At 38.9% G+C, this 288,358-nt stretch overlaps 7 protein-coding genes and 1 long non-coding RNA gene across 24 annotated transcripts; 7 read left to right on the top strand and 1 right to left on the bottom strand.

Moving 5' to 3' along the window:
• Positions 1 to 1,547: 1,547 nt before the first annotated feature.
• Positions 1,548 to 22,153, bottom strand: LOC114454099 (putative ferric-chelate reductase 1). Of its 2 annotated transcripts, none has more exons than XM_028434282.1 (16): positions 22,066 to 22,153; positions 18,624 to 18,865; positions 18,001 to 18,137; positions 16,798 to 16,886; positions 16,540 to 16,696; positions 15,908 to 16,105; positions 14,364 to 14,465; positions 14,088 to 14,232; positions 10,607 to 10,714; positions 9,123 to 9,238; positions 7,252 to 7,338; positions 5,646 to 5,737; positions 2,876 to 2,934; positions 2,657 to 2,800; positions 1,749 to 1,777; positions 1,548 to 1,676 (listed from the first exon to the last, which is right to left on the bottom strand). In XM_028434282.1, the coding sequence occupies exons 2-16, from the start codon at positions 18,805 to 18,807 to the stop codon at positions 1,590 to 1,592; spliced, it is 1,734 nt and encodes a 577-aa protein (XP_028290083.1). In that variant the 5' UTR covers positions 18,808 to 18,865; positions 22,066 to 22,153; the 3' UTR covers positions 1,548 to 1,589. The 2 variants fall into 2 exon arrangements, with proteins under 2 accessions (XP_028290083.1, XP_028290084.1); XM_028434283.1 differs by lacking the exon at positions 22,066 to 22,153 and adding an exon at positions 19,032 to 19,075.
• LOC114454098 (ATP-binding cassette sub-family D member 3-like) lies at positions 22,081 to 49,860 on the top strand. 2 transcript variants are annotated; one of them, XM_028434281.1, is made up of 23 exons: positions 22,081 to 22,262; positions 25,617 to 25,653; positions 25,759 to 25,857; positions 26,656 to 26,744; positions 28,644 to 28,713; positions 32,605 to 32,702; positions 34,704 to 34,827; positions 34,943 to 34,999; positions 36,834 to 36,976; positions 38,381 to 38,450; positions 38,665 to 38,734; positions 38,877 to 38,974; positions 39,117 to 39,208; positions 42,885 to 42,976; positions 43,082 to 43,151; positions 43,235 to 43,298; positions 43,421 to 43,498; positions 46,054 to 46,119; positions 46,217 to 46,306; positions 46,384 to 46,503; positions 46,630 to 46,734; positions 48,836 to 48,892; positions 48,970 to 49,860. In XM_028434281.1, exons 1-23 carry the CDS (start codon positions 22,153 to 22,155, stop codon positions 49,045 to 49,047), a joined length of 1,977 nt encoding a protein of 658 aa, XP_028290082.1. In that variant the 5' UTR covers positions 22,081 to 22,152; the 3' UTR covers positions 49,048 to 49,860. The 2 variants fall into 2 exon arrangements, with proteins under 2 accessions (XP_028290082.1, XP_028290081.1); XM_028434280.1 differs by lacking the exon at positions 28,644 to 28,713 and adding an exon at positions 31,267 to 31,336 and having other exon boundaries at positions 48,970 to 49,047.
• Positions 49,861 to 55,419: 5,559 nt separating this feature from the next.
• ptchd3a (patched domain containing 3a) lies at positions 55,420 to 61,734 on the top strand. Of its 2 annotated transcripts, none has more exons than XM_028434491.1 (4): positions 55,420 to 56,232; positions 56,832 to 56,953; positions 57,891 to 58,036; positions 58,887 to 61,734. In XM_028434491.1, the coding sequence occupies exons 1-4, from the start codon at positions 55,522 to 55,524 to the stop codon at positions 60,440 to 60,442; spliced, it is 2,535 nt and encodes an 844-aa protein (XP_028290292.1). In that variant the 5' UTR covers positions 55,420 to 55,521; the 3' UTR covers positions 60,443 to 61,734. The 2 variants fall into 2 exon arrangements, with proteins under 2 accessions (XP_028290292.1, XP_028290293.1); XM_028434492.1 differs by having other exon boundaries at positions 58,835 to 59,027.
• Positions 61,735 to 67,300: 5,566 nt separating this feature from the next.
• On the top strand, positions 67,301 to 135,422 carry gpr158a (G protein-coupled receptor 158a). 2 transcript variants are annotated; one of them, XM_028434488.1, is made up of 12 exons: positions 67,301 to 68,400; positions 86,796 to 86,901; positions 99,589 to 99,691; positions 106,991 to 107,217; positions 107,431 to 107,499; positions 122,335 to 122,444; positions 124,777 to 125,015; positions 125,741 to 125,879; positions 129,012 to 129,117; positions 129,948 to 130,094; positions 130,193 to 130,276; positions 130,721 to 135,422. In XM_028434488.1, exons 1-12 carry the CDS (start codon positions 67,565 to 67,567, stop codon positions 132,545 to 132,547), a joined length of 3,993 nt encoding a protein of 1,330 aa, XP_028290289.1. In that variant the 5' UTR covers positions 67,301 to 67,564; the 3' UTR covers positions 132,548 to 135,422. The 2 variants fall into 2 exon arrangements, with proteins under 2 accessions (XP_028290289.1, XP_028290290.1); XM_028434489.1 differs by lacking the exon at positions 130,193 to 130,276.
• Positions 135,423 to 141,506: 6,084 nt separating this feature from the next.
• Positions 141,507 to 142,787, top strand: LOC114454413 (uncharacterized). Of its 2 annotated transcripts, none has more exons than XR_003672536.1 (3): positions 141,507 to 141,918; positions 142,047 to 142,486; positions 142,722 to 142,787. It is a non-coding gene; the product is annotated as an uncharacterized LOC114454413 (long non-coding RNA). The 2 variants fall into 2 exon arrangements; XR_003672537.1 differs by lacking the exon at positions 142,722 to 142,787 and adding an exon at positions 142,591 to 142,661.
• Positions 142,788 to 154,260: 11,473 nt separating this feature from the next.
• LOC114454352 (annexin A13-like) lies at positions 154,261 to 165,956 on the top strand. The gene is made up of 11 exons (XM_028434756.1): positions 154,261 to 154,397; positions 156,331 to 156,406; positions 156,506 to 156,600; positions 156,687 to 156,857; positions 158,825 to 158,858; positions 159,705 to 159,784; positions 160,072 to 160,140; positions 160,220 to 160,321; positions 161,267 to 161,342; positions 162,929 to 163,041; positions 164,906 to 165,956. Exons 1-11 carry the CDS (start codon positions 154,383 to 154,385, stop codon positions 165,023 to 165,025), a joined length of 951 nt encoding a protein of 316 aa, XP_028290557.1. The 5' UTR covers positions 154,261 to 154,382; the 3' UTR covers positions 165,026 to 165,956.
• A 15,962-nt stretch (positions 165,957 to 181,918) lies between these two features.
• Positions 181,919 to 261,163, top strand: myo3a (myosin IIIA). Of its 10 annotated transcripts, XM_028434502.1 has the most exons (36): positions 194,870 to 195,060; positions 195,607 to 195,805; positions 199,954 to 200,088; positions 211,757 to 211,861; positions 212,023 to 212,122; positions 218,990 to 219,066; positions 220,974 to 221,119; positions 227,293 to 227,358; positions 227,460 to 227,615; positions 227,899 to 227,940; positions 229,262 to 229,358; positions 230,303 to 230,419; positions 230,594 to 230,698; positions 231,218 to 231,301; positions 232,367 to 232,569; positions 236,531 to 236,629; positions 236,737 to 236,851; positions 238,535 to 238,661; positions 239,232 to 239,442; positions 239,696 to 239,843; positions 241,426 to 241,579; positions 242,255 to 242,343; positions 242,519 to 242,648; positions 244,953 to 245,035; positions 246,249 to 246,329; positions 246,437 to 246,642; positions 246,726 to 246,837; positions 249,416 to 249,578; positions 249,660 to 249,746; positions 249,831 to 249,954; positions 250,031 to 251,177; positions 251,267 to 251,411; positions 255,737 to 255,828; positions 256,490 to 256,530; positions 258,240 to 258,521; positions 260,847 to 261,163. In XM_028434502.1, the coding sequence occupies exons 1-36, from the start codon at positions 195,047 to 195,049 to the stop codon at positions 260,959 to 260,961; spliced, it is 5,397 nt and encodes a 1,798-aa protein (XP_028290303.1). In that variant the 5' UTR covers positions 194,870 to 195,046; the 3' UTR covers positions 260,962 to 261,163. The 10 variants fall into 10 exon arrangements, 9 of the variants coding, with proteins under 9 accessions (XP_028290297.1, XP_028290298.1, XP_028290296.1 ...); XM_028434496.1 differs by lacking the exons at positions 194,870 to 195,060; positions 227,899 to 227,940 and adding an exon at positions 181,919 to 181,988 and having other exon boundaries at positions 195,622 to 195,805; XM_028434497.1 differs by lacking the exons at positions 194,870 to 195,060; positions 227,899 to 227,940 and adding an exon at positions 188,484 to 188,502 and having other exon boundaries at positions 195,622 to 195,805.
• Positions 261,164 to 262,296: 1,133 nt separating this feature from the next.
• gad2 (glutamate decarboxylase 2) lies at positions 262,297 to 280,441 on the top strand. Of its 3 annotated transcripts, XM_028434306.1 has the most exons (17): positions 262,297 to 262,541; positions 262,830 to 263,023; positions 263,162 to 263,224; positions 263,341 to 263,484; positions 264,042 to 264,275; positions 265,821 to 265,911; positions 266,598 to 266,710; positions 267,206 to 267,321; positions 267,596 to 267,675; positions 268,849 to 268,903; positions 269,562 to 269,678; positions 270,436 to 270,500; positions 270,641 to 270,719; positions 270,819 to 270,968; positions 271,850 to 271,957; positions 275,402 to 275,491; positions 278,726 to 278,899. In XM_028434306.1, the coding sequence occupies exons 2-17, from the start codon at positions 262,948 to 262,950 to the stop codon at positions 278,897 to 278,899; spliced, it is 1,755 nt and encodes a 584-aa protein (XP_028290107.1). In that variant the 5' UTR covers positions 262,297 to 262,541; positions 262,830 to 262,947. The 3 variants fall into 3 exon arrangements, with proteins under 3 accessions (XP_028290107.1, XP_028290108.1, XP_028290109.1); XM_028434307.1 differs by having other exon boundaries at positions 262,297 to 263,023; positions 278,726 to 280,441; XM_028434308.1 differs by having other exon boundaries at positions 262,297 to 263,017.
• The last annotated feature ends 7,917 nt before the right edge of the window (positions 280,442 to 288,358 follow it).

Here is a 288,358-nt window from a genome sequence, read left to right as displayed (position 1 = left end):
ACACTTGACATTTCTCACGCTGATATTTCCCCATTCAATACTTTTTTCTTTTTTTTTCGTGATAATGAACTTTGGTCCTCGCGGCTTGCCGTAGCTCAAGTAACTCTGATTGACTGACCGAGATAACCAATCCATGTCTCCTGGTGCCTAAATCGAACCCACCACGGCGGGCATCGCGCAATAATAAACCAATCAGAAGCAACGTAAGGCGGGTCTTGACGAGCTGTCTCTAACAACACACTGACTCGTTGACATGCTTTCAGAAAAAAAGATCTAGAGGTCAGACGCGTCTCAGATTGTATGTAACTACTGTTTATATTAATGTGTGTGTGTGTGTTATAGTGTTAGTTTACTTGTGTAAAAAAACTAACACCATGTGTTTTCTTCTCTAACTAACTCTCTGTGTAGCAGAGCTGCTGCTGAGGCACTCTTAAAGAGACAGTGTCCTGAATGTGATTTACTTTAAAAACGACTTTCAACAACTCAGAGCTGCCCTGAAAGAAGCAACACTACATAATTTAATCATATTTCAGCCTTAATGAAAGTAAAAGTCAAAAGTGACACAAAATGTTGGAATTGTGCTGCTAGTGATTAATAAAAGGGTCTTTGTGGCTCCACTGACTTTGACCCATTATTGTTTTACTTGTAAAACTATTGATAAATGGTTTGTATTGCCTATTGCCATTTTGAGGAAAAATATAGAGATATGAATATTGGTCAAATCACCCAGGCCTAATGTAACCAAAGCAGTAATGTTTTATCTTGTAAAGGATATTATTGTCCATACTGTGTGAAATGAGGGGTTCACACAGAGTATTTTGTTGTCTTTATGTGAATTTATATTTTAGTCCTTTTGTGAATTTATATTTCATTGTGTTCTTTTGTCTCTTTTTGGGGTAATTTTTTTTTTTTTGTCATTTTGTGTGTTTTTCTAATTTTTTTTTTTGTAATTTTCCAAATGTGTTATTGAAACGCAGCTTCAGGTGAGTTTGTGACATCATGGACATCTTATCTTTCTTAGGTTTTAGCCGGTTGGCTCAAAACTTTAACGTCTGCTGCCGGAAGAGGAAGCAGGAACTTTTCTGCATGAAAAAAAAGCTTTACTTTTAGCTTTATATTTTCTTGAATAGAATAGGTATATAAAATTGTCAAACCCAGAATTCACTGATGCACATAATTGTTCCCAACCATGACAAAAATATAAAGTTATGGCAAAAAGCTGTGAAAAACAAACATTCTACTCAGACTTTCAATTTTTAAAGAACTTCCATAACTTGTTCAGAACTTCTTTTTACATACAACAAATAAAAGTGATAGTATTTTAATCTATACATAAAAAGCAAATTTTAACACTTTTTTGTTGATTTTTTTTTTTTACATTTTTTTTCAAGTTTTTATTCATTTCAGATGAAAAGTCAAAGTATTTACTTGAAAATTAATAATTATTGTCAACAAAACAAAGTGCAAGAGTTCATTACCAATGTCTCAATGAAAGAACATTTTACTATACTTTATACTTTGTTCACAGACAGATAAATAATAGATCCGTTCCTGTAAAAGGGTCAATGAACAAAAGATAACAAATTAATCTAAGAGATCCCAATTCCAACCAGTAGGGCCACCAGAAAGGAAAGGTTTCCCATAATAAACAGAATAATTATTGCATTCACCGTCATCTGAAAAACAAACAAACAAACAAACAAATGAATACTTTTTCTCTCTCTTACCATAATCTTTTGTTGACTTACCCTTCTTGTGTTTAATCTTGTGGAATCATCTGTTATCCAGACAAGGAGAAAGAAAAGACGTTATCTAGAACTGCATTTTTAGTATAATCTATTATATTTCCAAAACAAGACGGTGTCTGTTTTGCACACAGCTGACTGACTTAGTCAACTACAGTACATGTGATGTCTCCATGTGCGAATTAGCGAAGTGACAACAGGATGTCGGAAAAACAAAATCTTCTACCATGAAATAGTTATGGAATAATGATGTTTGGTGTATTGACTTTATTGACTAATATCGCTGTTGTAGAATTCCTATAATGAGCTAGAACTTTTAATCATATTAAAACACAGAAATGTGTCAACTGAGCATCCGTGGCTCAGTTGTTAGAGTGGTCATCTTCTGATTGAGAGGTTGGGATTTCAAGTTTTTCCAAATGATGTGTAATTGAGTTGATATTGTAAAGTGCTTTGGAACTATTTTGTTATAAAAACAGAGAAATGCCACTAACTGTTTCTCACTACACATGTGCAGCTTAATAAAACTAAGGCTGCGTCCAAATAGTCCCTCCTATCTCCTTTCCTATCTGCTTTTCCTTAACCCCTTGGATGACGTCGCACGGTTAAGGAAAGGTGTTTAGGAGACTTTCTGAAGGAGTTGTAAAAGGCCATCATGTTTGTTTTGACAATCAGACACACTTTCACTAGGTGACGTAATAATCTGACGGCGGAGAAAGGTTAGCGACGTCTGCCGTGGTGAAAAAACTACACATTTCCATAAATTGACTATAAAAAGATATGGGTTTTAGATTATTTACAGTTGTTCAAGGTAATTTATATAATCTGCATCCCTTTTCAGACTTTGTGAGTTTCCGTGAACGCTCGAATGAGCGTGTCTCCTTTGGTAAAGGAGGCAAAGGAATGTTTACCTGTAGCTTTTAGCCTCCATCTGAATAGGGCCTCAAGAAGGATGTAAACAAAAGCTTCCCAGCCAACAAAGCCCCCCATCACTTTCATCATCCATTGGTCTCCACTGCCGTCAATCAACGTCAGTCCTGTAAATATGGCAGCCACTGTGTGGCAGCCCATGAGCAACAAGGTTTGATGAGTTATCCAAATATCAGAGTATTATTAGAACAATGACTTACCTGCTAAAGCTTTTAATGTTATTGCAGTTATGGCATGTGTCCAGTTGAACAGAAATCTCCTGGTGAAAAAAAAAAAAAAAGATTGCGTTAACACAAGCCAAAAATAATTTCATGTTATTTATTGTAAAGGTTGTCATGGACTTTAAAAATCATAAAATCTACTGCATTTAAACATGATTTATGTATTTGGGCAAATATTTACAGCTTTATCCAAGAGATTATGAGTGGAATGCATTAAAAAAAAAAAAACAGTGGCCGAAGTATCATTTAAAAAAAAAAAAAAAAATAGTAAGTTGGCCATTTATCAAATATTTCTGCTTATTTTAGGTATTTGTATTTTTTTTTTCTCTTATTAAAAATATCACTCTAAACAGGTTGAAAATTACTGAAAAACCCTCATCTTAAGGGGGACAGTGGCAAAAAAAATGGGTGTGACCAACTGAGAAAATTGGAAGCACCAGTGCTACCTATAAAAAAAGTTAGTGTAGAGCCCTGGAGCTTCATTTATAATTGTTGCGTATGCCTGAAATGTGGCCTGGAAGATTTGCACGTTACATTTCAAGATTCATCCCATAGATTTAATGTGCTTATATATTAGAGTTATACATCCGCATAATCATACCCAAGCCTGCTGTGTTATAAATGTGAACAGTGAGCCATTAAGTCATGTACTTATTTAAATGTTTATATTAAGGAGTGAAAATTAATGCATGTCCTGGTACATGAACCTTAAAATATGAATACAATCGGAGAAATTTGGCGCACGGTGGCATCATGGAAAGCCGTTTGAAGCTCTGCGCACTTCATCCAACCTGTGAAGGAGGTAAGCTGTGCCCATGCTCATGCGCACTCTGCTGCGACCCTACAACTTTGTGAAATCACTGGGAAGTTGTAACTTATTGTGGGCTTATGTTTGTCTTGTAGCAGAAACACTCTGACGGTGCCATATTTCTCAGACCGCTTCTTTTCACCTCTCAGATTAGACATTAGTGCTCCCTGCTAATCTAGTCAAGTACCAAGAGCCCTCATCATCCAGCAGTGCAACAGCAGAATCCAGTTCCAGATCAGCTACTACCTCCCTTTTTTGTCCCTACACTGACATTAGCACCCCCTGCTAATCCAGTCATGAGTACCCAGACCACTGTTGCTGTCACCGTAGCACCTGATGCAGCACTGGTCTCTGCACCCTCACCTGTGCCCGTTTCATTTGTGGGTCCATATGTGCATGTTTTCCCTACATCTGGTTTCACTACCAGAATCACCATACCTACCCAAGCAGTTGTAGTTGCTCCCCCATCTCTTACGATACAGTATGCTCAACCCACTTCACCAGCGGCACTACCCTATAGCTTGCAGGGTTCAAGACCTTGATTGCTATTTCCTATGGCATTCCTAAACTAACTCTTCCCATCTTACCAAGTGGCAAGAAAAGCAATTTAGCTTTTCTGAAGATGTTGCTTCACAACTTGAAGAACAGCCACTCTCATCTCAGTAAGCATTATAAACATCAAGTACTCCAGAGTCAGCTCAAACTCTTAAGTGTTCTGCAGTTGGCCAAGTCATACATGTATGACCAAGCACCGTACACCGCTGCTTAGGTACTTTGCTGGATAAGTAAGGCCAGCCAAGACAGCTGGAACTAGAAGCAATACTCAACTCACCAGCCATCAAAGCAGAGATACAGAGGCTTTTGCCTCCTTCACCCTCTCAGTTCAATCGCTAGTTGGTACGCTGCAGACTTAGAGGGACTTGTCGGGTACGACTGAGAAGTAGGTGTAAACACACACGCAGACATTATCGCTGCCGTAAATGTCTTGCTAGAATCAGCAGATCAGATGCGTAATTTGCATGTGATCACTGATAGTGACATGAGTGTGCGTGACTGTGTAGCTGTATTAAGTCAGATCAATAGGATGGTTTCTGTCCTAATCTGTCTATTTTGCATGCACTGATCAGAGCAAAGTTACAGGACCGAACGGAGCACCCACATTAAATGAGGGAGAAAAAGTATCATTAGGTTTTAAAGTTGTTGTTTCAAAACAAAAAAAACTTTGTATTTTTTTATTTAGTTTTCTACATTATTAAATGTTTGTGCAACAGACAGAGAACTCCATCTGCCTCAAATTTAACTTCCTTAAAACGTCAGTGCTTGTGCGCACTGACGTCTCGACATTAAACGCGGCAAAACACTCATTTAAATAGGGGCGGTCTGCACCAGTTCTGCTTGTGCACTAATTATTGCTGCAATCTTAGTGAATTCTGCACAGCAGGTGAGGAAAGTACGTCACTAAACGATTTAGGGAAGCAACTGAAATACCGCCCTTTATTTCAGATCTTTGTGATTCTGGCCCTGAATGTTTACTGCAGTGCAAATAACAACCCTTACGGAGGTTATTTTTAATTTTTAAATAAAGAACATATTTCATAAATATGCAATGCAATAAAACTGATCTGCTAAAAACAGATCGATTTATATATTTAAGATTATCAATACTATTGGGCAGTTATAGTGTTACTGCAGACTCAAAATAGGAGTCCTGGTCTTTAATTTTATGTCATGCTGTTTCAACTGCTGCATATGTGGAAGGAATCGTTACAGCACATTGTTACAGATATGTGGGCGGTTGGAGGAGGATAACTCTTAACATACGTGATTGACTCACACAGTTTTTGAGGTAGACTGGCAGATAAAGGTCATGGGCACCCCTGGATTAAATGATCTGTATCCCCATCCTCACCGTACAGTCCCACATACTGTATAGTCACTGACCGTGAGTGTTGGGGCTCACAGCGCAGTAGAGCCAGAAGTGGCTGGAGGAGGGAGATGATCAAAACCAGGCATCCTAGCACAGGGTGGGCACCCTGCACACACAACAATGACTTCACCACATTGCCTGGAAGTGCTCAACAAATTTGTTCAAGTCTGAAACTAATTTGCATAGTCCAAAATTACCTAAACAAACAACTTTGAAATGAATTTACATTTTGAAAATGCAAATTTGTAAAATAATTTTACAAAAAGATGAACTTAAAAAGGGTTGTAATGTTGTACTAATGACAGGGAGTGTTGGGGAGATTTTTCCAAATTTGACTGACTGGAGTTTAGCAGAACATCACACCTGTTGGTGCCAAGTAATGATTGCACTAAGTTGCTAGGAGTACTAGGTACATGTTTAATGAGAATATCATGGATGGGCACTAAGCTGGAGTCAGGGATCATAAGTATCAGCCTGAGTGTGGTTCTGTTAGAAACCCACTGTTTCTACATGTATAAACTACTGTACCTACTGTCCCTGCAAAAATCACCAGGGACAGCAGGTGTTCTGTTGTATTTGCAAAACCATTTTCTAATTTTCAAAGTTTTTTTTAAATGTATATATTTCGTGGTGTACATTAAAGGATTTTTTTTTTTTAAACTTTATCTTTTGAACTTTGTAAAATTAGTCAATTTGTGTTGCCCTACAAGTGTAACATGTGCACACCCTTCTTTACATCTTTGACTCATAACCTTTTAATTCACCATGAGCTCAGGATTCTGTTAGCCTATGTTAATATTCATTTTTATAAAACAACACTAAGATAACAAATAGAAGCCTGATTATAACCATACCTCTAAACCTAGCTTCAGTATCCCTTATATTTTAAGACATGTGTACAGGAAATGCTAAATACCCACCTGTCAACCACTTACTAAATACAATTAGGTGATTAGAATGTCTTTGTTGACATTGAAATGCTATGAACATTCCTACATTCATTTACAGCCTAAATGAGAACATAAAAAGGTATATAAAGCACATTTTTTTTAAATTTAATATGCTTACAGTTTATATACAAGTCAACACATTGCATATTTACTGGAAATTTTACATTGCTTTTCATTACATATTTTCTTTTATATAATATCTTTCATGTTTCTCATGATCACCCATGTGGCTCTTCACTAGTGACTTATTATACAGATTTGTTGCAGAGTTTGCGCCTTTTATCACAGAAATGTTCTCTTACACTCATCCATCCCTCTTCTTAGTTTTTTCCGGGTTTGTTCCAGCTGTTGGCACTGATATAATATAATCTCGTGAGAACTGCCACCCAGGCCACTGCAGGTGGCAGTTCTTGCGAGGCTAGTGACAGCTTTCAGATTAGAGGCAGAGAAGGTTTTTATTTATTTATCTTTTAATCATTATTACATTATAATAGGGGATATTTACGGGAGAATACTAATATGGGAGGATGGCGGGAAAGAGGGGTAAAATACGGGAGTTTCTCGGCCAAAATGGGACAGATATGATTATAACCAAACACATCTCCTTCACGGTATGATAAGTCTTCAGATATCCACAGAAAATCAGTCTTAGTAGTGGTGGTGCACCTACCCCGGACCACGCTTTTACATAGGAGAAGGAGAGGATGAAGCCAATGACTGTAGCAGCCACTGTCATGCTCATCACTGCAACATGGACCTAAACAGAGTATAAAGAACAACAAACATCTGCTTCTTACCTCCAGAACAATTCATTTTACCCTGCTTTTCATTAGAAATATGTACTTACACACACACACATTATTTTTGTAGAAACTTTCTAAAGACCATTGGTAGAGGCAAAACAAAAGCAATCAGATTTACCTTTCAATGAGTTTCAGTACTTTCTTTATAAAGCACTCTCTTTAATGCTGTGACGCAGTTGTGAACATAGAATTTGGGTGTCACTCCAGAGGATTCATTCGTATTAAAGGGATTCTCCACTCTTTTTACAAATGTGGCCTTAAACATTTGAAATGCCCTTATTAGAAGATCTTTGCCTAACAAAATGCATTATTTTGCACCATATTTGTTTTATTAACTTTTAAAACTGGGACTACTTTACCCTGTGCACCACCATGTTGAAATGGTGTCATTGATGACGCCAATCGCCCCTTTCAGCCCATTGAGTTCTATAGGAGTTGAAGCATTCAGGATCATTTAGCAGCCTTTTCAGTCAAAGTGACAACTTGTGCTGCTTTGGGTTGCTCTAAAAATCACAATCTGAGAGGTGCTTTTCAACACTCAAGAGAATCAAGACCTTCCTCGAGAACACAATGTCACAGGATCGTCTCAATGCATTAGCTTTTATAGGAGGGGCGGGGCTAGCAGTGACAGTTGGTGATGCACGATGGTCCAAATAATCTGTCAACCATGTGCTTCTAGACTATTAACTGCACCCGGTTCAGCACTTAATGCATGGTTCTCAGGCCCCTATGAAGTGAAGGGAAGAGTCTCAGAGACTGATTATAGTACAGCAGATTCATTTCATATTTCAAGAGAATCGACCATTTCGGTATAAAAGCATGACATTTGGCATAGATACTCTCGAAGGGCCACTATTTTGGAAAAATGCATTGGCCGCTCAAAATTCAATATGGCGGCCATCTTTCAAGATGGCCGTCATTGCTATTCAATGGCTATTATATACAGAAAACAAAAAAGACTCGGGCCAAACAAAACAAAGGTCTGGTCCGCCCGAGTCAAAATATGTGCATCTCCCCCGGGTAGAGTCAGGACTGCGCCCGCAAGAGACAAAACACTCAATTGCCTCAAAAATCTTGGGAAGATTCTCGGATCCTCATCTCCACATAGCGTTAACCTAAATGTAAACAAGGAGAATCAGTCTCCATGACTACTTTTGTTCATAAATGACTCTAACAACCTTTTTCAAACAATCTGTGGAGGCAAATTTCAGCATTCTGCCTTTAGAGTGAAGAAAAATGACTGGTTTCTGAATGGTCAATCCCACACACGGGGTTGCAGGGAGGGGAGGGGCCATTTCTACGAGCATGAATCAGTTTTGCTACAGACTTCTTGCAAAATGTGTTGCAAAACTCAAGCAGCACAGATTCACACGAGAAAAGTAGTTTGTGCATCTGTAGCGGTAGATTGGAGAAGTTGTAACCGGAGAGTTGTGGTTGTAAACGATCATTTACACAAGTAATTAAAAAAAACATGTGAATACACGTTAGATTACAAGTTTGCAGCTGTAACTTTATGTGTAAATATCTGTCTATACAATTTTTCCCCAACATTTGTGACATTAAATTTATTTCACGTGTGTGGATTTGTTATACACAACTTCACGTCACATTTTACAAACTTTCACATTTTGCAACATATCTACCGTCATAGTCGTCCTACACCAGGGGCAACCTCGGTCAATGGGCGAAAGCAGTATCAAAGTTGCTCCCTTTTGCTCATACTCCTCTGAGGTCTTACCACAAACCAGACATCTCTGCCACAAAGCCTCTGTCCTTTGGCAATCTCTTTCAGATAGCGGGCTGTGATCATTCCCAGTGATCCAGTGGTCATCCAGGCAATCAGCATCAATGCTCCTGAAAAACAGTCATTGAACTGTGTCAAAGTGGTCAAGGTCAAGCATAGTGGTTGTGGGAACATTTAGCCCTCAGGATCATTGACTTGTTTATTTTACTTTTACTTTGGCAACATGGTCCATAGATTTGAAAAAAAGGGAAACATTTTTTTTTTTCTGTGTTTCTGTAATCACCTGGTTTATATCTTTACAAACTTCAAAAGAATGAAGAGAAGATGCTTTGAAACACGTGGTGTAATGATGTAACACGGTTTACTAACATGTCATAAAGTTTCAAGGACTTTTAATTGTCGTGAACATGTACAGAACAAAATGATGTATCTCAGTCCCCCGTGAATCCCTTTTTAAATATATAAATACAATATAAAATCATGTGCAGATACAAGCAAGTATCAAAGGTATCACAACAGCAGCAGAATGTAAAAAAGGTGTGTGTGCAAATGTGCGGGAGGGTCTATAGAGCTCCACCAGAGTTCAACAGTCTAACAACTTCAGGAAAGCAAGTGCTCCTCCCACAGTCGTCACCACTCTACAGAGACTTCTTCTCTGCCGCAGAGCAGCTTCTATGCCAAACGGTTTTAGGAGGACAAAGGGTTTTAAAAATGATAATTATTATTAATATTAACAATAGGATTTGCCAGGAGTGCCATCTAAGATTGAGTTAAAGTGTCCTGGATCACTTTGAGTTATTAATCAATGCCATTTCCTTCAAATGGGTTCTTGGTGTAGATATCTTGTAAGTTATGATATTAATAACCATGCAGGTAGAATTGATGCATTTATGAAATGAGAATACTGATAATGTACAAGCATAATGATCGAAAACAAATTAAAACGATGATTACTACTGGCTAAACACATTATATACAGTATATGGTTATTTTTAATATTTTTATTTCTATAAAAATAAATAATATTGTTATACACATGCTTTTATTTTACCTTGTTGTAAAACTGAATATTTTACTGTAATGTTTCAGACAATAAACTGTAATCCTTGGAGGGAAATCCTTATTTCTGCCCATCTTTTGCTGCCATCTTGCTGCCTCCGGTATTCTGGGTTCCAATTCTATTATAGACCTAAATCTATCTGAGAGTGCGTGGTCACATCTGCATAAACAGCTAAGAGACCAGGAAGTACAAGTCCTCTTATCAATTTTTACTGGAGAGGTGGGGCCATCAGTGCTGATTTGTGCAGATACTCCCAGCATTCAATACAACCAGTCTTAAATAGCAGGATTCAAGTGTTAATGTTGTTTGGAGAACAGCTGTTGATGCTGCAAGGAACCATCATCCACCTACTGTATTTCCTCCACATTGCATATGCATCTCAGTTACAACAAATGTAAGCAAAATAAATTAACCTCACCATGTGCTTTGATGATATCAGGTCTTCTAGCTTTTGGAACAATCAGGGGTTTGGAAACATTGACCTTGTCTGTGCTGATGAAGGTACCTTTGTGAAACAGAATCTGACCTGCAGGAGACACACATAGGATGCAATGCAACAGTCGGCCTCGTGCAAGACGCTCTATACATAAAAGTGACAACTATGCATGTGCTGAAAGAAATTTACGGCTGAACCCTCTACGAAATATCGCAGGAGATATGATGAAAAATGTTGAAATGGGTTGAAAAACACAAATATTGGCTAAAACATGTTGGAACAGTATTACAAGTTAAAATGAGCTCAAAAAGTTGCAGAAAAATGAAAAAAGCAAAAGAAAGTAAAAATAAGATTGAAGGTTGAAGAATGGATATCTATGGGAGAGTTCCATGGTGAAAACCACTGTTGACAAAAAAAGAACACAAAGGCTCTCCTGACAGTGGCCAAGAAACATCTTGATGATTTCAAGACTTTTGGAGAAATATTCTGCAGACGAAGGAGACCAAGAGTGAACTTTTTTTCATCTGGCATCATACCAACAGTCAAGCATGGTGGTAGCAGTCTGATTATCTGGGGCTGCTTCACTGTTTGAGTACCTGGACGACTTGCTATGAATGATAAAACAGTGAATTATGCCATCCACCAAAAAATCCTGTAGGTGAACGTCAGGCCAGTTAGTGCCTTAAAGCTCAAGCGCTCTTGGATTGTGCAGCACGACAATGAACCAAAACATCCCAGCAATTGCACCCCTGAATGGCTCAAATAAAACCAAATCAAGTTTTTGGAGTGGCCAGGTCAAACATGCAGTTAATGCTCAAAATCTCTCAAATATGGCTGAGTAAAAACAGTTCTGCAAAGAAGAGTGGGTCAAGTTCCTTCACAGCAATACAAAAGACTTCTCATCACTGATCGCAAAGGTTTGATTTCAGGTTTTGCTGCAAAGGGGGACACCACCAGCTATTAGGTTCAGGGAACAATTACTTTTTCTCATCAGGCTAGATCGATTTAGATTTTTTTTCATCACTTAGAAACTGCGTTTCATATTTACTTGGGTCATCTTTGTGAGATATTAAAATTGGTTTGATAATTCAGAACATTGAAGTGTGATAAATATGCAAACATTTAAAATCAGGAATAAGGAAATGGACAAATACAAGAAAAACTCCCATGAACAGTGAAATTTAAAATCATTGGTAAAAACAAGGCCTTGAACTTTAATGCGTCACTTGCGATTCATTAATAATGCACTCAAAATAGCACCGAACCTTTCTCATTTTGCGAGTTCCAGGTATACCCATAAACGGGAGGACCTGAGGAGAAGTTGCTGCTGTGCTTCGTAGGCGTTAATTTTGACTTATGAAAATACCGGCTGGGAAAACAAAAGCCCAGTTGTGTAGAAATTGTGCAAGAAAGAGTTTTCCAATCACTAGAGCTCTTCTAGCCTCTGCTACCACCTGAATGCTAAACATGTAGCAGCTAGCACAGACACTTCGGACATTCTAGCTGCAACATGCTCCAAGCAGTCAGTGTCTCTAATCTACACTGGACAAGATGACAGGGTTCAGAGCCATGAGTGACAAATGAACAAAGTCAGTGGATAAATGATTGTAGTGGACAGTCGACCACTCTTGGTGGTAGAGGATGTGGGCGGGGCTAGAAGCAGTGTGTTATGAGCAGTTATGAACTGCTAAGTTGAAAGACAATTTCAAACAAAATTCATCAGCTTCATCAGTTGGTCCGTTTTTATTTATATGCACAAAAACAAATTGGTTTTAGAACGTTTACAAAAAGTAAAGTTTACGCTTTGTATGTAATCCTAATATTCTTTATTCATATTGCACATTGTGTTAGCGCTCTGTGATGAAAATAATCAACGCAGTTTTGTTGTTTAGGCTTTATTGTGTACATTGATTCAATCATATACCAAAATCCACTTAAATTGGAAAAAATATTGTATACCGTATCAAATATTGTAACGCGATTAATTTAGACCAGAGACTAAAAGGTCTCTAGTTAATTAGATTGAGTCCGACCACTAGTAAATGTATATATCTATAGTTGCAGGAGAAGGTGAAATTTTAACATTTTTATGAAGTCAGTTTGAACGGTTAATTCAATCCAACTCTGACATTGCATCTGGATGTCGTGTTCCATCTGTGATAACCAACTGTGTTTTCCAGGTTAGCACATTAAAATGAACCCGGCCTTAACAGACAATGGAGCTAAAAGGAGGAGAGTTGCAGTGGCATGTAAACCTGAAACCGGATACTCAAGTCTCGAAACAGCTTTTTCCAAACAAAGGAGAACAGTATTCCTGTACTTTGAGCCTAATCATTACCATGGTAGCCACTGTCATAAGGTTTAGAGGCTGTATCTATTTGTTTGTGGCTATTGTTTTCGCATCAATGCAGGCGCATTGCTGCAGTGGGTGTACACTGTTTGCAGCAATAATGGGTTCAAAGCGGAGAAATTCAACTCTGTATTTTCCTACGACTGTAAGCTGTTTCAGTAAACATAAAGAGCCATAAATCAGACCTCGATTCAAACTTGTTCTCACTGACTATGATTTGTATTGAAAAATGTTCATTGTGTAAGTCTGTTGACTACACATCTGTCCGGGGGGCGGGGGGACGAGAGGGGCAAAGGTCATGTGGGTAAAAACAAAAGGGTGGAAATTGTTTCTGCTTAGAAAATGATGCCAAGTGTTAGTTCCGACTGAGTGATTTGATTGGACGACAGACAGTTCGTATCACTCCACTTTACAGCTGATCTATCCATCCATTCATCCATTTTCCTCCGCTTTTATCCGGGGCCGGGTCGCAGAGGCAGCAGTCTCAGCAGAGATGCCCAGACCTCCCGATCCAAGCAAACCTCCTCCAGCTGTTCTGGGGGGACCCCGAGGCGACACCAGGCAAGCTCTGAGACATAGTCTCTCCAGCCTGTCCTGGGCCTTCCACGAGGCCTCTTCCAAATAGGACATGCCTGAAACACCTCCCGAGTGAGGCGACCAGGAGACATCCGAAACAGATGCCCGAGCCACCTCAGCTGGCTCCTTTCGACGTGAAGGAGCAGCAACTCTACTCCAAGCTCCTCACCCTATCTCGAAGGGTGCGCCCAGCCACCCTGCGAAGGAAACTCATTCCAGCCGCCTGTATCTGCGATCAAATACACGACAGAATATCTATAAAAGTTGCACAATTAGGGATTAGATGTGAGTCCAGACATAATGTTATGGATGTGACATCACTGGGGGCAGGACATAATGGTCATAGATAATAAATTACTTTTTTTGTACATAAAGTTGCCCTTTTGTAACCAATCTTGTTACACTTATTGCAGATGTTAGAAGCGCTGTCTTTGCCTGAGACTCCATATAAGCAATGAATCTATAAGAAATGGGCAGGGTCAAAGATCAATAGAGATCATAAAAAAATTAATTTGTCATCATAGATGTATTATTTACCATTGCTGCTGGGTCCATAGGCAAATATGAGGTAATAGTTTCTACTGATGCTAGAGCTTCTGTGAAGGTAAATGGGATTCATGGATGTAAAAGAGCAGCTGATTACTCCATCTTGGATGGTTGTTGTTATGTCAGAAACATTCCCCTGAAGAGCAGATGGACGTACACAATTATTTCAAGACATTCATCAGAACATTAGCAGCTTTCTAATTTCACTTGTGAAAGATGTTTCATTAATAATTTGTGTACATTTGAGGATCAACAACTCATCTTTACCAGTGGAAGAGTTTGTGGTGTGGTTTTTGCTTCTGAGAAGGCATGTTGAACCTGGATCGTTTCAGTCCTGCCTTTGCCACAAATGTAGATATCATCGTTTCCCTGCAGAAGGTACAGATTATTTTAAACTCCACAGCTATGAAAACAAAACTTAGATGACCCTTTACAAAGAAAAGGTGACATTGCACGAGATAGAAAAATCTGGTATTCATGACAGAAACCTTAAAAACAATGTTAACAGGCTCCTTTCCTGTTCTGAAATTAGCAGGAAACACACATCTAAATGTAAATGTTTCTGTCAGGTTTACTTTCTTTAACTAGTAATACAATAAATACATCTTTGTTAGTCTTTGGAGCAAACACAAATATTTTTAACAGAATCAGGTAAAATATTTTAGGCAGTGGCTATCCGTACGGTTGCCGTATCAATATACCGACATTCTATCCGTACGCAGCGCCCCTATTTGGCCAGTTTAGGTCACATGACTAAGACTAAACCGAACCTCAACCCTAAAAATTGTTGCAATATTGGGTTATAACCTAACCCTAAGACGCTACGTACTTGTACTTCCGTAACCGTACCAATAGCACTGGGGGTTGTCACTACGGCAACCGTTCAAATAGACACTTTAAATATTTTAGACCATTTCATTTCAAATGAAGGAAAAAAAAAACAACTGGTTTAATGCCTGTCTAATGAATTTATTCTGACACTTTTTAAAATATAAGCATCGTTTATTGTTCATGTATAGTTGGTTTTCTCCCAAAAAAAAAAAAAAAAGGATACATTTTAGTACAGAGAAACTAAAAAACTATGGATCATAAACATAAACATGGAAATAAAATGTAAATTTATTGCTTGAAATGTTTTCAAAACAAACCTCAAGCCACAAAATATTGAGTGAAAATGTTTTGCAACGTGGACAAACTTAGGTACAGCATTACACGATTTGGAGTGAGACGGGTCGTCTGGGTAGCAGAAATAACATCAATTAAAATACACCACAGAAACTTCTGTGAACCAGCATGAAAAATATTAGGAAATTGTGTTGGAATGCACAAAACAATACATTAAATTATGTGACAGGGACACAAAATGTGCTATATACAGTACGATATAGGATGTATATTATGTAGATTATTCATGTTCAACTATTTTGATACCAAAAATGTTAACTGTTAACATTCTTTTTGTTCCCCTTTGTTTGCCCTGCTTCTTTTTCTTGCAACATTTATGCACAAAAAACAGGCACAGTTTGATCAATTGGATTGCATATACTACATTAATGTATTTTCATTTTTAGCGTGCGTAGTCACGTTTGTGTAGCCGACTATGGATGATTATTATTAAATTCAGCCAACATTTTAGTCCAGAAAGTGTTACAAATTAAACAATTTTTACCCAAGCCTCAAACTAAGAGTCTGAGTCTGGATGTTGCTAAAGATGTTCCAGAAATAATACAAACTTGTGTAGTTTTTAACAAAGACAGGCCATAACAGATTTATGCCACATTCATCTCAAGATCAAGGCGTCGTCACATTACCATTATCTGATCATCTGAAAATCCAAAAGAAACGTATCCATCAGAAGGTCCAGATAGCTCAAAACGCAGTGCTTCTTCGCTAAAGGACAACACCATGGCTGACATGAAGTAACAGTCAGAACTGACCGCAGGATCACAGTTTGATGGTTGGCTAAAGCACACCTTGGTGACTCCACAGTCTGCACTGGAGATCTTCTCCTGTGGGAGGAAAACAAGTGCTGCTGCACTATAATGATGTTTTATTCAAAGACAACAATAAAAAAAAAAAAAAACAGCTTTTAGACCTATTCCAGAGCAAAGACATTTTAATCTTTATAATAATATTTTTTTAATAATGCACTTGAACAATGGAAGAAAAGGTTTACATGTGTGATGGACTCATTGATGATGTAAAGCAGGATGTAATTTACATACTGCAGCAGTAAAATTTAATTGGTAACCAGGGTTCCCCACACATTCATTTATTTGGTGTTTCTGTACAAGACTTTTAACCTCTGATGCCTTCACTTGCTTCTGTTTGTCTTTGTTTTCATTTATTTAGCCAATATTTTTTATGTTCATTGCATAGCGAATGTAGTAGGAACCAAAACCGGCCAAAAAGACAAAAGGATGTAGATGATGAGGTCACTTACAGAGATGGTGGAGGGCTGTGTTGTAACTGCTAATGTTGGGCTTGGTGTGCTGGTGGCACTGGGAGTACTGGAGGAACTTCTGCCTTCACCAGTCAAATTCACCACAGAGCTTTCCACATCAATCCAAAAGGTGCTGTAGTTCTGCACAAAAACCCCGCTGATGACACACAAAACCACAGTTACCATGGAGGCGGAACCTCTTGGAACTCAAGAACCTAGAAGATGACTTCACCACCAGGTAAACGAATAAAGCCTTACAAGAACTGCACAGGTTTGGTGCCTCCTGGTTTCCATGTGACCTCAATGAAGGTCTTTGAAGATGCTGATGAGTGCGATACAGCTGAGTTCTGAACACACACACACATAAGACAAAGTTGTTGAAGTTTAATAATCAAGAGAGCCAGTTTAAACTGTGTTTCATTGCGCTCTTTAGTAGTCTGGCTTTCCTGCAGTCCAATAACAGGAGTGAATGTCTATAAATATGTTTGTTTGTCTGTGTCTTGGTTCTGAGAGTGGGGCGTCTAATAACCAAAGGGTTGTGGGTTCGTATCCTGCTCTATCCTAGTCATTTTCTGGTGCCCGCGGGCATCGTGTTGGTGACTAGGGATGTGAAAAAAAATCGATTTCACAATATATCGCAATTTTTTGGGTGCTGATTTTAAATCGATTTTTTAATTTAAAAAAAAAAAAAATATATATATATATATACTGTATATATATAATTTTATTTTTTTAATCAATATTTTTGTGTATTTGTGCAATATTTCAGTGGTTACAAGGCTTTCATTATGTTGCAATGGTTACTTGATGCACTTGATTTTATGATGGCAGTGTGTAATGCCTGCAATATTTATATATGCACAGACATTTTATTTTCATATAATCTGTTCAGATCAGTGTTTAAACTGACACAATAGGATAAATTTAGGGTGATTTATCCTTAGTGTTCTCACTTACAGTTGTTACAATGCCGTCATTATGTTGTCATGGTTACTTTGACACTTCTACACAGTTGTTTCAATGAAAAGAAACTTGTTGCACTTTATTTTATGATGGCAGTGTGTAACACTGCATTTTCTTTTTCAGTGAAAATGTGCAAAAACACTAATAATAAATAGGATGTTTTGACTCAATTTGTCCCCTGAATGATCAATATCTTCTGATGAACATATACAGCAACTTGATTTTTCATCTCAACATTTAATTTTGATATTAAATGCATAGAATATAGCGATATATTGCGATAATATCGTATTGCAACCCAAGTATCGTGATACGTATTGTATTGCAACATCCTTGCCAATACTCACCCCTATTGGTGACCCTTGCTCTAGATAGCAGACGGACAAATGGATGGACAGGTAAACAAATGGACAGAGAGGCAGATACTGTGGACAGATTGTGGGCGGACAAACAGGCGAGTACTGAGTTTGACAGACAGGTGCTGCAGCATAGACTCACATGTCTGTGATTGCAGCTGAGAATCTGTGAGTCGACTGTTGTTAAATTGAAGGAGCCGACCGGGGTGGAGGCCCCCACCTCTCTGGCCTGTAACAGGAACCCTTTGAATGAGAACGAGGCAGCAGCCTGGAGCTGAACTGGGAACCAAACAACAGGGGAAATCCTTTCACAGTGAACAATGTTGGTGCTTTTGTCTCCTGTTCTGTCGATATCTATCTCTTTGTTGTGTACTGTCTGCACCAAATACATCTAAACTGTTCCAAGCTTTAGGTTCATTTATTTGGTAACTATCATGTTCATCTTTTGGGCTATAAATGCCATCAAATGTGGTCAATCACAATAGCTCTAATATAGTATATTGTGTGTAATAATGCTAACAGTATTGATATGTTCTGTCATTCTGCACAACAGGCTGTGATGAAACACTACTCTACTTCCCCAGCTACATGTTAACAATGGTGTTTTTAGTCAATTCATCCTGTAAGAAGCCTATTCATTTTTATTCAGATTTTGGTCCATCATCCATCTTTAGAGTGCTTTGTCCTGTGTCCCTTATCAAAATACATGAGCCGTGATGAATAAGAGGGATGTTATTCTGAATATAGGTCTAGCGTCTGACTCACCTGTAACCTCTCCCAGTCCAGACCTCCTGAGCTCTGAGGTGATGGTGAAAGGCGGTGGTCTTGTCTGGGGGTCTAATCCTGAATGGTGGGGCCACATATCTTCACAACTGTCCATCACTAGTCCTGAGCTGTAGCACCAAGCCACGGGAGCACATAGAAGTAGCAGTGTCACAACCATGTTCATACCAGTGGAAAGTCCAGCTCACACTTCACAAAGTGTTCCTGGAGTCCCGGGAGTTCACCTGTGAGGTGGAAAACAATGAAGTCTGTGGTAATGAAATAGGAGGGGCCGCTAAGCAGCAGGAGGAGGGTTCACAGTGCTACACCTACTGGTATACTGGCCAGCGTAAGTTCAATACTGAAAGCGAGTGTGATGTGGAAAAGGATTTGCTTGCTATTTTATTTTACCTTGTTGTTTAGTTTCTCGTAGTTTTCGTAACTGCCTTCCTCAGCCAGACAGTTTGGACACATACACTCCAGTAACCTTTCTCTGACACCCATACCCATACTCTCTTTTTTGTGTGTTTCTTGTTTGGACTCACAAGGAAAATAGGAAAAAAAAAAAAAAAGGAACCAGATTTCTAAAATATACAGTATCTGTTCCAAAATGGTCCAATTTTTAATAACAGCATCTCATATCGGTGAGTCACTTGATTGAAAATTAAAATAGTATAAGCACATGTCACTGATGGTATAAGATGATGCAGCTTGAACATGTTCCTTGCACTGCACACACAGTCTGCAGAGTTCTGTCCCCATGTTCCTGTATTATAGCGTGTTTGACATTTCCTCAGCTAAATGCATGCTTTCCTGTTAGGTGTTTAAAAAAATAAAGATCATGGTAATCGATACACAAATGGTTGACTGTCATGTCTGTGAATATAGACTTCTTAAGTGGAGGTTAAAGAAGAGAGGAAGTGGAAGATAGAAAGTAGGGGTTGGGACACAGTGCAATAAATACCCTAAATCTCTGAAGTTGTTTGGGAAACAATCCAACAAGACTGTTTGATAAATGTAAGGATGAGAAGTCAGTGGATCATGTAGTCCTGAGATGTTGGGTTGGGTGTATGAGCATATGAGGAGCACAAGAGAGGTCATGAGAATCACAAAAAGGCAGTTCTGATAATGCAACAGTAACCGTCGTATACGCTATTTATTTAAAAAAGATGTTGTATCATCATCTTATGTAGTATCTTATTAAACTCCTGTATTAATAACTTTAACTGGACCATGCCAGCGAGATATATTATAAACAACTAGAAAAGCCCTCGGAGAGCGCAGACCTTCGCCAAGCAGCTCACGTTCAGCCAACACGCTCCGGTTAAGGTAAACTCAGGATTACCAAGACTACCTGTCAAACATTGAAATGTTACCATGACTACCAATCAACATTGAGCTGTTGACTCAGATAACCTATGACATCATCACCAGTTCCACAGTGTGGATGGGAAAATGAATGGGATATATATCTAGATATTTTATTTTGATTGCCAAAACATCACCATAATTGAATCACCTATTCCTCGTCTAATTTATCAATTTTTGTGAAAGTTTCATCCAAATTCGTTCATAGCTTTTCAAGTTATATCTTGCTAACTGACAGACAGAATGACGGACAGACAAGTGGAGGGTAAATCATAAAATTACCGCTCTTCGCTCCGCTTCTGCGCTTCGCTCTTGGCGGAGGTAATAAGACACGATAAGTATCTTTCAAAAATAATTCACAGATTTTACCCATCAAATGTATTTTTACAACGTTTCAAAAAAAGAAATTGATGTAAAATTGCTTTTTCATCTGTTTTGGTTTTGCCCCTTTTCAAACAAATTGTGGAATGACATCTGTAAAGTGACCTTTGCTTTTATTGAACCTCACTTCTCCTTCTGTTTTGATCACATATTGTTTGGCCTTATTGACTATCCATCTGTAAGAAAGGAACAATTCTGTATCATTAACCTTATTATATACTTTTGACTAAATGGCATATTCACAAATGTCGACACACAAAACAGAAACCACTGCATTCTATTCTTGAAAATTAAGTCAAAAAATATATGAAAACTATCAAAAACTTTTTCTGTTTATTTGACAGGGACATTCATAAACATTACAGTAAATGTACCAAAGTTAGTATAATGGCTATTTTCCATCTGCTGTCCCTAGACAGCTGTTAAAAGTCACCCTAAAAACAAAATTTATTAGTATAATAAGAAATACCACATTCTAAAACAGCACAAAAATATTCATAACATGGTTGTTATGATGATTGTAGTTCTGATTACTTGAAAAGCCATTTTCTTAGCTGGGTTTTAAATGAATTATATGTTGGAGTGTCCCTAATATTTATAGGTAATACATTCCAGTAATGGTCAGCTTGAAATGCAAAGGACTTTTGATTTATGTGTTCTCTTCAATATTTTTATATAATATTTTACTCTGACGCTGCGCTTCTGTATGTTTGTCCTCCCTGGTGGTTGTTATTGCAGTATTTGCAGAGCCGGATTAACTCAAAGGCAAACTAGGCACGTGCCTGGGGCCCGATTGGCAGGGGGGCCAGACAGAGGGACCAAGCAGCTCAGCTGACTTTCTTAAAGGGACAGCGTGCTTAATGTGGTTTAAAAGTACTACAGAATTTAGTCACACATTTCAGCCTTAATGAAGGGAAAAGTCAAAAGTGGCACAAAATGTTGATATTGAGCTGCTAGTGATTAATAAAAGGGTCTTTGTGGCATTTCCACTGACTTTGATCAATTATTGTTTTTGTTGTAAAACTACATTTAAAGAAATAAATAAATCAAGTATATTTGACTATTTATTTAACTATTCAATTTAATCTACACATTTAATTAAGATTTTCTGCAAAATGCAATAGCTTACAACATTCATCTCATTTGCTCTGTTTACATAGCAATGCTGATACCTATTGGTGATTTACTGCTACTACTGCCTTAAAAATGACACTCACAATGGATAAGATAAGGATATTTTAATAGCATTTAATAGAGCTGGGTAATAACGTCTAAATAATAATAATTAAAAAAAAAATGTCCGACACAATTTATTTCAGTATACAAAGATCCAACAAGACTACGCTATGTAAAATGTGAATTAACTTCTTATTATAATAAGTTACTATACTAACTTTGGTAAGTTTCAGATTTCAATTCATAAATAACATCAATTGAGGAGGGGCCAAAAAATACATTCTGCCTAGTGAAGTCCATTTATATAATCCGGCTCTGAGTATTTGTAACGTATTGTTTTAGATTTTTGAATAAAGTTTGAAAAAAGAATAATAATTAAAAAAAAAAGATAATGTTAAAGAGATCCCGGAAGAGGGCGCTGTTGGTTCAGATTTATTATCTCACCCAGATGGTGTCGGTAATGCACTAAAAGCTGGAGGCCAACCACCGTTAAATAAAAACGAAGAAGAAGTATAATTACGTCACAGAAGGAGCGAGCTGCTATTGGTCAGAACTGCATCAGGCGTACAGTAGCAGGAAGAGTAGTAGTGGCGGTCCCGTCACTAACATGGCAGCATTCAGTAAATACGTGACGGCCAAGAACTCCTGTGTGGCCGGTGGCCTTCTTCTGGCTCTGTATTTAGTGAAGAACCGGAGTCGGTCGAGCAAACGGAGCAGGTAAGTGTTCGCTGAAGGTTCAGTGGATACCTGAGCGTCCGTTCACCTTCACAATTCAGGGCAGAGTTCAGGTGACTCCGCACTGCTTACTCACGCTCACACTGTGGGAGGGATTGACAGTGTGTTTATATATGTACCTGTGTGTGTCAATGGCCCGTGGATCTAATTCAAGCACCTGCTAACAAGTGTGTGTGCGCGCGCGTGTGTGTGTGTGTGTGTGTGTGTGTGTGTGTGTGTGTGTGTGTGTGTGTGCGCGTGTGCGTGCGTGTGTGTGTGTGCGCGCGCGTGTTTCCTGATGCAGTTGTCCCCATGTTTCGCATAGTTTACTATTTATCAGCATTCTTTCACTGCTGTGCAAATATTTGACATTTCTGGTTTGCCTTTTCAAATTGTCCCAAATTTTTAATTTCAAAGTACGATTTGTATTTTATTTGCATTTTATTTTAGTTACAGTCATGACGTCTCTTTCTTCAAAAGTCTTTGCAGAGCAGCTAGGAGAAATTAAAACCTGGTTGCCTGTGCAAGATTATAAATGGACCCCCTTTGAATACCCTTTGGACCCCCCCCCCCCCCCTCTTTTCCTCTGCGGGATATGGACCCAATTACAACACAACTTAATATGAACAAGGTCTATTACTACCACTAACCTGGACGAGGTCAAAAAGGCTGTGGTAGTCGGTGGCCAGAGGATGTTGCAATACGATACGTATCACGATACTTGGGTCACAATACGATATTGTTGCGATAACACGATATATTGCGATATTCTACCCAGTTAATATCAAAATTAAACATAGAGATGAAAAATCAAGTCGCTGTATATGTTCATCAGAAGATATTGATCATTCAGAGCACACAATTGAGTCAAAACTATTTGCTTCAAAACATCCTATTTATTATTTATTAGTGTTTTTGCACATTTTTACTGAAAAAATGCCGTCATAAAATAAAGTGCAACAAGTTTATTTTCATTGAAACTACTGTGTAGAAGTGTCAAAGTAATTATTGATTAAAAATCAGGGGGAAAAAAAAAATGTAATCGATTGGGGAAAAAAAAAAATGGTGCATCGTTTCTTTTGCTTGGAGGTATGATCAGATTTCTTTTATCCTGCCTGACTCCACATCCAGGTTGGCTGATCCAAACCTGCTGTTGAAAAAAATGTGACTAAAACTAAATAATTTATTAAGTATAAGGCTTTATCACTGTTAAAAAAAATCATATATGAGAAAATAAGGCTCTTGTGCTGAAATAGCAGGCCATACTAAAAACAGGTGTCACTGTTCACTGGCACATGTCATTGAAACGAGTCAAACAGTGGAGCTGCACAGAGCTCACCAAGCCCTTTGAGGCCTAGCGGTACATGGAGCCTGGTAGCCTTTTGACCCATTTGCTCTTTTAGTCTGATTAAGCCTCGGAATCAGATAAGGACCTGGAACTTGAACTGTTATGTCTCTGAGAGTCATATTATCATATAATGGTGGTCTCATTTCATAAGTGAGAGTTTATGGCGTTGGATATCAAGAAAAACCTGCCACTATCTACAAGTAACTGCATATAGTCTGTGAGAACAACTAACCTGTGCCATGTTCATTCTTGTCATTATTTGTTGACTTTTAAAACTGCACTTTAGTTTTTTTGGAGAATGTTTGACTTATAGGAGCTTTTATGCTGTAAGCTGTTGCAAGGTATTTTAGATTGATATTGTTACATTAAAATGTCCATAAAGTTGATGCATTTGGACAATTTTTATTTTTGCACTACAAGAAAACTTAAAACCAGGACACTTTATTGGTGGTTTAAGATGTTTTCTTTTGTCAGTTTGTCCTGCAGGTTTTTATTTTCAAAACCTTGTGATTTTCTTTATTACTGCTGTGCACTTTATTTTTTGGCAAAGAGCTTTAGGAATTTAAAATTTGAAAAAAGAAAGACAAAAGTAACTGATATAATTTAGTATTTTGGACAGAAATGTTCTAAACTTTTCATTTATAGTTGAGTTTACTACCTCATGTGCAGTTAAAACAACTTTGTATTGTTTTACGGGTAATGTTCAATGTTGAGCTGAAAGACAAAGCTCTGTATTACTGGTTGATCTATGTTCCTATCCTCATCTATCGTCATGGTGAGCTTTGGGTCACGGCCAAAAGAACAAGATCTCTTGTACAAGCATCAGAAATGAGTTTCCTCCGTAGGGTGGCTAGGCTCTTCCTTAGCGATAAGGTAAGAAGCTCGATCATCCAGGCGGGGCTCGGAGTAGAGTCGCTGCTCCTCCGCATTGAGAAGAGCCAGATGAGGTGGCTCTGGCACCTTATTAGGACGCTCCCCGAACGCCTCCCTGGTGAGGTGTCCACCAGTGGTAGGCGACCCCGAGGAAGACCCAGGCCACGCTGGAGAGACTATGTCTCCTGGCTGGCCTGGGAACGCTGGACAGAGTGGCCAGGGAGAGGGGAGTCTGGGTCTCTCTGCTCAGAATGCTGCCCCCGTGACCCGACCTAGGATAAGCGGTAGAAGATGGATGGATGGATGGATTAACCATATAACACCATGTTAAACAACCTAGCTCCTCAATGTGTTTTAGCTTGGATGTTGATGATTGTACTTCATTTTCATAAAACATACTGGGCACTTTGATGGATGCATGTGTGTGTGTTTTTTTTTTTTAAGAATTTAAATTTAAAAACTTTACAGAATCAAAATCTGTTGCAGAAGCAAAAGTTACATTTGTCATTATTAATATTGCAATATATATTGGGATATATCGCGATAAATCGTATCATAAATCGTATCGTCAGATTCATGGCAATGCACAGTGCACACCCCTACTAATTCCCTGTCAGTATCTGAGTCTTAAATGAAACCATGCTTCCATCCATTGGACCTCTGGGTCCATTTTTAGGAGTTTTTTTTTTTTTACGGTTTTCTAAAAGAATACAGTACTCTCAGATTGAGTATTGTAAGGGATTAAGTTAAAAATGACATTTTTGGGAATGTAATCTGTAACGCATTATATTTTGAAAGTAACTTTCCCAACTCTGATTATACGTGTCTACCTTTCCCTTTATTATATATTTATGTATTTATTATAGTATGCTGCTGGCCCTGTGGTATAATTTTAATTTCACATGTTCTCATGTGGAAAATGACCATAAAAACCTTGAATCAAGTACACGTTTCCTTTCATGTGTCCAGTCCTATCACTTCACATTATAATGTTATTACATGGACATCATGTGACCAATCAGTGGACATCAAAGCCCTGCAACAGAAACTGGAAGCAATGAAAATCTTAATGATGATGATGAATAGTGTGGCCCTCTGATTACTGGATATTTAGATTTATTGTTTGTGTATTGCAGTGAAAATAATGGTGCAGAGCCAGTGCTGAACACAGTGGTATGTCTAACAATACATTATTCTTGTTTGATCATCAAAGGTTGGGGGACATAAAAAACAAAAACTTTAGTCTCTAATCACTGACTTCTGTCTCGTGTGTCACAGAAAGATGGAAAGAAAGACCGAGCAGCTGTGGACATGGTTTTCTTTAACCGAATCCTTCGGATTCTGCGGATCATGGTACCTCGTTTCTTTTGCTTGGAGGTATGATCAGATTTCCTTCATCCTGACTGACTCCACATCCAGGTTGGCTCCAACCTTTGTTTGGACTCTAAAATATGCCATTGCCAACTCTTAAAAATGATATTTTTTTATTTATTATTTTACTTTTAAGGATTTGTTTTAATTGTTGTTTAAGTAAAAGCAACTGTAGTTGGTTGAAACCTCATTACCTCCACAACCTGTAAGGCAGGATTGCTACAGCTGTATTAACTTTGCGTTTACTACTGCTTGTTCAAGAACACGTGCACTTAAAGTTTGTATTTATTTTTTTTTATTATCACACTGTTTTATTTTCAATATAGAACTATTTTACAAATGCGTGTTTATGTGTCGTTGTTGTAATTTGTTTCTGTAAAACATGTTGTCTCAGAATAACAGGGTAATTTTCACAGGTGTTAAAAGATTCAAGCAGGTGCGTTAAAATAGCATTCCAGAATATGTGCTTAAAAATAGAAAAATTATAATGATTAATCGTAAAAATAGATACAAATTAATAGATTAGATCTTCATCCTAAATGATAATGTTGTTAGTGAAAGTTTGGGTCTGCAGTGACTGCTGGGTGGTGCTTCTTGAACTAAAGAAAAGCCTGAAGAATGATTTTTGTTGTAGAAACATACAACAAAAACTGAAACCTCAGCGAGCTTTGATACAGAAACATCTCCTCCATTAACCTCATGCTCCTCTCTTATCACCTCAGCTTACCAGATATGAGCTCCACGTTTGGATACAAGGCTTTTACAAGCTCCATCAACATTGTTGTACCTTTGTCTCTGTTACAGACTGGCTACCTTTTGCTAATCGCCACTATGCTTGTAGCAAGGACCTACTGTGATGTGTGGATGATCCAGAATGGCACGATGATAGAAAGGTCAGAGCATTCAGCCTTTGATCCGTATTTCATGATACTGTGTGTTCAAATGATTCAGGTATAAAATATATATTAAATGTGATAATTTAATAAAGCCCCAAGACACACACACTCTTGAGACAATACTGGTAGAACTTCAATGAACAAAGTAAAACCAATGGAGGACACTGACTGAAAAAACCCACAAGCAAGACTTTATTATCTACATATTCAGAAAGGAAATTTATTAGAAAATTTGGTAAATTCTGGGTAACAGTTTTTGATGTTCATCTCTCATTGTTCTAATATCTCAGGTTCTTTTAAAGCTGCAGTATGTAGAATGTTGAGACTTGTATAGAATCAACTACGCTCCCCCCCCCCCCCCTGTTTCGAATTCACCAGCAACTAAAGACTAGTGACAAATGTAGGAGCCATTTTATGAAATAATCGCTTTATCTGTACATTTCTTTAGCCTCTTTCAGAGGGCCAAGGTTGAAAAAGTTCTGTTTCCTCCCTCCCTTGCTATTCCACATTTTGTAAAAAAAGTCAGCTCCAAGCGGGCGAGTTGGATTTTTCACACGTTATGACGCATAACACGGAAACTCCTCCTCCTGACAATCCTGGCTCCTCCTACCCTACATAAGAATGTGAGCTCCTTACTCAACATGCCACAGTGATGGTCCAGGGAGATCCAAACCAGTGACCCTCCGATAACACCCCCGCCCCCTTAAACCACTAGGCCACCTCTGCCCTTTATCCACAGTTAATATTTTTACGTTCAGTATATAGATTATCCAGTATGTAGATAAACCAAAGTGCAGCTTGAGCGCTCACAATCAGTTTAATTTTTTAGCAGCGGTTATACCACCTTGTAGCACCTCAAATAACCTCTCTGTGGCAAAAGGGTCCGCACTATCGGACTTGCTCATGTTTACCTCGTTAGCTAGCAGTTGTGATGGGTTTTGACTCTGTGTGTGCGGGGACGGAGGGGAGGGGGCGGTTACTGAAAGTAGCTGGGCGTGTCTTACTGCTACAGCTGTATTGCCCATAATCATGGCTTTTTTTAATTTCCCTCCTAGTGGCAGCTCAGCAGAAGGCAGGGGTATAGTTACCCTTTAAAAACCGAAATGTTTTTAAATACATTGTATATCATGTATTTGTATGTTTCTTAAGTTGACCTTTGGCAAATTCTTACATCTGTTTCATAAAGTAAAGCCATTTAAACATTTTTTTCTTTTTCATTATTTATCATTTGATGTCTTAATTTCTGGGACATTTCAAGTCAGAACAGTTTATGCACTTTATTGTACTGTTGTCTTTTTAACTAATGTTCGATTTGTTAAATAAAGTGGTGGAAAAAAATCCCTTTATTCCCACTTAATACATTTTACGTTGTTAATCCGATTAATTGATTACAAAATGGTCGATTTATTGATAACTAAAAGTTTATTGCAGCCCTACTTACTATCTCCACCTATCGCCACGGGGCTGTATGGTCACTCTACGCAGCAAAGGTGTTTGTGGCTCAGGGCTAACAGCTGATCCCTAGTGTAAACAATAGAGCCATGAGTGAATAAGTCTCTCAAAGATGTGTCAAATTACAAAAAACAACAACAGGCAAAGTTCTAATATTACAACATGAACATCCATAGCTAAACACTTGATTCAGGGGACAATGTGGCACTAAAAGAAAACTAGAAAAGTACAATAAAACACAGCTGAAAGTACGGAGCTGCTGTAACTGGCTGCCACTCAGCCACTCATTCTAATAATTTATCTCTACTTATTATCTGTAAATGTGAAAAATAAAGTCATTTGATGGTTTCCCTCATTCAGGAAAATGATGTATGCGTGTCCTGTCCAGAGCAGGGTTTGCTGTTTTAAATATGCATGAACTAATGATGTCTTTTTTCTCTACAGTGGTATTATAAGCAGAGACATCACTTTATTCAAGACGCACTTTTTTTCCTACATATCTGTCATACCAGGGGTAACTTTGAACTCTTCATAGACGTGTGCTGTGCTGTGTGTGACATTTCCCGGGCTGTCTAGTCTAGTGAATACTGTGCATGTTTAAGAAAAAAGATTTTCACATGGAATACCATTTAATGGATGTATTTGAACTTCTGATTCTCTCCAATTTAAAGAAGGATTTCTGAGGCTCACTATTGTCATGCTATCAAAATACAACTCTTTTACACTTTCAACTGATTTAGATCCAACTCTGTGAGTTTTTTCTGGCCTTCCTGATGGAAACACCTGTGGGGTGAGCTTAATATTTATCCAATTAAAGCCAAGTCGAGACAAAAACACAGATTAGCCTGAAATTTAAAAGGGCACTTGACACCAGTTTTGACATCTTATCTTTTTAACACCATCTTATATTATGAAAAAATCATGCTGATATCTAGTAATAAAGTGCTAAACGATGTTCAGTTTGTCTGTAATGTTCAGAGGTGGCAAAAGTACTAGTCTTTAGTACTCAAGTAAAAGTATAAATACTAAAAAAATGACTCTAGTTAAAGTATTGAAGTTGCTCCCTGACTTAAGTAAAAGTAAAAAAGTACATGCTACTAACTGTACTTAAGTTAAAAAAAGAAAAAAAAAGTAAAACAAATGTCCTTTCAATAATATGATTCTTAAACCCGCAAATTACATGTCTTATATTTTTAAGAACTTGTAGAATACTGATACATGGAAACAAGTTACATCTGTTTCCTTTGAACACCTGGAGAATTTAGCAGTGCAACTTTAGGTTTAACATTTTTAAAAACTTGAAAATTTTGCATATTTTTACATCGTGGCGTCATCATCAAAGGTCTTAAAAGTAACGATTTCATTTTTAAAATGGAAGTAGTAGAAAGTACAGATATTTGTTTAAAAAAGTAAGGAGTAAAAGTAAAAAGTTGCCAAAAAAATACTCAAAGTACAAATACCAGAAAAAACTACTTAAGTACAGTAATAACGTATTTGTACTTCAATTCAACCTGGCAACACACATACTGCACAGCCAATGGTCGACAAAGCCCAGGATTTAAAGTTTACACACCATTTGATGACTGACATCTGTTGTATATTCAGATGAATATATTATAATACAGACAGAGCGGAGTGTGTGCGCTCAATAAAAGCGAGCTTTCCACACAAAAAAACGTTGTGAATATTATGACAAAAACAGACATTGTAACTGTCAGCTTCATGTCGGATCAGCAGTATAAAACTAACTGTAAAATACAAAATTTCATGTGAATATTGATATATTATAAAATATTTAACGGAAGCGCAATTTAGGATAAGTTGTTGCGTTTTGCATCAACACGACTCTTTGGTGCCAAAAAATGTGGCCGATGTAATAAAATGTAAGTAGTCCTGTTAATTAAAAGACAAATGTTTTGTGAAATATACAGTAAATTAACTGTTAAATATATGTATTATGTCTAAATGTTAAAATTTGGCTAACAATTGCACAGAAAATTATCTATACAATAGGAAAATTATAAAAGCAGTGTGCTGGGCTCAGTATTAATTTTGAATTTAGTTTTAGACATTCTTTTGACATAAATACAGTGTAGTTTTAGTCCAAATTTAGTCATCACGGCTATTTTATTAATGACATTAAGATTTTAGATGACACAATTTGTTCCAGATATAGCCAACTAAAATGTACAATTTAAAGATTAAATTACCATTTATCATCCTAATATGGAATAGTATTCATGCTTTCTAAATACACACAGACATATTTGATGTAACCAAAGCGTAAGACCACGTGTTCATGTGACCTCTGATTGGATTTTTTTTAACAAAATCATGGTTTTGTTGTTAATTATTCAGTATCTTTATTGCCGCTTTAAAAAAGTAGTCAATGAAAATTATGTTGAGAATCTTTAGACGACAAAATTAACACTGGCAGGGCTTTACCGTAAAATTCATTCATTAGACACTGTAGCTAGTGTTTTTTTTTTTTTTTTTTTACCACTACCATAGTTATTAGCTACCCAGCATTCCATCTAAATAAACTATTGATTGCTTTTATTCATAATAACTTTGGACAACTGAGGACAACTGCACACACCCAATCAAAGATGCATCAAACATTTGTGTGTGTGCTTTGTCAAAAAGCACCTACAGTATGTGGGAGTGTGCATGCACCTCAGTCGGTGTGTGCGCTTGCTCACGTTCCTTTCTGTCACACAACAAAGATGCAATCCTGTGAAATTACAATACAGTGTGTAAATGGCGGGAAACCGGCTTCAGCAAAATCCATGTGGGAGTAGTGCATCCTGCCTCTGTTGCTTTGAATGACGGCGTAATACAAACTAATCCATCTGGCAGTGAATGCTAATGTCCAGCTCTGTGTGTCTCAAAACCTTAATTCAACACAGTGCACCCTTTTAAAGTGCTGGTCTCTTCCCACCACAGATGTTCCTCAGTTGAATGGTATTCCTGTGTCCATCTTTGAATCCAGTCAGATTCATATCAGGGATTTACATAGAGCTAAAGTGACAGTGTTGCTCATGTCTGTGCGTGTTGTGGTTTACAGTGCAATTATTGGTCGCTCAACAAAAGATTTCAAGATCTCCTTGCTCAACTTTATCAAATTCATGCCACTTGTAAGTCTCTTCCCAGATAACTTGTTTTTGTAGGCGATGCTGTTGCTGTTTTAATGTAAAACAATTATGACCTAATGGCTGTACATAATTGTGCAATTATAATTGGACAGGTTGACCATTGAAAACGATTTAGATAAGCCCTGATATGGATGAAATTGGTGACTCTTGTAATCACGTGCATGGTTCAGTTATTTTGCCTTCATGCATTTATCGCCTGCTTTTTCCTGGTTTCTCTTACCAACAAATACCTCATAAGTCATGTGAGGCATGTGTATGCCACTAGCCTTTGCTCCTTTTGTTTCTGATAGGATCATTTATCTCATCTTCATCAGGCTTCAGCTCTAAAACTGGAGGGAGCTGGATCACAGCACTGCATCCTCACTTCACTAAGGATATTTCACACATGACAATCTTAATTATATAGGGCCAAGTACAACACTGTCATCTCATGGCACTTATTAACTCAAACTGGAGTGGAGCGCTGTAACACATGCAGTGTGGATTTGTTGAAAGAGTAATGGAATTGTGGCTTTTTGTAGCCTGAGAGTGCTGCTGGAATAGGAGGAAGCAAAAATCAACCTGGGCTGACACTGCGTATTTATATTGTTGCACGTTGACCACTTAGCAAAGCACATAACTTCTTCTTGTGTGATTTAAAGTAAGCGTCTCAAAAGAAAAATAATTCAGAATAAAAATAACACCCATATATTCTATAATGTAGTATCCATTCTAGCATAGGTCAGTCAACCTTATGCTAAAAAAGAGCCGTTTGCCCCTCACATACACACAGCACATTCCTAATTTCACATATTATGACTTAACAAATAACACAAAAACTTGTGCATTCCTGTGTATTGTTTAAAAACTGCACCAAATAAATAAATTCAATTTTAAGGCGCACTGTGAACTAGTTACCACTGCAGGTTGAAAAAATTACCAGTTCTTGGACTATTGAAGATGGTTGAAACATAGTCGTCTGCATTTGCCAATAGTTCATAATCATCACAGAATGAATAAAATAGTTGTAACCCTAAACCTAATAGAGGGTGCCAGAGTCTCGTCTTTGGATGGATAATGATGCGTATTTCAGCAAAACTCATTTAGTGAACCATGGATTCCTGCAGCACTCGAGGCTTGCATGACTTTTGATCCTCAGCTTTGTCTTTTTCCCGTGTCTCCTTTGGTGTCATGTTCTCCCTTGGTAGCACTTGATCTGTAGCTGATGTTGTGAAGTGGATTTGTGTTTATGTGTCACTGACTCTTTCCAGATTGCCTTGGTAAACAACTTCCTTAAGCTTGGCCTTAATGAGTTGAAACTGAGATTCCGGGAGAGGCTGACGAAGAACCTGTATGACCAATACCTGCAGTAAGCCAAGCCACTTTTCATTACAAAGACTTGAACTGCATGGTGGATTCACACTGATGCATCCTTAGTTAATTTGAGTAAACCATTAAAAGGTTTCCTTTATGCATTAGGACATATATTAATGTCTTTTCACACTCTCGGAAATCTCGTTCAGTTCTCGCACATGAGGTCAAAGATCAAGATGTATAAACTCGCCATGTCTGACGATGTATGCAGTGAGTCTGACAGAGATTCAGATTATTTTTGGAGCGTTGATTCCTTGAAAGATTTTTTTGCGGAAACCTGGCCTTGTTCTCCAAGACAGAAAGACCGAGTTAGCTGCTAAAGTTAATGCTGCGCACAAACTGAAAATTCAGGTTTTTCCTGACTTTTTAAATGGTGACCAATCAGCTGATCGGTGTGGTTTCACTTAATGGCCTGTCCATATTGTGCACTTCCTTGAAATTAAAATAATAACCCAATAAAAAATAATCATGGACCTGGTTAGTGAATGGTGTACCTTGTAAATGTACCTTTTCAAAGTAAAAACTCATTCTGTCCTATTCACACTCAGAAATCTCACTTGTTCCATCAATAATGATTATAGTAATACATTTTATTTATAAGTACTTTACAAAAACTGAAAGACACTTTACAGTGTAGTTAAAACAACTACACAAGTCATAAAATAAAGAATTCAATAAAGGTAAATTCATAACAATCATAAGTTAAAAGCTTATGAGAAGGAGTGTCGAAGCAAGGGAAGTCTCTCGCTTTGATTATTCTTCTCCAATCGGTTTTACAAAAGTCCTTGGATCAGGCCAAAAGTGGCATCAGCGGAAAGCCCTGGTCCCCTCCTCGAGTCCCAATATGTGTAATATGAATAATGTAAACACTAAAAATATCTCGACTAAAGTTACAAACATTGCTAGGTTGGAAATATCAACAGACCGACCAAGCTTGTTGACATTTTTACTCTCAACCTATGACTCTGAAACTGCGCAAGCACGACCTTTGGAGTGTGAAAAGGCTTATTAAAAAGAATTTACAACATGGAGCTGAGCCAAAGGTTGCATTCAGACCGGTTCCCTTTAACCCTTTTAAACTGTGCCAGATTTGGTATCCACAGATACTGCTTTGTAGTCCCAGCCCAATCAAGCCTCATGTACAAAGACATGCTCGAAAAATGGTGTAAAGCATAAATCTCAATCCAGACAGACGTACGCTCATACAAATTTGGGGGTCGATTGTTAAGGGGTTGACAGCAAATGGGGTCGAAGACAATTATTATTATTTTGATTTTTTTTTTGTGAAGCACTTAGTTTTACATCGAGTTCAATGAAAAGGAATAAATTGTGATTGGATGCAGCATAAAAAGGTGACAGGGACCAGTAATAAACCTCCAGTCACTTTCCCTTAAATCACCTTAACAGAACTGTAGTATTTCAGCCTTGTGAAGAGAACTTGCACTGGGAAGGCCTATGTTGAACATTAATTGGCAAAGTGTTGAAGGCTGTTAACTATTATCACTAAGCAGATCTTAAACCATTCCTGTTTGGAAAGGGTTGTTCCTCTAAACATTGATGAAGAACTTTTTAATCAGCTCCAGGCTAAGCCTGCTGCCACTTGAACCCAGTGGATCTTTACTAAAATAACTTAATGTGATGTTCTGTAGCTGGAGAGACCAACTACAAATGGGTACTGTGACATTGCAACATTGTTACAAAAACACTATTTGTGCTACCGTCTTTTATTGTTTAGACCCCAAAAATCATCATACAGTTCTTGATTTTAGGACATAACTGAGGTCCAGTGTGACCACCATATTGCTGCAGCAATATAAAAAGCTGGCATCATTTGGGCCCCTGATGCTGCATGAGTCTCCATGTTAAACTCTGTTTTATCCACACAGATTATTGTAGCTTTGGTGGCTTAACACTGCTGATTATTTCATCATTCAGATGTTTGCCATGTCTATATTTCTATATATAGATGGTTTCTCACTCTGTCTTTTGTCTCCAGAGGGTACACATACTACAAAATGGGAAACCTGGACAACCGAATCGCCAACGCAGACCAGCTGCTGACACAGGATGTTGAGAAGTTCTGCAACAGTGTGGTGGATCTTTACTCCAACTTGAGCAAGGTAGGGTTTGGTGTTATATATGTTTTTTTTTTTTTTTTTTTTTGGACTAAATGTCAGGTTTAGTTCATCCATCTTCTTTGATTGTGTCATGATAAGAAATGTTTCTGTGCTGCAGCCTCTGCTGGATATTGGCCTATACATCTTCAAGCTGACCAGTGCCATTGGAGCTCAGGTTAGTGGTTCCTTGCTATAATAAAATGTTTATTTGACATGAAGTTTAATGGAGCATAAAGGAACAGGGAGAGAATTCAGCTTTTCTTTTTAGGGAACAAAATTTCAAAGGCTTTTGGTCAAAACACTTGACCTCATCTGTTGAAATGTCATTGTAATATGTAGAAGTGTAAAGAGTACTGATTTATTCTACTCAAGTAGAAGTACTGTAACTTGATTGAAATTGTACTCAAGTAAGTCATACCTAAATTACTTGAGTACATGTAAAAAGTAGCTCAATTAAATAGTAGTAAAAGTTACTAGTTTCTTTCAGCCCCCATGTTTATTTGTGGTAATAAATCTTGCCACAGTTCCGTTGCATACAGTAAACATCTCATGTATAAACTTAAAAAGGAAGAGATGAAATCTTGCACAATTGGAAACGTATTTATTTTTCACAAAAACATCTCTATAAAATAAATGATTGTCAACATGTACAGTTTCAAAAATAAAATAACAATGAATTCAATTCAAAATAAAAAAAAAAAACATTCTCAGGCTGAAATAATCAGCGTTCAATGCTGTTTTGTCGCAGTGCATTACGTTTAATTTGGTTGGTCAGCTATGATGTGATGCATTTGATTGTTTTCTGGTTGTTTTGTAGGTTGACAATGTCTGTTGATCATTTTAAAACAAAAAACAGTAATTGACTCTGTAATGGTTGGGTGTGGAAATATAATGAATTACTTTCCTTTTTAATTGTACTTAAGTACAAGTGAAATTACTGATTTAAAATATACAAAAAAAAAGTTCACGTACCCATAAAATCAACTCAATTACTGTAATGCAAATACTTACTACTAAAAAAAGCACAAAAACAATTATTTGCTCAGAAAATATAGATTTTCTACAAAATATGCTAGTTAAAGTTATAAAAAACCACTCCATGCCTTAAATAAACCTATCGGAGGTTTTAACATTGTAGACTTTGTGTTTGAATTTGGCTTATTTTAGAGAAAAGGCCCAGCAGAGCTAATTCTGCTGCTTACATAGTTGTAATTTTGACTTGTCTGCCATTGACTGTAGTCTGAAGGTGCAGCGTAGAGTCCGGTTTCCTCTTGGGCCACATTTGTACACTCCCAGTCAACTCCCTCTTTTGTAGAAGTAGTGAAAGCATTGGAACAATGTTTGTGGGAATAGAACCTTTATTTTCTTTATTTTTCACAAAGCAAATGCACACCTTGGATTAAAGGGGCCACGCATCTCCTGTTCATGAAGGATGAGATTATACTTATAAAGGCTGTTCTCAGCCCATAATTATACAGGCTCACTGTGATTTCATACTGATTATGAGCAGAGCAAGAGCTCATATAGGCTGAGATTTTTAGAGAAAATATCTTTCGTTCTTTTACTTAAGCAGTATAGAGGACCATCTCTGTCACAATTGGAAATAAATAAATAAAATAATAAATGCATAAATACCTATCATTATATGCCATACTCCCACACTGCCTATTGTCTTCCTCACAGATCTTTTTCATCTCCATCCTTAAGTATTGTTCCTGACATTCATGACCAAAATCCATTTCAGCCTCATCTTTCTCACCTTCCCACCAAACTGTCCAACATGAGTTGTTCCTCTGATTTCCTGATTCCCTATCTTATCCATCCTGCTCACTTGTGAACAACAGCATGTATGTCTCCATCCCTCAATACTAGAAGTTGTGTATCAGCAGTGCAGCACATTCTGCTGTCAATACTGTATGCGTGACTGGCTGCTGATGATTAGATGTGCACTGAGGGTGATCATTAAGGTGTGTTGTTATTGATATATCTGCACCCTCTCCCCCACCCAGGGCCCAGCCATCATGATGGCCTATCTGCTGATCTCAGGTCTCTTCTTGACCAGACTGAGACGACCCATTGGCAGGATGACAGTCACTGAGCAGCGCTATGAGGGAGAGTACCGCTACGTCAATTCACGGCTCATCACTAACAGGTACACACTCAAGTTGTGTCGGTATGTTCCTGTGTGCCACCAGAAAAGTAGAGCACACACGCATGGGCAAAAAGTTTTTTTTTGTTTTTTTAAAAAATATATTTGTATTACAATTTTTGGGGTTTTGACAATAACAATCATATGAATGTTAAATAATTTATAATATTAGATCATTAATGTGTGATTACATGATGACGTACCTCGAGAAATCACAAAAACATGCTAGTCTCCACATTTGTGAATATTTTTTCTGTGACTTTACATTAAAATCACTCATATGGTTATATATTTTTTTGGGTTTAAATCTTAAATCTACAAGTTCACATTTTTTCCCATCATTTGTGACATAAAATTCATTTTACGTGTGTGTGGATTTTTTTTTTATATACATAAGCTCACATCACATTCTACAAGCTCTGTCTACAATCTACCTTCAAACTAAAGCTGAAATCATGATGCTTCTCAATCTCTTGTGTAGTTAAGAGGCACAACAACATAATGGGCAGAGTTCCTCGGTGTGCACACTGTGTAGGTGCACACACAAATGGTTTTTAACGTTGCAATTTTACACACACAGATTGAAACACGCACACGGATCAAGGTACAGACACACAGATTGTATAATAAGCGCACACAAAAATAGTTTTGTTACAATAATGCCCCATAGCAGGGGCCTGCCATGGCAGGTTTGTGCCCAGGGTCTGTGGTCATGATGATCTGTCTGTGGTAAAGAGTACAGATATATCCTACTCAAGTAGAAGTACTGTTAATTGATTGAAATTGTACTCAAGTACAATACAAGTAAGTCATATCTGAAATACTCAAGCACAAGTAACAAGTAGCTTAATTAAATAGTACTTGAAGTAAAAGTTACTAGTTACTTTCACCCCCTACGTTTACTGTTTGTTAGTAAACATCCTATGTATAAACTTAAAAAGGAAGAATCAAATCTTGCAAAATTGGAACCTAATTTATTTTCCACAAAGGCATCTGTATAAAATAAAAGCTTTGTCAAAATGTATAGTTATTTTTTTAATAAATTAACACCAATTAATTAAATTCAAAATAAAATAATTATCAGGCTGTAAGTATAGCTACATTTATGAACTGAGAAAATAGCCAGCATTCAATGCTGTTTTGGCGCAGTGCGTTACATTTAATGTGGTTGGTCGGCTTCGATGTAGTGCATTTGATTGTTTTGTGGTCCATTTTTTGTAGTTTCACAATGTTTGTTGATCATTTTAAAACAAATAATAATTAAGTACAAATAAAATTACTGATTTAGAAATGTACTCAAAAAAGTACAAATACCCATAAAAGCTGCTCAATTACAGTAATGTGAGTACTTGTAATCTATTACTTTCGCCTCTGTGAGCCACTCACCACTCTGTGCTGTCTCTGCAGTGAAGAGATCGCCTTCTACAATGGGAACATGAGGGAGAAACAAACCATCCATGCCACCTTCAAGAAACTGGTAGGTAGCAGGCAAGCTACTCCAATACCACTCCCCACATCAGGGGTGAGAGGAGAGAAGTCTTTTTAGGGCTCAGACTGATTTATTTATTTGAGTATGCTCATAGTTAAGTAACTTCACACCTACTCAGGATCTACAGCAGTCAGTCCTCTGACCTATAGTTGGGCACATTTTCAAAATATACTCTGAAAAAAGGACATTTGTTTTTCTGCAGGTGGACCACTTGCACAACTTCATTTTTTTCCGCTTCTCAATGGGATTTGTGGACAGCATAATAGCAAAGTGTAGGTATAAAACCTGGTCTAATTCCTCTGTACAGCTTTATGTTGCTTGTGCTGTTATTCTATTTACAGTAGTTGATTTTTCTATATATCCACCCACTCATCCCAAAGATCTACTGCTTTGCTCACATGTTCATCTCTGCAGATATTGCCACTGTGGTGGGGTACCTGGTGGTTAGTCGGCCATTTCTAAACCTCTCCGACCCTCGGCATCTTCACAGCACACACTCTGAACTGCTTGAGGTTAGAGAACGCACACAAACACAGTACTGATTCTGTCCCTTTGATACCTCTGAGGATTTCTCAGTGTTAGCACTAATACTAGCACTAAACTCAGCCAAAGCACAGTGTTTGATGTCTATTCTTGTTATGCTCTGCTCTGTAGGACTATTACCAGAGCGGCAGGATGCTGCTGAGGATGTCTCAGGCTCTGGGTAGGATTGTACTTGCTGGTCGAGAGATGAGCCGTCTGTCGGGGTGAGAAATGGAGAGCAACTAGGCATCATTCTTTTTTTTTCAGAGTTGAGCTTATTTTAATATTATGTCTTTATTGTCACAGGTTTAAGAAGGAATACACAGTAATTATTAGATAATAGCCTAAATTAATATTAAAGAACAAATGTAGTGCTGCTACGTGCTAAGCTAACCAAAACATGTGGGAGTTGTTACTGGTATGAACCTTCTTTTTTGTTTGCCATAATTTATTATATGCCATTTTTTGTTCACCTTTTGTTTTCTGAATCCTCATTAGAAATGTAAAGACTACATAATTCTTTTACTATTAGAGCTTAAACTTCCTGTTGGTGAGAAATTACTGAGGACTCAATTTGTTACGCGTTAAGCAATTGTTTAAATTAGTTATCAACCAAAAAAACTTAAAATTGGAGATTAGTTTGCAAAAGATCTGCCCCGATTTATTGTAATTTGTTTTCTCTAACTGATGTTTTTTGCAAATTTACAATTCTTTTCTCTTTTTCTTTATTGTGTCACTTATGTACTGTATCATGTAGAGGGTCTGCTGGGAACGCCTGGCAGAGTCTCCCGTCAGAAGGAGCTTCAATTCCCACCTCCGGGAAAACTTCAACCATGTCTCGGAGGAGGCGGGGGACATTGAGTCCGAGTGTGCCATGTTCCGTGCCTCTGTTGCTGAGGCGGCTGATCGGTGCTGTGGCCGCAAGGTAGTCGGTGCCTGTCGTGGCGGCAATACCCGAACCCGTTGGTGGACACCGGGGGTGAGGGATGCCGTCAAGCTGAAGAAGGAGTCCTACCGGGCCTTTTTGGCCTGTGGGACTCCGGAGGCAGCAGACAGGTACCGACGGGCCAAGCGGAGTGCAGCCACGGCAGTCGCCGAGTCAAAAGCCCGGACATGGGAGGAGTTTGGTGAGGCCATGGAGAACGACTTCCGGACGGCTTCGAAGAGATTCTGGACCACCATCCGGCGTCTCAGGAGGGGGAAGCAGTGCACCGTCAACACTATGTATGGTGCGGATGGTGCGCTGCTGACCTCGACTCGAGACGTTGTGGATCGGTGGGAGGAATACTTCGAAGACCTCCTCAATCCCACCGACACGCCTTCCAATCAGGAAGCAGGGCCCAGGGACCCGAGAGTGGGCTCTCCTATCTCTGGGGCTGAGGTTGCCGAGGTGGTTAAAAAGCTCCTCGGTGGCAGGGCTCCGGGGGTGGATGAGATCCGCCCGGAGTTCCTCAAGGCCCTGGATGTTGTGGGGCTGTCATGGCTGACACGACTCTGCAACATCGCGTGGACATCGGGGGCAGTGCCTCTGGATTGGCAGACGGGGGTGGTGGTCCCCCTTTTTAAGAAGGGGGACCGGAGGGTGTGTTCCAATTATAGAGGGATCACACTCCTCAGCCTCCCCCCCCGGTAAGGTTATTCAGGGGTACTGGAGAGGAGGGTCCGCCGGATAGTTGAACCTCGGATTCAGGAGGAGCAGTGTGGTTTTCGTCCTGGCCGTGGAACTGTGGACCAGCTCTACACCCTCAGCAGGGTCCTTGAGGGGTCATGGGAATTTGCCCAACCAGTCCACATGTGTTTTGTGGACCTGGAAAAGGCATTTGACCGTGTCCCTCGGGGATTCCTGTGGGGGGTCCTCCGGGAGTAAGGGGTATCGAACCTCCTGATAGGAGCTGTTTGTTCCCTGTATGACTGGAGTCAGAGTCTGGTCCGCATTGCCGGCAGTAAGTCGAAATCGTTTCCGGTGAGGGTTGGACTCAGCCAGGGCTGCCCTTTGTCACCGATTCTGTTCATAACTTTTATGGACAGAATTTCTAGGCGCAGTCAGGGCGTTGAGGGGGTCCGGTTCGGGGGCCTCAGTATTGCATCACTGCTTTTTGCAGATGATGTGGTCCTGTTGGCTCCAACATACCGTGACCTTCAACTCTCACTGGATCGGTTCGCAGCCGAGTGTGAAGCGGCCGGAATGAGAATCAGCACCTCCAAATCCGAGTCCATGGTTCTCGACCGGAAAAAGGTGGAGTGCCTTCTCCGGGTTGGAGATGAGGTTCTGCCCCAGGTGGAGGAGTTCAAGTACCTCGGGGTCTTGTTCACGAGTGAGGGAAGGATGGAGCGAGAGATCGACAGGCGGATTGGTGCGGCGTCTGCAGTGATGCGGAGTCTGCACCGGTCCGTCATTGTAAAAAGGGAGCTGAGCCAAAAAGCGAAGCTCTCGATTTACAGGTCGGTCTACGTTCCAACCCTCACCTATGGTCATGAACTTTGGGTCATGACCGAAAGAACAAGATCACGGGTACAAGCGGCCGAAATGAGTTTCCTCCGTAGGGTGGCTGGGCTCTCCCTTAGAGATAGGGTGAGAAGCTCAGTCATTCGGGAGGGGCTCAAAGTAGAGTCGCTGCTCCTCCGCATCGAGAAGAGCCAGATGAGGTGGCTCGGGCACCTAATTAGGATGCCCCCTGAACGCCTCCCTAGTGAGGCGTTCAGGGCACGTCCCTCCGGAAGGAGGCCCCGGGGAAGACCCAGGACACGCTGGAGAGACTATGTTTCTTGGCTGGCCTGGGAATGTCTCGGGGTCCCCTCGGAAGAGCTGGGAGAAGTGGCCGGGGAGAGGGAAGTCTGGGCCTCCCTACTGAGGATGCTGCCCCCGCGACCCAGAAACGGCTAAGCGGGAGAAGCATGGATGGATGGATGGATCATGTAGCGCGCACGACAGTGTGCACCCACATGTACTCTAGGAATGTGAATCTCAATCGCTGACAACAATTTAATACACACCTCGACACACTACCAGCGATACGATACTTTAGCGATACATTGAATCCCCTGGAGATACATTTTACCCCTGCTCCCGCTTCGATGCGGTTTTCTATTCTACGCAATGCGATTTTGTGTGATACAATGCGATTCAACATGATGCAAATAAAATTATACGAAAAATTTAAATATAAATAAGTAGCTGCAATTCAGTATAGTACTAGAGGCAGAGGATTTGTTGTAGGGTATTTTAACGCGTTAGTTGCGATTGATTAATTGCAGGAAAAATTAACGCGCTAAAAAATAACTAATTTTTTAGCACTCCAAGCAGCGCGGAACCTTATTATTTCAATAGTTCCCGGTATACCTATAATACTGATGCACAGACTACAATAACAAGACGGGAGAATGCCGAGCTGCTCAGCTTCGTTTGCGTTAGTTTTGGCTTTTAAAAACACCGGATGGAAAACTAAAGCCTAGTTGTGTGCAAATTGTGCAAGAAAGAGTTTGCGTTATCGCTGAAGCTTTGCAGCCTTCGCGTCCACCTCAATGTAGCCGCTAGCACCTCATTGCTAAACATGTAGCAGCTAGCACGGACACTCGGACAGTGCTAACTACTACGTGCTGCAAGCACGCCATGTCTGACAAATGAACAAACTCACTGGATAAATATTATTATCTGAAGGAGAGAAAAAGCAACAAGTTCAGTGTCAGAAAAGTTTGTTTATGATATGCTAACTTATAGCACTACATATGTCATATCTAGATACCGATTTGTGTCGATTAATCTCTACACGCTAAATTCATGCACAAATTGGCAGTGAATGCAAAACCACAAACATTTAGACTGCAAAGTGCCAAGAATCCCCCATTTATTACATAGTCAGTTCCATCATGCTGTCCCCTATGTCTATGTCCCTCCTACAGGTTCACAGCTCGTATCACTGAGCTGATAAAGGTTCTAAAGGAGCTGAATGCTGGGAAGTATGAGCGCACCATGGTGTCCCAGCAGGAGAAAGGTACCTATTCTGATTAGGTAGACTATATATATATATATATATATATATATATATATATATATATATAACTCAAGTAACGTCTGTTTGCTCCTTCCTCTGTAAAAGCTGGTGCAGGAGAGAAACCACTGTTGGTGCCGGGAAGTGGCCAGATTATCAACAGAGATAACCTCATCAAGTGAGTCCTTCTCAGTGCAAGGAGACACATACACTGGGTTCTTTTCTGTGCTGTTTAAGCTAGTTCTTTTTATCGCATGACAGGTTTGACCACACTCCTCTAGCCACACCTAACGGAGACATCCTGATCAGAGACCTGACGTTTGAGGTACCGTGATCAAAAAACCAGACTGTTTTTTAATAATGGCGTTTTCTAATTGCATTGCCTCACTCATGAAACAAATGGCCCGAGGGCGTGGGTGTTTGAGCAGGTGTGACTTGTGTCTACAGGTGAGCTCTGGCACCAACGTTCTAGTCTGTGGACCCAACGGCTGTGGAAAGAGCTCTCTGTTCAGAGTTCTAGGAGAGGTTAGTATTGTCACTTTTGATTTCTGCAGAAATAAAACCATGTCAACATATGCAGAGTTTGCAGGAGGCAGGGGGGGCATTGCCTCAAACTCAAACGTTTTCATTACAGTTGTCCCTATTCTTAATATAATTTACATATACAAAAACACGGTATACAGTATTTAGAATTCAAAGGTTCACCAAATAAAACCAAGTAAAAAAAGTACAGGGACAGCAGCGCGATGACATTTGACCCTCCTGCTTCCCATAGCAACTCAGAGCTTTGTTTACAACATGGCCGACACCGCGGCTGCTCCGTAGACTCATAATTCTGTTGTTTGTAGTGATGCATCGTGAAAACAAGCGGCTAAAACGAGTAAACACTGCGATCAGTGCGCGCTTGTCTGGATATAAAGCGGTGGATTGTTGTTCCAATCGACTCCCCCTTCCCCAACATAATTGGCATCCACTGGCCGCCACGGGAGTGTGCATGCATTCAGCGTTCAGTGAAGTAACATTGTTAGAGACTTTGAATGCCATAATCTACGTTGTTGGAGTTTTAAAAGCTTTTAATCCATATTGATCCTTTTATTCTCTCCTACCTGTTGTTTAACTTAGTGATTTACAACTGCCAGCAAGTCTCTCCCTTCATGTTAAAGTGTATCTCCCAAATTAAAGCACATGTATTGAGTGTTGTATGATATATCATGTTGAATATCATAAAGCGGCTACCAGCCTGCTTTTATCATGAATTTACAACGTTAAACGATGCGTCGACGCAATTTTTTGTAGTCAACATTATCAATTATGTTACTCCCCATTTTTGCATTATTGCTTGTTACTAGTGTTGTGGTGGTCAAGACCTGAAGCATTTTGACTCGGTCTTGTCTCGGACTCGGGCTGCCCGGACTCGGGATTTTCCGTCAAGACCGTTCGAGACCAGCACTAATTCCTGCTATTTTTAAACTTTTTTATAATGTGATAATAACACGGAGAAGAACGGGATAAAACAATCCTTTATTCATTATTTAATCCACCCCGTATAATGACCACAACCTTCCTTAATGTGACTGAGTGACGTGTGTGACACACTCATACGTGTGTGGCTACGGTGTCAGTTTGGACCGCGGAGCGCAAGGGAGATATGAACTAATCACCGGTAAAAATCCCAGTAAAACTCCAGAAAACAATCACCATGAATAAATATTATCTCCCTGATAAAGACAGTAGCTCTAACAACTGGTAAAATGATAAACTGGTAATATTACAGCCTGTGAAGGCTGGATAGGGGACGCACTTACTCTGCTTCTGCGTCCTAGTGCCAGCTGACCGGTAAAGCCTGTTCCGTTTACCGTGTGTACTGAGGTCCGTGTGTGTTTAATAAGTCCGTGTGTGTCCGTGTGAAAGTCTGCATGTTAATGCCTCTGTCCATCCACTCTTTTCATTATATCCATGTCTTTTACGGCTTTATTACATAATGTCGGCTGTAGTCCGGGCCGCCGCCATCTTGGATTATGTCGTCACCAGTGCGTCATTGCCGCAGAGTTGCACTAGCACAGAATGAGTCAAATAACTGTAAAGAGGTCTTATATTAGTCTATTTTCTTTTTAAAGTGGTGTTTTTTTTTGTGGCTTTAGACTCCAATTACATTTATGTATTTAATATGTTCCCCAAAATATAAACAGGTTCACAATATAATTATTATTTATAGTTTCTGTTTCTACTGTATCCAGAATAATAATAATAATTCTCAATAAGAACTATTGATTAATTTGTCACATGACTGTTCCAGGGGTTGAGTTTGTTTTATTTAGTTTCACATCTACCTGTAGCTCTATGTTTTTTACACTGCTGACAACTGGTTTGTAGTTTTATTTCAGAAAGTTTCACTGTTACAGTTACAGTTGGAAACCTTTGTTAATTGAATATCCTAGTTACATTACAGCAACCAAATTAAACTATATCAACTAAGTGAATTAATAAAAATGGCCTGTGTAAAGGCTTTTTCAAACTAAAAAATTATCTTCTGAAATCTGTGACCTGTTGACCTGCACAACTCAAAGAATCAGAATCAAGAATCATAATTTCGTATAATCGTATTTTCAAATACGTAGAATAATTGTGAATTTATCAGTAGCAGTAGTAGTTTTAATATTTTAGTTAATTTTTTGCAGGCACCTTTTTTGTCCGTCAAATGTATTTAAAATAAACTAAAATTAAAGAGAGATGTTATTTAACTGTCGAACCTTGTCATAATTTTATTTATTTATAGATTTTTTTAAATTGAAAAAAATAATGTTTATGGTCTTGGTCTTGTCTCGGTCTTGGTCTTGACTCGGTCTCGGCTCCCGAAAGTCTAGGTCTTGTCTTGGTCTCGGTGCATTCTGGTCTCGGGCAAGTCTTGGTCTCGGATGGTGTGGTCTTGAACACAACACTACTTGTTACACACATTGTGGTTGGTGTGAATCTGGAGACGGTCCATATATGTAATTTATTTTTATTTTTTACCCCCCCCCCCGGCAAGAATCTCAAACTCCGCCTATGCATGTCACTCATCTCTCTCTCTCTCTCTACAGCTATGGCCTCTTTTTGGTGGAAGTCTGACAAAGCCTGAGAGAGGGAAGCTCTTCTACGTTCCTCAGGTAAATAAAGGAAATCCCTGTTTCTGAGTGTAGTGGTCCATACAGGAATGACCAATAAGAACAGCCATATGGACTGAATGTTCACCTGTATGTGCAGAGACCCTACATGACTCTAGGCACTTTAAGAGACCAAGTGATTTACCCCGACACCTACGAGGACCAGAGGAGGAGAGGCATATCTGATCTGGTGAGATAACAATCTGTCAATTCAAAAAAATATTATTAATGTTTGTGCGTTTAAACATTTTCATCCTGGTCCTGCAGGTGTTGAAGGAGTACCTAGACAATGTACAGCTGGGTCACATCCTAGAGAGGGAGGGCAGCTGGGACACAGTCCAGGACTGGATGGATGTGTTGAGTGGAGGAGAGAAGCAGAGGATGGCGGTAAATACACACACACACACACACAAAATGACGTTGTAAATTGTGGGAGGATCCTCAGAGAGCTGGTGATGTCTGCAGCTCTTGAACTGGTTGAACAATAAGCTCAGTGTTTTTCTGTGACCACAGATGGCCCGACTTTTCTATCACAAACCCCAGTTTGCCATTCTAGATGAATGCACCAGTGCTGTGAGTGTGGATGTGGAGGATTACATCTACAGCCACTGCAGGACGGTGAGAACCAAGAAAACCCACCTTCACTACACACTGCTACTTAACGCTAGTGATCTGCACTATGGAGAACATTTTATTTCCTGATATAGATAGATATATATATCCCAATATAGTATTTATTCTGTAAATTATCTGAAATGAATGGAAAATTGCTATTTTTTATACATTTTATTATATATAAAAATAAAGCAACATCTGTCAAGTATCCCGTTTTGGCCGGGAAATTCCTGTATTTTACCCCTCTTTCCCGCCATCTTCCCGTATTAGTATTTTCCCGTAATTATCCCGTATTTTAATGTGATAATAATTAAAAGATGCCTTACTAAACTGAACGCCATCACTAGCCTCGTGAGAACTGCCACCTGAAATGGCCTGAGTGGCAGTTCTCATACGTTGTAAAATGTGACAGAGTTTTATCTTCCTAAAGTGCAGCAAATGTGACACAGTTACATGTTCTGTTAGATTAATAACTGATATTTTAACGTCTACCACAGCGGAAGGAATGACGTAAGTCAACATGAAAAATCAGCCAATCACAAGCTCCATAAATATACACTGCTTTATAAAGTGTTAAATGATGTAAAGTCTGAGTTTATTAAGTCATTAGTAAATACCAGAGAACCACATGACTGAGCATGAGAAATTAAAATAAAATATCAAATGTTAATGTCTAACTTAAAGACAAGCAATGTGAAATTAACAGTAAATATGCAACGTGTTGACTTGTATATAAACTGTAAGTATATTAAATAAACACGTGCTTCATATACACATTTGTTTTTATTTAGGCTTTTTATAATTTAGGAATTAGGGCTGGGCGATATATCGAGATTCAAGATGTATCGAGTTTTCTATTTTGGCGATATAGAAAACTATAATATTTCATATATGTATGTATATATTATAGCTTATTATGTATTAAAATACTAGTTTTAGAAGTCGCTGCTTTTACTCCTCAGAACAACATGTAAAGCTCAGTTAGATGGATTAATGAGTGACACATATTGATCAGCTGTTTGTTAATAAATGTCCCTGTGTGGCATTTAGCATCAGCAAATTTAACCCAGAATTGTCTTTCTGGTCAGACTTTATTTGATAAAATTATCTAGATTTATATCATATATCACCATTTTGAGAAAAAATATTGAGATGGGTTTTGGTCCATATCACCCAGCCCTAGTAGGAATGTTCACTGCATTTCAATGTTAATAAAGGTCGACCTACCAGATTCTAATCACCTAATTGTATTTAGTAAGTGGTTGACAAGTGGCTATTTTAGATTTCTTATACACCTATCTTAAAGTACAAGGGATACAGGAGCTTGTTTGGACGCGTGGGACGGCTCGTAGTGGGCACCAGAAAATTTTCCTTATTTTCAAATCCAAAACTTGACAGGTATGACTGTTTTCACGTGTTCAGATTTGTACATTTGTATGTGGAAATGCCACCAGGGGGCGCAAAAACCAATAATAATAATGGCCACTGCTATCTTTTTAAATTGTACTTGTGGTGAATTTTACTCCTTATATGATAGTAGAGGTTTGTTAAGGTTATATTGTTTAAAAGTGCTTCTAGAGCAGCAGCAGTTAAATGCACACTTCCATTTGTGAGACATGTTTGCAGCTATTTAGCTTGGAAAAGTCCTATTGGCTGTAGTGACACAGTTTGTAACCAAACTAATTGATGATTCCAGTCGCTCCAGGGAAAAAAAAACAGCGTTTCACCTCCGCATACTATAGTATCCATTTCCTGCATCTTTGTGGCGTTAAACTAAACACTTAACGCTCATGTACTCGCACGGCCTGGTCCGGAAGCCGACAGTAGGCGTCGGCTTCAGTAGCTCATGGTACTCGCTGACAGCCGTCCTCCTTTCTCTGTTACCAAAGACAATCACCTCCATCTTGTCATGATTTCAAGGAACAAACCTAATATCTATAAATATTGTTTTAACCCATTCAAAAAGTGTGACAAACATGGCTTGATTTTTAAATATCTGCTTTTATGAATTAAAAAATTCCGTAAATATAATAGGGTTGTACAAAAAAATCTTTACCTTTATCCTTAAATTTTAAACTGAACTCAAACCTCCTCTGGTTTACAGGTGGGCATTTCTCTGTTCACTGTATCCCACAGGAAGTCTTTGTGGAAACACCACGAGGTACGCTATACTTCCTTATTTTACGGCTAAATTCCATGTCACTGCTCTCACTCACTCCCTTTGTTCCTGTGATCTAGTATTACCTGCACATGGACGGCAGAGGAAACTACGAGTTCAAACCTATCACAGAGGAAACCATACAGTTTGGCTCCTAGGAGTCTGCCAATTGAAGTCTTTCACGTGCTCTGATCAGTCCAGTAATTTTTGCAATTGAGACAGAAGTTAGAGTTAATGCTAGAAGAACAAGGGTTCTAATCATCCGTTATTCCACCTTGTTTACTTCCTATTTAAGTAACAATATATTCCTTTCAGATTAGGATTTATGTTGCTGTAATTTTACAAATATCTAATTTATTTTGTAACATCCAACTGCCTGAAGACCGGTTTGGGGATACTCCACTATAGTTCTTCACCCTAGTCCTGTGGGAACCGCCCCCCCAGCTCCCATCATGCTTCATAGGAGATGGTGCTTAGCTTCAGGGATGCAGCACACATGCTGGAAGATGCTCTTCTTAGCAGGTGTGGTTGGTTGTATCATTTAGTTCTCAGAAGTGTGCTCCCTGTCTATTTCTAGAAGTTTCTTTAGATCAACTTATTCCATGAAGACACCTAGAAACTGGTTGTTCTATAGAGCACATGCTAAATCACTCTGAGCTAAGGGGCAAGAAGTTACGGACGGTACGAACCCATGTGTGAGCAGTTTGTTTTTAACCCACAATGTATTATAAAATTCTTCTCTGAACGCATAGTGTGAGTGAGGTGGACATGACCAGACTCCCACTGACCATTATGAGATGTGTGTGCCTAAGGGGAGGAGCTACAGTGCACTGAACCTCTCAGCCTTGAGCTGATACCGCTCTGATGTGAGACTGAGGCCTTAACTGTACTCCTGGATTTTTATGGAAAATCATGTTGTTTGGATTACACTACGAAATCATGGAAATTAATAAAAATGGCAATAACTTTTCCATGTGACTTTTGCCTCTTTTTTGCTTCTTTGTCTTGGTGAGCACCAGTGTTTAGTGGTGAACGTGTATATAGAAAGAGTTGCTTTATTGATCCCACAGTGGTGAAATTTACCTAAATTACAGCTTAGATAAAATGCAAGAAAAAACGTTTGTAAGTCTTCTCCAGTCTGCATTTACTTCACACACTGGAGTTCATCATGTTTAAGGGGGAGTAAATAGCTCCTTAATAGCTTCTTCTCTACCGCCGAGAGGCCGCAGCGGTCACAGATTTTTTGGGGTCACAGACTTCTCTGACCTCTCTTTCTCTTTCCCTCTATCAAAGAGATACAGACTGCAGTTTGCATCTGTCCCTCCCAGTTTCACCGGCATAATGCACTCCCGGGCCCGAAGAGATTCAGCCCGTGTGTTACAGTAGGATCACCTCGCTGTTGCACAAAGGAGTGATCTCAGTGGTCCCCCCAGTAGGGAGGGATTTTATTCCAGGTACATTCTGGTCCCCAAACGAGAGGGGACCGGGATCCATCCTATCCTGGATTTACAAGCCCTGAACAGGGGCCTCAGGAAATACACTTTCAGGATGCTCACGCACTCCTCCAGCGTGTGCTTCTCTACACGTTCTGAAAATGCTGTCCTCTCGCACATCGGTCTTTTTGAAGGAGCATCTTTCCTGTTTCTACACTTTTCCTCTACATTTTCTCTCCTTTTGTAAATCCTGCTGTCTCCTCTGTAGGCCAACATCACCCCTGGCATAGTAGTGTTGCTGTTCTTTATTTGTGCTCATTGGTACTCCATGCTATAAGAAAGAAAAAAAAAAGTAATTTCCCCTTTATGATTAGTCAATCTGTAAAATATCAAAAGTAGTTTAGATTATGCAACGTATTTGATTGAACTATAAATAGTTTGTTATTAAGAAAAAAACTGAAGGAAATGCAATCCCGTTAATGTAGTTCAACCCTGTTACTCTAAACATAGTAACAGGGTTGCAAATCAAGATTGTTCATGATGAAAAAAAAGAAAACATTTTTCATCCTGATAATTTGCGTGACAGTTTCCGTGAGGTAGATTGAGACATTGAAAAAAAGCTGACATTGTAAAATAATGAAAAGTAGAAGATAAGACTTACCTTCTCTCTACCCATGGTGTTGGGAAACTGTTCGATGATGTCAATTCCATCGTTTCAAGTGACTCACTGTTTTCTTCTTCTTCTACCACGCTAAAAATGTTAGGGTAACACGGTTGTGGGAGATTCCTTGCATAATAAATAATATTAAAAAAAAAGTATATCTATTAAAACAAACGTTTCCACTATTACAGGAGACATCTATCAACAAAATAATACAAAAGAAAGGGTTCAACCACCTTCAGGTACAGTAGGGGTCCCTGGAACCGTTATTTTGGGGATCGTGGGCTGAAAATTGATGCGGCGAAATTATATTATATATTCATGTGTGGTGATTCATTGTGTGTTATTAAATTGCACTGATGACCTGTCCCATGCCTCTCTGCCTGGTGAGTCACATAGATAGCACACCCCAACATGGAGATACTGTTCCAGTTGGTACCCGACCTCAAGGTTGCACAGGCATAGATAAGAAGACATCTTCCCCACTCAACATAGACAGTCAGATAGCGTGACTCACATCTTCCCCTAACCCTCCCATCCTCATTCTTCATCCTCCTCATCCTCTTTCTCTCTCTCTGCTCTTTGCCCCCACCCCTTTTTCCCCTCTCCTCCTAGAACATTATAAATGATATAGTATGTTTTTAGATTATTAGCGCACACTCTGCACAGAGAAGTCCATTGTGCTCACTTCTTTTGATTTATTTTGTTTTATAAACTTTTGTCACTTTGATTCGCATCGCTTCCGTCTGGACTTCATCATTACAGAGTCTAAATATTTGGTCTAAAACAAGGCATGCTGAAAATCTGCCGTGACAAAAGGTTGAGAACCACTGATCTATATGGTAACATACGTGTGGGCGTGTGGTTATGTACTTTTGTTAAACATACCTTAATGTATGTTTATATTACCTTTTTACAGAAACTTATTTTAACAGTTAATGCCTCTTTTAGTCCTGTTTTTTAATATATGTTGTGTTCTATTTATTTATTATTTTTTTAATCCTGTAGCACTTTGAGATTTGGATGTAAAGTGCATTACAAATAAAATTTATTATTATGTGCATGGCGTCTGAAAGCATTTCCTCCTCTTCTTTCTTTGCATGTATTTGAGTTTTTAATTTTCTTTTTATTAGATTTGAAATGCATGGTCACATTTGTCTTTGCACACTAAACTGTTTTTTTTTTTTTTTACAGAGTTGCATCTCATCTATTAAGGCCTGATCTGACAATTTCCGAAAAAAGAACATAAACATACATTTATGCCTAATGAACACTTCCAGCTGCAGAGGTACAATCTTGCATACATGATTATGTATTTGAAAGGAAGTCACCACGGAGCATCAGAGGACCAGGAATGAAATATTTAGGAAGTAAAGGTCAGAATCAGTAGAGTCTACGATCCTGTCTAGAAACACTTTTTGTTATTCTGGGTGAAATGTTCCTTCAATCCTGAGAGAACTCAATACATTTTGTATTCAGAAAAAAATAAAAATATCAGACCTCTGTACTTGTAGCTGGAATCCTGCAAAAACTCTGACCAATCCCTGCCATTCGGTCCAAATAGAGAGAACCAATCATATGCCTTCATGTCTCGCTATCCTCTGTGTAGTGGGTCATCTGAAGTACCCCTGACTGCAGTCCGCAGTTTGGGGCAGAGTTCAAAGCTGCTCAAAGCGGCATGCTATTGTGCTGTGTGATTCTTATACAGTTAAAAATAATCAACCTCAAAATAAATAAATCGTGCCAAATAAATAATTTTATGTTACATAATTCTATAGGATTACAAAATAGATATGGATTAAGGTTAAGGTAAGGGTTAGAGTAAGTCTGAATGCGATTGGTTTATTAAACTTTGATCGCTGCCCCGAACTGCAGGCTGTAGTCAGGGGCTTCTCGGTCATCTGGCTGTGTGGTGTGGTGTGGTGCTTTCATGGACTGTTCATGAGACGTCACCCACCAGCACTGCTCAAACCCTAAACTTGTTCAACTCCAGAGAGTTGTCAGTGTCACACGGTGGACTGTCTGACATCAAACAGCCTCAGGAGAACAACACTGTAGATATGAACAATCTGAGAAGTTCTTCATACATCCATCATCTCCTGAGGCTGATGCAGTAAGGCACATCATGGTTAGATACATTTAATAGACTACTGGAATTTGATTTAATGTTTAGGATTTGGAGGTTTTATAGTCAAATTAATTTGAATTAAATTAATTTCCTTCATTTATTGTCATATGTTTTACACACGTGAAATTTCTTCTCTGCATTTGACCCATCCCTTAGGAGCAGTGTGGGAAGCCATGGTGTGGCGCCCGGAGAGCAGTTAAAGGACTTGCTCAACATCCCACAGTGATGGCCCGGGTGAGATTCAAACCGGTGACCCTCCGATTACAAGTTAAAGAAGAAAGGCGCTAACTGTTCAGCCATCCCAATATATTGGCTCCCTGGAGCTAGAGGTGGAACTTTGTGGCAAGTTGATGCCCCACCGTGGAGTGTTGGTGGTGAGACACCCCCTGGTGGTGTGCCTGCTCAGGTGCCCGGTGTTTTGGGAATGAATGTGTGCGTATGGGGCAGGTCTGTTCTCCCAGCCTTGTGTTTTGAAGGCTCCTGGGTCTGTCATGCAGTTCCAATGCCACTCCGATTTCTCCTGATACTCCAGGAAGAGTGAAAGTCAGGGGTAAAGAGACATGGCGGCTCCCAGGTGGAACTATGAAAGTCGTGACCGCTACATATTCGGAGCAATACTTTGGCTCCACCATTCTTTTTTAGGCCTGTGATTCTGGTTTGCCTGCTAAATTGCTTGCATCCCCTGCCCTGGTCCGAGTAATACGGGGTACAGGGGTACAGCCTATGTACCTGTTGTCAATGTTGGCTCCACTGATGTGCTGTGGCATCCCCGCACAGTGGTGGGCAAACTTGACTTAGTGAATTTTAGTGTCCCTGCAGGGGTCACTGAAGTGCCATCAGTGTGCAGCAACAACTGGAAGACCTGGACTAGCCCCCATTGCCAGCTGAGGAGCAATAATCCACTTTCCATTATCAATTAATTTCCTTTATAATTTTTTTTTTGACAACCAACAACGATAATTATCTTACTGGATGTCCATCTGTACACATCCCATGACTCTCAGAAGTTACCTGCACATTTATTGTGTGCCCCTGATGCCTGCAAACAATGGACAGTTTTCTTAACAAAAGCACAAGAAAGAGACTGTGCCTGTGCTGCGTTTGTTAATGTACTGAGCAAATGACAAGAAGGAAGTTGGTAGAGACTGTGTGCGTGTGCACGTTGTAGTGTGTGTACCAGGAAAGTGATGTGTCAGTTATGACACATGTTTTATACTCTTTTCAAAGTGCTGCACTTGCCGCCGTGGGCCCTTCCCCCGTCCCAAAGCAATTACCGGCAGTCCATTCGTTGCTTTTTTTTCCCTCCTTGTCAGCACATGCTGTCGAAGGTCATATATGTAGTGCAATCTTTTATTATTCTAATTTATATTATTGCATAATTGTTACCATCAGCCCTTCCAAGGGAAGGATAAGAAAACATTTATTAGAGGCACAATATAAAAGGAAAGGGCAGTGTTACGCCATGGTGAGGGGGAAGTAACAGGAAAGAGGAAGTCAGGGTGGGACAATGGAAGCGGTGTGGAAGAGTTGACTATTTGAAGGAGTGCAATGTGGTGTTATAGTTGAATTGACGTCTTCAGAAGACCAATGACATCGATCACAGATTTAATGATCAGAGATGTGACAGCACATGCACTGCAGCTTTTATACCAACAGGACGGGACATTATCTGTTACTGAGCAGTGATAAATAAGGATGGACACGTTTCAGATGTTTCTTGTTTGAAGTAGAAAAGGGTTAAAGTTGGTTGCTTTTAGTCAATTTATTATAGAGAACCACTGAAGCATGAGCGATCACACACTGATCCATGGGAGTTTGCTGACTTTACTTTGTTTTTGTTTTTTTAAACGCATCATTGTTTTACAAAGACATTGCAATAACTCATAAATAAATAATTTGTCATTTATGAGACAAGTTTGTTGAAGTCAACGCTAAACGTTAAATACAAATGAACGGAGGAAGCAACAGTGGTGTGTTGGATGTGATGCAGTCGCCTCCTCCGTGCGCGAAGTTCATAGAGTTTGTTATCAGGGAGCATTATTGCTCTTCCCATTCCCTGAATTGCTTTGTTTCTGGCATTGTCTGTCCAGGAAGTGCACAATTATTGACATGTGGAGCTTGGAATCATAATGTTTCATGTTTTTGCCTCATAAAGTAATAAAATGTGTTTTACCCAGTGGCTTCCTGTCACGTCTGCTTAAGGAGTAGATTATTTGCTACTAGGCCATTTATAGCGGCTCTCTTATCATTGTGTAGCGCTGAGAAGCATGATATTTTATACTGTTGTTTCCTGGTATGAAATCAAGGTGACCTATTGACCTTTCAGGGAAAAGCAGCCTACTAAATCACACCTTTAAATAGTTGGAGAAGCATTAGAACTGTGCCACTTGTTCTGTTGTTAGGTGTGAAGATGGGCTGGATGCGCATTGGTTGTCTCTCCAGGCCTCTCCCAGGACTTTTTGCCAAACTTGGTTTCACAATAGGCTCCTATCCATCTGGCTTTTTTATCATACCTCTTTTAGTCACAGCAGTGCTTGGTGGAGGTTTTGTTTTTCTTCATGAAAGGCAAGATAATGATCTTGAACGACAATTTACGCCAATCAAAGGACCATCGAAGGCAGCAAGAGACTTTGTCAGAGAAAACTTTCCCTACGATGACTCCATGTTTTCTGAAGACAGGCTGTACGGCAGGGGATACTTTGCTTCATTCATTGCCGTGTCGACTAGTGGCCGAAATGTTCTTGAAGAACATGTTTACCAAGACATTTTCAGACTCAACAATAGGATTCTCAACATCAAAGTGAGTAATCAAACTTTGGGATTAAATGAACTTTGCGCCAAAGTCGATGGAAAATGTTTTACTAATGCCATCCTGGAAATGATGAGCTCTAATGAAACTGTGATAAACTACCCCATGCAAACCTACGGATCCACTTTAGTATTCATGGGCTCTGTTCTGGGTGGAGTGGTAACCGATGCTAATAGCATAGTGAAAAGTGCTCAAGCTGTGAAGCTTTTCTACTACTTAGAAGATCAAGAAAGCATGGCCGAAGATTTAAGATCCTGGCTTAGACGTTTCAAAGAGCTCATGATGGACTCAACGAATGAGACAAACATTGATGTAAGTATCAAACATTATGCTTTCATTGAAAAAAAAAAAAAAAACAACAATCAAAGAATCTGACTGAAATGAGAGATGTGTATCAGTATAAATTTACCAGTCAGACCATCTTACTGAGATATTTAATCAGAAATTTGTCCTTCAAATGGTCTTGATATATTTAGTGCTTTAATACAGCTAAGATAGTCCCAAAGCACTTTAAAACATCAGGTTAGAAAAAGCAGTTAAAAATCAACAGAATTTTTTGATGACTTCGATAGTAACGTATCTATTCAACAACTGCAAGATATTTTGAAATTATATAACAGGAATCATGAGTTTGTATCCTGGGTTCCTAATATGAAAAGATAAAAGTGAAAGTTACACATTTTTCATATACACTTTTTTCAATTTGAAGAAATAGGATTAATAATTGAGGGGAAAAAAACTATGTACGGTTGCTGAAACTGTGTAATAATGTGCGTTGTCCTCATGCAACATTAACAGCGTTATAATTGTTGGTAATAAAATGAAATACATTCTGTGACCAGCTTCATTCTTATGCTTTTTTCTGAAAAATCATAGACGTTGATGTGTAAAGACCAACTGTTGTGTTGCAGGTGTCTTATTACACTTCTAAATCCAAGCAGGGGGAGATTGACAGTCACACCACAGATGGCTTCCCTCTATTCCTCATCACTTATGCCTGTGCTATTGGCTTCTCTGTCATATCCTGCCTAAGGTAATGGTTGACTGCTGACTGTCGCATAGCAAACCATTTCCAGTCATTTGGCAAAGTTAGGAACACTGAGAGCTGTTGTTTTACCGTATGAGAGACACTTTACATACAGAGCTGTTTGTTTTGGAGATTTAGAAAGTTTGGCTTCTTTTGAGTATTTGGCGTAAACAATTTGGTTAATGAACCTCACCCATACAGTCCCTGTTTCTTTGCTTATTCAGACAGACACTGCTTATTTAAGAATCCATGCACATACAGTAATCTAATGACAATACAGCTACCACGCAAGACATTAGTATGAGGGGCCGTTAGTGATATTATTAAGAAAAAACACTCACTCACACATATGAAAACGCTCTCTCACACACGAAATATTGTATATTCTGTCATGCATACATATGAAAATGCCTATCCACATAAGTAGAATCCTGCACACACATGTAGTCCTGCACACACACATGTAGAATCCTGCACACACACATGTAGAATCCTGCACACACATGTAGAATCCTGCACACACATGTAGAATCCTGCACACACATGTAGAATCCTGCACACACATGTAGAATCCTGCACACACATGTAGTCCTGCACACACACATGTAGAATCCTGCACACACACATGTAGAATCCTGCACACACACATGTAGAATCCTGCACACACACATGTAGAATCCTGCACACACACATATGTAGAATCCTGCACACACACATATGTAGAATCCTGCACACACACATATGTAGAATCCTGCACACACATAAGTAGAATCCTGCACATGTAGAATCCTGCACACGCACATGTAGAATCCTGCACACACACATAGAATTTTTCATGCACGTATGTAGAATTTTTCACTCACATAAAATACCTTCCGGTTTTACTGAAATACCATGACTTACGACAGTATGCAGATGATTGGATTCTCTATCTCTTTTGCAGAGCGGACAATGTAAGGAACAAAGTGTGGGTGGCGGTGTTCGGCGTGCTCTCTGCAGGGCTGGCAGTTCTCTCCTCCTTCGGCTTCTTACTTTACATCGGAGTGCCGTTCGTTATCACTGTGGCCAACTCTCCCTTCATCATCCTTGGTGAGTTAAAGGTCTTTGGATGTCCACTCGTCACATTTTGTCATTAAAACATTTTTTACTAAGGGTGTAACAATTCTTTTAAGCGATGATTCAATTTGAATCACGATTCGATTCAAGGATGATATTAGGTAATTTAGAACGATTGGATCCAAAACAATTCAGTGACTCAAAATCGATTCAGTCACTTTTTAGCCTAAATAAAAATTCTACCAGTGTGACTGTGAAATAAATAAATACCTGGATACTGGACAGTACAGGTGAGGTTTCCTAGATTCCTGTTGTTTCTTGTAATGGATTTGTCTATAAATGAATTATCGACAGAAACAAACAAGTAAACAACATTAGATGGCGATTATATTCACATTTTATTTGACTAAAGTCCAACCAACACTTCAGTACAGGATGTTGACGTATCTGCTCCTATTTTCAATAGTCAATACGTTCAACCATCATCAAATAAAATGAGGACACTTCCTGACTCCTCTGCTTGTTTTTTTTTTTTTTAACATAAAAATAATACAGTATTAACATAAAAAATCAAGTGCAACCAGGATCTGTTCAGGTTAAATGAGCAGTGGTTAAATCTGGCAGGGGGGGCAGTCAGTCTCGTAACCAAATATATACCCATTCGGCAAGATTTGCCACACATATAGTCCTGAACAGTGTATCAGCATCACTGACCCATTCCATTTTTGGTACCTTAACTTGAAATATGAGGCACTCTGGCATTCGTAACATGTCAGGGTTCTGTTATGTCTTGTTACTTGTTATGAGCATCATATTTTTCTGGCATGATAGGACCATGTTGAAGTATGTCAACAAACACCACTGATCTACTGCACTGTTCTAGGAATTGGCCTCAACAACATGTTCATACTGGTATCTGACTGGGAGCACACCAACCTAATGGACCCAGTTCCGAAGAGGCTTGCTCACACTTACAAAGAAGCCATCATGTCCATCACCATCACTGTCCTGACTGACATCCTCAAGTTTTCCATTGGTATAAAGTCCGACTTCCCATCCATGCAGTCCTTTTGTCTCTACACCTGTGCATCCATCATATTCTGTTACTGCTACACAATCACCTTCTTTGGAGCCTTTTTGGCCCTGAACGGAAGGCGTGAAGCCAGCAACAGGCACTGGTTGACTTGCATGAGGATTCCGACAGACACCTCAGACCACTACTGTGACTTGTATAATAGCTGCTGTGTTGGAGGTGACACAACAGTGGATAAAAAATCACCTGCAAGTCATTTCTTTAAGGATTATTATGGCCCTTTTTTGATCAAACCTTTGATAAAGGGAGCAGTCATCTTTCTCTATGTAACATATTTAACTATAAGCATTTATGGATGTTTCCATGTACAGCAGGGGATTGAGCTGCGGGATCTTGCAGCTGATAACTCCCATGTAACCAGATTTAATAGGAAAGATAGGCAGTACTTTTCTGATTATGGTCCATCTGTAATGGTTATAGTAGAAGACACTTTTCCTTATTGGGACAAACAGATGAGGTTAAATTTACAAGTGTGTGTTGAGGACTTTAAAAGGGCCCAGTTTGTAGACAGTAATCTCTATACATCATGGCTGGAGTCCTATTTAGCATATGGACAAGAGAGAGGTTTAAATTTGGAAGATAAATATGTTTTTCTTGAAAATCTGTTCCCCTTTTTCGATTTATTCCCTCTTTTCAAGCAAGATGTAAACATCACTGATGATGCAATCCATGCATCCCGCATCTTTATAAGGACGGTAGATATTAACAATGCAAGCAAGGAACTTAGCATGTTTAACAGTCTTAAATCCATTGCAGGCAGATGCAGCGTTGCATCTCTGTCTATCTACCACCAAGATTTTATCTTTTATGACCAGTACGGTGTGGTGGTGAGCAGCACAATCAAGAACGTTTTTGTGATCACTGCTGCAATGCTGCTTGTCTCTTTTCTCCTGATTCCTGACCCCCTCTGTTCATTATGGGTGACTTGTTCAATTGGTTCAGTGACTGTGGGGGTGACGGGCTTCATGGCATTTTGGAATATTACACTGGATTCCATATCCATGATCATTTATACGGCCTGCATTGGGTTCACCGTTGATTTCTCTGCCCACATGTCCTACGCCTTCATCTGCAGCAAGAAGCCAAACCCCGATGACAAGGTTGTGGAAGCCATTTCTAACCTAGGTTACCCAATAGTCCAAGGTGCTTTGTCTACGATTTTAGGCGCATCTGTGTTGGCTATATCAGAATTCCACACTTTCAGGACGTTTTTTAAACTCTATTTTCTCGTCATGTTTTTTGGAATGGTTCACGGCCTCGTTTTTATCCCAGTAGTCTTAACACTATTTACGTGCAGCTCACAAAAAAGCAAGAACAAAGAGGACATTTCCACTATCAGTAAATGATAAAAGGGTATGGATGTAAAAAACAATTGAGATAACTAAACATTGAGACTGACAAATAAAGTCATATTGAAATGTTTCTGAACTAAGTTTACTGAAGCTGAGTTAGAACTTAGCTGAAAAAGTAAGTTTTCAGTTTTTGTTATAATCTATCAATCTTTATTTTTAAAAAAGCTCTTTTCATACAAGGAAATGTAGCTCAAAGTGCTTTTACATAGTTAAAAATAGAAAGTGTCTTGGTAGCCGTACGGACAACCCGCGGTACTATTGGTACTTTTACCGAAGTACACGTATGTAGCGTCTTAGGGTTAGGTTATAACCCTTTATTGCAACAATTTTTAGGATTAGGGTTAGGTTTAGTCCTAGTCACGTGACCTAAACTGGCCAATGAGGGGCGCTGCGTACGTACAGAATGTCGGTATATCGATATGGCCACCGTACGGCCTTAAAAATACACCCACCCCGTCCAAACGTCGTCCACCACAAACAGAGATACAAGTTAAAATAAGGACAATCGCACAATATTAAAAAAGACAAAGAACGTTCATATTTTTAAGAACAGGCTCAAGACCCACTTGTTTAATTTAGTTTTTAGCTAATTATTTAATTAATGTGATTGTTTTTATTGTATCTACTGTTTTGTATTTTACCTTGTTAATTTGTGCAAATAACCACAAATTAGTGTAAAACACTTTAAATTATATTGTATATATGAAAAGCGCTCGATTGATTGATTGATTGACAATGTTTCTATTATCTATAATCCTACGATTTCTTCACTTCTCATGCGACTCAACAACAAACTCCCTGAAGCAAATGATACCAAGGACTTCTATAAACTAGACTAATGGGTTAACCAAGGCTAATTAATGCATTATCAGCCTAACAGGCTTTGTGGTACTTTTACTGGCAGTAACACATGTACTGTAGTTCTGGACCAATCCACACGTACAAGCATGAAATACACTCGACACTGCTGACATACTGGCAACAATGCACTCAGTTCTGGCATTATTTTTCAGTACCGTGATGTAATAAGTGAACCATTTGGATGCAAATACATTTTACAGTTGTATGTGAACACTGTCTAACAGTGGACTTTGTGATGACACGCAGAGTACTCACGTTACTGTAATTGAGTTGGTTTTATGGGTACGTGTACTTTTTTGAGCATATTTCTAAATCACTGATTTTACTTGTACTTCAGTATGTTTTAAAAGAAGTAAAGTAATTTGTTACATTTCTAAGCCCAACCGTTACTGAGTAAATTATTATTTTTTGTATAAAACTCATCGACGGACATTGTGAAACTACCAAGAAATGAAATGACCAGCAACAATCAAATGCAAAACAGCATTGAATGGAGGTTATTTTCTCACTTTAAGTTCAATTTGTGCAAGATTTGATCTGTTTCTTTATAACTTTAAACATGAGATGACATACACAATAAAATGTGCGGGGCATTGAACTTTTTAATTCTGTGATATAGGAAGACATTATTCAATATTGACATTCATTTTTTTACTTCATTTAAGTGATATTTTAGTTTTCTGATCATTTTGTTGTAAACATAACTTTAACTGTGTATTTCGTCTTTTAAACTAAGAATGTACAAGGTTTACTATTGTATATTAAAAATAAAAAATCTGAAAAAAAACTACAATACAGAAGCATGTTCTTCACAAGTTGTTTATTTTCCTGTATATTTGAACAACCTGCAAGAATAAAACTCATCTCAAATAAGATTACAAACATTAACTATACAATGGTGCTGGGGAAACAGGATTTTGTAGCATGAGCCAAAAAGTGAAAAAAAAAAAAAAAAAAAATATATATATATATATATATTTTATTTATTTTTTTATTTTTTATTTTTTTGGTCATACATTTAATTATGGTTTTCTTTTTTTATTCTTATTTATTTTGTTTCCTCACAGGAGTTAAAAACTAGTATTTTTTCTTTTAAAATTGATAAATAATTTTTAATTTTTTTAAAACTCAATTTTAAAAAATGAATGGGGACAAAAATAAAATGTATTTTACAGGGCCCTACATGGTCCTTCCTAACCTCTTATTTTATCCCCCTGAGCTTTCATCTAAAACACATGTGTCAAACTCAAGGCCCGGGGGCCACTTCCGGCCCTTTAAAGCATCCATTTCAGCCCCTTGGGAAAAAGTAAATATTATATCTCAGCCTCTCCAAATACACAAATTCAAAGAAACTCACAGACTTTTCATGTTTACATCACATGGTGGCAGTCATTTTTAATTGCAAATTGTTGAAAGAACTCTCAGTTTTTCCCAAACGGTGCAATCTCACGTGTTTTAATGTCTCAGTCTGAGGGGTGGATTCACTAAGATTGCAGCAATGATTAGTGCACGTGCGGAAGTGATGCAGACCGCCCTTATTTAAATAAGCGTTTTCTACGTGTTGTGTTGAACATGGAGGGTGAACATGAGTGCGCGGAAGTAAAAATAAAAATGTGAAGCAGCAGAATTGGTGGTGTTAAAAACAAATTAATTACAGCAGATAGATAGCTAGATATTCTTTATTCATCCCGCAGTGGAGAAATGTGAGTGGATGTGACAGATGGGTGCACGCGCGCGGCTGATCGCGTGCGTGCGTGTGTGTGTCGGTGACCCGCGGAGGAGAGATGTGTGCACATCCAGCTTTTTTTCTCTCTCTCTCTCTCACACAAAAACTCTGCATTTGTTTCCAAATCTTGCCAAATTGTTTTCAAATTTTTTGCAAACAAATTAATATTTTGAGGGTGCACAAAAAACTTGAAAATTGCTCTACTATAACATAGGTAGCCAAAAAAAAAAAAAAAAGGCATATTGTAAAAACAGGGAGTAAATATTTATTCCTGGTTTAAAAATAAAAACATAATAATAATAAAATTACAACAATGTTACAAAAAATGTTATAACATCATTAAGAATAAGTCACTTTTGTATAAATACTTGTGACCCACACTCCTATCAGCTGTAAATATCATGTGAATTAGTAGTTATGTCTGTATTTATGTTATTATTATACTTTGTGATGAATGGCCTCCACATATACTATGAGGTGGAGCAGTGCTGCCACCTGGCGGAATGCAGTAGGAACTACTTGCCGGTAAATAAAACCAAATAAAACTTCTACTTACTTTGTTTTGAGAGCGGAGGTTTTTAATCTGTCAAATTCTGGCTGATGATGTTCACAAAAGGTCGCTTTCAATTATTGAGAGCGTTTTCCTTGTAGACTGTTGACACAGAAATGCTGGAGTTTTGAATTCCAATATTTTTATTATTTCCTAGTCACTTTGTTTTTTGGCTCTTAAAAAAAACATTTGTATGTTGTGTAAGTTATATTAAAATATGGGAAAACTGTAATGTAAACCACTTGGCTGTGGAGCATTTGGGGGAAAATGTTGATTTTAAGTTTTGTACAGTCACCAATAATGTAGGATACAGCAAGTCCTACAAGATACATGGTTCTGTAAAAAAATTAAATTAAAATAAATAAAAAATCTATACATATATAAATTTATTCATTTTGAAATAATTGTGATTTTACAATTCTTTTTGCGTTAATTAAGAAAGCAGTTTACATTGTAATGGCTAATGGGATATTTTGGAGGTCAGATGGTGAACAATTGGGCCCAGAATGTAAAACATGCATTATAAAACATTTTTTAAATTCACCCCAAAGGAGATTTATTTTGGGTTGAGGTCAAGATTCTGTAAGGGACATAAAGTTTGGGATGTAAAATTGTTCAAATTGTTTAATGCTCAAACATAAAATAACTCAGCGGCAGAACAATACAGTGATTGGAGCGCCTATATTCAATCAATATTGTTGATAGATTTAGATTAAGTTGAAACCTTGTTTAACCTTGTCTTGAAAATGGCAGCTAACAATTTGACCTGAATATATTTTATAAATATAATTATTGTGTATAAAGACATTTAAATATAGTATGTTAATAATAAACCATGAATAATAATAATACATATTTACACAACCTAACCTTAACTGTATGATATCATGAATACCCAAGGTTTGTTAGTCAAGGACCTCCAGTTTGCTACACATTAGTCCACAGACCATAGTCTACATTTCTATATACTGTACACTCCAAAAGTATTGGAACGGGAAGGTCAATTTCTTTATTTACGTTGTATGCTGAAGACATTTGGGACAGAACACCTTTTGTTTGAACCCAACCACTCTCAAAAAATTTGAATATCGTGAAAAAGTTTATTATTTTCTGTCACTCATTTCAGAAAGTTATACAAGTACATCTCTAAAAAATTATAATTAAATTATTAATTATAATTAAAAAAACATATACAAGTACATCTCAAAAAATTTGAATATCATGAAAAAGTTTAATATTTTCTCTCACTCATTTCAGAAAGTCAAACCCATATAGGATATAGGCTCATGACACATAGAGAGAAATATTTCAAGCCTTTATTTCTTGAAATGTTGATGATTATGGCTTAAAGATAGTGAAAACCCAAAATTCTGTGTCTCGGAAAATTTGATTATTACAAAAGACCAATAAAAAAAAATTATGTTTTAAACAAAAATGTAAGGCTTCTGAAAAGTATGTTCATTATGCACTAAGTACTTAGTTAGGCCTCCTTTTGCATGAATTACTGCATCAATGAGGTGTGGCATGAAGGTGATCAACCTGTGGCGCTGCCCAGGTCTGGTGTCTCTCATATATACCTTTAAGATTCATATTTGAGTACCCCTGCTCTATACATTCCATCCATAGCCTAGCTTGCCTATAGCAATAAGATATCTTTCACAATTGACTTATTATTTTTATGATGGATTTGTGACCTGTCAAAGTTGTAGGCCTACCCTCTTCCAAGCCCAATGACTCCATTGCTCAGTGACTGTAAATGTAACAAACTGGACGTAAGCCTATTGACCAGAATAAGAAAAAAGGATAGTATTGGACGACTTTGAATCATGGTATTAGGGCTGGGCAATATATTGAGATTCAAGATATACAGAGTTTTCTATTTTGCCAATATGGAAAATTCAGTGACGTGCTGTGAGCACTAGGATTGGGTAGGCAGGGCGTTGCAAATCGAGACCACCAATGTCGACACCAATGACAATTCCATATGTTTCTGCTGGTAAGTGTTAATCTAACAAAATCAAAATCGTAAAACACCATAAAAGAAACACAAACAATTATTTAATATAGCCTCCATACTCTCCCAACAAGATATATCTCATGACACGGCAGCGCATCCGTTGTTTGTGTTGGAAACACAGAAACACGGAGAAAATGTCAACAACAACAACTCAGAACAGCCTCAGGTGTTGTTCAAAAGAAAGAAGAAAGTTTCTTTATCGTCTCTCACGCTGTCATCCTTCCTGTATTGTTATCCCGCCCACTAGCTAGAGAACGTAGCAGCGGCCACGCTCTATCAATTCACTAATGCACTCTGAACGTTCGTATAGCATTTAGCATAGCACAGGTACGTCCAAAGGCAGCGTAGAGAGCTGCCTTTTTACGTAAATGGTTTTCATATTGGGGAACAGAGGCAGAGCAGCAATGTGCTTTTGTAAGAGGGTGTGGCCTCCTCCTGCCCTACGGCGGAGTGAGACTGTGCAACGTCTCTGCCGTACCAGGAAATAGTGATGTTTAGTCATTTGGTCTCTGAAAAGCACAAAATGCTGACACTTCCAAACTTATAAGTACTGTAGGCTATCTAGAATTGAAAAATAAATAATCTATAATGATATTATAATTAAAACAAATAATCAGGCACTGCCTACCTTGCCTACCCTGACTGCACGTCACTGGGAAAATTACAAAATCACCTATATCGACACGTTTTTTTACAGCTTATTTTGTTTTAAAGCTACTTGTTTTAGGAGTCGCCCATTTCACTACTTCTCTTAAAAACATTAAAGTTAGATGGATTGCTGAGTGCAACCTTACCCAGACCTTCCCCTAAACAAACCACACAACAGAACTCACTCACACGTGCTGTCCCTTACGGGAGAAACAGCAAAAAAGTATAGCACATTTTGTGCAGCTGTTTGTTAGATAGCACGCATACGTCTCGCCGATGTCGGCCTCAGATCGTGCGTCGGCATCCAACTCCTAACGCATCATTTTGAGTGTTTTCCCCCCAAATCGGGGACACCACTTATAAAATTGTAGAACTGTAAAATGTCACTTCCATGAAGCTGTTTTTGTGCTGGGGCTCTTTTGGCTATGCTACCCAACGAGCAAACGCTCTCCACAATACGTCTGGTTGATGCAACTTCATTCATGGCGCCGACGTCGGCGAGATGTATACGTGTGCGATCAGGGTAAATAAGTGTGTTTGTGTGACATTTTTCATCAGCAAATTTAACCCTGAATTGTCTTTCTGGTCAGACTTGATTTCATTTAAAACGATTGAGATTTTGGAGAAAAGAACAGATCAAGATATGAATGTTGGGTTCACATCGCTCAGCCCTAATAGGCATTAGTATATGTTTAGTCGGATCATCTCCTGGTCATCTGATCTCTGTGAGCAGTGCTCTGACAAAGGATCGCGTTTCACTGCTGCTGCTGCTTCAGGAGCCCCGTGAGATGATGATGAAGATGATGATGATGATGATGATGATGATGATGAAGAAGAAGATGGGGAGAGGTTTTTTTTTTTTTTTTTTTTTGAAGGCGACGCTCGTCTGGCTTTACCCATAATGCGCTCTGTGGTCGGAAGAGGGCGAAGTGTGTTTGGTACCTCTTCGAAAAATATATACATGATATAATATAATAACCTCCTGCATTTAGCCCCTCCCTCTCTCTTCTTTCTGACTGGAGAGAGGGAGAGAGAGAGAGAGAGGTGGGGAAACAGCTGCCAGCGGATACCCAACATCAACAAGCTGCATGAGGCATCTGTGAGGAAGAAGAAGAAGAAGAAGAAAAAGAAAAAGAAGAAGAAGAAGGGATTTACAAGGCGAGGACTTAAAAAAAATCTACATCGCACATTATCCCATAAGTGGATAAGCGATGGTTTAACGCGGTATTTTCATAGATCCTCCACCAACATCCACCCATCGACTCTAATACTGAGCAGCAGCAGCAGCAGCTGCACCGAGCATCCGAGGAGACGATGGCTGTTTTCCGACTGTCGCTGCTCCTGCAAGTCGGATTTGTGATCGGATCGTACCATAATTACGCGCAGTGGTCGGCGCACGGAAAAGATGCGAGAGCGATTTACGCGCAGACGCACCGCCGGCAGCCTGCGCATCTCCGTTCCGCCTCGGAATCACCGCATCACACCGAGGAGGAGTATATTCCCAGGGTGGTGACGGCTTTCTTACACACTGGGGACCCCGGTACCCTAAAGCAGGCCAACTGCTCACGGAAATACGAGCTCACCTCTCTGCGGGGAAGGTCACACTCCACCCCGCATCAGTCCATGAGAAGTGTCTTAAATACAGTTCTGCACGCCACCAACTTCCTCAACATGATCCTGCAAACCAACAGGTCCAGAGAGCAGAGTCTCCGCAGAGACATTGAGTGGTACCAGGCCTTGGTGAGGAGCATCCTGGAAGGAGATGCTAAGATTTACCGGGCGGTGGTTTCCTTTAACGGGAATTCATCTTTACCGGGGCCGCAGGTGCTTCTCCAAGCCACCAGGGCGGAGGGAGAGATAGTCATCCAAGACCTATCCAGCATGGCTCACAAGCGTCTTCATAACCGCACAGTAGACACAGAATGGTACCATGAGGTGAAAAACAAGAAGAACTCTGGTGTTCATAGAAGAGTAGTGGGTCAGGATAAATCTGACCCAGTAAAGCATGAAAGCTTGTTTCCAGATAACACACATGTGAGATGGTCTGCGCCCTACCTGGAGTGTGACAATGGCAATTATGTTCCTCGGTGGCTTTTGACTTTGTCAGCTGCTTTCTATGGTCTCAAATCCAACCTGGCAACTGAATTCAGGTAGAGTTGAGATTCTCTCTCCATCCATCCATCCATCCATCCATCCATCCATCCATCTATCCATCCATCCATAGACAATCACACATGCTCATTTCTACAATGACTAGACCAGGGGGTCACCAACCTTTCTGAAGCTGTGAGCTACTTCAGAATCAGAATCAGAAAGGATACAGTTAAAAAAAAACAAAACAAAAAAACAGCACAAGGATTTTAACTTGGCAGTTGGAGTGAAGAACACACATCAACACACCAAGGCGGCCATTTGCCACTGCATATATTTCCCCCCAGAATCATAGGTACTAGAGCTGGGAGATTTTTTTTCAAAGAAAAATACAAGTTTCGATTTCTTTTTTTTTTTTTTAATGCACTTAAAACTGACTGCAGACATCATATATATTGTCAAATGTGTAACTTTATTGCTGTGATTGTCCTCAAGTGTTAAAATACATAGAACAATCCCAAAATAAAAAGTAAATGAGGCTGTGTCATACAACAATTTCAAGTTTTCACCCAGTTTTAAGCAAAAGTGCAACAGCGCCTTCACAGTAGCTTAAAATTTCTGATTACGAAATCAGATGACTACATATTCTATAACATATAACATTACAATTAAAAAAGCATCTCAGCATAGTGGGAATAAAACATTGAACATGCCTGCGGCACACATATACCTACTCAAAGGGTAAACACATGTAAACAAAGAGGGGCTGGCTCACATCGGAACGCAAAAAAAAGTCCAAAAAAACTGTGGTGGGAAAAAAAATAAAAAATTAAACTCGAATTTGTAAAATAAAAATCATTTTTATCTACAAATTCGATTAATCGATTCAATCAATTTTTTTTGCCCAGCCCTAATAGGTACTGTGTATTCCGAAGGGCTACCAGTTTGAAAATAGTAGGGATGTCCCGATCCAACTTTTTCACTTCCGATCTAATACCGATATTGTAGCCTTGAGTATTGGTCGATATCGATCCGATATCAGCACAAATCATACATACTTTAATTACTTATTTTGTAGTGTGGAATGATGTTAGAAAAGGCTTGATCAGGTGATGTTACTCAAACAGAGAACAATAGTCAACAATTCAAGTTCACTTCAGTTATTTATTACTGGAGGCTAGCAGTAACTTAAAAAGCTAGGAAAAGATTCAACATGCAACAGTTATTTTTTATTTTTTTGCAATTTATGCAATTGTTTCATTTTCATTAAACTTCATAGAAATCATCATGTGATCCTATTTTGCTAGCTACATCTTTCATATTTTAGATGGAGCTTATTGGTGATTAGGGCCCCTCACATGGTCCATGAGGGCTACCTGGTGCCCGTGGACCCCGTGTTGGTGACCCCTGGGCTAGACTATCCTCACAGCATTTTTACGTTTTGAACATTGAATAAAGTGGAGAGCCCAACAAACACCAATTTACACCATTTTTTTTATTGATCTTGTTGGAATTGAGCTCACAATCACCTAAATTATGTGTTTCAAACCTTTGTCACATGTGACCCCTGTATCAAGATTCAAGATATATTGATATATTGATTTCAATTTTGGTGATATAGAAAATAACAATATCGCCTATATCGATATATATATGTTTTTTTTAATAGCTTATTTTGTTGTAAAAGACTTGTCTTAGTAGTCGCTGCTTTCACAAGTTCTCCAAACAGCATTAAAAGCTCAATTTGATGGATTTCTGAGTGCGTTCTTGTCCAGACCTTCCCCTAAACAAGCCACATACAGAACTCACTCACACATGCTGTCCCTTATAGGAGAAAAAGCCTAAACTAGCACATATTGTGAAGCTGTTTATCAATAACTGCCTGTGTGGCCTTTTGCATCAGCAAATTCGACTCATTATTGTATTTCTGGTCAGACTTTATTTTAAATGAAATGATCAAGATTGATATCATGTATCGGCATTTTGAGAACCAACATTGTGATATGCGTTTTGGTCCATATCGCCCAGCCCTACTTCTCACATTGTACATAAGGCCCTTCTTGTGTTATTATTAGATGTTTGTAGTCAGCCCGGCTTATCTAAACACTTTCCATTTAATGTCATTAAAAAGTTGAGGTGGAAGTTTGTCGGGTGCACATATAAGCCTACCTTATTTAAAATTTGTCAGGCAAAAAATAGATAATAAAGATTTCCTCTACACCCAGCAATGTGATAACATACTCTTACCTACTGGTACCTCTCATGGGAAATAACTGATCTGTATTATATTTCCTGCCATTAAGAGCCCCCAAAACACTCAACTTATAGTGTCTTCTATCACACCAATGCAATTTACCTATATTTAAACCTTAACTTACTCCATCTATAGTAGAATAATGGTATTATAAAAGTATATTCCCATAACGGTGTGGTACTGAAGTTGCCCCCTCCAGTCTGACAAGGCGGCGGAATGCTAAAAATAACCCTGGGTGGTGTTACAGGACGTAGCTGCAGTAGAAAAGTCTCACAACAGAACAATCCAATTCAAAATTCTCGTCTGTCTGACCTGCCACGTTTTTTTTCACCTTACAAAGAGCTGTTTTTCTTGCTACTCATCACGTAACAATTTAAAGTGGGAAAATCGGACAGCCAGCATCATTTACGGAAGGAATGAGCAATAACGTGTGATGTTCAAGGTTCTTTAATAATCATTTCATTGTAGTTTTGTACAAGAAAAAAACTAAATTGTGTTCGTCTCAGGCATTTTTTTCACACGAACGACAGTCAAACAATAGGTACGGACATGACATCACACACACAGTGTACCGACAGACAACATGTTTGCTGTATTTGTGAAAGCTGATAATCAATAAATGAGTATAAATAAATAAAAATGATAAAATAAAGAGCTACCATAGGCAGTAAAGTGCATTCAATTGATTTAAAGTGTTCAGCATTAGGTTGTTCATTGAGGGCACGTTGGATGCGGTGATTGATCCATAATCTCTGTCCTAAGTCTGAAAAGACTTCTGTTTGAACAATTTGAGCAATTTTTTACTTATTTTTACCCTTTTTCTACAACTACACCAAACTTGCCATATTTAACCTATTTTCATCAGTTTTCCAAATCACATTTTTGCTCTTTTTATTAAATTTTTGCTACGTTACTCCCATTTCTGTCACTTCTCCATTAAATCTAAAGGTACTTACTGTATAAACACTTTCCGTCACTTTTGTTGCATATGTTGAGCAAATCTTGTCACTTTTAACCTTTTTTCACCTTATTTCAAGCTTATTTTTTACCACATTCAGCATTTGTCATGCCCGTTATTTGCCAGTTTAAACTAATTGTTCCAACGTTGACACTTTGAACCCTTTTTTACCACTTTGTCCATTTTTGGCCACCCTAATTTGCAACTCTTAACCAATCACTTTAAAATCCCACTTCACCACCTCTTCCACCATTTTTGACCACTTTTAACCCATTTTATTTCTGATTAAAACAAGGATTTACATCTTTAAGATGACTATATATTATGGTACAAACAATAATAATTCACTTTCTGGATAACAGTGGATATTATTATATTATTCTCCTTCCTTCTGGTCCTCTCAGCCTTTTTTATAGCTCCTCCTCCCTCTCCCTCTGATTACTGATCCGAATCAGGTGTGTTCGGTTTAGAAATACAGTATGTTAGCTATGTGTTTTAACACTGGCAGTTGTGCCCATGACGCCATAATGACATCTTAAATCTTTTGTCATTGTTCAAAACATGATAGTTATTGTATACTCATTACGACAACTTCATGCAACACTATGCAACAGTTAGTTCAGACCAAGTAATTTGATTGGACGACGGACATTCCAAGAGTGCTGATATAGAGCAACAACATCGTCATGACTTGTTACGGATCATATCGCTCTGCTGTACAGCTGATCTAAATACTGTCATTTACCGTTACATCTTAATGCATGATTCTGATTTTTTATTCTTCTTCCAAACTTTGTTTACTTAAAGTTTTACAGAAATTGTACAGCATTTTCGTACAAGCATTAAGATCAAATATAGGGGAACAATGAATACTGGTACAATCTCCTTAAAGCACACAGACATAGAACAAAAGAAAAACACACCAAAAAATAAATATAAAGAAAGATATACGGCGCCCCCACTTAGATAAACAAAACAAGTACACTAGTCCCTCGCTATATCACGGTTCACCTTTCGCGGTCTCGGTGTTAAGCTGATTTTTTTTTAACGGTGCAGTTTTGGATGCATTTTTTTTTAACAGCGTATGAACGCTCATTGTGTTCTGTGTTCACCCACTAGCGACACATTCAACTCGATGAGTTTCACTGCCTGCTGAAGCGAGCAGCCGCACTCCTTTTTCTCCTCTCATAAACATAAACCACCAGTGAAAAAAGCCGGTGTGATTAGCGGCTAATGCTATCCTAGCTCAGTGCTACAGAGAGTACTTTTACCTGCTACTACCACCTCCTCGCTGATTCTCCTCCACGCCAAATCCTTCCTAATCCGGTCCTGGTTATAAAGTCTGTGTCATACAGCTCCAGGTGGTCACACACAGCTTCTACTCCATGGTTGAATGGGTGAACAGACCAGTGTCCATGTTGACGGCCTGATGTCATTGTCAACAAAGACTCTGAATTCGTTCGACATCGATGTCTGATCACTAGCAGTGTGACTCTGAAGTGCTGTATGTTTGAAAACAGGTTTATGTTTTAAAATCTATGAAGGTTTGAACTTTTAGAATGTTTAAACCAGAGAGAAATGTTAATTCATGTCTGAGAAAAGTGTCTAAAGTGTGTAGTGAGGTGTTTTACAGCCTTAAAACATGTATAATAATTGTAAAAAATAAAGCTGACTACTTCGCGGATTTCGCCTATTGCGGGTTATTTTTAGAACATAACCCCCGCGATAAACTAAGGACTACTGTATTGTATAAAAAAAGAAAAAGGAAAGGTTAGAAGGGAAGTTCATTTGTTTAAGGAACTTAAACAAGGGGTTCCAAGTCTGAATGAATCTGTCAGAGGAGCCATGGAGTGTCATGCGTATATGCTCAAGTTTGAGAAAATATAAAACGTCCCTAAGCCAGTGGGTGACAGAGGGAAGTTGCGGAGATTTCCATTTCAACAAAAAGCAAGAGTGAGGTGGAGAGGGAAAATGGTCCAACAAATATTCCAAACAAAGCACTCATGGGATTTGGATTTATTGTTCTGCCAATTACTTAAGAAATAATGCCAAACCGGTACATACATAGACTGTAGAAAATACATACATAGCACTGCACGAAGGATGCTGAAATGCTCACCTTTGTGGGCGTGTCTGTTTACATGTCAATCATGGCAGAGAACTTCCTGGAGGCGCGGCTTCTCCAGGTGTTTGGGCTCGCCCGGTAGTAAGAAAGGTGCAAATCACCCTCTACTAACAATTGAGGGAATTAATGAAAAAACACTTTGGGCATGTGTATGAAGCCTAAACAGCACTTTATGATGTTTAAAGCACAGAAAAGTGGATTTAGCATAACATGGACCTTTTAAAATTGTAATTGTGATAAATAAATAGTTTCTGAATATTTTTTGAGATAAATTTTTTGTTGCACTTTTAATTGCTACACTTTCTGCTATTGTCAGTGATTTTGATTCAGTGAGTATTGGCTCGGTGTGGTCCAAATATCCTGTATTTTGAACATAACAAATTGCTCGTTTTTTAAGTGAAACTAATGCTTGTAATCTTGTTTTGTAGTTTTTTTCCCTCAACTTCTGTTTTAACAAGTGCATGCATATGAATTTAATTAGCACTGACAAAGTCGTAAAAAAAAAAATTTATTAGAAGACAAAACACCATTAAACAAACAAATCACATCCCATGTTACAATACCAGTTTAACATCATATCATGACCAAAAGCATCTTCTTACAAGATATTTTTACCATAGCACAACCTGAAAATGTGGTATAACATGGAACTCATGTTTTCATGTGGTAATATGTCAAAGACAGCTATATCACCTTACAATGGTAAAGTGTGACGTTTATACCATTGATCATTTGTCACGTTGCAGTATGATAAATAGTTATTTTTTTTTACTACTAATGTAATACTAATGTAATTTACTGTTGAGATACTGTTACATACCGGGAAAGGGATGCATCATATTGCAGTGCAGGGGGGTGGAAGCATCAGCAACGACAACATGAGGGATCTAGACTCCAGTCCCTGGAAGTTTAGTTGTTGTGGGACTATTGGAGTCTATGCTCGAGCAGCATTGACCCAAAATGGCTGTCCTTGAAAATACCACCATCGCTCTCTCTTCCATATGCTCCCACGTCCACCATTGTGAAACGGTGTCTGTAAAGGACATAAATGCAATGCATGTGGTTAGTGTTGGGTTTTATCTTTTGCAAGCGTATTATTAACAAGTTTAAAAAAAAAAAAACAAAAACATTTGCTCAATTGTAATTACCTGGCATTGCACGTTGCCATTGGCACAATGAAGTAGTCACTCCCTGCACGTGGCGGTGCTTTTATGGTTACATGTGTGCCATCCAGACTTCCAATGCAATTCGGGAAGTTCCACAGATGCCAGTAATCTGCTGCAATGGCTTCCCACTGGCTGGATGAAGGACATGGCAGAAAGTCTGACTGAAGGGCTGTCCACAATGCCTTGCACACCTCAGTCACGATGGAGGACACAGTACTTGAAGCTAGCTTCTAGCTAGCCGCCACAGCTTGTTGGCTTCCCCCCGAAGCTAAAACTCTCAGCGTCACAGCCAGTCTTTGGGCGCCATCAATAGGCATACTGTACTGTGCGTTGACTGGTGCAAAATCAACGGCTGTATGCGGCGAAGTAGATTGTGAAATTTGGCCCATGGATATATGAAAGTAGCGAAAGTTCATATCTTCTTTCACATCCTGTATGTGTATGCACATTAAAGCGTCTGCAAACTTGTTAACACGTCTGCAAGCACACACACGGACGTGACTTGTGCTTGTGTAAATGTAAATCAGATGTGCAGGCATTTTAGAATGGATCCACCCCCCACAACCGTGCGGTGTGGTGTGTGCACGCATGTGTGTGTGTGTAAATCACAAGTATGATGTGTGCATAATAATTGTACAAAACTTACAAAAATGATTTTAAATCTATGAAACCCAGAGGAACACTCATGGACACGTTGTTGGGCACTAGCTTAATTTCTGTGATCTTGCTTCAGATTTGAGTGATTATGTTTGTCTCATAATATCCTTTCAGCTTGGCACTTTTTATAATACCACAGCTTGTGAACAGATGAAACTGACTGGTTTAGTGCTACTTGTGGGAAGTAGTAATCCTTTCTGGATTAAATGCTCTTTTATTACTGTCCACTTTTTTTTTTCTTGCTGAGAGCCATTGTTCCTTATTTTTCATCCAAACTCCGTCTCACCCACCTCTTTCCCAACTTTCTCTCATGCTCTCATCTGAATTCCTCCATTCCTTCAGTTCTGTCATGATCTGTTTCTATGATTTTTTCTCTATAATGCAATATTTTTTATCTTTTAATTTTCCAGCTTTCCTCTACATTTAATGCTACTTTTACTGTTGATAACGTTCCATAGCTATCATAAACTAGCTGCTAAATGACTCGATGCCTCGAAAGTTACTCAAAGGTTAGACAATGTTTGGTTAAAGTCTGTGTAAAGCAGAAATAAATTAGTGTTGTGAGTTTGTCACACCACAGAAACATGTGTCATTGACCACTGAGCCTAATTTGAAAGATGAAAAAAATCGCAAGTATATAAAATTTGGTCGCAATTTCTTGGAAACAAGCACTTCTCTCTGCTCTGAAATGCTGGGGGCGTGAAGGAATAGCGAGGAGGGCGGGAAGGATGCCGCAACCCGTTAGCGGCTGCGGAGCATCCCCCGGTGCCGTGAGCCGCTGGGCTGGCTTGGCCGCTGCCCAGAAGCCCGCTCTACAGCAGAGCTGCTTGGCCGGGGGCTGCTGACCGCGCTCCGCCATCCTAGCCCCACTTTACCGGAGGAAGTATGAGTCAGACACTGGTAGTGCTCAGCCTTCATGCATCCAAAGTCAGACCCGCTTGTTCCCATTTTTCAGGGTCGCAGGGGTCTGTCGGTGCCTTTCTCCGGCTCACACTGGGTGCAAGGCGAGGGTAGTGCTCAGCCTCATTCCTCACTCATATACGCTTCAGCAGCAGGGGCGGGTTGAGGCTAATGATGGTTCCTTTACGTAACGGGGCTATGATTTCTAACCTGCCCATTAGAACCTGAACACAGAAATTTGAAACAGTTTTTGAAGCCTAGCTCCACAAAAACATTCTAAATGGTTGAATGGCTTTGTACATGTTTTAAGGAATACATTTATGACCTATTTAATGTGTTTAGAAGAAAATGGCTGAATTTGCTTTACTAGGACTTCAAGTTGTGGTATGCAATATGTTTTTAGCAGTGGCTCTCTGTACGGTTGCCGTATCAATACGACATTCTATCCGTATGCAGCGCTCCTTTTTGGCCAGTTTAGGTCACGTGATTGGTCAGTCATTGGCCTGTTTAGGTTGTGTGACTAAGACTAAACCTAACCCTAACCCTAAAAATGGTTGCGATATTGGGTTATAACCTAACCCTAAACCCAACCGTAAACACAACCCTAGACTCAACCCTAAGACGCTATGTACGTGTACTTTGGTAACCGTACCAATAGCAAAGGGGGTTGTCCGTACGTCAACTGTGCAAATAGACACTTTCTGTGTTTTTAATGTCATGAACGCGCATCCTTTAACAGAAAAGTTACATAACATTAGGTGAACAGATTCTAACTGCAGGTGTGTTCCGCATTTCAAGAATATTCTCCTAAATTGGATGAAGTGTGATGTAATTCCAGGTGAAGAGGACTCGAGCTATGATGACTCAACTACAAACCGAAAAAGAAAACTTTGGCAGCATTTGCAGCTAAAAATTGACAAAGTTTTATCCAAAGCTGCGCAACACAAAACTTTCAGGCTATGAATCAACCAGGTTGAAGCAGAAGCTCATTAAACGGCAGCTGGACATGAGCCCACAGACTGATCACAGTTAGCAAAGACAGTGTAGCTCAGCAAACTAACATTAGCGTCTCATCTTTGTCTGGGAACGATGTAATGATGTCAGGGCAGAGAAGATAAATCAATGGAGAAGATGACTCAGCTAAGAGAAGACTGTGTGTGTGTGTGTGTGTGTGTGTGTGTGTGTGTGTGTGTGTGTGTGTGTGTGTGTGTGTGTGTGTGTGTGTCCAACCACGCCTTTGTGCGAGTGAATAGGTACGAGGGACATTGAAAGTGACTCTATTTTATTGGTGTCTTTAAATCTATTAGATTATATTAGATCTTTATTTATTGAACATATATCATGATTAAAAAGAAAAATAAACAAGCATAAAAAAAAAATAAATGAGCGTATTTAGTGATTGTTTCATCAAAGCAGCGAGAAGTTGAACATTTTTTCTACTGTAGTCCTACTCCCTTGTATTATTCATTTAAATACAGAAAGTAAAAATTCAGCAGTTCATGCAGTCCACAGTAAATGAAAAAATATAAAAAACAAACAAATATGGACATTTCATGCAGGGCCTGTACTATGAAGCCAGATTTCCTCTATCGCTCTAACTGTCCTGTACTACAACGCTGGATAATGTGTCAACTTATGGAACAGTTTAGATGAAAACCTGAAAAGTGCTGCTAATCTACAGAAATTCAAAACTACATTATAAGAGAAGTGTTTTGGAGAAATTTGCAAATTACATGAGACCATAGCTCTTTTTTAACTGTAGGTAACCCTGTAATATTTTGTGTTTTTTAATTCATTTTGCCTATTTTCTTGTCAATATGGCAAATTTATTTTGCATTTTTGTGTGTTTTTTTGTGTTGATTTTGTGCAATTTCGTTGGTATTTTGGGAGTCTTTGAAGTTCTTTTGTATATGTTCTTGTTTTTTTAGTCATTTTGTGTTTAAGTGGTTGCTTAGTGTGTCTTTGTTATCATTTTGTGTGCTTTTGTTGACATTTTGTGAATCTTGCAATTGTTTTTTTGTGTTTCTGGAGTTGTGTGTGTGTTATGTTGGGCTTCATAAAACTTCCAACCTCATGAATTACAATTACAACACAATGTGTTTGCGCTGTATTGACGCTTTCAGCCTCAGCTGGAACATACTACAGTGAAACAATGCGCTCTCATCCCAGTGTGTGACAAATTGAGGAAGACCACCTGAATAGAAACACGTCTGTGCCTTAATAAAGTGAAGCTGGCTGATCAGAGCGCTGTCCGTTTACCAGCCCAAGGAATAATATGTAAAATATTAATTTCCCGCTTTTACGCATTAACAGTGTCGGCAGAGGATGTTTTCAGATGTTTGACAAATGGACACAATAATTTAAAAGACAATGTTTTGACATTGTAACATTTTTTGTGTTTAAATTGATTTAAAAAAAAAAAAAAAAACAAAACAAGCGTAATAGTCTAGTCGACTAAATGATAAGGAAACATCAGTAATCAACTTGGCTATAGGTGAAAGCATTTCATCTATAAGATTTTGTGAAAAAAGATTTTCACAAATAATAGGGATGTAACGATTCACTCAACTCCCGATACGATTCGATTCACGATACTGGGTTCACGATACGATTCTCTCACGATTTATTTTACAAAATGGGACTGTATATAAATGATATAATAAAAATGATATATATAAATATTTTTTGGGAAAATACTACACTATTTTTCATTAGTCAAAAGAATCCCTTGATAAACTATTCAAAACAATGCAATTTAACTAAAAATGAATCTTGAATGAAATAAATAAAGGAATAATACAAATGAAGAAGAAGCTTATTATTTAAATTCTGGTTCTATAGTAAACAATACAAAACTGCATAATAGTTGTTTTTCTTTTTAAAAGTGCAACTGAAAATGTATTTTGTGCCTTAACAATTGGACTAAAAAAACAAAACAAAACAAAACAAAAAAAAAAACAGTCATTTTACTGTATTTAGGTCAGATATTTGTTTGGACCAGCAGAGGGCGCTGGTAACCCAGTGGTCGGTTGGCATGCAGATATTTTGCAGTGAAGAAGAGAAGCTATGCTAGCAGACAGAGCTAATAGAAAAACGTGACTTTTACAGATATTCACGTAATATTACAGATATTCTTTCGGTGCTAAAGGGGTAATGAATCATTTATGAATATGTTTAAGAGTAGAAGGCGGTCAGAAAGAAAGTATTAGCAGATTTCGCTCGCCGCCAACACTTCTGGTTAAAAAAAGTACTGCGATTCAATTTTCACAGCATCGATGTGAATCGTTATACCTATTAATCGATTTTTAACTGCCTTACGATTAATCGTTACATCCCTAACAAATAACGTTTTGGGACCATAACACATATTTCCATGGTATTTTTCCATTCTGGCATTGTGGCTAACGTCACTCTAGCGGCACAATCTCACGTGATTTCAGCGTATTTTCTTGTTTTCCTAAATAATCAGAATCATATAAAATATAAATTCAATAACAGTAGTTGACGCTATCATAATTATCATGTTTGGTACAATTTCGGGAAGTTTAATGGTCAATGAAGTCATCAAAACATGGAAAGTTTAACGTGACGCGACGTAGAAATGGATATACCCTGAAATGGAGGCCCTACATTCAAAATGATATTAATTTGTTTATTTGTTCTAACTTTATTTATTACTAGCATCAAACACAGCTTTTCATTGAGCCTGAGCGCACTGCCTGATATAGAACAACATAGGAAGTAAATGTTGGCTATTATAGCTACTTGAGACGACAGTTCTCCTCTCCAGATAAATACACGATCAATACAACAATGAATTAATAATGAAAGATGTAGAACAACAGCCCTGCTCAGGCCATATTTATTTCCAGCCTTTTAGTGCTTTAGTCTCTTCCTGTTTCGGGTGATGATGCTGCAAGAAACAAGAGAACTCTTCGTTATTTTATTTATTCAATAAATGAAAATGAGTCAAAAATCAAAACTACATTTTGTATTTAATTCAATAGTTAAATGAATACAGTTGTTTAGTCCTACTGTTCTGTTCTGTTTCCTCCTTCTGTTGTGTGGGAGTGTGTGGACGTGTGTTTGCTATAGAATGACCTTTTAAAGGTACGTGAATCACGCTTTTGTCTAAATGGGCTAGGCTTATAATAACACAGAGGCCTATTTATATGTGTGTGCTATATCAAAGTTGAGATGTTTTTCAATATGAGGCTGCTTTGCCCTGATTGGCAGAACTGTTACATCAGACAAACTCCTTATAAGACACAGACACATAAATGCAAAGAGGAGTCTGAACAAAAGCGGTGAGTGAGTGAATTCATCACTGTCAGCTCCGACAGCACAGAAAAGCAAAAAGTGAAAAACACTTCAGGAAGTCACGTGTGTGAAATACTAAAGCGTTTGATACAAAGCTCAGATCAAAGAGGATGGGATAAGTGAAAATTATTCATAGAAGAAGAATATTATTGGAAATAGTGCTGAAATAATCCACAGCAGTGTAAGGATGTGGGGATTTTGTAGTAAAACGTCCAATTTAACCATGCACATTTAAAAAAAAAAAAACTTTTTTCAAAAGTGCTACACAGAGGAAGCAAAGGGTTAAAGATCCCCAAGGTGTCACTACTCTCACTGCTGACGTCAGTGGGACTCCTCTGCTCAGTGAGGTGGCCTGTCAATACAATACCTTCAGCCTGTAAATGTCAGCGTAATAGAAAATCAACCTACCTCGGCTTTTACTCTAAGACAGCGGTTCTCAACTGGTCTCACCCTGGGACCCACAATTTGCCATAGTCATTAAATCGTGACCCAATTTTTAAATTTTTTTTTCTAATTCAACCAACCAAATGTAGTTTTTCAAAAATGTTGAAAACACACACATATATATATATATATATATATATATATATATATATATATATTTTTTTTTTAACGTAAATCTATAATTTCCTTTCCTACAGTTCACATCATGCCTGTAAAAAAAAAGTCCAATATGAGAGATATACGTATTTATTTTTTGACTAGCTGTCCGCGACCCACCCAGTAAAGGTCCGTGAGCCACTTTTGGGTCCCGACCCACCAGTTGAGAATTGCTGCTCTAAGATATAGAGCAATATATTGCATTATTATTGCCTATTATTCCCTATTTTTTTTTTTATCATATGGAGATACTGTACATCTTTAATATCATTACTGTAGGTTTTTCCCACAGTAATCTGGAATTTTGGAAATAAAGCTGTGGTATCGCAAAGACGGGAGCTGAGTTGGGATGAGTGTGTGTGTGTGTGTTTATTACATGACGTCACAACATACGAGCATTTCCTGACCTGGTGCCATTGCTGTGGGCAGCTGAACCGAGTTAACCTCTGTTTACAGCCAGAAGAGCACAATATGGTAGTTTTGTGTTGGCTTAATGGTGCACTAATCGCAGCGATAGTTCAGTCAAGCTTTGGGATAAGGATTGGCTCTCAGGGCTGGGCTCACGCCGTGGCTACAGTCTATGGGCTGGAGGAGTAACTAAACCCCAAAACCACTGATCCTGGTGCAACTCTCAACATTTTAATCAAAGTATTTCAATTTGGCTGTGATGGACTGGCGCCCTGTCCAGGGTGTACCCCCGTCCAGCGCCCAATGAGAGCCGGAGATTGGCACCGGCAGACCCCCACGACCCTGAACAGGATAAAGTGGGTCTGAAAATGAATGAATGAATGAATATTTCAATTTGGCATATTTAGTTGTAAAATATCAGAGTGACTGCCCTCTATGGGTTAAAACCCGGCTATTACAATTGATATTTGCTTTTGGCTGAGAACAAGATTATGTGACGTTTTGGGACCATCATGTGTCACAAACAAGCACAGTTAGCCCCGCCCCTTTTATAAAAACTAGCACCTGTGGACTCTACAATCTGTGATGAGTAGGTTGGATTGAGAGGAGAGTGAATAGAGAGGTATATTGAGTAATGAGTAGTTAGTTAACATAGCATAGATGGTTTATTGGACATTTTATAGTATAGACTGGGCGTGTCCAAACTGCTCCAGGAGCCTAAGATTTTATAATGCATACACATTCCTCGTAAATTGGTTTGTTTTACTGGTAAATAAAATAGTCTGAATAGCCTAAATGAAAAAGATGTGATCGTGATTTAACAAAAATAAATAATACACATCGCCCATGCCTCGCAAAGACACAGCACTGCAAGGGATAGAATGTGCTTTACAGCCAGTTTTAGTATCTCTGTGCTTTGGCAGCTCATTGTCACATTCTAATCTTCACGATCTAAGATGGTCATATCGCACACCCCGAGGCATGATTCTCTGATCCTGAATGGACAGCTGAAAGGCCTGATTCACCATTCGTTAGGCTTACCCACTCACAAAGGCCTTTACTTTGTGTATGTTTAAATATATTTTATAGCATGTAGGACGTTATATTATGGACATGACTCCAGTCGACTTCATAACGCTGAGGCTCACGTGACCCACACTGGTCTGCTAGAAAGACCCATGTTTCTGTTGGTGGGTTGCTTCACTCTTTGCTGACCTGGCCTTTAGATTCTTAAATAATGGCTAATGAAAAGGGTGAGTGCTCAGTTTCCTGGGGCGTCACTATTTTCTACTCTCTGTGAAAATTCTGCATTTATACCTGAGAGTTGCAGTGATCACCATGAAGCCTCTGCCAGTGTTCATCCTTTCCACTCTCAAATTACTAACTGCACACATATATACAGTCACCGCCTCATTCTTGTATTTTTATGCACTATGTTCACATAATTGACATGACAAACTCTGCATGAGGACATAAAGGGCCTGTACTACGACGCTAGATCAGTGAAGCCTGGATTTATCTCTGTTAGCGGGCTTCACCAAACCAAACATTCTCAGTCAGAGAGAAGCTGTCCTACGAATCACGATATCAACTCACTAATGCTGCGTTCACACCGAATGCGTCACGAAATGTTCGTGCTTCCAGATTACATACAAAGTCGATGGATAGACACGGCCCAGAGGCGAAATCTTTCCTGTGCGGCGGTGCAGTCCGATACGCGCGTCAAGAGCGTTGGCCGTGCCAGCGCACTTTTGATTTTTTTTTGTCATATTCACACATTTGCAAGAGTTGAAAATATTGAACTCCAGCGACTGTTTTGCATGACGCGCTGGCGCGAAAGCCAATCAGATTCCTTGTTGACGATGACGTCAGGCCGTCAACAAGAAAAGCGTTCTTCTACTGCCAATAAAACTCCACATAGATGAAGAAGAAACCATTCATATAGCGCTGCAGACAGATATTGGATTGAAGCATGGAGGAGAAGCTCATTGTAGCTGTTTGTGACCAACCTGAGCTTTACGATACGGCTCTTCATCTCAAAAAGTAGGTAAAGAGCAGCGATTTGCATGGGGGTCCTCCATAGTTGAGTGTGAAAAGAAACAGAGCCTGGTTGCCGCCATTTTAGGAGTCTGGTGGGCGGTGATTCGCTTCAGACGTGCATATGAAGCCAATTGGGGACATTTTTTTAATCCTGCAAATCCCGCGGAACGTTTCTTGTAGCAGACGCGTCCGGTGCCGCAGAAGACGCATTTGGTGTGAACACAGCATTAGTTAAGCGAGTTGATTTCAGCCTGGCTACATGCGCGTTCTTGTGACAGGGCTGGAGATTGCAGCGTCAGACCAATCACAATTACAGATAAACTGGAGAGTGACTTAGGTCACAATTGAGGAATAATTCTTTAAAAATATGAAGAATTAAAATCCATCATTCAGACCAAAAACAACACTGTTGCTGCAAGGAATGAATGCAGGAATTGATGGCTGTTAATGCTTATATTAGTGATATTATACAATATGAATTCATTGGTGAGTAAACGGACACCGATCAATTTCACTTTCACTTTTACCTCGTCTGTGGCTGTGATGCTGCGTTCATACAGCTCAGCCTACATCATAAGGTGGACAACATTTGTGTTGACTGAGGCTCTCAGCGTCACCACAGAATGCAAGAATGAATGAATTTATTGTTGCACGCAGATTTTTATCAGCTGACTAATTTACTGTAAATCATTCTATCCGATAAAAATACATGTTTCTTATAAGATGTCATTGGATAAATGAAAGGATTGCATTGATGTCTAAATATTAGGGGTTTGACGATACACAAAAATCATGGTTCGATACGTACCTCGGTTCATTTTAATAGTCGCTCCGATCTGATCCACTTCATAACCTGGTCCTAACAAGATTAGATGTTCAGCCTAAGTTACCATGGTGATCTAGGCCCGTAAGAAGTTATCCAGCTTTGTAGGACAGCACACACCGATTAAATTCCGGAAGTTCGCACTATAACAGGAAATCTAACTTTGTAGTACAGACCCAAAAAGGCACCTAATTTTGTTTATTTATTTATTTTGAGTAATTTAGTACAAAGAGAAAAGCTTTTGTAGTATGTACATAAATGTTTCCATTTTTAGCCTACTTGGCTAATATACATAATATGTAATAAAATAAATATCGTAAATAAACATAAATACACTGCTCGAAAGGGAGTGGGATGAGGTAGCAGTTACGATAATTTAAAAAAGAATAGTAACAAAGAAAACTGTATTATCTGGCCTAATGTGGACACCTGTTTGCAACTTAAACCCATGAAAATATTTCTCACAAATATCTTCCACAGCGGCATAGTAAAAATCATATTCATGAAATCTGTTTTATCAGAGCACTTATTACATAACTGAGAATTCAATTGGAGGATTTTCTTTTTCTTTGTGGAAGAAACATCAGTGTACAATAAAAGAGAAGTAAGGTCAGTTTGCCTTAAGGCAGATGTGGAGGAGTTATTAATAACAGAAGTGCAGGCAAACAGCTTTGGACATGCATAGAGTCTGTAGGGAGCTGGGAAGGGAATAGGAAACATGTGCACCTGGAGAACAGGCCACAGCAGCACTAACACTGGGTGTGGGATTGTGTACATGTGTGTGTTTGGAATATGTCTACAATAGTGAGTACAATGTTGAAGGTTTTACTCTCAACTAGTTACAACTGAGAAGCAATGATGGGGATTGTATTGGAGTAATGACTTAACTTATAAAATGAAATAATTGGTAGCTATCTAACAAAACAAATCCCAGAATTTGATGATACGAGAGTTGTTGTTGTTGTTGTTTTAGCTAATTAGTGTAGGCTGCCTTTTATGAGTTTCCCATTTGTCAACTGTATGACCTTTATGAAAAATAAATAAATAGATAAATAAATAACACATTTTTATTTTTTACGGCTTCCGGCTTCAAAATTAAAGTCGTCAGACTCAACGGCCTCAAGTCTTAAAACAGGACATGGCGTTTTATTTTGAAGGACCTGAAAGTACACATGAGGAAGTAAGTTCTTTCCTTTTATTTAATTTTTTTTTTTTTACTGATTAATAATAAATGCATAGTTAAATGAAACTTTGATATATCTTAACCTTTAAAAATAAATAAATCAAATAACAGCTTTCAACTTACTCTCATATCCGAAGCAGTGCATATTGATGACGTCATGTGTATTTCCGGGGTCACGGTCTGAGTTTACCTCCGTACTGAGATTATAACTCTAACCCAAATATAATCCAATAAACAAATAAAATGCATGTTCGTTCACTTTGAAAACAAATATAAACAAAAATTCATTTTTCGGTAGCATATATGCGCATATACGATCTCAGTACGAGTTTTAGGGCCTGAGGCCTTCGAGTCTGATGACTTTTACTTTGAAGCCTGAGGCCGTGCCATTTGACGGCGCTTGGTTAGGTTAAGTGAGGCCGTTAGATTTGATGGAGGTTTTGCTGAGTCATTTTGGATTGACAAATGACAGAGATTTTCCTGATACCTGATACCTCACTCTGAGACCCGAGGACGTCCTAAAATGTAAACTGTACAATGCAGGCTGGAAACTCCTATATATTTTGGAAATGCTCTTATCCTTTTGTGTAGTCATAACATATATACAACCAAAATCCAGCTGTTTTTTATTTGTACATCACTCTTTTCAATGCAAAACAATTTTTTTACTCACGATTTTCCTTAAAAGTGAGGTCTTTTTCCTCATAGGTTTGAAATGATTACCTGCAACTATATGCATTGAACCTGCATCATCTCCCTGCAAGTGCTTTCATTTATTCACTAAATTATCATGATTTTTCTTACAATTGTAAAGGATCGATGAGTTTAATATGTTAAGATAATGTTAGTTATAGTGTAATATAGTTTTAGATATAGTATACCAACTGTAAAATCTTAACATCCTATTATTACACAGTATCCCAGCTGGGATTGACCAATTTCTTGCTTTCAAACTCTCACTTTACTAGCACTCTCCTGCCCCTCATACAGCCAGGTTAATGCTGTACTCCTATTCTGCAGGGGTGTGGTGCGAGTGGACATTAATCTACAGGATGTTGATATCGACCAGTGCTCCTCTGACGGCTGGTTTGCTGAAACTCATCGATGCAACCTGACCACTATGGAGGTGAGTGTGCCCAACTTGTGGATTAGACACAAGATTGATCCGTGCTGTTGAACTCAACTGTAAAGTACACCAATTTAGTCACATCCTGTGTTGGATGGGACTAAAAGTGGGTCGCAGACCTGTACTGGGTGGGTATCAGACAGTTGGGTAAAAAAAAAAAAAAAAACTTAATGTATCTCATGTTGGACTTGTCTTTTATTCTGAAATAAACTTTCCTTTCGACAGGTATGCTATGAAATTCATGTTGCACAGGAAAATATACAGATTTATGTTTTAAAAAATATTTTGTATGTGAGTTGTCAACAGCTATTTTGGAAAAAACTAAATTTGGTTAGTTGAACTCCTAAAAAAAAGTGGCAAAATTTGGATCCCCGGGTGAGACCAGTTGAGAACCCCTGGATTAGAGTTTCATGGCCTCACCAAGAACATATTCAAAAGGGACAGGTGATGCATACCTGTCAAGTTTTGGATTTGAAAATATGGGAACATTTTCTGGCGCGCACTACGAGCTGTCCCACCACCCCAACCTTGCTCCAGTATCCCTTAAATTTTAAGACAGGTGTACAAGAAATCTAAAATACCCACTTTTCGACCACTTACTAAATACAACTAGGTGATTAGAATGTGGTAAGCCTTCCTTTGTTGACAATGCAATGCTGTGAGTATTCCTACTTTATAACACAGCCTAAATGAAAACATAAAACAGTATATGAAGCACATTGTTTAATTTAATGTACTTACAGTTCATATACAAGTCAACACATTGTATATTTACTGGTAATTTCACACTGCTTGTCTTTAAGTTAGACATTAACATTTTATCTATTATACAGATTTGTTGCAGACTTTGTGTCATTTAACCCTTTTTTGGAAGTTACTGTGTCCCATCCTGCTGCTCTTTAGGAATTTAAACTCTCTGTCCCATTTTCCAAGGTATTTACACAAATTCTTTGTTTTACATCCATCCATCTCTCTTATTAGTTGTTTCCGGGTTTGTTCCATCGAGATAAATGCCACCCAGGCCACTGTAGGTGGCAGTTCTTGCAAGGCTAGTGACAGCTTTCAGTTTATAGAGGCAGAGGAATGTTAAAAAAAAATATATTTAATTATTATTACATTATAATACGGGATATTTACGGGACAATACTAATACGGGAGGATGGCAGGAAAGAGGGGTAAAATACAATAGCTTCCAGTCCAAAATACTTGATGAATATGAGGTGATCGCATGTGGCATGTGCCACATTGGGTCAAACCATTCTTCATGTGGGAAATTGGAAATTATTTTTGTTTATTTTACATTGAACAGTCCCCCAATTATGGTTTTAGCTTAAATCTAACTTGCTCTTGTCTAATCAATGATACCAATCACAAGAAACTGGTAAATACAAAACAGACAAATACAATATGATTTATTGGTAGACATTCTAATTAGCTCTTCACTACCCTATAGTGTGGTATGAAATTTCATCAACCTGGAATCTTTACTGTTCACACAAATGCACACCAAGTCAAAAGAATTTGGATTCCTTTTAACATTGTTTCAAATTGTCACAAATGCAATCATATGTCATTGCAATCGTGACACTGAAATGCACCTCGCACCGAGTGCATCTTCGACTTTTTTTCCTTTTTTTAATCGGTCAGGCCCTATATTTTCTGTTTAAAGTTAATGAGGCACAAAGGAGCGGTGTTCATTTTGACTGCACATTTTGATTTAGTTTTAGTCATAGTCTTTTAACTAAAATGCAATGCAGTTTTAGTCAAAATTTAGTCATCAGGACTATTTCAGTTCTAGCTTACTTTTCGTCAACTAAATGCCATAATATTTTAATCAACTAAATCATCTACAGAAGTCTCCGAGGAGTTCTGTTTCTGCATTCCAAAGTAGAATATTATGTTAGCTGTTTAATGTTCCTTTGGGAGAGGGAAGAGTAGCGTCCCTGTAAGTAAATGATCAAAGGTCTCTGGGGAGAGCAGCTATGGGAGAAGGGAAAGGAGTTTAAAGATCCAAATTTTGGGCCCCTTGGTGCTGTAAAAGCTCTGTTGAATGTTCAAAAATGTCTTCGAGGAAGTGTGTTGGAAGGCGGAATTTTCCTCTAATCCTGTTTGTAGAATTAAAGGTCAGAATTCAGTCATCTCTTCATTAGAATACCTACACCCAGAAAGTCTACCCCCGGGCCCTTCCATTCTCCTTCAAGCAATCATCGCCACGTCACGTCTAGATAATAGTGAAGCCAAGCATTGCCTGTGGCTGCTTTAAGATAAGAGCTCTAATAACAGTTTCATACATGCCAGAAGTACTGTAGCTCCAATCCCCATAATAAGGGCAAGGCAAGGCAAATTTATTTGTATAGCGCATTTCATACTCAAGACAACTCAATGTGCTTTACATGATAAAACATTCAATTGTTTAAAATCAATAAGAACATTTAAAATCATCAGTAAAATCAATTAAAATCATCAGTAAAATCATCAACAAACACATGACATCAATAACATGACCAAAAATCTCTCTCTCAATCATATGCAGAAGAGAAAAAAAGTGCCTGTAACTTTGATTTAAAAATGTTCACATGTGATGCTGACTTCGTCTCTGCTGCAGTTTGTTCCACTTCTTTGCAGCATAACAACTAAACGCAGCATCACCATGTTTACTGTGAGCTCTGGGCTCCACTATCTGACCTGTGTCCATAGATCTGAGAGACCTGCTGGGTTCATACCTGACTAACATCTCACTGATGTATTCTGGACCAAACCCATTCACAAATTTATACACCAGCAGCAGAACTTTAAAATCTATTCTGAGGCTGACTGGGAGCCAGTGTATAAGTGAGACAACGATACTAAAGATAACATAGAAAAAAGCAACTTAAGGAGGAAAATCAAAAAAGGAATGTGGTAGCCAATATAAACACTGAGCGGAATCAATATTCAAAATCAAAATTGTTCAAAAAAGTAGTCTAAATTTGTGTTGTGTTTTTAAATGCACTTGGCTTATTGGTTTTACGCAAAACAAAATTGATGTAGTCTTTGAGCTAGTTTCTTTCTTAAAGGTTCACATTGAAGGGTCCATATGTAAACGTTAACAGCAGTGCCATAAATCCAGAAGGATCTAACCAATGAACTCCCCATAACAACTGCATTATAATGAGTTTAACTTTGAACATTACAATGCACACAATGTATTGCAGTGTGCCTGGTTAAGTTTAGTTAAGTTTTGCCTTAGCTGTTAGTTACTTGATTAAAACGATGACACAAACACTGATGGTTTAGACCTTAATGTTTGGACACCATCTAATATCAAGCTCCGTTCAGCTCTGCTCTCCTTGATTAACCTCTGGTGGTTGACCTGATTCAAAGTCCTGGTTGGCTGTCAAGCTGTCCCTACAAATCACCACACTTACATGCCTCTGTGCTAAATAAATGCCAGACTACCAATTTATCTGGCTCAAGCATCTCAGAAAACAAGAACAATTCCTCCCTGAAGCAACCATTAAAAGTTGGAAGCCTCTCCGTTTTCACAGAATCATTAAACACGAGATGTGATGTTAAATTGTCATTTGTGCTGAAAGATGTAGTCACATGAGGTTTATCATTTGAGTGTGGCGTGGGAGCTGTGTCTCAGATATGGGAAGTGTTGCGCCAATTTTCAATGGAATGAGACGGAGTCAAGTTGTAGGGTTTACGGGTCAGATGAGGACACAGGGTTTATTTGGTCAAAGGGTTTTAGAGGCAGACCGGTCTGAGATTCAGAGGTTTCCATGTGTGCGTGTGTCCCAATGAATCTGTAATTGTTCTGTGCTCTCAAGGTTTTGTATGCTGCTGATTGCGCTAAGCATAACAATGACAGAGTCTCTGAGAAGAGACCTTGGCAAATGTTATCAGCGTACGATGGTATCTGGCCTGCTTAGGGCAGTGTGACCAGGACCAGGAGCGATTCTGTTATCACATATCAGGAAGGATGTACATTTGGGACACAGTGGTGTTCTTTTGAATCAGGGGATGTTTCGGCCTTTTACACAATAGACACCCTCATCAAAGGTGCCCAACTACAGGGTGATCAAGCCTGAGCTTGCGTCCCATAACTGTTTCCCGCCATCTCGTATGTGCAGCTTTGGGCCACTTCACTCTCCTCTTTCACTTCACCTCATTCAAAGTCCTGGTTGGCTGTCAAGCAGCCCCTACAAATCACCACACTTACATGCCTCTGTGCTAAATAAATGCCAGACTACCAATGTATCTGGCTCAAGCATATCAGAAAACAAGAACAATTCCTGCCTGAAGCAACCATTAAAAGTTGGAAGTCTCTCTCTGCTTTCACAATAAGTAATACATTTTTTTACTGTAAAATGTTTGGTAACCAATGTGTACATGTTACTCAAACACATACATAAGTTGAATCTTAAACTTCTAGAAATGTCACAGTTTCAAAATACAATGCACATCACATCACATTCAGTCATTCACTGATTTATCATTATTTATTCAGTGATTTTTATTATTTATACCGAAATAAATAAAGTAAAACCTCCACCAGAAAGGAGGTAAACAACATGTCCAAAAAAAAACAATTTTGTACATAACTTTTTGAAGAACTGAAACTTTTAAGTGCTTTGGAGTGTCTAGATTTATGTGTAGGAACAGGTGATGGTCAACATGCTGGTTGTTAGGCTGCTCCAGAAGAGAAGTCACAATGTATTGCAGTGTGAAGATCGGCTTCATTTTTCTGTCTGAGCCATAGTTACATTTTTTCCTCTCTTACAAATGACAGAATAACATTTGTTTGTGTGGAAAGCCTGATTTTCTTAACTCCTTACATTCAGAAATGATTAGCACACATTAGTTGTCATCATCTGTCATCAATGTTACACTTATTTTCTCTGTAGTGTGATCAGACTGTCGCTTTACGTTGGACACAGTGTTAAAATAGTGGACATCAGTATGAGAGTTTCATTTCACAAGCTGCAGCTGACGTGCGCACCACGGCACACAGCTGATTTGCTCCGCGACACAGCAGCCACCATCCTTCCGCCTCATCTGACATAACGCACGTAGCCACCTTGAATGGTTTCATTATCTGGATAAGTTTATTCAACATCCCATCCAGGGTCTGTTGGTTTCTTATCTTGCTCTAGCTTTATGTTCGGATGGTGACGGACAAGATGAGCAGTAATCTTCGTTGTGTTACGCACTTGTCCGGAGCAGAGTTTAATACAGCTTTGGTCACGTCTAAATCCGTTCGCCATGGAATCAATCAAAAGTATGTCCATACTTTTGATTTAAATCGTACAAGTGCAGGTTTAATCACGGTTGTTGGTTTGTTTGTCAAAGGAAAGTCCCAGCTGCTGCAACTTTTCTTTGTGCTGCAAGTCTTCGTTGTGTTTGCACTCACTTGTTGATGCATTACCGCCACCCAGTGGTTGCCCGTGAAAATGTGTAAAATACAATTAAAAAAAATCGATACTGGGAAGCAGAATCGATTATTACAATCGGCACCCAAAAAATCGCGATAAATCGTAAAGTTGATTTTATTTTCCCACCCTTAGTAACAATGGCAACAAAGCAGAGGCTTTACCTCTTTGTCGGTCCACAAGCAAATCTCCTGTCATGTCCATCTCCTTCCTCTTTTCTTTTGTATGTCCTGTTTTGTCGTCGTGCAAGTTTTATGCGCATCCTCGGGTGTCTTCTTCTTTTTCCTCTTCACCACAGGGCGTATTACTGCCCTCCACTGGTCTTTATTTTAACAACTAGATCCTCCCATATGTTCTAGCGTCATGCAGGAACTGCAGCACAGCCTTGGAGATTATCTGGTGGTTCTCCTTGTGACCAAAAAGAGAGAAAAAACCTCCACTCCTAATCCAAACATGCTTGCAAATAGATGCAGCCTTTCGCAGGGTGTCTTCTTCCCTGTTTTGGTGTATTTCCATCGCAGTGTTACAGCGCCACATAGAGGTCCCTAATGTTTATTACAGCGTTCTCCACCTTTTTGTGTGAAAGCACATAATTACCCATTTTAGGGGAAAGTGTTTTCGTTTTGTCTCCGTGTGGACGGGGCCTTAGTCGGATCCGTCTTCTGGCACCGGTTTGCCTTGGGAGACTCTACCAGGTGCATTAAGCCCCTGACAATGATTCCAAGGGTCCTTCAGGTAGTCAAACTCCTCCACCACAGTAAGGTGGCGATTCATGGAGGATGCATGAACCACGGTGTATTAAATGTATCAAAATGCACTTTACGATAAAATGACTTTTGAAAAGTAAAAATCAATAAATGTTATAAATAATAAATTACTCTGTGCAGGGAAAGAAAATCTCCTAATCTAATTTTCTGTGTATTATTTGACTTGATGTGTAATTATATATATATATATATATATATATATATATACAGTATATAAAGCTTTCTTCAGGGTTTATGTTGCTACACATTGTAGGATCATTACAAATATTTACAGAGGCCTATTAGTTGTTGATTATGCACAGTGCTGGACTGGAAGAGTGGGGTCGCGTCTCAAAGTCAATGTGAGTCCTCTTAATTAGCCAGCAGAATCAGATCTTGATTTCCTAGTCCTAGATGGAAGACCAGCTTCATCAATTAGTGCAACTCCTGAGCAGGGTTTATTCCCCTGCTTAATGTCACAGAGAGGTGAGAGAGGCACTGTTTGATATCTGCAGAATGTACACTCATAAAGTACAGCAGTGCATTGCAGGATTATTTTAAATATACAATAAAGTTATTCCACCAGGTGTTCACTATTATTATTCTTTATATTTGAGTTTTATCTGGTTTATTGTTTGCAAGTGTGAACTTCATTCTATTTCAAAACATTTCTCATCAGGCTTAGGATATAAATGACATTTAATCATAAAAAATATCTTATTCTTTTCGAGGCTTTACCCATTGTAAGACTTTTATGATTTCATCCATGACTACACACAATACAACATAATTTACATTACATGTAAGGACTTTACATCTGAGGGGTTAAATACTTTTCGTAAGCACAATGCTATATCTCATAATAGTATATACATTATGGAAAATGTAATTAACTGTTGACATATATAACAGAAAACAGTAAGAAGTGTCAGGTTATGACACTGATTTTAGGAGTGTATATGTTAGAATGTTAGCGTATATGTAAATTGCTTTAGGAGTTAAATGATCACTTCTTGAGGGGACATAGTGTTAGTTAGTAAATGTTTAGATATACACAGCTTCAGTGAGGGAATGCACAAATATACCTTTTGGAAGCCTATAAATATGCAGTTTTTTTCTTGTAAAACTATTCTACTCATTTTCACATGTGAGTGACGGGAGTTAAAGTACCACTATTATTCCACACACTTAAACTCACCCAAACCCCTCCATCAGTCGCGTCAGCATACAAGAGTGGGATCCACTGCCAGGGCTATTCCTGTCTTTCCACTGTCACATACACTATAAATATGCATAATAATTCTCCTCCAACACACAGCTGTCTCCGGCAGTTTCTGCTGTGGTCTGTGCAAGATAGGGAATATTAACAGTGGCAGGCGGTAGCTGCAGCACACTCCTCCAGTCTAATGGGAAACAACTGCAAACTGGAAAAGAGTTGCCCCTTGGACGTTTTTCCCACTAAGTTGCTGAGGGAGGCGTTTTCTACTGTTGGACCTTCTCTTGTGGTTTTAATGAACACTTGTCTTAGCTCAAGATGTGTCCCCAATTCTTTTAAACATGCTGTTGTGAGACCCCTTTTGAGAAAAGCACATTTTGATGCTAATGTTTTATCCAATTTTAGACCTGTTTCTACTTTGCCTTTTTTTTCAAAGGTCCTTGAGAAAAAAATTTCTACACAATTGCAATTGTTCTTGGAAACCAACTCTGTTCTTGAGAAATTTCAATCTGGATTCAGAACAAGGCACAGTCCGCACAGTCTGCACTGTTGAAGGTGCATAATGACATTGCCCTGGCTGTTGATGCTAAATGTCCCGTTGTCTTAGTACTGCTAGACTTAACAGCGGCATTTGATACAGTGGATAATTCAATCCTATCGTCTCACTTAAATAATTATGTCGGCATCCGTGGTACTTCACTCAAGTGCTGTGAGTCCTACCTGACCAATAGGACTTTTTCTGTAATGATCGATGATCTGTCCTCCTCTGTTGCCTCTTTGTTTTGTGGAGTGCACCAGGGCTCCATTTTGGGTCCTCTGTTTTTTTCCACTTTTTATGTTGCCACTGGGGTCAATCATAGCTGGACACAATTTAGCATTTTACTGTTATGCTGATGATTTGCAGCTTTACTTACTAGTGTTTCCAAACAAAAGAGGTGCTCTTCAAGCCCTAACAGACTGTATTGCAGACATTAAGTCGTGGCTGAGGAAAAACTTCCTTCATTTGAATGAAGATAAAACGATGTACATTTTATTTGGAGACAATGTTCTTGTGGACTCCTTGTCTTCAAAGTTTAAACTGTCGATGAAGAATGTCGAGGTGTTTTTCGATATCAGTTTTAAATTTCATAAGCAGATCAACGGCATGGTCAGAGCAAGTTTTCATAAACTACGTCTTTTAACCAAAGTAAAGCCTCTTTTAAGTCGCACTGACCTTGAAATGCCTTGTCATGCTTTTGTCAGTTCACGAATAGACTATTGCAATGCACTTCATGTTGGTGTTTCCCAGTCATCCCTCAGCTGCCTCCAATTGGTGCAAAATGCGGCAGCGCGTTTTTTAACAAACACCCAGATGTCAACACATCACCCTAGTTCTTTTTTCCCTCCACTGGCTCCCAGTATTGATTTTAAAATTTAGCTTTTTGTTTTTAAAGCTCTCAATGGCCTTGCCCTTCCTCATCTGTCTGCAGCTCTAATAGGGTCCTAAGGTCCACAAACCAGCTCCTGATGGAAGTCCCAAGAGCCAACTACAAACACTGGGGTGATCGGGCCTGGACCCAGACTCTGGAACAAGCTGCCCCATGACTCACGCACCATCACTGACTTTGGCATTTTTAAAGCCCGGTTTAATTCATATTTATTCAAACTGGCTTTTAATACTCAGCAATGTGTTAACATTTTATCTTTTTTATCTTTCAGTTGGTTTCATTTGATTGTTGTTGCATATTTTATTGTTGTTTACAGAATTCTTGTCTGATTTTACTGTAAAGCACTTTGGTCACCTTCAGTGTTTTAAAGGGCTTTATAAATAAAAGTTGTTAATCCTTCATCTTTGGTTTTTGATCAAATGTTCCCACTGTTGAATAAGATATAAGAGTCTGTTTGATCTTGAAATTCGAAAATAACTGCCAGTTCTATTGTACGGAGCTTATACTTTTGCCTGTCTTAAATAACTACTTATCCTTGTTAAATTTCACCTAACACCAGCATTACTGTTGATTATGATAAAAAATAGCATTACCAAGTCAATTTCATGTACTTTAAAATGTTATGATAAGTTATCCTAGTCCCATTCTATCCATATGATTTACCCACGTTGCCTTGTACGAATGTCATGTATCTAGTAAGGTTAAGAAACACTGTTTCGGATTCTGCTTCTGGCTTTGCCTGCAGGCCCCTCAGTCAGATTACTAACACTTCACATTGTGTGTTCTGTCAAACTGCCTGTGAGCTGCCTTTCACCCTCCTGCTAAGCAAGGGAGGGGCCTTGTGGAAGCCCCTCCCACATGTGAGTGTGCACACCTGATTCTTTTAATCACAAACCAGCCACTGTGGGAGCACTGAGACAATGGCAGTGCATGCCTCGGAGAAGAAAGTTCTGTTCCCTCAGCTGGGACTGAACTTTGTGCAAAAACTCTTATTATGAATGGATGGGCAGCTGGTAAGCACCTACATAACCACAAGCATAAAAAACTTCTGTTAGTTGGACAATTCATTTAAAATAGACAGGAAACAGATTGACATTGTTTGGCATTGAAAAAATTAAGTTGAATGCATTTTTTTTCTTCTTAATTTATTTGTAAAGTTTAGCAAATTGTTTACTGGTTACTGGCAAATGCAAGGATTATTATTGAGTTTGATGCTTGTTTAATTTAAAGGGTTATCATGTTTATTTCCAGTGCCATGTTAACTGCAGAGATAAGCTAAGATACAATGGTGTCACGGCAAATTTGCCGTTGACCTCATTTGGAGACATGATTTATTGCTCTGGTTGAATGATGGAGTCCAGGCGAGGCATTGATGATTTTATAAAAAAGATTTATTATAAAATAAAATAAAAAGGAGTAAAAAAGAAGCTTCCATCCTGAAAGAATGAAAGGCAAAAGGATCGTGGCAGAGCAAAAAGGCAAGACCCACTCTAACTAACAGTTTCACAGCTTAAGCTTTTATACAGATAACAGAAAAGTTCCACCCTGAGGTAAGGAGAAGGAGGGAGTCATATGCCCAACAGTGGAAACATTTGAGGATGATGAAGACGTGTATATTATGAGGAAGATTGGGCACCACTCATCTATCTTGATAGTGTGTGCGTTCGTGTATATCTGCATGTGAGTTTGAGTTTTGGCCTTCAGCAGAGACTCTGTGTTGCACTGAGTACAATACGATGTGTACTGTTTAATCTAACATGACTCAGCTGTTCAAAAGTGCAAAGAGTAATGGAGTCATCATGTATTAAAACATGACAAATTGTACACATGAACATACATTTGACGATATTATGATGAATATAAAAATTGCCATAACAATGGTTACAAATATTTGGTTAAATAAGTAAAAAATGTTTTACATTGTTAAAAATGCTGTGGTTTAAAAATACCAGAGTTAAAAGTACTAAGTTAACTTACTTTAACAATCTGATTTTGTTAAAGAATTTAGTTAAGGATGAATAAATATTTGATTTGGTTTGGTTCTTTGTTAAAACTGGGCAAATGGATACCAGACAAAGATGTTAAAATACCAATAAATTAATATGTTGGGTAAGATTAAAAGGGTAAAAAGCTAAATTTGATTTCAATTCACAAATGGTTGTCTAATTGGTTTTGTACTGTGTATTTTCTTTTTGAGGTTTTTCACCTGAACTGATGTCCCGACCCACAGAAATTAGGTTAAATAAAAAAAAAAAAGGAAAAGTAATTGAAGGTCTGGTTCATTGGGTGAAGTCCAGGAATCCCCATCCAATAAAGAGCAGTTGCCTCAAGTCAGGAACAGCACAAAAAATTGAGATTGACTTGACATTGTGTTAAGTGTCTGTTGGAACCGTGCTGCTCTTCTGGATAGTGCGTTAATTAGTCATTAATATTTATGCTTATGAATGCTTGCATTGTGTGAATTAAGACAGCAAGGAAATGAGGAAACAAATCTCCTTCTTTATCCCAAACATCCAAGTGTTGTTTTTTTTTTTTTTGATTCATTCCAATTTTATATAGAGAAGTTAGTTTCTTTTGTAATCAGTAAAATAAATTATTTATTGATTATTTTCACGCCGAGATCCCCTCTGACTGGGGGGTTGGGGCAATGGCAATGGTGCACTGGGTCCTTGGTTTCATGGGGCTATCCTTGGCGAGTGTGGTTGGTGGTTGCCACCTCTCGGCATAGGGTCTCTGTGGGGGCTGCCCGGTCATGGGGGGTGGTGGCTTGGGGCTCTTGGCCCAGTGGCATGCCTTGCGCTGTGGGATAAGCTCGTATTGGGCTTAACCTTAGACATGATGATCCCAAACGCCAGTTTTAGGTACAAGCACTCACCCCCTCCCTCTGTTTACGGCCACCATCATTATACTTACGCTGGGTGCTGCGTCACAACTGTAACATCACATTTCACTCTTAGCTTAAATTAGTCGACTTTTCCCCGCCCCTTCAATTGTCCTACCCTGACTCCCCTCTTCCCCCTGTTCCCTTCCCCCTCACCGTGATGTTATGTTTTTTATGTTATCCTTTATTCTCTATCTATCCTTTATTTATCCCTCATCCTTTATATTTATCATTATTATTATTATTATTGTTGCTGGGTTGTTCTTTGTTTTTTTTATTTTTTTTTGTTTGTTTTGTGCGCCAACTACCAAGACAAATTCCTTATACTGTCCTTAAAACTGTACATGGCCATTAAAAACATTTCTGGTTCAGATTCTGATTCTAAAGTTTTTCCTACTCTTCCTCATAGCAGGGCTGATATTCTGACATGTTTATCTATTTACTCACAGTTCACATGACTGTTTACTGCAAGATTCACCGCTCTTCTCTTCTTCCAGTCTTAAGCCGTCAACGACATATATTCAGTGTCATTTGACCTCACGTCTGCAGGACTGCGTGGGAAATTTGAACCACGAATTGCAGTACATAACGTAGCACAGAACCTGTTCAACGCAATAGGGAGCTGTGTGTGGCCTCATTCCTTGTTTTATCACCTATTTGAATTAAAAGACTTAAAACAAATGTTTACATTTTTTTCCACAAATCCTGCCCTATACTTCTTTTACTGGGGCTTTTATAAAGCTTATAACAGTGGACTAAGTCAACCTTCAGCCTTCCATGACTTCCTCACCATCCTGTCTCCTATCTGACTCTTAATAAAATGGAAGAGGGCTCAATAATTTAATTTTGAGTTTAAGAAGCTAGAGAGAAATAATTGTCCACTGTTGGACATCTTTGTCAGTAAATATATTTATTTGTGTTAATAAGCCTTTCGTATTATAGCCTGGTGAACCCTTTTTCCATGCAGTCATCATCCTCAGTGTTTGTGTTTTTCCTTTCACAGTGTTTGCCGATCCAGGGTCATGGGTTTGTTTTGGACAAGTACAAGTGCCATTGCAAGACAGGATTCTACCACCCTAACCGAGTAGCTGTCAACGGGTTTGCAAGTAAGTCTTATGCCAGTGTGCTATATTTTCTACTGCCCCGTCATTGGCAAATACACCCTTACTTAAACTAATTCAGGTCTGTATGTGTCAGGGTACCAACATCCTCCCAGGTAGTTGGCAGTTTCTTTGCATCTTTAGGTAGTTTGTGTCGGGTGCTTGCATAGAGATAAGCATCATGGCAGGATGTACAATCTCACCACTGGTCCTTTACAGTGGCCATGGAGATCATCATCGGGGTATCAAGATGGGTGGTGGGGGGTGAGCGAATTAAAAATGGGGTCTGCCTTCCATCTCTCCGAGCATACTGTATATGGAAAAGAACAAATGGGTCAGACGATGGAAGGAAGGATGGATGGATGGATGGAATTTTACATACCACATCAGGCATTGTGCCCAAATTGTATATATGCTTTAATTCTTCTAATTCTTGTTTTATTTGAATTTTATTGCATTAACTCCAGATAAAGTACTCTGTGACTTTGACAGACTGTAAATCAGTATTAGAATTTAATGAATAGTAGTTTTTGACTTGTGTTTTTTCAGCAAATTATGCCAATGAGGCTTCCTTATATTAATTCTGACTCGGCCAAAACATAGCACTTTATACCAAGCACTGTCAGCAATTTGCAGGACCTGTATCTGCCCTCATTGGAAATTAAAATGGCCTCACTACCTTGGGTGGCTAATGTAGCTCAATATGGGAAATATCTTTTTAATGGTAGATTTTTTTCTGCAGTTGATTCTGTCTGGCATAAGTTAATTAAAAAAAGCTTTGGCAGACACAGAACTCTGGTGGTTTTATACAGTACCTTGCATCCCTCTTTTTTCCTCTCCCCTACACTTATCTATGTTGTTTTCCCTCCACCTAAAATCTTATCCTCTATGTTTGTGTCACTTAAGATTCCTTTGAAACATATTTTTAACTCAGAAAAGTAACACATTGATTCACTTTGTGTGTAAACTCAGTGTGAGCAGTAAAAATACACAGGGAAAACCCTGTGAGTGTGGTGTTGTAGTCTGTCTCATGTCAGATGCCAATAACAAGTCTAGTAATCCACATGGGGAAATCCTTGACCCTTCGATCCAGCACGGGCCTGTGGTGCTTACTTTTCTTTGTTTCCCATGGAATATTATCTGTGTTTTGCATATAATTATGAGGAAAAAAATCTTGTAACTAAGCGTCCTCTAACGGTTCCTCAAATTTAGCTGCAGCCAAACCATTGAGAGTGAGCCAAGTGTTAGAACTCATTTCTACAGAGAGTTGTCCTTTTGAAGGGATCAGGAAATAGCAAAGTCATAGCTTTGAAAAATATGGGAATTTTATTTTGGAAATCTAAATCCCTACAAATCACTAAGATAGTAGTTCCCCCCCCCAAAAAAAAACAAAAAATAACAAATGTTGGTTGGCATCTTCAGCCCAGTGTCATGGAGTTTGTCAAACTATCATGAAAATGAATTTTGGTTTTCATGAACCAATATTTTGACATGATTTCTATTTGTGCTGCGCTGCAAAGTATTGCGTTGTGCTGCCTGGAGTGAACTGCAAAGCAATGTGTTTTAATAAGGGATGAGAATCAAAAACCAGTTCTTTCTGAGAACCGGTTCCCAGTAATCCAATTCCTAGGAATCGTTTGTTTGCTTGTATTTAAATTTTGCATATCGGTTCCTCTTACGTCGCAAATGCGTATCGATAAACTCCTCCAGGTCCTGTATATTGTGTTTATGCTAGCACCAAGTGAAGCTCCTTCCACCATATAGTTGTTTGCTGTCCACCGCGGAGAATCCACCTCCTCCCCTTGCAGCTGTGCTGTCCTCCGTGTGTTTGTAGCGTCGCTGCTAGTCACTTCCGGGTTCTGTACACTTTCACTGACCTCCATCCATCCATCCATCTTCTCCCACTTAGCCGTTTCCGGGTCGCGGGGGCAGCATCCTCAGTAGGGAGGCCCAGACTTCCCTTTCCCCGGCCACTTCCTCCAGCTCTTCCGGGGGGACCCCGAGACGTTCCCAGGCCAGCCGAGAGACATAGTCTCTCCAGCGTGTCCTGGGTCTTCCCCGGGGCCTCCTTCCGGAGGGACGTGCCCTGAACGCCTCACTAGGGAGGCGGGCACCTAATTAGGATGTCCCCTGAACGCCTCCCTCACTCGTGAACAAGACCCCGAGGTACTTGAACTCCTCCACCTGGGGCAGAACCTCATCTCCAACCCGGAGAAGGCACTCCACCTTTTTCCGGTCGAGAACCATGGACTCGGATTTGGAGGTGCTGATTCTCATTCCGGCCGCTTCACACTCGGCTGCGAACCGATCCAGTGAGAGTTGAAGGTCACGGTATGTTGGAGCCAACAGGACCACATCATCTGCAAAAAGCAGTGATGCAATACTGAGGCCCCCGAACCGGACCCGCCCTGACTGCGCCTAGAAATTCTGTCCATAAAAGTTATGAACAGAATCGGTGACAAAGGGCAGCCCTGGCGGAGTCCAACCCTCACCGGAAACGATTTCGACTTAATGCCGGCAATGCAGACCAGACTCTGACTCCGGTCATACAGAGAACGAACAGCTCCTATCAGGAGGTTTGATACCCCATACTCCCCCCGGTCTGCCAATCCAGAGGCACTGCCCGCGATGTTGCAGAGTCGTGTCAGCCATGACAGCCCCACAACATCCAGGGCCTTGAGGAACTCCGGGCGGATCTCATCCACCCCCGGAGCCCTGCCACCGAGGAGCTTTTTAACCACCTCGGCAACCTCAGCCCCAGAGATAGGAGAGCCCACTCTCGGGTTCCTGGGCCCTGCTTCCTGATTGGAAGGGGTGTCGGTGGGATTGAGGAGGTCTTCGAAGTATTCCCCCCACCGATCCACAACGTCTCGAGTCGAGGTCAGCAGCGCACCATCCGCACCATACATAGTGTTGACGGTGCACTGCTTCCCCCTCCTGAGACGCCGGATAGTGGTCCAGAATCTCTTCGAAGCCGTCCGGAAGTCGTTCTCCATGGCCTCACCAAACTCCTCCCATGTCCGGGCTTTTGCCTCGGCGACCGCCGTGGCTGCACTCCGCTTGGCTACCTGTCTGCTGCCTCCGGAGTCCCACAGGCCACAAAGGCCCGGTAGGACTCCTTCTTCAGCTTGACGGCATCCCTGACCCCCGGTGTCCACCAAGGGGTTCGGGTATTGCCGCCACGACGGGCACCGACTACCTTGCGGCCACAGCACCGATCAGCCGCCTCAGCAACAGAGGCACGGAACATGGCCCACTCGGACTCAATGTCCCCCGCCTCCTCTGAGACATGGTTGAAGTTTTCCCGGAGGTGGGAGTTGAAGCTCCTTCTGACGGGAGACTCTGCCAGGCGTTCCCAGCAGACCCTCACTATACGTTTGGGTCTGTCAGGTCTAACCGGCATCCTCCCCCGCCATCGGAGCCAACTCACCACCAGGTGGTGATCAGTTGACAGCTCCGCCCCTCTCTTTACCCGAGTGTCCAAGACATGCGGCCGCAAGTATGATGACATGACTACGAAGTCTATCATCGAACTGCGACCTAGGGTGTCCTGGTGCCAAGTGCACGTATGGACACCCTTATGCTTGAACATGGTGTTTGTTATGGACAATCTGTGACGAGCACAGAAGTCCAACAACAAAACACCGCTCGGGTTCCGATCAGGGGGGCCGTTCCTCCCAATCACGCCCCTCCAGGTCCCACTGTCGCTGCCAACGTGAGCGTTGAAGTCCCCCAGCAGAACGAGGAAATCCCCAGAAGGAGCACTCTCCAGTACTCGCTCTAAGGAATCCAAGAAGGGTGGATACTCTGAGCTGCTGTTTGGCCCATAGGCACAAACAACAGTCATAATCCGTCCCCCCACCCGAAGGCAGAGGGAGGCTACCCTCTCGTCTACCGGGGTAAACTCCAACGTACAGGCACTAAGTCGGGGGGCGACTCCAGAGTAGAAGAGAGTCCAACCCCTGTCGAGAAGGCTGGTTCCAGAGCCCTTGTTATGTGTCGAGGTGAGACCGACTATATCTAGTCCAAACTTCTCCACCTCGTACACAAGCTCAGGCTCCTTCCCCGCCAGAGAGGTGACATTCCACGTCCCTAACACTAGCTTCTGTAGCCGGGGATCAGATCGCCAAGGCCCCCGCCCTGGACGACTGCCCGATCCACATTGCACCGGCCTCATATGATCCCTCCTGCGGGTGGTGGGCCTACGGGAGGGCGGGCCCACGTCGTCCTTTCGGGCTCTGCCCGGCCGGGGCCCGTGGGCAAAGCCCCGGCCACCATGCGCTCGCACTCGAGCCCCAACCCCGGGCCTGGCTCCAAGGTGGGGCCCCGGTAGCGCCAATCCGGGCGACGTGAACTGCCTTTGTTGTTTAATGTACATATATGGCTATTGAACCGCTCTTAGTCGGACCCGTCACCTGGGACCTGTTTGCCTTGGGAGACCCTACCAGGGACATTAAGCCCCCGACAACATAGCTCCCAGGATCATTCGGGTACTCAAACCCCTCCACCACGTTAAGGTGGCGGTTCATGGGCTTTCACTGACCTTGGTGACGAGGTGTGTGTTCTTGTGGAAGTTCGTTGTTTTCGGAAGAAAACTTTCACTGACCTTTCTTCCGAAAACAACGAACTTCCACAAGAACACACACCTCGTCACCAATTTCTGTCACCATCACAAGTATTCAGACATGGGAGTCGGACTGGTACTGATCGTTGTCTTTAGTTTGCTCTCTAACATGTTCACACACATGGCTGATGACGTCACATCTAACAACGGGGATGGCGTCTCTGAAGGTCCATTTATAGAAATGTAAACAAAGGCTAAACTAAAGCTTCACCATTTAAACACATAACAATAAGTGCAGCTGTACTTTTGGTTTATATGTTCTTTTTTACAGAATAATTATTTGTTTTATGTCTGAATTAGTTTTCAATCAAGTTGTTCACGTTCAAAAGGAGCACTGTAAATATTTTCAAGTGTTTGTAGCCAAAATGTGTAATTTGTTGTAATAATAATAATAATAATAATAATAATAATTCATCAATTTTATATAGCGCTTTTGTATATATTATTATCCAGTGAAAACAGTCTATACCTGGTGGACTCAAAGAGAGCTGATATCCCTGCAGGAAATTAAAGGGACAAAGATAATAGTAATAAGAGTCAAAGCAAACAAATTCATTTTAATTCCCTCACCCAATGAGAATCGATAAGGAATCGAATTGATAAGCAGCATCGATAATAGAATCGGAATCACTAAATTCCCATTCCTAGTTTTAATAGGATTAATCTCCTTAACCATACCCCTTACCCAAACCATAACCCTAAATTAACTGTTAAATTAAGTAGTCATTGGATGAAATCACTACTATTCGAAATACATGAGTTTGGAAGTTATCCCCAGCAGCACAAAATAAACTGCTAAATGAATTGTGGTGGCACGCACAAAAAGTGAAACTATTACTTTTATGACACCGTCACGTTTCACTTTGAGCGTCAGTTATCATCTAGCATTAGATTTCTTTAGGAGTTAGTCAACTAGCAGTTTTTTGTCAGTGACATCACGTTATCTAGAAATGAGCCGACAGAGAACGTAAGGTCAGTTTAGATACAAAACTCAATAGATATTTCTTAATCCATATTAATCTAACTCCAGAGATTAATTTTTGCCAGATACTCCCGGAGCAAGATCCGACACCTCCCAGATTTTGACCAGCACTTAGAGTATTTGATTGGATCCAGCACCTCGATTTCTTAATATTTTTTTTTTAAGCACCTCATTTGCTTTTAGGTGTTTTTATTAAATGTGTATATATATATATATATATATATATAAATGTAATAAAATTACATTTGGTCAGCTGTGTCTTTTATTTACTGGAAATGTCATTGTAAACACAAAATTGAATGTAAAAACGGAGCGCGAGTGAGGAAGAGAGGGGAAAGTCAGGCCACGCCCCCTAAAGTATGATTTTGCGCAAAAAAAGTTTCTCTGTTAGCTTGGAAGACGGTAGAAAATGGCTTAAAAAAGGCAGTTGGATTCAAAGAGCTTTTTTAAGACAATAAGTGAAGCTAAGCCTGAGCTAAAGGTTGTTTTTGTGGAAGTCGTGGAAAAGAGCAGCAGCACAGCAGCAGTTAGTGTAGAAGCAAATGCAGGAGGATACAAAGGGCTCCATGGCTGTTTTTTGGCTGTTTTGACAAATGAAAGGTATAAGCACATGTTTTATTTTCATTTTCTGCTGTGTTATGGCCTTATCGGTGTAAAATTTTGTAAATGTTTTGTAGGTTTTTGTGTTCTGAAAGTTTAATGTCCTTTGTGGCTAAATTAGTACTGATTTGGCGCTGTCCTTGGTTCTGAAACGTGGCTGATTTGACAGCTGTCACTCAGAATGAGTGACAGATGCGCTCCGTAATGGACGATTGTCCGTGCTTCTTTAACGCTGATTCATCATTCTTTTATTAAACATTTAGGTTAATTGGTTGTTTGTGTTTTCGTGATATTATTGGTTCAATGAGTTGGCAAAAGCCACTTTAAAAAAAAATGTATTCTGACATTTTTGTCTCTGACTTACTGCCGAAACAACACCCGGCGTGTGTTCCGGGACCTGATGATTTACAAATTAAGCACTGTCTAAATCCCATCTTCAGAAAAAAGGAAATCATCCTCCATCACTCATCTTACAATGGTGGAGGGTTTTTGTGTTCTATTTTAAGGAGACGGCTGCAGTGATCGGCCTTGTATGATATGCCAGGGACTGAAAGAGGTTCAGCACTGTTGACTTTTCATGTTCACACATACAGATTCTCTTTGGTGTTGACATAATGTCGATGACTCCTTGTAAAGGTCGGAGAAAGATAAGCATCTATATGCACTCAAAAAATCCAGGGAAAAATGCAATAACGTGTAAACCTAAAACAGTCGGTGTCTCTATGTGGTCGGTTTTTAGTATCTTTATCGCTTTACTTACCATTAAAATACAAATCTAGCATTTCTTTCTTAGTTTTTTATTGTTATATCATACACATTATAATGTATCATTCTATATAAGGTTTATATCACTTCTTAGGTCAAAGCAGAAAAATAAATATTACTTAAAGATGTAAACCAATAACTGAGTAAAGGCAATTTATCATCAAACTGTTTAAATTTGATAAAAGGAACTGCAATGAATGAGTATTCAGATAATAAATGTATTTCACAGTTTCACCAGAAGTTTCATATGTTTTCTAATTGGTGTTACAGTAGGCTTGGTTTCAGTTTTTTTTTTTCCAATTGAAGATCTTCTCACATGCCTTTTCTTTGACAGGGACTGGAAAAAAGAGAAAAGCTATGGAAAGCGGTCCGAATGCTGATGAAGGCTCTTCAAACAACTGCCTCCCCTGTCAGCAGGGGTGTGTCTATTGCAAGGACGACACCCCCTGTGTGGCACGGGAGGACAGTGGTCTACGCTTGGCCGTAATCTCTTTCCAGTGTCTCTGCATGCTGATTGTCTTCATCAGCATGGTTCTGATTTACCATTTCCGAAGGAATAAGGTAAGCAATACAGAAAAGTTGCTATCACTATCAGTGTTTACATCTTTTTCTCAGTAGTATTAGAATCTACATTAGGTTCTGTTGGTGTTCTTGACCTGTATTCAATTATAACAAATATTTAAATGCATAACAGTTTTGAAGTATGTGTGACATTACCAACCAAAATATATGCTTATATTAAGTGTTTTTTTTTTATTTTTTTTTATTTTGCAGAGCATCAGAGCATCAGGCCTCACCCTGCTGGAGGCCATCCTTTGTGGAGCATTGCTTCTCTACTTCCCAGTAAGTCTCAGAGTTTTGCTGGTTTGAATGTTCTTGCATCCTGTCATTAGATCATAATCCACCTGCCGTGTTATGGCTGATCATGAATTAATTATTCTCCTTGAGGGAAGGTTGAAACTCAGTTTGTTCTTTAACTCACATTGACCATTTTGTATAAATGTCTAGGGGTGTATTCAAACTGCCTGTTTGTTCCAACACAGAGAGCGTTTTCTCCAAAGATCGATTTGTTTGGACATATGTCAACACAGCAATCGCTCTCTGTAGCGATATATAAAACGAGCGATCCGATATCGCCTATAGGAAGTGGTCTCGACTCGCTTCCATTCGACATCTGTAGCGGTTTGTTTGCAGTGAGAACATAACCGACCCAGAAATCGACACAACTAACTAATCACTGTGGTTTATCCACCATTAAAGGGGCACAGTGATACACCCGGCTGCTAGCTGTCAAGCCAAACAATAGAAGGTCAGATGCCTGTGCAGCGTACAAATGATCTTACCTGACGCACCACGTGTGTGGATACTTGATAGTTGCCCATCACAGCCCGTCGTCGTCAGTGCTTACTTGAGTCAGAATCAGAAAAAAACAACTTGATCAATCCCAGAGGGGTAGTTAGTAGTGCAAAGAGTGGCTGTTACAGCTGGTGCCTCCTTGCCTCTCAGCCTGCCCTTCCTCCCTCTCACCTAACACACCTGATTAACATCAATAATCAGGTGAAGAGGACCAGAAGAAAGGAGGCGCAGCATTAGACCAGCAGCGGACATGTGGGGAGAGTTTCTTCAACTCCCCAATTGACAATTTGTAAATTTGTCATTATAGTTTGGGCTGGAGATTTCTGGTAGTCCTGTTTTTGTGTGTATGTAGACCCTGTATAGGGTTGGCCCAGTGTCCTCCATACTTTTGTTTAGTTTGGCCAGGGTCTCCAGTCCCTTTTGTTTTGTTCTGTTTCTACTTTTAATAACTTTTTGTTTTGGCGTCATTTGTGGTTCAGCCCCTCAAGCCTTCTGAGATAACATCCTAGAGCTGGCTGTAACAGTGGTATATTAAAAAAACAGCAATAATACACACGCAGAGAAAACAAGGAGCAAGACTAGACAAAGAGGTTGTGTGGTTTCTTGTAGAGTGCGTGATGGTGGCAAGAGATGGTGTGAAAAAAGGTCTTCACAACTTCTGAGTTGCATATAATAGGGAGTTTATTAATACATTTAGAGTCAAAAAGAACAGGACGGTCAGAGACCGAGCCTGATGAGAGTTTGCTGGGGTCAAAATATAAGTATGTCTGGTAACGGCAGATACAGTGTATATCAGGGGTGGCCAGTCCTGGTCCTCAAGAGCCACTATCCAGCATGTTTTAGATGTTTCCCTCTTCCAACACACCTGATTCAAATGATTAACTCACCATAAAGGTCTGCAAAAGCCTGATAATGATCCTGGTCATTTCATTCAGGTGTGTTGGAAGAGGGAAACATCTAAAACATGCTGGATAGTGGCTCTTGAGGACCAGGATTGGCCACCCCTGATGTATATAAACTCAAAGAATACACGTCATACTGTACATCTGGTATCTTGTTTACAGAATCATCTCCACACTAAAGATCTCCCTTATAGGTCTCGAATACACAGGCTGAATGAACATTGTCTTCTCCTAGCAGAGCTACACATCAGTTTAGTGTAAACTTTGCATGTCCAGAGCCTTAACATTTATGACACAAAGATGGAATTAGTAGAGCCAGAGTCTAGAATATAATGTTGTTCCAACATTACCATGAACACTCCCAAATTCTTGTGGAAAACATCATGGTATTATTACATACATATAAGGACATTCATGATTTTGGCTAGAGTCAATTATTTTTTTCAAAAAGAGTATAAATCTTTAATAAGCACAATAAAAAAAGAACATAATACACCTCAATTGTAAGGCAGCACGTTGTCTTCTCATTAGATTGGGGTAGAGATGGTGATGATAGATTAAACATAACCGACCCATGTAATGCACCCGTCATACTTTTTACATGTGTCAAGTCAGCCGTACAATAGGACAAAGTTCCAGACCTACAGTATCCGGACATAGAACTACTCCATTGACTTTCCATCGTCCTACTCTGGAGAATGCTGAATTGCTGTTCTATTACATCCCTTCTGACCACCAGAGCGGTGCTGAAAGCACTAAATGTTACCTTCACGCATGCGCAGTTTGGGTATGCATACCAACAATGTCACCTGTGACCCCTGGATGACTGCAGAAAGGTAAAAAGTTCCAATGTCACCAGAGCGTGCCACTAATACCGCTGTATACAGCTACATTTAAAGCGTATCTTTTGGTTTCAGACCTGGTGCGGTTGAACAACGCACTTATTGGAATGAGGGGCCCAGTTAGCATCTTGACAGTGTCCGCAATGCTTAACGCTGTTATGCGTGTTTTTTAAATTCACCTCTGCTTGGTTAGACAGGGTGCCCCCCCCCCCCCCTAGTTAGAACTATTCACTTGTTAACTGAAGGTTAGACGCCTACTTTCATGTCCCTATTGCGCCTTTTTTTTCAAAATGTTTTTTCATTTGTTTTCTCAAGTCATTTACTTATAAGAAAATACTCACTGGTGACATCATTTCACATGTTAATCTATTTATTCCAATTAGTGACATGTTTTACCAACTTCTTTAAGGCTTACTACTTTTACCCTGTCAAAAACACCATATACAACAATGATTTAGAAGAAACCACCATTATGTCTTCCTCAGTGGTACCTTGAGGCGTTGGTTGATTGCAATTTAGTTTGCAGTCGTGTCATATATGCTTAGCCAAGCAATACAAGGAAAATTGAATTAAAACAAACTAATTTAGTGCTGGCTAATTAATGCAATTTGCAGGCACAAGATCCAGTGAAGGAATAATGTTGGCATTTTGCAGACTGAAAGCAAGCCCAGGAGTCAGGTTATTTTTTATTTTTTTTTTCCGTAAGTGAGGAAGTGCAGATTAAATTCCTGGATAGAGCTCTAGTGGCAGTGGAGCTTAAAAATAGTCCATGTGTGCAAAGGTTGAACAAGGAGACTTGACTAGTGTGTATTCTATAAAATCAACTTATTTAAGTTTTAATCACCATTTTTGCTATTGTTGTTTAAACTTGTAAAATGTCTTTGTGTCTTAAAAAGCGCTTTTAAATGAAATGTATTATTATTATTATTATTATTATTATTAATAATAAAATTGTCTTGTGGAATAACTGCAGTGAAGCTCAGTTGAAATGGTGTGCTCTGTTATGAAATATATAAATACATGATTTTTCTGAGTTAATCGAGATTAATTGTTGTTGCAATATAAATGTACCTTATGTATGTACTTCTTTTAAATTAATATTTATTTTACAGCGAATTTTTTTTCTCAATTGAAATCTAAACTTGAGCTAAACCAAGTCATTATCCACTGCTTGGTCACTGCAAAACTAGAAACCCCTAGAGGTGTGAGCAAAAATGTATAATCATAACATGATCAAGCATGATCTTTGTGTTTTTAACCAGCTAACAGCAGAGCATGCATTTAGCTAAGTCAGTGTCAATAACGCTGTACTTGTGTCTCAAGTTGGAGTGTTGCAGAGCGCTGGAGTATATTTGCATGTACCAGTCCATGTGTATTGTTAAAAAAAAACACAAAACTAAAAATACATGCAGAGGGAACACTGGAGAGGGAGAAACACGACGGGGCAGGAGCGAGGACGTTAAGGGCCTCTACTACGACGCTGGGTAATGTTACTTCTCCGTTACTCTATCTCCCTTCTCCTGCTTGGCTGACCAAAGTGAAACAGTATGCTATTGTCGAACTGCTGCCTAAAAACTTCAATCAAAATAAAAGTGTAAATAGTATTGATTATGTGGTCTTCTTTGTTGTAGCCAAAATGTTTTTTTCGGTAGACGTGATACGTCATTCGTTCGGCCTCTGTCCAATCAGAACTCCTGCCAACCCCCAGGCCTAAAGCAGAATTGAATAACAGCAAATAAATGTTTTCCATGTAAACCTCAATTCGGAATGACTATTTCCATGTAAATACGAAAGAGAATACTTTAATTCCGAATAATTATTTCCGAATTAAAAAACATCATGTATCTGTGGTCATTGTAGAAGTCGACACGAATGAGACGTGAATTAGCACAACAGGTTATCGGGCTAATAACAGGATCTTGAGTCATTCCTTCACTCTTTGCATTCCATCTATTTGTGTAGTGTACTCGTGTCCACTACAATAATGAATTAACACGATAACATTCATTTTGACAGCTATAGTTTTAATAATATCCTCTCCCCAATCATGTTCCTTTTGGCATAGCCCGATGCAACACGCAAGATTAATCTCAGCCATGATGTGTTGACGTTTCCCCTGTGATTTCCACATGAGTTGTAATGGTCAGATGCATCACTCCGTCTAAATATAGAGGTAGAATTATTCTGCTGTCACCAATGCTTCTTCTGTTTTAAATAATTCTGCTGTTATTAGGCAGCAGGAGATGCATCTCATCTTGTTCCAACAGCATCCACCGCCCCTTTTATCCCCAAAGTGCCACACATGATAACTGCAGCTCATTTGCTTTAAATAAATAGAGAGGAATAGGGGATGCAGATAAAGAGAGAGCCAATACAAATGTCTGGCTGAAGAGAGAAGATAGGACACAGTGGACAATGCATTTGGGATTCAGCCTGCCAACCGGTTCCAGGGCTGGCAGGCTGTTGCTAATGCTAACATTAGCAGCGTTTAGATCACTGTGGCTGTTTCTCACAGTTCACTAGTTTCTCCTGGAAAACTGAGAATCCAGTCACGCAAGTTTCATTAAGATAGGGGATCGGAGCCCCCAAAGGTTTATGATTAACATCCATTGTTTTGGTTTCTTTGCACCATCCACCAAGTCACATTCCTTGTATTGTTTTTATTTATTAGTAATTGGAAGTCTTGGCTTTATGGAGAACTTTCTTGAAAGCCAACTCCTTTCCAGTTTTCGTGATGTCTTTTTTAAAGAATACAATTCAGTAATTTACCAAGGCGCCATTCAATATAGTGCAACTATTGTCATCCATTATTTTTCTATGCTTTAACTGTGCAATGGGATGTCAGGCTGAAATCCCACAAGATTATGTTGCACAAGATTGGACATGTCTGTTAGTTTGCTTCATTTGGTATTCAGCCACCCATTTTAAGATCGCATTAAAATAGCGTGGGAATGTGTAATATTGTTCCAAAACATGTAAATGGTAAATGTACTTGATTTATATAGCGCTTTATCTCGACACTGAAGTAGTCTCAAGGCGCTTTACAACATCAGCTCATTCACCCATTCACACTCGCATTTACACACCAATGGGAGTGAGCTGCCATGCAAGGCACTAGTTCACCACTGGGAGCAACCTAGGGTTCAGTATCTTGCCCAAAGACACTACGACACATAGACAGGTATAGACTGGGATCGAACCCCCAAACTCTTGATAACCTGAGCCACGGTTGCCCCAGAGGTGTAGGTGAGGGTTTAGTCCATGTACTGGGGAAGAATACTGACTCCCTCTACAGGAAGGGCCAGAGCCGTCTCTATTTTCTGAGATGGCTGAGGTCCTTCAACATCTGCAGAAAATTGTTCAGGATGTTTTATGAGTCTGTGGTGAAGTGTGCGACCCTCTGTACTGTGTTTTGTTGGGGGAACGGACTGAGGGTCACAGACGCCATCTGACTAAACAGACTGATCCACAAGGACTGAACTCTCTGACAGTGGTGACAGAGAGGAGCACGCTGACCAAATTAAAGTATATCTTGGTCAATGCGTCCCACCCACTCCAGGACGTGCTGGTCAGCCACAGGAGCACCTTCAGCACCAGGCTCCCACCACGGTGCGCAACAGAACTCCACAGGAATTAATTCCTGCCTGTGGCGATCAAACTTTTCAACTCCTCTCTTTAACCCAACCCTGCAAGCTCCACCTCTAAATCTGAAAATGTGCATTAGCTGCAGTTTAAAACATATAGCAGCGACATTGTGTGCTCTCAGATGAAAACTGGAAGTGTGCACTCATTTTTTATACTTGCTTTACAACTTTATGGCCTGTTACCAAATTTTATACTTCCCCAGCGCCAGTAATATGGTAATGGTTGTTTTTCAAAAATACAGAAAATAAACAACAACTTGTGAATAACATATTCATGTACTGCACTTTTTCTAAAAGGCCTCAGACATTTGAGGAAACATGTTTAAAGAATAAGCTTTTTTTCTTTTACACATTTGTATTATGAATTAACAATTTGAAGCAACAATTCAAAGAATGGATAATTATTTGTGTTATATTGGTTTACAGAAACCATTATTCATTGACGCCAGTCAATCACTTCAATCATACGGGTGGTGGTCAGCTACATTGTAGCCACAGTTGCCCTGGGGTATACTGACAGAAGTTTGGCTGCCATAGAACACCTACTGCTCCTCTGACCACCACCAACATTAATGCACAATTCATACCTATTTATCCACTGCGGGATCAATAAGTTACTCTACTCTAGAATGCCTTGTCCAAGGACACAAGGACAATAACTTGGATAGAACCCCCAACCCTTTGGTTAATGGATGACCCACTCTACCACTGAGAAACGGTCGCCCTATCTTTTAACTTAGCTCAAGGTTGTAAAATGACAATATTACCCAAAAATGCACACCACCACCAATCCAAGGGTCAACAAAAGGTGTGCCTTAGAGAGAAAAGTAATATCTTAAACATTTCCATCTTCTCAGGCTCAGCTCTGTCCTCACTCCATCTCAGGAGGTCTATACTACAGGCCAGAACGACAGGCAGGGCTTCACAGCTCATCAGGAGGCTGATGAGAAACAGTTTGACCAAGCAACACTGTATCCTGTGCTGACAGCCCGTGAAACACGGTTTGCCAGAAGTTTCTCTGCCTTGCCCTGCTTTTTATCCAGTCTGTTGTAGCACACTCAGTTTCATTTGAGTGGATCTGGAGGGTTGTATGCTTATAATGCCACTTCTCCTCTCTTTATGCAAAATCTTGAAGAGGCTCCCTAAGCACATGGTTATAGAGCGAGTTAGAGATCTGCTGCTGGAGCCAGAAAGTTTTATTACTTTTTTATTTTAGCAAAATGATTTATTACATATCCTATGTTGGCAGACTGTACTTTGTGAAACAGTATGTATTTTTGAGAGGCTAGGAATGGTTCTCAGCATGTAGGAGGAAAGGGACTAGTAAGAGATGGGTACGAGTGGGTTTGGGTCTTGAATGAGCAGAGGCCAAACTGGATGTAATTTACACTTGGCCCACCTCAGGGGAAAAAAACCCATTACCTACCCTCCAGAATGCTGTCGTTCCCATGTGGCACTGAGTGTTATTCTCATATAAAAGAGATCTATTGCTCTATGACGCCTCACTCTTTGTCTTCTTCAACCTTCCGAAGCTGTTCCCTTCCTCTCTTTTAGGGTATGATTGTAAATTAGCAGTAAAACAAGATGGAGATGGTCTCCAAAAAAATGGGCATACTGTATGTAGACTGAATGGTTGTTGATGTTTCATGTTAAAGCATTAAAGTAACTTGTTGACTTTGTTGTTACAGACTAATTCCATAGACCACCACATCTGTTCTCAGATGGAGACAGACTGAAAGTCATTTTTCTCTTTGAGCTAGTGCTCAGCAGCCACTGTTTCAGGACAGACATAAGTTTATATTTTCTTGTCTTATCTTGGCAAGATTTTGTTTGTTAGTATTTGATGCTTTGGAGAAAATACTTGAACATGAACAGTCTGTCGACGTGGAACTTTACTGTTAGTGTTTCCAACAACCTGGGCACTCTATTGCTTTCTTTCATCACCTGACATTGATTACTTGATTGAATAATTAATAAAGCTGGTACATGCAAAGCTAATACATGCAAAGCTACATGTGCGATTGTGGTTCGTTTTGTTTCCTTTACATGATGCTCCAAGTTGTTATATACATTGTCCTTGCATCAACTCCTCTAGTGTTTGTGTGTGTGTGTGTGCGTATTAGCCTCTACAAATTACATTTTAGGGTGTGTTCAGAGACCGAAGAATCCAAGAGCAGTTAAAACACTCAAGGAATCGTTTGTATAGACAGTCTGCCTTGTTTGGGGCAGTGTAAGTATGCAGATGAAGTCTAGAGTGGATCAAGCAGGCAAATCTGAGAGCGATTGTTTTGTTATGACTCTAACGGAATTCAGGTGCGCTATGAAGATGAATGCTCCTGGCGCAGACTAAACACAAGATGTATCGGCGATGACGTAAACCATTAATGTGCAAAACGAAATATACAAACCACAAAAAACCATTGTTGAATGCTGTGGAAGAACCGACAGAGCAAAAAATAGGGCCCAATGGGCGGGCGCCTGTTCTCTGGTCTGGACTTAAGCGTTTTTTTACGCGCCTGCAGTTACGCGCCTCTCTCCTGTGTGTATTCTCCGGTCCAGGCTACTGAAACGCCCACCGTGCGTAAATCGCGCATTGTCCGTGAATGAAGGCAGTCTGAAGCAAAGGAGGCGGACTGGACCGTGATGTCATTATTTTTGGACCGTCTAGAAACCACAGAACATGGAGTTTTCCCAACGCTTGTAAATGTCATTGAAATTCTAGAAATTGATAAAGCGGACTTTTAATTTGAAACACCTTCGTTGATAAACAATGTAACAGGTTGATTTGATCAGTTTCAGAATGGTTGGTGACCCTTGGCCTAGGAACCTGTGACCCTCCAATTACAAGCCCGCTTTCTTAACCTTTAACAGTAATTAATGAGCTTTATAGATTACGTTTATTTACCATTTTCATAAATTCCTTCTTCCTCCCACAAGCATGTTAAGTTGAAAGGTGTTGCTGAAATTCCCTCAAGGCTTGAATATGACTGAATACACAAAGAAGCAGATACAGACAATTGATGGAGGTTTATTGGTGCTGATGCCTGTCACACTTTTATCACATTATGGTAGAGCAGCTTTGGGTATATTTGTGTCTTACCTCCACTAGTATGACTGTTGTGTAGATTATTTTTTGATAAAGAAAAGCATTGCATAAATTAAATGTGTTAATACTGATAGTAATCAGAAAAGGTTGATTACATGAATCAATTTTAGTCATTAAATCTAATAACCTAATATTTATTAACTGAAACACTGTAACCCTATAAGGGTTAAAGAACCCTAACAGAGCAGTGGTATCATTATTATGCTTCCCGTTTAAGGGGAAGTGTGTTCATTTAATGGCTTTAAAGAAAGGTCTGACATCCTGTGTGATCAATATTTATGGTACACTGAGATTCATTGGAAAGAAGATCAATGGTTGAAGCTCTGGCTCTTTTTGCATTAAATAACCTGCATCTTTACACATTTGCATTTTTATTGTCAACACATTACAAGGCAATTGCACGTTGCATCTTCTTCGTGTTCTAACTGCATTATTTTGATAAAATAATCCACCTACTGTACTTCCTTTAATAGGAAACATGTTATTTGTTGAACATTTTCTTTTGGCTCCACAGTTGAAAGCAAATTATCTAAAGCCTTCTAGCACAAAAGGATGTGTTATAAGCCCTGTTGTGCATCCACTGAGGTGTCCAATTTCAGATGTGGGTGTATCGTCATCTTTTCGAGGAAGCATGGAGTGTGAAGTGTCTTTTTTTTTTTTCAAAAGAAAGAAATAATAAGTGGCCATCATTAATTCATATTATGCTTGAATATCCGCACGGGTTGAACTAATCTTTTTATCTCCAGGCATTAAATTGTTCAAATGGTGACACCAACATTAGCATAAAGTAAGCTACGTTTCTGAGGGACAACGTGTGGAATCATGTTCACTATATTTAATGACACAGAAAACAAAATTATTATGCCACTAGGAATCGCAGCTTTGTATTTCTATAGGTTTCTGTGGCCATAATTTAAGTTAATTTGTGAAAGTACAGTGTAATGCCATTATGCTTTTTGGGTTAATTGTTTAATTCATAAACTTTATTTGAAATTTGCAAATAAAGGAAAAAAGGCAGTTGGATTTCCAAGAAATTACATAAATATACCATTCATTGTTTATTTCAATTAAGATAAATATGATACTACAATAATAATGCAAAATTCATGTGAAAAGGGAAAAATAAATTGGCTTTGAAAATATATAATCCAAAGTACGAGGCTAGAGATCAGTCAACAGTTATTGTGTTTAATAAACATTAGTTACCTTTTAAAAGATGGGCATAGTTTAAGTCACAAAGTTGCATCTCTAATTTGTGGTGACTAAAACCAGAGCCGCGGCTCGCACCACAGCTGGTTAGTCTGCGTCAGGGCTGTATAAACAGGGTGACGTGTTTCTGGTTGGTAACGCCCCCTTACTGGATCTTTGTGTGCTGCCAGTTGGTGGAGTGTGAAGACGAAAGATGAATAAGAATGAGAGAGAAACTCAGTGGTGAAGTCAAAGTCATCTTTATTGTCAATTTTTCAACATGTGGTGGACATACAGAAAAATGGAAAAAAAAAAACCTTTCTCTCTGAGCCACGGTGTAAACTAACAGTAGAGAGATTTAAAAATATATGCAAAATATAATGAATAAAAATAATCCAAGATACGGTGCAAAGATGTGCATTTAGAAAAAAAACAGCAGCAGCAAGAACAAATGTGCATGGACTGAATATACAGCACTAACTGAGCGAATTAAATAATAAATATTTGTTTTATATTTTAGTCCTTTTGTTTTTAAAAGTGAGAGAGAGAGAGAGAGAGAGAGAGACCAAGCTTTCTTGGTCTTTAATGATTGTTTAAGGCAGCTCTGGGTTACTTTAACAGTAAACAAACTTGATTTCCACACTTTCTCATGCTCTTTTTGAGAAAATGAAAACGTGTCTGTTTAAACATCAGCTAAATATCTTTAAGTTGAATCAGCCACTCAAGATAACCTAATTTAATGCTTATTTGACCAGTTGATAACTTAGAAAATATCAATAATACTAGTAAAGTCATTGATAAGAATGAACTCCTCTTGTAGATGCATACCTCCTTTTACAACCAAAAAAGTCAAGGTGAGGGTAAAAATATTGATGCACTCATGTACATACAACACATAGACAATCTTTAGTAACACTCTATCCTCTCCCACTGCGCTGGATTCAAGATTCCCAGCACTTACTATTGATTATTAATGGAAGGTTTCAAAAGAGACGGAGCACAGAAACTGATTTTGCTTTTTATGCACACTGGCATTAAGAGAACACTATGTGAGGATCGGGGCCAGCTGCTTCCCAGAAGCCTGATGCAAAGTGCAATGCCAGAACAAATGGTGTGTGTCAAGAATTCCTGCAAAGCTTGCTCAGATATTCACTTGAATAGTGATGTTGGTCTGAATATCAGTGATGCTTTCAAATAGACCTTGTTTTGTCAGATGAAATAAGTACGTTTTGTCAGGTTCTGTGTTACAGCACAATCAAGTGTTTGTGAAAGACAATACCAACAACAAGTAATGGATTTGACTCAAGGTTTTTCAGATTTTGCTTGTTCCACTTGTGATTGCATGGGTTTTTCTGAAAATACTGCAATTACTTAGTCTAGCAGCCCTAAAGCCTACACATTAGGTTAGGAGTAGAGGTGTGTGTTGAAAGTGGTGGACAGTGACAAAGATAATCAACTTTCAGACCGTTCCTAAACACAGGCGTGAATGTATTTAAATGCGTTTATCGCAGCAGCAAGAGAGTAAATGATTAACAGTCGCTTTCTTCTTCTCATCTCTTCTGACCACAGAAATAGTCCATTGTTTTGTCCTACCGCTGCATCACATTGGTTCCAAACACGTCAGATCATCCCATGTAGGTGATATGAGGCGTCATAACGGTTGCTAAAAATAAAACTGATTGTGAGTGCTCACGCTGTTCTTTGGATTATCTTTAAACTGAACGTAAAGATTAACTGTGATATTAACTGTAATATCAACCTTCCTTCTCTGTTTGTTTTCCCTGTGAAGTAGTTTGAGAGGGAGGAGCTCACATTTTTATATAGGGTAGGAGGAGCGAGGATTGTCAGGAGGAGGAGTTTCCCCATTATGACACATTAGTGGGGAAAAATCCAACTCGCCCGCTTGGAGTGTAACAGAGCGTCCTTTGCGCGCAGCGTTCTTCTATTCCTGCTGCTGCAGCTGAAGTGACCCTGGATTTACACTGGATGCGTTATCTGCACCGAAACTGCTCCGCTGCGTAACTTCAACGCAATCTGTCGGCTCTAGTCCGTGCAGCCATGTTGGATTATGTCGTCATTATGTCAGCTATAATTGAAACTAATCAAAATATACAAAGAGGGGACCACATGGGCTAAAGTCAACTAAAACCAAACTGAACTTGACACGACACCCTTTGGTGATTTATGTTTGCTTTTCTATTTTAAATCACTAGTCATACATAATCTTCAACATAATGTAACCCAAATGATTTAAAAATGAATTAAAGTAAATATAAATATTCTTTTGGGAGAATTCCCATTTCTTTTCTGGTTTTATCCGGTTTGTTTTAATAGCTGACTCAGATCATTACATATTGAAAGCTCAAGAGAGAGACTGGTACTGATCACACTTCCCAGTTGGTGTATCCCAGTAAACAACGCCAGTGTTATATAACGCAGGGCTGAAATCTAGCTACTAATTGTCTACAATCTGAAGAGCAGACTCAAGCCATGTTTCCTACTGGGTTCCTTTGTTTTTTTTTTTCTGTCCCAGTGGACATGTGTGTCATGTGTTGCTCTTCTTCTGCCATATTTTCATCAGCTATTGTCAGTTCGCCTCCCAAAAAAAAAAAGGGTATTTAAGTCATCACATTGATATTGTATTCTTGGCTATTGACTGTGGGCTGAGACACAGTTTTAGAGGCTTCTTAAACACCCAAGAATAAAACGTAAGATCAAATACTCTTGAAGCATTTAACATGAATGACTCGGCACTCCTTTAATCTTCATGATCTCTGTAAGAGCTTCCCTTTGAAAAGCCTCTAACCCGATCACGCTTCATGTGGAGTCGGAATTAGTTTTTGGCTGTCTGGTGTCCCTGAGCAGAAGAGGATGTGGCACACAATCCTTTGTGTCCCTTAACTTACTCCAAGCTAGCGAACAAAACTGCCCTCATGCCTGCGTCTTTTCTGCTGCCTGTGGGAACATATTAATGCTTCAGCTAATCCGATTAACATTAACAATCCCACTGGGGAAAACACTGCATCTGCAACAAACAGATAACGCAAATAACAAATCATGTTGCCTCAGACTTTCATTTTGGTGTGTGTGTGCGGGTGTGGGTGTGGGTGTGGGTGTGGGTGGCTCTTAGGGGACATCAGATTTTTTTAGGTGACAGGATTGTTTGTTTCTAAGTCTTTGAAATATTTTTTGTTAAACTATAGTCATCTATTATGCTGGAAGACTTAAAGTCAAACAAAACCCTCCTGACAAGTCCATGTCAAATTGGCCAATTTTTTTATAAATGAACGTGACACACACAAACTATCCCACCAGTACTCAGGAACACCGGTTGAGTCCCCTTAGAGAGCCCTAAAGTACCCTTCAGTCTGCCCGCCAGCACAGTGAGCCTCGTAATCATCAAAGGCAGGTCTCCCCTCGACCCCAGGCAGCCCGCTATACCGGTTTTGCGGTGCCCGCGGCACCAAGAGGGTGAAAACGCGGTCAGCATGGCTGCCCCTGCCACGCCAGCAGGCATGCAAGGGCAAAGGGCACAGGCCGCACTGCCCGCCCAAACCTGCCCAGCCTGCCCGCAGAGCCCACTAGCCCCCCAGAGAGAGCCGGCCCCCAGCAGCCAACTTGCAGACCAGCCGCCATGCAGCAGGATTGCATTACCCTGCACGGCACAAGAACAGCGACCCATGTCCTGCTGCCCAGCGTCCCAACAGGGTCCAACCAGAGTCGGTGTTAAAAAGATAGAAACTAAGCCTGACCCCGGGTTCGGGCAAATATCTCTTAGTAGGAGTGCAGCACTGTGATTGTGCAGGCATGAAATGCGTCTCCGCTGATCCAATTGATGGTGAAGTAAATCAACACATTGTGGGAGAAATTCAGTTTAAATCCAAAGATTGATGCACACAAACACTCTTATTTGCTTATTTTGGTTCATTGCAAAGTCATACCTCCATCCATTGGCCTGGCAAATATACTATATACATCCAATAGAGTGTTTTTCTTAATCGTCTCTGTTGCTAAAATGGATGAATGGATTATGTAACAACTGTATTTCTTTTTTTTTTTTTTTTTATCGTAACATTTACCTGAAAGCTTGAACTATGAGTTGCTCGACCATGAATTGTATTTAAAAAAAAAAAGCTTAATCTGTATATTGAAGGAATCCTCCATCCGTCCTATAACTTGATATGTAAGGATGTGAAAGCACTGACCAATGAATGTTTTCTGACAGATGACAAGCAAATCATAAGGAAAAACTCTTCAACACCAAAGATGCAAAACTGCTAACATGCACAGATCGTATGCAAAACAAGATAATTGTTGATAATTGACAATTTACATATGAATATACTGTACATGCTCTGTTAGGCTGTATCTAATAAAGCCTATTCTCAATTAGAGGACAGGCCAAAGGTTTAATAGGGTTTAAAGGGTGTTTATGGAATGGAAAAGCAACGTAATGTCAGTGTAAAAGACAAAATACTTGGAATATGTATATTAAGCTAAACAACTAATGTAATGAGAATGTATTGTTTGCTCTGTTTAATCAGTAATCGCATGTTCTTGTTTATATTGCTTCATTGTTTCACAGGGATTTTTGTTTTAGTACAAATGCAATTTTTGAGTTTTGCCTTTTACTATTTCAGGTCGGGATCCTTTATTTCCAGCCAAGTGTTTTCCGCTGCATCCTGCTGCGTTGGGTGCGACTGCTGGGTTTTGCGACCGTCTACGGAACTCTGACTCTTAAATTGTACAGGTATTGCTTGCACAGTATGAATGTAGATATGCTGCAAAATGTGAGAGCTTGAAGAATGTGATGTGAGAGCTTGTGTGTAAAAAATCCACACCCAAGTGAAATAAATGTAATGTCACAAATGATGAGAAAAAATGTATAGACTGATATTTACACACAAAATTACAGCTGCAAAACTTGTAATCCAACATTTATTCACATGTTTTTTAATTACTTGTGTAAATGATCGTTTAGAACCACAACTCTTCGGTTACAACTTCTCCAATCTACCGCTACAGATGCACAAACTACTTTTCTCGTGTGAATGCAACACATTTTGCGAGACTTCTGTTGCAAAATTGATTCTTGCTTGGAATGATAAATGATGAAATGTTATATTTAGGTTAACGCTATGTGGAGATGAGGATCGAGAGCTGACAGCTGATGCAGTGGCCAAGCGGTTAATGTATTTTACAAAATCTTAATTTTTACGAGACAGTTCACATACATGTTCATTGTTTTATTGCTTCGTCACATTATACAGATTGTAGATTTTGTGAAAAACATTAACCGCTTGGCCACTGCACCAGCTGTCAGCTCTCGGTGCATTGGAGGTTTGAGGAAATAACCCCGCAGAGATGTTTGCAGTGAAACAGACCATTGGCTTCCCACATAATACGCAGTTTTTAAATATAAATTGTTTAAAGCATTATGGAGCTGATGTGAGCGAGTCCGAACTGAAGGTGAGCCTCATTTAAATATGTGTGAGAACAGTTTTTCTGGTCCATCCTTACATGCACATTTCACCAACCTCCGTATATGACTTATTATTTATGCTGTAGTGGATCAAACTGTGGCTTTACGTTGGACATAGTATGAAAAGAGTTGGACATCACTGTGAGCAACGTGGACAAAAGTCTGACGTCTGTCAGAGATTCATTAATCGAGCAGCAGCAGCCGAGGCGTAACTCGGGTGTGCACATCTGATAAGCTCGACGACGCAGCACCTACGATAAAAAGAGAGGATAGAACGGATAAAATATAATGAAATGTAACGCATTTTGTCACAACCGTTAAATGCAAACATATTGAACCCTGTGACAGTGTGACGGTGTCAGTTTGGATAGATTCTTTCTGGGAGTCTTATCGGGGCGATGCACTTATTGCTGGTTCAGAAGAGCATAAGAGGAAAATAACGGGAGAATGCACGTAAGGCCAGATTTGAATGGGAACACCCACATTTCAGGGCTGCTCCATCCAGAGTGAGTAACTGGAATGAAGGAGAGCAGCGACTGACTTAAGTACAGGGGAGAATAGCGCACAGCCAAAAACTGTGCCGCTGTGCAGCTAATCTGACTGACACGCATGGGAGAATAGACCCTTTAGTGCAAAAGAAAATTTTTAAGAAGCACACAGGATTCCGGAGCTCTGAATAAAACGGTGTGCAACAAACTACTGAGTGAAGCAAAAAATCCAGGAGTTTCCAATGAGGGTTAGCAGCACAAAAGGACTGTCCAGCAGTGAAAGGCTATCAGCGAGACTGAAGGTTTTCAGTGATGCAAATAGTTAATCTACAATACATCATTTTTAGAAGGTTAAATCTGTCAAAAATGATGTAGCAGAGAGGTTTTCAGTGGGTGAAGCTAAGGTATTTGCGTTAGCTACAAAAACCCTCTGAGATACAAGGTAACATGTTGGTCGAATCAATGTTTGATGGGAGGCTCATGAGCTGGGTGAGCTGTGGATATTTGATCAATGCCTTTGAAGGATAGAGCCTAAGAATAGTAGCAGTGGATAATGTGTTTCACTCCTGTTGGACCATGTGCACGTTCCCTAAACTTTCCATTTTCAAACTTAAAACTGAGTTAATTGAAAAAGTTCATAATGCCTTGTTGAGTAGAACCTACATGCAGTGATGAAATGAAGGACCAACTAGTAAGTCTAGGTTAGTGTCCATTTATGCTTTAATACAGAAACCTTTATGCTTTTTAGCACTAGCTGCCCGTGCTTATAGAAATACATTTGTTTAAATTAATTTTGCAGTTATGAGGTGAAATACACAAAGCCGACAACATTGGTGTAGCTTCCTTTTACTTGTTTGTCTTTGAATGAAATATATTATTAACAACCGCATCAGTATCCTTTTTAGAAACATGTGACCCTCCTGTCTCATATTGATATAATTGGTTTCTAAGTATATATTTCCAGTTCATTTGTTATGACAACATACAGTATGTACAGGCTCAGAGGCCTCCAGATGGAAAATAACAGCCATCAACAGAGAGCTGTAGCAGAACCAGAATGATCTTCTCTTTAACTTTCAGTCTGTTTTTCTAATTTGGTTTGGTGTCCACAGGGTTCTGAAGGTGTTCCTGTCCCGCACCGCACAAAGGATTCCCTATATGACCAGCTGGCACGTGTTGCGTCTATTGGGCATCATCCTGCTCATCACCTGTTGGTTCCTGGTGGCATGGACATCTGCCGTCTGTCAGAACCCAGACAGAAAGTTGGCTCTCATTGATGTGGGCTATACGCCTGATGGGTTACAGTTCAGCCTATGCCTTCTGGATCGTTGGGACTACATGATGGCTGTTGGTAAGGCCTGCTACTGCCCTCTGCCTTCAGTGTGTATGCTTTATACTTAGCTTTTTTGAGAAATGTATGGCATAAAATGAAGAAGTAAAATGCTGTGCATGATTGGAAGTGGTAGTGTTACATAAGAGAATGAGTGATGAGGCCAACCTAGGAATATAGGCTGACTTACAGTGCTCTGAAGTGTGTACAATTCACTCGCATTCACGCCTAAAAAAACATCTCTGCAAGCCATGAAAACTCTTACTTTTTAAATATTGAAATACAGTACACACTTAATTTGTAAAAGTAGCCTACATATAAACATTTCCTAATTTTATTTTCTTCTAAAACATAAGGACACAGGATACATTGAATATTTTAACTTGGTGGAAATTGACCTTATATTCCTGGGCAAAATATAAATTCAGATTGGAAATGTAATTAAAAGTATTTATATCCCAGTCTATTCTGACAGCTGAGGCTTTGTGTTGGCCTGGCTCCTGTTGTGACGCTAAACACCTTGACAGCATTAATTCAGCCTGCTCCAAAGTGCATAGGGAGTCATTTATTGTCCTGAAAATACAACCACTGCTGTACGAAATGACAACGTATTCTCTATAGACTCTTAGTATAAGTGCTATAAGTCCACTCAATTGGGAAGTGGCTCGGTGCTCAATGGCTTTTTATGGCCTGTGTGATTTAAAGCCCATGTATAACAATTGTAGTAACCAGCTCTGTGTTCACAGCTGAGTTCCTTTTCCTGCTGTGGGCGGTGTACCTGTGCTACGCCGTGAGGACTGTGCCATCTGCTTTCCACGAGCCTCGCTACATGGCCATCGCTGTTCACAACGAGCTCATCCTGTCGGCTATATTCTATGTCATCAGGTGACGTCACTTTTTTCCCACAGCTTTGGTCTCCCGGGTTTTGTGTTCAATTAATGAATTAACCATTACATGGCTCTCCTTCAACAATTCATAGTCTTATACAAATTCTAATTCAAGCTTAGGGTAAATTGATTCATGGTGGCATAACACAGGGGAGCCATAATAGTGGTTGCATTATTGCGTTGAGCCCACAATGGTTCCATTTTGAATGCAATAACTTCAACATTGTTTATGGGCACCATAGTAAGACTAATGATGAAGATGGCTTATCTTCACCAATGTTTTGTGGTTGGGTGCAAATGATGTATTTGAATTGTCTGATTAAATTGAAGACTTGAATAGCACAACACTTTAACGGTCCCATGTCCCATATTATTTTTCACTCATCTCCATTTGTTCTAAGAACCCCAAAAACATAGTATTTGAGGTTCATTTTCCCAAACTGACCTGTTTTCCAGAGTTTTAGCCTTTACACAAACAGGCTGATTTGCGGCCAACGTATGCATATTCATGAGTGGGCGTGTCTATAGACGGGACTTGGACTTCTCCTCTCCGCACGATGACGTAGGGCCAGAGGACGGCCCGCCCTCCTCCCACCTACTCTGTAGCTGAGCTCATGCTGCTTTATAAACACGAGACAGTGCAGGGCGTTCACCGGTACATATATAGGCTGTAGAAAATATGTACATAGCACTTCCTGGAGGCGCGGCTTCTCTAGCTCAGTGCCATGTCAAATTTGTCATCAAAGTGGGAACGTGTCATCAAATTGGAGCGAGGTGTTTGGGCTCAAATGAGGAGCAAATGACCCTCTAACTAGCAATTGAGGGAATCAATGAAAAAAACCACTGTGGGCATGTGCATGAAGCCCTAATAGCACTTTTACTTGTGACCAACACAGCTGGTTAGATCATGTGAATTAGTTTAAAAAATATAACATTACAATAAACTGGTTTCCAAGTGTTTCCAAGCATTAGGAATTATCCGTCAATCCATCCATTTTCAAACCCACTTGCTCCTGTTTTACAGGGTCGCCGGGGTCTGCCGGTGCCAATCTCCAGCTCTCATTGGGCGCTGGGCGGGGGTACACCCTAGACAAGGCGCCAGTCCATCACAGGGCAACACAGACAAACAACCACTCACTCTCATTCACTCCTATGGGCAATTTTAGAGACCCCAATCAACCTTATAGTCATGTTTTTGGATTGTGGAGTACCCGGAGAAAACCCATACAGCATGTGGAGAACATGCAAACGCCACACAGAATGGACCCAGGCGTCCACCCCAGGGCTTGAACCCAGAACCTTCTTGCTGTGAGGCGGACGTGCTATCCACTAAGCCATTAGGAACTAATCGTCGGTAAATAAAGCCCATTAAAACTCCAGAAAACAATAACCAGGAATAAATATTTGCTCCCTTGTAAATACTATAGCTCTAACAACCGGTACAATTATAAACTTAGTGATATTACAGCCTGTGCATGCAGTACGGGGCTGCATTTACTCCGTCTCCAGTATGTCTCTGAAATGTTTCCGGGTTTTATTATCACCCTGGTAATTCTGCAAGGCTGCACTCTGGCTAGACAAAGCCCCTCTGTAGCTTGAACAGTAGCTTTGTGCGTTTAGATTATCCTGACTGGTTGCCACCTGGGAATATGGGACACAGCGGGGCTTGTTAGAGGCATCCAGCCACCATTTGTGAGTTGCTATTACATCCACAGTGACCAGTTAAGGGTTGAACTTCCCCACCAGCTGGGGTTTTCTGCAAGCATTTGTCAGGTGCCGGTGTCAATGAGAAGCTTAGCGAAAATGAAGAGCGGTGGAAGATGTGTGTGTGTGTTTGCACTGCAAATATAGCATTGTGCCATGCTGCAGGCTGTCGGGAGGCATCACAACAAGGTTATTAAATCATCATCTGCACAAAAGAGAATCACGCAATAAGAAGCAGGATACACGTCAATGCTCCAAGACCCAGGCTGGATTTATACCTTCTGACAAAAGCTTTAAGCTTCTACAGCTGTAACTGCTATCTAATTAACCATTAGTTAGCAGTAACTATGTGATGACCGTGCTAGATAATGTCTAATTAGATAGACTGTCTTCTAGTGTAAAACATGTCATGCCTTTACACCCACATGTTTCATCACGCTGAAAGAATGTCACTTCTTTCAGAGATCAGTTACTCCTTGTTTCTGCTGTTGATTATTTTATTTTAAAAAAACCTGCTGCTGCTACGGCATTCCCAGCATATTCCAGTTAGATTTAAAGAGCAAATAACCCTCTGCTTTCTCCTGACCTGCCACTAGGAGGGAAATTTAAAAAACTGCCTTGATTAAGGGCGGGGCTCCTGGAGCATTTAAGACACGCCCAGTCTATACTATAAAATCTCCAATCAACAATCTATGCTATGTTAACTTGCGACTCATTACCCAAAAAACCTTTCTATTCACTCTTCTCTCAATCCAACCTGTTGATTGTAGAGGCCACAGGTGCTAGTTTTTATAAAAGGGGCGGGGCTAACAGTGCTTGTTTGTAACGCAAGATGGTCCCAAAATGTCACATGATCTTGTTCTCAGCCAATAGCAAAAATCAATTGTGATAGCCGGGTTTCAACCCATACAGAACAGTCACTCTGATATTTTACATAAATTTAAATAGTTTGACTAAAATGTTGAGAGTTGGACCAGGATCAATCAACAGCACGACTTCATACCCAATTATATTTGTATTCAGCAGAAAAATATGATTTTGTGGTTTAGTTACTCTTTCAATATAAGCAGCCTTGTGACATGGCATGTGAAATGAGAAAATATTGTATTGTATACTTGCTTATAAAAAAAAAAGCACTCAAATGAAACAATATATGGGGCAGTGGAATTGTTGACTAGACAATTTGTGTCAATCTCTGTGGCTGGCTGTCTCAGTCTTTATTGGTTCTGTCTGCGTCTGAGAGGTGCAGGTTGAGCATGTGGGAATATGACATCATTCATTCAGACTTTGCTGCAATATACAAATGTACAGTATATTTGTAAAAGCATGATTGACTGTTTGTGAGATTAAAATTGAAATATGTTGAGGTTACGCTTGAGTGTAGTTGATCATCTTAATATCATTAACCTTGGTAAAATATTTGCAGGTTCACGTTGGCTTCAGAGCTTCATCCAGACTGGATGCTGCTGCTGTTCTTCACCCACACTCAACTTACTGTTACAATTACACTCGGTCTGTTGCTCATTCCAAAGGTAAATGTGAAAATTTACGGATAAAAACTGCTTTTTCCTTGTGTATGTTGTTGCTCGTATAGTTAGCTTTCAATAGTACACAGTACACACTTGTCCCTTCTACTTTACTTTGTTTTATATATCTACTAAGCCTCCCAGTTTTCATCATTGGGTGTTTGTAATTTGATACCTGCCTCACTAGCTGTGAGTGTCAAACTTACCTGAGAAAAGCTGATTTAAACTAATAGAAAACAAAAATGTATGATCAAATAAAAGTGCTTTCTGTTCCCAAGGGCATCTAAAGATGCTGGAAACTGTACCATAATTGGCCATGTTTGTATGAAGAATACTCTTATATATATAGATATAGTGGATGTGACAGAAAGTAATGAACAGGGATCAGTGGTAGAGTGGGTTGTCCAATTCCAATTCCTGCTCTATCTCAGTCATTGTTGTTGTGTCCTTGAATTAGGCACTTTACCCACACTGCATTGCATGAATGTTGGCGGTGGTCAGAGGGACAAATCTGCAGCCATGTTTCTGTCAGTATGCCCCAGGGCAGCTGTGGCTACAGTGTAGCTTACCACCAGCGGTTTGACTGGTGTGAATTAATGATTTATGAAAAGTGCTTTAAGTGCATTAAAAAGCACTATAAAAATCCAAGCATTTATTAATCAATGCTATTATTTTATTTTAGACACTGAAAAAGTTATGTAGGTTGAATCATTGATTGTTTTAAGGATGTAGCAGCCACTGAAATTATGTTTTGTTGTTTTTTTTTTTTTTTTTTAACTTGTAGGTAAAAGACGATCAAAATATTCAGTTTTAACCAATTTTGTTCCCTCCACCAGTTCCTGTTTGCTGGCACTCACATGAGAGAAGACATCGCCTCTGAGGCGTACGAGGATGAGCTGGACATGGGTCGTTCAGGGTCATACCTCAACAGCAGCATAACATCTGCATGGAGCGAGCACAGCCTGGACCCCGAGGACATACGGGTGAGCGACTCTGTGTAGCTTTCCGTTGCCATGATGAAATTCGGTGACGCCTTTTGAATTCCCCTAAAATACTGAGCCATGCCAGTTCTTTATTGCAGACACCAGATGAAATGGTCCATCTCAGTTCTATAAATGGCTGTGGCATAAGGTCTTGCGACAGCCTTTGGGAAAAACATACCAACGTGAGCAGAGATTTCTGTTTGTCTGTTAGAGCTGAAGAAGTCTCTTTACCAAAATGCAAAAACATCTCCAGCCTGTTGTTTTTATGTGGTAGGGTTTTGGTGAAAGGTTTATAACTGTCTAAATGCAGCCACGGCTAAATCAGACCCTGAGCTCAGAGGCTGTTTCAGACCTAACACTAAAAAAAAAAAAAAAAAAAAGTTTTCTTTTGTAATGCCATCTTAAGTTTTCGATCAGCCTGCATGTTATGCATAGTGCATCAGTTCGCAACTGTTTGTATTACTGTGTTATGAAGTTGTCTGGCATGTTCTCTGTGCAGTAGATTGGCGGCTTTTTGTTAGTGTTTATTTTTGTTTTTAACAATTTCTTCTTTTGTTAGTGGTAACCTATTCAGAAAAAATATCATCATCAAGTGTCTTTAAGTGTCTTTTTTTTTTCATATTTAGGAAGAACTGAAGAAGCTTTACTCCCAGCTGGAAATCTACAAAAGGAAGAAGATGCTGGCAAACAACCCTCATCTTCAAAAAAAACGAAGCTCAAAGAAAGGGCTTGGTCGCTCCTTGATGAGACGCATCACTGAGATTCCTGAATCTGTGCATCGGCAGTGCAGCCGTGAGGATAAGGATATCGGAGAACATGGGAGCAATCGCAATAGCATTAACAGCATGATGAAGAAGAACGCTTTAGACACCAGTAATCCGGGAAAGCAAGCAAAAGAGGACACACTGAAGAACAAAGTTTTCTCCTTGAAGAAGTCCCACAGTAGCTACGACCATGTTCGTGACAAGGATGAAGACACCTCGCTGTCGGAAAAGATCGAAGTGGCCACAGCAGAAGGATCTCTGCTTGATACTCTTATGGGCAAGAAGTTAGTCAAGAAGAAGTCCAATGAGAATATCAGCGTACCTAGTGAATCTACAGAGTCTGTTCCTTTGGTATGCAAGTCAGCCAGTGCCCATAACCTCACTGCAGACAAAAAGCTGATCCATCCAAGAGCCTCCATGCTTCAGAAGTCTCTTAGTGTTATTGCCAGTGCCAAAGAGAAGACTTTAGGTTTGACCGGAAAGATCCAGAGCACGGAGGACAGCAGTAGGAAGAGTCAGCCAAAGAGCCAAGACACAAAGGCAAATGCAGAGCAAGAAGATGAGTGCCAATCCAGGATCCCTCAACTCAGCGAGTTATCTAGTACCACAAAAATCAGTGTCCTCAAACAGCCTGGGAGTAGTCTTCAGCCCACCGCCTGCTCCGATCCTGTGAAGGGAAAGGACCTTTATGATCTGTCTGAAGTCTGTCCATGGGAAGTGGAAGATGTCCCAACTCCATCTGAAAACAAGGTGCAGAAGCACGTTTCCATTGCGCCTGAGGAAACCATAACAATCCACGGGGCAAGCTCCAAAGGAAGCAAACATCATCAACAAAAGCAGAAACCTGCCGAGGAATCCTCCTCAAGCAGCAAGAATTTGAAAGAGATTTACAAGAAGACGGCTGTCCGAGCAGAAGTATGTCCATGGGAGGACAGCGGTGAGGGTCAAGAAAGTCTTAAAGAAGGCTCAAAGCAACTGACATGCAGTACATCTAAATTCCAGCAACCTCTTTCTGCAGTAGAAAGCTCAAAATCATCCTGGGTCGATGTTTGTCCGTGGGACTTCGAAGAGACTCAGAAAACAACAGAGTTTGCACGATCACCTGACACAATAAAGCAGACAGGGGGGGGCTCTCCTGTAGATGGAAGAAGGAAAAGCATCCTTTCAGACTCACCCAAAGTAGGAGCAACACTTCAGCCATCAAAGGCTGACGTATGTCCCTGGGACTATGACAGTCCTGCAGTATCTCCAAACACCGAGCGGACACCAAGCCCATCAAAAATATCAAGAACCAAGGAATCACCATCTAAAAAGAAGAGCATACCTACCCCAAGGACGATTGATAAATCAAATGACACTGATGATACAGGAAATAGAACAAAAGCTAAAGACAAGATTCTATCGACAGAGAAAGCCATGAGCAAACAAACAAAAGCTGAGGTTGGCCCATGGAATGCAGAAATTCATAAGGAGGAGGCGATTGTGGAAATAAGGAAAAGCACTAACGTGGGGTCAGCCAAAGCAAAACCAACAGACGTGTGTCCATGGGATTTTGACGACACTTCAGATAAAAAAAGTACAGACAAAAGCTTTCCTGTTGTAAAACAGAGCAGTCCAACTTCTGCTGCTAACAAGGCAGATGTTTGCCCTTGGGACTTTGAGGAGAGCACATCAAGCAAGAAGGCATGACACTAAACATTAACAGAAAACTGAAACTATAAATATTGGTGTGTCTTTTTTCACATTGAGGTCAATAAATATTATCTTGTACTAATAAGGTGACTTGGAAGCAAAGTTGATCAAGTATCACAAGTTGCCTTCCTTTTCAAGGTTATGTTGCTGTTTCAACTACTTTAGTAAAATGACAAATATCAACAACATGATAAGCATTCCATTTTATTAATGGGGAAAAATCTGAAGACAAAGCTTAGACTAAATATGCAACTTTTTATTCAGCCGTTGTATATCAGGAGAAACGTTGAATTCATCTTGTCATCTGGTCTTTTGTTTAATTTTTTTTGCGGATGCTAATATGTATTCAGTGAAGACATATTCGCTACAACAGTCGGGATGGAAAAGAAAAGAGAAATGGTAAAATTGTTTCAAAGTTGATGTTTAAATCTTCAAAAGTGAAAGCCAAAGAAACAGGAAATATTTGCAAAGAAGGATGTAAGTTGCCAGACTGTTGAACTGATTTATTGGTTTGGATCCTTGGCACCAAGGGAATAAAATCAATCTATAGCACTTTAGCCAAATTCATTAATGAAACACTGAGGACAGAATGTCCTTCATCTAAGAGTCATTCTCTTAATTTCAACGAGATGGCATACCAACACGCTGGATATCAAACTGTACGAAACTTGAAATGTATGTTGTTTTTTTTGTGTTTTTATCAATTTAATTGTAATTCTCTATAGACTAAAATGCTTCCACGTCTGCAGAGATGTACTGTATGTGCCTACCTTACTAGCATTGTCTTGCATCAGTCTGAAGAGAAGTTCCCCTTTCAGCATTTTGTGAATTATATAAAAAGCATGCACAGCCAGGTAATCAAGTGTAGCCGGTCTCTACTGATCAGTTGACTGAGGGAGCCAACCTGGTCTCAGGAGGTCATTTATATATACAAGAGCAGCAGATATTTGAATGTGCGTACTAATGGCTTGTACATTGATGTGTAGGAAGTAGCAAAGACAGAATGCAGTGTTGAAACTTTTTGCACTGACTTTGTTTATGAATCCAGCATGGATTATTGTGTTGCAGTGGGTGTATGTTTGTGTCCGTGGACACAGTTTATTCAATCAAAAATAATTCTGATGATGCAGTAACCTGAGGAATTCCTGACGATCCAGTCCTGCCTGTTGAGTTTTGAACTCCACTGCCTCAATATTTGCAAGACAAGTCAAGAGTTTATACGTCACAGTAACTCTGGTAACTACAGGGGTTTATTTTGTAGCCGTCTCAGATCATCAAGCTGTTTGATGAACAGAAAGTTCACATGTGTCTTAATGTACTGTAGCTTTGCATGTATATTCTCTGACTACAAGTCTGAACCTCAAAGCAAATCCCCAAGCTTCATTGGATTTATTTGGCCTGACTATGTTTAGTGTGGCACAGTTTTTGTCAAGTGTCACCTTAACAGAAACAACTAGTCACTGTTAGTTGGTCAAAGAATCCCAGTTATAAAGAGTTGTATATTGTCTTTGAAATCACATTTGCTTGCTGTTTTGTAGTTTTTAGCTTGTTACCATTTATCAGTGATGAATTAATGTTTCAGTCTATTACTTCAGAAGTTTTGATGGATGCAACAATCTCAAGAACTTTTATAGAAATCCAAAGGACTTTTTCTTTTTCTTCCGGACCTTTCAGTCATGATTCTGAACGAGAAGGAATAAGTCAAAGGGTATCAAAAGATGTGGTGTTAAATTAATGCCTGATTGTTGGGACTAGCAGAGAAGCCCGTAAATACAGTATGCATAGAATATGGAGGTGTTCTCAAATTCACTAAAGTATTGAAGTTGCTGTTTGCTGTGCTCTATGGTAGGCCGTCTGCAACATGTCAGATATGAAGTGTTGGCTTTATGGTGTGAGGTTTGTCATCAACCTTTGCTTAGCACATGAGAGGATCTGTCACTGTGTTCAGGCTGATTAGGATTTGATTGATCTCTGTGGTATTCATGAGCCAGATGTTAATGTCATCCATCATCTGGATGCTGCATCGGTTTATATTTGAGAACGGAGTAAACGGACAACCTGCTGTGACCAGAGTGACATTTATAACCAATTTCTTTCACACATAAAATGGACTCTAGTCTTTAGAGTCACTGCGAGGATGGATTTCACTAATCTGCAGGATGGTGAATATGTATTGCCTCCTTTTTTGGTCTTGAGGAAAATGCAATTTAATATTAATTTGTACCCTCCAGAATTGGATGCCAGAAGTACAACGTTGCACACATTATTCATCATTTCGAGGTGATGTCCTGGGTCAGTCAGTCCATGTCTATATATTTACCTGTACACAACATAACCAATGTCTGTTTCTGTCTGTTTCCCTGAAGAACACCTTTGTACCTTTTTATCATCCAGTTGTGCAAACTAAGCATCTGTCCTTGTATCACCCTGAAATAGCCAGTGCTGTGACCTGTAGCTGTTCCGTCCAATCAGGTGCATCTTTGTTTGCAACTTCTACTCACTTGGTTCAAATCCCCACGTCACACGACGGCAAAATACAATATTGCTACTACTACTATTTAATGCTGTAACGTGGTAAATCTTGCTCTTGTGGCTTTTGCATGAATTGACGAAATTAGTAGGACTGATGTTTCACTGCCCTTGATACAAGTAAAAAAGATAAAAGTTGATCTTCTATGGACTGTTAAGTTGTATAGTCAGTGATAGGCCTACTGTCCCTAAGCCACTGTATTATGTGCTTGTTACAACTATGGCTCTATGACAAGCTTATAGCATCAATATATGGGAATATTTGGTAGATTTATATTGTGTTATATTGTGATAGCATGTACATAAAAGATACCTTCTCTGCAATAAATATTTATACAAAATCTGATTGTGTGTTGTGTGGATTTCCTATACCACTTTATGTAATACACATTTTGTAATAATGAATGTATTTTGTAATGTTTAAGAAGAAAAAAATGGTTGCAAATGTGGTGCATTATTGATGCATTTTATGGATTTTTGTAAATTCTTTTTTTGAGGGTTGCTTTAAAAATATATATTCTGGTGTTCTAGTTTTCAATTACCCATGTTCAATTATAATTTAATTACAATTGCAGTGACCAGCATTTTTTCAAATTACAATTAAATTACAATTGTTTTTTGTCCTCAGAAAGTCAAATACAATTATGTTCAATTACAACTAGACTGCATTCCCTGAAGAAAATGCAGGTGCTGGCCGCTGCATTAGGTTAGCATTAGCATTAGCCTAGCATTAGCTACACTTCCTGAACATTGAAAATGTAGGTTTTAATATTTTTGCTGAACCCTTTTTTGTGTGTCAGTATACCCCTCAATTTAAAACGTGGGGACGCTTGATATGAAACATGTTTGTATAATTGCTAACTATATGTGTAGAACTGTAACATGGTTCAGTTTTATAATTGATACGTTTTACAGAATGTTCATGACAATTACAAAATCAATTATCCAAACTCAATTACAATGTAATTACGATTACGACAGCAACATATTCTAAAAATTACAATTGTATTTATGCCATAAACGTAAATAATTATCAATTACGCGATAATTATCATTGACCTCCAACCCGGGTGAGGACAGTTGCTTTGTAAACAAGTGCCACAATAAAGAAACATCGTGATGTGTTAGTTATGTTAGCAGCTACACAACTGTCACATTATGAATGCTGCTGTGCCTTTTTGTTGCCTGTGCAGAATGTCTCCTCAGATTGCAGCTGTTACATGACTCACAGTTCTTTGTGTGCAGAGCCCTGTGGACACCATAACTGATGGCTTGAAAAGAACGTGTGTGTTTGAATGAGAGCAAACTGATGCCTTGTCACAGGGCACCACGCTCCATTGCTGACACACTCTTTCTTTTAAAGGGCCATCCTTGATGGGGGTGGTGGGGGTAACTTATGTGTGGTGGTGTGGAGTCGTGACTCTCTCTGAAAGGGTTGTGTGTTTGCAGGGACAGGAGGTGGAAGATACCCATGTATATATGCACACACTGCCCACACTGAAAAAAGAAAATAGATTGACCAACTTAATTAAATTATTTCACTTGGTAACGACACCTAAATGATTCAAGTTATGTGAAATTAAGTTAATAAATTAGATTCACTCATTTGATTTAAGTAGCATTGACTTAATCATTGAATTGTTATCAAATTAATGTTTTGCATTAGTCCAACTTATAATGAAGGCAAGTCAATGTTAAGAAAACTTAAAATTTTCAGTTGTTCCAAATGAATAATTTGTTTAACCCAAAAGTTCAATACTGCTCCTTCCTACCCTGATGCCATCTTTTCATTTCTTTTTCTTGTGTCCCCTTGAGGCTGCAGCACAAGTTTGGAGTAAAGGGCCTTGCTCAAGGGTCCAACGCTATGACCCACGGTGGGACTCGAACCAGCTACACTTTGGTTCGCGTCACCATTAAGCCATCCCTTGTGCTAACATGCTGTTGTATTGTATTGAATGTTAAATGTTGTGTTTGTTGGTTTTCGTTGCAATGTTTGCTGAAGAGTTTTTCATGATCCCAAACTCCGCCCCTCTCTGCAAAGGCCCAGTTTGGTTTTTTACTCCCGTACTTGTCCCCCCAGCCCCCATGTGATATGTTATTGTCTTTTATGTTTCTTGGTCGGGGTGTAACTGAAACTGAATTGCCCCTCGGGGACAAATAAAGTTTCCTGAATCTTAATCTGAACCACTCTGCTTGCGGAAATTATTGTTTAAAGCTACACCGTGGACTTTTTGACCTAAAGATTTGACTCATATGAGTTATTTTAAATGATTCCTCAGGTCAATATACAGCGGTTGACAGTATCATTGCTCCAAGCGGGGCTTCCCTCTTGAAATACCGACTATGTAAGTTTGGAGGAGACGGACCGTCTTTCACCAGGTCATGTGACCTGGAGAATGCCTGGAGAACATTTCACTTTATGGCAGTCACATGACCACAGGCTCGGATATACTGTACATAGTCCCCACGTGACGTCACAACATACCATCATTTCCCGACCCGGCTAAAACGAGTTAGCCTCTGTTTACAGCCAAAAGAGCACAATATGGTAGTTTTGTGTTGGGTTAATGGTGCACTAATCGCCGAGATAGTTCAGTTAAACATGGATTCTTATGTAAGGGAAGTCGGCAAGTCAGATCCGTAATTTCGGGATAAGGATTGGCTGTCAGGGCTGGGGTGATTCGGAGAGCGCGGGGTTGCCCGTCTGCCCCGACCCCGGCTGCTGCTCCTGGCCATAGACTGTAGCCACGGCGCGTGCCCAGCCCCGCTTCGCACCCCAGCCCTTAGTAGTTGACCTGTAACTTTGGGATCAGGATTGTCTGTCTGCATACACAATCAAAAGACGAAAGGAGGCTGGCCCGAATGACTGTTTGTTGATTTTTGCGACAGTGCTGCGGTGCTTGCGGCCACTAGGGGCGCTTACGTGAAAGTGGCCAAAAGTTACACAGTGTGCCTTTAATGAAAATTAAATTTTGTAGCCACAAAATTGAAATTTAGTTTGAAGTTGGCAGAAAATATAAAACTAAGCAAAATCTGATTTTTTTTTTTCCCCTGGAAAAATTCTAGAGAAGGTGGAGGTGTCGTGTTGTCAGACACGAGAAACCTTATTGATTCAGGTTCACTCAAATGAGAATAGCAGGTTGTAGACTTCCTTCACTAAAGCAGAAATCTAAATAAAACTCACTCAGAACTCTGAGTTACTTCAACTTCATGAACATGTCATGGTGATAATTCATGTTTATGCAAAATTATTAACTATTATAAAGTTATTTTGACTCAATTATATTAGCAGGACAGTCTGCTGTGTTAATCTAAGACCAGCCTCAGGTTAGAACTCCCACACAATGCTCTCAGCCTCTGCATTATGAGCACATGTGACTCACACAGCAGTCGTGGTCCCATCCTCCACTGCCACCAACGTCGTGATCCACCTTCACCGCTGGAGGGAGGACCAGTGCTAATCAATCTGACCTATAACACACTAATATTACGTGATTCATGTGCTGCTCTGCACAAACGGCTTAAAAACTGCAAAATCGTCAATGGGGAAAATGATGAATGAGATCTGCAAATAATTGATGGTCACAAACTGAATGGATTCAACTGAAAAGACACAATCAGACTTTGAATTTGGACATACTTTGCTCAGGTTAACTCGCAGTAGCTGAGGCCTGTGTGCAGGGGCGTAGCACCACATTTTGGGTCCCTACTGTAAGTTTCAGTGTGTACACTTATTTTTCACCCAGAAACTAAACTAAGCTTTATTTTTTCTTCACAATAACCCATGGGTTCCCAACCTTTTTCGGGTCATGACCCCATTTTGATACCACAAATATCCGGCGACCCAAGATACATTTTATTTTTTTTTCTAGAAGTAGTTTTGGATCATTTTTATTAAAATATGTAACAAATACAAAGTAGCCATACAGGATTGGTGCAAAGTGACAAGTGTGCCACCTCAGATATTTTAATACTGCATTTTATCTTAACTAAATTTATATTTGAGAAAATATAAGATATAAGATACAGTTATTTGATATGTATTGTGTGTGATGTGTATTTGAAAAATAACAATAATCTTAATTTTTATTTCTCTCTTTTTTTTTTTTTTTTACCAATTACTACACATTTTTGATGAACCCCTTTTTTTTCCAGACGACCCGACCTGAAGGTTGAAAAACACTGCAACAACCTAATGACTATAAATCTGTTCTACTATAATTTAGTGATTTATTAAATATTGTGTTTGTGACGTACTTTTGCTACAATTTAGTGAATTTTTTGTGTTTATTGAGTTATTGAGGTCAACATAGACCTACTTAAGACTTGGTGGCAGCAAAATGTTGTCTTCAAAATAATTATTTTTTTAAATAATTATATTTCCAATTAGGTTTAAGATTTGAAGTGCAAAAGGAATGTTCCAGCATTTATATGAGCAAGAGTGCACATTGTTAATTTCAATTTAAATACCTACTCAGAACTGACTTTTAGGCTTTTTACTTGTCAAAATGACACATCCGATTATATATTAAAACTAAAATTTTATTTGAACATGTATTATGATATGTCAGATATATTTGGAATGCAATTAATTTGCTAAAGATGAAATTCATCAAGGCCAGACAAAATTATGTGGTGCAAATCTGGGTGTTACACTGAGCCAAACAGAGGCGCTTATGTTAAAATAACTCATTATTTATGATAATAAAGACAACAATATTCTGAAGGCGTAGTGTAGTGTTTGATACCTTTATAATACCTAATGAAAACGGAAAAAGATGATTTACATGGCAAACGCTGCTTTCAGTTCATTAAAGATAATAGCAATGGATGTTGAGTGTTTTAAGACAAACTAACATCAACTACTGCACTAAACAAGACATAAACATAACGCTCACTGGGGACATCTGCTGGTGAGATAGAAATATAACTTAATTGGTAAGTTGGAGTTCAGATGTGTGAATAGTTTCAGGGATTTTTTTTTTTTTTGCATTGTTTGAACAAATAAATTACTATATTTGTATGCCTGTTTATTTTTAATTTATCATTAAGCGTTACATTTAAGATACGACAAGACAATATAAGCTTTATTTGTCCCACAAATAGGAAACTTGCAGTGTTTCAGCAGCAGCAGATAAATAAACGGGGTAATAAAAAAATGACAGATATATATACACACACATGGGCCTGTACACAATATACAGTGAGAAAGAGGGAAGACAATGGTGCAAGAAGGGACATTACACAATAAAACACATTAAAAAAAAAAAAAAAGTAATTCTTGAAACGTCTTTTTTTTAGTTTGTTTATCTAAAGTCTACGTTCAGTTTTTTTTTTAATTCTGATAGTCTAATTGTTTTCCACCTGTGTCACCCAGTCAGCCCTGGGGTGTGTGTATATGCAGGTGAAACTCAGAAAATTTAAATATCCTGCAAAAGTTCATTCATTTCAGAAAATTAAACTTTAGGGTGAAACTAATATATTATACACTCATTACATGCAAAGTGAGATATTTAAAGTCTTTTTTTTGTTTGTTTGTTATAATATTGATGAGTATGGCTTACAGCTTATGAAAACCCCAAATTAAAAATCTCAGAAAATTTGAATATTTCATTAAATCAATTAAAAAAAAAAGGATTTTAAATACAGAAATGTCAGCCCTCTGAAAAATATAATGCATATGTACTCAGTCTACTAAATATATTTAGTATATACTTCTTGTAAATCTGTGTAATTATTGACCACTGCACTAAATAGGCACAGGCCTATCCATTGAAGAAGCTGCAGAGGTCACACAGTGCATTTTTCTAACCGATCAAGGCAAAGAATTTGTCAATACTGTACGTATTTTCATATCCATTATATCTGCATGGTTTTATGTATTTCATAATCTTAATTGCTGTGTAAAGGGTTTGATGTACAATGACACAAAGCTATGTTAGTCTTTTAATGTATTTAGAAAAATATTTTTACTTTACTCCTATAGATCAACACTGACGTCTGCAAGAGGAGCCTTTGTGCCCCCTACCACACCCAGACCAATTTAGTGGAGCACCTGAATGAGACAATACAGAAGTGAATATATATATATATTTATATATATATATATCGATAGAGACATCTATCTATCTTTCTATCGGAGGACTTCAGTTTGTTTTTCAGCCTTCCCAATCCATGTATCATTCGTTCATTCCTTTTTCATTATGTAACAAAAACATGAAAAACGAAAAAAAAAAAACACTCATTATTTAATATTTGTTTCCAAAACCAAAATGAAAAAACGGAAAACGCCTTGTTTTTCAAATTCAAGCACTTTTGCTTCGGTAAAGAAAACGAAAAACGGAAAACGAACACCTTTATTTGTTTTCTCCATTACCGATTTGCCAAAGTACGTGACCCGGAAGTGTACTCTCATCCGACGCTAACGGCTATGTTAACGGCAGTTTGGCCAACTGTGCATCTGAAACGTGTCCTTTTCGCTTTAGCTGGTGTTGGGCACAGAACCTCCTCACGGACATTTCGGAGGATTTAGAGACTCTTAAGTATTGCAGAGCTAAACATCTCGGAATGTGTAACGCTTCACTTCCGGGTCACGCACTTTAGCAAATCGGTAATGAACGAATGATACACGGATTCTTCCCATTTGTATTTTTACTACATTTTCTTTTGGAGCCTTTGCAAAACTGATAGAGGACAAGCCCAATGCCTGGGACCATTATTTAGACGCTGTCATGTCTGAACTACGAACAAAGAAACAGCTCACAATGCAATTCTCACCCTTTTATTTAATGTTTGTGAGAGAAGCACGATACCCATCTGAGGTCCCAGATCATTAACAGGTGAAATAGAAAATGTACATTGTTTATGTCTCCTAACTTTGTCTAAATATTTTGGTACATTATTTGAAAAATGTTATGTTAAATGGTTTTGCTGTGTAGATAAAGTGATTACTAAAATGTTTCCATAGCTTGATGGTTCCTTTGAGGAGGACTACAATAAAGAAGAGGTGGCCATTGACATGGACAGGACAATGTTGAGGAAACGCACTCACGGACGAGGGGACGGCTCTTAACAAAGACAGAGACACAGCAAAGCCTTCAGGTCGGAGATATGGTGTTGAGGAAGAATGTCCGCAGCGTAAAGGGGGACAACTGGACCCTGATTATTTTGGTCTCTTTATGGTGACGAAAATAGAAGGGAAAAGTGTTGATCCTATGGATTTGAAGGGTCAATCATTACCACCTCAAGCACCATTACGAGGAGACCTTATTAAAGTTTTTACTTGTATATTTTATGTCACTCCAAGGCATTAAAGACACCTGGGCAGGAAATTATTTTAATAATGGGGCCCTATAAACTTTTTACTGGGACACTGTGACGCCTCCCAATCAAGAGCTCGAGAGTGAGGTGAGCTGAATTATGGAATGTAATGACACATTAGTCTACTTGAATTATATCTAAATTTCATCCATGAAAATGCTAGATATTCATTAACCCTGAACATCATACAGGAGAAAAAGGCATTTCACATTGACTCCTTTGAAATGACCCGGATATTGGAAGGAAGGGGTTCAAAACTGAAGGTTTCACTTTAATGATTTTATTTAAGTGATTTTGTACATACTTGTGGCCCTTTCTTTAGTGTGATCCAACAAAGTACGACACCATCTTGGGTGCTGTCCATGAGCCTGGTCACTGGATATTGGGGGTAAGAGTAAATACCTTGCCCTGTGTATTGCTGACCTTCGTTGAAAGTTACAATGTTTTGTATCAATGTAAGCATATGTAACAAAGGAGCCTTGTGGTGGATCCCATGGGAAATTCTTCCCGCAAGATTAAAAAGTGATACAAAAAGTGCTCCTTTTTAAAAGCCAAACAAAAACATTTGAAACATGTCTCTCATATTTAGTTTTTTGTATATCTATCAGGGCCTTCATTAGAAAAAGAGGTATTCAGGTACCAGTGACATGCCGTGACCACTAGGGTTGGGTAGGCACGTTGCAAATCGAGACCACCAATGAAAATTTCATATGTTTCTGCTGGTAAGTGTTCATCTAACAAAATCAACATCGTAAAACACCATAAAAGAAACATAAACAATTATTTAATATTGCCTCCATACTCTCCCAACAAGATATATCTCATGACACGGCAGCGCATCCGTTGTTTGTGTTGGAAACACAGAAACACTGAAGGTCTGGTAGCTCAGGTATTGGTCTCCCATCTTTTAAAAGCTGTCGTTTTTTCCTCAAAAGAAAGTTTCTTTATTATCTCTAGCGCTGTCATCCTTCCTGTAATGTTATCCCGCCCACTAGCAAGAGAACATAGCAGCGGCCACACTGTATCAATTCACTAATGCACTGTGAACGTACGTATAGCATTTAGCATAGCGCGGTTACGTCCGAAGGCAGCGTAGAGAGCTGCCTTTTAACGTAAATGGTTTTCATCTTTGGGAACTAACTGCGCATGCGCAAACACATAAAAACATGATTTGGGAACAGAGGCAGAGCAGCAACGTGCTTTTGTACGAGGGTGTGGCCTCCTCCTGCCTTACAGTGGAGTGAGACTGTGCAGCCGTACCAGGAAATAGCAATGTTTAGTCATTTGGGTTATGAAAAGCACAAAATGCTGACACTTTCAAACTTATAGGTACTGTAGGCTATCTGAAAAATAAATCATATATAATTATATTATAATTAAAACAAATAATCAAAATATCAATTCACCCTTGGGTAGGCACTGCCTACCTTGCCTACTCTGACTACACGTCACTGTCAGGTACCCAGGTGGAGAGCAGGCACCGCCCCACACAGTCTGCTAAAGGATGCCACCTCATGTGTTAGGTTCTGTTTATTTTTTGTCTGTGTGTAGCCCTTGTGGTTCTCTTTTGGTTTTTTCTGACTCTTAGTTTATTCTGTTCTTCGAGTCTGACCTCTTGTTGTTCACTCTTGTCTTTGTGTTTCCAGGGATTCCTGCTTGTGTCTCCAGTGATGTCTGTGTGTTTGGGTTGTGAGTGATTAGCTGCCTCATGTTTTACACTCAGGTGTGGCCCGTTCCCATTCAAGCTCCCTTCACTATTCAGCTGAGTGCTTGGACACAGTGTGATTGCTGGATCATTGTTCTTTATCAACCTCCTTGGGTGCTGCTGCATTTTGTCTCCTGCTCCCAGTTTTCCCTGTTCCTCCTTTTCTATTTTGAATTCACCATGGACTGGATTCTGCCTCCCTCCCTCTCTCTATGCATTTGGGTCCACACCACCAGGCCGTGATGGACATCATGTGGAAAATGTACTTATTTCTCAAAATACAGCATGTATGCATGCTTTCAATCATTTATATCAAGTATAAAAACCAAATGGCAGCTGTTTTACTTAACGTAATCAATTGGCTTTGATGAATGTCTAATTTACTCTACTTATATGTACTGGTTTATTGAAGACACAGACCGAATTTTATATGGGAAAAAATGTAGTAATGTTTGTAAATAATATATTGTTAGACAAAAAAAAAGAAAAAGTTGACTTTTTCATCCTGGATTTTTGAGAGGAAGGAATTAAACACCTGTCCCAAATAAATGCCTGGTCTGTTGGTATTTTACGGTATATATTGTATATTTGACTGTAACCCCTTCTACTCGGCTCCACTGTAAATACCACTATTTGATTCACAATGTTTTATTTGCTGATGATTAATAACAAATGCAACTCAAATAAAAGTTTAAAGTTAATGCGCTGCTCCACGGGCGCAATAATCTTAATAATATGCTGTTGTGTGGGTGTGTGACCCAGGCTTTGCCTTGCCTGGCAGGTCGTAGGTTCGAATCCAGCTCACGGCAAGGTGCACGGCAGGTGACTCAGTTAAAATAGGACAGGAATATCTATATAGAGCTGCAGGGACAGAACCAGTGAAATGCTTTCCGTGTGTCTTTTCCTTTGCGTGAGGGAGAGTAAAAATTGGCCCCCTGCCTGTCTTCTGACCTTTGCCAGTGTTTTGAGCAGATTTTGCTGTCTTTTGAACAAGAACAGTTGGTGTCGAGAAATATGAAGAGCTTCCTTCCTTAGATTGTGTGATGTCTTTAGAGTTCCCTTGTTTGAGGAGTAGCTTTTCAGCGAGATCATAAGACATGTGTTCTCTGTACCTTCCCTGCAGAGTGTCATTCATTTTTCTGATGAATGTCCCTGGTGTCAGCCGTCAATGCTTTTTTAGGATTGAGTGCTTGATGATACCAAACCATCTCTCCACATGGCAGTTTGTGTCCTTTGTTTTCCTTGGGCCAAACTTCTTTTCATCCTTGCCTGATACCTTTTCAAATCTCCCAACAACAGACCACTTCAAACTGGAAGAATTCCCAGGTAGCTTTCAAAAAGGATGTCAACAATGCCAGGGCAGTAAAATGGATTACCAGTTAGTTGAGTTTGGACATCGTTTTACCTCCTCTAGAACCTCCTTAAATGCACGGGTGAAAGGAGATCTGCCAATAAATGTGCAGGCTTTTCTTTTTTCTTCATCTTCCTCCTGAGCCAGTCTTCAAACATTTTTTGTCTTGTCCATGTCATGTGTCTTGCTTTTCTTTATCAATACCTGCATTACTTTCAGATTAAGAAGGACACTATTGCTATTGTGTTTTCCACATAAAACACTGCACAGTGACCAGAAGATGTTGAGGGCATCAGTCAGTGAAGTTGTTTTTTGCAACCTGGCAAATGCAAAGTTTGCAAAAGCTCCTAAACCTTTGTCTTCTGTATTTCTTCCAATGGAATGAGCAACAGCATTCAACATGTGCAGAGCACATGTGCAACACGGTGAACGTATTCATGTCCTTCCATGTCATCTGTCCTGAACAAATGGCAAATGCTCTGTCCAGGTGAAAATGTTCTCCTTGTTGAAGGACAGAAGAACACTATTTATTAGTGTTCAACTGTAGTCGGCTTCAACTTTGAACTCTTTGTATTGTGACGGTGGTGTCGGAGAAACTGCATAGGCCAGAATGTGATGGATGGCATTGAGTGTTCATTATAGTGAGCACCTCACAGGCTGGTAGGGGAGGTGCATCCCGACCACCTCCAGGAAGAGTGAGGGAATAATAAAGAAGTCTCCTGGTCTGACCAGGAACTTTGGATGCACTATTACCTGTAGCATCTAGGTACAAGACCAGTAGGGTCTTCTTTCTCAGATTTTGTACAAAAATGTTGATGCCGGTTTCTGTATACATATTTACACCAAAGGGGTCAATTTGCAGGTGCTAAATGTACTCAGGAATTCTGTGATATTGAGTGTCATATTCCTTGATGATTTTTTTTGTGTGAGGTACATTTCCTTGAACACATCATCATTAACTATTTTACTTTTGCTGAATTCTGACCCAATCACTTTCAGGACACTCTTATTCAGACTTTGGGGTTTTTAAAAAAAAAATTGGAAAAGCTGACTCACTCCCTTGCGTAGAGCCCTTGCAATCCTCTTTCTTCTTGTATATGCTGTTGGTCTAAATTGCCTCTCACTTTTTTCGTGTTTTATTTTCTCCCCTTTGTTGCACAGATATTTCCATTGGTGTTTCCAAATGGCTATGGAATTTAGATTTTTCGGCTGTCAGTTGTTTCGATGTGCTGAGTCTTGAAAGCAAGAGTACAGCAGGGATTGTTTTCAGGAAGCTGTTGTATAAAACATTGGTCCAAGATCTTCTCAGTTTCATTGAACCTTGAAGAAGAAGACATTTCTGCCATTTCTTTTGTTTTATTGTAATGGTGAACTTTTTTGATACCACTGTTACTTCCTTGGGTTTAAACCACATGTCTCATTTTCAAAAGGAGATGTTGAATTTATTCTTCTTGTGATGTAGGGTCGGTGGACTATGTAGGTTTATTTATGTTCATGTTTGATTTATGATTTATTTTGTGTAGAATTTTCAGTTTATGGCATTTTCAGATATTTTAGTCTTGTCAGTCACAGGTTGTGAGTTCAAGTCCCATTGTAGCTCTTTCTTAGTTGGGTTTTGTTAACTTGTGTTCGTCATGTTTTGTTATTCTTTTGGTTGGTGATGTTTAGTTTTTGTTCTTGTCTATTTCAGAATGGATTCCTTTATGATTCTTTACTTCCTGTCTTGGCAGCATGTTTGTGTGAAAATCTGTATCTGAGCAAGGGTTGGGGTCAGTCATAATTGTAATCACAATTGATAATTAATTACAATTATGGTGTAATTGTAATTTCTCAAATCTGTTGCCCTCATAAATGACTGTTATTGTAATTTCTATAAAAATTGTCAATTATAATTTTAATGCAATACTGGGGAACTATGTTACAGTTCTGTGTACAGTTCTACACATATGTAGTTAACAGTTGTTAAAATATATTCCATATCAAGCTTTCCCACATTTTACCATTAAAAACAACAAAAAACAAAAAAACAATTAAATCGAGGGGTACACTGACACAAAAAAGGCTCAGATTCCCACACCAAAAATATGAATACCTATATTTTCATTGATTAGGAAGCCTAACAAGGTAACCAATAAATTAGAAACAAATGAGATGATAGACATTTGTTTTTATTGTATTTTACAGTTGATTTAGGACCTGTTAACAGAAATCTAACACAAGAGAGATATTACGTTTTTTGGGGTTAATATTTAATCAAGGCACAGTCATTTGGAACTTTAGTAATAGTAATTGACTTTCTGAGGATAGAAAATAATTGGAATAAATGCTGGTCACTGTAATCATAATTGAATTGTCATTGAACATGGATAATTGAAAAGATAATTGTAATTTACCCTGATCTGAGCAGTGAGCATTACCTCTGGATTGTTATTTCCTGTTTTCTTTAAACCAGTTAGTTTTTTTTTTTTTTTTTTCAGCATTTGTTACTTAATTTAATGTTTGTTCTGTACTTTGATGTTTTTGTTTTAATTTCCACCTGTCTCCTTTATTAACCCCCCTAAGTACAGTACGTTCCATTCATGGTAATAACTTTCATAGAATAGTTCAAATTAGCTGTAGATTCATTTAATTCTTTGGGATTATCTCCAGTATGTGCATAGGGTACTGTGGCTCAGGTGGTAAAATCGGTCGTCTTCTTATGGTTGGGGTCAAAGTAGGGCTTTATACCCTATTTTGATGGGTATAAAGTGCTATATAAATCAAGTCTGTTTAGAAGTATAATGTCAATAATTTCTCTGTAATCCCTGTATTTCAATATATCATTACATACTCAGTGTTTGAGTGTTCATCATCATGGTATAATAAACACAAGGGTGATGGTCATCCTGTCCTCAGCTCAGTAAACACAAATTAAGGCTACACAAAAGAACAAATGCTATTAGACTAGATGATTAATCTGATGTTTGTATTTTACTCTAAGTATAAACTTTTGCAGGCGTATCTATCGTGGTAGCTTTTCTTCACCTGACGATTGCAGCACAAATACAATGTGCCCAAGGCGATGATGCTGATGAGTCACACAGAGCCACAACCTGCATGTTTGCATGAATAAATCAAACACTAATTCATTTTTTAAAAAAAGCTTTTCATTTGACGTCATGAGTCTTAATCACTCAGTTGCAGCGATTTCCAGAAGGTGTGTTTTTCTGCCTCTACACAGCACGTAGGCAGCTGATTGATGGGAATTAAGTAGCCCACTCTCAGGGTCCAATGTCACACGTCATTCACTCATATTCATTTGTTCTTTGATGCATAGCGTGAGTGCAGCATTTTATTTATAATTCAGGTGTTGAAGAATGTTTTCAAAGGAAAAATTTAGGGAATAAATGACAGTTAAAGGCGCAGTATGATTTCAGCTTCAAGATGCAGTGTGGGTTTGTGTTTCAAGTTTGATGACAAGAGGAAAGAAGCTGGTTTTGTGCCTGGTGGTTCTTGTTAGCGGTGTCCAGGAGTTGGAAGAGGTCATGGCCAGGATGAGAGGAGTCCCTGTGGCAGACCAGACTTCCTCAGCTGCTGATGAAAGTAGAACCTCAGCTGGGCCTTCTTGAGAATGGGTTAATGTTTGCCTCGTACTTCAAATCCTGAGAAATATTGATTCCTTGTGAAAGGTTTTCTCTATCTTCCGGATCTTTTAATTGAACAGCTCCGAGGACAGATGACAAGAGTAATACTATTTTTTGATTCAATTCAAGAACAAGAAGCAAAAGTGTGTCCCAAAATTGGTATTTTACCATTTACCTTCTCCGGCTGGGGGTGCCCCGTACATTGGGAGGGCTGATGCAAATGTGTTTTGGCAGATTTATCACCATGATCCAGTCTAGCTGACTGCATCATGACCTTGTGGTTAAGTCAACAAAGTGTACAAGTGTGTGTCTGTTGGAAACCAGCATGTGCAACATAGTTCAGAGAGTCAGAGCTGACAAGAGACTAACAATGAAACATACAGAAATAAAAGATATATCTCACACTAGGAATTTGAAATAGTCCACTGTTGAAACAGGGCTGTTGTGGATGCTGACGTGGGCAGTGCAGTGGGGTGTATCCTGAAATCCACCAACATATCGACCGTTCTTTAAGGTGTTCAGCACCATGTTGTTCTGACTGTACCAGATGCTCAACCTCCTGTCGATAGGCAGATTCATCACCATTGTGGATGAGTCCATTAACATCTGCAAACTTCAGGAGCGTAACACTCTTGCCACTGGAGGTGCAGTCATTGGTGTGTAGAAAAAGAAGAGTAATGGAGACAGGACACATCCCTGAGGGGCTCCAGTGCTGGTAGTCAGGGTTCCAGAGTTAATTCCACCCAGCTTTGTGTGCTGTGGTCTCTATGGGAAAGCTGGTAATCCACTGACAGATGGCAGGTGGAATGTTCATTATAGTGAGTGTGGAGGAGAGAATGATTGTGTTGAATGCTGAGATGAAGTCAACAAACAGGAGTCTTGAAAAAGTCCTAGGGTGGTCCAGGTATTGCAGGATAAAATGAAGCCCATGGTTTACTGCATCATCCACCCATGTGTGTGCTCGCTAGTGTCCAGCAGGTTTCCAATGATGCTTTTCAGCTGGGTGAGCACCAGGTATTCGAAGGACTTCATCACATGCCTGTGGTCATTCAGTCCTGTGATGGTAGTTTTCTTGGGCACTTGGATGAGGGTTGAATGCTTAAGGCAAGAGGGGACCTTCCACAGTTCCAGGGATGTGTTGAAAATCTGAGTGAAGATAGGAGACAACTTGTCAGTACAGAATTTAAGAAGGACACACACTATTTAGCTGAGCACTTGGACACAGTGTGTTTGCTGGATCATTCTGTCATGGTTTGTGGATGGTGTGGACCCAAATACAGAAAGAGCTGAAGGCAGCATGCAGGTGTAGCATTGGTAGTAGTCCATAGTAATAACAAAACCCCAAAATCCAAAAAGACACAAGGAAGCACAGGGAAAACTGGGACCAGGGAACAAAACGCGGCAGGACACGACGAGGGTAACATTGCCGTTAGACAATGATCCAGCAATCACACTGTGTCTGATTGGAACGGGCCACACCTGGGTGCAAAACATGACGCAGCTAATCATTCACAACCCAAACACACCGACATCACTGGGAGGTGGAGACACAAGCAGGAATACCTGGAAACACAAAGACAAGAGTTAACACAAGAGGACACACTCAAAAAAACAGAATAAACTAAAAGAGGACCACAAGTGCTAAACACAAACAAAACTAAACAGACCCTGACATGATGAGCTTGGTCTAACAGAAACCTTTTTCATTGCAGCATGTTTATCACAGACAACAGAAAATAATTTCATGAAAGTAAATAATTCTGCTTCAGCATTTGTACAATTCTGTACAATTAACCACTTTATCTCCTATGATGTTGTGTTGTGGTCACTAAATCCAGTAGGTACAGAATTCGTGTATCATTCCTTCATGAAAAACGAAAATAAAACACTCATTATTTGATATTTGTTTACAAAACCAAAATGAAAAAACGTAAAACGCCTTGTTTTTCAAATTCAAGCTCTTTTGCTTCGGTACAGAAAATGGAAAACGAACACCTTTGTCCATTTTCTCCATTACCGATTGGCCAAAGTACGTGACCCGGAAGTGTAGCGTTACACTTTTCGATATATCTTGAGCTCTGCAACACTTAGGAGTCTCTAAATCCTCCGAATTGTCCGTGAGGAGGTTCTGTGCCCAACACCAGCTAAAGCAAAAAGGACACGTTTCTGATGCACAGTTGGAAGCAGCACGCCGAACTGCCGTTAGCATAGCCGTTAGCGTCGGATGAGAGTACACTTGCGGGTCACGTACTTTGGAAAATCAAAAAAGAGCTTGAATTTGAAAAACAAGGCATTTTCCATATTTTATTTTGGTTTTGGAAACAAATATCAAATAAAGAGTGTTTTCTATGTTTTTGTTACATAATGAATAACAAATGAACAAATGACACAAGGATTGTACAGACACTGCTGCACAATTCATTTTAATTCTTGTTGGCATATTAATTACCTGTGATAAATTACAAACAGCTGTATCACTCAATTTCTTTTTCAAATTGCAATTGTCGGAGAACCAATTCATATTCATATCTCCAGTAAAATACATTTCTTGACCTCTGTCTGTTACATGTTGCATCATTTTGCATATATTGTTTAAATATTCAATATTTGAACATGGTGGTCTGTAATAACAGCCTATCAGTATTGGCCTGTGATATGGAATGTGAGTATGAAGTCATAGGGCCTCAATACTAAACTACACTTACTGTATGTCCTCAACCTTGTTTCTCAGACTACAAATGTTCAAGTGGGCTATTCTTAGTCCATATATACGTAGGTAGTTTTAATGACGTAATACATAGTAAAAAAACATAAATAGGTTTCATACTGCAGGTCTCATTTAGCTACTTTGGTGTGCAGGTTTGAGAATGGATAATAAGTTTATCCTCCTCTCTCACGTGCTGTTTTCATCTTAGGAATCAGTTCTTTTCTTTTTAGCCTCACTGCATCTGTGTTGTCTTCATTAATCAAGATTTTTGTTCCTTTGGGGTTCTTAGCCCCCTGTAGTACAGTAGCTCTGTCTTTACATCTGTACTAGCACATGGGATCTAAAGAGAAATATGTCTAGCAGAGCACTGACGTACCATATCTGTGTCTATTAATCGTTGATAAACCAACACATTTTGACCACAATCGGGGTATTATGAAGGGAGCTGCATCAATGGAAGTGCATTGTTACGGCCCACTCTTGGATATTTTAATAAAAGAAAGTGTCTGGAGTTACGTTAAACGTAGCCATAGCCCCCGGGACTATAGGTACATTTCCGGAGTTTTTCTACCTAAGCGCAATGTGCCTGTGTTTATCACCGTGCCAGGATAGTCGAGGGCTGCGCTCACCATTAACGTGGGTTTCGCTAACGTGGGTTTGATTTAACATATTTAACATGGCAAATTCCACCTTTAAAAATACATATCCGACAAAAATAAACATTTTATGGTTAGGGATAGAGTTACAGTTATGGTTGGGGCTAAAATGAAAGGGTTAGCGGGGTAGCTAAAAATAAAAATGAGCGAAAATACAAATTCCGGAACTTTGAGTCACGTGGTGCACCTATCACGTGACTGAAACTAATCCATAGAGTGGCAGTCTACGGATACGTTTAACGTACCCGTAGCCACGGGTATCTCTTCTCCTTTGGTAAAGGATGCATCAGTGTTTCCTTACCTAAAGGAGGTTATAAAGAAAGCATTGAGCTTATTTTCCTGAGCTTAAAGAGAACTTGGACATTCTTTATCATGGCCACAAATTCCGGGGGTAAAGGAACAGTGGATAGTAAAAGAGATAGAAGGGAATATTCGGACACAGCTACTTCTCAGCTTAAAGCTGAGAAGAGTTTTGAAGGAATGGGAAAAGTCAGCATGGTCACGAACGGCTTGGCTAAGCCAGGTTTAAACCGTAGGCCTGGCTCTATTAAGATACCAGCCATAACATGCATATGCAAAGCCATGCCGTATTTGGAGGTTGGACCAACACAAAATGGGTTTGCAAAAAAAACAATTTGTATTCTGTAGTCTGTCACTATACCATCACAGGTCTCCCTTCTGTACTCTGTGTGTGTGTGTGTGTGTGTGTGTGTCATCTGGGACCAGCATGACAGACTTCCTGAATGCACCTTTGTTTCCCCTTCCTTCCCCACAGACTGTTCCTAACTGCGTAAGGACAACCAGCCAAAAGCAGAACTGCGTTTTATTTCTTAAAGGTAGTTTTCAAACACACATGTTGTCTGAAAACTTGTGAATATTTAGAACTAAATATATCCATAACTTATTCACGGTATGAAAAGTAACTGTATATAACAAACAAAAAAGGTCTTATGTTTATAAAAGACAAATCAATGAAATTTAAATATTTGAAGGAACTCTGGTCATTTTACTTGGGCTTTTTCGCAATGAAGAAATCTGAGCTGTTAGTATGACGTAATTCCTAGCTTCCCAAAGTGGGGTACGTAAATTGTCATAGGGGGTACACGAATGCCAAATAAAAATTTTAAACTAGAATATAAATCAACCAGACAGTCAGGAGCCTCCATGCATTGCCACAAACTCCACATTAGCCATATAAGAGTAACCATGGTGATGGAGAAACAATCTCGACAAAAAAGCGCAAATATGATGAAAGCTACATTGCTTTATTTATTTACATTCCTTATAGATTATTATTATTATTATTTTTTTTTTTTTATTATTATTATTATTATAATAAATCATGATTCGTCAACAGAATAGGTCACATTCAGAGACTGATTTTACTGTACGGCTACATTGTATGACACTACATCAGTGGTTCCCTTCCTTTATTAGGTTGTGACCCCATTTTAATATCACACATTTTTTGCTGTTTTCAAAGTCTTTTTTTTCTTTCTAGAATTAGCTTTTGATAATGTTTGTTGTTGCCAGGATTAGTGCACAAAGTGTCAAGATACATTTTATTTGAACTAGATTTATATTTAAGAAATATAGAATGCAGTTATTTAAGATTATTTTGTGTGTGTGGTGTTATAATTTGAAGACAAAACAAAACAATTAAAACATTTTTAAAAATACATTTCTAATCAGTTTTTTCTTTATTATTATAAATTACTAGACGTTTTAGGGGACCTCACATATTTGAGAAAAGTGATAAGGTTCTTTGAGTGCACCAGAGATCTGGTTTTCCCTGCATGGAAATAGTTAATCCCCGGACGGTCTGAGGTGACGTCACGTTCCGGTCTCAGCCCTCCAGGCCGCAGTCTGATCACAAGTGGGAATAAAACGTGTCTTCATTACTTTTCCTTTACATCCACCGCTGGAAACATCGCGTAAAACATGGGCAACTGTCAGGTAGGAGCACGTCCGCTATGTGCTACTGTAAATAAATAGGCACTGACGCCAGGGAGTCATTTTATTAGTCGCTTTTCTGATGACAAATAACTTAGGCTACTATATAACCATATTATTAATGTCCCTAGTGTCCAAATATAGCTATTTGTTTGCTTTATATCGTGATTTTAGCCAAACCGTCGTTATAAATGGGGCTTTTAGTGCGTCTCATTCAACAATCTGTGCTTTCCGTGTGCTGTGGAGGCTGCTATAATAAATATGACTGAATAATCATAGTCATGGAGGTTGTTTTTATAATGAGTGTCGGTGAAAACGTTGCTCGTGACACCGTTTTGACGCGCACGGTGTTTTGCTTTACGCAAGAGGAAAGAGCCACTCCCCTGCGGTATCCATCACGGATCCGTTAGATGGGGGCGTGGCCTCAGTGCGTCATGACTGTGTGTGCGTGTGTACGTACGTGCGTGCACGTGTGAGAGACTGAAAACGGAGAGAGAAAAAGAGAGAGAGATAAACAGACTATTAATAGTCTGTTTATTAAGACTATTAATGTCTTAATAAACATTATACATACATGAATTCATGTATGTATGTATGAATACATTCATGTATGTATATATATAAGTATGTACTTATGTAACTGGATGCATATGTGTGTATATGGATATTTGTAAAACCCTGTAGATAACCTTTTCCACTTTTATAACACTTTTGGAGAATAAATTTTACATACATATATACTGAATCCCTTTTTTTATTCTATTGTTTTGCACATCACAAATGTAGCTATTATTTATAATATTTATTGGTTTTGTGTGTACATTGTTAGTCACACTTGCTTTGGTAATGCAAACACGTTTCCTGTGCCAATGAAGCTGATTTAATTTAATTGAATCATGCGATTCTAACCTTCTTCTTGCTTATACAGCTACTATTGGCCCAATAGATTCTTGACCTGTAGTAGTAATAATAATAATAATAATAATAATAATAATAATGCATTGGATTTTTATACAGTATAGTGCTTTTTCATAGACACTCAAAGTGCTTTACTTTGATGTGCATTATTCTTTCACTCCACACACAGTGGTGGTAAGCTACTATTGTAGCCACAGCTGCCCTGAGGCAGACTGACAGAAGTGAGGCTGCCATAATGCACCGTCGGCCTCTCCGACCACCACCAACACTCACTCACACACTACATTTATACTAGCCAATGTGGGTAAAGTCAAGTGCCTTGCCCAAGGACAACAACAACAATGGCCACATTTACATGGGAGCTTTAATTCCTCTTTAATTCAAAATACAAGTTAATTCCTTTTTAATCCGACCATGTAAACACTTAATTCCTAATGCAAATTTATTTCCAAACTAAACTGAAATCCGAATTCGGTGGCTGCTTTATTCCGATTTTAATTCTGATTTAAATAATTCCTATATCTTGAGTGAACACTTAATTCCGCTTTAAGTTCATTCCGGTCGTTGACTTTGATAGAGTGGGATTCAAACCCTCAACCCTTTGGTTATTGGATGACCCACTCTATCACTGATCCATTTCTGCCCAAAGTAGCAATCAATCATCTGCTTTGCTTTGAGATGTTTCCATTCATACATGTTTTTATTTTTGACATAAAATCAATTCCTCGAGCTTCAACTTCAGATTAACAAATGCACGTGACACTTTTTACCCTGTGTGATAGAAACTCACTTCTCCAATGTTGGCACTGCGGGCCCCTCTAATGCTTGTTTAAGGTCCTCTGGCCCCTAAATTCCTCAGTAGAAGCTCGTCTCCCCTCCCCCATGAGCCAGCTGCTCCTCCCATGATGAATCTGTGTTTAAACAGTGATTGGTCTGATGCTCTCACTGTGCTATAATGCATAGCTCTTAGTTGTTTGAATGACCTAAATAACAATCTTCCTGTTATGTCTTTGTTTAGCCTACAATCTTCCCCTTCGAGGAGTTTGACGTGATAGCAGACATCAAAGCCATCCGAAAAGCCTGCAAAGGGTTTGGTAAGCTGGAAATAATATATTGAGTTGTTTTTATAAAAAAAAAAAAAAATTCTAACAGTCCAAAGGTTTGAACTTCTTTGGTTGCGTCTTCCTTGGCAGGCACCGATGAGCAGGCAATCATTGACATCCTGGCGAATCGCAGCTCAGCCCAGCGTCAGGAAATCAAGCAGGCTTATTTTGAGAAGTATGACGATGTGAGTGTTCATTTTCATCCAAAAAATATACCTTCGGAGCAACATTTTTATTCGTTTCCTGTCATTGGGCTTAAATTCTTTTACAGGAGCTAGTTGATGTGTTAAAGAAGGAGCTGTCGGGAAACTTTGAGAAGGCCATCCTCGCCATGCTGGACCCACCAGTCATCTACGCCGTGAAGGAGCTGAGGAAGGCAATGAAAGGAGTAGGAACGGATGAGGACGTGTTGGTGGAGATCCTCTGCACAGCCACCAATGCTGTAAGCTGCAGACATGCACGCGGTCACAATCAGAAGATGCCACAGTATTAGAGGACACTTTTATACAAATGATGGTTTTAACAGTGTACACATACTAAAAATGACTTAGTTTGAACCTATCTTGAGCTGTAGTAACATAACCTTAAAGGTGCAGTCCGCAACTCTCAGATCCCTCTCTCCCCCTCCCTCTCCGCTGCTCTCTTGCCCTGCCTCCAACTTTCCAAAGTCCCTCCCTGACAGGAGCTAACAAGCTAACGTTAGTCCGACAGCAACATCACAGTAATATACAGTAACATGCACTGTTAAAAGCATATTACTGCAGCTCTTCTCTCTCTATATGCACACACCTCATCAGCAGCAGCAACAACACAGTGTCACTTACAGCACTCACACACAAACAACACATGGACCACAGAGTTCTAGTGTAACAATTACAAATCAAACATAATGTAAATCAAGCAGCAGTAATTACCTTTCGAGGAGAAAAGTTGCTAATTCCATGTTCTACTCCTCCAGACCATACACTGTAAAAAAGACGGCACTAAGGCCCCGGGAAAGGGGCGGGGCCTGTGAACAACAGCTGTCAGACAGCCCATCAAACACAATCCTGACTCTGATTGGTTCTTTTTCCTCGGTTGCGGTGCATTCTGGAAATCTGCCAAAGGCTGCAGGAGCAGCAGGGGGGGCTCAATGAGCCTGTTTTTTTCACACAACTACTAGTTTTATGTAAAGGTGTCCTTACATAGTGACTGCTTTAGCAAAAATGACAAAAAGTCATTTTTATAAGAGTTGCAGACTGCAGCTTTAAAAACCAACTTGATCTAAAGACCTATAACTTACTATAACCTTTGTCAGCCATGTTATCCTGTTCATGCCAACATCATGCGTCGTTTATAACCCCCCCTCCACCATGAAAAAAACCCACTTAATCTAGTATTAGGCCCTGTTTAAAAGATATTGCGTTTTTAGTGAAAACAGGGAAACAACACTTTCACTGTTATGAGCATGCCCACTACGGGCTAGTTTCATTTGAACCTACAAAGTTAGACCCAATCCGGCCCATAGCCGTCAGAATATGGCCCGACCCCGATTAAAGTCGATCTTTCTTCAAACCTGAACCCAGTGCTGTTACACTATTCCAGGGTTCTGCAACCTTTACCTTCAAAAGAGCCATTTCGCCTCTTCTCACCTGGATTAAAGTTCTTCCGGAGCCTAAAAAAATACCTTTTTAATGGGTTAGAAAAGATAGACCAAAAATGCAGTTTTTATCAGAGTTGGGAACTAATGGTTAAGGAAGAGCACTAGCAATCAGAGGGTGCTGGTTTGATCCCCGCCATCGGTCATCACAACATGTGTCCTACTTGTGTGGTTATTCACAGAAGCTCACGCTGAAAATTATAGACTATGTTTCTCTACATATTGTGTTTTCAGTCATGGTTGAAATAACAATCGCATAGTGTTTGCTTGTGGCCAGCCCTGCCATCAATTATACAACTGTCTCGAAACTCTTTTTTAGAGTTCTTTCACAACATCATCCTCAAATGTAATTTGAAAAGAATAATTTCATGTTGTACAATATCAAAAACTGGCCTTTTTTTAAGTTTCTGTTTTTAACATTTCATGTTTTTGTGTTTTGGCACAAAAATTGAAAACCAACCGGTTTTTAAAGTTTTGTTTACCCCTTACATTTTTTTTCCTTTTTGTTTTTTTTAATATACTATTCTGAATGGAAAAATCCAATGATAAAAAACATACACTGAGCGGTCCTCTATTCCACAGATTAAAAAATAAATAAATAAATTTAAAAAAATCCACATTTACTGTAATCCAGCTTCTAGAATAAGGTGTACAGAGACCCGCCAGTAAACCTGAGGTGCCTTTACTCCTGCAAAGATCCACTCATTCAGATTAACGATTAATGTTTTATATGTAAAAGTTAAACTTTTTGCTTGTGTTGCTCTTCACAGGACATTGCCATGTTTAAAGAGTGCTACTTTCAAGGTAAGTTACTGTTTAATGACTTATTGTGATGAAAAATAATCTTTTCCTGCATTCAATCTAGTGTCATGCTCCCCTTTAATAATTACAGAAGTCACATGGTTAAAATAGAGACGTACTTCTGCTCATTCAATAGCCACAGGATGTGGAGTAAGGCTGTAATCAGGCTCCAAAGTTAGACCCGACATTGCCAAAGCCCGACAGAGTTTGTACGAACCCCAATGAATCCAATTTCTTTAAGCCTGAACCTGTTGCTGCCCGACACTATTCAAATAGTGGCAATGCTCTCGGCTTATTGGTCAATCTTCATTCCTACCCTCACCTATCGCAGGTACAAGTTGCTAAAATTAGCTTCCTTCATAATTTGACTGGGCTTTCCATTAGAGATCGATAGCTCAGTCATTTGAGAGGGGCTTGGAGTAGAGCCACTGCTCCTCCGCATTGAGAAGAGACACCTGATTATGATGCCTCCCTGGTGAGGTGTTCAGAGCACACCCCACTGGAAGGCGACCCCGAGGAATACCCAGGACACGCTGGAGAGAGTAGGTCTGGCCTGGGAATGCCTCGAGATCCCCCAAAAAGAGCCGGAGGAAGTTGCCGGGATGAGGGAAGTCTGGGCCTTGCTGCTCAGGATGTTGCCTACGCTACCCTACCACAGATAAGCAGCAGAAAATGGATGGACTGAAGAACTGCTCAGTTAGAGTCTATTTTCACCTATTGCTTGCTTCTAAAATCTACTCCTAAAATCACCATGTAACTCTGCCCTGTGTATTTAGAGGTACAGTTTGGTGGACTAATAATGAGTCTTTTAATTCTGAGACTTAAGGTCCTTTTGTGTCTGTCTTGCAGTACACGAACGTGATCTAGAGGCTGACATCGAGGCAGATACAAGCGGAGACGTTAGAAATCTTCTCACTGCTTTGCTGCAGGTAAGCAGCTCTGGATTCACCCCCCAGTCGGGTAAATATATCCTATCCCGTCTGCTTTTAGTCTGAAATCAAGCTCACTCCCCCTTTGCCTATACCTAGTGCCCACACACACACACACACACACACACACACACACACACACACACACACACACACGCACACACACACACACACACACACACACACACACACACACACACACACACAGGGAGATGCAGTTACATACAGAAACTGTATCTCCTTTTCTGTATCATGACAGAAAAGGTCAAATTATGATCTTTTTCCAGGGCAACAGAGATGAGAGCTATGAAGTAGATGAAGCTCTGGCTGAACAAGATGCTGCTGCTATGTTTGAGGTGTTTTTTTCAAATCAAGACATATCCTTACGACAAACGCAAAGTTTATTTCCTTTAAAGAGTTGTTGATCCTGTGCAGGCTGGTGAAGGTCAGTTTGGGACGGACGAGTCAACTTTCAGCTACATCCTGGCAACCAGGAACTACCTGCAGCTCCAGGTTACCTTCAAAATCTACGAGCAGGTACGTGGTTGCTTCTACATCTGCACAGAAAATTATTTCACATGTATCAGAGACTTCACTTTCAGCACTGATTTGAATCTGTCCTAATTTCAGCCATACTGTATATTCTTAAAGCTGCAGTTTGCAGAATCCTCTTTCCGCTCCATTTTTTTTGTGAACGCTCTTAAATGCTTTTTTGACAAGTTCATGAACTTTATCTTATGTTATTGGAGATTTTTCTGTTTTCTAATATGAAATCACGTATCACTCTGTACTTACTGTCCTGAGCAGCAGCGGCTGCTGCCGTCGGCTCGTCCCAGCCAGAGATCACACAGAGGGAGCTGTGATCTCAGCTGCCTGCTGCTCTGAGCGGACTGATAACCATCACTAAGCATTAATTCACCTTGAATAAGCTTCTCTTGGTTTGCATGCACGTCTGTTCTCATTGTCTTTCTGACACCAGTGTGTGTGTGGTGCGGACCCTCTGCAGTCACTGAGGTCCGGGAGGACGCAAAGCAAAAGCGATCCGTCCCTCCTCAGTGTTTGTGCCTTTAAAATGTTGCTTCTCCACCTCTGTCTGCCTTTTATTGCTTGATTTGCTGTGTAACTGTTGTGTTACCACCGATGGTACGTGAACGCGTCTGACTTCAGATGAGCAGCCAATAGCAACGCCAAAGACGGCTCATGAAGCACACGTGTTTGTAGAAAGATCTCTGATTGGCTGACATCCAGACTCTTGGAGCGTCACGCTCCTGGATTTCTAAATGTCATTTTACAAGGCCAGGAGAAGGAGATGAGATTCACTGTCCACTCAGAACACTCTGATTACAATTTGCTCAAAGATATTTATGGATTTTTGACCAAATTATGCCAAAAAAAAAGTTACATACTGCAGCTTTAAAGCTTTCCTCAGGGAATATATGGAAATTGTTTTTTGACAACTTGGTGAACTTTATCTCCCTACAGCTTTCGGGGACTGAAATCTTGGAGGCCATTGAGAATGAGACTTCTGGGACCCTAAAAAAATGCTTCATTGCTCTTGGTTAGTGTGACATACAAAAATGTTGAAGTTATTCCCAAGGTTATGTGTTAAAGTTTTAAAATCAATTCAAAATGAAATAAATGTTGCCACATTTACCCACGCATGAGGTCAAAGGTCAAGAGGTGTAAACTCACCATAGCTGATGGTGTCGGTAGCGATTCTGAAATATAGCATCAGTCTCTAAGGTAGAAATGCAGAGTTAGCTGCTAAAGTTAATGCTGCACACAAGCTGAAAATTCATGTTTTTCCTGACTTTTTCAAACGGTGACCAATCAGCTGATCAGTGCTTTTTCACTTATTGGTCTGTCCATCTTTTGCACTTCCTTCAAATTTGTAAATTGAAATAAAATAATAGCTTAATAAAAAATAATCTTGGACCTGGTTTCGTGAATGATGTAAATGTATCTTTTCAAAGTAAGAACGTATACTGTAATAAGCCTTTTCACACTCTTGGAAATCTCACTTGTCACATGTATGATATTAATAATAATACATTTTATTTAAAAGCGTTTTTTATAGACTCAAATATGCTTTACAGTTGTTTAAACAATTACACGAGTCAAAAAAGAAATGAACAACAATAAAGGTAAATACATGACATTCATAAGTTTGTAAGTTAGCTTGGGAGAAGGAGTGTGGAAGCAAGGGAGGTCTGTCGCTTTAATGCCGCCTTTTCCATCGGTTTTACAAAAAGTACTCGGATCAGGGGAAAACCCCAGTCGTCCGAGTCTGAACATGTGCATTGTTCCCGGGTAGAGTCCGAATTGCGCACGCTGGAGGCCCTGGAAGTTGGTGTTTTTGTTTACCAGGGGTAACCTAACCCAATCTTGCTTCGATACTGCTGCTCCCATCGGTTCTTGGGTCAAGCTGAAAGTGGAATCAGCGGAAAGCCCTGGTTCCCAACCCCCGCCCCCCAACCCCTCGAATCTGAATATGTGTAATATGAATTATATAAACACTATTAAAACAATAAAGATATCTGGACAATATCAACAGACCGACCAAGCTTGTTGACGTTTTTACACCTCTCAACCTATGACCCCGTAGGTCAGTGGTTCCCAACCAGGAGTACGTGTACCCCTAGGGGTTCTTGAACACATTGCAGGGGGTACTTGGTAACATTGATGAATCTATTTTCAATATTCTGAGTCATTGTTAAGCCTATTTCAGACACTGTACATGCTCATCCAACATCTTTTCCATCCGTTGGCAGTAAACGGCATTAATGGAATAAACAAAATTGTGGCCTTATTATCCTACTAAATTGTTACTAACATGTTATCCAGATTACTAAAAATTGAGGTAAATATATTCTGTACAGGTTGACATTTTCAAGCTGAGAATTGGAGTGACAAAGGGGTTCTCCTAATCTGAAGAGAGGCCTCGGGGGGTACATGAGATCGAAAAGGTTGGGAAACACTGCCGTAGGTCGCGCATGCGCAGTTCCAGAGTGTGAAAAGGCTTATCAGGGGCAATAGTGTTAGTATCAGTTAGGATGCAGAATACCAACAAAGCAAATGGCTTGAGAACTGCCAGTGTTTACAACTGGGTTACTTTTGTCTCTTTGTGTTTCCATGTATCCTCAGTGAGAGCTGCCAAAAACCCTCAGCTGTACTTTGCCAGACGTCTGAATGATGCCATGAAAGGAGCAGGCACTGACGAGGACACCCTCATCCGTATCATTGTGTGTCGTTCTGAGGTATCGTCACTGTTAAGTTTGGCAATGATTTGTTACAGGTCAGAAAGAGAAAATGAGCTTAAAGACACAGTTTTACTGGATGGTTGGACGAACATGCATGCGTGTATCGTAGATTAAACATTAAAGCTTGTATGAATCGCCAGAATTAGAAGAATGATTTAAATACGTTTTGCATACAGGTCTGATTTGTGTTTTGTTATAAGAGAATATACCGACTCAAAGTGACAAACATGCCTTTAAACAACACATTCTTTCTTTATTTCACTTTACTTATAGTTGTAAGTGTTGTGGACCCAGATGCGGAGAAATTAGGTAGCAGGTAGGGGTGGTGATTAAAGTATCAGTCCATGTTTATTGTCTGAACCATGACAGAGGGGCACGATTAAATTTGAACCGTAAATCCCGCCCCCCACTCTGATAATCCCTCCCAGTCTCCTCCTCCTCCTCCCGCACGAAATCGCGCACAAGAGCTGAACGCGCACTACCGGTAAAACATGTCGCCACGCGAAATATAGGAAAATGGAACATTAGATTACCTGTCTAGAAGGTAAACAGCCACTTGTGCGTCTAAAGTTAGTCCAAGACTGAAAACAAGTTTGCACCGTGCACACGCTTCACTATATATCGTGGCAGCCAATGAGGAGGCTCTTTTGTGGGCTCTGCTCACCCCTCCTTTCTCTAAATCCTGTGATTGGAGCTGGAGGGGGTGACCGCCAACATTTTGTCTTCCGGAGTTTTATTAACTAAAATAATTAATTATCAGGCATAGACATACTTTTACGATATACTATATGATGCTAATAAGAATTTTTTTTTTAAATTAAAGAAAATAAATCAAGTACCCTAGCTTTAAAGGTGCAGTCCGCAACTCTCAGATCCCTCCCTCCCCGATACTCTCTTGCCCTCCCTCCAAACTTTCCAAAGTCCCTCCCTCAGAGGAGCTAACAAGTTAACGTTAGTCCCACAGCAACATCATAGTAATATAACATGCTCTGTTAAAAGCATATTACTGCAGCGCTTCTCTCTCTCTATGTGCACAAACTTCAGCAGCAGCAGCAACAACACAGTGTCACTTACAGCAGCCCACACGGAGGCTGCTGCGTGCACATGAACAACACATGCACCACAGAGTTCTAGTGTAACAACTACAAATCAAACATAATGTAAATCAAGCAGCAGGAATTACCTCTCAAGCAGAAAAGTTGCTAGTTCCATCTTCTACTCCTCCAGACCATACACTGTAAAAAAGACGGCGCTCTAGCTCCGGGAAAGGGGCGGGACCTGTCAGCAACAGCTGTAAGACAGTCCATCGAACACAATCCTGGCTCTGATTGGTTCTTTTTGCTTGGTCGCGGTTCATTCTGTGTCCTTCCATAGTGTCAGCTTTAGCTAATATGACAAAAAGTCACTTTTATAAGAGTTGCAGACTGCACCTTTAACATGTAATATTAAATTAATGCAAAGCAATGTTTGAATTATTTTAATTCATCAATTGAGATCGTTTTTTTTTTTTTTACTTCTTTCTATTTGTAACCACAGCAGACAAAATGATTTTGTATCTAATACTGAAATGAGGCATTCTATACAATGTGCTTTTCTTTACCGTTGTCATATATTGAGTTCACGTCATACTGAGGTTGTATATGCGCGCACATGCGCACTACCGAAAAATGAATTTTTGCTAAAAAAAATAAATAAATAAATAAAATCATTCATTTTTGTTTATTCTTGTTTTCAAAGTGAATGGACACGTGTTTTATTTGTTTATTGGATTATGTTAGTGTTAGGGTTATAATCTCAGTACGGAGGTAAACTAAACTGACACCGGCGCATAAGGTATTGTTTTTTCTCCTTTTTCCAACAGTACGATTTGGAAACCATCAAAGACTTGTACCTGGAGAAGTACGACGTGTCTCTAAAGGACGCTCTGAGGGACGAGTGCGGTGGAGACTTTAAACGCCTGCTTCTGGCCATCTGCCACTAAAAGCCCAGAAACTTGAAGGTTCTGTGTGTATCAAACTACAGCACTCAGGCTCCCTATACTATACGTATATACCTACTGTAGGATTAAGGACAGTAATCAGTGTACTAAATAACTGTGATGTTAGGTGGTTTTTACCGAGGGCTCTTCAGTCTGTTGCTGCCCTGTTTTTAGCTCAGACTCTTTCCACTGTTACCAGCAAGTGTTTTCAGCGTCTGTAAAAGGGGAAGTCCAACTATTCTGTTTTAACATCAGCTGTAGCCACAACTGTACACTTATACTCAGTCTGATTTTATTTATTTTGTTATTATTTAGCTTTTGTTAGTACTGATTATATTAATTTACTAACAGGACACTAGTGGTGTATAAATGTTCACCCTCTGTGCCCTTAACTTCGACACTGTCAAACTTTGGTGCTGTCAGAGAGAATGCAGTCACTCAAGATTACTTGAATATATCTAAGAAACAAGGCTCTGCAAAGCATGTACAAGGTCACATCATTTCTGATGTATTGTATTGTACACATGTTGCTTATTATATAGAAATTAAATTAAAAAAATAATTTAGCAGATAATGTAAATTGATCATTACATTAGTGGTCAAAGTACGTTGTTCCCATGTATCAACGTTCACCGTATTTCTTAAAATTTCAACAAGTTTTTAATCCATAAATCATGTCCCACTTACCATTTCTTTTTCTTTTTTTTAACTATCAACATGTAGGATTTATAATAAATCACAGTGGGCCATTAGGCATCCTAACATCAGTGTAAATGCTTTGACCTTCCTTATAAGGCATTTGAGGTCAGTATTTAACTTTTAATAATATGGACAAGCTCACTATGGTTAGTCTAGACATTGCATGTTTCACTCTGTAGTCAAATAATTTAACTTTAATGTCTGAGTAATAAATAAACTACCCAGTTACATTTTATCACAGTGTCATTGTGGTTTTGTGAACCGTTGAGGTGTGTGTTTGAAGTCGCTCAATTTCTAGGAATGCAACGTGTCACGGCAAATTTGCGGTTGACCTCATTTGGAGACGTGATTTATTGCTCTGGTTGAATGATGGAGTCCAGGCAAGGCATTGATGATTTTATAATCATCCCCCCTCCCTCCTCCCCCCAGGAAATAAAGAGGACAGGGTGGAGGTGAAAGAAGAGGGTGAAAAGAGACAGTTTCTTCTTTAGGTCAAAACAACCAGTTCTCTGGTATCTCCTGATTGTCGTGAGTGTTGGAGGTGTGTGCGTGTATGGTGTTTGTGTGTATGAATGGCTGTGTATTGGGTGTGTATGTGTGACTATGTGAGTGTGTGTAGGCATGTGACTGTGTGTAGGCATGTGACTGTGTGATGCCTCCGTGTCTGAGGGATAAGATGTGTTTTGGGAAGCTGACCTCGAGAAGAGAGCAGAACACATGAGACAGCAGAAATGAAAAGTCTCAACTTAAAGCCTTAAAAAGAATAAGGTCTATGAGTAAATATGTTGATAAACATAACAAACAATTTTGCCCTGACAAATCCAACAGCCTTCTGACATCACAGCCAGGTCAATGTGGTTTCCATAACAACAATATAAAAATACGATATAGTTCTGCAATCACAGTCAATACAAACTAAGAACTATTGATTTGATCTGAATTGGAAATATGCAGGGAAATCATCGTTTTCCTCACTTCTTCCAAAAACATGTACAGTATGTTAATTAATCAGTGTTTCTCAAGTGGGGGTATGTGTACTCTTAAGGGTACGTGATGGAACTACAGGGGATACTTAAGAGAGGAAAGTTAACAATGGGGTTTGATAATGTTTGTTTTTAGTTTAAAATGATAATCATACTAAACATGACAAGAAACTCACAAAAACACACAAAATAAGAGAGAAAAATACTTACTATTACCGTCAACACACACAAAACAACAACAAAAACACACTAAATGAGAGAAAAATACACAATACCGCTACAAAATACACACAAACAACAGAGAAACATACAAAACGACATAAGAAACCACCAAACGACAACAAAAACACACACACACACACTGAGAGAGAATAATTTTAATAATATGAATAACATACAAAAAAGACAATAACACAAAAAAAGAGAAAAATATACTGAATAATAAAAAGAACAAACAACAACAACAAAATGACACCAAAAAACACACAAAATGACAGAAAAAACACACAAAATGATGATAGAAATAATCTTGATTGGAACATGAAGTGAAATCACGGATCAAGGTCTTGGTACACCATGTGGGAGATGACCGGAAATATTAAAAACTACAGAAACAAATCTATTCAGGAGGCACTAAATACTATTTCATTTCACTCATTTTTTTCACAGAATTCTGAGCAAGTTTATTTAAAAAAATGTGTTTTTGTTGTAGTAAACTTTAGATAACCAACCTTTGGCCCCTGATGTCAGAAGTGTGATTACAGGACAGTATTTTATTGAGCAATAATATTTTTAGTTAGTGGTAAATTTGTCCAAACCATAGCCTAAGAAGGAACTATAGGAAGTCTTTCCTATTATATTGGAAATGTATTGATAAATCTTTCTGAGTACCCCCTGCAATGTGCTCCTGCACCTTAGGCGTACCCCTGGTTGGGGATCACTGCTTCAGAGCATCCAATTCAGCTAGTAGAGAAAAATAAAAATGACAGGGAAATCATAATTGATTGTGTAAATTACAGTACACAGTCATTTAATTATGAAACTCCACAATATTTGCAAGGCGTAAAGTGTTGCTTAAATCACATGGTGGTAGTCATTTTAATCACAAATAGAAGTCTCAATTTTTCCCAAATCCAGCAATTTTCCTCAAATTCTTCCACAAAATGTACCCAAATCCATAGTTTGTCTCTAACAGTTGCTACTGTGACCCTTTCCACTATATCAAATCAATGCCACATAACTAAAACACTGGAGTTGATGTGGAGCGTGTTGCGTGCACCATATTTGCTTGTGTGTCTTCTCTATCTCCTGGTGATGACATGATTATCTCATTATTAGAAGATCAGCATCACATAAAGGATCTGTTTATTGTGTAATTGAAATCTCATTACAAATCTCATAACTGTAAGATGTGTATCTTGTCAGTCACTATAGAAACAGATTTAGTTCAACTCTGCATGACATCCTAACAATTCAATGTGAAAGCGATACCTGAGTATAAAACGTGAAGAGAATCAACTGGAACAAATAGATTTTTGGTGAATATTTGACCCGTTTGGATTATGGATCCATACATTATTAATGTAATAACGTAAATGTAATAAATGCTCATTATGAAATAAAACCATGAGCACATAATAACTTACAACCTTGTTTTTACCACCTGAGGAACATTTCTAGAACACACTCTGTTTTAACTTTGTAAAAAAGAAACAATTTTACATGCTTTTATTTCTTCTTATTTTGATTACTGTAACAGCCTTTTTACCTGCATGAATCAAAATTCCATGAATTGATTGCAAATTGTCCAGAACTCAGCTGGCAAGCTTTTAACAAAAAACAAGAACTATTATAATATGATATAATAATATAATATGATCACATTATCCCTGTTTTTTGTGTTTTTATACTGGCTCCCAGTTTGTTTTAGATTGATTTTTAGATTTTATTGATTTTTTTTAAGGCCCTAAATGGCCTTGCCTCAACTTACCCAGATATTTTATTACCATATACACCAGTTTGTACCTTAAGATCATAATGTAACAATTTATTCAATTGTAAACCTTTTAACAAAGCTGTATGGAGGATGAGGAGTGCCACAATTAAATACATAAATACACCGTTCATTAATTAATTAAAAATGTAAATTATTAATTATATGTCAATATTTAATTAAATCCATTTTACATTCCATTTTAATTTCGAAATGTAGGAAGTATAAACATTTCACTATTTATTTCATGGTCTGTCAAACTCGCTCGTCAAAGTCTGTGGGGGCGGGGTTAACATCGATTTAACCAAATCCATTGCTTTGGTCTTCACTCTTTCCAATCATGGCGGCCACGACAATGGAGGATATGCGTGAACTTTCTAGGAAGTTGGTGAGAGAGATTTTAGACATCGCTGAGAATGTAGAAGCAGGAATATAGTACAAAACCGACGTACAGATTGTATAGCGCCACTCAGTGTATCAGAGTAATGTTTACTAGCTCTGCCTCAACCTGTCAGGGATCGATTTAGCTTGACTTGATGTGCAGGTAACCAATCAAGTGTTAGGACACCGCCCCTACAGACAGATAAAATTAATTAATGAAGCGCTGCAACACCAGACCATGAAATAAATCAATAAATAGTGAATTATGTATAGTTCATACACTTCATATATTATTGTAAGGAATTATTGTTAATATCTCAATTAGTTTATATAATGATTACATCGTTTTGCATGGGGTCAATTGCTCTAAGGCCAAGGTTCCCAAAGTGGGGTACAGAAATTGTCATGGGGGTACATTATTAAAAAATGGAATATAAATTGACCAGCAGTCAGAAGCCTCCATGCATTACCACAAATTATACATTAGCTGATGTAAGAGTAACAATGGTTACGGATTATTATTATTATTATTATTATTATTATTATTATTATTATTATTGTTATTGTTATTGTTATTATTATTATTTATTTATTTATTAAATATATATATTTCCTCAACAGGATAGGTAAAATTCAGAGACAAATTCAATTAAATTGTATGTGACATTACATCAGTGGTTCCTACCTTTTTGGGGTCGTGACCCCATTTTATTATCACAAATTTATTGCGTCTCCAGAGACTATTTTTTTCTTTCTAGAATTAGCTTTAAATAGTGTTTGTTGTTACCTAGATTAGTGCACAAGGTGACAAGATGACGTGCCAGCTCAGATGTCTTTATTCGCCGTTTTATTTTAACTAGATTTAAATTTTGAGAAAGTGAAAGTATAGAATACAGTTAAGATTGTTTTGTGTGTGGTGTTATTATTTGAAAAAAGTATAATACTTAAAACATTTTAAAAATGTGATTTTAATAAGTTTTTTTTATTATTAAAATTATTAGAATTTTCAGGGGACCCCATTTGAATTCCAGGTGACCCCACATGGGGTCATGACCCCAAGGTTGTAAAACCCTACATTACATTGTTTTTTTTTTTTTTTTTTTTTTAAGTGTGGAGCGGTCGGGGGTACATGGCTTTAGGTTAAATGTCTGAAGGGGTACAGGACTGTGGAAAGTTTGGGAACCACTGCTCTAAGGTACTGGAAATAAAGTAGAACATATTTACATGTAACCTTTAGTTTGACTTTGGGTCTAGTTATCTGGACTTCATGAGTATCTTAAAGTCTTTGTTTTGCCTTAGATTTGGCATTGTATGTGACATGTCTGGTTGCTTACGTACTTTTTTGTTGCTAGATTTGGTTGAAATCAGATGTTTTAGAACTCCTCGTCCTTGTCCCCAAATTAAGAGGAAAATAAGAGTTGAAATGACCTCTAGTCCAGGTCTGAATAATTTAATCTAAGGATGTGTAAAGCCATTTAATATTAGGTTATTGAATATAATAATATTGTGTAGCGTCCTTGGCACCTCATGGTATTACCAGCATGGCTGTTCTTGCCGGTCTGGGGTAATGCCTGGGTTCATAATAGCTGCTTTTGGTCATGGATACACTGGCGCGCCTTAGGCTTTGGGATCAGCTTGTATTGTGGCAAAACCTTAGACATGTTTATCCCAACTATCAGTTCTAGGTGTATGCACCCACTCCCATACTTAATCCGGGTGTTGCGTCACCCTCTTTAGCCTCTCCACATTTGTCACCAGGCTGGTTCAGTAACACAGTATCACTATAGTAGCATCACGTTATACTTTCAGCACAACCAAAATAGCTTAATGTCTTTCATTCCTTCTAATGTCCCACCCTAACTACCTCTTCCCTATTCCTTTCCCCCCTCACATCCCTCTCTGTTTATGTCTTTCCCTCTAATAAAATGTAAAGGGACTTGATTTATAACATAGCGCTTTAAAACCATCAAAGTAGTCCCAAAGTGTTTCACAATATCAGCTCATTCACACTCACTTTCACACACCACTGGAACAGAGCCGCCATTCAAAGCACTGGCAAATCAATCATTAAGAGCAACTTAGGGTTCAGCGTCTTGCCCAAGGACATTTCGGCACATAGGGGGATCGAAGATCAGAAGACGACCCCTCTACTACCTGAGCCACGGTCACCCCATAGTAAGGTTTAACTTACCCTTCCTGGGAGGGCTGATGATGGTCACAGTTAACTCACTCAGTGCCATTGACAAGATAACTCGTCATTTGCGTTGCAAAAAACCCACAGCCTGTGAGCCAGATAGCAGAATAATAGGTGACATGTAGGAGGTAGCAGCGCACCTTTGGATGAGAGATCATCCATGCTCAGCAGAGCTCAGAGGGAGAGGAGGAAAGGCATTTATGAGACAGAAAATGGCGCTACATACGAGTGTGGAAGTTCCCAGCAGCGCACACTCAACCAGAGCATGTGTGGAACTCATGGATAGTGTGGCGATGGTGAGATAAAACGATAAAAAAAACGGGGAACGCAGTGACACTCTGCATGTTGGGGAGGAAGAGGAAGTTGCGTGTGTGCAGACTGACGGGAGAGAAACTTGGAGTAACGCCAAAATACAGTAAGAAATCCATTCAACTCTGAACCAGATAGATAAATACTGTAATAATAATTTTGCCCAGTCTCAGTGTTTTTTTTTGTTTTGTTTTATATAAGGAAACAATGTTCAGATGTTAGAGTTGTCACTACAGAAAAATAAATAAATAAATAGCTTTAAAGTCACTGACGGGGTTTTTTTTTAGAAAAAGGCTTTTTTCTCAGCTTTTTGCTCTGAAACTGAAGATTTGTGTAAAACTTGCTCTTTTCAACGGCTGATTACAAAAGAACGAAACGAGCCAGAAACAAATTCTCTTTTTTTGATGAAAGTAGAGGCTTCAATCTTTCAGAATCTGGTGTCAGATTATAGTAGAAAATATTCTGTGGGTCTTTAAAATCAGTCAAAATGCTCAAAAACGGCTGGCACTGAGGGGGGTAGAAAATCTGAAAATGGCTGGCAGTGAATGAGTTAAGCAATAAAACAATTATATATATATATATAATTGTTTTATTGCAATAATAAAACATGCACAGCTGTTGCAAAAAGATAGCAGTACATGTAGTGGCCTTCGATAAGGTAGACAAGGTAAAAAATAAAAATAAAAAAATATTCTGAAATATTAGGAATTATTAGGATAGTTCAACATTTCTATTTGGTCTGAATTGCCTCGTCTAGACAATAGCGTAGACATTTTCGTTTGGTTTGTTTAGTTTGCTTGATGGCGAGAGAAGCAGAAGACAAAAAAATATTGATGATTTAATAGTTAATCTCTATGGTCCATGACTGTTCTACCATCTCCTGTAAATGAGTCCTGTCTGCATCTATCATTTCTATCAGTAGTAGAATCGCCAACATGGCGTCCATGACCTTTGACTGACAGGTTAAAACAGGTTCTTTTGGAGAAGATGAAGTAATGTGTTCAGCTGTAGATTTTCCTCTCTGCTATCCAGCATTCATGTGAAACTCATTAAAAGCTGCTTTACATCTCAGGGAGATTTTTTTTTATTTATTTTTGTTGAATTCCCACTTACAGCCACCAGATGGGAGCAGGAGAATGTTGAAGTTTTTCTTTCAATGTTGATTGATGATTTGTGTAACTTTTCTTGTTTGTTCGCTGCAGGGTTGCGTTCAATTACATTTTAAATTATCCATGTTCAATTACAATTCAAATATGATTACGATGACCAGCTATTTTTTTTTCCCAATTACAGATAAATTACAATTATTATTTTCCAATTATGTTCTCAATTGCTAAAGTTCACTTACAATTCGACCAACTTTTATTCATATACCGTTGATTGTATGTGTGTGTTTTTTTTGTGTGTATACGATGTCATCTTAGCATCTTTAAATTAAGATTTTAGTGCATTTATTATAATATGTTATTTAAATGCAATAACTATAAACATCAGTTACATTCACAGTTTTGTTACTCTGTAAAATTGTATTGTCCCTATTGAAAAAAACAATTCTATTAACCCCGCCCTAATCCTTACCGCCTGTATGAGTGTAAAAAGTCACTGACAGGTAGTGGGAAAACTTGATATGAAACATAATATTAATATTAATATTTGTTAACTACTTATCTGTAAGCCATAGACCTGTTTTGCATTTAATTAAATTGTAATTGTAATTTTTTTTTAATTTAATTTCAATGGTAATTGCAACTACAAAGTCAATAACTGCATTGATTGACAATATTTATACAGTACACCATCATACGTATGTGTATATACAATATATGTCCATGTGCTGTAGTTCCATAATTATTATTTTTTTCCTAATGTAAATTTGCATTAATAATTAGTTTAAACAGCTTACCTGCTTTTTTGACATAGTTAAGGTCAACATTAATTTGGTTAAAAAACGTGTTAATATGTATTGTATACAGGATGTATTTTTCTTAAAAACACCACATCCAGGCAGGACACATTGATAACATGATTATTATGTTCATACATATATAAAAATAGTCATTAGATTTTTTACTATGCACTTATGTACCAAGATAAATTCATTAAATAAATGTCTAACAAAGAAACATCAATAACTTGTCATGCAGTTTGCTGTGCTGTATATGGGGATGCTCCACTGGTTCCGAAAAATGAGTGAAAAAAAACCAGAGAGGAGAAAGAAATGGTTAGTCAAAGTCAGCAGGAGCAGTCTAAAAAAATAAATAAATATAACAATAAAAAAAATATGTGAGGCAATCATATTCAAACACTTCATTTGAACTTTTTCCACAAATAACACAAATGAAAAGCTTATTGTTTCATTAAAAAAAAATGATATGTAGCCTGTGTGGGTACTGGGTAGGAGTGTGACAATATCTCGATACGGCGATATATCGCAATATTTTTCTGCATGATCGATTATCGATATGCTCCCGCTATTTTTTTTTTTTCAAAACCTTTTCTGCTTTTTCACTAAAATGTGCAGGAACGTCTTCACAGAAATGTTGTCACTGTTTGTTGAAGGAACCAGTATATTGTTACCTGGAATATTGCACTATAATGGTGTCACTGCTAAGAAAGACCCTATATTTTTTGTTTACATAAAGCACTATTGGAGATACTTATTCGTTTACATTGGTATGTTGACACTTATTTACAGAAATGTTGCACTAAAATAGTGTCACTGTTCATAGGACACTTTTTCAATTTATTGTCTTTCAGAGATATAAAATAAAAATTATAATTTTTTTACTCAATCTTTTTTTTTCTTGTTATGTCATAGATTATCGTAGATTGATTTCTGACCAATATATCGATAATCGCAGTATCGTCATATCGTGAGATAATCGTTAACGTGAGCTTTGTATTGCGTACCGTATCGTATCGTGAGGTACCCAGAGGTTCCCACCCCTAGAACTGGGTAGATTAAACTGTGTGAAGTAAACGCTGTGTGTCTGCTAATGATCCCTTCATTTTCTAAGAAGAATTTAGAATTTTTTTCTTTTTCATTTCAACATGAAAACAGCAGTAGTGTATCTCACAATGAAATTTTTTTTTTTTATCATAATAATAGTAATAAAAAATTAAAATACAAAAAATTAAAATAAAAATAAAAATGTACTAGTTTAGCGGGGGATAATCTACTAACATGCCTTATTGCACGCGTTAATGGGTTTAGATATGATAATAATAATAATAATAATAATAATAATAATAATAATAATAATAATAATAATAATAATAATAATAATCTCTCTCTATACAGATCGGGATATGATGCAGTCTTCTAAAAGCTGTGATTGGTTGTTAGAAATAGGGGGAAAATAAGAAAAGTTAAAAAAAAAAGTAAGTGCTCTGAGCTCCTAGTAATGAATGGAGAATAAAATCAACGAATCATACTTGTGTAATCATGAAATTAATTTAATTTAGCTAAATTAAATAAATTTGTACACAGCTTAAAATGTATGAACCTCATTCACATGCCTATTATTATATTGATTTACTTATTGTTGTTAACTGTCCACTTTGGTCATTTTATCGCTTTATGTTTTTGCTATTAATGGTGGCGCAGACACAGCTGTCAGTGATCACTGTGATTGCTGGCCCTGCTAATCCAATGCATCGTTTTCTCTCCTGTGTGCGCACAAGATACGAGTGTGAAGCGTTGTTACCTGCTGCGATCAAAGCGAGGGCGGAGATTACAGCTCTCAGAGAAGGGAGCGAACAACAGCAATACAAGGCTGCGTTACGCTGTGTGAGAAAAGTCAGAATCAGAATAGTTTTATTGCCATTAGTGTTTTAAACAATACAACTTGGACCAAGTTGTATTGTATTGGTTTGTTTTAGTTTTTTTCACACCATCCTGGTGTGAAAAAAACTAAAACAAACCAGAAACACAATAATAATACTAATAAATATAAACCAGTAGCATCTTATTATAGCACTGTCGTTAAACATACAAATAATATCTTGCTGTTTTCTCTGTTTCTGTCTGTTTAATACACTCCTCACTACTACTACCCTGCAGCTCTCTTTGGGCCGAAGATGCTTTGTGAATTACTTTTATCCCCACAAGGAAAAATTCTAAGAAAAAATCTTAAAATTCGAGGAATTCTAAGATTTCAGGAGCTACTTTTAGCCTTAGGATTCTTTGTGAATACGGGCACAGGTTGTTATTATGTAATGTAGAAAAAGAATCAACCACAAGATGGCAGCAGTGCCATATTGGTTTCACCAGTCGTTTTCTTACATATTTCACAGCTTCAGGGGTCCATTGGTAAACATAATTTTTTTATTTCATTTTTAATTTTTTGTTGCTATACACTTTTTTTTGATCTCATGCATTATTTTCTGTACTTGGAACCTAAACTATTCCAAAGTCAATTTATCGAACAAACATGAGATAGAAAACTCTGCACCATGTGCTATTTTGATTTTGATTTAATTTCATTAAAGTTTATAAATTCCACATACACAGATACGAGGACAAGATTAAAGACGACAGAAAAGCGTTAAGGTGTTTCATCTTCATATGACTACATGACCCTAATGTACATCAGGCCTTAAATGTTGAGGCTTTTTCCTGTAAACTCAAATGTTGGACAAGTATTTGTGGCACATCTGTACGTCTAAGGGATCATTTGGAAGTGTCCAGCACCAGCTGTGCTGACAGCTCGCTCACACATCCTTGGCCAACGGTCGTGTCATTGTCAAGTGTTGCCTCTGCTTCTCCTGCTGTTTGCTTTTCACATGGAGTGACAAATTACGTGTGCAAAACCATTACAGAGGGTTGCACACGGGTTGTTTATCTTTGCTATAGGACTCTGTCACTGTCATTCATATTCACTATCTGCTTATCTTTCACTCCAACATCCCAATCCATCCAGTTTCCTTTTCCTCACTTGCTCACGTCCTCCCCCCTAGTCTGTCATGAACTCATTCAGTCATTTCTCATTACATGTCACTATTTCTATCTCTTTTCATCCTTTATTAGTTTTTTTTTTTTTTTTTTTGCCTTACATTTACCCACCAGAAAGCTGGTGAATGACTGGACAATGTGCAAACATTCAACCTTCATAAGCGTCCCTAAGATTCCACTCGTCACGTTTTTGTAGCCAGAGGGGACAGGTGCATGCTGGTCTGCTCAGATGCTGCACGAGGAAGGAAATGGGTCGTGGGTGTATCTCACAGCCAGGACTCGTTTCAGTTTAGCGCCGTATAAATGTCCCCTTTGCTCTTTGTGAAGGCAGCGTGGGATTTCAAATCAGCAGAATAAAACAGACAGAAGAAAGAGGAAGTCATAGCATGTTGTTCAGGTAAACCTCATTAAATCCCTGTCAGACAGAGTGTCTATAAGAAAAAAGCTGCTAGATCACAGCTATGGGGTTTTTGCTAATATTGAGCTGAAAGCCTGAGCAGTCTTTGACTTACGTCTGTGTGGGGACCACATACGACTCAATGTAGGTGCGTTTTTCTATTATCTATATTCTCACACAAACACAACCCTCTAATTGCCTTATAGCGCAGAATGTTCACCACATTTTTTTGGTTATTATGGTTAGGGGTAAGGATGTTAGAATGCGATACTTGGATCACGATACGATATTATCACGATAACACGATATATTGTGATATTCTACCCAGTTAATATCAAAATGAAACATAGAGATGAAAAAACAAGTTGCTGTATATGTTCATCAGAAGATATGATTTAAAAATCTGCACCCAAAAAATATCGTGATTTATTTATTCATTTTTTTTCTTCACATCCCTAACGATGGCAGGATTTGTCAGTCTCAGTGCTTGCAAAAGAAGTGAAAGGTCCAGGCTTTGGGGACAATACAAAGCTGGGTTTAATATCACACAAATCACAACCCAAGCATGCATTTGCACAAATTAAATGGTTGAAAATTCCCAAAGGTTTTACAATATGTAGCCTGCAGGATGCAGAAATGACGAAATAGTAGATTTGGACGTGCTGTAACAATCTCCTTATGGGCTGTATTGTAAGTTACACAGAAATATATTTCTGTGCTACTAAACAACCCAATATGACATGTACTAAAGAAGTAGCTACAATTATTAAAATGTGACTTTATAACCAAAAAGGCACTGTTACTATGAAGATTAATGCTATACAAGTAAATACTATATGTTTGCACATTTGTTGCAGTTTTGTGGCAAACAAATTCCAACAAAATATTTAAGATGGATATTTCCTCACCTTTTCATTTGCCCTTAGCCTTTCTGCTGATCATATATATATATATAACATGATTTTTTTTTTTTTTTTTTTTTTAAACCTGCTGGCTGCTGAAAATGTGGGTCAGAGCATTAAAGTGATGCCAGCTCAATACAAAAGAATCAAGTAGTGCATTGTGGGTATTCACCCCATGGTAGTTTGAAGGTGGGGGCTGGAAACTACGCACTGGATTCTGGTGTCCTTTTTCTCTGCAGTGGTATGACATCCCAGGAGTGCCGTCATCAACCGTGTTATGGTTTTCTCCGCAGCCTTTAGCTGCACATCATTTATTTATTTTTTTAAAAAATGCATTTATTGTTACGTTAGTTGGTATATGTTGGTGTATGATCTTACATGAAGCCTCAAGTGCAACAGCATTCTTCAAAAGTTAAGGAACACTCGAGGTTAGGTCACACTGTTGTTAAACACACCCCTAAAAAGATGCCTGATTGCTGAAAGCATATCTCTCTAAGCTAGAAAACCTATTAGTTTAACATGTCGGTGAAAACGGGGGAAATCACACAACTTTGAAACCTTGCTGGAGATGATTTCTCAGTCGTAACTCTTTGCAATTATAAAATTGAATAAAACCGCAAGGGTTGCTAATTTGAAAGCACGGAGCTCTGCCCAATCAACAAGTCTGGATGTAATATTGGTGTGTTCTCCATCTGGCTGCTGCTGATAAGGATTTACTGGGGGCTGTTGGGTAAAGCTTTGGTAGACAGGACATCATGAATAAACCCCCACGCCTGAAATGTAGCAACCGTCATTCTGAGGAATATTTAAATCTCTTACCATAAGGTAAATATTTGATTCTTACTGTATGTTTATTGTAGAGCACAATATACATTACCTGTGTGGTTCTGCTGCTTTTTGCACCAGGCGGAATACGTGATGCTGGTGTGACCTCTATTTTCAGGGTCAGTGCCTTTGTCGTTCAACCCCCCCCATGGGTGTCTTCAGATAGACAGCAATGTTGCATGAGATGTGTTAAGGGAAAACATGATGAATGACTGTAAGCTTGCATGTTATGCAAAGGTTATTTGCAATATCTGACCAAGTGTGCATTATGTGTTTGTGTCACAGTGGAGGTTCATACAGTAGGAGGACATTTTGTTCATTCAAAATCAAACACACTACAATAAATGGTGTGAGCTAGGACCTATTCCAGAGTCTCGTATGGAAATAAAGATGTGACGTCGGAAAAACGTGCAAAATGACAGCTTGAAGGAGCTTCAACCCCACCCTAAAATCCTGTTGGTTCTTCACCAAGTGACGCAAATCGAACCAGACGTCTTTGGTACAAGAAAAAAAAAAAGAAGAAAGGAATGGGTGCAGTTAGACACAGACATCACATGATTCCCAATGTGTGTGCGTGTTGGTGTGTTTGTGAGTATGTGCATGCGTACATGAATTTGATGGTACCTTTTGTGATTAATTCACAATTTGTTGCAGTTCATGACTCAGCTGGATCTCTGCAACAGACCCTGTGTTCTTATAGGAATCAGTGAATGTGACTTTGATTTACGATACATTTACTTTTCCGAATTTTTAAAGAACATTTTTTATTCGATTTTCAATTTTTTTTTGTCAATGCACTTAAAAATGACTGCAGATGTCAGATATATTGTCAAAAGTTCAACTTTATTGCTGTGATTGTCCTCAAGAGTTAAAATGTATAGAATAATCCCAAAATAAAAAGTAAATGAAGCTCTGTCATTCAACTATTTCAAGCTTTAACCCAAGTTTAAGCAAAAGAGCAACAGCGCCTTCACAGTAGCTTAAATTTTCTGATTAAGAAATCAGATAACTACATATTCTATAACAGCGATTCTCAACTGGTGGGTCGGGACCCAAAAGTGGGTCGCGGACCTGTACTGGGTGGGTCGCCAACAGCTGGTCAAAAATAAATAAATACTTAATATCTCTCGTGTTGGACTGTTGGACTCTTTTGACAGGCATGCTGTAAACTGCATGTTGCACAGGAAAATATATAGATTTATGATTTTAAAAAGATTATATATGTGTTTTCAACAGTTATTTTTCAAACAGTAAATTTTGTTGGTTGAATTCTAAAAAAAAATTGGGTCACAATTTAATGACCGTGGAAAAATGTGGGTCCCAGGGTGAAACCAGTTGAGAACTCCTGTTCTATAACATATAAGATTACAATTAAAAAAATAATAAACTATTCCCTTAGCATCTCAGCATAGTGCGAATAAAAAAATTAAACCTGCCTGTGGCACACATATAACCTACTCAAAGGGTAAACACATGTGAACAAAGAGGGAGCTGGCTCACATCGCGCTACGGTAACCCACAAGGATGGAATGTGAAAAAGTCCAAAAAACCGAAAAAAAAAAACGTGTTTTATTTTATTTAATTTTTTTTAAACTAAAATTTTCAAAATAAAAATTGTTTTTATCTACAAATTCGATTAATCGATTACGTCGATGTTTTTGCCCAGCCCTAAGTAGAGTATTCTTTATTGATCCCGCAGTGGGGAAATTTACAGAACGCTCTACATCTACTGTATATTCTAGCAAGTAACCATTCCATCTAGTTTCTGCATGTGATCCAAACTCCCACATCTCCCTCCACATGTTACTATTATTTTGACACTGTAAACATGTTATATGTACTGCTGCCATAACACACTTGTAAAATAAATTATAAATCTCAATGTGGTTCTCCTGAATAAATAATGGTTAATAAAACTCACTAATTGTTTTAGTTGAAGTGTCAGATTAAAGCTGAGCTTCTTTGCGACGTGACCCATAATTTGATACCAGATGTAATAATTACACACCCCAAGAAGATTTCTCAATGAAATAATCTTTTATTTTCCCACCTATGTGTTTTTTTACGTGGAGCTGTCATAGCATGTGTAGTGTCAGACTGGGAATCGTCATGGTGACAAGCTGTGCCAAAGGACTGGAATTCTCCTTTCTATTACTTAAAAGCAGATATCCATAGGTTTGGGTATTTTGTCACTAATGTTAATTGGGTTAAGGCTGCAAAATACCTAGCTATGATACCAAATCATGGGTAAGTACTGTATTACTGTATCTGGCAATACGATTCATATCCCGATACATAGGTCACGATACAATTTGATACGATATATCCTGATATTGAAGTATAAGGCGATTATTTAGATTTTTTTTTTAATATATGACTTAAGAAACAATTAATCTGTAAATGTGTACACCTTCATGAGAACATTATGTATGAAATACATTTTATTGGCATGTTTTACACTCAAAATATTGGCTTTAACATGCCATGTGCCAACAACTGAAAATAAAAAAATAACATACAATCTGCCTGTGGCTTTTAAACCAACTTTAGTGAAACATGACTTTAGTGCAACATAACGGAGGTATATGTAGAACAACAAATAAATGCAGAAAGTTAGAACTTTCTTTTTAGATTTTACTGAAAAAACAAGCTGGTCAACATGTCCAGGTTTCAGCGCACATCTTTGTGCAGTTACAATGTCTCCTGCAGTGGAAAAGACATTCCTGGTTAAATAAAGGTTTTAAAAAAATAAATAAATACATTTAAAAAAAATTGTAATTTTTTTTTTTTAATAATAAAAAAAACATTTAAAATCGATCCGAGAATCGCGAGACGTAATATTGCGATATATCGCAGAATCTGTTTTTTAACACCCCTAGTAAGTATATCAATACATGTGGTCACATCCTCTGAATAAATGTCACATAATTTGGTCCCAATGTTGGTCGATTCTACTTGAATTCAATAAAGCAGAAATGCATATTGCTAGCTTTCCCCCCTTAAAAAAAGTTAAAAAAAATGTTGCTTTTAGGTATTCTTTTTGTTAAGTTGTTACACTGGTTCTTTTGATTACTTTCAAAACTGAAAAAGGGTTTTTTGTGTTTATTCTGGACGTCTTCATATCCTCAGATGCTAATTTAGGTTAGACATTTATTAATCTGCTCATAAACCATAGAGAGGTGAATTGTGTGCTAGTGAGTATTTGCATCTGCAAGTTATAAAACCTGGACGACTGGCCAAAGAGCACTGTTTAGATGATGAGTCATTGCTGGAGCTGCTCAGTGATGTGTCGTGAACACGTCTAAACTTGGGGGAAAGCAGGAAAACTGGTCAGAAATGTTCTTGTTTTTATATTTCGAGAAAATAGATTTTTTTTAATGAAAGATAGATATTAGTAGTGGATAATGATTAGGGTCGATGGATGGGTGTTTATATAATTTGTCTGGTATTCTTTTCATTGCTTCCTTTGTTTCCCAAATTGATGGACTTTTCCTAGACTTTCCATTAGGGCTGAACGATTAAATGCATTTGCGATATCATGGCGATATCATAAAACGTGATTTTCGAATTGCAAAGGCTTCAATTTTTTATTTATTTTTTTTATTTTTCTTGTCCTGTTAAGTTCAGAGTGTTTAAGAAGTGCAGTCCACATGTTTACATGTTTCATGAAGCGTGAAGTTAGTTATATATGTGGAAGAGGTAAAGCCACAGATTTGTTTGCTTTATTGTTGTAATCTGTGCTTTAAATTTTATATTTATTTAAATTTTAGATAAATCTGAAATCGTTTATCATGAAACAGATTGATTTATTGCTTGTGTTAATTGAAAAATACATGACAAGAGGCCCTTGAAAAAATAATCGCATTTTAAATCGCAATCGCAGTATTGAGGGGCAAAAAAAAAAATCGCAAAATTGTTCAGCCCTACTTTCCATCCTATAATTCTTTAAGTTCTGCATAATACTATTGCAGGGATTTTCTGAAATCTCAACTTTGTTTGAATTTATGCGCGCAAGATTATTTGGGAACAAGGAATGTTTTTATTATATTTGAATTATTTCATGTTGCTGACAATGGGATTCTTCTCAAAGAACATTCTTTTGCTCAGTTGTTTGCTTTTCTAGTTGGACGTTTTAAAAAGCCTCTAATCCAATTCACTTTTCCATCTCTTATACATGTTTTGGGGAATTTGGAGATGCCTACCAAAAATAAACATGTACATGTAGCATAGATCCAAGACCTAGGGCTTAGGTCGCTACAGGACGAACCTAACAGAGGGACCTGAGAATGGCTTAATGGTTTAAACCCATATACTAGCTTGTATTGAGTCAGCAATAGTCATTTTATCAAAGGTATCGTACTTGTGGGGGAACTCTGTGTGCACAATTTAGACACATAATTGAATTTCAAATTCTCCAGTATTCATGTTGTGATATTTTGAGGCACAGATATTCTAATATAATTGTCATTTCACACCCCTTGAATGTTGAATTAATATTTGCCTAGCTTTAAAGGGCTTGCCAGGAACAAATATCTCAAAGATGGTTCATGTTAAGATCTACAATAGTGGACATCAAATGAGATCTGTACTTAGTAGATCAAAGGCTGTTTCAAATAGGCAGCCTTCAATTCCTCTCACATCACATAAACCCTTCATACAAACTGCCGCTCTATATTGAAGGTGTTTTGCATTTTCAGATTACAATTAATGGATTTGTTAATTTTCTTAATCGCTAATAGAAATATTTGGTTTTGCGGATATATTCTACTCAAGTAGAAGTACTGTTAATGATTGAAATTGTACTCAAAACAAAGAGGTTATTAGCTCATTATTTAAATCCTTTACATTTGTATTATTCAATATTATTATTATTATTATTATTATTGTTATTTTTTTCCGCTTTTTTCACGTAAATACCGTTGAACATAAATAGTGTATATGTATATGGTTGTGACATGAAATGGATTCTCTTCTGGCCGAGTTGTTATTGTTGTCCCAAATGTTTTTGTTCCTAAAATTGAGTAGTAAGTAAGTAAGTAAGTCATGCATTAAATACTTAAGTACAAGTAAAACGTAGTTTAATTAAATAATACCCAAAGTACAAGTTACTAGTTAGTTTCACCCCCACTTTTATTTTTGGTAATAAATCTTGCCATGGTTACATACAGTAAACATCTCATGTATAAACTTAAAAAGGAAGAGACCAAATCTTGCACAATTGGAACTTAGTTTCTTCTTCCACAAAGACATCTGTATAAAATAAAAGGTTTGCCAAAATGTACAATTATTTTTTGAAGAAAATAACACCAATGAATTAAATTCAAAAGAAATGAAATGAATTAAAAAGTATAGCAACATTCATGAACTCTAAAACTGAGAAAATAAAAGGCATTCAATGCTTTTTGCTGTACATTACGTTTAAACTGGTTGGTCGGCTTTGATGTGATGCTTTTGAATGTTTTCTGGTCATTTCATTTTTTGTGGTTACACAATGTCCGTTGATCATTTTAAAACCAAAAATAATAATTTACTCAGTAACGGTTGGGTGCAGAAATGTAACAAATTGCTACAACTAACTTCAAAACATACTTAAGTACTGAGAAATATATAAAAAATAGTAAAAGTACCCATAAATGCAACTCAATTACAGTAATTTGTAATCCCTTACTTTCACCTCTGTCATCTGACAAGGTGAAAGTATGCTCCACATAACACACTGTCCTTTGTGTAAATAAATAAAGGATAGTATAAGGAGAATACAAAGCATCATATAATGGTTATGTAAAGCGCGGATGGTGTTTATGAGAGTTGTGACTAGGGATGTAACGATTAATCGTAAGGCAGTTAAAAATCGTTTCATAGGTATCACGATTGACATCGATACTTTGAAAATTGAATCGCTATATATTTATCCCTTCTCTTGTCCAGCAGTGAACACGGCGGGCGGAATCTGCTACTACTTTCATTCTGGCCGCCTTCTACTTTTACATGTTAATGTTACATGTTATATAATAAATGATTCCTTACCCCTTTAGCACCGAAATAATATCTGTAATATTACGTGAATATCTGTAAAAGAAACATTTTTTTTATTAGCTCTGTCTGCTAGCGTAGCATCTCTTCTTCACTGCAAGAATTTCTGCATGCCAACCGACCACTGGGTTACCAGCGCCCTCTGCTGGTACAAACAAATATCTGACGTAAATCAGTGCAATTGCTAAGGCACAAAATACATTTTCAGTTGCACTTTTAAAAAGAAAAAAGAAATATTATGTAGTTTTGCATTGTTTACGATAGAACCAGAACTGAAATTAATAGGCTTCTTCTTCATTTGTATTATTCCTTAATTTTTTTCATTCAAGATTTATTTTTAGTTAAATTGCATTGTTTTGAATAGTTTATAAAGGGATTCTTTTGACAATGAAAAATAAAAGGAAAATAGTACAGTATTTTTCCCCCAAAAAATAAAGGAATATTTTTCAGTCGTCATTTGACTACAGTCCCATTTTGTAAAATAAATTGTGAGAGAATCGTATCATGAACCCAGTATCGTGAATCGAATCGTATTGGGATTTGAGTGAATCGTTACATCCCTAGTTGTGACGGTTTATGGCAGTGAGCTACTTTACGGCAGCCAATACATTTTACGGCTGTTGTGTAAGCTGGACTCCTCGTGTGTGTACCTTGTGTTATAAGCTGTGTTGAAGCTAGAGGAATAAAACCATCTCAAACCACAAGAAGCCTTACCTCGATCATTCTACACAAATAAAGGAGCCTTATTTCACCAAAGTAGCCTGTGACAATCTCAGAATATACACATTGAGCAAGGTTGTTGGATCAGCTGAATAGAGCTTGGCCAAAATTGAGCTCCATGCATGTACGTATATGGCCATGGCAATGATAGCCTAATAATCTTTTCATCAACTGCACAATGTCAATACTCAATTCAAGAGCTCCTGATGCCCTGTGCACCACAGCTGGGGAAGTCACAGACCAGTGACTCACTACAATGGCAGCCATTCATTGACACACACCGCTTGCCTGTCAGGCATTCACACCACGTAACTACAGCCACAAAAGCCTCATCAGTAGGCCTATTCAATCAGTCATTACAGACAGAGGAGAGTCAGACACTGCAAAGCTGGCTGGCCACAGCTCTGCATCACATGCATCAACAATCAAACTCCGCTCTTTAAATCTCCTTGCAGTGGTTGCTGATTTTGACATTCTATGTGACGTTATTCCACTGAGGGCCTTAAAGTAGAGCCATGTGATAATAGGCACTGATGAGGTCATTTTTTTTAACACAAGAAGGAACAATGCATCAAAGAGGTTAACACCAAACAGACATTAGCTCATGAAGGTCAACCAGTACCAATACTTATTTCAATCTGATTACTTTTAATGAACACAAATACAAGTTATATAACCATTTTCAAATATTTTAAATCAAAAATAACCTTGTAAGGTATGAACTGGACACAGCAAATTTGGTTGGATGCAGTAACAATGCTCATGGACACCACACAATGCTCCCACTGATTTTAAAAAGCCTCACACTCTGTGTGACAGATTGACAATAAATGCAACAATCATTCACTCAACCTTCATGAAAGGTTGCTGTTTCATCTTGTTTTCTTCTTCAAAAATATGAAAATGTCAGCACTTCGGTGAGTGACTACCAATCCTTCATGAAATTAACCATTTTTGTCAACATTTTATGTTTTGCAGGATCTTGTCTTTTGGTGGGGAACATATACAATACACACAGTGGACGCCCATGACGGTGCCAGTCCATCGCAGTTCCCTCTATTAATCTTTCTTGCTTTTCTTTATATAATATATATATAATTATAATTAATTAAAATATATATATATATATATATATATATATATATATATATATATATATACAGTATATATATATTTATTTATTTATTTATTTATTTATTACATGCTGTCGATGGTCAACACAACAAGACGTGCAATCCTTTAAAGACAGCAATGCATGTTTTGTTATTGCAATTAAATAAATGAATTTATTTTATTGCATAATTGTGACCATCACAAGCCCTCCCGAAGGAAGGGCAAGAAACACTTTATTATAAGGAGGATTTAAAAAGAGAGGACCATGTTACACCTGGGTGAGGGGGAAGGGAACAGGGAATCAGGATTGGAAAATGGGTAGTGTTACATCTAGGTAGGGGGAAGGGGACAGGGAAGAGGGAGTCAGGGTAGGAAATTGAAGGAGTGGGGAAGAGTTGACGGTTTTAAAGTGAGAGTGAGATGTGCATATTGTGCTTATTGCATTGTGTAATTAATTAATTCAGTCTGGTGACAAGTGTGGAGCTTAATGGTAGTGGCCGTGGACAGGAGAAGGAATGAGTGGTTATACCTAAAACTGGTATTTGGGATCAACGTGTCTAAGGTTATGCCCAATACGAGTTTATCCCACAGCCTAAGGCATGCCAGTGCATCCATGACCAATGTTTATGCACGAACAACTTCTGCAAACCCAAGCACCGCCCCGGGCCCAAAGATGCAGCCAGGCCAGCAAAAAGAGCGCGGGCCAAGGAGCCCCAGGTCACCCCCATGACTGAGCAGCCCCCCAGACGCCCCTGAGATCCCGAGCCGAGAGGCAGCCACCGCCCCCCACATACACACCTGAGAAAGCCCCAACGAGCCAAGAACCCAGCGCACTCCACCACCGACCCCAACCCCCAACCCCAAGGCCCCCTGCCAACGCCCCAACCAACCCCACCCACACCCCAGCTCTCAAGCCATCGAGGGGAGGGCCCAGAGAGCCCCCCACCTGAGATCCCAGCGAAGGAGCAAAAGCCCATGCCCAGTAGACGGCCAGGGCCGTGCTGAACAGGCAGCCAGAGCCAGCAGAGACCAGACCCCAGGCCAAAAAGGAACCGGAACAGAAGCAGCATCAGCATGGATGACGGCCACCTGGGGCACCAAGGGGACGCTGCAAGTCTCCCCACTGGTCCCCAGGCATACCGACCGAGCCTCCAGAATGAGCCAGATCACCCTTCACCTATGAGCTTAAGGTATTGTCAAAGTCAGGACCCCACCAAGAGCCCCAGCCAGACTGTCATACTGGTATGCGGCGCACACAGCCCCGAGGTGGCAGAGCCGCAGACCCCAGTCAAGCAGGGGCCACGTCATCTGCCCCGGAAGACCCCCGCCAAGACCGGCCGAGCCAGCAGGCCAAGTCCTTTGGGAGTGCCCTTGGGAACTCCCAAGGGCGAGCCTCCAGGCGAAGACCCCCGGGGAGAGCCCCCCACCCCAGCTCACAAACCAGCCACCATCCAGCAAGACCGCACAGCCCCAGACGGTGCAAGGACAGCCCAGGCCCCGCTGCCCACCGGACAGCACAAGCCACGGGGCGACGCCCCCCGTGGCGCGTGGCCGACCGACGGCCGCCACCGCGAGAAGGAGGTACATTAACTGCACACAAGTGTGGTATAGCAGCTCCCAGCCAAGAAAGTCCAGACCCACCCATCGGTCCGCAGATAGCAGGACAGACCCACCAGTCAATCGACAATGAGCCCAACCACCGGAACAGAGCGCCACCCCCCAGCAAACAGCATCATCCCAAAGTGCCATGCAACCCCGCCCCAACTCCAGCACGCCCCCCCCCCACACCGCTGCGGCAGACCGCCCCGGGCCCGCACACCGTGGATACCACCCCCAAGACAACCAGGAGACGAGACAAGCAGCAATCCATACTCGAAGGGAAGAGGCACCCCATGCCCGGAAGGCCGACAATGTCCGGAGATACTCTGCGAAGAGAGCACCCAAAAACCCAGTCCTTATTGAGGGCCACCGGAGAAGGTAGATGACGCAGAAGGGCACTCAGCATTAAACATAATGCATCGCACCAAAACAGCTTTGAATGTTTTTTCATACGTTTATAAATATAGCTATACTTAGAGCCTGGGAATTTTTTTAGTTTAATTTTAAAATGAATTCATTGGTGTTTTTTATTTTGAAAAATAATTTTACATTTTGACAAACCTTTTATTTTATACAGATTCCTTTGTTTTAACTTTATACGTGAGATGTTTACTGTATGCAAGCAAACCGTGGCAAGATTTATTACCAAAATCTCATGGGGGGTGAAAGTAACTGCGTTAGTAACTTTACTTTGAGAACTATTTAATTTTGCCACTTTTTACTTGTACTTGAGTATTTTATGTATGACTTATTTGTACTGGAGAACAATTTCTATGGAGTAATTGTATTTCTACTTGAGTAGGATATATCAGTACTCTTTAGCATGTTTAAATCTTTCTCGCTGCATTTGAGACCCTTGGGCATTGACTGTCTCATGCAGTCACGCTCGCTCGCACAGATGTAGCAGGGAGAGACGGCCAACCCTGCCCCCTCCCTACAACCCTCCCGTTCACCCACACACCTCCATCCCATCCTCTGGGAAAATATTGCAATATTGTACTATTGACGATATACAGTATCTTGTGACATTTCAATGTCGTGATAGCTTGTTTCATGATATATAGTAACATCCTAAATATTTTGATTAGTACCCTAACACAGCAGTGCTACTCGTTGCCCTTTATTGACGAGGAGGACCACTTCCCTATTTCTCATCAAGTCACTGGTAATCTCTCACAGCCCACTTCTCTGCTGCAGAACAGTGGTTAGGAATCATATCTCTACAGTAGTTAAAGAGAATAATGGCACTCTCTGAGCTGAGATATACCATCTGTGTGACGTATGTCAGCAAGAATAAATCTTCACGGTGGCTTTAGGTGCAGCAGAGGAGTATTTAGGTTACCTGCCAGGAAATTAAGCCTATTAACTGCTTATGTAACATTTCACACATTTGGCTCTGTGTCCTACATGGATGGTTCATCTCGTATTTTATTTCATGGTCTTTGGCAAGAGAAGGATGGCAGTGAATTTATGAATTTGGGCATCTGAGTTGAGAAAGGCATACTTTGGTATTTATTTATGGTTAAAAGAAAACAAGGGTGTGATTTTAATGTATGGTAAGGATCTTGTCACTGCTGAGCTGGACCTTTGCCCACTCTAATCATATAGCTATTATGGCCATCAGTGCATCTCCATTCTTGGTTTTGGTTCAGGATCCGGGAGCCATTTGTAAAGCAGCAGAGCAGGAAATGAGGTTGATGCTGTGCGGTCGCCCAGGCCTGGAGGACGTGCTTGAGGGAACTCAGTTTACGTCGCTTCTCCTATTACAAAGAGTTTCTCCTAGCTGGTTGGGAGCTGAAAGACAATAGAGAGTCATATTTTTTAGGGGGGGAGGAGAAAGCTAAAGAGAAATCCCTGGCAGTCTCTAAAGGTTTGATACTGTCAAAATCTGATGGGCCCTGAAGCCATGTGATTGATGAGACTCTATAACAAAAAATTACTGTTTTTCATTTTGGAAAATGGGATTGTTAGAATTTGAATAGAAAGACGAGAGATTTAAATTGAAATGAATATGGAGTAAAAAAAAAGATAACAGTTGTGTGCAGCAAAAAGGGTTCCCCTACAACCTAAACCAATTGCAAGAGAAGTGGGAAAAATGCTCACTATTACCTCCTCTATAAGCTTTCTCAAACAGCAAAGTTTTAAATCTAGTCTTAAAAGTAGCAACATCATTTCGGGGGAAACGTCCCCCTGTCAAGAAAATTGTAGGTTTACTTTTCGTGCGTGCCATGACGACATGACCACTTTTTTTGTGCTACGTGACACGACCTTCAAACTCAATGTGTTTCGATAGGAAGTTATTTTTTGCATATGCATCTTATTACAACACATTCAAGGTTTGGGTAATGGTTATGGTTGGGATGATAACTCCCCTTAAAAGTCAGAGTACAGGGAGAAAAAGCCACGCAGCATGGGGAGAACATGCAAACATCAGACTGAAAGGACCTGAAAAGTATCCACCTCCGGGCTTTTAACCCAGGACCTTCTTGCTTTGAGGCGGACTTACTAATTAATACCCCATCATGTTTCCAAATACGAAAAATTATTAAAATCAAACACAAAAACACCAAATTTACAATTTGGTAACATAACATTCTTATTACCTGTTATTAATTTTTTTTTTTTTTACAAAAACATGTCATTTAAAACAGTGTAATAAAAACAGTAAAATGAGAATTCTGTTAAAAAAAAACATTATTAATCAAAATATGTTAAATAGCAAGAAAGGCAATTTTTTTGTTACGTGTACCTCATTAACAAAATGTCACACGCCTACGCGTGGTCCCTTTACATGCTGCAAGGAGGTCATGAACCCTGCTTGAGAACCACTCATTTAAAACAGCTGTTCAGCCTGTTTTTGAAATGCTACTTCAACCTAAACAAGTTTATATCTTTAAGATAACTCAACAAATATTTACAGTAGTATATAATATTTAATTTTAATTCATTTATAAATTTGTTGTTTTAAAGATAATAAGAAACTAGAAGAGGTGAGGCAAACACTGTTTGTTGCTGTATGGCTAGTGAGTGACAGTCATTAGGAAATTAGCTTTTTGCTTAATCTGGCAATATACACAACGTCATATATGTTAGAGCCAGCCATCGCTAGCCTGATTGTGTCTCCAGATGAAACCTCAGAGCAGAGAGAAGGTGTCCTCGCCCCAAGTGTAGGCTGAGGGACAACCTACTTACTAAGTCCAATGAGGCAGTGGCCTGCATGAGACAGAAAGGGAACTCAAGGTCTCACCTCTTGCTGGCCCTGTCGGCTTCCCTGCAGGAAGCCCCAGTAGACCTATTGCTTCAGAACTTCATCAACTTCAGGCTTTTGCACTGATGTTGAGGATACTTAGTCCTGTGATGTCCAAACTTGGCTCAGTCACAGCTGATGGAGGCCAGCAGACAGACTTTGCGCATTGTGCCAGTAGAACCAAGTATATTGTTTAGATCTACTAACCTGGAGGAACAGGAATGGACTGTCCAAACCAGACAAATGAGGAAGCATCGCTGGTCTTACACCAATAGGTGCGGGGCATCTCCAGCCACCCTGCAACATACATGTTGTCTTCCCAATTACTCAGCCGGTAGGCAGCCAATGCACAGGCCTCTTCAATACATCAGGCTCAGTGGGTGGCCGGCGAGGGCCGCAGATCCTCTGACCAGCAGCAAACCCTCTGTGGTGACCGCCGATCCCCCAAGGATTCTGGAAGATCTGGAGTGAAGCCTTAGGCCACAGCTTGGTAGATACCATTCAACATACCTTAATATTTCAAAGAAGGGTGGCATACTTTGCCTTATTTTAAATCTCTGGGGTCTCAGTTGTTACCTGAAGTTTAACCCCTTTCATATGGTAACTATTACAGAGGTTCTACATGTAGTGGCTAGCGGCAACTGGTTCACTTTAATCGCCCTCATGGATGCCTACTTTCATGGTCCCATCATACCTGACCACAGTCAGCACTTCCAAATCAGGGTGCATCCCTTTTGGATCCCTTTTTTTCCTCTTTCACCATGGGTATTCATCAGGTATCTGGCAGCTGGACACGGCATCACTCCTGAGCCTCAGGATGAATTTCCTGAAGGGGCAACTGGTTAACTGGTTATCTGGACACTGTGATCATGAGGGTATGTCCATCAAAGCGGCATGTGGACGACATTATTGGCTTCCTCCCCACTTTGGCGTGGGTGTGTGGTTGCTCCATAACCATTGTCTATGTCTTCTAGGGAAGCTGACGGCATATGTAACTGTCATTTCCTTAAGTTTGGTGTCACCACCCACTTCAGCAGTGACTTGATGGTTTCTGTTTGGATGCCAGGTTGCACAGGCACAGAAAGACCAATGTACTGTATATCAATGCTGTGTCCAGGTTCTGGCCCCACTGGTTCTTATTGCTTCTGGGCATGCCCATGTGTCCTGTCCCAGCTTACAGAGAAGATGTCAGCCTCAAAAGTGTGGCCCAACCCCGATAGAATACAACTCAAACCTGTCCGAACCCAAATGAAGTCAACTTTTTAATTCTGAATCCATTACAGCCCCACACTTTTCAAATCTGTGCACCCACACAGCTCAGGAACTAATCGTTAATATGTTTTTAAACATTAGTCATTTATTTTCCGGAAGCCAGCTTTCCATACTCCTCCTCCTCAGCATCCATTTGTGCATTTTTCTCACACCAATAGAAACCAGACTAACTCAGCCCAACCGAGATCTTTCAAGGTCCCGTCAGGGGCCTCGTTGGGTTCAGGCAAAGATCTTCAGCTCAAATATTTGCAATTCAATCACTGAATGAGCCAAATTAACGTGATTAAAACATGTTTTGTCACAATTGTATGGGTAAGGTGACCAAACATAATCTTTAGTCAAAAAATTACACAAAACTTTTAGTCAATAAAATGAAAAAATATTTTTTGATTTATTATTTGGTTTTAAACACCCATACAGCTTTTAAGACATTGTGTTTTAAAAAATTTAAATTATCTGAATAAAAAATATTGTCATTTGTTGTTAGAAAACACACAGGAAGTAACAAACTAAGAAACTGAGGCTTTACTTTGTGGATTATCTCTGTGACACCATTAGTCCTGAACCTTGACGTGAACTTTAAGCACTTGCTGCTGTAATGCAACAAGGAAGTGATGCTAAGAGCCCACCAATGCAGTCGTGGCCTGTTACACAGGCACTGCCTGTTGATAGGCTGCCTCCTCCAAGTTCATTGATGACACTTTGGAATCCCTTGGCTGCTGCTGGACCCTGGAAGTCTGCATGCGATAAGTAATTACTTAATGTAATTACTTGGGTCTGATGCTTTCACTGAGCTTTCTCGTGTATAGAAGTGTACAGACTGGAGTGTACAACCTGCGCTTAATCTAATCCCTTCGTCCACAACTGATGTGAAAGTATGCCACAAAACTTAAAGTGTTTTTTGTTTTTTTTTTTTAAAGAGAGAGACTCAAAGTGTCAGTAATAAACTGGCTTTCACATTCCTTATCACTATTTCTTTCCAAGCACACTCGGCTTATGGGTGCATGTTCTGGTGACTATCTCTGACTTCTCAGAGAAAGTGACCAATTTGACTCTGACCTCTGACTTGTCAGAGAATCATGGTTACAAAGGTAAACACGACTCCTTCATTTGGATTTCCTATTTGCAAGATTTGGGAGTGGCTCAGCACTAATGCTGTGTGTGCACAGTGTGTAAGAAAATCCATGCCATTGTTTTTCTTGGGAGATTTTCACCATCAACTTTAAAAGGTCAGTAATAAACTCTGGATAGTTAGGGTTTAGCAGCTGTGATGTAGATTGCATATGTGGTATAGCAAAGTTTTGTTCTAGCAGCTTTTGTGCATGAGATTTTGGGTAGGTATATGGAGAAGAAAATAGAGATCAGGTTTTTATGTACCTTTCTTTTTAGATTCAGCTGTCTGGTCTTTTGTCTTTTGTTTTTTACAGTGATAATCACAATAAAAAAAAACATTTATTTGGCCTTTTGGTTACATGTGTCGAGGTTACACTGAAACTTTAACCCCCTTGTCATGACTGGATGTCTACCAATAACCCAGATGAAATGCTTTAAAGCAACAAAAGAATGACAATTATATCTGTTACACATGTGCAGATTCCTGTTTTCATCCAAAATCCTCTTACCTAAGTAACGAATGAAAGTAACAAACATCCATAGCCTCAAGTTGGATCATCTCACATGCATCTTCTTGTCTGTGTGTTTTGCCTGTGCAGCTCAGTGTGAGTCCTAAGGTTTCAGTCGGCTGTCTCACGTGTCATTGCCTGTTGATATATATGGAGCCTCAGCCTCTGATGTATTATTGATGCATGCCGGTTACTTAGACAGTGCACATTAGGTTAACACAAGTGCAATTACCCACACAATGATACATGACATGTATATGAGTGTACTTGCTCTGCATAGTCAATGACTGATATTATCACTGCAAAAAAATGTGTGTTCGTAACTACACACTCAACATTTAAGATTAACTTCTTAAAGTAATTTGAGCATTTCCAACAAAAAATTAAAAAAAAATGTATGGAAATGTTTATTAATGTGCACATGCAGTAGGTGTTGAAACTAGATTTCCTTAGTGAAATAGTTCTCAAACTATCCTTCTTGAAAACTCGTAAAAAATAACATAAACTGTGCAATCACATATTTTAGAATGAGTGTCTATAAGGGGAAAGGCTCATGCTGCTTCAGTGACTAAATCCTGATAATCTTCCCTTCCACCACTTGTAGATGGTATCCAGTGGCAAGCCTGGTTAGAGCGCTGGGGGAACTGCTTGGGAGATTAGCTCGTGTTAGCTCCTCCTCTGTGGTTTATACTCACGGCCAGGATCGTTTTGACACTGCTCCCATGCTTACCTTTTGCACAGAAATGGAATAATTTGTTTTTTCCAAAATGCTTTGCATCTTATGGGGAGAAGAATGTAAGTGTGATAGAGCTTGCTCTGCTTTCTTTACACCTTCTTTTGAACACTGACATTTAAGACCTTACCACAAACAAACATCATATACTTAAGAATTTCTTTTCTGTTTTGAACTTTTGTTCAGCATAGAAAATCTGTTTGGATTCAATTCCATTGTCCATTGCATTATTACTTTGTCATTTAATAGTGTGTCAAACTCACTCACAGAAGGAGACTAAATTCCAGGTAATTAGATGTTTCTGTAAATTTTAAAGCACCAAACACTCAACTGCTTACACACTCCAGATTATCCTCCAGTTAAACACCTATTCATCTAATTTACTGGCATGAAGCATTTAAACACTGTGACCCATTCACTGGTATCTATATCAGAATATTAAAAACTATTTGATTCATTTAAAGGGAAAACTACACATGTACCAAACCTTACCTGTCCCTCAGTTTTAGAACCCTAATATAATCACTGAGCTTCCACTGAGAATCCATGTTATCAATCCAACCTGGAGGTGAATGTTCACTCTCAACTGGATTTTTCTTTCGTAACAGCCCCTCTTCTTGCAGGAGAGATCTTCTGAAGATGTTTCCACAACCAGGAAAGTCGATTGTCTTTGACAGCTTTCCAGATCCAACAGACACCTGGGAAATCATTGAGACTATTGGAAAAGGGACCTACGGTAAAGTCTACAAGGTGCTCAGCAAAGTCGATGGAAGTAAAGCAGCTGTGAAGATACTTGATCCCATTCATGTAAGATGTTTTCGATTTCTGATGACTTTATTGCAGTAGTTAAACATTGTTTTAAAAGTCGAACTCGTGTTTAAACTTTATATGTGTGCCTGGGAGTAACTTCTGCAGTAGGGTTGCAGAAGTTCTCAATATTATTTCTCAAAATGGCGATATACGATATAGATCTCGATATTTTGAACTCCATAAAGTCTGACCGGAAATAAAATTCTTGGTTGAATTTGCTGGTTAAAAAATTGCCACACAGGCACATACATTTACTAACAAACAGCTGCACAATATGTGCCACTTTTGGCTTTTTCTACTCTAGGGGACAGCACGTGTGAGTGAGTTCTGCTAGAATGCACTCAGAAATCTATCTAACTGTGCTTTTCATGCTGTTCTGAGAAGTAGTGAAAGCAGTGACTCCTAAAATGAGTATTTTAATACAAAATAAGCCATAAAATAAAAATATATACTGCAGATATAGGCAATATTGTAATTTTCTATATCATAAAAATAGAGAACTCAATTGAATTGCGATATATTGCCCTGGCCTATTCTGCAGTTTACCTTTTTTTGAGTTAATGAACATTTGATCTGGATTAAGAGACAAAAACAAGGCAATCTAAAGGGTGTTCCTGATTGACACCATAGAAAACATGGGACTAGGTACTGTAGCAGGTTTACGAGTCACATTGATGTGCATATAATAAAAAGTCGAGCCGCAAACCTTCTGCATCAGACTCATTTATCTCTTTGTTGTGCACTGACCTAACAGTGCACAATGTAACAAAATGATTGACTTGTTCTTTTTCTAATAAAATTAAGATTTTTCAGTTAGAGAACATAAATACACAAAATGGAATGTAACGCATTTCTGATGCTCTTGCTAAAAAAGCCAGTGTATCCCAATACAATAATTGAACAAATATGAAAGCATAAACCTTTCAATTTATTTAGAAGCTATAATGACCAACAATTTTAACCCATTACAAGATTAATTCAGTAGATGCTTTACTCCAGAGCGATGTACAACATGAGCAGTTATGGTTAAGGGACTTGCTCAACATCCCACAGTGATGACCCAAGTTAAATTGGCCATCATTGCCATCACAGTAGTTTTTGTATTATAGAGAGACTTAGGGTAAAGCTTTATTATCATTCCAAAGAAGAATGTCTAGTCTAGTCTGTAGCTATATGACATTTAAAAAATAAATAAATAAAAAACCTATAGACCACAGCTGCGACAAAGTGCTTTACTCACCAAATATAGCAGCCAATAACAGACAATGACATCAATAGGAGACTAAAATGTAAAAAAAAAAAAAAACCCAGCACAACCACATCAGACCAAATGTTGCTATGCAAACTGTCCATGTCATTTAAAAACATCAGAACTAGACACAAAGAATGTTATCCCTAGATTATAATGTTGATTGAGTTATGGGCCTACTTACTTCTCACTTAAATAAAATCCACGCCATTTTTAGAAAGTTAATCAGAATAACAATACATAAAAAATTAACTAACATTTTTACCAAGTTGAACATTCAGGTGATTTTGATTTATTTTATTTTTTTTTCTGAATTTTAACCATTAAATGTTATCCCCAATCACCTTACTGGGTTCCTCTGAGGACACAGTCTATAGAGAAATAGACAAAGAACACTATGTAAACCATGATGGCCAAACTTTAGTTAAACATTCTAGTCAACAGAGGATTTTTTTTTTCCATTCTGTTGCATCATGGCTGCCAACTCACACCCTTTTCTGAGACTGGAAAATGAGCACAGAATTCTGCACAGTGTATTTTCAAGTAAATAAAGTAAAATTCCCTTAAATAATTTTTAATGCTTTAGTGAATATGTCTACTTTTTACCTGCCTGATTATACACAATTCAAATGTTTAAAGGCCCAGTATTTATACTATTTTTCACCCATCTCCATTTGTTCTATGAACCCCAACAAGATAGTATTTGTGCTTTATTTTCCTAAACCTGCCTGTTTTCCAGAGTTTTAGAAAAGTCACTTTAATGACGCTTCTATAAACAGGCAGTTTTGGGGCCTTTGTGCATCTGTAGACGCAGACTTCATGCCTCGACCTGGGAGGGTGATCACCATCACGATTTTCTTTTGCTATCCACACACTGTTGTTATTGTTTTTGTCCAACCACTGCGTCGCATTGCGTCACAAACACACACAGATCATGTCAAAGGCGATACGAGGCGATATAACAGTTACTAAAAATGGAACTGATAGTGAGCGATCACGCTGCACTTCGGATTATTTATATACTGAATGTAAATATATTATCTCCTCACTGCTCCTCAGGGAGGGGTTAAATGCAGAGAATAAATTTTGTGTATGTAGCTTTACATATGTATATGACAATAAGTATAACTTATATTCTATATTAAACCGCAGTGTTGAGTGTCAAGATGACTTTTTATAAAATTTGGAACAACAAGGGAGGGAGGAAACAAATGTTTTTCCAACCTTGGCCCTCTGAATGAGGCTAAAGGAATGTAAATAACTGTAGCAAAACCAATATAAAGTGTTTTCTTTAAACAGTGGCCTTACAGATTCTGGAGAGTTTTCTCCCAATGACACTGTGATTATTTTTGATGATATTTTAGCTTTCTCTGTGAGTATTTTTAGTTACTGTATGCAGACAAAAGTATCTTTTAACTTTGGAGTTCATTGAACCAGCACACTAAAAAGGCTTTTTAGAGATGAAGGTTTTTAATATTCTACAATGTTTATTACCTGCTGTGTTTGTTATTCAAATTATTGTAGCACTACAGGCTCATGGTGTGGGTGACTCTTTATGTAAAAGGAAGCTACATTCAAAATTACACTAGAATTTGTTTAATATGCTTCTTGTGTTTCTAATAATGTTTAATCCATTGTGGCCTCCTACTTTGGTGAAAATTTGGAAATGAGAGTTGTGTGCGTAGTATAGCCAGGTCCTAGTCTGTTTTTTCCATTAACCTTTTTCACAGAAATCCACAATTTATGTCGACCATGGCTTTTGGATCACAGAGGGGTTTTGCAAGAGTGCTGATATTAACCTTTTAGTTGTTGGAGGTGGATGCTTAGACCACACTGATATAGAGCTGATTGGTTCACTGAGTTGTACCGCTGTGGCTTGAAACATGTGCACAAGCTACTCATGTAAATAACATCGGTATAATGTATATATGTATTGCTTTCGTCCACATTTTCCTAAATATTTTATTATCACTATGGACAACACAAGGATTAGGAGAGAAAGTGGAATTCCCGGACGAAAAGTGTGGGAAAATATTGATGCGATTTAGCGGAGGAATATCCATCAGAGAAGCAGAGCAAACATCACGGCTAAAGAAATGACCTGACATTGCTACATGCATCGGATGTGTGCAGAATGGTGGCCTGTTGGCTCTACAGGGACTTTTAAATAAAGTGAAACCTTCATTATTATACATGACATTTTGATTGAGAGCTTGCAGTTTAAAGTCATTAAAGGTTTCTCTTAACAAAGTACAAAAAAGATGACTTTTACATGAAGTTTAAAATCTAAGAAAAATAAAACAAAGGACAAATAAGAAAGAAATGTTGAGCTTTCATTGCCAGTGAAAGAACTTATAACAAAGACTATACAGCTGTTTTTTTTTTTTGGTTTATCTTAGAAAAACTAATCTTAGATTAGAAAGTTTGGCCTTGATTTGAATTTGAAGGAAGCTGTTTCTGATTGGTTACTTTTGGCACTGATTTAGACCATAGAGAGAGGAGGAGATTTGAACCAGATGATGCACTAAAATGTCAGATTGAAATGCTGCTTTACCATACAGCTACAGTATATTGGACCTGTACTAATTAGATGCAATTATGGCATAAGAAGAAAATACACTAACCCTAATTATTGGCTGAAATCTCTCAATTGCCATTGCCCACATTTTGGAGGATATTACATTTGTTTAAAGGCTTAAGGTTGTTATAAATGACTCCTAAGACATTTCTTGCAGAACTTAGTGACAACGTTTATTATTCAGCTTTAGACTTACAATCTAAAGTGCATTAATTTGATGGATTGTGAATCACTGTACGTAACTAGGATAATTATCATTCTTCAAGAAAATAATCACATTTAAAAAAAATAATAATATTTGTCTCTCCCGTTTTTCAGGATATCGATGAAGAGATTGAAGCAGAATACAACATCCTTAAAGCCCTCTCAGATCACGCCAATGTTGTCAAGTTTTTTGGAATGTTCTACAAGAAGGATGTGAAATGCGGCGATCAGCTTTGGCTTGTGTTGGAGGTAAGAAGGCGAACTCTTCTACGCTTCTGTCCGATGACCCGTAGACAAGACTGTAAAGGTGCAATCTAACTGTATGGTTGTACTTTACTCTTCATGTCTTGCCAGGAATGCACGGCAGTGACCAAATCCGGCCAGAGATTATGTAACAGTTTTAGCCTTCTCAGGCAGTCTAGGAGTTTACTTATGGGCCACCTGGGGGATTTGGTCAAAGGCCATGTGGCATTATGGGGTGGGGGTTTGCGTGCCATGGTGGTGCTGCTGTAAGCAGCAGAGCACGGATTTCTCTCTAATTAAATTAGTTTATTTTAACAAAAGGTTAACAAGTTAAAATATCTGTTTTTACTTTTATCTTGTTCAGTGTCAAACTTAATTCCTGGGCAATTATGGCAAGTCAGCATGTGATCAATCCACCCATTTAGAGATTTTGTTTTTCGAGGGAAAACTTCAAGATTTTTGTTTTTGTTTTACAAGAACTTTTATGAAACCCAGCTTTTGCTATCAAATAAATTTTTGTTCTACAGAAAATGCATGGTGCATGGTGAAGTTAGGTACACTGTGATAGCTATTGGTGCAGCGTCACTGCTCTTCTCTTTCACTGCTTGCTGAAGCCTTGTTGAAATGTCAAGCTGCAGAAAAGATGTAATGGCAGTCAAACCTTAGAGAAGGACGTGTTGAAAGGGTTCAGCACTTTTGACCTTCCTAGTCAACTTCTACTCATGCTTTGATGGAAAAGGTTACAAAGCTGCAGAATAACAGAAAGTTTAAAAACTAAATTAAATGTAATTTTTTTTGTGCCTTTTATTTTATAGATAAGCATAGGAAAGCTGAAATATTTTTACATTTTTTTTCAATGTAAAGTTAATACACTGGGAGGTATATTTTTCATGCAGCTCCCTCAGAATGTGAAAAGTATGTAGCATATTCAGATTCAATAAACAACTTACAATAACAGTGTTATTAGTATTTTTACAAATAGGAGAAACATGCAGATAAATGGCTTAGATAGCATTGTCCCTCATTGTTGTATTAATTTCAGTAGTTTCTGTGAGGGCGGAGGCACGATAGTTGATAAGACCAATAAGTGAGACCAAGATCAATGATGAGTGGTGACAAAAGGGGTTCATTAAACAAGAGAGGGTTCAGTAGAGACGGAGATATCCCAGGAGATCCAGAAGCCAGAGATTATGAGTGGAGGCATGTAAACTGTGTAAACTGGAGGATAGCGAGACTGGGCAGTGGGGTGCAGGAGCTCTTGCAAGGAGGCACTGGAGGCAGATGGTAGAAGAGGCAGTCAACAACATGCGCAGTATTCATGAGAGAGCTTGCTCAAAAAAGGAACTCGAGAGAGTTGGCTAGTTCTACCACTGGAGAGGGTGTAACGATTTGGCGATCAAGCTGAGAGGCGTTAAAATCCAGCAGTCAGTCATCAGCACTTATCGCGAGCAGGTGTGCAATTCTCCCCATGAGCTCCTCAGCCACTTAACCTCACAGTACCCCTCCCTCAACGAATGTATCTAGGCGCCAGCTCGGGCTTTTCAGGGTAGTCCCAATAAAAATCCCAGAGGAGCGGGTTATCTAGCATAAGATTCATGGGCCATAACCCTCCCAGTCCACAAGGTACTGGAACCTCAGTCCATGGGACCTAACGTCTAGGATCTTCAGGCAGCAGAACAAATGGAGAGCATCAGTGATGGCATTTATTAGGTTAAAGTTGTCCCTTAACAATGAGGTATTCCAGAAACTTGACAAAAGGGGCATGAAACTCAAATGTTTTAGGTTTAACAAAGAGCTTGTTCTCCAGCAGCCATTGGAGCAACATCCAAATATAATGACATGTTTCTCCAAGGAATGTGTATGTGTGTATGTGTGTGTGGGGGGGAATGAGAATGTCATCCAGGTAGACAAACACAAATTCATCAATGTCCCCAAAATTGTTGTTCATGAGATTCTGGAAAACCGCTGGGGCAATTGTCAGATCCAGAAACCAGAGATAGATCTCAAGTGGTGCGGTGTTGCAGTATAGGGCGGCCAGAGAGTAGGCTGGGCAGTGGGACCCAGGATCTCATTGCAAGGAGGCAGAGATTGGAAGAGGCGGTTAACAACATGCACAGTAATCACGAGAGAGCTTGCTCAAAAAAGCAACTCATAAAATGAGAAACAACTTGTTCTTGAGTTGTGTGACAAATGACGAAGCTTCTTATATTGGCAGTGCATCATCTTGATGCAGTACTACAAATATTGTGCACTTTCACTCCTAGCCTTTGACAACAAGCTTTTTAGTAATAACTTCACCTCCTGTTTATTTTTTTAATGTTATTATGAAAATAATTTTTAAAATCTATTATCTGCTTTTTGCTAAATGCTACTTATTCTATCACCTAGTAATGGGCACTTATCAGATCAAACAATTTGTGTCAATAGAACAATTCCTGTCATATTGCTATTATTGCCACTTACTACTGGAGAATATTTTTTGTATGACAGTAAATATCCTGTTTCTTAAGTATAAAGAGAATATGAATGATGTGTTTTTACTGTAGAACAGTGTTTCCCAACCTTTTCTGTCTCATGTGCCCCCCGAGGCCTCTCTTCAGATCAGGAGAACCCCTTTGTCACTCCAATTTAGTAACTTTTCTTGTTTTATTTACATGTTGTTAACATGTTGGCCTCTGAAATCTCCTACAGCTTGAAAATGTCAACCTGTATGTATCAATTTTGTACATTAGAAGTATTGTGTAGAATATATTTACCTCAAATTTTAGTAATGTGCATAACATGTTAGCAGTTTATTAAGGCCACAATATTGTTTATTCCATTAATGCCGTTTATTGTCAAAGGGTGGAATAGATGTTGGATGATTATGTACAGTGTCTGAAATAGGCTTAAAAATGACTCAGTATGTTGGAAATAGATTCATCAATGTTTCCAAGTACCCCCTGCAATGTGTTCAATTACCCCTAGGGGTACACGTACCCCTGGTTGGGAACCACTGCTGGTAGAGTCCCATATATACATTTTCTTTTTCACCTATTTTGATGCGTCTACCAAAATCAGACTTTGTATCTTGGACTTTATCCTCTTTGAAATGTAACTATGTTGTGCTTTTTTGTATCTATCGTTACGGATGGTGTAGTGGTCTTTTCTTGTGCCTTTTCACCAGTGTCCTTCTTTCTGACCTTAGCCAAGGTCTATATTTTATTCAGATATATCAAGATGCAGAGAAATCAGATGGAACACTACAGCAGAAAATAGTTTACACTACAGTAATTGGCATTTGATAAGAGTGGCCACTAAAAAAAAAAAAAAAAAACATTCCATTATTATTGTGTGTGTGTGTGCGTGTGTGTAAACTGTGCACATCAGGCACTGCAAGTAAATAGACAGGAAAGCAGAAAATGAGGAGCTCTATCGCCATGGTTACTGTCCCTTTACTTCCTAAACTACAATTTTCCATCCTCTCGCTCTGCTGAGAGCCCCTTTTTTCTGCCCTGTGCCTAAAAGCAGACCGCTCATTATAAAGAGAATTCATAGAAATTGCATCCTCGACTTTATTAGCTGTTGATTGGGGTCTGTCAGCTTTTGGCTTCGCCTCAGTAGCGTGTTCCTTTATGATGGCAGATGTGGGCAGAGATGAGGAAGCTTTCATGTATTAGGGCCTAATATTGCTCTCAGCAAACTTAAAAATACTTCAAACATAGCCAGGATGGAGCAAAATCTACTCTGTAATTGAAAATAACAACCTCATTTGGACGTCCATTTTATTTGAGAGGCTTGCTGCCGAATCTAGGGTGCTAGCTATCGCAAACAAAATATGTGCGATAGTTAGCTCACGTGCAGTTAAAACAACAAGTTTGTATTGTTTTATGGGTATTGTTCAGTGTTTTACAATAAAATATGATTAGAACATTCAAGGTGTAAGGTGTCAGTTATAAAAAAAAAGTATTGGCCCAAATCAAAATCGGCAGGTTAGGCTTTTTAAGAATTGGTGATCGGCCAGAACATTGCAATGGGTGCACCCCTAGTTATTTACTTGTATTGATACATTTGATTCATTACCTTTTAAAACAATTTTAGACCATATTTTGATTTCCAAAAAAAAAGGACATTGGGGCCAACCTTGGCATACCCAAAGTACTTGACGTTTTCTTCTCGTAGATAAGTATGTTTTTATTCTCCATAAGGATTAAAACTGTATTTCTCTCTATATGTAACGAAAAATATTTTCCATTTGTGTGATGATTTCATTAAAACAAAGCTATATCTTTAATGATTTCATCACGTGTGGGTAAAATTACTGTAATGACACCATATTTGCAACCCCTTAGTTTTCAGAATATGGTGGATTTTCTCATATAGAGCAAATATTCCATTACATTGAATTTTGATGGGGATCCTGATCAATATAGTGTTTGAAACCTACCTATCTCTCATCATTGGCAAAGATCCCTAAATTAATATCTCAGTTCTTAATTGACTGATGTTTATCAAATTTGACTTGGTTATGTCGGATTCATTCCTGAAGTTTTTCCCAGATTGAATCCAAATTGCTCAATTTATCTGGATTTTTGTTTTTTGATGAGAAAAATGGGCAGTGCCCATACATTTTGACCTACTATGTATTTATTGCTACTATGTATTTATTGCTTTTTTTAATGTGTTTAATGTGTTTTGTCAAACTATCTATCTATCTATCTAGCTTGGCGGAGATTGTTGATCTCACAGTTTTATTTCAGTTTTCAATAGATTGAAGAGCAAACTTTTTTTTGTTTTACCACTTTAACTGAAACTCTCCTATCTTGGATGTATGGATGTATGGATGTATGGATGGACGGATGTGCTACATTCTGACTATCAATGCTGTGCATCATATCTACAGTAGCACCCCCAGGAATAAGGCGGATAAAAGCTTTCTGCCGACAAACAAAACAAAACCAGCATTTGTTTAGCTTTCTTTGTGAAAGTCAATGAGTGTCACACCAATTTGTCCCCACCCATCCATGCTTTTGTAACCTTTGTTGTCATTAATTCGCAATAAGGTTTGGTTTTTTCCATTAACTGTGCTAGAAAGCAGACACCTCTGCTGTCATGTCACTGTAAGCAATAAGGATACAGTGATAATGGGAGTACTTTTCTCTAGGGAGAGTACAGCTTTCACACACAGGTGCAAACAAGTCTCTTTGGCATTCGGTACATATAAATAAGATTTATTTTATCTAAGAAAATACATCAAATTAGCACCTGTGAGTTTAGTTTGTTTCATCTACAGTCTGTTTTATCCTGTTTCTTTGCAGGTCTTTGATAGAGTTCTCTTATTTCCATGACTAAACAACACCTGATCTGTTTGTAATGGAAACGATTCACTCAGTATTCAACCCATTAGGCCTGTTCTTTGAAACTGGTAGCAGAAGACATAAGAAGTGAAATGGAAACATGGGTCTTAGTTAACACACCCTGGGTTTGGAAAAATCAATTATTTATTTGTGTTATTAATTTCCATTGTCGCTTCGAATAGCGTGCATATATTAAGCACATCAATACGCTAAATGTACTTTTAGCAATAGGGCCATAGAGGGTGAATATTAATATATTTTAGTTCAACAAAGATTTTTAAGACGTAAACTGGGAAATAACGCAAACGAATACAAGATGATTAATACTTAAAATAATGATTCGCTTTAAAAAATAACAAAAATAAAAAAAAATAACCAAACAAAGAAATAAGTGAATGAAAATAAATATATCAAAGGTAGGAAGAGTACTGAAAATATTCTACAACCACTACTAAAATGTTTAGTGTACACACCTTGAAAAAGCCGACCTGGAAGTGCTTCCAAAAAACATACAAGTGGAAAATTAGTAAACATAAAACTAATAAAAACAAAACTACTGATTTGTCAAAATACTTTATAAAGTACAAGTACTGTAAAAATGTACAAAATTACAGTAAGGTGAGTAAATGTTGGTATTAAATACTAGACAAAAAATAGAAACCAAAAACTGAATACAGTTTTGAAATGCAGTTTAATTTAGTAAGTAAATATATAAAACATTTTAAAAAGCTATTAACATCAAAGAGTTTTGTTTTGTTTCCCTTCATTTTATACTAGTCTGTTGGATTCTTTATCTCCAGTAATCTCAGTTTCTCACCACTTGTCTAATTATCTCTAATGTACAGCAGCAGTTTGAGAATGTGGGCCTTGTGGCTAAGGTGAGAGCATCAGCGTGCCGCTCACTTAAATCTGGGGCAGCAGACTTCTCATTAATATGGATTTGCCTGTCTGCCCTGTGTAATTTAATAATGACAGGTGATATGGCAGCAGGGGTGTGGAATGACGTCAAACGTGGCTCAACGTGCAACACCGGGGCTGTGAAAACCTCTGCAGCACTTTATATTCTGTTCACTTAGGCTGCAAGCAGAGCCAGTGAGTGATTAAGCTCCCCATGTGGCAGCTGAGATGCATGCTTCCATCCCGCTACGACCCTCTGAGCTCCTGATGGATTGATGGACAGATAGAAAATACACACAAGAGACACAGTGTTTAAAACGTATGTCTGCATTTTGTCAAGGTTAAAGTCTTCCTTCTTTTTTCAGGACTTTGGCAGATCATTAAAAGTTTATAGAAAGTCACATTTCAGTGACCGTAACACAAAGGACACAAATAACACAATAACTTTTTGATATACTAAATACCAAACAACAAACCAAAAGTGAATAAATGAATGAATTCATGTTTTATTATTTTGGACATGAAAAAAGTAAATAAATAAATATAAAATAAGTAATATTCAGTCAACCAAAGACTGAGTAAACTGTAGACTGAGTAGCGACTTTAGTGTTGCAAAACGCTTATTTTTCGTGCTACTTCCGGGTCTCTTTTTGGAGGAGATGGAGGTAGACACACACACACACACAGTATTTATAATAAAAATATACTAAATGAGTAAAATAAAACAAAAAGCTAAACAATATTTATACGAAAAGTACACAAAACGACAATAGAAATGCACAAAAATATACAAAACAGATACAAAAATACACAAAATGACTCCAGAATCACACTACAAGGGCAACAAAAAACAATAATTGTACAAAAAAATGCACAAAAACACAACAGAAAGATACAAAAATACACATAATGACTCCAAAAAACATACATTACAGAAAAATACACTAAACGAAAAATAATATATAAATGAGTAAAAAAACAAACACATCTTTCATGTGCATGTCACATAGAATTAAACCAGGGAAATCGCACACGCTATTTTACTTAGGCCCTATTCTCTCATGGCCGGTATTCTCGCACTCCACGTCTTCATCCCAGATACGCGCTTCGGGTGGAGCAGCCCTGACGTTGGCAAGCTCAGTCAAATATTAATCATAAACGTCCTTTTGCATATTTTCCTGTCTGCCTAAAGGAACATAGTGCAAGATCAAGGAATAATCAGAATCAAAATCAGAAATGTTTTTAATGGCCATGTACAGTTTTAAGGACAGTAGAAGGAATTTGTCTTGGTAGTTGGTGCACAAAACAAACAACAAAAAAAAAAATAATAAAAAAAACAAAGAACAACCCAGCAACAATAATAATAATAATAATAATAATAATAATAATAATAATAATAATAATAATAATAATAATAATAAATATAAAGGATGAGGGATAAAGACTCAGTATTTAGGTAATAGTACCGCTAGGGTAACTGCAGCCATCAGCCAAGCAGGCACAGGAGTGTCGAAGCTTAACGTCAAACTCGGGTTGGGCGGTATGTTCAAAAATGTATATCACGGTATTTTTCAAAATTATAACGGTTTCACCGTATATGACAGTATTTATTTATTTTTTCATGCATAATCAGGTGATCACAGCATTTTCTACTGGTTGAGAGAGGAATTACTGCAGTAGATTGACTTAGGATGGTCTATTTTACTGTCATGATGAGTGAATTTTGTAGAATAATGCCACTCTAGTAATAATATAAGTTTGCAACAGCAGCCCAATAGCTCTTTGCTGCGCTAGCTTAGCTTTAGCATTAGCTTGATTTCTAGCTTTAAATGCTGCATACTCAGTGGTGTGGTGGTTTCTTATGGTGAATAAGGTAGAGTCCACCAGGACTTATTTCTGCATTATGGGAATTACAAATTGCGATTTTTTGCTCTGTTTTTTTATGTGTATTACTGCCGAACTGCCGACATGCTAAGCTAACCGTGCCTCCGTGTCCGTGAGTGTTATTCTAATGTAGCCAAGGCTTGCGCACGCAGGCACATGCTCACATGCAGCTTCAGAGCTTTCAATTGTGTCTTTCTTATCCATTTACACACGGTTTACACCGCAACTAACACCAGAGCGCTACTGTTTACCTTCCTATTTAGAAGTGCAACGTTGAAAAGGGTCTGGTGTGAAATGCGGCGCAGCGCATCATTCCGAAAGTTGTGTAATCAAAAACACTGGTACGGCGGTATATTAAAATTCATATCATGACGAAAATATATACCGGTATTCGGTATGAACCGGTACAGCGCCCAGCCCTACGTCAAATGACGCATCTAGTGTCACGTCCGCAGGACTGCACGGTCCATGAATTGCAGTGCATAATGCAGCACAGTCTTTTCAAGGCAATAGGGAGCTATGTGTGTGGTCTACGTCTTTTTTGTTTTGAACGCTTCATTACCTATTAGCATTAAAAGACTTAAAATGAATGTTTATTTTTTCACAAATCCTGCAATATGCTCCTTTAAGCGCTTTTCCCCCTACGCGCTTCTGAATCTGGAATATTGAATATCAAATAAACATGTTGCATTCTCCTTTAAAGGGGACATATCATGGTTTTAAATCCTTCCTTTTTACATATAAATCATACAGTTGTGGTCTATATAAAGCGGAACTGCACTGCTTGGGTCTGAACTCCTCATTATTATAGCTCCACAGGCCCCTTTTCTACCCCTTTTCTGATGTGCTTCTAAGAGCAACTCGTTTTGGTGCGGTCTCTTTAAATGCAGATGAGACACTCCATACCCCGCCCCCTCTCCAGGTTCAACTCCACCCTACTCGGCCATTTTTGTAGTTTGATAGAAGAGATATGGCTATGTAGCGGCGCAGAAAAAGTTTATTCACACGTTATTTACACAATGTCAACAAAGGAAGACTTGTCCATCCAGCCTTACATGTTTGAGCCAGAATCTGACCCAGCGGAGCGAGATGAAAATGAAGATGATGAACCTGCAGAACCCTAACAAGTGAGCTAACACAAGCACCGAGCTAACGCTAGCGCCGAGCTAACGCTAGCGCCAAGCTAACGTCACGAAATGCATTTTAATACAGTCTTTTTGGAGACAAAAACGGCAAAATGAAATGACTCATGAAAACTTTAGACTTAAATTAAACCACGTAGGCCATATCATCAAGGATCTAAAACGAGCACACAGCGCTAACATATGAAGACGGTGCAACTGCTAATGCTAACAAAACAGTGACAGGGACGTCTTATCATCACACTTTTTAGCGTTATTTACAGCTTACCAAAGTGCTCTGTTCGTCGTCTCCAAAGAAGGAATTGAACCCTCAATCAAATCCTTCTTTATACTGGTGGAGGTTGCTGAAGCAGTCATCCTTGAAGTGCTGCGCGCACACAAAAATGACCTTACCCACAGATGTGGGTACATTTCCGTGAAAAATAAAACTCAACCAGGTACTTTGAAAAGGTTCTGATGCTGGGAGACGGGGTAATGAAGCGTGTGGGTTACTACATCCAACAACCAAACATTTTGATTTCTCCTCTCGTAACTTCTGCATCCTGGAGCTTGGACTACAAAATAAAAGCGAGAAATAAAAATGGCGGATTGCTCGAAGTGTTGGGCCTGGAGTCGATGTCCTAATTTGGCAGTTCCGCTGACGTTATTGTTCAAAAAACGTAATAGAGTATCGAAAAATTGAAACAGATTGAAAAATATGACCAAAACAGAATATAAAGATATCAACGGAGCACCTGAAGAGATTAATTTGAACTTTTCTGTGCTTCTAAACAATCTAAATGTACATCAAAATGCATTTAAGGGCTAAAAAAGTGGATTTAGCATGATATGTCCCCTTTAATGGTTAAGGCTTTATCTTTTTCAATGACATTTGCAAGTGTTAGGAAAATTCCACCGGTAAGGGACGATAGGTGTCAAAACAGGGAGGGGAGGGTGAGCTTGGTTGTTTCTATACAAGTCTCATGATTCTACATGCTGCAGCTTTAACATAGAAACTTTTTTAGTGAAGTTTAAAACCAGAATTCTGGAAAGACTGGGGTATCTGGATATGAATGATTTAGTAATTTATGTTTTCCCTGTCATTTTAATTTAGTTTGAACAAAACATTTTAATTGGTCCAACTGGATACTCTTGTGGGCAAGATTTGGCCCACAGGCCTTGAGTTTGACACTCCTGGTTTAATAGAAAATTAAAGTTTACTTGTTACACTGTGTTTCAGTGGTTTCAACACTTAGACTTGAAATTTGAGAATTCTGTCACCTTGCGTGCTTACATGTTTTGTTAGTTCTAATTTTCTTGTAAAAACAAACACTACACTGATATCATGTTGCAAATCTCACAGTGTTTGGGTTTTCTTTGGAGCAAAATAGATGATATTCATTAATTAAATTATCAGATACGCGTGCACCAAAAGCTCTGCAGTGTAATCACTGCTGGAGGCTGATTTCTATCCATAGCAACCACACAATACTGCACACATATCGGATAATCAGACTTTCAGAACAAACACTATGACAAATCAATATAATTATATAGGAGCCCATTTAATGTAACACGAAATATGTGTAGTGTGGTTGGATGCAGCTGGGTGTTGAAATGGAAAGACATTTAACTCTGAGATGGAAGAGGATTGTACATATTGATATCTCAAAGCATACAAAGATTTTTTTTTTTTTTTTTTTTTTTTTTTACAAACATCCTTCTTATGCAGAAACCTTTCATTTCCGTTCCCTTTCAGCCCTTCAGCACTAGATAGACATCACAGAGCTTTTATTTTCCTTATACCTTCGGCTTCTCTCAAAGAAAGCCCTTAATTATGGGCTATTATTGTTGCCTAGGCAACCTACACGGTAATTTTCTGTAATTTTCTAAGAGGGATTGGTGCTACTGACGATGTCATCCGTATTGAGATGCATTGTACCACAAGAACGCTTATAAACACTAAATTAAAAAGCTAATACAAAAGGAGATTTAATGCTTGTTTTTATCTGTGAACACTGTTTCGGTAACAGATATTTTCTGATTCATGCTGGATAATTTTTGGTTAAAATTGTGCATGTTTAGAAATGGGTTGACTTATTTGAGAACAATCTGTACAACTGTATAGTAGCTTAGTCATCACAGCATGGATTAAGCTGTGCTCAGAGAATGTGCATCCCCTCACAAGCTCTATATTCACCTCCCACTCTGCTGCTATGTTAAGATAAGCCTCTCAAGATTGACAGAATTACCTCCAGCATTCATTTTTTCCCCCCACAGTGAAATCTGATCGAAAAGGCTTTATTTATGGTTATTTTTCAAGGGAACATCTCGCACGCAACTGAAACGTCCCATTTTTGGAGGTATTGCTTTTGCTGTACTGAAAATGCTGAACCATGCAAAGTTATTTGCCTATTGTTCTCTATTCTTTTACAGCTGTGCAATGGTGGTTCTGTGACAGATCTGGCCAAAGGCATGCTGAAGAGAGGTGATCGGATGGATGAGGCCATTATTGCCTACATCTTGCACGAGGCCCTCATGGTGAGTAAATGCACAAAGGGGGATGGGTGGGCAGAACTGAATGACCCACTATCCTTTGAATGAAGTGCCTCAGTGAAAAGAGTATAAACAGGGGTAATTGTAGAGGCAGGTGGTTTTTGGAAATAGCTGTTAACCTTTTTTTTTTTTTTTTTTTTTCCCAGGGGCTGCAACACCTGCACATCCACAAAACTATCCACCGGGATGTAAAAGGCAACAACATCTTGTTGACAACACAAGGAGGAATCAAGCTTGTGGATTTTGGTATACCAATTCTTAAAAATACTTTATTTGTTGTTGTTTTAAATGCCTATTCATTTTTAATCGTGATCTTTAAAAAAGAAAAGGAGTCGTTTTTGGTCCTTATGTAAAATATTGCATCACTTTGAACTGTCTTTTGGAGCTCACAATACATCCACTCATGTAGAATTGGTACATCTCAGTATGTGTTTTCACTCCTTTCCTTTTAGCTTTTCTCAACCAAATGAAGCACTTTGAGCGTGTCATTGCACCTCATCATGATGTTTGTACCCACTCTGACTATTTGCAGGACATTAATCAATCATGCTTTCTGCAGGCACTTAAAAAAACCTGCACTGTTTTCATTACAAATAAAATCCCTTCTCGACTCCTGTGTAGGTTTCCATTTAGTCTGCTAATTATGGGCTTCTCTTAAAAGCCTCCTCCTAATCATGAAGCAAAGTGCAGAGCTTTTATAAAAGAAGGCAGTGTGTGTGTGTGTGTGTGTGTGTGTGTGTGTGTGTGTGTGTGTGTGTGTGTGTGTGTGTGTGTGTGTGTGTGTGTGTGTGTGTGTGTGTGTGGGCATGTTGGAAATTCGGAAAATGAAGAGAATCAGCTAATATGTTATTGGGTCGCATCAGGGATTCCACCAAGAAAGACAATCTTCTCAAACCTCATTAACAGTTCTTTAACTTAAATGGGTTCTTCTAAACATAAACAGTTCTTCTGAACATGGATTGTCCTGAACATAAATGGAACATTGAAGAACATGAACAGTGGCCTACTCCTTGCTGGCGGTAGCCTGGCATCTCTTCCGCAAGCTGAGGCACATTTGGCTTGAGGGAGGAAGCATTTGAAACCCTCAACGGGGCTTGAAGATGATCTTTAAGTCTGGACCTTTACTCTGACTTATTGAAGAGCTTTTCTCACAGATATTTGTTCCCTAAGGCACATGGTTTGCTTGAGCTGAGGGAAGCTGGAGGCAATTCTCTCAAAACCTACCCAAGCTTGTCTGCTCTTCCTTATACCTTCCTTAATTTGGCTTTGTGGTCAGAGCTGCACTAGAGGTCAATGAGCTTCAATTGAAGCACAGGAAAGGGCATCTTGCACATTGAAGGTGAAGGGGTTCACAGTTGGAAGAGTAGCTCTGTGCATCTTGAAGTCTGCAAATCTATGATCAAATTCCTTCTGTAGCTTCACAATGGCATCAACATGCAGTACTTCTTACCAGTGTAAGGTGCCTTGCATGCTGGGAAATGGCAATGGGCTTTCCATAACACAAGTTTTGTGGAGAATGCTCTCACGTTGCCATAGGTAGAACTGACGAGCTCCCCCTGGCATTGTACTTCTTGTTCAGTGCTTGTTCAGCTCATGCATGATGTCAACAACAAAAGTTAACTTCATGAGCCATTTGGGATGACTTAGCACAGGAGCAGCCAAGGCTTTCACTTTCACTTTCACTTTCACAAAAAAAATCTTTTCAAGACGTTTCCCCTGCTGAGCTAACGTACCTCTGTGAAGTAGAGCACAACCTCATATTCTGTCTCTATTTCCTCTAAAATAGCACAGAACTGCTGAACAGTGCTTTTAACCCTTGGATCTGATGTGTTGTGTGAAGCATTTAACAACAACAACAACAACAACAACAACAGACATTAAATTGTCAAATATCAGGCATTTGCTGCAAAGGACCTGCTGATAGATAATGTAGTGCAGAGTAATGGCCTCCTCCACACCCTCCTCTTTCAGTTTTCTTTGAACAAATTAGAATTACAGTGAGCAACTCGCCCATCACTTCAAAAATGTCAGTATGCGTGGAATGATTTGGCTTTCTCATGCAGTTGATCATAAATGTTTCTTGACGGGTCAGAAATGCACTCCATCACAGCGAATCAAAAATGCTAAACCGACCCTTCTTTTCAGGACAGATTGTAGTTACAGTCTTTAATATGCACTTTACAAACACACTTCACTAACCACGTAGCTAGCTTTGCCTGCTGCATTCTCTTTGGTTTTTCATATTTTAAGATTTGGCAACACGGTTGGCTCTCTCATGTCCCTGGTATTTTGTATCCTCTTCAGCATGTCTAGTTGAGTAATGACATTTCAGGTTGTATTCCTTTTGCACTGCAACTGCCTCTGTTGATATAGGATATGCCGGGGTGCCCCGGTGCTCAAGATAAAATATTCCGTCTCTCACTTTTTCTGAAAGTGTCTGTGCTCGTCACCAACCTTTCTCTTCACAGCAGGCTTTGAAAAGACATGATTGGGGCTTTGCTATAAGATATATATTTATTCCACTTGGTGTCACTCTGCAATAAATCATTAATCAAATGATTAATGTTCCTACTTAGCCAATATAGGACAAACTTACGTCAAGGTGCAACCACATCAGAACAACTGATGGAGGATCTTGTATCAATGCAAAGTTGTGTGTACATACAAAACACATTGGGAAGGTGATGTTTAGCACATCTGCTGTGAATGCAGATTCAGTCACATTGACTCAGTGCCAAAGGCAACCAATCATTTTTTAATCTAAGTGCAAAACGTTTGCTGCCATCTAGGACTTAACATCATTTAGGCAGTCAAGCAATGTCCTTACAGAATCAATGGAATGTAATTCTGAACATTTTTGACACAAACGTGAAAGGAAATATAATATTTTTTGAAAGGTGATCCCAATGGCAGCATAAAAAAGCAATAGATGAAACAGTCTGCTGATAAAGCCTTGGGGGAAACCAGAGGTTGGATGATTTAGAGACAGTGGCACTGAGGAAAAGAGCAGAGACAGTTCTGGAGGTAGAAGAGATTAAGATGTTGAGGTTCTCTTTAGGAGTGATGAGGATAGATAGGATCTGGTGCGAGTCCATCAGAGGGACGGCACATGTTAGATGTTTTGGAGAAGTCAGAGAGGCCAGACTGAGATGGTTTGGACATGTACACAGAAGGAATAGTGATTATAAAGATACAAGGATGCTGAGATTGGAAATACCAGGCAGGAAGCCTAGAGGATGACCAAAGTAGAGATTACTGTAACACCGGACATTTCTGTCCATTTCAGCGGTTTATTGGACGCAGAAGCGTGTGTTTGCAGCTCGTTCTTCAATTCTCTTCTAGTCGGTACAGCACGCTGTTCCGAAGTGAAGCTCACATTTAAACCTGTCATGTTTCTGCGTGGAGCGGGGGTTTGGAAGGTGCTCGGTCTGCAGTGCATTTTAAAAAGCAGAGCCATACTTTAGCTACTGCCATCACATGGGTGCAATGTTGTGTTCAGATACTGAATGGGAAATTGCCTTCTCTTCAACTTCCTCACAGTCACAAGAATGCGTTTAGGTACCAAAACAGGGTACTGTTTGATTTTTTGTGAATCGGTACCAGGTAGTACAGTAGTTCCTCGTTTATCGCGGGGGTTACATTCTAAAAATAACCCATAATAGAAATCCGCAAAGTAGTCAGCTTTATTTTTTACAATTATTATACATGTTTTAAGGCTGTAAAACCCCTCACCACACACTCAAAGTTTAAACCTTCATAGATTTTAAAACATAAACCTATTTTCAAACATACAGCACTTCAGAGTCACACTGCTAGTGATCAGACATTGATGCCGAACGCATTCAGTCTTTGTTGATGATGACGTCAACACAGACACTGGTCTGTTCACCCATTCAACCATGGAGTAGAAGCTGTGTGTGACCACCTGGAGCTGTATGACACGGCCTTTATAACCAGGACCGGACTAGGATGGATTTGGTGTGGAGGAGAATCAGCGAGGAGGTGGTAGTAGCAGGTAAAAGTTCTCTCTGTAGCACTGAGCTAGGATAGCATTAGCCGCTAATCACACTAGCTTTTTTCACTGGTGGTTTATGTTTGTGAGAGGAGAAAAAGGAGTGCAGCTCCTCGCTTCAGCAGGCAGTGAAACTCACCGAGTTGAATGTGTCGCTGGTGGGTGAACGCAGAATTGGCCAATGCACGTTCAAACGCTGTAAAAAATATGCATGCAAAATTGCACAGAGGCCACGAAAGGTGAGCTACGATATAGTGAGGGATTACTGTAGTGAAGAAATTCGGTCGATACCTAAAAAAGTAATTAATTTTTGTATTATTTTATTAGTTGGTTTTATGTCTTGTGTTTCTCTTGTGATTTTTTAAGGCTGGTTTTAATCATGTTCAACAGCTTTTCCGGTGGCCACTTTGATTGGCATCCCCTTTCATGGAGCATCATGTTATATCACTTTTATGAAACTCAGACTAAGTTACCTGTAATCTTTTTAAACATTAAATGAAAACATACACACACAATAAAATACATTTTAAACACAATAGAAGGTAATCCACTGAAATGCCCGTACCTTGCATTTCAGTCCCCTACCATAACCCCTAACCCAATTGGCATTACAATGAAAGAAAGAGAGAGAGAGCTATTCAATAGATAAATAAAAAGCCTGGCATATGTGAAATACTATGATTTTTTTTAAAGCTTTCCACCCATGCTGCCTTTGCAGATTCTGCATCACGCTGAACATAATGGTTTTTATATGAAGGGCCGCATGCTACACTAAGCAGCTGAAGAGATAAAACCCCCGTAGTGACTCATCACCAGTGGAGAAACAAAACCGCTAAGATACGGACCCATAAGGAGCGACAGGAGAATGAGGGGAGCAGTTCGCTCATGTGTCCCTCATGAATATTCTAATTGACAGCGTTATCTCTGTGATGATTATTGAGTGTGGCCCACCAGGCCCCGCTCCGGGCTAATTTAATGGAAAGAGAGAGGCTGTGAGACTTTTAATAGGGGACTCTTTGTGTTTCTGTGCAGTGAAAAAATGATAAACCAAAACTTGTATATGTCATAGCCTATGGGCATTTGTAATGGTTTGGATTTACCAAAGAAGTCCATATCAGATTGCATTGATGTGAAATTGCTCTCTTCTCCCACTTAGGTTGGAGTAATGGTACTGTTTCATAGATTTGCAGGATGTAATTGTAACCTTTGTATACAGTTCAATGCGTTCAAGCACTCCTGCAAATGCTTATAATCCATTTTAGATCAGTGGTTTTTAACCTGGGTTGGATTGAACCCCAGGGGTTCTGCAGGCAAGACAAGACAAACACAATGTGTTGCACAAAAATGAATTTCCTTGATAAACTAGTTTATTACAAGATAAATTAAGACAACAATGTTACGTTAAATATTTCAAATGGTAATTTATAAAAAATTAAAAGCGTTTTGAACGAGGCAAAAAATTGGACAAGGCTGACGTGTGTGTGTCAGAATAAAATATTTACCAATGTTTTGAAGAAATCACATTTTATTTATCCAATTACGAAGGGTTCAGTGAATGCACTAATAAAAATTGCAGGGTTCAGTACCTCTAATAAGTAGCATACACATAGCACCCTATGTGTACAAGGGATTCAACCAATGAGATTTTATTCTCAATGAATTTGATTGAAAACCAGGGGTAAATTGTACAAAATCTAAGCGCTCAACAGATTCTTTAAACCACGAGCTGTATAAATGAAAGACTGTTGTGCGGCAGTATCTCATGCCATGTTGCACCTATTGTTTGCGACGAGCTGCTTTTGTTTCCATGCTTTGCTTTTCTCTTGGCTGGCTGCCTCAGCGCAGCCAGCCCTAGGATACATCACAGCAAGACATAACAATGATTTGTCTGGACAGGACCCAAGTCACAATAGTTGGTCAGCATGTCATCTGTTATGCTTTTTACAGCACATTAAAACAGATCCATTAGACATTTAGCTGTTTTTTTTCCTAATATTAATGTTGAAAGATTTGTTGATTTGTACATATTATCAGGAAGATGAGGTATAATATACTGAATAACAATAATAGTAATATACTCCTAACTAGTGATAGGCTGATACATCGGCCAGCCGATATTATCGTCCGATTTTTGCGTTTTTTTTTACATGTATCGGCATCGGCCGATACGAGCCGCAGCATTCACCGATCTGCATTATTTACATTGGGCAGAAATATTTTCCTTGTTCTACATCACCTGTTTTTAGTATTTATTAAATATTTTTTACTTGTTGTCGTTCTACCTCACCTTTGTTAATTTCAATAAATGTTCCTTTTTTAAAAAAAATTGAGACTAGTACCATTTGCTATCATCATTGTGTAATTTTTATGATGTAAATTGAAGGAGAAAAAGTAGTATCGGCTCCAAATATTGGCTCAAGAAAATTGGCAGTCTGTATCGGTCATCGGCTAAGGCTGATGGGAAAAAATTTGTATCGGCATCTGCCCTAAAAAAAAATCCATATCGGTTTATCCCTACTTCTAACATTAAATAAATACTAAATGGAAACAAGGGAAAATGAGGGAAGACGAGATATAAACACCAAAATTATATAAATATATAAAGACCAAAATTCATTAAAAATGTAAAAGGTTTGGGTTATATGTTGAATGAGCTAGATCAGATCAGAAGCTGTCTCTGTAATATGCACCATGAGTGAGAAATAATGAGGATATAAGTCATTTTTATTTATTTATTTGGTTATTTGGACAAAACAGAATTCTGACTTAAATAAATTGTGTGACGCTCATGTATTTCTAAAACTCATTTACAGAGCCAGGAGAAGAGATTCACTGTCACTCAGAACACTTTGGATTACAATATGTTCAATGTTGACTAAAAATTACATACTGCAGCTTTAACTGCTCCAAGTGCAACGCCCATAATCAAGGCATTTTTTAAATTTCCACCCTAGTAGCAGGTCAGCAAAAACCTGGGGGTGTACTTACACTTTAAAAGTGCAAATCTGTCCTGAAACTTACAGTTACAGTATGTTTTTATCTCGTCTCCATTAGAATAGTTTTCTACCAAAATAACTAACACTTTGTATTTTGTCTTCCAGGTGTTTCAGCCCAACTGACAAACACTCGTCTGAGGAGAAACACCTCAGTGGGAACTCCATTTTGGATGGCTCCTGAGGTACCAAAACCAACCTCGCTGTCTGTAATGTGACGTTCCACTACATTAGCCTGGAGCATCACATCACAAGCCACGGTTCATAATCTTCAAAGTTATAACACTGTCAAGTACAATGTGCTTAAAAAATTGGACGGCAGCCTTTATCATTCATGTCCTGTAGAATTATGGCTCAGTGCATCAACTGTAGAGAAATGATTACAATATAAAGTATCCATTATCTACCAGCACATTAGTTTATCTACTTTAAAGCTGTAGTAATTACACAACAGAATATTCTTAAATGTAAATGCTAGTTTAAACATGGTCATATTTTATACATAAAGCTTAAACATTAGATTAAATTGAGTCGTGATAGTGCATGTCTGATTTGCATGTTTGTATTTGGTTTTAGGAATTAACAGTAATTTAATTTCATGTCACAATACTGTATATGCTTTTATTTTGTCATCTTTTCCAACTCAGTTGAATACTGAAATAGTAGCAGCAACTACAGTATTTACTTTACAACGTTTTCTGGGCAGGTTTTGATTTTACTTAATGATGTATACATAGAACATTCAAAGAGCTCATTTTTACATAACTTTTACATTTTGTGCAAATTGAGCTTCCCACCCTGCATGACGTGCTCCTTCAGATTTTAATCTCATTTGGTTTTGAAGTCCATCAACAAAGTTCTAAGAAAGGCTAAATCTTGGACGGACTCAGGCTGTGAAAGCATCTGGCTGGAACGTTTACGATGGTCAGGGATATGATTTTTTTGGAGAAGGATTTTTTACTGTTAAGAGTTTTATCATAATCATTAATATTTTGTATATATCTGCACGTGGTACATCCAGAAACTGTCCAACATATTGGTGAAGCGCCTGCTTACGTGAGAGTTAAGTTAATGGGTAAGTTTCAGGTTTTCTGCACATTTAAAACTATGTTTTGATAACTCACAAGTTTAAGGTTTTTCTTGTAACACTTTTCATCTTGACATATTTACATACTCTGATTTCTGTTTTTTTTTTTCCTTTGAAGCATGAACGTTTGAACACTCATACTGACCTTTTCACTGCGTCACACATTTTTGTTTTCTGAATGTGGTTAGAGGACGTGTCATCTCTTGCATTGTGTGTTTGTGAGATATTATGTCATTGTGATTTTAAAAGGTGCTGTTTAAAACTATTTAATGCTTTAGAACCCTGCATTAGGTTTTGGCAACCAGAAGATTAATTTGGATGACATTTTGGAGGGAAAGGGACATTTTTGTGACGTCAACAAAGCCCCGTAGCTGGATTTTCAATAAAGTTTTAGTTTGTTTTTGCCGAACAAAACCACATATTTTCCAATATGCCTTTTTTTTTTTAAATTTGTTTCAATATGTTATGATATGGAGCAATTTTCAAGTTTCTTGTGCAACCTCTAAATATTAAATAATTTGCATACAATTTAGACCCAAGTCATTTGGCAAGATATGGAACTAAATGCAGGTTTTTAACCTAGAAAATCTAAAAAAATACCAAAAAATTGGACCCTAATTTAGATATTAATGTATATAAATATATATATAAGCTCCCATTTTGTCCTTTCAGACCCCAGCCATAACAATTTACTCTTGTGGCTTTTGTGTGTGTGCTGATGAAAGTACCTCCCACTCCCATGCTTCCTAATTGGGAACAATGGGAGTGATTCCCAATGAGGGTACCATGTTGACCTCTGAAAGACAACGACACACTCTATATTTTTGTACACGTGTGTGTTGATGTGTACTACATTGCTATGATCAGCTAAAGCCTCAACTTGTATTTTTGCTTGAAATGTCATGACCTCTATTACTAGGATGTTGTAGGTTTTTGTCAAGAACAGAAAAAACAATAGATCATTGTGTTAAAACACTGCTGTGTCATCATGTCTGCCCTTTAAAGGTGATAGCGTGTGAGCAGCAGCTCGACTCAACCTATGATGCTCGTTGTGACGTCTGGTCTCTTGGAATCACCGCTATAGAGCTGGGAGATGGAGACCCGCCCCTTTCTGAACTCCATCCTATGAGAGCCCTTTTTAAAATCCCCAGGTAATTTTAGCTTTGTATTCACAGGCTGTGACTTTGACCCTGCACGGTTTAATGTTAACTTTAGCTTTTCTGTTGTTGCACATCTTTAAGTTCCCGCTTTAAAAATACAGAGCTCTGTGCATTCGCTGTTAATGTAACATTGTAGCTACATGCTACAGTATATGTTAGCTTATACAAAAATAAGTTTACGAGGTAATACCTGCAGTCCATTGAAAAAATAAAAATAAAAATGGAAGTATCAATAACGATAATTTGGCCCATATGAGAGGAGGATGAAGAGGTGAAAGTAACGGATTACAAGTACTCACGTTACTGTAATTTGGTTGCTTTAATGGGTACTTGTACTTGTTTGAGTATATTTCTAAATCAGTAGTTTTACTTGTACTTAAAAAGTAAAGTAATTTGTTACATTTCTACACCCAGTGTAGTACTGAATAGATGATAATTTATTTATTTTTTTAAATGATCAACGGACCAAACGCATCACAGACGACGAACCAGATTAAATGTATTGTACCGCGCTAAAGCAGCATTAAATGCCGGTTGGTTTCTCAGTTTTAGAGTTAATAATTTTAGCTATACTTAGATTATTTTGAATTTAATTTATTGTTTTATTTTATTTTTTAAAGATAATTGTACAACAAATTGTGCAAGATTTGGTCTCTTCCTTTTTCAGTTTATACATGAGATGTTTACTGTATGCAAGGACACCGTGGCACGATTTATTACCAACAATAAACATGGGGGGTGAAAGTAACTAGTAATTATTACTTTGAGTACCATTTAATAGAGCTACTTTTTATTTGTACTTGAGTATTTTCTGTATGACTTACTTGCACTTGTACTGGAGTACAATTTAAATCAAGTAACAGTACTTCAATTTGAGTAAAGAATATATCAGTACTCTTTACACTTCTTGCAATAATATATCAACCAATTTATTGTTGATGCCGTCGCCAGATAAAGTAGACCAGCGATTCTCAACTGGTGGGTCGGGACCCAAAAGTGAGTCGCGGACCTGTACTGGATGGGTCGCGGACTGCTAGTCAAAAAGAAATACTTAATGTCTTTTAAGTTAACTTTTATTTTGATAGGCATGCTGTGAAATGCATGTTGCACAGGAAAATATATAGAGTTATGTTTAAAAAAAATTATACATGGATGTTTTCAACAGCTATTTTTGAAAAACTTGGTTTGGTTGACTGAATTATATTAAAAAACGATTTAATGACCGTAGCAAAATGTGGGTCCCCGGGTGAAACCAGTTGAGAACCCCTGAAGTAGACTTTTTACTTTACAGGGCTTTTTCCAGCAGCACCTACAAAATAAATTGTTCATGGCACTTTTAAAGATGCAGAAGGCTCACACATCCTTTTCTCCTCTAATTGTATTTCAAACTCAAGATGAAAATGACAGTAATTATTGATTTTTTCTTGATCCACATTAAGGTGAATGATTGCTTACTGTGGAAATCTCATTCTTTCTTTCTCACACACACACACACACACACACACACACACCCACTGTGTCTGTGTGTCACAGCCACCGTGCTTTTTTGCTAGAAGGTTCTTGCTACACCAGAGCCATCACACAGCTTTCTCCAAATCTGTGTGAGTGCTGCAGTCAGAGCTTCAGGCTGTCAGTTCACACTCCACACGTTCCTCCTCTGGTGACCATCAGTGTAGCCACTCCCCCTTTGGTATCAGTGTGGAGGCAAAAACGCATTCTTTAAACCTACTTTTTCTTTAATCCTTTAAATGGAAGTGCAGGTGATTTATAGATTTGTAAATGATCTTGATTTAATTGAACATAACTGGCTGTAAATTAAAATTTCCCAGTTTTATAAATATTGTTTCCTTTTTTTTTTTTTATATGCACGTATTTATTTGTAGATTAAAAATGTGAAATATTTGACCTATTGATATTAGCCCACCTCTAGTAAGTTCGAGAGCTAATAGGGGTTTCTGCCTCTTGTTTGGTATTATTAACACTTAACCCATAATACATAATAATCTGAATTAAACGAAGCTTATCTAAATGTTGACTAAGTATAATTGTGCTTTGAACGCGTTTCCATTGAAGGTTGTCTTGGGTAGGCGCCTCGTTACTCCCGTGAAATGTCATCCCGTGGGACTTTGCTGTCGGAAAATGGACGCTGCTGTTTAATGCGACATATTTCAATATCGAAACGTCTAAAAATTCCTCCTCATGAAAGTGTAAAAATTTTTTTGCAATATTTGAGTGTTTTTTCATAATTCAGACCAGTTTTATTGCGCTATTTAGATTTTGCACATTTCCAAGGGTAATGGAAACACAGCTCGTAACCCTATCCTCTGCATCTGCTTCTTTCACACCAACGGACTTCGTGATTTCCTCTTTACATGTTCAAACCGTCTCAGTCTGGCATCTCTGACTTTATCTCCAAATGTTCTCATTCCTGATCGTATCAATATCCTCGTCACGAACAAAGAGAAACTCAGTATTTTCATCTCTGCTACCTCGAACTCTGTCTTTTCCTCAGTTCCACTGTCTCAAAGCCATAAAACATGGCTGCGCTCGCTACTGTGAACCTTCCCTTTCATTCTTGATTATACTCTTTCATCACACCTGACACTTTTCTCTACCCGTTCACACCTGCTTGCACATGATTCTTGACCTTCCCCCGCCCCCCCACACTCTCTATTGTTTTAGGACTGTTGACCCTAAGTATTTAAAATCCTCCATCTTCTGTATCTCTACAGGTACAGGTAAAATCATGAAAAGATGGCACTTATTTCAGAAAGTGAAACTTAAATATGATATAGACTCATGACACAGAGTGAAAAATGTCAAGCCTTTTTTTTTGAAATGTTGATGATTATGGCGTACAGATAATGAAAACCCACAAAATATGTGTCTCAGAAAATTAGAATATTACTTCAATCAATAAAAAGAAAAATGTCAGGCTTCTGAGAAATATGCTAATTTCTATGCACTCAATACTTGGTTAGGCCTCCTTTTGCATGAATTACTGTATCAATATGGCGTGGCATGGAGGCGATCAACCTGTGTAATGTAGGGCTGGGCAAAAAATCGATTTAATCGATGCAAATTCGAGTTAAAAAAAAAAGAATTATTATTATTTTTGGTTTTTTTCCCACCACAGTTTTTTTTTACTTTTCAGCCCGCCCCCTCTTTGTTTACATTTGTTTACCTTTTGAGTAGGCTTTTTTGTGTGCCACAGGCATATTCAATGTTTTATTCGCACTATGCTGAGATGCTGAGTTTATTATTTTTTAATTGTAATGTTATGTTATAAAATATGTAGTTGTCTGATTTCTTAATCAGAAAATTTAAGCTACTGTGAAGGCGCTGTTGCTCTTTTGCTTAAACCTTGGTTAAAGCTTGAAATTGTTGAATGACAGAGCCTCATTTACTTTTTATTTTGGGATTGTTCTATGCTTTTTAACAGCTCAAGGACAGATGACAAGAATTCTACTATTACTCAGTGTAGTTTATTCTAATTAGTCACAAGTAATACTCACAAGTACTGCAAAAAACAACCAGATTTATTTAGTTTTTTTGCAGGCCTGCTTGTTCCAAAAACCTACAACTTACTCGCAGATGGCACTGTTAGGAGTTCAACAATTATTTTCTTGTGCTGGGCTCTGACCTGAACAAAATGGGATTGGTGATGTACTATCACTGAGCAGCCTAGCAACTGTACCGTGACTTTAAGGGTTTGTTGCGGCCCCCTCTAGGATGTATATCCAAAGGCTTAATGAGCCGCAACATAAAAGATGCCAAACAGAAATAAAGTTTGTCGAATTACTTATTTGCACAAAGTTCTTAAAAAGTAGCAACAAAAATCCAATACTTCCGATTCGTACACAATAAAACGACTTTTATTTTGAAGCCGGAGGCCGTGCCATTTGATGGCGTTTGGTTTGACAACTGACGCCGTTTCATTTGAGGTATTTTCATCTGACAGAGGTTTTCCTGATACCTCACTCTGAGACCTGAGGATGTCCTAAAACATACAACAGATGAGAGGGAGGACGGGCAGGCTGAGAGGCCAGGAGGTACAAGCTGTAACAGGTTATGTGTATGTAACTATATGCAACAGAGTCTCAGAGCCTAAGAAAGAGGAAACAGTTCACAGACAATTGAAAAATAAAGAAATCAAATCTGGACTTCAGAGAAAACAGAATAATAACAGCAGCAGATGAGATGACGTGTGTCTGTCAGCAGAGCGGTCAGTCAGTCCATTATGACGCTTTCACAGCCTCAAATTGTTGCGCATTTTGTTCGCCCCCCGCGAGCCTGAAAAGGGGCAACAAACAGGCATTCATGGTCATAGTGGGTTTCCCTGGCATTGTTGGTGTTATTGATGGCACCTTTGATCAACCCCCTAAACGATTCAGTTAATTAGCATATACAATTCTAAAATATTCATACAATTGTTAATATCAACGTAAGCTATGTCAGCAGCCATTGCCTAAATCGTAGCTTCCAGCATTCACCTGTTTGAGAACTTTGCTTGTGTGCAGCTTTGGACTGCAGCACGTACCAGCGCTTCTCACGCGCATCGCTTGTACGTGCGCACAACGGCTCTCATTTATCGACTGTTTTTTGTACGTTCAAATCTGTGCGTATGACGAGCGTACGACCATATTCACGCAAGCTTCGGTATTTATCAATATTTAAGGAGGAAACAATCCTCCCTCCTCCCAGGTTTTATAGGAGCAGCGGGGCCAACGGTGACAGTTAATGACACACGATGGTCAAAATGACCCCATAGAATCTATAGAAGCCAATAGCAATAATAAATTGTAATATAGCCGGCGTTCAACCCTTAGAAGGCAGTAACTCTGACATTTTACAACTAAATACGCAAAATTGAAATACTTTTACTAAAACGTTAAAAGTTGGACTAGGATCAAACAACAGCATTACTTCATACCCACATACATACATAAATGCTTACTTTGAGCTTTTGTTTTGGGAGAGTATTAGGAACTATTCCTTGATTTAGGTATCTTACAAAACAGTTCATCAATCCAACATAATTTTGTATATAGATTTGTATTGCCACCTATTTTGAGTGTTACATGAGTCTTAGTGATCAGATTGTGTAGAAAATCTATCTATTGTTGATAACTGTATATATATATATATATATATATATATATATATATATATATATATATATATATATATATATATATAAAACTATATATTTATCAACCAGTTTTGCTTAGCATATTGGGTTGTTGTAGACTACTGGATGATTCCATCTCTGAACTAAAATGTGATTTGAAGGTCCTGTTATGGCAATTGTCATAATAAACATCATATCATCAAATGTGTGTTCATGTGTACAATTTGTCATGTGTTTATACACGATGACTACGTTATATTGTTGTACTTTTGAACAGAGACGTTGCCACTTTGCTGAGTCATGTTAGATTAGATTATCCCCAAGTGCAGACAGATTGTGCTGTATTCACAGTGCCAGCAACAAAACAGTCTTTGCTCAAGGTCTCGTATCAAAGCTCTGATAAGCAGAGCTCTGTAACAGTGATTTTCCATCGGACCCCCTCCTTTCCTCTCGTCTTAGGGTGGAGTTTTCTCTATCTGTAAAAATGTGTGCTCAGAAAACTTCCCAGTCAGTTTTGCCCTTTTTATGTGCTTCTTTCCATTTAGTTTATAATAAATCATTTTTTTTATAAAATCATCATCCTTTTCGTCTGGACCCCATGATTCAACCAGAGCAAAAATCATGTTTCCAAACGAGGACAATCGTAAATTTGCCGTGACAGTGCTAAACAGTAAAAAAAAAAAAATGCTTACTTGGAATTTGTCAAACTGTTTTGAAACAGATCATTTGCAAGTGAATCTGACCCCTGCTTTTTTGTTATTTTGAACTAGCCAAGGACAGATGTCTCAGCATCAACAGCGACTCACAGAACACACTTAAAAATCCTAATACTACGTGTAAGTTGACTGTATTATATTACCCAGGTTCCCCATCAGTTATGGTTTTCTGCCAACACAGAAACACCTCTGGGTGTCTCTGAAGATTTAATAGACTTCCGTCTATGGCTGTGTATACTAACCATTTGTCCTCTGCCCTGCCTGCATAAATCTCATCTCATCTTATCTTTCCATTCATCCATAAAAATATTCAACAGAAACCCTCCTCCAACTCTTCATCAGCCAGAGCTGTGGTCAGACGACTTTAATGACTTTATCTGCAAGTGAGTAGAGGTACTACTGTGTCTTTCAGAAAATATGTACACAGATAGAAAGAAAAAAAACCTTAATAATTGAAATAATTGCTGCTTTTTATGCACCACAGATGTCTGATTAAGGACTTTGAACTGAGACCGAATGTACTAGACCTTCTCCAGCATGTGTTCATCAAACAGATTGTTGGAAGAGAGAAAACCCTGCAGAAACAATTGATTGAACTCATTGATCTCAGCCAGCAAATTGGTGTGATTGAAAAAACAAGGTAACATGTCTCTATTCCAAGCTCTTACTATTCCGCCACTCATCGGGAGGATATTTATTCTAGCAGACAGAATACGTACTCTGGTGTAAGTGGATCCACGTATCAAACTGCAGCTTAGTTTATGCAGTCAGCATAATCCAAATTACGGTCCTCTGGGATGCTTTACAAACGTTCACATCACACATAGAGCAGCTCAATCCTGGCAGCAAAGTGTGAGTCATGAGCCAGAAGTGTGCATCGCTCAAATAATCGTAAAATGTGAATCCTATTTCTGTCATTAAAGCCATCATGGAAAGAGAGGCAGAAGCACAGACAGTAACGACAGGTAACAAAATGCCCATATGACATCTGTTCCACTGTAGGAGCTTTTATTTTAAATTTAACCACTGATGTTGCTTAGGTTGTGATCCCGAGTCGTTGAATAGACCTTTTGGGCCTTCACTACAACGCTGGATAAATATATCTGGGATATCTCTCCGTTAGCTAGCTTCACGTAACTAAACATTTGCCATCACAGAGCAGCTGTACTATGAAGCTGGTTATCAACACGTTAACCTAAGCGAGGTTTTTCCAACCTGAATGATAGCAGCGTCTGACCAATCACAAACACAGAGAAACCGCGCAGAGAGACTTACAACACCATGAGTAGCAATGCTGGCAGATAATTGATGCATACATTTGTGAGATTATACAATACCAATCCATCGGAGAATAAATTGACTCTCTTTACTACGGCACAGATGTATTTATATTCGGGTGCAGTCTATGGCTCTGATGATGCGTTCATACAGCTCAGCCTACATCATCAGGTTGACCATATTTGTATTTTCTATAGCCTGTGTTATCTTACAGGACTGAGGCTTTCAGCGTCGCTAACAGTGTAAATGAATAAATGAATGTATCGTCAAAGAGTGCCCGACGCATCGACTAAATGAAAGGATTGCATCTATCCATTCTTACTCTCCTTTCACCTGTCAGATCAGATCCACGCAGCAACATGTACACAGGACGCCCATTCTTTTCCAAGAAAACTGATTGGTCAGGAGCCGGTGCTTTTATACTCATTCAGATCAACCGACCAACTGCTCAGCGTAACAAGTTACCATGATGATTTAAGAAGTTAACCAGCGTTGTCGTACAGCACACAGAGGGAATCCCGGAAGATAAGATCAGAAGAAATTCAGCTTTGTAGTTCAGGCCCTTGTTGTTTTAGATTGTTTACTTGTTCCTCATTAGCTATTGTTGCTGTTGTCTGTTTGATTCATCATCATAATGCTTTTGTTTTGTGAGCCTCATTCTAATACAGTGCCTTAGACATTAATACTGTCTGACGCTACTTCAGCTCTATCATCATTATCTCTACCAGAAATTAGAGGAAACTAATCAAAATCATGAATAAAAATTACTGCTGTGATTGAAATAACCAGCTGTGAATAAACCTTTAGTCAAAAGTTAAACTGATTTCTTCTCAATCCATTTTTAATCTGTAGTTTTTTTCAGAATTTTTTTTTTTTTTTTTTGACAAGTATATTCATCAGAACCATGCAAACCTTTGCAATCAATTGCTATTTTTCTTTAGTTTTATGAACATTTAACCTGTATGTTGCTTATTCTGAGAACGTGCAGTTCTGTCGTGTGAATTTCAGGCATGAACGTATTCACACTAAAAAAGGAAGCCACATGAAGACTCAGTGTGACACAGATGAGGTGGACGACCTCGCCACCCTTGAACTTCTGGATGAGGTATGAAAGACTCATCTAAAAAACTTAGGGGCCAGATGGAGCATGATCGCTAATAGCGCCACGATTTGTGCAGCGTCCACACTGGCAGTGGGTGCTGTTTAAGCGCTGTATCCTCAGAAAAATCTGCTCTAATCATATCCTGGCACTAACACGGCCACATAGTTTGCCAGCTCTGAGGCTTATTTACGAATGAGGCAGTTTGCGTCCATCTCTTGGTTTGCGTATGCTCCGTGGATCATACTTTTTCTCTCATTTGTGCCGGTTTAGTGTTGAAAAGGCAGCGCAATCCTTTTGACGGATCAGACCCTTAGTTATGGAATCAGAACAGTATCATAATAAATGAACTCTTGCAGGGTTTTTCACGAATGCACATGCTTTGTTTTGCAAATATATATTTTATGCAAACTTGTAACATAAACTCTGAAATGCACACGCTCCACCTCACAAATATTATTTTGAGGCACACCTGGAATATAAATCCACAGATAATGCCAATCAGGTGTGTTTGCTTTCAGCCAATCATATGGCTTCTTTCATTTTCGCCACACTTTTAAACCAATTGCAGAGCTACTGACATGTGTGCATACGCGGTGTTCAAACAAGTGTGGAGTTTTAACAGAGTTATGGTCATTTTAATGTGCGCGTACCAGGACGTGTCGCTGCCAGGCGTTAAATAGTTAAAAAGGGTAGAAATCAAGACATAACATCATGCATAGATATTTTTAAATGAACCAATACATTCATTAATTTTGTTTAGTCCTATGACTTCAAGATTATTGTGTTTAATTAATCATTTTTGAGTCTTTCTAAAAAAATATGTAATAATATCAACAGTAGAGCCCACTCTAAAAATGCACAATCTTGTACTATGTATGTAGTATAGACTTGTATTTCTTTGATTAATCATGTGGCCCATGTAAATTGTGCGTTTCTTTTCTTTCTAGGATAGTGTGACAGAACAGCTTCAGAATCGCTACATGACGGATCAGATTTACACATATGTGGGAGACATCCTGATTGCTGTCAATCCCTTCCACAAGATGGACATATACACGCCTCAGGTCAGTAGAGACGAATGAGGCATTGTGTTTTAGTCTGGATTAAAAATGTTCATTTGTTCTTCTGTCAGAAGAACAGTTTAGTTTACACATTATGCTCATTTGTCTTTTTCCACACTTAACAAAATCCTCCTTGATTTTCCTACTGTTTTCCCCTCAACATTCTTATTTTTGCAGTACAATCAGTTGTACCTCGGAGCCAAGCGGACAGCCAACCCACCGCACATCTTCGCTGTTGCAGACGTTGCCTATCAGTCGTTGGTCTCGTACAACGCAGACCAGGTAAAAAGATTCAACTCTACATCAAATTTGAGGATGCAGCCCTTTCTTGTTATTATTGGGGGGTCACAGTGATCTCTCTGACGTGTGGTTAGGGTGACCCCGACAAAACCTTCAATGACTGACGCGGCAAATGCTAAAAATGAATGTCTAAAAAATGAAAACAAGAAAACTCACACGATGCAAATTTTCTAGTACAATTGTAAAAACTTGATCTCTTGTGTCACCATGGAAACCAAAAATGATTGCTCTCCTTATTTACTTACTTCTTAAGTCGCCTCTCGGTACGCTGTGGCATGCAAACATTTTGTGTCTTCAGCGTTTGCATTTTGTCAAATGTTGACTTAGAAGAATTTACTTATTCAAATCTGCAGCTCACAGGACTGAAAAGTGTTATACAGACTTTATTGTAAACACTTAAGATAATGCAATGGGTCTGTTTCTGATTTTTGTGCAATTGTGTTGAAATTAGCATTCTTGTCCACCTAACATGAGTCACATCTGATCACTTCCTGTATGCAGTGTATTGTAATCAGCGGGGAAAGTGGAGCTGGGAAAACGGAGAGTGCTCATCTGTTGGTGCAGCAGCTGACGGTTCTCGGGAAGGTGAGTCATGGGGCCAATCAGCACAATATCTGGTCAGCGTGTCGTCGTAATTCCCATTCTATCAAACTTCTGAGCATTATAATCAGAGGGAAAATGTTACTGTTTGAGTTAAAAGGTAATTCTTTCAAATATCAGTAAGGCTTTGGTCATAAAATGCATGACTTCATGAGGAATCATCTGAACTCTATGTGATTCTGTAACAAAAAGTAATAATGTTCCGCTCAAGAAGAAGTACTGTTATTTGATTGAAATCGTACTCAAGTACAAGTCATACATTAAATATTCAAGTACAAGTCAGAAGTAGCTGAATTAAATAATAATCAAAGCAAAAGTTACTTCTGTTTATTTTTGATCATAAATCTTAACCACGGTCCCCATGCATACAGTAAACACCTCATGTATAAACTTTAAAAGGAAGAAGCAAGATCTTGCACAATTTTTCCACAAATACATCTGTATAGAATGAAAGGTTTGTCAAAATGTACAATTCATTTTTTTAAATAAAATAACACCAATGACTTCAATTCAAAATAAAATGAATTCTAAGGCTCTAAGTATAGCTAAAGCAAATGTGGGTGACAGCATAATAGATATAAATCCCAACCTGAACTAAAGAAAGTCGCTGTGCGTTGATATACTTAAGTATACTTAAGTACAAGTAAAATTACAGATTTGGAAATATACTCTAAAAAGTACAAGTACCCATAAAAGCAACTAAATTACAGTAACGTGAGTGCTTCACCTCTGAACAATGGCTTTTCACACGCAAAAGAACTATAGTCATTGATGGATAGATGTGATCATCCCTTAAAATAGAAAGATCACTATTAAGGTATAACATTACAATAACAACATACACTGTCAAAACAGTTTCTGTACAATCAAAGGACTTTTTTAGTCTTTTATGATGAAAATGGCATTTTCTTTTTTTGCTTTCTCCTCGAAGAGCATATGCCAACAAATCACACTGACAGTCGCCAAAAGTTGAGGATCCACTCCTTGACACATACTGTAGGTGTCACCAAATAACTTTCACTCACTAATTTGGAATAATGTCTTATTCAGGCCAATAACCGGTCCCTCCAGGAGAAGATCTTGCTTGTCAACAGCCTGGTGGAGGCATTCGGAAACGCCTGCACTGCCATTAATGACAATTCCAGCCGCTTTGGGAAGTACCTGGAAATGAAGTACACCTGTGGGGGAACGGTGGTCGGAGCACAGATCTCTGAGTACCTGCTGGAGAAATCCCGTGTCATCCACCAGGCCACGTAAATATCACTTCCTTTTCATACTTTGATCATATTTTTGAAATTACATTCTCATTCATACTTATTTAGCTTTTTCATTTCCTAAAAGAACTCCCAAAGGTTGTTATCATCCTACTAGTCAGGGATCAGTGTGCAATGGGCTGTCGATCTCTCTTTCCACTTCAAACTGGTGGCTCTTCCCTTGAACCTGCTTTTTTAGTTATTTGGTCTTTTCTTCTTATCAAGTGTCAGAGGAGCAGAGTGGGTCAGGTAAAGGGGCCAGTCTATTTCCTGTTCAATCATAGATTGTGGACTTCTTTGTGTCCTTAGTGAAGCTTCAAAGGCAAACTCAAGTATTCTGTTAGAAAACAGTCACACAGGTCAGAGTGGGTGTGATTTTGACAGTAAACCCAATTCATTTGTTTTGTTTGATTGTGGTTTTAAGGTGATACTTTGGTTACATGTAAAAACTTGATTTATTTTGTTAAAGTATAAGGAGGGGTGTGTTTGTCTACCAACATGAACTGTTGCCTTTTTCCAATACTACCATTAAGCCTGTAAGCTTCCTAGTTTTTTCAAGGGTTAAACACATTTTTGATGCATTCATTGTTGTACTACACACGTAGCTTTTACCACAATGAAGTCACTCAATATTAAATGCTCTGTTGGAAACTCATTTTCTAATGGCAATTCTTGAAGTATTGACAATAAGTAATCTGAATAAGATGAGGATTTTTAACATATACCTTAAATGCAAAACAACTACTGTTTTCATCATCGAATGCCTAGGTTCCCAAAGTGGGGTACGAGTTCCCCCAGGGGTACGCAAATTGTCATAGGGGGTACGTGAATAAAAATTTAAAACACTGACAACATTGGAAACTAGAATATAAATAGAGCAGTTAATGTTAATGCTAGGTTAATGCTAATGCTAGGCTATTGCTAGGTTATTGATATTGCTAACTAATGCTAGGTTAATGCTAATGCTAGGTTAATGCTATTGCTAGGCTAATGTTATTGCTATGGTAATGGTAACGCTAGGTTAAAGCTAATACTAGGTCAATATTAATGTCAGGTAATGATATTGCTCGGTTAATGCTATTGCTAACTGATGCTAGGTTAATGCTAATGCTAGGTTAATGCTAATGCTAGGTTAATACTATTGCTATGGTAATGATAACGCTAGGTTAAAGCTAATACTAGGTCAATATTAATGCCAGGTAATGCTATTGCTCGGTTAATGCTATTGCTCGGTTAATGCTATTGCTTGGTTAATGCTATTGCTAGGCAAATTATAATGCTAGGTTAAAGCTAATACGAGGTCAATATTAATGCCAGGTAATGCTATTGCTTGGTTAATGCTATTGCTAACTAATGCTAGGTTAATGCTAATGCTAGGTTAATGCTATTGCTATGGTAATGATAATGCTAGGTTAAAGCTAATACTAGGGCAATATTAATGGTAGCCTAATGCTAGGTTAATGTTATTCCTATGCTAATGTTAATGATTATGCTAGGTTAATGCTATTGCTAGGCTAATGCTAATGCTAGGTAATGCTAATGCCAATGATAAGTTAATGCAGTGTGATGCAGGGCAGCATCTGCATCCTCATTTGTATTTTTTTCAGGAAATCAGAATCAGAATCAGAATCAGAATCAGAATCATCTTTATTGGCCAAGTGTATGTTGTACACACGAGGAATTTGACTCGGTCAACTGTGCTCTCTCCAATAGTGAAACATTCAATAATAAACAATCAACTAGAAGAGATGATAATAAGTATAAACATAAGTATAAATATAAACAGTAGTTAGACTAGAATGTGCAAATAACAAGATGATAATAATAATAATAATAATAATAATAATAATAATAATAATAATAATAATAATAATAATAATAATAATAGTATAAAAAAAATAAACAAATACAAAATAAAAATTAAAAACAAATAAGATAAAAAGAAGGAAAAAAATAATAGAAAAGAAAGATAATAATAAAATATAATAATAATAAAAGGAAAATAGTGCAGTAGAGCATTGATAAGTAGTGCAGGAGAACATTTAAATTAAAGGTATGTACATGAACATTCTCAGTGTCAGATTGATCCAGGGTTGTTATGTTTGGTTCCAGGGTTTTTCCACAGAAACAGGACTGACACTCTTTGACTGTTTAGTGTTGATCAGAGTGACAGCCTGGGGGAAGAAACTGTTTTTATGGCGGGTTGTTTTGGCGTACAGTGATCTGTAGCGTCTGCCAGAGGGGAGGAGTTTAAACAGATTGTGTGCAGGGTGTGAGGGGTCTGCAGTGATGCTACCTGCCCGTTTCCTGACCCTGGACAGGTATAAGTCTTGGATGGAGGGCAGATCAACACCAATGATCTTTTCTGCAGTCCTGACTATCCTTTGTAGTCTGTGTCTGTCTAGTTTGGTTGAAGATCCAAACCAGACAGTGATGGAGGTGCACAGAACAGATTGAATGATGGAGGTGTAGAACATGATCAGCAGCTCCTGGGGCAGGTTGAACTTCCTCAGCTGACGCAGGAAGTACATCCTCTGCTGTGCCTTTTTCCTGGTTGAGTCTATGTGGGAGGTCCACTTCAGGTCCTGTGAGATTGTGGATCCCAAGAACCTGAAGGAGTCCACGTTAGCCAATTCCCTATTTAAAATGGTAAGGGGGGGAGTGGGGGGGGATTTCTTCTGAAGTCCACTGACATCTCCACGGTCTTGAGCGGGTTCAGTTCCAGGTGGTTCTGACTGCACCAAAGAGCCAGCTGTTCCACCTCCCGTCTGAAGGCAGACTCGTCCCCGTCCCGGATGAGACCGATGACGGTGGTGTCATCTGCAAACTTCAGGAGTTTCACAGAGGGGTCCCCTGAGGTGCAGTCATTGGTGTAGAGGGAGAATAGCAGTGGGGAGAGAACACACCCCTGGGGGGCGCCAGTGCTGAGTGACCGGGTGCCAGATGTGATGCTTCCCAGCCTTACTTGCTGCTTCCTGTCAGTCAGGAAGTTGGTGATCCACTGACAGGTGGAGGCCGGCACTGTGAGCTGGGTGAGTTTCTGGTGAAGGATGTCCGGGATGATGGTGTTGAATGCAGAGCTGAAATCCACAAACAGGATCCTAGCGTAGGTCCCTGGGGAGTCGAGGTGGTGCAGGATGTAGTTCAGACCAATGTTGACTGCATCCTCGACAGACCTGTTTGCCCGATAGGCAAACTGCAGGGGGTCCAGCAGGGGTCCTGTGATCTTTTTCAGGTGGCTCAGAACCAGCCTCTCAAAGGACTTCATGACTACAGACGTCAGAGCAATGGGTCGATAGTCATTAAGTCCTGTGATGGCAGGTTTCTTGGGGACTGGGATGATGCTGGAACTTTTGAAGCAGGAAGGTACTTCACACAGCTCCAGTGATGTGTTGAAGATCCGTGTGAAGATGGGAGCCAGCTGCTCAGCACAGGCTTTCAGGCAGGAGGGAGATACTCCGTCTGGTCCTGAAATGCAAATATTCTTGTCGCTATTATTATTATTATTATTATTATTATTATTATTATTATTATTATTATTATTATATAATGTCTCAACAGGAGAGGTTACATTATTATATTTTTTTTAAGTTCGCAGAAGTAGGGGGTACATAGCTTCAGGTGAATTGTCTGAAGGGGTACGAGACTGTGATAAGTTTGGGAACCACTGGTCTAATGGATGGGTATCTCTCACAGTGCAAACCTAAGGTTATGTCTTATTGACACTATTGTCCTTTCATGCCTTGATTCTGTGTTCACCGTCTGATGAAGTTTATAAATGGTGATCTGCAAAATGGATGTCAAAATATGTAAAATACTATTCCTTGATTTGTGTGTCATATCCAAAATATGTTCTCATGACAGCAAAGTCAGTGCTATGCATTGTTTTGCTGAGTAAAATGTGGTAATTAAGCATGAGAAAAACCAAAACAATCATATCACATAACTTATGTTTCCACAGAGGGGAGAAAAACTTCCACATCTTCTACTACATGTATGCTGGTCTGGCTGACAGGAAGAAACTAGCCCACTACAAACTCTCTGACAGCAAAACACCAAAGTAGGTGTGACATCCGTTAGCTTAGCTCCCAAACACTGTTATTTACTTCTCACACTGCTAAAACCTCAGTGCTGACTTTTGTGCTTACTTTGTGTTTTTTCCCACAGGTATTTGTGTAATGAGTACATTAAATTAGTGCCTGACATAGTGAGTAACAGCTTCTACAAAGAGCAGTTTGAAACAGTAGAGCAGTGTTTCAAAGTCATCGGATTCTCCCTGGAGGTATGAATACATTTAGTTCCTACACCAGAGACTCAATCTCATACACACAAAGAGCTGTTATGGTCATTTATCAAAATAATTGTATTACTTGTGTTAAAATCCACCTTAGTTTAGTTTTTCTCAGGTCAACCTTAGTATCTTTTAATGAAACACGTCAGCTATTAGTAGTAAAGGCTAATGAGCCTCAAAGAACTGATTGTTCTTGGGATGGGCATGTCGATAGTACTTACGCTGTAACCATTAGAAAGTGCTAAAACTGCAGCGCATTATAGTGAACTACAACTTGTCTATTATGAGCAACACATTAGTGTGTAAATAACTCTGCCTCACATACAGGGGTGGACAGGCCATCTGGCATACCGGGCATTGTCCCAATGGGCCATGCCGGTCCACTACGTTTTTTTTTTTTTTTTTGAAGAGCGAGTGAAGGCAGACATGGTAACAGGTGGCCAGAAATGGTCCAAAAGTGGCAAAAACGTGGAAAGACAAGAGCGTAAAGTGACTAAAATGGGCCAAAAGCAGTCAAGAAAGGCCAAAAATGGGCAAATATAAAGGAACCAAGTGTATTTAATGGCAAAGGGTAGCAGTGAACAGTGAAAAGGGGCAAAATGTGGCAAACAATAGGCAAAAAAGGCAAAATGTGGACCAAAAAAAGGCCAAATGTAGGGAAAAAGAAAACAAACAAGTGGTATTTTTTGGTCAAAACTTAGCTTATTTGGATGAAAAATGTCCCAAAAGGTCAAAACTTGGATAAAAGTGTCAAAATGAACTTGCAAAAATGGACAAAAAAATAGGTATTTATTGGCAAAAGGACGATAAAGTCTGAAAAAAGTGAAAAGGGGGTAATGATAATTAAAATTAAGACATAAAACGCCAGATGTTGAGCATTACTGACTTAATAATGGCTTATACGTAGTGTCCGCTGATAATGTAGTGGGTGGTCTGGACAGAAAATGCCAGGGCTGAATTTTTGTCCCAGTCCACCCCTGTGCATATACAGTAGTAATGATTTCACAACTATTTTAAATTAGCTTTCTCTAACTGATCAATATAAGACTTTGTTCCTGAGTATACAGTAGGCACTTCTAATAAAAGACATTTTTCCAATGGCTACTTTTATGTAACCCTGAGAATGGGCAGGATTTGTAACCAAAGATTGACAATAAAACCTACATATTATCTTTTCAACCTGTTTTTGCTTGAAATTATGGTATTAGCGACAGCTCTGTTACATTAAAGGGCTCTGGACACCAAGGGCCTGTACTATGAAGCTGGATAAATATATAGGGTATTTCTCTGTTAGCGGGCTTTACCAAACCGAACAGTTGCCATAACAGATCAGCTGTACTACAAAGCTGGTTATCAACATGTTACCTTAACCTAGGATTTTCCAACCTCGATCAAAATATGAAGAAGTAAGATCCATAATTCGTATCGCATATTGATTCCGGAGCTGACGCCACAGTCATTTCAGCAGCCGCGCTAAGCATCGTTTAGTTGTTTTATTACGGGGCGTCAGCACGATTCCTTTCATAGAATAAGATGGTGTCATGTGCCCTTTAAGCCGTTGGGTTTTTAGGGTAAAATGTGTGACTGCAACAATTAAATGTGGTTTTATTGTGATAATTTGGGTAAATTAATAAGCCAAAGACTGTTGTATAACAGAGCCTTCATTGTATCCAGGAGCTGGGTAGTGTTTACAGCACTCTCGCAGCCATTCTCAGCTCTGGAGACATTGAGTTCTCCCCTGTTGCCACTGAGCATCAAACAGACAAAAGCCACATCACCAACAACTGTATACTGGAGAATGGTAAGAGAAATGATAAAAGGAAGGTCCTGCTCTGCTTAAGATTATTACTAGATCCACTCCCTGTTTTTTGGCTACTTCTACCACAGACAGTTCTTCCAAATCTACTGTGTTGGGGGGTTATGGTTGTAAATAATTACATTTTAATATATACTCTATGACAATTATTCAATAATTATTCAATATTTGTACAATATTAAAATACAATGATAACACATAAAAACTCTGTTAGAATGAAATATATTTTAAAATTGTAAGAATGTTTTGAAAAGAAAATTTGTAAAATATGGAGATATTGAGACCAAAGAGTGAAATATTTGCAATAAATCAGAAAAAACATGAATGCCTTGTCTGCATTAATGCATTGGGCACCCCTGGTGTAGACTATTGTTGTAATAACAAATAAAGAATGTGAAGTATTCTTGATATGAATTTGTGATATTTCTCAATCCTAAAGTTTGATGTAGCTGCTGTAATGGTGTTCATTCGTGCTTGGATGAGGACAGCTGCAGCTGGGTGAAGTCTCTTGACGTAGAATTGGAACCCTGTCTCTCATCTCTTTGTCTCCATCAGTGGCATCTTTGCTGTGCATCCGTTCAGATGAGCTCCAGGAAGCCCTGACCTCCCACTGTGTTGTGGCCCGGGGTGAGACCATCGTCAGGCCCAACACGGTGGAGAAAGCAGTGGAGGTGAGGGATGCAATGGGGAAAGCGCTCTACGGTCGCCTCTTCAGCTGGATTGTCAACCGCATTAACTCACTGCTGCAGCCTGACGGCCAGCTCGGGTGAGGTCAATCACAGCAGAGTGATGGTAGCGAGTGTGGTGGCTTGTGTGTGGATTTACCAAATTAGGATGTCTCACATCATCTCTAGCATCAGTTGCAGATTATGACAAAACATGTTTCACACATACTGTGCAATGCATAAACATCTGAAACTCCTGTGTGCAGTTTCAATAGTGAACAATTGAGAACTCAGGGTGCAAACATGAATAAAAGTTATTTAAAATAATGTTGGTTTTTTTTATATCTTGTCTAGAGAGGATGAGAAGGGCTATCACATTGGTATCTTGGACATCTTTGGTTTCGAGAACTTCAAGAAAAACTCATTTGAGCAGCTATGCATCAATATTGCCAATGAACAGATTCAGTTTTACTTCAACCAGCACATATTTGCTTGGGAACAGGTAAGGTTTTACACTCCAAAGCCACACTAACATATACCGGCTTAGCCCATCACTGAAATCAAAGTGTGTAAGGAAGCCTCTGTGTATGCAAGTTTCACCTTGGTCTCTGATTTCCATTGAAAATGATAACATTTCATTTGTATTTTTGAGTTTAAAGTGAAAGATACTAAGGGTAAATTATGATGCTGTCTTTATGTATAGGAGAATGAGGTTCTCTAGTCGCTCTCTCTAAGCAATCTCGTGGGGGTGCCGTGCCTTGAGGGGGTCCGACAATGGTTTGCTAATGTTAAATGATTTGGTGTCTCCCATGGAGAGATGCTATAAATCAATCCAAACGAGGGTCAATTATAATTTAAAGACACTTAGCAGGGGACTTAAATACCTCTTGGGTATTGCTGGAACACAGCCCAGAAACACATTGTCCTATAGTGGCAGTAAACCCATGCAGAACATAGAGAAAATGTACTGTGCTCTGAGAGGGACATTGATAAGCATCACCATACACACTGTACCTAGACAGTTTAAGAAATCATATACTTGGGAGTGATAAAAATCTTTTAATGCATATACTGTATGTATAGCTACATACACAACATTTGTTCTCTGCTTTTAACCCAAGCCTGGGGAGGCAGCTGCATTGTAGCGTCTGGGGAGCATTTAGAGTTAAGTGACTTGCTCAACGTCCCACGGCGATGGCCCACGTCATGACCCTCGGGTTTCAAACGTCCTTAGCCACCACTGCCTACTTACTGCATTTCACATTCACATTACCAAACCTAAGGAGCACCTAGGTTTGGTACAAGCAAACTTAAATTTCAATCTGAAGCAATTTAACCAATTTAACACAATAATTTGCCTGTGTCCAACTTAAGGTCTGTGTGCCAAATATGGGCCTTGGTCATCATGATTTAAATTTTTGAGCATTAAATCACAGAAAAATGATTGACTAAGAAATAAAGCTACAGTTAGATTGCAGATGATTATGATGGTTTGGCAGTAGAAATGAAGCTTTGTCCTCTGGTATGAAAGCTGTTAATAATGAATATTTTACGTGTTTAGCACGGTTCGACACAAATTCCACCATTATTGTAAAAGAAAATTAAAGAAAAGTTTGTAGAATGGGCAAGTTTGTACTGTCTCTATACAAGTTTATAAACTGGAACAAAAGGCCCTAAAAACAGGTGAAAACCAGAAATGTTAGAAGATTAAAGCCCACTTAAAAAAATCCCCTGGTGCTTCCTTTACATCTAAAAAGCATAGAGTGATATCTGACTATAGAATCTCTCTATAATAGGCTAGATACCATCATATTGATAGCATTCACCAAGGTCTGTGCTAGGAGGCTCTGTCATTGTTATGACTACCACTATCAGCAACATACAAAACCCTGAGAGCACAGAACAATGTTCAGATTCATTGGGACACACACACTGAAAGCCTCTGAATCTCAGACCGGTCTGTTCCCCCAAATAAACCCTGTGTCCGCATCTGACCAGCAACCCTAAAACTTGACTGCGTCTCATTCATCCAAAACCGCCACAACAGAGAGAATGACAAAAGTGTTTCTCCCTCAACTGCACAGGATGAGTACCTTAATGAAGACGTTGATGCTCGGATGATTGAGTATGAGGACAATCGACCCCTCTTGGACTTGTTCTTGCAGAAGCCCATGGGGATGCTCTCACTGCTGGATGAGGAGAGCCGCTTCCCACAGGCCACAGATCAGACATTAGTTGGTCAGTTCTCCGATTTTTTAAAAGATTGTCTACAGTTTTATGAGGGATTTACAGTCCAAAGCCGAAATGGTTTCATGAATTGGAATCAAATCTCAGAATAATTTTTTATTAATTGTTTTTCAAATAATCATGCACTAAGGCTGGTGGTTTTCCGGTTACTAACAATCCTTTTTTGTTGTGCAAATAATGTAAGGAAAAAATGTGTTACATAAAATTGACCATAATATGCTTACATTTACTTTCACGAGATATTAAACGAGAATTGGGAATTCTATGAATGGTAAATGGACTTGGTTTATGTAGCGCTTTATCCCCATCGAGGTAGTCTCTAAGCGTTTTTACAATATAAGCTCACTCACACTCACCAGTGGAACAGAGCTGCCATGCAAGGCACTAGCCACCCATTGGGAGCAACTTAGGGTTCAGTGTCTTGCCCAAGGACACTTTGACCAGTAGATATCTTGAACGTTTTTTTCCTTCAGTTACATGTGGCAAATGTCCATAAGAGGACAGAAAGTGACAAATCAAAGGACTGCCTTCCTCACTAACTATGTACATAACAACATGACAATTTTTCAAACTTGAAAAAGGAAATACCTTTATGTCTTTTTAGAGTACAGGAGATTTCAAGTTATCTTGTTCTTTGCTTTTTTGTGTTCATTTTTGGCATTTTAGAGAAATTTGAAGACAATCTTAAGGCCAAAAGCTTCTGGAGGCCAAAAAGAGTTGACCTTGGCTTTGGTATTCATCATTATGCTGGAAAGGTAATCGTTGTATTGAACATGTGTTTAATGTGGTAATTGAAACATGTTACTCTTAGTAGCTTAGTTTAGGCAATTGGACTTGGACTTTGCTTGAAGACATGTTACCAGGCGTCTTCAGTTCATGCAAACTACTTTTTATTACCTTCTGTTTTACATGCTCTCACTTTTCTCTGAGGTGATATACAATGCTGGAGGCTTCTTGTCAAAGAACCGAGAGACTCTCCCAGCCGACATCATCCTCCTGCTGAGGTCATCAGAGAACGAGCTCATTCGTAAACTTGTCACTCATCCGCTCACCAAAACAGGTCACACAAACACTTTAAGTGAAAGCAACAGTTCAGCTGCATTTTTTTCAAAGAGCAAGAGGAATTTTCTCCTAAAACCTTCAAAAAAACATTTAAAACAATGGATTGTTTAAGCCGATTTAGGAACTCTTTTTTTTTTTGCCAAATATTACACTAATGTCACTTGGCTAGTAACTAAAGTTTGTGTGCTTTGCTATGGGTAGTTTTTTGATCTGTCAACTCAACATTAAATCAAAAATCAAGCTTTCTGGGTAAACACATTATATTTTAAGTAGTCATACTCAATACGGTGTGTAGCATTAAATTACAATTTAATTTTGCAGATACTTTTATCCAAATCCATGTACGACACAAGCAGTTAGGCTTAAGGACACTTGCTCAGCATCCCACAGTGATGACTCATATTGGATTTGAACCAGTGACCCTCCAATTACAAGCCCGCTTCCTCAACCGTTAATTTTAAGTATTTTACTGGTAATGGGTGATGAAGCTCGAGAGCTTGGAGACTGTAGGAAGACAAGTGCGGTGGACCAAACCACTATTTGGTCACGCGGAGGCTTGCGGAGGAAAGCTCGGATGTCTTCCAGTAAACAGTTACGTGATCATTGGGCTAATAAATAACCGTCTCACAGCATCAGCGAGCTTGGCTGATGGCTGCAAATACCCAGCTGGCTGTTCTGTCACTATGCAGTCTTATTTCTTGATCCTGCCCAATGCAACTTTAAGTCCTTTAAAATAACCTTACCCTGGACAGTGTGCCAGTCTATCCCAGGGAAGGGTTAATGCACACATATGACCACATTCTCATTCACTTTGGGAGTTGAGGCAAACAAAACACAAACATTCTTGGACTTTATAAAACAACCAGATAATCCAAACCTAAGGATTCTTATAGAGAACAGAAACTACCCACAGAACACCCAAAACCAACAAGACTTAAATCTGTAAACTCCATGTTGTTAGCAGCAATGCTAAGAAGAGTTCCACCTTGCAAGGCTCCATCTTAGAGTTTTAATCGAGACAAAAAAAGACAACCCGGTCCTGCAGTACACGCCCCGAACCCGTCTGACCATCCATACACTATTCACATCCGTGCGCACATGTAGAATGATCCAATGCGAGTTGCTTTATTCAGCTTTATTTAATTATAATAATGGCTTAGATACAGTATATACAGTATATTTTTCAAGGAGACTCAAAGCATGTACAGAAACCATTATTCATACACACCAGTCACGAGTAAGCTACAATGTAGCCACAGCTGACCTGGGGCATACTGACAGAAGCATGGCTGCCATTTCACACCTATGGCCCCTATGACCACCACCAACACAATTTATGCCCATTCATACAAGGCAATGTGGGTAAAGTGCCTTGCCCAAGGACACAACAACAACACAACTCAATTGTTTGCTAACCCTTCGGTTACTGGATGCCCCACTCTACCACTGAGCCTCGGTCGCCCGTACTTGTACCAGCTCATTCTGCATACAACTATAAACATGTCAAGCAGCTTCACGTGCCGCTACAGATGCTATGTACCAGTTTATTATTGCTGTAAAGCATGTGATAACACTGGTGTAACAGACACAAGTCAGACAGCTGTCTCTATGTGACAGCACACAGCTCCAAAACGAGTCACTATCCATTTGTGTGTCTTTCTTGTGGTAATCGAAAGACATCACCTGACCGTTCATTTACAGAGCAGCGTCCGAATCCGGCCAGAGCTCCTGGTTTCAAATATTCTTTTCAGGAGGCACTAAATACTGGTTCATTCTACTTATTTACAAAATTAGATTCAGTAAAATGGGTTTTATCATTCATTCATCCCATCCATATGCTTCATAGTATACTGTCAATGCAGAGGGGGGATTCAAAAATAAGAAAAACCAAACTTAAACCAAAATAGTTTGAGAACCACTGTTCTACATCAATAATTCAGATACAAGGAAAGATGAATAGGTTTTAGGGTAATTTAAAATGCTAAAATGGCCAAAACATAAGGAATACCTAAAACTTCCAGGAGACACATCAGCCGGCTCACAGCAAAACAATTATGAACAGGTGTTTATGATACACAGTATTGAATACACATACACACATTTTAACAAAAAGGCTATAGAGTACCCAGAACAAAAAGTTTGGGACCCAGTGATCTACTGGGTTAAGAAAGTGTTGACTCGTTGAGCTACCAAGCTGCTCTGCTAGCAAACCTGATAAACCCAGACAAACTTGTTAATGTCAGGATTTGTTAATGTCAGGACTCGTTGACAAACATCATCCGCTGACCTTTTTTTTCCATAGGTAACCTTGCCCACACAAAAGGTAAAGGTCTAAACTCAATACGGAGCCCACAAACACCAACAAGAACCAACACACTGGTCAAGGTACACTTCACACTGTCTGTAGCATTACTCTAATATCTCTGACCTTTCAAACTTCAATCACGCTAACATTAGATTTATCTTTCATAAAGCTTTTACCGGTCTGTGCTTAATACTCATAATACCCAATACTTATTTTTGTTTTTTCCCCTTGTGTCTTTTTCTCTTTCTCTGGATTTCTTACATAACAGATGGGAATACTAACCTTTTACAGTTTATTTTCATTTAGTGAGGTAATAAACATTGTGTATTAGTGCAGAGATGTGACCTTACTTGATAGTCTCTAAAAGTGTTTCAGTCAAATGTTTTATAGCTTTGTGTAGATGTCACGTAGCTCTGTAGAAACCTCTTTTTGTTGTGTCTGTTCCCACTCATTTCTTAGAATCCTTATTCACAACATCCTGCTCTATCACTTACACCTTTTGTACCCAATGACCTGCAATGTACTGGTGCAGTATTTTTCACTTTGGTGATTTTGAGTTTATGGCATTTTCTTGGAAACAATTAAAATACAACATACCCCCCCACTAGTCTAAAACGTTCACATAAATCTTATCCAGACAACCTAATTATGCATTTTACTTTGGAATTACTTTGAATTATGGCAGTGTATAACTTGAATGCTTGCTAGATGTAAGCCTCTGGGCCCTTTGCTTATCTAAAAGCAATTGGCATTAGCTGTGTTTAAATGAATTGTGTTTGATGGGTGGTTCTTGAATTTATTTCCATTCGTCTGCATAATTTGGGAAGAGAGAGGCTCATCAAAGACTTTGCTTGAGCTTTTTAAATGATACAAACAAATGTGTGCAAATGGTTTTCTATGGGAGATGTAAAGCTTTATTAAAGGTTGATATTGGTACAGGTCATGTTTATGCATGAAACTTGTGTGTGCTTGAAAAGTTTAAAATGTTTCAACAGCCTTTTTAATGAATTTTTATGTTTAACAGCAAATTTTCCAAGTATTCTGGAAAGTGTTGGTTATCAGTGATTGGTTGTAGGAAAACAATACAAAAAACCTTTCTGTTTAGATCATGTGTGTGATTATGGAGTCATTTTTGATTAGTGATGATCTTTAGATGTTTAGATCATCACTAATCAAAAATTACTCCATAATCACACAAATCAGTTCAAAATCCTTAGTGGTGTAGAATCTGTTCACCTGTCATTATGAGCTTGATTCATTGTGAATTTTTATATATTCGTTATCTTTTTTCAGTCAGGTGACCCCGGAGACACACCATCTCACCCAAGAGAAACCACAAACATGAAAACCCAGACAGTTGCCTCCTACTTTAGAGTAAGAAGACGTCATCCTCTAATCATGTTGCTTTTGTTGAAATGTTTCCACACATTTTTATGGCCTTTTGTCACTATTGATGTGATTTTCTTGCCTTTATTTTAAAGTACTCTTTGATGGATCTGCTGTCCAAGATGGTGGCAGGGCAGCCTCACTTTGTGCGCTGTATCAAACCAAACAATGACCGCCATGCGCAGAAGTTCGACCGTGAGAAGGTCCTGGTTCAGCTACGATACACTGGCCTCTTGGAGACAGCCAAGATTAGACGGCAGGGTTACTCTCATCGCATCCTTTTTGCTAACTTCATAAAAAGGTTAGTAGGTTAGTTCTAGGTGAGTTGAAAATGTTTATTTTTGTTGAGTTAGAATTAGTGTGACCTGTGTGTACGTCCTGCAGGTACTATATCTTAGCTTTTCCTGCTCACGAGGAGCCCGAGGCGACACCAGAATCCTGTGCTGTCATACTAGAGAAGGCCAAGCTGGAAAACTGGGCAATGGGGAAGACTAAGGTAAGACTTAAAACTGAATGAGCTCTTGTAGTTGGAATAGTGTACCACAAAACCCTGAAGTGCTGGACAAAGTTGTTTTTTTTAAAGAAAACAGAAAGAGTTTTGCTTTCATGATTAAATGAGAAACTTATCTACTTGTTGACCATTCGCATCACATAATATAATCATAGTTTATTCAAAACCTTATTAAAATGACATAGGACACACTCCAAAAATAGTGTGTCCTACTAGTGCGTTACTGTTAAAATGTGTTTTAAACGGTAAATGATTATTTTATTTAATGGTAATTTTATCCTAATGCCACACAAGTGTATCCATGCATTATCCTCCTCATCATATTGTTTGAGGAAGTACACTTGCCTCTTCGCAGAGAAAAAAAAAAAAGGCTTCAAAAACACAGAGCGAAATGTGACTGTTTAAAGTGAACAGGATAATGAAAGGATTTTTTATGTACCCATGAATGAAAAAATCTTTGTTTTCCACCAAACATGTCACAAGAGCACTTTAAATACCATATCTCCATCAACAAGTGCCCTTTTATGGAAAAAATCTAAAAAATTCTGGAAGCTAAGATGCCGTACTTTACATCAAATGTGAAAATCAAGAGTATTTACGAATGTAACTACAGTTCTCTGAATCTCGAATGACCCCCAGAGGCGGAGCTAAAAGCACTGATTGCTCCCTTCGCGCATACACAGTTCGAGTATACATATTAACAATGTCACCTGTGACCCCTGGATGACCCGAGAAAGGTAATAAGTTCTGGGGTCATCAAAGGCTCAGTTCTTACAGAATCTTCTTGTGTGAGCATGAGGATTCTGAGTGCCAGAACGCTCTGGCGGTCATTCGGAATTCATAGAACCGTAGTTACATTCATAACTCTTGTTCTATTTGATCCCTGCTGACCACCACAGGTCATGCTGGAAGCAGGTCTTATCTAAGCGTAGTCATGAGGAATCCCAGACACCAACCTTACCGAGAAGCCTCTGAAGATTGAAGGATCACGCCTAGGTTAATGGGGGAGTTAATGGACATTCTAAAACCTGCAAAATGTACAAGGCCATGAGGCAGCAGCACATGTTTCCACCAGGGATACACTAACCCCTTAAGGGCATCCCAAGATGTAGACACACTCCTAATAGAATGACAATGCACTTCCGATGGTAGGAGGAAATTTTACACCTGATACAAACAGTATCCATGATCCAGCGGGATAAGCGCTGCTTGGAGAGTGCAGAGGCCTTGTTGGAGAACAAACAAAAAGCAGTGCAGACGTAATTCAATATGAAACCTCAGAGCCCTTACTAGACACAAGAGTTCAGGCCTGTGCCCACCCTTGCTTGATGGAGGTTCATATTGTGAAGCTGTATAGGCTGAATAAAACGTGAATTGCTAGCCACAACCTGGTGTAGTTGTTTCTCAAGCGGGCTCTGAGGCTTCACCTACCAAGAACTCCACGAGCCACAGCATGGGACCTGCATTTAATGCTGGATGACCTGAGTCAGCATCTCTTTGAGCCCCTGGCAAGAGAGGAGCAACAGTGGGTGTCGCCTAAGACTGTGTTTTTACTCACTATTAACTCGGTGAAGCGTGTCAGCGAGTTACACGCACTTTCTGTCAGCCCATTATGCCTGAAGTGGACCCCGGATGGTACAGGTGTCACTTTATAGCCAAACGTTGCTTTTATCCCCAATGTGCTGTCGAGTTGTGCCATTGTGGACTCTAGCATGTGGGGCCGATATTGCTGCCACATACACCTTTAGAGTTATTGGACCGAGGAGATCGAGGAGAGACTGCAGGAACATCAGAACCGTGGGAACTGAGCAGTTAAATTTATGTTGCCCTCCTGTGATTTCATATGTATTAAAAGCTTCTCCATATTTTCATTTATTGTGTTTAGGTCGAATCTTGTGTTTGTGTTTTTTAAGGTATTTTGATGTCGGCAAATCATAATTGTTGACTAAATATTTACTAATGCACATATTTCCCCAGTTTGTTTTTTTTTTTTTTTTTAAACCCCTTCTTTATTTTTCAGATAATATTTCAAGATGTAAGTCCTTGTTACTAATCACTGTAATGTAATCAATCAGTCTCACTATTGAAGCAAAATAAACAACAAAACCAAGTTTCTTATTACTTGTGCAGAAAGCCCAACCCCCCTGTTTAAAAATTGTTAAGTCGTCCACCTCTAGCGCACCACCGCTGTCTTTTACCTCAGTGGTTTAGTGGATGGGTTTGGTTGTATTAGCTTATAATGAAATGCTCATCGGTGGAAAAAACACCTGCTGTACATCTTGGATTGATTCTAACACATTGCTGGTAGGAATGACACAGCATTTTGAGTTTGAAATGATTGTTAATAATAAGATTTCTTTAAAGGATTGAAGTACATTTATGTCATAAATTATGAGTAATATATCGACAGATGACATAATTACTACAGCACATCAGCAGAACATTTGCGGATTCAGTAAAAGTTAAAGAAATACTAGACTATGGTCATTTCCTAAGTTGTCACCTGAGCTTGTACTGAGAGTAAAATAACTTTTGTCGTAATATCAAATATACTGGCCCGCAGGTGTTCCTAAAGTACTACCACGTAGAACATCTGAATCTGATGGTGCAGCAGGCCACACAGCGGATCATCTTGCTCCAAGCTAGCATTCGAGGCTGGCTGGGCGTCAAGAGATACAAGCGAATAATAAAAGAGCGGGAACAGAGCGCTTTAGTGCTGCAATCAGGTGAGTAAATCATAGTGAGTAAATGCAGATAAAATAAACGGCCTTTTGACGTGCCGTAATCAGACCCCATTTAATGTTTAGCATACAGGGGTCATAAGGTTCGGAAAAGAGTGGCTGATGACAAAGGCAAAGCAAAGTTTGAGGCCTTCATCATCCAGTTTCAGACTGGTAAGAACTGTTCAAGATGGAAACAGTTTTTCTACACATTTAGAGCATGTTTAGAATGTGTGAATTACCTTTGCTCTTCTTTAGCTTGCAGGGGCTATCTTGCAAAAAAGAAATTGAAGTTGCTGATAGATGAGAAAAACATGGCAGCAACAAAGATTCAAGCTCGATACAGAGGGCACAAAGAAAGGAAGAAGTTCCAAGAAACACGGTATGAAAAGAAATTAATTTACAAAATGCAGCACTGACCAAACAGCTTTGAACAGATATTTATCCATTTACTACAGGGAAGCCAAGGAGAAAGAGGAGAACGAGAACGCTCTTAAAGAAAAGGAGGAAGCATTGGCAGTAACAGAGCAAATCTCCAATGAAGGATGTTCCTCTTCATCAGAAAACAAAGCAATGACTGAGGAAGATGATGAAACTAAAGCTGCTGTGGTTCTCCAAAGCAACTTCAGGGGTTACAAAGAAAGAAAAAAGTTTAAAGAGCGTAAAATGACAAAGGCTGAAGCTGAGCTAGAAGATACAAACACAGGGGTGGATGAAAACCAAGAGCAAGGAATTGAAAACAAAGAAGAACAGATCATGGATAAAGATGAAGATGACGAAAGTACCTATAAAGCAGAAGACAATGATGACAGCGATCACACCCAAGTGCCAGAGGACGATGACCATACAGAAATTACGGAAGAAGCTGTGATTGGAGATGCAGATGCTGAAATGAAGGAGGAAGAAATGACTTCTGAAGATATGACTACCAGTGCACAAGAAGTGGAAGAAGTGAAGGCAGCAACTGTTCTCCAGAGCAACTTCCGAGGTCACAAAGAGAGAAAAAGGTTACAGGAAGAAGGTAAAATCCCAGCTAGGAAGCAGAAGGCGGACAGTCTTCAAAAAGACATGGAGGATGTAGAATCAACAGAAGTTGAAGCAGATGTTTCTCCATGTAATGACCAGGAGGAGGCCAGAGCAGCAGTGGTTCTTCAAAGCAACTTCCGTGGCCACAGGGAGCGCAAACGCCTCGAGGACGAGGGAAAGATCCCAAAAAAGAAAAACAATGAACCTGATGTTAAACCAGAGTCACCACGTGATGAGGAGGAGGAAAAAGAACTTCAGGGAAGTAATTCTCAAGTGAAGGCACAAGAGCAGAATGAGGAGAACCTTCAGAGTAACCAGGAGAATCTGAAAGCAGAGAACGAAGCATTGATGAAAAGTGAGGAAGGAGCCTCTGGAGAAGCGACTAGTGAGGACATCATTGAGGAAGCCTTGGATGTCACTGATGTAGACATTGAATGTAGAAACGAAACAGAAGCAGAAGAGCAGGCTGCCGTGAAGATCCAGAGTAACTTTAGAGGATACAAGGGCCGCAAGGACCTAAAAGCTAAAAAGCAAAAAGTGCAACATGAAGCCAAGAGAGTTGAAAGCTTCTCTAAAGAGGTGACATACTTTTATGTGCAGACTAATGTCTTATCTTAATTTTCTAACCATCTCCAGTCATCAATATGTTCCTTCAATCTCTTTAACAGTTTGCTAATAATTCTGAAGAGTTTCTTGTACTGCAAAAGAAGTTGAATGAAATCATCCAGGCACATCAATCCAACCCAGAAAACAATGGCATGTTTGTGAGAGGCAAACCAATGAATGGCTACTCCCCACAGCAACAGCAACCGAGTAAGATAACATGGATTGATCCAGAAAGAAACAATGACAAAGTAACACATTGAGCTATGCATTTTGGTTTCAGCTCACACATCATAAACTGAAGGTCTACAAATGTTTGAGGATATTTTTTTTTATGTTTTGTCAAATACATAGTAGTTAAACCTTGATCTGAGCTTTGCACAAAAAAAGTAGTACAGCTGAATCACTGAAAGATAGAATTTAAGCCCTTATGCTTTTTTAATTTCCATGCTTGATGTGCAAAATTCCTTCAGTTATGCTCACACTTTCACACTCAAAGACATACTGACTTTATATGCACGTTATCTCAGGAGAGCCTGATCTTATCCAACGACAGCTTTGTCAGTCATGTGACTTCATTAAATCATGAAGCAAGTGCCTAAACAGGAAACGCCTCTCTGTCCTGACGTGTCATCAGAAACAGAATTTGATCTGCACAGGTGATTGCTGTAATTACTTTCAGGATGCTGAATGAAACACGGAAGAAAGAGCGAGGAGGTATTGAAAATTCAGCGTCTTTGCAAAATGAAGCTGACGGCTGAAAGCAGCAATGCCAGGTTCAGGTGGCTCAAATAAATAATGCAATTATAAGACAGGAGTATCCATCCATTCGTCCCTTCATCCATCCTAACACTTACCCACCTACCCATCCGTTCCAACGATCCATCCATCAATCGTTCATCCATTCTTTCATCAATCCATTATTCATTCATCCATCAATCAGAATTGACCCTTGATGGTTTGTGAGCCCACCTAATCTGTCTAGCGTTTGTACAAAGCTATATTCCAGTCTTCCAACGGTGATAATAATGATAATTAAAAAAAACTAGGAGGGTTTCAACCTTTTAAATACTACACAAACTGCCGTAAAATAGGCTGACCGGATGTAGACGCGTTTCATGCATTTGTTGAAAGGATCCGAAAGAATTGGGCAGTGACAGGGGGTACAATTAGAAAAACTGAGTTAATTTAAAAAAAAAAAAAAAAACCAATAGTGAGAAACTAATTAAACTCCATATAAGGTCGCTAACACAAACATGTTTACTTTCCGAAGAAGCTGGACTTGGGAAGACCCCTAAACTCTTAGGTTCTCTTTGCTTTTTATACTTGCTCAGGTCCTCCATACCAAGCAAAGTTCTGTAAACAATACTGATTACATACTGTGTGCGACTGTTTTTCAGCTAAACTGAGCCTCGTCTTCAAATTCACAATGGCCATGGTCACATGATGTTTTTTTAATTCAGAATTAGTATTCTGAATTAAATTATTTGGAATTTAAGTATTCTGCTACTTGTTTACATGTAAATAGTAATTCAGAATTGAGGTTTACATGGAAAACAGGTTTGTTCAGCTTTATTCAATTCCGCTTTAGGTCTGGGGGTTGGGAAGGGTTCTGATTGGACAGAGGGAGAACGTGACGTATTACATCTATCGGGAAAAACACACAACGAACCTTTTATTGTGGGCTCCACTATTGAAGACCACATAATAAGAACTGCTTTCACTTTTATTTTGGTTGTAGTTTTGAAGCAGCAGCTCGACCATAACGCATGGTTTCACTTTGGTCCGCTGAGCAGGAGAAGGGAGATAGGAACAATCGCCGGTAATTAAAGCCCAGTAAAACTGCAGAAAACCATAACCAGGAATAAATATTTGCTTCCTGGTAAAGATAGTACCTCTAATAACCGAAACAATGATAAACTTGGTGATATTACAGCCTTTGCATGTAGTACGAGGCTGCATTTACTCTGTCTCCGGGTTTTAGTATCACCCGTCTGATGAAGCCTGTTCCATTTGCTAACATCCATGTGTGTAATAAATACATGTGAATGTCTGAATGTTTATGCTTTCGTCTATCCACTCCTTTCATTATATATCTATCTTCTAACGCTCTTACTAAATAAATAGTCTAGGCTCTAGTCCTGGCAGCATCTTGAATTATGTCGTCATCACGTGTCATTGCGACTGGCCAAGCATGCGCAGAACGGCCGGAATTAAGTTAAACGTTTACAAGATAGAGGAATTATTTAATTCGGAATTAAAATCGTAATACACCGGCCACCTATTATGGATTTCAGTTTAATTCGGAAATACATTTGCATTGAGAATTAAGTGTTTACGAGGGAATTAAAGCTCCCATGCAAACATGGCCAATGTAGTTTTATTTCACGTAGTGATTCACAGTGTACAGTCCTCCTGTAATTCATACATGTTTGACCTTTACAAGCTTTTCTCCAGCAGTGCTAATTGCTTCAGGACAATAAGAATGAATTATTTGTGTTATTTCCAAGGGCAACACCAACCCATTTCTCATTCGTCCATGCTAATCTGTCCTCATGAATGTTATTCATATAATAAAGCCAATTTACAATCATTTCTGGCGCACACAATGAAAGTCAAGTCATGCCAGTCACCTTGGTCCTCATGGGAAAGGTCAATAAATGTTAATCATGTTATGAAAGCCAATAATTTAGAAGACAGTGAGTGAAATTGGCTTCCCTTGTTAAAGCAATGCAAAAAGCCCTTTTGGGAACGCTATTCAATAACATGACAAACTTTCACACACCTTAACTTGAGCGCTCATAGTTATATTGGGTTGTCCTATAACATGAGCCGAGGTGAATAATGAGCCCCAAACAAAGGTCACACTTAACATGTTTGTAATTACAATAACACTAACGATGGATGTTGTTTGGGCTTATTATGATAGATGCCAGATTAAAAAACACTTTATAAAGAGTGAAAAGTGAAAAATTGCCTCAAAAAGACAGACAACTTTTTCATGACTGTTGTATGAGCAAATCGAACACTGATTTTCACATATTTATCAGACTCTTTGTTTTACATAATGTGCTAGAAAAGAGGTCACTTTACGCCTCAGGGTAAAGTCTATTGAGGCAGCTCGATAAGTACAGCAAAGCTATTGATCGGCCTGGTGTCAGTTTGTACTGCAGCCGGTCGACTAACTTACTAACATGAAGACAGGGGATCATAAAGGAGAGCTCAAGAACTTTATTTTCACACACATGTTTGACTAAAGCTGATTAATTTTGGCTGAAATCCTACGAAAAACCCATTACTCATTAAAATCAACATGTTTCTCTAAGTCTTCCTCATCTGATTATGTGATCAGGCCATCCAGGTAATGTAATCTTTATTTTTTGATAGTCATAGTTTTAATCATCCTGCTGTTGTTTACATTTAGTCTGAAACCCTATTCGCACGGGATTAGTTTTACCTAGGGACCACATGCGATTTGTAATATTTGCGGAGAATGTCTGTGATGTTAATCCTGTGCGAATCGGCCATGTCAGTAGTTTGTAAAGTAGAAATTTCCCAGCAAATTACCTACTATATTTTGCTGAACTACGAGGTCCTGTGATAATACTAATATGCATCTCTGTGATTTGGACAGAAATGGGCGTTGTATTGTTTCCGGGACGCATGTTCATTTACTTTTAAGGTTTCTTCTCGCGTCCAGTGCCTTCTTTTCTTCTTAGCGTCCACCATGTTGAAAACAATGTGAGCGAATGTTACAGGAGATGTCTGTAAATTTCAGCAAAATCTCAGGCTTTGGTTATCCCGTGCGAATACGCCGCATAAAAAGCAGAAGTTGGGGGGGGGGTTATTTATTTATTACACGGGGTCCCCAGATAATACTTATCACGGGATAATTGAAGCCTGAGATTTTGCTGAAATTTACGGACATGATGTCAACGCGCTGCGTATTACTAACATTTGCTCACATTGTTTTCAGCATGGCGGGCGCTAAGAAGCCCAGGACCCAAAATGTTTTCTAAGCACTCCAATGCAGCCTTCATGCGTCCCGGAAACAAAACAACGCGTAATCACGCATCAGGTCCCGCCCATTTCTGTCCAAATCACAGAGATGCATATTCGCATTGGATTAGTATTTTCACAGGACCATGGAATTCAGCAAAATATAGTAGGTAATTTGTGGGGGAATTTTTGCTTTACAAATTACTGACGTGGCCGATTCGCACGGGATTAACATCACAAACATTCTCCACGATTATTGCAAATCGCACGTGGTCCCAAGGTAAAACTAATCCTGTGTAAATAGGGCTTTAGTCTAAAGTTTCCACTTTTCAAACAACGCTTTCATGTCCTAATCTATCAAGAAGACATTCAATGAATTGTAGCAAATATAATGCATAGAGAACACATCTGAATTTAGACACATCAGATTGTGAAGTATAATGTATATAAATTGTAGTGTGTGCTAAATATGATGTATAAACATTTCCTTTTCACTTGCTATTGTAGTTAATCCAACTGATTCTGCTGCTTTTCAGATGAGAAGAGATTGTCTAGGACCCCTCGTCGAACTCAACAGCCAAAGACCCTGAACACACCCGAGGACTCAACCTATTACAATCTGATTCATGTGAGTCACTCAGGAACTCACACACATTTTACTTTAAATGTTAACAGAATATACAGTATACCACCATGCTGTACTGGTGATTTAGTTTTCAATACTTGTTTCAGTTTAGGTAATTTTTTTTTTTTTCCATCAATGGGAAAAACAAATCCCATATCCAGCACCAGATTTAACTAAACTACTGGTACATAGGATTCACTGATTCTGTGTTTTGTTGTTGTTGGTTTTTTGGGGGGTTTCTTTTTACAAATGCGATCACATTTGGTAAATCTGTTATTTATACCCGCTCACCTTGGTCAAGGCCGTGGGGCTCAGGGGAAACATATGTAAAAGCAGAATGCAGCAGGTAAGGGTCTCCGGTTAATCATTTACAAACATGTTGGTTAAATGGACTGCAGCACACACAGGAAGCCCACACGTGATTAGGGAGAACGTATTCTCTGGGGCTGGGTGCAGTCAAACTTCATTTTTCTCACTATGACCTCTATGAATCCTACATGTCCATACTATATATAGCCACTTAGTTAAGTTAAGCCATTAGCATAGCTAAACTGATTCAAATAAAAACATTCAAAGTCCATCTAAATTACTTTTTGCTACTTTTTTTCTGCCTCACCTGCCTATTTTCATAATTCAAGGGACTATTTTGTCTCTTTCTTCACAGCGGTCTGTCCAGGATGACAAACGCAAGCCCAGAAAAGAAAAGTAAGTGAGCTTTTTCCATATCAGACTAATTCTAACAATGGGCCAGCAGCAGTATTATGTTATTACTAGATTTGAAATCAAACAATGTATTTGTAAATGTGTGTATTTTTGCAACTAGAATAAAAGTCTCATGAAAATAAAATAAAGATAACCAAAAAAATTTGATGTGCATCTCCGCAACAGTGTGTTTGCGCATGCAAGCGGGTACAGATTGAGAAACGTATGCATGGGCCAGATGGTGCACATACCCACCAAAATGAGGGGGAAAGATCAGCCTAACAAGCAGGAACCAGGGAGCTCTATCACTTCCCACACACACAGAGACACACACACACCCAAAGGTAATAATCTGCTCAAAGATAAATAAAGCCAGCAATGATCAGCAGCAGTTGAAGTGCATCATTAGGAATACGAAGGTCACCATGAATGATCACATCCCTGACTGAACCTGACAGCAGAAGAGGAAGGGAGTCAGGGAAATGCAGATGGTATGGAGTGGGAAGATGTGTATAAGTGATAAATGTAAAGGGGCGGGGATTCACAGAAGAATAACTAAAGGCAGAATGAGCTCAGATGTCTACGTTATTTGTGTGTAGATTAGAAGGTATGGGTGTGGTGTGGGTTTCTCTATGCTCAGAAGAAAAGTTTTAGAGGGTATCACAAATCGAGTAATACTGACCACCCTACCCCACCCCATTAGCCTATGAAGCACTGCTTTGCACATGTGCTACTTAAAGGGTCTGTTGAGATTTGTTCCTATAGCAATGTAAAAGACGAATGTAAAGTTAACAGTGCTCTTTTATCTGGGAGCTTATGGGGCCAGGCAGCATGCTGCCAGGAACAACTACTGTAAACAACTACTACTACTACTAGTAGGTGTTCCCTAAACTAAACTGTTACCAAGGTTGTTTTGTTTATTTAGACAAGGTTTTTCAGGAAATGTTTATCTCCTGACATGTTTCAACTGTCAACTGCCAGTCTTCATCAGAGGAGTTCTGCTGATCGCCTTTTTATGCTTCCTTTGAAGTTTCAGTTGACTTCCGTGTAATAGTAGAAACATGTCAGGAGAAAACCCTTGTCTGAATGAATGAAACTTTATAACTTAACATACTATTAAAAAAATAAGACAAAATGAATCTTGCCACTGTATTCTTCAATCATTTTAGGCAGTGGCTATCCGTACGGTTGTCGTATCAATATACCAACATTCTATCTATACGCAGCGCCCAATTTCACCAGTTTAGGTCACGTGATGGGTCAGTTATTGGCCAGTTTAGGTCGTGTGACTAAGACTAAACCTAACCCTAACCCTAAGACGCTACGCACTTGTACTTCGGTAACCGTACCAATAGCAGCAGAGGTTGTCCGTACGGCAACCGTACAAATAGGCACTTTCATCATTTTAAAAGTCACTTCTCCCAAACCAAGACGTGGAGAATGGAAAAGTGCTGAGTAAATCATTCACATTTCAAAAGTGATGGTGTGGATTTTCTGCTGCACTTCATCTCAGAAAGAGTTTTGCCCAATCTAACTGTAAATACAAGAACAGATGACAAGTGTGTCCTTTAAGAGGAATGGGTTTGAAAACAACATCCTAGAAACTTGAAGAAGGATTGTTTATTGACTGAGTGTCTGCTACGTTTGGAATTTGTTGAGAATACCTGTAAAATTAGATTTACACATTCAAACTTTCTCTGCCTGTCTTCTAGCTGTGGAAAAATGTTGGATGTAGATGACGAGTACTACCAGACCCTCTCCACCAGCCGTTCTGAGCCCTCCGTCTCCACAGAGTACCAGCCATACAGCAGCAAACCTGAAAGGACGCAGTCTATGGACAGGAGTCAGTTTGTAGACAGCCGTGTGTCTGTGGGCAGAAGGCAGACGATGGACAGTGTGCGTTCTAGAGAGCAGAGACCACCTACCCACAGTCGACCAACCAGGGAGAGAGCCGTCACTGAACCACAACTTTCCAACCTTGATAAAGACAACAGGTATATCGCAAAGTCCTGGGGAGCTGCTGTCATGTTTGGATGTGCTCCTGCTTTATCACAGACCAAACCTAATCAATGTGTCACCATCCAGCTCTGTTGTGTGATTGATCTAAGCCTGATGCTACATGAAAGGTGTTAATGCCGTGCGATCGTTAAATAACTGAATTTGTCGAATTCCAAAGTAACTAAAACCCCAAAACATTTTTTTTCCTGCTGAAAACAAATGTATTTGTCTATGACAGCGTTTCTCAAATGGGGGTACGTGTGCCCCTAGGGGTACGTGAAGGCACTACAGGGGTACTAGAGAGTGAAAGAGTGGAAAATAAACAAATGAAAGTATTAAAAAGTTTGGACTGATAATCATCATAACAAACAAATAATCTTAATTAGAACAAATCAAGATGATGCCTGGAAATGATAAAAACTATTGAAAGAATTGTATTCAATAGGCACTAAATACTGGTGTACTATTAGTGGTTACAACCACCTAATAATAGTCACAGTCACCACCTAATAATGGTTACAACCACCACCTAATAATGGTTACAACCACCACTTAACAGTGGTTACAATCACCACCTAATAATAGTCACAGTCACCACCTAATAATGGTTACAACCACCACCTAATAGTGGTTACAACCACCACCTAATAATGGTTACAACCACCACCTAATAGTGGTTACAACCACCACCTAATAGTGGTTACAACCACCACCTAATAATGGTTACAACCACCACCTAATAGTGGTTACAACCACCACCTAATAATGGTTACAACCACCACCTAATAATGGTTACAACCACCACCTAATAATGGTTACAACCACCACCTAATAATGGTTACAACCACCACCTAATAATGGTTACAACCACCACCTAATAATGGTTACAACCACCACCTAATAATGGTTACAACCACCACCTAATAATGGTTACAACCACCACCTAATAGTGGTTACAACCACCACATAATAATGGTTACAACCACCACCTAATAATAGTCAGAGTCACCACCTAATAATGGTTACAACCACCACCTAATAGTGGTTACAACCACCACCTAATAGTGGTTACAACCACCACCTAATAGTGGTTACAACCACCACCTAATAGTGGTTACAACCACCACCTAATAGTGGTTACAACCACCACATAATAATGGTTACAACCACCACCTAATAATAGTCACAGTCACCACCTAATAATGGTTACAACCACCACCTAATAATGGTTACAACCACCACCTAATAATGGTTACAACCACCACCTAATAATAGTCACAGTCACCACCTAATAATGGTTACAACCACCACCTAATAATGGTTACAACCACCACCTAATAGTGGTTACAACCACCACCTAATAGTGGTTACAACCACCACCTAATAGTGGTTACAACCACCACCTAATAATGGTTACAACCACCACCTAATAATGGTTACAACCACCACCTAATAGTGGTTACAACCACCACCTAATAGTGGTTACAACCACCACCTAATAATGGTTACAACCACCACCTAATAATGGTTACAACCACCACCTAATAGTGGTTACAACCACCACCTAATAGTGGTTACAACCACCACCTAATAGTGGTTACAACCACCACCTAATAGTGGTTACAACCACCACCTAATAGTGGTTACAACCACCACATAATAATGGTTCAAACCACCAATTAATAGTGAATACAAATGGTTTTGTCTCATTCAAGTTAAGTTTTCTAAAACAAAAAAAGTAATAATCTGCCTCTTTGTAAAGTATATTTTCATTTTAAAAAGCACTTTGAACAAATAGTGAACCTACTGAATGCTGTTGTTTTGCTCAACACATTTGGTGGAACAGAGTTGTTTTCCATTCATATCAACGCTATACACAGAGTTTCAGGGGAAAAAAATCAATTAATTTTTTTGCAGCACTAATATATAGTGTATTTCCATGCTCATACACCTACTAACTGGAAATGTGTGTGGGGGTATATATGTGTATCTTATTATAACCCCGAATCCTTAACATGGTTGAAGCGTAACATTGGTATAATAAATCTGTTTATGTTTAGCCAACTTTGAAATTACATTTTGTTCCACAAGATGATGTTGTGAACCAATGAAGTTGAGAACACATTAGCACCTGTTTTTAAAGTGTTTCAAACGCATGTTTAAAGAGTAGTAACAGCAGCAGCCCACTCACAACTACTATGACATTCTCCAGTGTAAAGAAATACTTCATTAAAACAGTTTATTTTCCTAGGTTTGAGGAATTCAATCATGTTGAACTTCTCTTATTCATCCTGTTTTCTGTCTCTGCTGTTACTTTCCAGGCGGTCGCTTTCTAGATCGGTGTCTTCGGAGAGCCGGACTGAGGAGAATCCATATGACTACAGGCATCTGCTCAGAAAAACGTCACAGAGACGCAGGCTTATCAAACATTATTGAGTGAAGCAACCAGCTTTTATACCACAGTACATCTCAGTCTAAAACAATTAGATGATTTGAATACAAGTACATTGTTTTGCATTAGTACAGGATTTAATATTTGTGACCACCTTGAAGTCAATTTGAAAGAATATGTACATTTATTTTTCTCTCTATGACTGTGACAGATGTAAAACAGCTTCTATTAGAATGTATGACAGCAAGTGAGTAAATGATTTACGTTCATATTTTCTGTAAATGGTGGTTATTTTTGGGCTCTGTAATAGTTGTTATTCAAATGTTTCCTTTTTTTTTTTTTAAAGCGCTTGAATTTACAGTCAATACTTTATATTTCATTTCATTTTGGAAAACAAATGTAAAATCTTTGTAAAATCAGATTTGATGTTTATTGAAATAAATCTTCTCTGCTTTGGTTCTTGAACTCATTTGGATCTAAACCGTCCTTCCACATATAAATCATCATATGACGCAAAAACGGTGCCTCTCAACAGTTAATATTTAATTATGTGAACATTAGGGATTTTTTTTTCTTCTTTTTTTCTGTTTTTGACATGGATTGAGGAATTTATTTTACATTTTGTGTCACATTATTTATTTATATGTGCTGTAAGTTGATCAGTATCTCACAAGTGCAGATTTTTTTGCCATGTTTTATACATTCTACAACTGAAATGTGTTCAAAGAAACAAAATAAAACTCAAATTATCCTACTTTTTTTGTATTTTGTGGCCTATCCAGCGTTTATGGATATAAAGGACTTTAAGTCCATCACATTTGTCCCTATTTTGACGAATAGAGACTCTCGACTCCCTTTTGAGCAGTAATTGAATTATGATCCTAATATTAATTTTCAGTGTAATTATTTCCCTGCATTGCACTGAACATTTCAATGATTAAAATAATAGAAAACTGCATAAAACAAAAAAACAATTATTAAGTGAGTTTTGAATAAATGAACCCCTTGGAGTTAGAAGTACCATAAAGGTTCCTTCTATCCTGATATTGAGGCTCATATTTAACCACTAGGTTATAGACTGGAATTGAAAAGGGAAAAAAAGGCAGGAAAAACGACTCGTTTAAAGAAAACATGCAAATACAAAGAGTAGCTTAAACATGACAAAATGGGGGGTGACACTTCATTAAAAGACCCTTACTCAAACTATTTGTGATTTTAAACATGTTTTGTGATATATATTTTTTGTGTTATAGTTGAAAATAGCAATGCAATGTGAAGACTGTTTTTAATCATCATTTAAAATGTGTGGTCTTGAGCGTTGACGCAATAAAACACCATGTTGTAGGAGGGAGGAGGCTTTTCATTAAGTGAGAAAAGGGGCTGTGGGTAGAAAAGCGTGTGCGCTCCGGGCGCATCATGAGTCCCTGTGTGTGTGTGGAGGTTAAATTTGGCACACGGGGGGTGAAATGTTGGAGATGCGTAAAGTCACGACGCACCACGCAACGCGGATCGTCACGAGATGAAGTGGATCACGATGGGAATACTTCAGTGACGCGACATTCCGGCTGGATGCAATTACGCGTGGACGGTGCTCAGCAGCAGCAGCAGCAGCAGCAGCTGTGACGTTTGTAGCTTCTCCTTCCGCCACTTGTTCTTTATTTTATTTGTTTTTTATTTTCATTTTATTTTGGGGACTTTTATAGATCTTGTTTGTTTGTTTTTGGGTTTTTTTTAAAAAAAACTTTGAACAACTCATTGCTGTGTCTTAATCAATTGGTTTGAAAGAGACGCGTCCTCGTGCGTTGTGCACTTGTGGACGCGCACACGACGAGTGCGTCTCTCTTTTTTTTTTTCTTTTTTCTTTTACGCACACGGTGCTCGGTGTGTTTTCAGCCGTTGTTCTGTTGCTTAGCCCGCCTGTCGGATGCGCGGTTGGGGGTTGGACACATTCAGCACCGCATCAGCTTTGAACAGCTCCCAGTCGTGACGCGTGGATGGGCTCCACGCACAGCTCCTAGGCACTGGAGACGATGGCAGCACACGGGTTCTGGTCCCTGGGTGGAGATAATGCCTCGGCCAACACCGGCAGTCAAAGCCCGAGTACGCGTGAGTGTTTTTACAGCATGACGCGGCCTTATGCTGTTTACCACAAATATGGATCATTTATTGACAGTTCGTTTCCGTTTTTTAAATGTAAAATTAACTGTTTTAAAATGGGATTCAACCCTGATTTCTTTCTTGCAGCTCGGGCTTGGTGCCAAGCGGCGGCCCAGAAATTACCTGGAGGATTCGGATCCAAATTATGTGGTATAGCCTATATTTACGCATGGACTGCGCGATGGTGATCGCATTCGGTCGTTTGCACATTTAACGAAAAATATTTGTATTGTTTTTTTTATTTTGTTTTTTGTGGGCGTACAAAGCGCTGCTTAATGTGGCGGAAATGGAGAAAACTGCCGATGTTCCGACCAAGAAGCCGCTGGAAAACAGCGCAGGAAGCTGCGGCTGCAACAAGCCTTGTAACTGCCCTAAAGGAACCGTGATCTTCTCTGACCTCTATTCAACAGGTAGTAGCACACACTGTGCCACCACACATTCAGAAACACACACTTGGCCTTTATAGTCTTGGATTAATTTGCGTATTTATTATTATTATTACTTTTTTTTTTTTTTCTTCCTCTTCTTTCTTTATTGATCATCACTCAAAAATATATACATAAATCTTTCAAAATTAAAATAAATAAAATGTCTTCTTAAATACCAGAAAAGGCTGATGTTAGAATTATATACGTGAATTCCTTTTAGATTTATTATATGACTGAGGAAAGGTGATGATATTTTTTTCAAGGTGCTCTTTCGTAAGGTCACCTTCAAAATTCACAGAGGATCGTTTTTCATTGCACGCCACGAAAACAATTTCATCTTTAACCCATAGAAAAATTCATTTTAATACGGTTTAAAAAAAAAAAAAAAAAGCAATACATTTTATTAAAAAAATACACGTTTTGATTTTTCAGATTAAAACACACATCTGCATTTGCATTTAAAGTTTGGATTAATAAATCAACAGTATGGGTATTAATACGGTGATTTTTTATTATTATTATTTATGTGTGTCTCGCAGACCTCCTACCTGCCATGGATGGAGACACAAAAACAATGACCTTCCTGCAGGAAGTTGTGGATATATTACTGGCTTACATTGTGGAGTCTTTTGACCGGGAAACCAAAGTGGTAGATTTCCATTATCCAAACGAGCTGCTGCAGATGAACAACTGGGAGCTGCAGGACGAGCCGGCCACACTGGATGATATATTGATCAGCTGTCGGGCGACTCTCAAATACGCCATCAAAACAGGTAGGCGGGTTTCTATGGCTGTTGGTTACGCTGCACTGTCGTTTGCTGTGTTTGCCATTGTCATGCGTTTTTATGTGAAGGCCTTAATTACGCACGGCCTGCACAATATATATATATTTTTTTAATTTATTTTTATTTTTTGTAATGCATGTAAATAACTGTAAATGTCTAAAATCAATATATTCTATACTCTAATCTGATATGTTAAATATTGAAAATGAAAAAAAAACAATATTCAATTGTCCTCATAAAATGACAAAGGGCATCCAATGGGTATTAAACAGCATGACAAAAATCTGTTGTTATAAACCCGTGAAGTCCTCCTTCACGTCCGCCATCCAGCCCAGCAGACCGGTAAATGAGACGCAGTAAATCTGGTTCACCAATGAGGAGGTTATATAGGCTTCATAGACCGAGTCCATTATTATGTCCATGGCTGATCAAAGCCACTAGAAGAGCGAAATAACCTCTGCTGAAATTATCTGAGCTTTATATAAAAAATTATTAAGTGCAACGATTAATAGAGGCCGATTTTTAAATTAAACATTTTTAAAGAACATTTTAAACGTGTCTGCAGTTCCCCATCTGGATTAGATAAGACCAGATGTTTAAATCCTATAAAAGCTCAAAAGGACCAATATTAAATACATATTTTATGCATTTAAAAAAAACAAAAAAAAAACCACTTGTTTTATTATATCATAATCTAATACAGTGGTTTCCAATCTTTTTTTGTCTGCATTTTTGTCAAATCATATCACGAGTACCCTCTCCATAGACTCATATGCTTTTTCATTTGTGGAACAGCAGCCTCTCCTAAACCCCTAACTGTGTCTTGAACATGAGTGGAACTTAAAGCAGAATTTGTTTTAAAAACAGATAAATAAATAAAAACATATCAATGCAACTTTTATTGGATTACATCAATAGTTAATATGGTCTCCTATTGTCAGAAGTGTGATAAAATGGCCTCTACAGCATCAAATAATCCTGCTTCGATAAATTAGAAGAATATATATTATTTTGTTGAGCAATAGTACACTTAGTTTGTAGTGAATTTGTCCAAAAAAAAAAAAAATGCCTTAAAAGAAACTAGGAATATTTCCTGATTATTTTTAAATTAATTGGTAAATCTTTCCAAGTTCCCCTGCAATTTGCTCCTGTACCTCTGTTTGGGAACCACTAATCTAATGTTTTATATTATATTATATTATATTATATTATATTATATTATATTATATTATATTATTTTATATTATGTTATGTTATGTTATGTTATGTTATGTTATGTTATGTTATGTTATGTTATGTTATGTTATATTATATTATATTGTTATGTGGTACATCAAGCTGAGATCTTTCATATTTCTTAGTATGTGCATGTGTGTAACACCACACAGCTCATTTACTTGCAGATGCACATTTACCTGCTCAGCTTCTGCATTTTCTCCACAATGCATTTCATCTTTACTGGTTTTTTTTTTAGATCAAATGTTCACACTGCAGCCATCTCACTCTCTACCCACCCTTCCCTTTTCCATCCAGCCCACCCTAGGTACTTCAATCAGCTCTCCACAGGATTAGACATGGTTGGGCTGGCGGCCGATTGGCTCACATCCACTGCCAACACCAATATGTAAGTATGCAGCCTGCCTCATCATGATTTTAAAGGCTGATAATTGTAATGACAATGAAGCCCATTTCCGTTCCATCATTTGTATGCAGGCTGCTCCGCGTCTGCACAGGCTGATAGTGGTTGTTCTTTTTTTTTTTTAAACTCAATCATGGCAAATAAAAAGCGTGACAGAGCCCTTATAGGCCCCCTCCCACACACACACACACACACACACACAATTACCACTTATTAACCCCTCCTCATCCTCCCCCAGCTCTGCTTTTTATCCCTCCTCCTCACCTCTGATCCCTCTGGGACTTCAATGGAGTAAATTAGCCCTGAAATTAAATGATGGCCAATCTAAGGCTAATTCCTTGTGTGTGTTTTTGGGGTGATAAACTATGAGACACTGCAAAACCCAAGGGTTAAAAAAAAGGGGAAAAAAAGGTTCTTCTCAATCTCTTTGTCTGAGTACCAAACATAAAAGAACACATTTGATTTCACATTTTGGTGCAGCAAGAGGGAGAAAAAGGTCAATCTAGTCACAATAATGAGAATGTACATCATTCATACAGATTTGAGACAACGATTCTTCAAGTATTGCTAAAAATGACCCCTAAAAAAAAAAAATCAAGTTGTGTAACGCACAATGACGTCATTTTTTGTGTAACCACGCAGCATCATGTGGTGTGGTTTGTGTAACACAGGTTCACCTATGAGGTGGCTCCTGTCTTTGTGTTGCTGGAGTACGTCACTCTGAAGAAGATGAGGGAGATCATTGGCTGGTCTGACGGTCGCGGGGATGGCATTTTCTCCCCTGGTACGTGTGTGTGTGTGTGTGTGTGTGTGTGTGTGTGTGTGTGTGTGTGTGTGTGTGTGTTTTATGCACCATTCTGTTTCACATTCAGCAGGCGATGGACCGGCCTTTGTGGGTGTGTAAAACGTGTGCTGTAATGTGTGGATTTGCATTTTGATTCAAAGCCAATTCGCATATAATCATTTTTCCTTTTTCAGCCCGCAGCCCTTTTCTCTCCCTTCTCTCCACCAGCCGTCACATTCTTTCATTTGTTCTTGCACCTCTGCTTGGCTCATGATGAGCAGCAATCATTGATGTAATGACGTTTAGTCTGTGATTGGCTGTGACATTGCAGATGCAGTCTCCCTCTCTCTTTGTAGACAAAGTTTTGCTGCTGTTTATTCATTTGAATCACACACAGACATGTTGTGTTTGTCATGCTTTGTCTCAGACAGAAACACTGCATCACTCCCATGAGACATTGTGGTTTTGAGGTGTGTTTTCATGTATGTCCTCTAGGTGGTGCTATTTCCAACATGTATGCCATGCTGCTGGCCCGTTTCAAAATGTTCCCCGAAGTCAAAGAGAAGGGAATGTCATCCGTTCCCAGACTGGCAGCCTTCACATCTGAGCATGTAGGCATTTGTATTTGGATTCTGCTCATAAGTCTATGATCTCCAATCGGACATGTAAAGCCCGTTTTTAAATAAAAGCAACAAAAGCAGGAACACAGGACTGCTTTGTTTTCAAAGCATCACCTTGTGTCTCAAAGGGACACAACGTGGTTCTTTCCTCCATCTTTGAAGGGCACTTTGAGGAAGATGTGAAACAAAGACTGTTCACTAACCACATATCGGCACCTTTTATTTCACACTATTTTTCCATTTTTTTTTTTTTTTTATTACACAGAGCCATTTTTCAATCAAAAAAGGAGCAGCAGCTCTCGGGATTGGGACTGAAAGTGTGATCTGTATCAAAGCAGATGAAAGGTAAAGTATTATTTAGGATCAGGGGTGAACTGTTCAGTGCTGGCATTTTGTGTCCAGACCAGTCCACTACATTAACATAGGACACCATGTAGAAGCTGTTATTTAGTCAGTAATGGTCAACATGGGGCTCTTTATGTCCTAATTTTAATTATTATTCCCCAGAAAACCTTAAAAGGGGGAACCTTTTTGAGACCTTTGTTTTAACCTATTTCCTTTGGCCATTTTGCAAATTCCTTGGTCCCATTTTTCCCCTTTCAAAAAATTCGGACACTTTTTTCAGACTTTAGCTACCTTTTGCCAATAAGTATCAGTTTTTTCCTTTTTTTTTTGGCCATTTTTGCAGGTTCTTTTTGAGACTTTTATCCAATTTTTGTCCTTTCTTAAATGTTTTGGCCACTTTTCTTCCAAATAAGCTGACTTTTGGCCAATAAATACCACCTGTTTCCTTTTTTCCCTACATTTTGCCTCTTTTTGCTCCACATTTTAGCCCTTTACCACATTTTGCTTATTTAATCTACCCTTTGCCATTACATACCACCTAGTTCCTCTTTATTTGCCCATTTTTGGGCACTCTTGACTGCTTTGGCTCATTTTAGTCCCTTTTCACACTTTTCTTGCTTCGTTTTTGCCACTTATGGAGCATTTTTGGCCACCTGTTAACATGTCTGCCTCCACTCACTCATCAAAAAAAAAAGAAAAGCAGACCGGCCCGGACCACCGGGACTACGCCCAGTATGCCAGATGGCCAGTCCACCCCTGTTTAGGATCATATCTTTTCACATGTCTTGTCATCGTGCAACTGCTTTAAAAGATTGATAATAAACGCTCAATTCCTCTGTGATCAACCAGTCGATTGAAATAGTCATATTGGCTTCCTCCATTAAGAAAGTTGTAGCATTAGCATCATTGAGCACTGTATTAAGGAAGGATTATGTTGGTTTTAGCTCCTCCCTCACTTTGTTTTTGTGTAAAATTAGAGGAATAGAATAAGCTGTATTTTGGCTGAATACTGATTAAACCTCAATGTTTCTCTTCATTGGGCAGAAAGTAAATCTGGTATTCATCTGTCATAAGTAGATATATTGATTTTCTTCCATATTAAATAAGGCCGAAGCCCAATGATTATTTCCCAAATATGTCCAAGCTCAACTAAAGTTTACTTTTCCTTCTCAGTGGTAAATTGATCCCCGCTGACCTTGAGAGGAGAATACTAGAGGCAAAACAGAAGGTACGACTTGTTTTTCTTTCTCCGCTATAAATAGACCAAGATTACTTTGTACAGCACTGCTTTCATTGGATTCATTGGACGGAAACAGTGCAGAACAGAAGTGTCAGACTCATTTCACCTCACAGGCTACAGACAACCTAGTTTAAACTCTGGGTCCAGACAAGAAAAGTACAGATGGGGGATTAAAAAAAAAAAAACAAAAATAGGAAAAAGCAATTTCCACAGTTTTGTACTCGAGTTTGGATTTGTGTGTGCAAAGAAATGTCTGATAAATACTTAGTCACAGATCTTGTACTTCAGAAGCATTTGTGGACCTTGTTTTCCAAAATTGGAATATAATTTAAGACATTATTTTTGTGACATTGTTGGGTTTTAGAAGGAAAAAAATGAGAGTTTTTGTAGTTAAAAATTGCAACAATTGTGTACCTTTGAGCAGAGAAAAATTACAACTCCCTCATATAAAGCATTATTTTGTGAATATGGACCAACTTAGATATATTTAACTAAACCTTATGTTGATTTTTGTCATAATTTTACTATTAAAATGTATAAAAATATGAACAAACCTCTTGGGCCTTGAGTTGAATAATGAGGGGAAATCTGAAAACATATTGCCAGGACATGCACCTCTGTTTTACATTACTTTGTTATTGTGCAGGGTTTTGTGCCGTTCTTTGTGAGTGCGACTGCTGGGACCACCGTGTACGGAGCGTTTGACCCTCTCATCGCTATTTCTGATATCTGTAAAAAGTACAACGTCTGGATGCACGTAGACGTGAGTACACAACGCGGAAAGAAAAGACACAGAGAGTATATACTGTAAAGTCACCCCAAAGAGGTTTCAGAGGAAAAACAGAGATCTATGACGGATCTGTCATGTCCGTTTCACCTCTAATGGCTCACAGTTGACCCAGATCGATACCCAGATAAAGCCGTTTCTCATCATCTCACACTGGAGATTAAAAAACTGAGAAAGGCTGTAAATCATCTGTGGTCCCTCTCACTAAAGAAACTGTCCAATAATGATGATGATTTAGTCTTGACAGGTGACACCTCTATTCACAGACATCCTGGTCTATCATTCCTCAAATACAGAAGACGGAAATATTCCTTGAGAATGGGTTGACATCAGCAGCATAATGTTGTCTTTTTTTGGTGTATTTTCATATTACACAAGGGGGAAATGCACAAGATATATTCCTGTCAGAAAAAGTAACAATTTTAAAATGTTTATATGTTTTATTTTCCCGTGTTGGCTATACCTGATTGTCAATGTCATCCAACATCACATAAGAACTATAAATAATCCACCCTCATAAATATTGGAAACTAAGAATTTACCTGTATGTAATAAAATAATAGTGTATTTTTCTATTTATTTTTGCTTATCTTCTAGTTTATTATCAAAGGCTTCATAAATATCATATTGCACTTGCAATGGCTGGATTTACACAACACCTTTCTAAGTGTGTGTGTGTGTGTGTGTGTGTGTGTGTGTGTGTGTGTGCGTGTGTGTGTGTGTGTGTGTTTAGGGAGCTTGGGGTGGGAGTCTGCTCATGTCCAGGAGACACAGGTGGAAGCTGGATGGTGTCGAGAGGTGAGATTTTTTTCATATTTATTGATATTTCATTCATTATAGTTCTTATTGATTATATCCACCGTCTATTTTTCTGTATCTCTTTTCTTTTTATTGTGTTTTCATTGAGTCTAAAGTCACATTGACTTTCCCAACCACAGGGCTAACTCAGTGACATGGAACCCACATAAAATGATGTCCGTCCCCCTGCAGTGTTCTGCCCTACTGGTCAGAGAGGAGGTATGAGTCAACGCGTGACCGCCGACTTTCCTTCTAGCCGGTCGGACTTGTTGAGTAAAATGTATTTAATGACTGAATGTATCTGCTGGGACTTTTCAGGGGCTGATGCAGAACTGCAACCAGATGCACGCCTGCTACCTGTTCCAGCAGGACAAACACTATGACCTGTCCTATGACACAGGAGACAAGGCGCTGCAGTGTGGACGCCATGTGGACATCTTCAAACTGTGGCTCATGTGGAGAGCAAAGGTAGGCAAGAGTAGTGTGATGTTCTTAAAGGTGCAGTCCGTAACTTTCAGATCCCTCTCTTCCCCTCCCTCCCCGCTGCTCTCTTGCCCTTGCCAGAGGAGCTAACAAGCAAATGTTAGCCCGACAGCAACATCACATTGCACTGGTAAAAGCATATTACTGCAGCGCTTCTCTCCCTATGTGCACTCACCAATCTATCAGCAGCGTAACAACATAGTGTCACTCACAGCAGCCCACACGGAGAGCGCATCCGAACAAGCAACACATACACTACAGAGTTCCAGTGTAACAATTACAAATCAAACATAATGTAAATCAAGCAGCAGTGATTACCTTTCAAGCAGAAAAATTGCCAATTCCATCTTCTACTCCTCCAGACTAAAAAAGATGGCGCTCCAGGCACGACCTTGCTATGAGCATTGCTGTGTTTTGGCCACGGCAGAAAGGGGCGGGGACTGTGAGCAACAGCTGTCAGACAGCCCATCAAACACAATCCCAGCTCCGATTGGTTCTTTTTGCTCGGTCGCGGTGCATTCTGGCAATCTGCCAAAGGCAGCAGGAGCAGCAGGAGGGACTCAATGAACCTGTTTTTTTCACACAAACTACTAGTTTGATGTAAAGCTGTCCTTACAGAGTGACAGCTTTAGCTAATATAACAAAAAGACACTTTAGTAAGAGTTACGGACTGCACCTTTAAGGCCTAGAACAAATATTTGTTGAGATAGTGATTGAGAAAACATTGAAGTAGAATGTGTTTCATTTTAGATTCTTTCATTAGAATAATTTCCTAGTGACATCTTATCTGACTGTTCTCTTTTATCCATAATTAGCCTAATTTGTATTGCTAACTAAACACAACTATTCCACCTCTCCTTCCACAGGGTACCATTGGCTTTGAGGCTCAGATTGACAAGTGTTTGGAGCTTTCTGAATATCTCTACAACAAGATCAAGGACAGGGAGGGATACGAGATGGTATTTGATGGAAAAGTACGTTCACACGAACCCTTTTTTTTTTTTTTTTTTTTGACAATTTTAAAAAGGTTTATCTAAAGACTAAAATGAGACCGAAATAGCCAGGGTTGGAGGGTTGGGGTCAATTACATTTTTTCAGTTACAGTTGCATTTTCAATTACCCATGTTAAATTACAATTTCATTACGATTATTTTTTTTTCCAATTATAATTAAATAATCTGTTTTTATCCTCAGAAAGTCTATTACAATTACATTCTCAATTGCTATGGTTCAGTTACAATAAATCACAATTACTGAGTTCGAAATAATTAACCCCATAAAACATAACCTTCTTCTTGTGTTAGCTTTCTGTTAGCATCTCTTATGATAACGGGTCCTAAATATTTTTGGTGTTTGGCATCTGAACCTCTTATGTTTCGGTATACCCCTCGATTTCAATTTTTTGAATGGTAAAATGGGAAAGCTTGATATGAAACATATTTTAAAAATTGTTTACTACATATGTGCAGAACTGTACATAGAACTGTAACGAGGTTCCGCAGTTTTTCCGTTAATTTATAATTGACAATTTTTATAGAATTTTCGTGGCAATCACAATTACAAAGTCAATTATCTAAACTAAATTACAATTGACAGCAACAGATGTTTTAAATTACAATTACAACTATACATAATTTATGCCACGATTGTAATTTATTATCAACTACGCAATTTTTGACCAGAAACCTGGAAATAGGTGATATTGGTCCATGTTGTTCTTTTATGCTAATACATTCTCCCTCATTATTAGTGTCTTTACTGGGACACAAAGTACTGTATGTTGGCTTAGTGCAAGCATGAATGGCTTTTTCTATCCCTGGTGGCCAGTATAATGGACTGTTATTATTTTGAATAGGATAACAGCTCAAAATTGCTCTTATTCATATATAATAGTATAGTGCCTGAAAATGGCTTACCCCAAGTGAGCTGCAACAGACTAAATGATGTGGACATGAAAGGGTTATTCGGCTCAAACTGGTTTATAAAAGGAGCAATTCATAATGAGCCCTGATTCTGTCAAAGCTGATTGTTTTCCTGCTGAGTCCACTAAAGGGCTGAGAGCGTCATAAGCCAGAGGGCGGGGAGAAAAAGCAGAGTCCTTTGGGCAATGGCCCAGGTGTTTACTTGTCTGCCACCCAATTGAGTCATTACACCCAGCTAATGTTGAATGTGCCCAGCTGTATAAATGAGGCCGGTGCGCACAGTTAGGCAGCTGTTGGTAATGAATGGCTCTCTGCTCACAGGCAGGGAGGAAATCAGCTCCAGCAGGGACTGCCAGAAAAAGAAAGAGCTGAGAGGCAGGTTGGACATTTATGGTGATGCTGGAAGCCACTCATAGGTTTTTGGCTCAAATTCAGCATCTTTGTCTCATAATATTAGTAGGATTTGTGACCAGTGTCGTTGTCTATGTTTACAGTGGTACATGATTGCTATTTAGGCGTTGGTGCTGTTCTTATATCAAATCCAGGCCCCAGATTGTATGTATGTGCATGTATTTGTATTCCCGTAGTGCATGGGTCTCAAACTCAAACTGTCTGGGTCAATGGAAGCATGGTTCTCTTAACGAGATGGTCAAAACAATATCAAATTATTAGTGAAGCTGACTAGAAGACTTTGTGGCATTGTGCTCAAGACTCCAGTATCTGAGACCAAGACTTTCCCGAGACCAGAAATCACTGAGACCAAAACAAGACCAAGACTTTTGGGAGTCGAGACCGAGCCAAGACCAAGGCCATGAGAATCATAAACCATGACTAGGTTGGAGAGTTTAAGAACATTCTCTCTTTATATTTAGTTTTTTTTTTTAAACAGAAAGGTGTCTGCAACTTAATCAAAGCAAAACATGTAAAAAAAAAAAAAACGAAATTCTTGGAAAAAACAAAAACTCTTATATCTATTAAAAAGCCACTGATATGTCAAGAATTCAACTTTATTTACATAGTGCAAATTACAACAAAGTCATCTCAGTGTGTTTTAACACAATATAGTCCATAGTAAGAAAAAGAACCCAACAAGATCCACATGAACAATTCATTAAAATATCTGAAAACAAGATTTACGCATGAATTTAAGATGTTTATCGTTTTACCAAATTCTTCTCCTTATTATCACTTATTATCATAAAGTTGAAGAATAGCAGAAATCAGTTCTGGTCTTGACTGGCCCGAGTCAGTCTGAGACCGAGACAAGACAGAGTAAAAATGTGATGTCTGCATGCTAACACCGACAGACATCACAAGTAGGTTAAAGACGACCAACCATTTTCATTGTAGCATAAACTCACTTGTTTTAGGGTGTCCCCCTTGCTCACCTACCAGCATTTTCAAAGTCCAATTTCTGATATTAATTACTCCAAAGACATATCTTACTGAATTTGTAACATTTTTTCATTACTTAAAGACCGATCATCCAAAGTGTATTCATGATGGTTCATTGATGTGTTATTTATTGCTTTAACTCTTGCTCCATAAAGGAAAATGAAGTTAGTCAATATTTTACTTTGATTTTTAACTTTTTGAACTAAAATTAATATTTATTAAGAAATATTTTACTGGCAGAATTTTAATTGGTGTGGTTCACAGACGGCGAACTTGCAGCCTGTGCATTGCATACACTGTGAAAGCTGGGATGGCCTTCAATGGCCTGTTACATTTATTACAGTAAAGAGAGAATGGATGAGTGGATGGATGGATGGCTGGATGGATGGATGGATGGATGGATGGATCCACCGAGTGGTGACGTCATGGATGAAAAGGGAAAAACCTTTCGAACAACTTCGAAAAAAGATGAACTTTTCTTGAACTGGAGGAATGCAAACAACGTCTGACAGGGAACAAGGCCAACACAAACAACGATAGAGAGGAGGAGGAATAAAACAACACTGACTACAGATGAGAATAAATCCTACACAAAAAAGTACTGTTCAGAAAAACCTAAGAATGTTTGACCAGAGAGACATGTAAACCCATGTAAATTTTTGATGTACAAAACAGGGGACGGGACCTAGATAAGCAAACTGCTTCTCTCGTCTCCTTTTTCGGCATGTACAAAAAAAAAAAAAAATGTAAAAAAAGTGAATGTAACCATGTCGGAAATAAACTGAATTAATAAAATAAATAAATAAATGGACAAAGTTGGTGCATTTAGCTCCAGTGCAAAGCAGCTGGTAATGTCCAGGCCACTGTGTCAACTTTACCTGTCAGACATGCTGAGGACTGTGAGTGTGTGCAACTACCGCCAATTATAAGACACTAAAAAGACAAAGACATAGAGTGAATAAGTAATATGAGTTATTTGAGGCAATTCAGCATCATTGCAATTTAAAATCGTCTTCTCTTTATTTGCCACAACCATGTTTTCCTCAAAATATTCCCCGTTCTGGTGCATTTTCTCCATGTTCTTTCTGTGTGTTCACTCAGCCTCAACACACCAACGTCTGCTTCTGGTACCTCCCCCCCGGGATCCGCTACATGGAGGACAAAGAGGAGAGGAAGAAACACTTGCACAAGGTGGGAAGCTGAGATAAGAAATCTGACTGCAGTATCTGCACAATGCACCTTCTGCTGTACACCACCCACGTGCACCGCCCCATCACATGTCATGGTCATTCAGGATGAATTATGCTTGGGATGAGAATAGCTCATTTTCCAACCAGGAACGGAACAGTAAACTGTTAGAGGCGTGAAGTAGGACAGTGTCACAGAGGGAGGGGTTAAAAATAGTGGTGGATACTAAATCAGCTAACGTGGTTCTTATTTAGAGCAGCCTACGTTTAGGTTAAACACATGGTGCATGTGATCTCCACACAAACATCCATAGCTTCTCCTTGTACCACTCAATGACCATTACCTGGAAATTGCTTTGTTTAAACCAGTGTTTCTCAAATGGGGGTACGAGTACCCCTAGGGGTACATGATGGCACTATAGGGGGTACTTGAGAGAGAGAGAGTGTGTGGAAAATTAACAAATAAGTTATTGTCAAACCTTACACATGATATGACCAGAAATGATAAAAACTATAAAAATAAATGTATTCAGGAGCCACTAAATCAGTGTTTTTCAACCTTGGAGTTGGGACCCCACGTGGGGTCGTCTGGAGTTTAAATGGGGTCGCTTGAAATTTCTGAAAAATTTAAATGGATTTTTCGGTTTTTTTTAATTATTATTCATTTTTTAAATGAAAACAACGCCCAACCTTAAACAACTGTATTTTTATACTTTCATTTTGCAAAATATGAATCTAGTTACACTAAAATGTAGTTAAAAAAATACAAAATAAATAAATCTGAGCTTCAGTTCAATTACAATTCAACTTTATTTATATAGTGTAAATCACAGTCATCTCAGTGTGCTTAACAAAATATGATGTTCATGGTAAGAAAGAAAGAATCCAATAAAAACTAACTAATCAAAAACTAATTTCAGACAAAAAAGGTCTTTGGGGTCACCAGAAATTCTTGATATGAAATTGGGGTCACAATCCAAAAAAGGTTGGAAACCGCTGCCATATTTACTGTTTCTTTCCACTTATTTATAAAATCAGATTCTTTAAAATGTGTTATCACTAGTTCATTCCATCATTATGCTCTTTAGTGGTTTTTAAATAGTTTTCAAAGCAAAATGTTGCAGTCGGACTAAGGGGGTACTTGGATTCAGAAATAAGAGAAAGGGGGCACTTGAGCAAGACAAGCTTGAGAACCACTGATTTAAACAATACCCACCAAACTGGTCATCGTCACGCTCGGATTTTACAAAACGTTTTACAGCTGCTTCGGGACACCTGCAAGAGATTTAAAGTGTGATTTTGTGGGCGTGGAGCAGAGTTTTCAAAATAAACCGTCACCAAATATTGCACCTGAACTCAATCTCTAAGAATGTTCTCTTTTTACCAATTGCCAAAGATACATTGAATTTTTTTCTAGACCTCCACAAAATGTCATTTAAACCAAATGTTTCATTTATGAAATAAAAAAATTTAAATAAATAAATAAAAAAATATATATATATGCACAAAGGCTGGTGTCGGATACAACTGTCAGTCAAGCTGTAGGTCAGGCGATAAGGAGCGACATGAGCTACAGGATCAGAGGTAGTGGGATTTGTTAAGCTGCTGATTAACTAAAAAAATAAATAAATAAAATAAAATAATATAATATTTAAAAAAACACACACACATTATAAGAAATGGAAAAAACTCAGCCATACCATTACAATCAGGCCAAGGGATTGACATTGATTATCTGTTCATCGTGGCCTGGTTGCAATCTACAAATAGTGGATATCCTTGTGTTTTAGACACATTAAAAAAGTTTAATTTGATTTGATTTGAAGCATTCTTTAAAACAGTGAAGAAAAAAAGGATAAAATGATCAAAGCAAACTTTTGTGTAGGCAAACAAGACTCATAAAGGCCTGTATGGAGCAAGCATCCAGAACTCAAAGTAATTGGTGTACATATGCCACATTTGAGTGTTTTGCATGAACCTTCTGGAGCTTAGTGCAGTTTCAGTTACACTTCTACCCTGATGGCAGTGTTGTCCACATCTTTCTGCAGAATAATACACCCTGCTATGAAGCACAATGCTTCATTTGGTTTTAAGTAACATACCTGCCAGGGGAGTAGGATTTTGATCCAAACTGCCAATGACCTTTATACAATCCAGTGTCTGTGAAATGTGGAGGCACATGGAGGCCCCACTTGACGACTAAAAGACTCATATAATAAGATCAGCTTAGGTCTTGTTTTTGGACACCACAACACAATTTCATAAGTCGTGATATTTTTTTGGTGAAGGGTTTTAGGCTAGGGTTCATAATTGATCAGTAGGTGTATGTTTTACCATGCATTTGACTAGCTATGGTTGGTGTTTGTTTTTTCTTCCTAATGCAGCTTTTACAATACTGTGTATAATGATAATGTATTCACTAATATCATGGGAGAAAGATGGGCGAATGATGGTGTAGTGCTTAGCACGTCCACCTAACAGCAAGAAGGTCCTGGGTTCAAGCCCTGGGGTGGACACTTGGGTCCTTTCTGTGTGGAGTTTGCATGTTCTCATCGTGTTTGCATGGGTTTTCTCCAGGTACTCTGGCTTCCTCCTACAATCCAAAAACATGACTGTTAGGTTTATTGGAGTCTCTAAATTGGAGTAAAATGTGAGTGGTTGTTTGTGTATGTGTTGCCCTGTGATGGACTGGCACCCTTGCAACCCCGCCCAACGCCCAATGAGAGCTGGAGATAGGCTACCTTGAAAAAAGGAGCAAGTGGGTCAGAAAATGGATGGATGGATGGCAGAAAGATGAAAATGCTTACTAAGCTTGTGGTAGAATGACCGGCAGCGGAGGGGACAGACAGACATGAGAGCAGAAGTCAGTTTAAAGTTTTATATAAAAGACAATGATTAGTAAGTATAAAGAGACTAAAAGTGCAAAGTAATTCCATAATGACAAAGAACTGTTAGATTGAGCCAGATTAAGGCCAGATTTAAATGGGAACGCCCGCAATTCAGGGCCGCTCCACCCAGAGTGCGTAACAGGGATGGATCCGCGCAACGACTGAATTAAGTACAGGGGGAGAATAGCACGCAGCCAAAAACAGTGCCGCTGTGTGGCTTTTTGGACTGACGCGCATGAAAGAATAGAGCCCTTAGGCAGCAGTGTAACAGTGAAGTGTCGTACAGGGAAGCACTGAAGTGTTGTCCTGTGATGAGCTACAACACTGTTTTTATTTTTGTTGTTTCTTAGGTCGCTCCAGTGATAAAGGCCAGGATGATGGAGTACGGGACCACCATGGTCAGTTACCAGCCACAGGGGGACAAGGTCAACTTCTTTCGCATGGTGATCTCTAATCCTGCTGCTACCTTTGAGGACATCGACTTTCTCATTGAAGAGATCGAACGGCTCGGGCAAGACCTATAAGACTCATCGTTTCTCCAAATACTCCTGTACTCTCCTCATTTGACGGATGAATTGTTTGTCGTGAATGTTCCGGTAAACTTTTTTTTCTCTCTTCTCTCCTTCATAGTTACTTATTTAAGATATTACAAAAATCTATAAAATACCTACAGTATTCATATGTTATGTGTTGTGGCTTTGCCATGGACCAACCAGATCCATTGCTATATATTAAAAATGCTTCTGTCAGCCTTTCCAAGAGTGTAGTAGATCCCAGAATAGTGTAAGTGATGTAACTTTATGTGTAATTTTGTGACATGTGATATGAAATGCTTGTGCAATAAGGTGATGACGAAGAGTTTGTTTTAAATCATGTCTAATGTGCGGAATAGGTTAAGTGCCAACTGTGATTGTGTTCTGTTGTAATGTTGACATTTTAAACTTCTGGTTCAAGACAACAATAGCACTTCATCTTAACTCAGCGTAATCAACTGCCTTTCCATCTGCACATTGTGCTTTTATTGCTGATTCTTGACAAAAAACGTCTTCGGTGCCAGCATAACCTAAATGCACATCCCAACTATAGTCGAACTCTGTCCACTTGCCCACTGCTTATAATGCTACGCGTATTGCTTATTACTCCTGAAGCTTTTAAAGTGCAAGCTAAGTCTGTTTTGATTTAGCGACAAGCACAAATGTTCCATCTTGGCTGTATATTTCGCTGTTTGAAATATGATCAGCATATGATTTAAAAAGTAAACATTCACCCGTCTGTGTTTGTATCCTCTAAGCGCTGCTCTCTATTGCGCAAATGCTCTTTGGTTTTGTTTTACAAATCAGTTTTTCATCAAGTTTAATCATGGAGTTGGTTATTTGTTACATTGTTGCAAGAATAGCTTCGTTTAGCATGTTTCTCTGTGTTGTGTGCAAGCATGGGTTGCTTCAAGGGTAGTTTTGGTCCCTGCTCACATTAGTTCCACTATCCGATCTGAGCGCACTTACTGCTAGCCTACATACAAAAGAGGCATTGAGATCTAATGTTTGAACCTGACTCATATGTTATTGAACCTCATCAATAATATCAAGATTGGTTTTCATCTAAAATATTTCTGATTGTTTTGGTTAATTTAGTTGGAATGATTGCCCTCAGGAAGTGAAACCAGTCCACCAGCTGGGAAAACTGCCAATAGGGTCTATCCAATAAGAGACCACCAAAAACCAGGGTTAACTGTGTTACAGTTACTTCATTTAACCTATTAAAATATTTTCTGTAAGTCATCATAACATGGTTTTTAAAGTGTGTGCATGGTAAAAAGAAAGCCACTATTAGCTTTATACTGTATTTCAGCAAACTAAGCTAACATTAGTGTTTTTACTGCCTTTAGTGGAAAACCATGTTGTGAAAGTGGAAATTGCACAGAGTGAAGAAGAAATCGGTCTAAACAGGACTTCAATAGTTACACAGAATCTGAGTAGTATCCAGCGGAAGCCCCTGACGGGACACAAGCCTCTGGCTGGACGGAAGTGACGTAAAATACCAGTAACCCTATCCACTGTTCTGGCAACTTTGCAGTACTTACCTTTCTTTTTTACCAACCCTAACCACTACCACCTCCACTTCCTGGCTATACTTACCTTTCTTTTTTACTAACCCTAACTCTAACTGCTACTGCCTCCACTTCCTGGCTAAATTTGAGGTTTGTTGCATTGACAAATAGCTTCCGCTGTCACGTCGCAGCACTTTCGTCCAGCCAGGGGCACATCTGCCCAGGGGCTTCCGCTCCGGGGCTGCAGCTGGATACTATTGCAGAATCCATTTGCAAGTTAATGCTAATAGTTACATGAACTGGATTACCAGTTGTGACTACTAATGAAATATTTATTTAATTGCTGAGCATTAGCATAGCTTTATTTTTGGGAAAAAACTCAGTCATGACAGGAATCCTCGAGGAAAATAACTTTCAATATATACTCAAAACATTTATTAGAGAATTTAGAAGAGGGCAATGACTCAGTTTTACTAAAATTAGATTAGAACCCTGCGTTACCTGGCAACACTTGCACTATGAGTACTGTCGGCGACAACTAGCTTACCAATGAAGCTGAGATCTCCTTATTCATTCACAAGCAATATTTGAATATGGATATAATCCACAGTAGAGTATGTATATTGCAAGAGTAGATCAGGAAGCAGTCATTCTAAATGCACAATGTCAAGAATAATAATGTTTCCAGACCAAATGGACAGTAGTCTAGTGGGAATACATTTTACAAATGCTCAGTATTAGCAGGTTAGCTTCTTCTGATTCACAGGAAAGAGGATTTGTAGCATTTACATTAGAACAAGGTAGAAAAGCACAATTTGCTCAACATTGTCTGTTAATGTACAATCACTTTTGATCATAGATTGTAAATAGTATATCAAGATGTCCTAAGTACATATCTTTATGTATACAGTACATATGTGTATATAAGACATATAACCAGAGACTATTTGTGAGGTAAAAGTATTCATATTTTCTCTATTTGCACCAGTATAGATTACTATTGTCTTTACATCCTGTTAGTCTAAAAAACTTTTAATTGTGTGTGTGTGTGTGTGTGTGTATGTGTGTGTGTGTGAGTGTGTATGTCAGATACTTGACTTTGTGATTCTTGTTGCTTTCTCAAAGACTTTGGTTTTAGAAATTGGCTTTAAGGAAAATGAAAAAGTTCAGCATGTAATAAGCTGGAATCTCACTGAGACTTCAGGTTATTACACTGCGGGACCGCGTGATTCGACATTTAAACAAATATGCAAAGCCGTTTAAACTCTGAAGCCTAGTGTTTTTTTGTGTGCACAAGTGATACTTGATGGTGTGTGCCAATGTGTACCTTATTGTGTTTGTACCTGTGTTGCCTTAGTGGACTTTTTCCAGTATTGTCTCGTTTTCCTCCAAAAAAAAAAGGAGATTGTGCACTTTAGCGTACACACTTGACTTAATAATGTGCAGCGTCCGATGGTTGTCCATGAGAAAATATCTACAGAGAAATGTATCGCAAGCTTCTTGGTCTGAATGTGTCTTTAAATCAAGGCTCTGTTGAAAATGAAAGCATTTTTTTTTTTTTTTGTGTAGATATTGTAAAGCTTAAAGGTTAATATAAAGCCACAATGTCAAGTTTATTCTGCCCAAATAAAAGTGGCGTTCACACTGTGACACAGACAACATCAGAGCTATCGCAGCGACACTGTGGTAGTCTTGGAAAGCCATACACTTTGTCTCCCTGCTACTGCTGCTATGCTGCTGCTAAACCTGCTTTCTTTGCACGTGCATGCAACGCCCTGCCTGTCGAGCTTGTTTGATGTACGGCTTATATATCTCTCTATATATCCAATATACATTATATACGGTGTCTAGCTTTTGTAATTAGCTTTACTGTCCACTGTTTAGCTTAGCCTGTAGATTAGTGCCCTGTCGCTCTAGCCTTTACTTGTGATATTGGTGTCTTGGGCTTCCTGTCAAGTTTCTTTGTGCTGCAAGCATGCTAACCCTGCCTTGCTCTGTAATTCTCTGCGCGCTACTTCTGACCTTTCTCTCTTTTCTGTCTTTTCTGCTTGAAGACGGTCGCAGCTCTGAGCATACAGTAATATTCCATATATATATATATATCTATATCTATATCTATAAGTGTAGTCCTTCAGCATGTCTTTCTGAAAGCTTTCTTCTCTGCGCTTGTATGACCTTTTCTCTCTTTCTCTCTTCTGCTTGGCCCCTCTAGTAGCAGTAACCACGTCCTTTGGCTCTTTCCTCTTGGCTTTTTCCTGGCTACCAGATGCTGTTGTGTTTGTGTGTCTCCAACAGGATGTTGATTTGTGTCATGGTGTCACGTCACTATGATTTTTGGTTAAGCGTGTTGCTCAGTATACAGATTGTTCCACTGTACAGCTAGAAAAAGCACACACTCAGACATGCTGTTGTCTATTATAGAAATGTATGGTTCCAAGTACCAAATATGGCACAATCCTATAATCTGCAAACTGCTTCGCTAGCTTCTCAAACCTTTGTTTGTCTAGAAGTGTATGCTACTCTTGGAGAAATTGAAATAAATATTGTCCGTACAATAAGTTGGTTATTTTGTCTTTATATTCTGTGGAAACAAGCATTCATACATTTCCTTTTTCAACCAAACTCTTTTCATTTTGTCTATCGTTAAAGGAAATACTGACGGAATAATGAAAATATTAGTGTAGTGGAAAAATCACAGCATGAATGTTATATATGTGTAACTGTAAAAGTGAAGGGTCTGCATTCCTAATGTGTATGTAACACTACCAGGGCATCATCTGGTAGTGGTAATGTCCTGGGCTAATATTGCCTGCTGCTAATCCACATAATCTGCATTTGAAAAACAGCATTAATTACACCTTTTATTTGGTTCTGGAGAAGATTGTACTTTATCAGTCCATCAAGTAGTAGATAGATACAGAATAGAATCTCAAGAGAAACAAGAAATCTAACCACAGACAACAACATACACATTCAGGAAGGACATCCAAATTTAACATCAAAGGTCTGGATTTGATAATAATGATAATGTACGTCGTTCTGCTGTGACCGTAGGATGGGTCGTAGCCCTCGATCTCCTCTCTAGATGGCAGTGCTACCTCTTAGATGTCAGTGAGTTGGTTCACATGTATCAATAAGAGCAAATGTAGCTGGAGTTTCTGCCAAATAATCTCCTCCATAACATCCCCTCATGTTCATTTTTATCTTCTCATAACCCGAGGTGTAAAGAGTACTGATATATCCTACCCAAGTAGAAGTACTGTTACTTGATTGAAAGTGTACTCAAGTACAAGTACAAGTAAGTCATACATTAAATACTCAAGTACAAAATTGTGCTACTTTTTACTTGTAATTGAGTATTTCAAGTCAAAGTTACTAGTTACTTTCACCCCTCGCGTTTATTTTTGGTAATAAATCATTCAACGGTTCGCTCGCATACAGCAAACATCTCATGTATTAATTTAAAAAGTAAAAGATCAAATCTTGCACAGTTGGAACTTCTGTATAAAATGAAAGGTTTGTCATAATAAACAATTGTTTTTTTTTTTAAATAAAATAACACCAATGAATTCAATTCAAAATAAATAAATAAAAAAAGGTCTCAGGCTCTAAGTATAGCTACATTTATGAACTCTAAAACTGAGAAAATAACCAGCAATTCAAGGATGCTTTAGCGCGGTTTGTTACGTTTAATCTGATTGGTCGCCTATGATGTGATGCATTTGATTGTTGTCTGGTCATTTCATTTTTTGTAGTTACACAATGTCCGTTAATCATTTTAAATAATAATAATACATAACTCAGTAACGGTTACTTAAGTACAAGTAAAATTACTGATTTAGAAATATACTCAAAAACATTCAAGTAGCCATAAAAACAACTCAATTACAGTAACTTGAGTATAGACTACTTGTAATCTGTTACTTTCACTTCTGCTCTTAAAACCATAACTTTAAATCCACACGGGGGAAAGAAAACAACCAAAACACCCTTAATGTTAGTTGGTTTACCTAATTTATTCACACCATTGTAAACTTTTCCAGTCCCAACTCAACCAAAATTCAAACCATAACCACACAGAGGTTTTTGTTCATTTATGTGCCATAGAAGCTCTGATAAGAACCCACGTGCTTAAATGATAGGAAACATCTGGGCAACACACGATCAGCTGGATCTGGCTGAGTCTGCTCTGAGGAAATGGATGGTTTTAACATTACAAATATGACATGTCATTATTCTGTCAGTTAACCGTATCCGCACAACAGTCAGAGCACACATGGCTTGAGGGGTTCACTTCTACACACAAACACAGCAATCCATCTTCATCACCCCAACTTTTAGCTTTCTGCTGACACACTTTCACCGTGTAATCGGGTTGACAACGGCACAAAATGTTCCTTTATTGCTATACTGATGATGGTTGTAGCTATCTTACAGCATGCTACCCCATATGTAGAACACTTATGAAAACTATCTATCATGGTTTTTGTTTATATACTTCAAATGTTCTCCAGCTACTTTGTCTGTTTTTTGTTTTTTTTTTGTCCTGATAGCATTAAACGTTAGTACTTTTTGTTTGTATTTTTTGCTGTTTAGCGGCACACTTCACCTTGCTTAAAAACTAGCTTAGCTTTTAAAATAGCTTCTTCAGTAGTGAATGTCACTACACAATCCCTTTTTATGTACCACGGAGCTTCTGCAACGTCATTTACCGTGATATTTAAATGTAAATGAACACAAAACATTAATATATTGTCATAGTAAATATGTTAATATGTACCAGAATTATTATTTTTTTTTTTTAAATTTATAATTAAACATAAAAACAAGTATAAAATGCATGGTTTTCAAGATGGATTTGTCCGTGTATCAGCAGATACGAAATATGACTGTAATGTGTCATTAAACACTTATAAATACGACAACTAATAATAAATAATACTTAAATATATATATATATATATATATATATATATATATATATATATATATATATATATATATATATATATACTGTATAGTCAGACCAATTTACAATGCTTTATTCTTTACTTTTCACTCATTAGATAGGCAAACTCATCTTATATTAAAATCATCTTATATATGGCAAGGATGACTATACAGGATTCAGTTTAAATACATTGTCATTTGTTGAATTTAAGGCTGCCGAGCAGATGTAGATGCATTCGGGTTTCAGTATGGATTGGGTAGTGACGGCTTAATGTCACCATGACAACATTCATGATCCGTAACTGCTGTAAAATAGGCTGATCGGAGGAAGACGCGGTTTGCACATGCACAGAATGAATCATGTTTCTGGTACAGGTCGTAAAAATCATGTGACCTGGTCCACAACAGCCAGGCCCTATTTTGCCACGGCACACCAAAAGGCCAAGTTTGGTAAATTATTCAAGGTGTGGTCAGAAGGTGTGTTTTCTAAGGAGAGAGGCAGGTTACCTTTGTCCTCGGGATTGCGTCAATTTCAAATCAAACTTAGTCATTATTAAGATAAACGTTCCTGAGTGGAGAGTTGGCATTAAGAATCTGTAAGTGGTGGTGTCTGTGTTTTTTCTTTGCTCCCTTGATTTTCCTGATTACACCTGCTCCGCCCCAGTCGTCAGCACACCAGTTTGTCATCTACTCATCATCACTGCAGCATAAATGTCTGGTCCCTCTCACCACTAGTTCCCAGTTCAATGTTTGCTCAAGGTCCACCAAGCTCGGCCGCTCGCCTCAGCCGTGTTTTTGTTCCCTTGTTGGACTGTTTACTGCACCATTCGACTCTATGTACCCAGACCCTGCTGCAGCTGTATTTTTTATTTATTTTGTTAAAGCTGCAGTTTGTAAGTTTTTGTTGGCATCATTTAGTCAAAAATCCATAATCATCTTTGTAATCCAAAGTGTTCTGGGTGGACAGTGAATCCCTTCTCCTGGCCCTATATATGAGCTTTAGAAATACATGAGTGTGACACTGAACTTCAGCCAATCAGAGAACTTTCTACAAACACGTGCGCTCCATGAGCTGTTTTGGGTGTTACTATTGGCTGCTCGAGTAAATTCGGGCTCGTTCACATACCATCGGTAGTAGAGGTGCAATGACGAACGTTCCAGCAGAAGTCTCCATCACAGCGTTAGACACAACAGTTACACAGCAAATCAAGAGGAGAAAGGCAGACTGAGGTGGAGAAGCAACAGAATAAAGTCACAAACATTCTCAGGAGGAACCGACCGCTTTGCTTCCTCGTGGACTTCCGTGACTGCTGAGGGTCTGCCTCATGTACTGGTGTCAGAGGGAGAGTGATAACAGATGGGTTAATTCATGTGTAAACCTAAGAGAAGCTTATTCAAGCTGAATTCATTTTACAGTCTGGATGCGGAGTGATGGTTGTCACCCTGCTCTGAGTGGCAGCTATGATCCCAGAAGCCACTGTGTGAGCTTTTGAAGAGAAAGAGCCGATGGCAGCAGCCGCTGCCAGGACAGCACCCTCAGTGATATGTGCATTCATGTCAGTCTCTAAAACACCAGAAAAATCTGCAATAACTCAAGATGACGTCCCTACATTTGCCACTAGTCTCTATTGAGAAAAAAGTCGCTAAAAGCGGTCATAAAACATACCGGTAAGGGAGGATACGTTTCGGTTTCAAAATGAAGTGGAGGGAGGATTTTACAAACTGCAGCCTTAATAAACGCTTAGTTTATTCTGCTTTTTTAAATTCCAGTCGTTCTTGTCTGTAATGTGTTTCGCTAAATAGTTGGAAGTGGACCCAGCGGTGTTCCAATCACAATTAAAGTTCATTCAGCCATATTACAAAGACAAACACGGCGGCAGGCTGTGTGCCACATGCCACCGTGTGTGCATTGGCTGTCTGCACCATGTGCCTGATTTGGGCACACTCAGGTTTAGGGGTATTAAAACTTGCGCAAACGTCACTCCATAAGGGCTAATAAGGGATACAAACCTCAGGGAATCAGGACTGTGTGTCGTCTACGTGTCACAATTACGAGCCCTCTGTCTGGTTTTAAAGGAAAGCTTGGACTAAAGAATAATATGTGAGCTAACTACACAAGCATGAACAGGAATTTTGATATTCTGCTGTACTTTTTGCAGAGCCACGCAAGACAAAATGACCGGTCAGCGCTTTCTTAATCAATTATCACCAAGGAATGGTCTGCATGTACTCTTGACACCACATTTTGCAGCCCTGTGTTATGAGACTTCCAAATTAATTTCAATCAACCTTGACTGCTGCTGTTATCTTCCTGACAGGCAGCTCCATCTTCTTCAGAGCTTCTCCAGATGTCATCATTACTGCCTTAACAGATTGGAAATTACCTTAAAGGGCAATGATTGCAGGACAGCGTCTGGTATTGCTCATACATTTACTCTGGAAGGTTGCTTGTTCTTCTTCCCGTGTGACCATTTGTCACCTTGAAGATATGGTCGGTGTTTTTTAGCAACCTTCAACATATGGGGGACATCAAGCCGAACTTTTTCTGCTAAAGAGGAGTAAGATGGCTCCTTCTAAACACATGTTGCGGATAAGGAAAGTGTAGCAAACAAGTAATAAAGTTTAAAGATGGTGAAAGTGCACTTTTCCTAAACTTGGCATTGATTTACAACCAAACCAGCAGATGGTAAAATTAGGATGACTGGCTCAACGGAGCCTTAACAGAACATTTTCAGAAAAAGGCCCGAAGGATTCACAAGCTCCCCAAAATGATTAAAGTGTATCCTGAAAATGGGGCATGTGTGTGTGCATGTATGAGTGATTGTGTGTGAGAAGGACAACTAAACTGAGCCAGATGTTGGGTCTTTTCGGAGTTGGTGGCATTCACCTTGCAATGTTCTGTGCAGCTTGAACTCGGCCCCTGCATCAGTGTCAGCTCAGAAGCTGTTAGGTCGTCTGTTAGTGTTTGGTTTCACTAAGATACTTT

Source organism: Gouania willdenowi, chromosome 20 (assembly GCF_900634775.1).
Source record: "Gouania willdenowi chromosome 20, fGouWil2.1, whole genome shotgun sequence".
Classification (NCBI taxonomy): Eukaryota; Metazoa; Chordata; class Actinopteri; order Blenniiformes; family Gobiesocidae; genus Gouania; species Gouania willdenowi.
This window is presented reverse-complemented; position numbering and strand designations above follow the sequence as displayed.

Bases quoted from the DNA above. Each gene is read 5' to 3' on its own strand.
- gad2 (XM_028434307.1), top strand. From the start codon at position 262,948: ATGGCAGCACACGGGTTCTGGTCCCTGGGTGGAGATAATGCCTCGGCC. The intron at 264,276-265,820 runs GTAGGCGGGTTT...TTTTCCATCCAG, and splicing joins CAAATACGCCATCAAAACAG to CCCACCCTAGGTACTTCAAT. The intron at 265,912-266,597 runs GTAAGTATGCAG...TGTGTAACACAG, and splicing joins TCCACTGCCAACACCAATAT to GTTCACCTATGAGGTGGCTC.
- gpr158a (XM_028434488.1), top strand. From the start codon at position 67,565: ATGGCTGTTTTCCGACTGTCGCTGCTCCTGCAAGTCGGATTTGTGATC. The intron at 86,902-99,588 runs GTGAGTGTGCCC...TTCCTTTCACAG, and splicing joins GCAACCTGACCACTATGGAG to TGTTTGCCGATCCAGGGTCA. The intron at 129,118-129,947 runs GTAAATGTGAAA...TCCCTCCACCAG, and splicing joins GTCTGTTGCTCATTCCAAAG to TTCCTGTTTGCTGGCACTCA.
- ptchd3a (XM_028434491.1), top strand. From the start codon at position 55,522: ATGGGCTGGATGCGCATTGGTTGTCTCTCCAGGCCTCTCCCAGGACTT. The intron at 56,233-56,831 runs GTAAGTATCAAA...GTTGTGTTGCAG, and splicing joins CGAATGAGACAAACATTGAT to GTGTCTTATTACACTTCTAA. The intron at 56,954-57,890 runs GTAATGGTTGAC...TCTCTTTTGCAG, and splicing joins TCTGTCATATCCTGCCTAAG to AGCGGACAATGTAAGGAACA.
- LOC114454098 (XM_028434281.1), top strand. From the start codon at position 22,153: ATGGCAGCATTCAGTAAATACGTGACGGCCAAGAACTCCTGTGTGGCC. The intron at 46,307-46,383 runs GTGAGATAACAA...CTGGTCCTGCAG, and splicing joins GGAGAGGCATATCTGATCTG to GTGTTGAAGGAGTACCTAGA. The intron at 46,735-48,835 runs GTGAGAACCAAG...TCTGGTTTACAG, and splicing joins TCTACAGCCACTGCAGGACG to GTGGGCATTTCTCTGTTCAC.
- LOC114454352 (XM_028434756.1), top strand. The intron at 156,601-156,686 runs GTGAGTGTTCAT...ATTCTTTTACAG, and splicing joins ATTTTGAGAAGTATGACGAT to GAGCTAGTTGATGTGTTAAA. The intron at 158,859-159,704 runs GTAAGTTACTGT...TCTGTCTTGCAG, and splicing joins TAAAGAGTGCTACTTTCAAG to TACACGAACGTGATCTAGAG.
- LOC114454099 (XM_028434282.1), bottom strand. From the start codon at position 18,807: ATGAACATGGTTGTGACACTGCTACTTCTATGTGCTCCCGTGGCTTGG. The intron at 2,801-2,875 runs GTAAGTCATTGT...GCTGCCACACAG, and splicing joins AACATTAAAAGCTTTAGCAG to TGGCTGCCATATTTACAGGA. The intron at 1,778-2,656 runs GTAAACATTCCT...TCTGGATAACAG, and splicing joins ATGGAGGCTAAAAGCTACAG to ATGATTCCACAAGATTAAAC.
- myo3a (XM_028434502.1), top strand. The intron at 242,344-242,518 runs GTAATCGTTGTA...CTTTTCTCTGAG, and splicing joins TTCATCATTATGCTGGAAAG to GTGATATACAATGCTGGAGG. The intron at 246,838-249,415 runs GTAAGACTTAAA...ACTGGCCCGCAG, and splicing joins GGGCAATGGGGAAGACTAAG to GTGTTCCTAAAGTACTACCA.